General features: G+C 38.5%; 11 protein-coding genes and 3 long non-coding RNA genes across 33 annotated transcripts; 9 read left to right on the top strand and 5 right to left on the bottom strand.

Moving 5' to 3' along the window:
* Positions 1-14,704: 14,704 nt before the first annotated feature.
* On the top strand, positions 14,705-23,561 carry LOC124178473 (vesicular acetylcholine transporter). 2 transcript variants are annotated; one of them, XM_046561835.1, is made up of 3 exons: positions 14,705-14,832; positions 15,784-15,972; positions 18,675-23,561. In XM_046561835.1, exon 3 carries the CDS (start codon positions 18,819-18,821, stop codon positions 20,640-20,642), a length of 1,824 nt encoding a protein of 607 aa, XP_046417791.1. In that variant the 5' UTR covers positions 14,705-14,832; positions 15,784-15,972; positions 18,675-18,818; the 3' UTR covers positions 20,643-23,561. The 2 variants fall into 2 exon arrangements, with proteins under 2 accessions (XP_046417791.1, XP_046417792.1); XM_046561836.1 differs by lacking the exon at positions 15,784-15,972 and having other exon boundaries at positions 14,741-14,832.
* Positions 23,562-37,653: 14,092 nt separating this feature from the next.
* LOC124178472 (choline O-acetyltransferase) lies at positions 37,654-106,027 on the top strand. The gene is made up of 12 exons (XM_046561834.1): positions 37,654-37,871; positions 60,611-60,699; positions 69,403-69,591; positions 92,881-93,053; positions 94,604-94,784; positions 95,630-95,804; positions 97,302-97,540; positions 98,141-98,352; positions 98,440-98,562; positions 98,639-98,822; positions 99,998-100,198; positions 101,453-106,027. Exons 1-12 carry the CDS (start codon positions 37,763-37,765, stop codon positions 101,657-101,659), a joined length of 2,082 nt encoding a protein of 693 aa, XP_046417790.1. The 5' UTR covers positions 37,654-37,762; the 3' UTR covers positions 101,660-106,027.
* An 855-nt stretch (positions 106,028-106,882) lies between these two features.
* Positions 106,883-121,014, bottom strand: LOC124178471 (mitogen-activated protein kinase kinase kinase 4). 8 transcript variants are annotated; one of them, XR_006869812.1, is made up of 19 exons: positions 118,071-121,014; positions 116,144-116,278; positions 115,692-115,968; positions 115,346-115,534; positions 114,304-114,500; positions 113,803-114,216; positions 112,748-112,990; positions 112,453-112,677; positions 111,922-112,338; positions 111,451-111,558; positions 110,995-111,151; positions 110,378-110,831; positions 109,699-110,067; positions 109,401-109,588; positions 109,105-109,273; positions 108,862-108,984; positions 108,613-108,764; positions 107,123-108,377; positions 106,883-107,026 (listed from the first exon to the last, which is right to left on the bottom strand). XR_006869812.1 is itself a non-coding variant. In XM_046561828.1 (19 exons), exons 1-18 carry the CDS (start codon positions 118,151-118,153, stop codon positions 108,222-108,224), a joined length of 4,056 nt encoding a protein of 1,351 aa, XP_046417784.1. In that variant the 5' UTR covers positions 118,154-121,014; the 3' UTR covers positions 106,883-107,605; positions 108,185-108,221. The 8 variants fall into 8 exon arrangements, 7 of the variants coding, with proteins under 7 accessions (XP_046417784.1, XP_046417785.1, XP_046417782.1 ...); XM_046561828.1 differs by having other exon boundaries at positions 106,883-107,605; positions 108,185-108,377; XM_046561829.1 differs by having other exon boundaries at positions 106,883-107,605; positions 108,176-108,377.
* A 153-nt stretch (positions 121,015-121,167) lies between these two features.
* LOC124178474 (moesin/ezrin/radixin homolog 1) lies at positions 121,168-153,807 on the bottom strand. Of its 2 annotated transcripts, XM_046561839.1 has the most exons (10): positions 153,541-153,807; positions 150,610-150,666; positions 145,147-145,326; positions 129,135-129,257; positions 128,772-129,044; positions 128,351-128,680; positions 127,881-128,123; positions 126,536-126,711; positions 126,099-126,318; positions 121,168-125,671 (listed from the first exon to the last, which is right to left on the bottom strand). In XM_046561839.1, the coding sequence occupies exons 2-10, from the start codon at positions 150,619-150,621 to the stop codon at positions 125,507-125,509; spliced, it is 1,722 nt and encodes a 573-aa protein (XP_046417795.1). In that variant the 5' UTR covers positions 150,622-150,666; positions 153,541-153,807; the 3' UTR covers positions 121,168-125,506. The 2 variants fall into 2 exon arrangements, with proteins under 2 accessions (XP_046417795.1, XP_046417794.1); XM_046561838.1 differs by lacking the exons at positions 150,610-150,666; positions 153,541-153,807 and adding an exon at positions 147,001-147,403.
* Positions 153,808-154,450: 643 nt separating this feature from the next.
* LOC124178669 (cyclic AMP-dependent transcription factor ATF-6 alpha) lies at positions 154,451-170,366 on the top strand. Of its 2 annotated transcripts, none has more exons than XM_046562208.1 (8): positions 154,451-154,691; positions 165,031-165,255; positions 165,586-165,740; positions 165,932-166,142; positions 166,295-166,794; positions 166,898-167,052; positions 167,275-167,882; positions 168,044-170,366. In XM_046562208.1, exons 1-8 carry the CDS (start codon positions 154,613-154,615, stop codon positions 168,529-168,531), a joined length of 2,421 nt encoding a protein of 806 aa, XP_046418164.1. In that variant the 5' UTR covers positions 154,451-154,612; the 3' UTR covers positions 168,532-170,366. The 2 variants fall into 2 exon arrangements, with proteins under 2 accessions (XP_046418164.1, XP_046418165.1); XM_046562209.1 differs by lacking the exon at positions 154,451-154,691 and adding an exon at positions 157,397-158,283.
* On the bottom strand, positions 168,589-171,717 carry LOC124178675 (sulfiredoxin-1). 3 transcript variants are annotated; one of them, XM_046562220.1, is made up of 3 exons: positions 171,636-171,717; positions 170,957-171,160; positions 168,589-170,861 (listed from the first exon to the last, which is right to left on the bottom strand). In XM_046562220.1, exons 1-3 carry the CDS (start codon positions 171,694-171,696, stop codon positions 170,713-170,715), a joined length of 414 nt encoding a protein of 137 aa, XP_046418176.1. In that variant the 5' UTR covers positions 171,697-171,717; the 3' UTR covers positions 168,589-170,712. The 3 variants fall into 3 exon arrangements, with proteins under 3 accessions (XP_046418176.1, XP_046418178.1, XP_046418177.1); XM_046562222.1 differs by having other exon boundaries at positions 171,533-171,653; XM_046562221.1 differs by having other exon boundaries at positions 170,720-170,861; positions 170,931-171,160.
* A 538-nt stretch (positions 171,718-172,255) lies between these two features.
* On the bottom strand, positions 172,256-174,453 carry LOC124178674 (iron-sulfur protein NUBPL). The gene is made up of 4 exons (XM_046562218.1): positions 174,313-174,453; positions 173,867-174,222; positions 172,973-173,346; positions 172,256-172,547 (listed from the first exon to the last, which is right to left on the bottom strand). The coding sequence occupies exons 1-4, from the start codon at positions 174,385-174,387 to the stop codon at positions 172,378-172,380; spliced, it is 975 nt and encodes a 324-aa protein (XP_046418174.1). The 5' UTR covers positions 174,388-174,453; the 3' UTR covers positions 172,256-172,377.
* LOC124178676 lies at positions 172,542-173,318 on the top strand. The gene is made up of 2 exons (XR_006869866.1): positions 172,542-172,896; positions 173,117-173,318. It is a non-coding gene; the product is annotated as an uncharacterized LOC124178676 (long non-coding RNA).
* A 212-nt stretch (positions 174,454-174,665) lies between the features above and the next one.
* On the top strand, positions 174,666-183,233 carry LOC124178668 (protein SMG7-like). 3 transcript variants are annotated; one of them, XM_046562207.1, is made up of 9 exons: positions 174,666-174,806; positions 175,142-175,211; positions 175,889-176,227; positions 177,216-177,955; positions 178,096-178,239; positions 178,384-178,779; positions 178,882-179,864; positions 179,985-180,416; positions 180,594-183,233. In XM_046562207.1, exons 2-9 carry the CDS (start codon positions 175,180-175,182, stop codon positions 180,804-180,806), a joined length of 3,279 nt encoding a protein of 1,092 aa, XP_046418163.1. In that variant the 5' UTR covers positions 174,666-174,806; positions 175,142-175,179; the 3' UTR covers positions 180,807-183,233. The 3 variants fall into 3 exon arrangements, with proteins under 3 accessions (XP_046418163.1, XP_046418161.1, XP_046418162.1); XM_046562205.1 differs by having other exon boundaries at positions 178,882-180,416; XM_046562206.1 differs by having other exon boundaries at positions 178,882-180,389.
* A 618-nt stretch (positions 183,234-183,851) lies between these two features.
* Positions 183,852-191,340, bottom strand: LOC124178672 (deoxyribonuclease-2-alpha). 5 transcript variants are annotated; one of them, XM_046562215.1, is made up of 8 exons: positions 191,012-191,340; positions 189,635-189,892; positions 188,327-188,504; positions 187,596-188,100; positions 187,090-187,192; positions 186,858-186,996; positions 185,472-186,690; positions 183,852-184,356 (listed from the first exon to the last, which is right to left on the bottom strand). In XM_046562215.1, the coding sequence occupies exons 2-7, from the start codon at positions 189,742-189,744 to the stop codon at positions 186,547-186,549; spliced, it is 1,179 nt and encodes a 392-aa protein (XP_046418171.1). In that variant the 5' UTR covers positions 189,745-189,892; positions 191,012-191,340; the 3' UTR covers positions 183,852-184,356; positions 185,472-186,546. The 5 variants fall into 5 exon arrangements, with proteins under 5 accessions (XP_046418171.1, XP_046418172.1, XP_046418170.1 ...); XM_046562216.1 differs by lacking the exon at positions 191,012-191,340 and having other exon boundaries at positions 185,472-186,170; positions 186,584-186,690; positions 189,635-190,238; XM_046562214.1 differs by lacking the exon at positions 191,012-191,340 and having other exon boundaries at positions 185,472-185,672; positions 185,790-186,690; positions 189,635-190,238.
* On the top strand, positions 185,597-188,140 carry LOC124178677. The gene is made up of 2 exons (XR_006869867.1): positions 185,597-185,717; positions 185,801-188,140. It is a non-coding gene; the product is annotated as an uncharacterized LOC124178677 (long non-coding RNA).
* A 1,146-nt stretch (positions 191,341-192,486) lies between the features above and the next one.
* LOC124178670 (protein SDA1 homolog) lies at positions 192,487-198,747 on the top strand. 2 transcript variants are annotated; one of them, XM_046562210.1, is made up of 10 exons: positions 192,487-192,697; positions 192,832-192,946; positions 193,031-193,135; positions 195,381-195,479; positions 195,550-196,065; positions 196,228-196,462; positions 196,559-196,694; positions 196,799-197,114; positions 197,216-197,782; positions 197,862-198,747. In XM_046562210.1, exons 2-10 carry the CDS (start codon positions 192,860-192,862, stop codon positions 198,060-198,062), a joined length of 2,262 nt encoding a protein of 753 aa, XP_046418166.1. In that variant the 5' UTR covers positions 192,487-192,697; positions 192,832-192,859; the 3' UTR covers positions 198,063-198,747. The 2 variants fall into 2 exon arrangements, with proteins under 2 accessions (XP_046418166.1, XP_046418167.1); XM_046562211.1 differs by lacking the exon at positions 195,381-195,479.
* LOC124178671 (origin recognition complex subunit 5) lies at positions 193,029-195,133 on the top strand. Its single transcript, XM_046562212.1, has 2 exons — positions 193,029-193,135; positions 193,577-195,133. The coding sequence occupies exon 2, from the start codon at positions 193,739-193,741 to the stop codon at positions 195,050-195,052; it is 1,314 nt and encodes a 437-aa protein (XP_046418168.1). The 5' UTR covers positions 193,029-193,135; positions 193,577-193,738; the 3' UTR covers positions 195,053-195,133.
* Positions 198,748-201,491: 2,744 nt separating the features above from the next.
* LOC124178678 lies at positions 201,492-210,550 on the top strand. Its single transcript, XR_006869868.1, has 3 exons — positions 201,492-202,276; positions 202,518-202,552; positions 210,530-210,550. It is a non-coding gene; the product is annotated as an uncharacterized LOC124178678 (long non-coding RNA).
* Positions 210,551-216,591: the final 6,041 nt, after the last annotated feature.

Genomic DNA, 216,591 nt, shown 5'->3' on the forward strand with positions numbered 1-216,591 from the left:
TCAAGAAACCGGAATCCGGCCGTTATCTCCGGTTAAGAGAAACGGAAGGGTGCAAGACGAGCCCTTCGACTTATCAGAACCGCTTAGCCTTTTCCCGTGGCTCCTCGATCGGGACACCGCTCAAGCATCACGAATCCGTGTTACAAATTGGCGCTGGAGTAGAAAAGAAGGAAAGAATGAAAGAAGAGCGCGACGAAGAGGGGAAGAAACTCATTCGACCCTCGGCCGCCCCCGTCATCCCTTGAGGACAAAGAGGCAGGGGGCGTGGCGTGGCAGGGGTGGTGGGCGTGGCTTACCCGATCGATACACTCACCCCCTACGCTTCGTGTACGTGTGCCCTCCAGGCACCTCCGGCTGCCTTCAGGGCCCGTCATACCTGCCGGCCTCGACGGCGGCGGAATACCTATACGAAGGGGCGGCCGGGGGTGGAGGAACAGTCAATGTTCATGGCCTCTGCTGCGCCGCTGAATCGATTGCCGAGAGGGAGTCATGGCCTCCGTGACGCTGAGCGTTCACCGCCCGGTGGAGACTTCATTCCCTGCACGCGACCCCGCGATTATTATACCCACCTATACACCACCCTGCTCAATTTTCATTTTCGGATGTCGCGATATTTTTAGAACCTCGGCCCTTGCGGCGGTCGCCTTGTCTCCGCGATTAACAACCTTTCGACCTCTCCGAACGGGGAACGAGATTTATCGAACGGACGAATCCGCCGTAGAGGGTGAATCAAGGGTTGTAAGGGAAAAACCGTGTCAAACAATCCCCGTTGACGTGTCTCCGATGGTGGTGAACGTGAGAAAATTCGAATAACTCGGGCTTAACGACTCTCGAGGTATCGACAATTTGAGAAAAGGTTCCACAACTGGGACGTTAGAAATTATTACACTCCGGTAGTTTTGGTGCGAGTATAAGCTTCATGGGCTCGTTCCGTTCGACGTTAAAATCTCGAGATATTGGGAGGAAATTTTTTCACAAATAGTCACGTCGGGAATTATGTAAAAGTAGGGTGCGACAGATGTTCGCCGACGATTATAGTCCCACGTTATAACTGTAATCTAATGTGAGATTCTTGAATATTCATTAGACGATTCGACGTATTTTCTCTTTTCCTAACCTTGGATTCAGGCAGTCCATTGGATTCGTTCTAAACCAGACACAGGTTTCGGAGTGTTGGAAAGGCTACAAAGTCGGCTAATATTAAAATAAATGTATGCAATTTTCCGGCAATTAGCTCAGGTATACCATTTTCTGGATTCGTGGGAGTTTTCAAGGAGTTGGGTTTTATATTTTACCGAATAAAGTGGAAGGGTCTGCAGGTTTTTCATTCGAGTTATACAATATCAATTAGAACCAGCTCATTTATATTTGCATCGTAATAATCTGTCCACGAGAAAATGTGAAAATTTTACCTTGAGAAATATTTTTCCGAGGATCTACTTCGAGCTGAATTTCCTCGCCAGGCTAAAACTTTTCTCGCATAGTAAATGCGATGCTTTCTATTTCGGCTCACGCCGATAAGAATTTCGTCAGAATTTGAATTAATGTGAAATTTCTGCGGTATGAAGAGGCGAATTATAACACCTAGAATCCATCCACTTGTAATAAATACTGTAATATTGACAGTGTCAAGGATTAAGAGCATCTTTTTTGCCGTAAGGTAGGTGATCCTGGCCCTTTTATATTTCCATGCGGTACGGCAAGTGGCGAAGATTTGTCAAGCTTTGGAACAGCGTCGGAGCAGCAGGTGAACCTCGTCGATGTGTCTTGGCTTTCCGCAAGGGCCATACGATAACATCTCCGGAGCATGTTTGATCGAGATAAGAAAAATAGGAGAAATTTTTTATACGGCGTCAATAACGGCGCTGCCAGAGCCTGAATAAGAGCGATGAAATTTCTCCGGTTTCAGATATTCGACGCGAGATACGCGATCGGCTTTTCTAAATGTAAATTGCCGGATACATTTCACACCTTATATACATACGCAATATATAATTCGTTTTCCCGAGTGCCAAAACTTTGAATACATTAGCGCGTAATTGGCTCGATCCGCGTTTAAAAATTATTCCATCCCACGCTCAGTTCGGTAAACAGAAACACAAACACTCACAGCCTTCGGAATTTACACCTTGAGAAATCACAGGTTGAATTGTCAGCGGCTTACATCAGTCACGAGCTGAGTTTGCTCTAATGACTTTGGGCCCAACTTTAAGAATGAAAAATTCCGTCCAGAAGTTTCGTAACCGCGAGACTGCTTTGCCGAGCAGGTGATCATCGCTCATTTACGGTGGAAATGGTCGGGGATACTTTTGCACTCGAATAACATTTTGTTTCACTTATCAGTAAGCATCCAGTCGCTAACGAGCGAATTAGCGATTGATATGTTTGCCGTTGATATTTCGTTAGTTACCGCCGCGATGTCAGTGTCACTATTTGACAGAGCTGGGAATGAGAGAAAAACTCCGTTTGCTAGAGAAGTAAAAAATTTTCGCATTCTACAGCTTTCAGTGAAATCCATCCAGTCGACTCGATACATTTTGGTCGAGGATGAATTTCTGATTCGACACGCTGTAAATAATAACAGTTATCCGCAGAGGAGTTTATCCGAAGAAGTTAAATCGCTTACGGTTTCTCATCTCGATTAAAAACCCGCGATAATTTCATACCATTACCAACAACGATTTGCCGTCAATTCGATTATCATAAAAATTACTTACCGATTATATTTAGCGTTATGCAAAAGCAATTAGGAAGTATTGATGACGCAAAATCTTTCAGTAGCAATTTTTAAGTCGGTGAACAAAGCTTCATTCACAATTCGCAGTTAGATCGTGCGTTCGCCGAAATTATACGTCAATTATAGAGTTAAGAGGTTTCTGTAGTTCGTTCCTAACGAAAAAAAAATTACCTGGAAACCGGTTTTTGACGTCTGACGAGTGATTTTTAGCGTATATTAGGATCGCTCGGGTTAATCAGTAATCAATTTTGACGGACTCAATTCCCCAACTCGTTTTTATACAAAATTCACGCACGAGTCGCTTATATTCTTTGTGTGACGACCCATTTTCACAGAGATTCCGAGTCTGCGTGCGGAGAGCTCGTCTCCGCAATGAAAAATAAAATATTCAGGAATTCTCTACAGCGCTGAGTCCCGCAATTGTACAAAGTGAATACGTATATACGTTGAAGCACAAGCAAAGTCTGCGGGATTTCAAACACGTACTTCTCGCATCTCAGCGACCCATTGTCACACTGCGAAAAATTTATACACATCTATAACATGTGATAAAATATGTAATAACATCTGCATTGCAAAAGGGAAGGTCATGTAACACTTTTCAAAAAAATTTATCAACAATTCTGAGAATTATCAATATTTTCGAAGTCGAGCTGCTACCCATTTCATAATCGGAAGTCGATACAGATTCAAGAAAATTTTGTCAGACTTTCATCGAATAATTAATACTTTTCCTGTATTTCAATAGAATCGATTCGACCGTTTATTCGGAATATTGTCACATTATAAATCTGAATTACCAATGAATTTCGAAATATTGAAGAATTTTATTTGTTATAAAATTCAGGGACATTCATTAATCCTTTTTCGTCATCCAAAAACAAGTCAAATCAATGCCTAAACGAGTGGATAATAAGCAGTGAAAACTCTTGCAAGAGTTCGTTATAACGCAGAGTAAATCTTACGTCCAATTTTTAAGAAAAGTAGATAAAAATTGGACTATAAGATAACCGAATTTTATTAGAAAATTGCGTATTCTACGATTATCGTTTTTGCCGTAATTATTACAACTGGTACAAGTCTACTACTGTGTTCGAATGTAAACAGGAGAACGTGTTCGCCATTTTACCAGAGAGAGCCGGCAGACACTCCGTCCGAGTTGCCTGGCATGAAATCACACGAGCGGCTAGAAAATCAATTGTCCGTGAATCGCATACGTAATTCAAAAGCGCACAGCTATAATGCAACGTTTTGCGTACTCGGATCTACATATACGTAGATGTTACATGTATTGGCTACGAACGCTTTGTACGCGCCTCTGTACGATTCGAGTAATATATTATATATCTAGGCGATATGTTGCAAACACTATTGGCACGCGATTTGCCAACATTTCGCATCTCCACTTGCACGTGTATGTATAAAAATATATGTATATTATATCCTGTGCACCGTGTAGATGAAGCTTGTACGCGGCAAATTGTTCAAAGCTGCGATGTAATGGATTTGAATTACAGGTATAATTACACTCGTTTACAATAAGACTGATCGTCAATCATTTGGTGCAATGAATTACGTTAATAAAAAAAGAGAAAAGAGAATGTTGGACTTTTTCAGCAAATGTAAGTATACCTGATTGCCGAAAAAAATCTTATTAAATAGACGTTTCTTGATCATTTCGTAAGATCATGTCATATTCAGTGTTTCATTAGTAAATCAGCAAAAACTGGACTTTTTTTACCCAGTGGAAATCTGTTTGCACTTCAACCATGTCTAAATCCACAAATTTATGTCTAATTAACCATAAGAAAAATTTCAGGTAAGAATTCTTACGAATATACGAAGTACATGATGAATTTGAGTATTAAAATTACACCCAAGAACCGAAGCGTATGGTAAGTAATTTAATTGAACGTAGAAGATGCACCGCCGATCTCATGGGACGAGCAGTTTCTCCGATACATATATATGTGTGCCTCTGTAACGAAGTCATAATATGCTAGGCGATTAAATTAATTGCAGAGATGTTCGTGTGTGTGAAAATTCCGATGGGTGAAGAAGAAAGTCGAGATCGTACCTGGAAGTCGAATACAGGCGAACGTGTCACGCTATTCGGTAATTTTTAGCCGGACATTATTACAGTTCGTTAAAATTACATTCGTGATTTACCAGATCGACATTTTTGATTAATTTTTACGTAGATCTATCATTCATACCTTATAAGTGTAACTTTCAGCGAATCGTTTCACCTTTCTCCGAAGTCTGAGGATGCGCCGCGTCTCGCTGCAACGCAACCATGCACCAGAGATTGGGAAACTCTCCAGGTTTAGAGAGCAAACGGATCAGATCTCCCTTTCCATATATCGCTGGCGTTGCACGTATATCCCAGTTCCGTAAGAATCCCACCAGACGCTAAACAAATGCATGGACGATGTACAGGAAAAATAAATATCGAGTGCAAGGCTGCGAATACGCGATCAGTTTCATCCTTAAGCATGCTGCAGTTTCGCCAACCGCACGCATCTCCTCGACTATCCTTTCGCCGATGAGGTAATCCAACGAGCTGTTGCTCGTGTGAATATTGATACTCAAATGAGGAGTATAAATAGTATTTATTTGTTCTTTCATTCTACAAACTAATTGTGTGCATTTATTTTACAAAGAGTAATAAGTTTCATATATATTTAATTCTTATATTTCTAGTGTCTGATTGTTCCGGAATTTCCAAAAGGTCTAACGTTGATTTATCCTTCGCTGGACGATTATAAGCTCTCTTTCTTCATTTTCAGTACGAGCAATATAACGTATTGCCATTTGACCGAGTACTCGGTAAGTCTCCGAAATTCAAGGCAGAACTTAACATGGCAGCAGGGAAAGATCGAGGGGCCCGCTTTTACACCTTGAAGTAGAAAAATAGTTCCGACTTCGTTAAGTCTGATGATAAAATCTGATTTACCCGACTTCGTCTGTCTTGTCGCCCACAGATTGACGTCGCCGCTGGAATACGGAGAGAAAATGGTAAAACTTTACAGATTAATGGACCGACTGCGCATGCGTAAGGTTATTCGTCTTCTCACGCAGTCCGGCCACCTTAAGCTTCAGCTGTCAACCCAGAAACATTTATTGTTAACTGACCGATGACTGTTATGAATCATTGCAGCAACATAATTCTATTTTACCACTCGACGCGAGAGAGTTTGACTTCTCGTAACCCGTTTCGAATAAGTTGGCGCCCCTGCCTTGCGAACCAAAATGTTGCCACCGTACGATCTGGCTGACCAATAGAGTTAAATTATTTTGCGCATGCGCTATCAATTACTTAGCCTGTCGCGTCGTGCTTCGCGGTATGTATTTAACGAAAAATTGCGTGTACCTTGTACTCGTCGCGTATTGAGCAATGCCAAGCTGCGTCACGCACTGTCATATCCCACGCATCGTGCGGCCTATTCCGAATACTCGTAACTCGATGCTTCACGGAAGTTGGATGTATATTTTCTCTCAAATTCACTAGTGACATTCTGCGCCTAGCGTATCTCAGTTGTTCATCGTGGGACGGACAAGAAGAGGGACAATTCTCGACAACAAATAAAGGTCGAGTCCCTGGGCACTTGCAGAGTTTTAACGTGTTGGTGAAGAATAAGTTTTTTGTAACGTATTGGTCTTGGTGACTATTATTTATCAATAATTCAATACGCACTTTATGGGATCGAGGGTAAGTGAGTTTCGATCGGTGGAGAAATAAGAATTTGTTCGAATTATCGTATTAGACGATCTAATTCTCGCAAGTTCAGAGAAAACCACAATTGTCACAGTCACGCGATTTTTTGCCGGAAGAAGCAAATGATCTAATCAAATTATTTGAACACGGTTATTCTTGGAGCAGAGATAATGTTTTTCAACTGTTGTACATCTATCCAGTTATACATTTTTTCTTCCTAAATTGAAATACTTTGGTGAGAATTGAAAAATAGTAATCATATCGTGTCTTAGTTACGTGTTGAAATCTCTGTTGTCGAAGAATCGAGAGTCCTTAAAACCGATGGATTCTTCCTGAACCTAAATACGATAATCCTGTCATTTTACTGTTCGTAAGTTACGGTTTCTTAATGATTGTATTCCAGTGATGGGCTCAACGAAAACGATCTTTAAATACTTGTCACTCTGTTCCAGGTACTTAACTATCTTCTCTCTCGGAAAACAATTAACTTCTCTGAAAACAATCACAACTCGATAAAGTCTGCGCGTTTCCTGTTTGTCGATGCATTTTACAAGCATTTTACATCTAAGGTAAGCTAATGTGGCGTGAATTACGCACGTGGATATAAAGACAGAAAGACAGGCTCGACGATTATCCAATAAAATTAGAAGTCAAGACGATGCTTTCCATCATCGACTCTGGGACTGCCGAGTTGTCGTAAAAAGACCGTAAATCTAATTCTACGTCAGTTTTGGAATGGAAAGCGACGCTGACGATGGCCGAAGGCGAATACTTTTCAGCATTTTTTCCATCGTCAGAAAACGCCGCCCGATTCTTTTCATTTCATGCCCAGAAGCGGCGTGAAGAGCGGGGACAAGGGGTAGCCGAACAAGTTCCTCTGTTTGATCCGCAAACACTGTAATTGCCTGGAATATTATATTATAGGAGGGGACGGATTGGGCGCTTTGGGTGCTGCCGTGTTTCGTCGAACCCCGCAACGTACAGCGGGATAATAATTCATTTTTAACGTCGGAGGGAACTCCTTTTCAGACGCCCCCGCCGGACGTGAAATGAGTTTGCTTTCGGACCGTGCATGTGAGAATTCTTATCGTTAACAGGCTAGACTACAACGCGCCTCGTACAAGGTAGAAATATACGTGCAAGTAGCAAAGCTCTACTTGCAGTTACCGTAATACACAGTCCTTGCGTTTTAATATTTACCATAACTGATGAATATACGTATATCTCTCTATACAAGATGAATAAGAAGCTTTGTAGATGTTGCCAGAAAATCTAGTACCTGTTACCATTCGTTCTTTCAGATATTGCGATAAATTGTTGTCAAGAACATATTGAATGAAAAAATTCGGCAAATTGAATAGCCAGATTTAAAGTTGCAAGTGCCACATTCGGTAGTATTAATAACTATAATTATCATACTAAACTGTTGCCAGTACTATATTTTCTCGTAATTCCAACAATATTGAAACTGTTATTGTAACCCTACCAATTTTACAAGAACTTTATATCAACGTATGTTTGACATACGAAATTTTTCTCAGTCTGTCTAACATATCTATGCTTTTATAGGGGCTGTAGAGCTCTCAAATCCCTCGTTGCAGAAAAGAATGAGTCGAAAAATTGAATGGTAAGTTGTGGAAAGACTTTGCTGATATCAGTAAATCCTGTTATTGGTGTCCAATTGATAAGTTAAATCATGTGAATGTATCCCAATATATCAAAATTTTAAATTTTCCGAATCTTTTCCATTTGCCAAAGTTACCTCGCACAATTTTCCTGCTGTAGAAAGCAACGCGTTAACCAAAGTATAAGGCATCGCAAAGTCTGAATCTTATCTCGTTAATTCTCACAGCTGATCTATGTATAACATAAGGGAATTAGATCGCGTGTAGTCTGATTTTTCGCGACATGTCGGAGCGAAAACCGAGTCAGTGGTATAAACGTCACGGATATAGGTACGTATAATATAAATCTAATTGTAAGAAGTTGTCTTGTTTCGCGGTTTCTTCGGTTAAGTGCGCACCTAGACTGTCGCCTAGTTCCCATGCGATTACGTCACTTTTATACCCTGTGTCCGGGATGTTTCGCCGCGGTTCTGAGCACCGTATAACTTGGGACGCACCTCCATCGATCGAGCAACTTATAGGTAAGTCGAACTGAACGTTGGACGAACATGTAGACTAGTTTACGTCGCTGCGAGATACCGCAGGTACACACAAAGCAATTTATCGTAATAGGATCGAGTCCGCAGGTCTGCACGAGAAGGAATCGTAGCTGTACGTCAACGTCAGTTAAGTAAATCAAAATCTTTCGCAATTTTAAGTCGCGTAGTAAGATAGGCGAAAGATTCGCGTCGACAAAAAAAGCTACGTAACGTAACGAACGAGATGTTGAATTCGATCCAACGAAAGGTTAAAAATATGTTAATCAAAGGGACACGTCGGAAAAACATCAAGCTTTTTCGACTCATGTGAAAAGTCAACCATCGTTGAAGTTTCGTGAATCTAGTATTTTTCTTGCTGTTAGATTTGATTGTACGGAGTAAATTCCTAGAGACATTGGTTTAAATATCGAAGATTGGCAAAAATTGGCGTTCCTCAAAAAGCTCCTCGTGTTACACTTATTGTTGTACCAAATATTGAAATTTGATATCAAAATTGTTTTTCAAATTGAATTTTTCTACATCATTAAAGATTTTGCAATGCAAAATAAGTAATATTATAAATCGTATACCAACTTTCGGTTTCAATGCTTACAGATAGCTGTGAAACTGTGTCAAATTTTTATGAACAAAAGCGAGAAGAAAGGAGCTTTGACAAAAACGTGCCTAAATGTTTCTAATTATTTGTAACCGATGTCTAAAATTATAGTAAATATACAATCGATCCACGCTTACAGAAAATTAAAAAAATTCATTTAACGAAACTTCATCGACATAGTTGATTTCAATAAAAAAAAAAAAATAATTCGAATTTTCAGTGATCTTGCCCTTAAATGTATTTCTGAATTCATAATGAAATCTCCCCGTTAAAGCATGAAGTCGTGAATTTATTCGCAAGCTTGCACGAGTTGCAGCAGTTATCGGGTAACAGAATCGGAGGGTCGGCTCAAACCGGAAGTCTTGGCTACAAACAAGATTTTTTTTAACCACGTTTCGTGAGAGATTGAGCCTTGTGCGCGCGTGAGTGAACAAACGGTGAACGGGCAAGCAGGCGAACCCTTGTTTGCCTGGAATTCGATCGCGTACAACGAAATTAACCTACTTGGTATTCAACGTGTTATCGGCCTCCTCAAAGTTCCCGTTTTTTGGTGTGTTTCAATGAAAACCGCTCAAGATATTTCAGGAAATTCAATCTAACTTCGGGACTTCGATTCGGAACATATAATCAGTTTTATCCAAGTTTACTGCATTTGGCGAAACTGAATTCGGATAAATAAGTCCCATAAGGAAAATGGCGCGGAATGTTTTATGCATAATCCAATTACGATGGTAGATTGAGGGAATAAAAAAATATTTCTTCTGTTATTTTTGTCGCTGTTGTAATTGAGGTATTTAAAAATATATTTATCTACTTCGTTGAAGTAACGTATTCTTTCGGGTCTATAACTTTGAGTATCAAACTCATTGAAGTTGGATGTTCATGGATGAGAATATTTTTTTCACGAAACATTATACCGGTATTTTAACTTTAACCATGACAGTTTCAACGGTTAATGTTCGGAAAGTATTGTAGTCAACAGTAAATGTATTACTATTCCGTATTGAATATTATGATCAGATTGTACGACGCAAATATTTGAACGAAATGAAACGTTTGTAAAGTTATTTGAAAGTAAGTTTAATCCACTAAACGGAATTCAGAATAGTAATATCTGAATTGATAAAATGGAGAAACTTGAATTGAAAATTGACAACCAGGTTATAAAGGGATACGAAGAATATTCACGTAATCAATTTCTCAGTTTGAAAAATGTTCAAAGTCGTAATCGAATGCAAACTAAAGTCCTAGAAATATTAATTTCCAAGTCAAACTACCACGAGATATTTTACACGAAATATATTTCAGTCAGCTAGACAAAATTTTTCTCACACCAAGCACAAAATACTCAGACAAAAATAAATCCGTACGCCGGTATGCGAGACGTTATTTCTCATCCATGTTTCAAAGTTTAACGATGGTTTTCGGCCCTAACCCGTGCCATTTTTATTACCCACGTTGTGGGCGCAAGGCGGGATATACGAAGAAGTGAATACTGCATGGTACAAAACGGAATCGCGGTAGTTTACGAGATTTTTGCAAATCCCATACGGGCATATAAATAGAGACAAAGATGGCTCCGAGGGACCGAAATGCCTGGTAGAAACCTCGCGTTCCTCGGCTTTCCTGGATTCTCGTTCTCCGTCTGCCGTCGTCGCGTTCCTCGTTATTGATCCGCACCGCGAGCAGCAGCCAGGTGTTGTTTCTCCTTCTGGTGGTTCTCTAACCGCGTCGAACACGTCCGCTGAACGATCATCCCGAGGGTCCAGGCATTATCTAAAGGCGAACATCTGGAGATCCCCCCATCCTTCATATTTACCGGTAAATCGGATTTCGCCAAGGAGAACAAACCTGATGAGATCCGAGGGCCCGATCGCCTCGTTCAAGATGTAAAAGTGTTTCTCAGGTTCCTGATGGCTTGATTCCGCTCAAAGTGCCTTATGATAATGCCAATCTGCTACCAGATGAAAAAGAAAAAAATTAAACGCCTTTACGTGAGTTCTCTGCAATATGTATATATTGTATATATATAGTTATGTATGTATATTCATACACAGTCAGTCAACCGCAGCACTCGGTGGTGTGACGTCATCGGATGCTGATCGGAGTGCTCAGGTATAAAGCTAATCATCATGGACCTTCGTCCTCGGCTGCAGTAGTAAAGGAAAGACTCTAGTCGGCCACGTGTCCGGCCAAACTTCGAGCTGCAGAGGCAATATTGTCGAACAAATTGACACTCCTTTCAATCAATTACCGATCACCGCCTCAGTCCGTGTCTCGATCAATTATTATTCAGAATGACTTTGGTTTTGCGTGTGAAGAGAAAGTGTATGCGTGTTTCGAAGAAGAACTGTCGGAACGACTGCACTGAGAGAAAAATTTACTTGTTCTCCCTGATTTGCTTAATTCGATAAGTCATTTTTTTATTTTTTTTGGTTCTAATAAGACGTACTGGAGTCTAGTGAATTTACTAGGATCAACGGATTAGTCGATTAATTCGTTTTTCTTCCCTTTTTTTGATTCACAAGGCTGTTTGGTCAAATCGGGGAAATTAAAATTTTGGTAACTCGAAGAGCCTCAATTATTTAAACAGTGCTGATATGATGTTCACTTATTGGCAAAAAAAAGAAAAAATTTTACCGAACAACGAATGGCTTGATACTGGTAAATTTATTTTATGTAAATAGTGCGCCTTATTTGAATCGAACAAATTATTTATCGAATGAAGCAAATAAAAAAAAAACAAGTACCTGTACTTACTCTTGAACGAGTGAATTTTTTTTTCAGTCTGTAAATTATACGCAGACGTTTATAACACTGTCGACTTTTGATACGGGCACGTTTCGCATCTTTCAGATCCTTGAATGACAGCCAAGGTATTAACGTGGGTGAGCCAGACGCTTGGTTAATATTTAAGTAGCCTCAAGCTCTTGCGAAATTTGGTGTATTTAACTTCTACGCATCTTCAAGTCGGTATAATAACGCTTCACTTTGAGATGTAATATCGCGACTGTCTGCCGCGAAAGAAGGGCATCAAGAATGCATCGCACGCTGTTCACACATACGCTAGAAATTGCGAAACAATTACGGAATGTATGTTGCCGTATTATTACTGTTATATACTTATTCGCGAATGCGTAATGCGAGTTTAGCAATAAAATAATCGTAATCAGCGCTCTTTATGCGTTCACGAACTCGTACTTTTCTGACGATTAACACGTCCGTGAGCGTTTAAGACGAGGCTGCACTGTTATAAGTGAGAAATTACTCTTTCCCAGTTTGCGGCAAAAGTCAGTCAGAGGATTGCACATCGTGTAGTTTCAGTCCCGGTAAAAGTGATCGAATGCATTTCGATCAACAAGCCGCATCAAGAGCTGCTGCACGTGCATTTGAACAGTTCAATTGTCTCGTTAAGTGGAATAATACCGTAGTCAGGATTTTCTAGATGTTCGTTTCGTTACCGTGAGACAGTTAAGGTAAAAGTAGTTCTCCCGAGGAATCGAATGAACCGTTTTTCACAGAGTTTATGTCCTTGCAGCTATCTGCGGTTTGCGTTCACAAACGTCAATGCATAATACCCGATTGATTCGTCAGAAGACAATAGGGAAATCGCGGATTCACAACTTTCCAAGTTTTTATCATTCAATTTTACTTGCACTCTCAGATGTAAGGATTCGCACACTGTGAATGTGAATCGAGCTCAACCGAATCAGCAATAAATCGCGTAATCAAAAAACTCTTATTTAGAAATATCACGTCCGGCAAGATATCTTCTTGGAGATATCGATTACACCTTATAATGAACGTTCGGATTTAATTAGGTACCGTGGTAACGAGCTCGAACAATACGCACATAAGGGATGGTTGATAATTTATTAAGGACAGATCACGTAAGGTTCGCATCTAAATATAATTCGAATAGTTTGGAAGTAGAAATGGGGCATGAAGTAATTAAACAGTTGGGTACGATTACGAGAAATCGGATATCGTGTTCCGCAAACTCGATGTATATATTAGTGTAATGAATCACTGATCTTGAGGCATCAGCCCTAAATTTTGTTTAACGATTTGTCCTTAGGGTGGGTCAGAGGGTGTCCCAAGTTGACACGCCTATCGTTCAGCTGTCACTGGCGTGCGACAAATTATAGCAGTTAGCTCGTCAAGGAAACTTCACCGACAGACAGACACGGGGTTCCAACCATTCGTGGTTAGACCCGAACGATTCAGAGCCGCGCGAAATCTCCGAGCACGGAGAAACCAGCGGAAAATTCAATGCCTGGAAGTCAAGAACTCGACAACATTGCTGGGTAGAGCTTGCGGTGCCGACGGATTCAGACTGGAGTGAACGAGAGGATAAAAATTCGAGAGGTGGATTCCTCGACGGGTAGAACGGTGAGTGAAATTTTTAATCGTCATCAATAATGTAAAAAATGTCTGAGGTATTTTCGGTTTCAGTTCCTCTTCGGCGATCAATTAACTGCACACTTCTGCGATTCTTGAAAGCGTATTACGAGTGAGATTAACTACAATTATTGGCCCGCTTTTATTTGATAGCGGAAGAGATTGACGGGGTAGGGTAAAACGAGAAAAAAAAAAAAAAAAACCACTTACCAGTTTAAAGTCATTGGTAATTACGGAGTGAAATCGAAAAAATGTTGCACCTAATTTTCGACGTAGGATGGATCTGTGCTCATGACACCTTTGGAGGTCTCTCCTGTGATGCTGATCTTCCGAATAAAGTGGTAATATAAGCCACAGGCCGAAATTTATAACCAGATTTAATTATCGACGATGTAAAACGGAGTGGCCATGATCCAGGGAAACATTTCGTCGCGTGAGGTTCTCCGCAACGCTTTTATGTTCTACCACGCAACGGATCAGACGAGATATATGTTTTCTGAAAAGACGAAGGTAGCCTCGAATCGCTGAATGAACGGGACTCGCTCACGCTCCCAGCAATTTCAATGGTCGCCTTGAATGACCTCTTCCTCGTCTTCGCGCAAGCCCTTTAAGTCTGCAGGGGACATCTCGACACCCGAGACAAGCGAATGGATTGATGTTCAACGGACTTGGATGACTGGATTTCCGGTTGCCCTTCGGCCGAGCTTTTGTACAAGCATGGGCCGGTGCACGAGGAGCGATCATCTCTTTTCTGGCTTCGAAATAAGGCCGACCTTGGCTGAATCGCGATTCGAAATCGGTCGTCTCTGCGATCGCGTAAGCATCGCCGGGGTCAACTCGAAGCACTCAAACCCTCCAGGTTGAAAAACACTGCGCCCCCGAACCTCTTCCCGCCGCCCACGCGCACCACTTCACAGGTGAGAGGTATCGACCTAGGTACAGAAATACTGGGCATCATCGACCGGCAACCCTCGTACCTGGCCACCTTCCTCGCACCGAGGGGCTGACGTACGAACTCCGAGCCAATCCCGGGCGGCTCCTGGCGGCGGCTGCGCCCTCGACGGGGGTTGCGAGGGCAAAAGGGGGGCGCGAGGGGTGCGGGTGACCCGGTGGCGGGGACACCTTCGACGACAGACGTCCCGACGCTACCCCGAGGGAGAGACACGTCGCGATACGCGGTGCCCGCGTGTTTTCTTTGCCGGGAGCTTTTGGTCTACGTAAGTAAACACACCATCCTCGATATTCACACCCTGTGCTTTTCGCTCGAGCTAATTCATTCGCGGTTGTGCAATTTGTGATTAATTTTCTTTTCTTTATTCTTTCTCTCTGTATCCTATATCCCGTTCTCAAAATTGATGAACCGTTTGTTGATAGATCGATAGTGGTGAGTTCTCGCTATAACTTGAGGTAAAACCCCGTCTCTCTCAAATAATCCTGCCCTTAAAATTTTCAAAGATTAGAAGATAGCGGATCAAACTTTGAAATATTTTGTCATTTTTAAATTTTTAGAACTTGGCGCCTAACAATTTATTCAATTTACTCATCGCCGGTACCACGATGCTTGCATAATCAAAGATTTTAAAGTCTCACGAATTCATCCCCTCCGTGCAGATGTTCGATCGATTAATTAACGATAGCTAATTTGGTGATCCGTTGCCGCGTGCAATAAACTTTCCGAACAATGAGCGTCAATTTGTTTACCGAATGTGGAGTAATTGGTATTTACGTAAAGTCTGAGTCGAGCCTTTGTAACTTCTTAGGTAAAGGATTATTTGCGGTTTTCGAGACATAAAGGACGTCTCGATATTGAACTCAGCAAATTGCCAGAATCAATCGCTTACGCAAAGACCAAAATTCTCGTCGGGTGAATTTGCGGCTCCCGTCGAACTGTCAGACAATTTTGCGCGATGTCGATTCTCCGAATCCCCAACCCTCCGTCGAGGGGGCGACGATATCACGTGTCGATTTCCTCGGCTAAGCGTGTCCTCGACCCTGCGTATATGGCTTTTTAAAAGCTCCGGAGCTACGTAAAGCATGAAGCCAATTCATGGTTGCCCAACCTGCAGAAGCTGAACTTTCTCTTTTCACTCTCTCACCTACGAGTATTTTGGAAAGAAAAAAATTGGTCGGGACTTGTCGGAATTTAGCATTTTTTCGCCTGATTGCAGGCGCGGTAAAGGTCGCGGCTTGAAAGGTGGAGGGCCAGGGCACGACAAAAACGACGGAGACGAGAAGCGGCTCGGACGAAGGCCCGGAAGTAACGGGCCCCACTCTGAGCGGCCTGCTGGCGAATCTGCCGTTAGCGGGCCCCCAGCGTCTCGCCAACTCTCTGCGACAAAAATTTGCTAACAACTCTGGTGAGTCGCCTTTTACCCTTTACGTAAATGCCTCGTAGTAAGAACTTTATTTTCGACTATCAGATCCGTCGGCTATTTATACAGGGGTTGTAAAATGCTCCGATCTATAGCTTAAAAAATAGTAACTTGAAGGATAGGTCACGTGAGAGATGAGACCAATTTCAATAAAAAAATTTAATACAATTTTATGAAGCTGAAACAAAGATACTCATGTTTCGTTGTTTCAACGAATAGGCATTTCTTCGGAAGAGGAAGAAAATTAGATCAAAATTTGAAGAAAAAAAAAAACTGTTTTGGTCGAAAAATGATCAATGCAATTTAGAAATATTTTTAGAAAAATGGAAAGTCCCTCAGAAGATATCGAAAAAAAGCTTCGACTAGTTCTTCACATTTTGCAAAACGCCGATACGGGGGTCTCTTTTTTTTTGGCACACAAGTGTGTCAAAAAAATTTTGATGAAATCGGCTTTTACTACTGCACGAGTTTTCCCGGTTAGAGGGAGACAGAGCAACAAACAACAGCAAAGAACTTACTTTCAACAAACTTTTAAATTCATTTCGATACGTGGTATTTGGTACCGGATAAAATTTTTTTCAGCCGTGTGTTTAATTTGAAAATAGAATCTTCTTACGATACGCTTGATCAAAATCTTGTGAATCACGACATGTATACCTTACGTTACCAGGTCTACTATATGATCCGCTTATTTTTCTTGACCGTTAGTCAAGCTTGAAAAAATTTGACTCATCACCGAGGAATTCGGGACTTTATTTCAGTCCTGTCCAGATTACTCGTACCTGAATTACGGATGAGCGATTATATATTCGGCATTCGTTTGGCTTCGGTTTCGTTGGAAAATTGCAATGTTAGCGGTCACCGCGACAACGTTGAAATTTGTCGTACAACGGCGAGGGCCGATCTAACTAACCGATATTTGGACACCCTTCGCCCGGCATCCATCCCCTACAGAACCTGTCACAACCCTGGCGATGCAAAGCACCGGAACAAACAGGAACCCTCGTTCATTCGCTAAGTAAATACTTTAAAACATTAAAGCATCGACGGGCCGTCGAGGCACAATTAATTAAGCAGGGACCGGCTTGCAGTATTATTTCCCCAGAGGTCTAACCGGCAAGTAGGTCTACATACAAAATCGCGCTCATACGTATGACGCTCGGTCTGTCCAAGTCGGTATACGCGACTAATTTCAATGAAAGGGTGTGCAGTTATCTCCTCAGCCATCGCACAGTGACCACCCACTATCTAGCGGAAGGTAATCTATGACCTTGTGCTTGCATCATTCACGCGACGAAATGAAGGAAACGGTGAAAGGTCAAAGGGACTCTGTCACAGTGTCGGAGCTCTTCGAGAACTTTGCAGTTCGGTTATTCTTCGCTCTTATTTTTTCACTCACCCGAATCAATACCTACCTACGTTTTCACCTACGAGTGGTAAATTCCAAAGCGAGTCATTGAAACGATTTCTTGCTAGCATTGCAAGGAAATTTCGAATTAATTTGACAGGGGGAGGAGCTTCAGTGTTTACATTGATGCACAGCCATATCGTTGTATAAGCTCGTATACCTGTATTGTGCAACTGCGTTTACGAGCGAGCTTTTACTTTATACGCCCTATTTGTGGGTAAATTAGCAAATATATTCCAGGACCAGAATCACGTCTTAGACACACACGTTCGATCGACAACGACGAGGTCGAGCGTCGCGGTGAATCAGTGGTGCTTCGGATCCACCGACGAGGGAATAAAACTTTTAATGGCTGACGTTAATTAAGGATTTTCGTTCGTTCTTGTCAAGCGATAAGCCGGGCGCGCGTCATTTCCTCGACTTTTACGGTCGAGTCCAGTGACGGTGCGATTTGATATTTCACCAATTTAGCGAAGTAAATGAATGCATATTTTTGCATATTGCAAAATATTTTCGCACGGTTCACGTCTTATTCTTATACCGTACTTGGGGTTCGCTTATTCGCGTGTTTCGTTAACGGGCACCGCCTGCACCCTCATCAGCTGCTCATAAAAGTCACGCGATCGCAAAGTCGACGTTATTTTATCCCGCGTACTATACAAGTATGAGTTCGTAAATCGCATTCGGTATCTGATACAGTCTTAAATTATTACAACAGCGAAAACATTTCGAGGACACGGCCGTGTCTCGCTCCTTCTCCAAGTGGCTGACAATTTCCAAGAACGCAGAATCCGACGAATCAAGCATTCGAGGTTAAAGCATGAAATCTGTAGATGTATGTTAAACTAATAAAAAAACTGTAAAAGAAATTAGGAAGACAAAAAGTATAGAAAATTCAAACATCATTGAGTCTTCGAGGGGAGCCTTAGCCAGCACCGTCAACATGTGCAAGCGTCGAGTGCTTGATTAAACGCACGCGAGTCACGCTGCGGAAGTAAAGTGTGAAGTGAGACAGAGAGAGAGAGAGAGAGCTGAGTAACATGTGTGACTGTTTTATTTCAAGTTAAAGTAAAAGACAAAACGGCGATAAGTCGTTGCGACGAGGTCGGTTGCGCTGATGGCCGGGCCAGGGCTCCTCTCCTAAAAATCCATAAATTAAAAAAAAAAAAAAAACAAAAAGAAAAGAAAGAAAAAAGAAAGCCCCAAAAGCCTTGAAACCCCTAACGATGATTTCTTTAGCTGTGGGCTAACGGACTTGTTGTTGCGCTATTTGTTGTAGGTAACCCCCGACCTGGCCTGATGCGCGCCGCCACCTCCGTCGAAAAGCTCGAGGTCGTCGAGGTTACCGCCTATTGACCTGGCCCCTGGGGTTAGCGAGTCACCGTGGGCCCAGGCGCTTCGCGCCTCTTGGGCCTGTGCAGCTATGACTACGATACCGATAATCAACATGGAGTTCGGGGAGCTGAAGGAGGTCGTTTGGACGAAACTCCAGGAGCCGAAGTCGCAGCGTAAATTGATCCTCGTCATCGTCTCGATAGCCCTGCTCTTGGACAACATGTTGTACATGGTAATCGTGCCAATTATCCCCGATTATCTTAAGTACGTCGGAGCATTCGGCGACGAGCCAGAGACCAACAGCACGGTGACGGGCCCACCCTCCCATCACGGTCAGGACTCGGCGACGGGTATCCTCTTTGCCTCGAAAGCTATTGTCCAGCTGATGGTGAACCCCTTTTCCGGCGCGCTGATCGACAGGATCGGCTACGACATACCCATGATGATTGGACTGACCATAATGTTTCTGTCCACCGCCGTTTTTGCCTGTGGCCGAAGCTACGGAATCCTCTTCTTCGCCAGGAGCCTCCAAGGCGTGGGATCCGCATTCGCGGACACAGCTGGTCTCGCCATGATAGCCGATCGTTTCACCGAGGAAGCGGAGCGGTCGAAAGCGCTCGGAATCGCCTTGGCTTTCATCAGCTTCGGATGTTTGGTAGCGCCTCCTTTTGGCGGGGCGCTCTACCAGTTCGCCGGCAAGGAAATGCCCTTCCTCATCCTCGCCTTCGTCAGCCTACTAGACGGTTTCATGCTTCTTCTCGTTATGAAACCACTGAAGGAACAACTCAAGGACAGGAACAGAGACAGGGGTCCGACGATTCCGATCTGGCGTCTGTTCATCGATCCCTATATAGCGGTGTGCGCCGGTGCTCTGATGATGTCCAACGTCGCTCTGGCGTTTCTTGAACCAACCATATCCCTGTGGATGGAGGACAACATAACTCACGACAACTGGAAGATGGGGATGATCTGGCTACCCGCCTTCTTCCCGCACGTATTCGGGGTTGTGATAACCGTCAAGATGGCCAAGCAGTACCCTCAGTACCAGTGGCTGATGGCAGCCTGCGGACTGGCGCTGGAGGGACTGTGCTGCTTCATAATTCCATTTTCGACCTCCTACAAGGTCCTGATGATACCGATCTGCGGCATCTGCTTCGGAATCGCTCTGATTGACACGGCTCTGCTTCCAACCCTTGGATACCTTGTCGACGTGCGATACGTTTCGGTTTACGGTAGCATCTACGCCATCGCCGACATTTCTTACAGCGTCGCGTACGCGGTGGGTCCTATAATAGCCGGTGGTGTCGTCGAAGCGATCGGATTCACCGCGCTTAACATCGGCATTGCCTTTTCCAACCTGATGTACGCACCGGTTCTCTACTACCTGAGGCACATTTACGACTTCAAGCCCTTCCAGGACGAGGCGAACGTCCTGATGCAGGATCCTCCGGACAAAGAGTATCAGACGTACGTACTTCAGGAGCAAAGACCGGTTAATGGCGAGGTGGGAAACCACTTGACCCAGGGTAGAATCGAGACAAACATCGATCAGGCGTCGGACTATCCCACTGATCAGTATAATCCGTCCCAAAACGGGTACGAAGGAAGTGGATACAACCAGAGCAGAGGTTACGAGCAACAGCCGCAAGGCTACGGCCAGCAACCAACGAGCTTCGGAGGTCAGAGTGGATACTCGGCACCGCCGCAAGCTCCGCAACAAACAACGCAGCAGGCGTTCGGACAGCAACGAAGCTACGGCCAGACGGAACAGAGCTTTGGACACCAAACGAGCTACGGTCAGCCGAAGCAGCCTCAGCACGAGCCCCAAGGGGACGCGAATCCCTTCAGGCGGTCCGTTGAGCCCGAAAAACCTGCCGGGGACAGCAATCCGTTTAGGCAGGGGATGTTCTAGTCATTCGATGCATTTCGAACTCCCTAGTAAACGTTTCAAAAGTACTGAATTAGGAACCAGAGAGCAATAATCGGACCACGCCGGAACGATGTTGGACAGGTATGATATTATGCTGGTTCGAAAACCTCGGGAAGAGTTCTTGTTCTTCGGGTGTGCGGAAGCAAGATGTCTTCTCCGGGAGTACGGAGTGCCTGCCGAGAGTGAGTGTGACGAGAAAATATCTTCATGCTGTTTATGCTTCCCAAATGAATGTTACGATTTTTTGTCAGGATAGTTGCATTATTAGCACTCACTGTGTCTCATGTTGTTTGTTAGCTTATTTTCGTATGTTTTAGGGAATAACTTGTCGTTGGCAGGTTCTTTTGAGTTCCTTCGCTTTTTTCAGCAGAGTGCTTTTCAAATTATTTCAAGATGAATGGTGGAGAATCTTTGCGTAGGATAAACTAACGAATATTCTAAAAACTGAAAGTTAGCTAAATTATATGTAACGAATGTCAGTTTCTTTTTTTTGGCGTGAACGGTGCAGCGATGCGAGAAAGTAAAAGTTTTTTAATGAAATATTGTTCCGGTATTTGGGGGATGGATTGACGGCCTTGACAAATGAATCTATCGAGTTCCGAGAGATAATTCGGGGCGTAATTTTAGGGTGAAAGGTATTTGTGACGTACAAATGCGATGCACGTTAGTCCCGAGAGTGGTGAAGGACTGTTCTTCCGGAGCAATCCAATTCCCTCGAGGATCAAGCACTGTTTAGTTTAGAGGGATTTGAACGAACGAGCGAGTGAGTGTGCAAGAGTTGATAGATATGTATATAAATGTACGTTACTAAACGGAGCTCGCTCGCAAGGCCAAAGCTGGACGGTCGAGTTTCCCAGTCAGCAAGGGATCCTCTTCAAGACATCATTGGTCGAGCGAGTTCCGTATTATTTATTGATAGTTATATCTTATTTTCGTTGCGTTGAATATCTCAGTTGCTGAACCAAGATAACATATCAGGGTCCCAGATCAGGGGCCCGAAACCCTAGTCTGTAAAGTGTTATAGGTAAATAAATAGACCGAGGGTCACATCTTAGTTTCACAAACTTTTTCGGAACAACGTCACGAGCTTTTAGTTGAACTTTATCGCCTATGCCAAAGCTCTGAAATCGAGATGTCACACTCGGTTAAATTACTCATATATTTAGATTAATGAAATGTAGCGCGTACAAGCATTCGGTATGTAATGTCAGTTAACGATTAAAGTCCAGTGAAAAGACGTACAAATATGTCTTTATTTTTACAGGCGTACTTTTCGCTCTGGTATTGATTTGAATTCAATTGGGTTACGTGCAATTTTATGCGGAATTAACACACGTCATCTGCATGATTTATCTGGTGGAAAATGAATTTAGAACTTTAATCCATTCCGGAATCACAGATTATAAATATGACGCATACATCGTGTTGAAGATTCAAACTTATACTTGCAGTGCAATAAAATCCGTTGAACGCGATTCATTCGAGTTTTGTAAATATTTTATAAGCTACATATTTTTTTCGTTGCCATATATTTTGTTTATAGAAGATATATTCTCTTTACTATATATTTTATGAAGTCTACGATTATGATCTGACTTTCGTTTATAAGGTAACAGTGGTGTTTGTCCTTCGAGCATAGAACGACCATAAGATTCCCCTGATTCGGTAACCATTGATTTAGATTTCTGAGTATTATTTTCAAATGTGATATTTTTTTAACTGGACGCTAAATATGTATACGCTCATCTACCATATGCGTACTATAGGGACCATTCAAATATTGAATACCTCTATTTTGTCCTATTTCAGATCCCCAATCACCCTCTACGCATTTCAAAATTGGTCACGGAGACTTTCATTGATCCTTCCGTGATAAATTTTCCACCTTCCCAAGCAATTTTCATAATATTCCGAAATTCGCGAGCTACCGTACAAGTACAAAAGGGAATACAGGTTTTTCTAAAATTGAATTCGTCAACGGAAAATATAGTATAACCTTTAATTTTTAAAGAAACTAATTTTGATGTCATAAGCTTTTGTTTGACGGAATAAAGCTTTCAAATTTATTCAATAAACTTTCTATTTTTGGAATACAGTTAATTTCGCGGATAGTTATAATTTGCAAAATAAAGCATAACCTGGCCTTTTCGAAATTCTTTATTTCACTCTATGTTATAGGCGCGGAACACTCCATTTCCTAGTTTTTGATCTTCTATCCTCCAAAAATGTACAATAATATTTGAATGACCCCCTGAGTAATTATTATTATATTCGATATGCTAACCTATAACTATAGATATTAATAACAACACAACAATACTGAATATAACTTGATATACCAATTACAGTCTAACATATAAATAATTGTATATTACAAATACATGATACACATAGATATATGTATACATATATATTAATATTAGCTGTGTTAGCTTCTTTTATCTCTTGTAAATATTAGCGTTAAATTCCATCGTCCTGTAAGATCTCTAATATCTGCCTGCTGTATTATAAAAGTATATTATAACATATTGATTGCGAATCATGTCGTATACATTTATATCTATCTAATATAAATGTATCTGCATGTGTATTGTTATGAAATTATTTACGTAGAGTAATTATAATTTCGACATATCACGCAATGAAAGTCATCGATGAAAGTACTTAGAAATCCGAAGCGTATATCATTCCGTGCTAGATTTAAATATACATATATACACAAATATTTCAAACATAAATTATATTAACATTTATTTACTAGTATGACATACTAGTATTCACAAAACCGTGTCAGATTCAGGTTATATGAAATATTATAAACTGTGAGGATGTATGTAATTTAATTATACGCCACTGTAACGTTGTTGAACCAGTTATTAAAACGTCATTGTTACCGAAGAATATTATATTGAATTTCATCCAACGAATCGTAATTTGTGGATCACAGCTGATTCTACGTACAAAACTGCTGTCAAATTTCTGTTATGAATCGGTCTCTCCATTCAAAACGTCCGGGACTCTAAACTCTATCCGCTTTGCGAATCGTTCGGTACCGGTCGTAATCCGTCACCTGATAGTTTATGTAACAGCTCCGAGCCGAATTCCGCTTAGTAGCGTAAACCTTTTCGGAGCCACCACAGACTGTGAATATTCAATCTATTTTACTTGAGATTACTGAATTGATTATACATGTAATATCGAGACCGTGACGCCCCAGGAAGCAACTTAAACTCCATACTGTATGCTGAACCACAATGAAGTTGACGCGTTAAGTTTAGGCTTTACATTAATCACAGGTATCGGTGTGTGCGATGAAGCAATGTTCGTTTGCTCTTTCGGCAGTCGTTTTTTTTTTTTTTAAGATCGAACGGTGAACTTTTAGTAAAGGATTCCTGGTGACTTTGGCGTGTTGAATTTCATCCAAGTACGCAATATTAATTTCATGACAAAATCAAAGACACTGTATATAATCATTTTAATTGACACCAAATAGTTTGATAAGTTTTAGACTGATTTTTTGGTCTTAAATGCACGATTCATGCGTGCATGCATTGAAGTTTGCTTTGGGTTAAGCGCGGCAAATTTTTCAAATCATAGTACCGATAAGACCAGGAATTCAATATTCTTGAAGGATTTTAATTATCACAGGTTGAGGAAAAATGAATTTTGATGAAAATGGTTTTGATTTTCTTTGCTGTCTAAAATCCCAGATGAAAAAGTTTCTTCGTTTTTGATTCACATTGACGACCGAAGTGAAACAGAATGAATTGTGCTTGGTAGAAGGTAGTTGAAAAAAACTGTACCGGTAATTTGGTGGAATTCCCGAATTCCCTCGAATTGTATATAAATCGAACAACTCTTGGATGAAGCTTAGTAAATAATACAGTTTATCGTCAGGTCGAGGAATTCATTCGAATATTAGAAGACACGTGAACTCTTCAAAAAATAAAAGGGACTGAATTTTTCGCTCTGCTATTTTAATTGGAATGCACCGACTACACCGAGCGAGTTTCTATCTGTTTTTAAGGAGTCCGGATGACCAAAAACCGATACTTTTTACGAAGATCTCTTTAAAAATACAAAAATAAAAAAAACAACATACTGCAATTATAACAAAAAGCTTTGATATGTCGGTGCTTCATTTCAAACTGCATCAAATTCGTCAAAACTTCAGCAGTTTCATTCATTTTGATTCTACAATGCATTTTTATTTCTCACTGGTCAATTCATAAATATTGTCATTTATTGATCATAATAATCAGTGTCAGTAAAACGTTGTACAATTAAAAACTTAACAATGCCAACATGATAAAAAAAACTGTTCCAATAAATTTGTAAGAAATAGTCTTGCGAATAAAACAACCCGCCGTAACACGAAGTACAATGAATTAACAAGGTTTTAACAGTTTTCAAGCAATTTAAAATGTAGCATCGATACAATCTAAGCTTCTGCTTATAATTCCACTATTTTCCATCTTTGTAGATACTTTGAGGGAGAGAAAATAATAACTTGATGAATACTCAATATTCCTGTCATAAAATTAACGAAAAGTTTCAATCTTTGGTTAAGCAACCTCTTTAACAGTAATATGTAAAAAGAGATTTCGATTTACTGCAGAGATAAAATTGCCAACAGTTTTGAGTTTCATGTTCTCCGAACCGGTTCCATTATAAAAATTTCATTTCATCAACATTATATTCGAGATCTATTCAATACCATGGGTTCAAGTTTCAACAGGTTGAATATACCTTCGTTTTGTAAAACCGATTATTCCAGGTTGCATCCAACCTCTGTTACCGAGTCCCATGCAGGTTAAGTCCCAGGTATTATCTCGCCACGTGACCGAAGAGCTTCAGGCTGATGAAAAAGTTGAAAGGAACGGTAACCCCTTCCATCGGAAAGCCGGCCCAGGGACCAGTGTCAACGTAACCCCATCAAAATGTAATAATATTTATATTAGGGAGCGGTTGGAAGGGTGGAATGAACTAGTAGTCGAAGTGCCTTCGTCCCCTTCGTCGGCTATCAATGAGGGGGAAAAAATATTCGAGGAGTAAAGCCATGGCTCGTTTGGCGGGCCGTGATGATATTTGGAAAACCGTCGTTTGTGATCTATGAATAGATAAAAAAAAAAAAACATGCAATAAATTGAAAAAAAAAAGAAAAAAATAATGTCAAGACAGTAATCAGGATCGAGTTACGTATGGGAAAAGAGAATTGCCAAAATCCATGTATGGGCGCAACCACTACGGCAAACTCGGAAAAAAAAGTACAGGAGGAAAACCGTCGGTTTATTCGCCGGAAGACCCCAAAGCTTGGTGTTGTAGTTGGCCAATGAGGCGTCTAATCGGATTACCAGCTTTTCGCACGGACTTACCTCACACTCGACGCATCGGGCACTCGGTTCACGACACAGATTCGATACACCGGAAATTCTCCGTCGGATATATCATGACACAAGAAATTCAGAGCGCTTCTTTTCGTTGGGACTATAACCTGTGTGGAGTGACTGTGGCATTTGGAATTTCATTTGGTCATCTTTTCACGTTTTTGGGATTGTAAATCACGCATCGAGAGAAAATTTGAAGCGATGTTGAGGTTCGGAAAGCGCCTAATTCCAAATCATTTAGCGGTGAAACGTGAAGTAAAGAAATCAAATTTTTACACAACAACAAAGCTTCGAATGGTCGGAAGCCCGACAGCTAAAGACTTGCGAAATGAAAGATTCTGATAATTCAAGTTACGATAGAGCAAAGTTTCGATAGAGTAAAATTCCGGAAATCAAAATATACTCACACAGCGTAGTTTACTCAACAAGTGGGTGTAAAAAAACGGAGAAATCGAAAATCAGAATTACCAGGATTCCGAACATAAAAATATCGAAAATCAAAAACAAAGAAATATCGAAGTGGTGCAATTTCACCAAGCCAAAAATTCATGGAAATGAAAATCTTCGATAATACAAAATTTCGATGTTTCAGATTTTGAAATTTTCTCATTTTCGCACATTCGGAACTTTGACTCGTCGGAGTTTTGCACCCAGGTGACCCGAAAATCTAGTGTGCGTTACAATAATTTTTGCTTCTCTTAAGGCCTTATTCGACTGAAAAAAATATAGTCTACCAAAGAAACCGATTTAATCTTACAATGACCACAAAATGTAGTATCCGCAACGATAATCACACTAAACATTTATTAATACCACATTTTCTTGGAATGTCAATAATTTTTGCTTGACTGTGGTCAGAAAAAAAATCCAGTCTATAAAAGTTGATGATATTTTTTAGTTTAATTTTTACCCAATCTATCGAGCTTTGACGAATCGATTTTTTTTAACCAAAAAAGGTAAAACTTCTCGAATCTTTTCATTCTCTTTCATGGTCCTGATAAAATTTCGTAATTATTTCTCTGGAATTTCTTGGAATACATAGAAATCTGGATTACAAAAGTTCAACTTAGTAACTCAATATTTTCATCTAGATATGGTAAAAAGCTGAGGAGTAAGACCCTCGATGTGAGTGAGAAGGTGAAGTCTGGCTGATAACCTTCTCAACATTATAGGAGAAACCTTTTGATTCTTCCAAATAAGCCCCCAAATGGATTACCACAGTATAGATACGACGGCAAACGGGGCTTGAAATCAGATTGCGCAAACCTACCTCAACAAGCCACGGTTGTGGTTCACGAGAAACGGGATTAGCCTGCGTTGAACCCCCCTGGGTGAAGATTCGAAGGACGTAGTGCTGACCAAGCTCGATTAATGGACATGGATGGTGTCGGAGACGGGGAGTCCCTTCGAGGGCAGGCGATAGGAAAGGAACGTGTCGAGACATCGACGAGATCCAATTGCCGGGACGCAGCTGAGGCGAGGAAAAGGAAAAACTAATGGATCGTGAAATTTCGAGTGAATTCGAAGGCGATCATTTTTCCGGTCATTTAAGGGTTGTTTCACACCTGTATATTTTTGGGGCTTTGGTACACCCATTAAGCCGCACATTTCACGAAACTGAAACTTTCTGCGAAATTTAAGAGTTTTTTCCTCCTCTGACAAACATTGTTTATTATACCCGGGACTTGTTGCGAGTTAAACATTGAGACACCGCTCACTTTTGCTCTGACACAAGAGTGATTTTATGAACGAGAGATGTTTGGATTGGAAAACAATGTTGGCTGTCCAGTTTATCGATACGTAATGGTAATTTCTGTCACTTGTCAGTGCAGAAGATATTTGCCAAAATATACAAAAGCTGAAATGACGTCGTATTTTTAAATTTGTAAGCTGTTACGGTGAAAATTTTTCCGATGGTTTCAGTATAATGTTGATAAAAATTTCGCTGCTGTATTTCTCCAAAAAACGCTTTGAAATAGTACCGACATAATTTTAACAGTTAAAACTTATCCATGAGGTATCGAAATTTGGATTAGTCGGAATGCTGTAAGTAAAAAAATTCAACTTACGAATATAACAATTTCATCAATTCTCGATGTAAATCTTAATCATTCTGACGCCCTATGAGTAATGAATCCATGTGTCAATTAGAGTGACGAGGATGCATCAGCGGCGGCTGATTATCCTCCGAAAACTTAATTCGAGATGAATTTTTCCGAGAAAGAAAAATGGTCCACCTGTTCGATCCTCTACGAATATATTCGCGTTGGTATTTCGCATCTCGATCTCCCAGGTTTAGCAGTGTTGCAGAAAAAAGTTGCGGGTGACCGAGACACGCGACGTGACCGAGCCTGGATTTGGGGTCGTGGTTTCAGGCTTGTCAGTCAGGTTGTAGAGGCTGGGGATCGTTGGCATGGTGACGCGCCCCCCGAAGTACTTATTTATTCACACGTTTTGCCTCCGGGTACGGGGATCCTCCGAATCCAGTAATGTTGCTCTTTGTAATTACCAGATCCCCCGAGAAACAGCCAACAGGATTGGCACTGTCAGCCTGAAGCGATCACGTGGAAGGAAAAATCGAGAATTCTCAGAGAAAATCGGGGAATATAGGTGGATCCACGTTAGGTGATCAAAGCGATCGGAATGCCGTGATTTTGCACCAGTAAATTAGATTTTCTGAACATCTTTCACCCTAAAGAAATTCCATTTCTCTTAAATGACTAAAATAGAGCGTAGAACGTCTTGGGACATTACTTTTGGTTCGGATACTTATTCGAAAGACAGCGCAGTGAAAGTAAACCAGGGTGAGTGAACTCGGTCGTAACGTTACTCTTGGATCGAGCGGATCAAAAGAATTACAAATTGATCCGGCTGACCTTGACGTTCCGAGATCGGAAAACATTGTCGAATGCAATGTTTGGTTATTAAATTTTGTTCAAATAAATGAAACTCAAAATCTGATCTAAGTTGACAAGAGCTTCTTGGATCGAGATCATAACCACAAAAATCCATTCATTCAATCTCGAGATGTTTTCGGGATAAGATTAATCATATATGCACACACATTCAAAAGTCTAGCTTAAAATGATCTAAGGTGATTCTCTAGTCATGGTAATTTGGAAATTCAGTGAAAACTCAACCATCATTTTCCGTGGTGATGAAACATCAACTTTCGCTGCTTTCTGAAAGCAAAGGAGTAAAAATTTAAAAATGTCGGTCGACTTCGTCGTAACGTCCTGATAAAAGTAACATCAACGCACGCCCGCAACAATTCCCGTTACGACTTTATCATTTACTTCCTTATGTGCCTACACAGCTACTCCGGTCTATTATATCTCGATTTGTCAGCACAGCCCGGAGGGGTCGGTCTTGTTCCGAAACAGGGGTGCTGCGTGGTCGCAGGGTGCGGTAGAAACAGGGGTGCAGAGGCGAATGGCGCGGCGAGGGGGGCGAAAAGGCGTCGGGAGAGGGGGGGGGGGGGGGGGGGGTGAAATCCAAGAGGGGGCGTGAATAAGATATGAATGGTCGCTGATGGGTTTCCGGATAATTGTGGATTTTCCTCGAAATAAGCGAGCCTTGCGGGGCTTCATTCATAGAACATAACGCACAGGACTGCAGAAGGTTGGCTGTTTTAGTGGCCGGATCGTGTCGTGTGTTCCAATTCGAGTAATGAGTGTCGGATGAGTATGCAGGGTGTGTTTTCCGGAGTACTCGTTAAGCTCACTTTCCCGAAAGCAGCTGCAACCAGAAGCTCTGCTATTCACGACTACGATCACACTAAATACGTACTTGTGCCATATCTTTTTTTAATATCGACAGTATTTGATGCGTTATTGTAACGAAACTCGTTACATTAGAATTTTCTTTTAACTGTAATACCTGAAATTTTGTTTACTAGTACGGCTATGTCGCGAGAAATGAAACCGGAGGACCGAGATTCTTAAAGTGTTCGAAAACTGTTTCAACCTGCTAAGCTTTGATTCTCGATCGAGGCTACAAGTTTATACCAACATTTGGGTCAAGGTGATGAAATTTAATCAAGGGTGCAGATTTAATTCCCATTATCCCTTTTAATTCTTCCTAACGCCTGTCTGGTATCTGCTCGTTCGCCTGGAAAGGCATGCCGGTAACACGTGCAGCTTTTGCTACTACTGCTAACCTCGCTTCACCCTGCTTAACTGTGTGCATACCACGTACGTTAGCACTGTACACACCCCGTGGCATTTTTGTATTCGTCGAAAGGAGCCTCTACATCTTGTCGATGATTACGCCAACTCGTTACATGCTCGAAATTATTGTGCGAATTCAAAATTTAGTGAACAAGCGTTGCGGATATCTCAACACTAATATCGGATATGAAATAGAGATGATTTCAATACTGATTGAGATTTCTTGATTCAATGAGCTATTACAAACTGGTAAAATTCAACACTTCAATAATGGTATTCGCAAACGAGACACTGTTTGAGAAATCATGAGTACATGTTTGCATTTTTCTTTCCTGGATTTACATTATCCGTAAAATAATGCTACGCTTGGTATTGTTACGCTAACCCGTTACGTTTTCGACATTGTTATGTGAATTTAGAATATTTGAAGCCTAACGTCGCGCTGGAACTTAAGATGATTTCAATAGTAAATGAGAATTATTACGCCCTTGATATGATTCCTGGTTCGGTGAGCTATTACAAATTGGCGAAATTCAATACTTCAATAACGGTATTCGCAAACTAGACACTGTTCGAGACACCGTGAATACATGTTTGCATTTTTATTTTCCGAATCTCTACATTGCCCGTAAAATAATGACGCGCTTAGTATTGTTCGACAAATAACTGGTAGTGAGTGAATCGCGGTAATTTCAAATGAAATCGAGCACCCAGTCACGCGTCACGCGAATACAATCCATCCGCATTTGTGCACGCTACACAAGCCGAAGGAAAGAACAGATGTATCCGTCTCAACAGCCACTGATGTTCACCCTTGCTGCCAATTTGTCACGTTCTTGCTCGTCCGCCTCCGTGTCGCGATAAGCTTGAATTTGATAAATCGTGCGATAGAAGCAGGACATTGTAGACCTTCCCCATAACGCCCCAAAATCACAAAGAACCGAGGGCAGCACTCAGTTCTTTTTCCTCTCCTTGGAGGATTGCATTTTTTTACACAACGCCGATGTATTAATCACCCGAGAAATCCACTAACGATCTATACTTCAAGTTATAAGGTGAATTAAATAAGCTGACACGCGATTCTGAGTCGACAATCGAAGAAGAAAAAAAAGAAACTAGTAACCCAATTTCACGTTACGAATTTTTCTTTACCACTTCTACCGTTTTTCTCGCTTCCTTGATTTGATTTTTACGAATAGAATAACGACTCTTGGCGAGGCTCCGTTCGTAATGATTTTCAATTCTCCGCCGGGAAGAAAAAGTAGACCCTTGAGGGAAAAATCCCGAAAGACGAAGGGCTTACTTGACCGTGCAACGCCATGCAGACTCGGAACTGGAGATGGAGCGATCCCTTTTTCCCGGAGGCTCTGCCCTCGAGTCGGAGTATCCACCGTGCTTTATCTCGTACACACTGGCGTGGTGTTCGCATTAGCCGCCTCCATGTAACGGGGCTTCGAGACCACGAGGGCTGAGGGGGTTCAGGAAGAACACGGACGAACGAAGACGAGGAGAGGCTGAGAGGAGGAATAAAACGAGAGCGCGCAAGGGAGGAAAAAAAATTACTACATCAACGATGGCTCCTGGAACACGATCCGAAGATGAAAGCGATGAGTGGTAGATTCGCCTCGGCTGATTTATTCTCCACTCAAGATATCTCGCTAACCCACCTACGGTATTTTCTTACTCACAACTTTCACGAGCATCCAATTCAACGAAGATTGCTATCAGCTCTTCGAACGTTATTGAAATGAACTGATCAGAAATGATAAGCTTCCGTTCATAGTCGAGTCAAATTGGCAGATTCTTATCTACGAGTCGGTATAATCGCCAATCGACATTCTCCTCGTTAACGAGACACGTTTCGCACCTCTTTGACTTACGGACAATATCCCAATCCAGCGTCTTCAGACGTTCGCAAATCACGCGAAGAAGTAAGAAGGAATCGATGTGTTACGTCGGTCTCAGACCGCAACGACATTCCCCTATCCCATCACTCGGGTCTGATGTAACGAACGCGTATTTTCCTAGTAACCCCGGTACGGATGTACAAGTCGCAAAGTCGGCGAGCTCAACTGTAGAACCGTACAAAACGGAAGAGACCTGGCCTCTGGTGCAAAGGACAAGCCCCGTCTAAACCTTGATAAAAGAATGTAACGTGCCTCGGGGTTGAAGGGGGTTGAAGGAGGGTCGAGGCGGGGGATTCAGCGGGCTGCTCAGACAAAGGGCCGTTTGTAAAGTGGGCTGGCGAGCATTGTGACGCCCTTCCCAGGGGATGACCCAAGAGTCTGTGCGGAAACACTTGGGAACACGAAAAGGAAGCGAGCTTGTTACAAATTTCCTGTGCCGTTCGTCCGCACCTCCGTTCGTTCATTCGGGCGATCGTCTGGCCTGAAACGGCGCCGACCACTTAACGGAATTCGTCGGTGCACCGCAGCCATTAGCCGCTGGACCTTATCGGCGTCGAAGATCAAGGCGGACGATGAGCCGCAGGCCCGATGAATCTCGTGATGTATTTTTTCATCGCGCAAAGGGGACACGTGTGCGCTCGAGTTGGTTCGAAGTTACGTCAGGAAGCTTTTAGGCAATTCGTCGCATCGGCATGGAAGTAAATAAGGAATGGATGCTCCATTTCTTGTCGTTCTACCATTTTCTTTCGTTGATTGATTCGTGACGAAAATTCGATTTTTAGCAAGTTTTGGCCATCTCTATAATCGGAGTGTTACGTCGAATACAAACGCCTGTTAGATATAATCATATATATATATATATATTATATATAAATATAAGATTATATCTAACAGGCGTTTATATTCGACGTAACACTCCGATTATAGAGATGGCCAAAATGTTGTTTTGCCTGAAATAAGAAAACTTACGTAGGTATCGTTTTCCATATATATAACATGTAATATGTAATCGGAGTGTTACGTGGAACATAAACGCCTATTGGATATAATCTTATCATCTAAATAGTAAATCCAACGCTTTGGTCACCTTAGTAGCTGCAATTGTGGCCAGATTGTGCCAGATATATATATATATATAAAAATAAATTTTTTTCTCTTTGGGCGGTGACAAGTGGGGTGCAGACGGCGTTCAGCACACACCTTCATTTTTATTCCATACGCAAACCCCGATGCAATATTTTCCGTCGCTAATACGTGGCTGACAACGGTAATACAGATTGATGGTCCAAGCAAAACGACATCCTTTCACCGGCTTACATGCACAGATACACGCGCGCTGCACCCTTGCAGCTTGTCATCGTACACAATGTCATTGTCCGGACACGTGGTTAAAGCGATTCGCGAGTAACGGAGGAATTCGCGAGGATAACTAGAGGTCGGTTTTTTGACGTCCTGCTAGTCGGGAGAGTCTGTCGTGCGCGTGAAAAGTGCATACATACCTGTTTGAAACCCGGATGGAAAAACGACCGGCGAGCAGAAAATACGTAATATAAGCTGATACTCGTAAATGTTGCGACGACGGTGCAAACGGACGGGGTTCCGATGCTCCATCATCTTCATCTCCCATCATGGCGCGAGGAGCTATTCGGCTAAGGTCTTGCGATATAAAGTTATCCCATCTTATGAATAAAGTAGCGAGATGACACCGGGACCAGTTCTGCACCGAACCCTCGCACCGCGTTATTACCACTTCTCGGGGGTACCATGTTGCGTTATGGGTATCTGTGTGCACATAAAACCGCATTAGCACGTCCCCCATATGCTGAGTTGGGACAATATATTTCAACTCCGTTTAGGGTGTGACGTAGCCGCTGCATGGGGATAAACTTTGCCAACTTATTTCCGTAACGGTGATGCTCAAGAAAATTGTTGCCGTGGGAATTGGCCTCGCGTTTCTTCTCCCTAACGCTCGTCCAGGATTATTACTAGCCCTGCAGTTACTCGGCTACCAAATTTAGCAACGCACTTTCTTTGCGTACCGCAGCCTCGAAATCTAGACAAGATCGCCGCTTGCGCTTCGGGCGAAAAAGGGAAAGAGCTGGCGCAAGATAAACGCAGGATTTATGGCTTAATTCGAGCGCCACGAACTCTTAATAAAACCATTTACGAGCTCTTAGCCCTTCCGGTGTCGCCTGATCCTCAAAGACTTAACGACGGACATTTCGGGGCCGCGAAATCAGGACGAGCCCTGTGCCTTGATTATCGAGGAACCAGCGCAGCCTTCGTTGTATTTCGTTCCTCGAAACCATCTCGACCTGTCGAAGTCACCGAGAAATGTTTTCAGTCCTTCGAAAAGACTGACGAACAAACCCAACCGCCGCAGAGATGGGGACGAGAAAAGGAAGAAACTGAAGAACTTTCGACGCGGCAATTCGATCATGGTCCGAGGACGGAATGGCTTGATTAACTGACAACGCGTCGTTACACTGGCCACCCCAACCGTCTAAGCCACGGTCTGCAGGAGGGGTGAAGTAGAAGAATGGGATTGTGGCCGTGGCTGTGGCCTGCGGGGATACAACCGACCCTGTATCCCTGTGTGGGCACATACAGAGCGAGAACTAGGGGGTCGTTTTCCCGAGCAAGAAGAGAAACGGGGAAAGGCACCGTATTTTTTTTACCTAGTAGATGCAATCACGTCTGCCGTTCCATTCTTTTCTCTCTTTCTCTCTTTCTCTTTTTTCGGGGGTGGATTCCTTCCCATATTTAGATTTGTCCCAGGCGCGATAAGACATGTATTCGATGGTGTCAAAAAAGCTTTTCATTCCGTAGATAGTAACACTTACGTACGTTTTGTGTTTACCTTTGAACTATTTAAACGAACCGCACTTGGAATAATACGGTCATCGGGCAGTGTGCAACGCATGAATATTCATCATATTCCGTATTTGGAAAAATACTGTCGGCTCGGCAGGCTCGATTTTATTTGTTAACGTGTCGAAGCTTCCGTTAATGTGAATCATAATTATTTCCATTCGCTTTATTTTCGTCGGATACCTAAACACCAGAAAGTACAGTCCTCGGTGCAGAAATTTCCGCCTTTAGCCGAGGCTTGAAAGCGAAACAGCTATTTTGCGACACATCTCTGGCGTTTCTTTGTTCTGTAATTGAAATGTTAATCAGTGTAAATTATTAATTTTTTCTCTGCGAGGATTTTGCAAGTTTGTTGAAATTTTAAATTGAAATGCGACTTTAATACAACTTCCAAGCATCATTTAATTTCTTCGCTTTAATAAAACTCTTCGCATCGAGTCGCAATACCGAAGTAATTCTTTAACTTTTTCTTTCGTGTATTTCTTACAGGTTATTTTTCTCTGTTGAAATAATTTACTTAAAACTGTACAACAACTGATGCAATTTTCAAAAAACCGGCTTGCTTCACAGACTCATGTCGAAATTAAGAATACAATACTTTTCAAAACTCGTATCACGAATTATGTATTCACGATTAATTGCCTCTCTCAGTTAAATATCTATAATCGGAGTTATCTAAATCCTGATACGACGGTGAAAACTATTACAAATTATACCATTAGACGTTCACTGTTAGAGTAAATTTAGGTTCAATTGAAATGTCCACGGGCCTTGCTAGGCTAGCTTGTGGTCAAGGGTGTGATGCCATCTAAAATTTCTACATTGTAATATATTTAGTATTTACGGCGTAATGAAGTGACCTTTGGCCTTGCCTCATGGGTGTGGCTGCATTTTCTGTAAATTTTTAATAGTCTTTACCATGCCTTCAAAGTGTCAACAGCGCTCATTTAATTTTTCTGGTTGAATTTTTTAAATCATTCGAGGGGACATTTCAGTTAGACTCAAAATTTTGTCGATTGTTATGTGAAATTTTGAATAACATCAGAGTCTTATGAGACAAGTATTATTCTGCCTGTTTCGGTTGATTGAATTCAGTAAGTTCGTAGATATTGGCTCATACAACTTAAAAATTTGATGTTCTTCAAAAAGCTCCCAATTGCTTCCAATTATGATAGAGAACAAAAATTGGTATCTAATTTGCAGTAGGATGATGAAATTGTTATTATTGAGATAAATTTTCAATTGAAAAATGTTTATAGTCTAGAAAACTTTAACCTTGGGAATAATTTTACTGCTACATTTCGAGCTTTTTATCATATTCTTTTCAATCCATTTTCGTTTTTTTGATGAACATCAATTGCTTACGCTATTCGTACCAATATATAAGAAACTCATTGAATACAATTTACTCAAACAAGCGAGAATATTCTTGTTCGGATAAATTTTACTTTTTCATTAACAGTTAGAATTTCGTGAAAATGAAAAAAGTTTGGTATTGCAATGATCTGACTCTTTAATTTAAAAGTATTCACAATTAAATATATTTATAAATATAAATTGCACAATTCAAGTGTGCAGTTGTGAAAAGCTGTGAGAGGAATGCAAAGACCAAGAAAATATTAAGTACGATGAAAAAATATGGATTTATTTCCTCAAACTTATAGAAAACCAAGTCTGCAGATTTGGCATGCACAATAGGATGATCTTTATATGAGGGTCGGAAAATTTTTCATCAAAAAACCCCCCAGATCTGTTCCAAATTATTCAAAATAAATCTGTGTAAAGTTTAAAGTCTCTCCGTTAACTGGAACACGTGCCGATAAGTTTTCAAAGTTTTAAATCTAAAATACATGTAGTTTTTATAACCAGTTATTTTGTTTTCCATGACTTTGGTATATATATTAAGAGACCGATTTGAAACTTGACAGAGTTGTTGATTACAATAAAAGGATAAATGCTGGTCGAGTTTGAAAAAAAGATCAAGAAATGTCCAGCAGTATTGATAGTTCAGGCTGAATTGCAAATTCGCAGTTGGTGATACTAGTCCAAGAAAACGGACTTTTGACAATGGTTACGAGGCCGAGTGCTGCTGACTTAACAACTTTCGCAAGGAGTCTGCTTTTTCGCACGAGTATCACAAGTATGTAAAAAATGTATGCCTTTTGTAAAAAGTGCAGAAAAAATATATCTTATGGTGTCCGTGAAGCGTGCGAAAACGTAACTAGGTTGTCAAAATAGCGTGCAAAAAAGTAACTAGTGGATTTATAAGAGACTGTAGTTGTTCTACGTAACTCGTGACCTCGTAAAAAGCGCCACTTCTCACACGCATTAGAGGCATCTAAAGAGGGCCTTATTAAGCCCATGTTATAAAAACATCATTCTCATGTTTTTCTACCTCGCAGTAATTTTCGACCGATCACGGTATTGGTCAAGAAGTTTCACGTACCGACTCAAGAATTGAACAACATATTATAACCATCCGGATCACGTTTCCCTATTGACTTTGAGTATAGTCGAAGGTCGAAAAGCAAAGTTATTAACGTTCGTTAGATCGTCATCGTCATGTGTGCGCGTATGGTGTAATTCGCGAACTGGTCACTGACAACGTTATGAAAAACTCGATACCGAACATTTGGCGAAATATAACCGGCTACGATCGACGGTGTGCGCGGTGAAGGAGGACCACAATATCCATCGAATGGTTGCACCAATATTTCATCACGAATTGATTTTTAACAGTGGTAAAATAAAAATAGTATCTCGGTATCATGGCTGATTTTCGTTCACCAAAAAACAACAGCGAGTGTGAGAAGGCTTGGTTTTCGAAAAAAACTACCCCACGGATAACACCATACAGAGTGGATTTAACAAAATATGGTGAGTTCTTAATTGTTATTTGTAATACGCTGGCTGTTCCCATTCGCACGGTTAGTGTGGTGATTGCGAGAGATTGTCGCACGTCGTCCGTATTTTAAACCCTTGGGGCCAATAATTTTCTCAGAATACGAAGATACGGTTGTTCCGGTTAGCAAAAAAACAAAAACGATATTTTGTAAAACGTGTTGTGACGGGCTGGGGTACAAAAATGCGAAAGATCAAAAGGTCGACGGGACAAAATTCCGAAAGTGAAAATACCGACAGTCAAAAATGTGGAAAGAACATAAATACGATAAGTTGTCTTGTATAAAAATAAAAATTGGAACCGCAAAAATGAACAAATAAACGACACCGAATTTTGTTTTGTTTTGAGAATGGGTAAGATTAGCAAAGGCAAAATATTGAATTGTGAAAATACCGAACAGTCAAAATATCGACTTTTGAAATGTCGGACTCGTGCCGTTTTCGAAAATTTACGAATCCGAATTATTTTCCTTGTCCGCCCGTCTATCTACGGACCTTGCGACGGATCAAAGACTCGAAAGGTCAAAATCCCGAAACCGACTGAGACAGAATGGTCAAGATATCGAAAGGCTTCAAGCCGTCAAAAACACATTTATTCTTTCCAACGTCGCCAGTTTCAGTTAACAGGTGGCATTAGGCTTATGAAGTTACACAATGTTGCCTGTTCCTTTGCGCTCTAAATTTTTAATTTCAGAATTTTCCTTTCTCTATTTTTTCCCATTCTGTGCTTTGTTCATTCGGAATGCAGACTCATCTGAACATACTTTTGCGGATAAAAGAACGTTCGGTTGAATGAACTTTCGGGAAAACAGTTATTCTATTGGATGATTTATCGCAAATCCCAATTTCGGCTTTTCGACCACTCGACTTTTTGGTCTTTCAGGATTTTGACCCCCACCCTTGCGACGATACGATAGAGACCGAACTTGTTCCAACTTCTAACTAGCTCTAGCGTGATGCGCACAGCGTTGTTCACCATAAAAATTGCATGTCCAAAAAGAGTCACTCTGCCGTGTGAACGCAAACTGAACTTGTAATAACAGATATGGGTATAAAATGGTGTCTTATGTAGTGTTTCCCTATGCGAATTTATTTACATACAATAGATGCGTAATGCGTACACATGAATACATGTTTCATCGTCTCACCATCTTCCTAATTTTCGATGTTCAGATCATTGTTTTTCTACTTTTCGATATCCAGATCATTCGTTTCACATTTTGTGATGTCCGGTTCATCGTCGTCGTGATTCTTGATATCCATGTCATTGCAGACATTGGATGTATGCTGGCACACATTAATAATCATATGTACAAAGCATATTTGGTAAATTTGACACGATAACAGGTAAAATTATATATTTCGAATTGAGTTTATTTTACCACCTGTATATGTCAGATATCTGACGGAATAAGTTTCTTGAACAACTTTTATCCACATGAGTAACAGGAGTTCTAAATCCTCCTTTCCTTCGAAATGGGAACACATGAGACGGCAGTTCAGGTAACCAAGGTGGACATACGAGTCCTTTCCAGAGAAGCGGTAATTGTTTTCCTTCGTGTCTGTCGTATAATCAATCATGTACCGGGTGGTCACTTTTGATAATTCAAATGCTTCTAAAGTACGTCTTATTCATCGCCGAAGAATTTTCAGTCTATTCTGTCGCATAAATTTCATGGTTTTATTATGCGCCGTTCTAAAGACCGTGCATTAAATATTTTTGAGTGAGTTTTTATATTCATCGCCATTTCACAAGCCGATGAGCTTTGTCTCGTTTATATATTTAATAAATCGATGCAAATATAATTTAAATTTTCACGCAGACGAGTGCCCGTTCGTCTTGGTAACCGGTTTGCCTTAAGCTCCATTGAAAATAAAGCTAATCTTGTTTGCAGCCAGTTTCCACTAAGTGGATTAAGTCACCAGCTATACCCAAAGGCAAGGAGAAATCCGCCGTAGGCACCCTGCCCAAGACTCTGGGCAAATAAAAGGGCAATACCACCCCATGTAACAAAGCTTGTTCCTGCGGTCGTAAATTACACAGTCTCGCAAACTAGCTAGAAATTAAAAATCTCTCATTTTGCTACCTAGCTTTCACTAGCTAGGAATTAAAAAGCTTTCATCGCACGCATGCCTTGAAAAATACGGCCGCACATATGTGTGTGCTTTATAATGAGGATGAATGAGCCTTGCCGTCTGAACCGAAAGTTAAGAAAAGAAATAAAGGCGCTAAAATATGTGTCCTGATAATGGTGGTCGTAAATAGGATCACATTCCTTGTACCGTGTGATAAAAATTGTTCGGAGCTAATTCGAATAACATGAGCTGAATATCAAAATTTTGAAGAAAGGTTTTATAATCATAACTCTAGTGTTTACTATATGACGTTAACATTTTTGGGTCTATTTTGATCACTAAAGAGATCTTCAGAGGTCACCTGAAAAAAGTTTTACAAAATGGTTATCTTCAGAGTTACCATCTGATATTTTCTAAATTTAAAAAAAATAATTTCTGAGGATCCTTTTAGTGAACAAAATCAGCCCGAAAATATTAAAATTGAATCAAGAACACCTGAATTCTAATTATAAATCTATTTCCATGCGCCTCGGCTCGTGTTATTCTAACTTGCTCAGCTTCATTTCCGTTACAATTACTGTCTGGGATGTTGTTCCATTCGCATTCACCATGATTTGCACAATTAACACCATACCAAATTCTTCGAACCCAGTTTTCACTTCTTTTCTATCTTCTAATTTAGACGAAACTGCCTATCGATCCTTAAATGAGAATTTCAGAGGCTTTATCACGCGCATCCCAGTGTCCATTATACCTACAGTAAAAGTGATTTGAGTCGAAACAAGTGAAAGTAGTCATAGAATAGAGCGAGACCACAGAATACAGGCAGTTAGAGTTTTCGGGTACGTAGGTCAGAAGCCGTTCGGAATTTTCAATATAAATAGTATATATCGACACGCGCCCGAAATGAGAATGGGAATGTAGCTGTCGTACCCACGTGCGTTGCATGTGTTACTTATTTACGATAGGCGAAGCATCTCGCCCATACATATTTATCGTCATACTCCGACTGTTACCCGCTAGAATTTAGAACGTGACTTTTAACCCTTCTTATGCTCTCACTTCACCTCACCTGCAACATTTCACGGCTTTAACGTCGCTACTCGATGGACGCGACGCGACGCGACGTGACGCTGCTCGTGAAACTTACACCGTGATTCATTGCACGGGTCGACATACGAGGTTCACCAAGCACGAAATTACTTGGTGTATTTGTTTTTTCTAGATTTTCTGACGCAATAGCCAAATCTGCTCGACAAAATCACTTGCACTTCCAGTTTTACGGCAGCTTTAATTGAAAGTCATAAAACACGCGATTTCAACGTTCTTTGACTTTATCTACACCGGGGTCGAAGTATTCTGAGCATTCTGAAACAGTGCTCGAAATCATCATACATCATACATCATACATAGTACATAGTATTAAAGTTCGAAACCAAAGTTCTCATGTTCAGAAAGTGACGTCACCCAAAATTTTTTTTCTCTTGACGTCATCGATCTATAGTAATCAGCTAGCCAAATTCCTCAGTCTGGAAACAACCGCGCACTAGAGCGGACGGATGAAAATCGCGCTCCGCAGATTTCGTGTACCGAGATCTCTACCTCCTGGATTCTACGCTCCGGGTCCGTTTCCTGGTGCAACTCAGGTTCCAGGACAAGCGCTCCGTAGTTTTGGCTATCCAGGTCCTTGACCTGATGACTTTTGACCTTCCGGACTAATTTAAAAGTTTACAAGTTTGATCGTTGAAATCGTCATTTTTTTGTACTGTCAAACCAATATGCATGCTTCAGATAACATTTTGAATCGGAAAAAAAACCGAACGACTAGGATCAATTAATTTTAATTTGATCACAAGATATTCGTACATTGAGCATTTAGCAAAGTTATTACATTTGTAATATTTGTGAATTAAGAAGATCATCTTGAAAATTTTAAAATAGAAAATCTCAGAATTATAAACTAGAGCGCAGATATGGACGCTTCATTTCAAATCACTTCAAAATTGTTTAAAAAAAAAAAAAAAAAAACTAGAAGATCGTCCGATTGCACTTTACGGTGGCTCATTTTATTCAAAGGACTATTTTCTACAAATTTTCGTTTCTTATTCAGAAGTCAACTCAATATTGTTTTTTTTTTCGAATATAATAAACATCGATATACTGTTGAATTAATCATTTAACAATGCCAACATGATGAGGAAACAAGTGTTTTCGTAACTCTGTAGATAAAAGTCTCCTAAACAAGAAGCGATTTGAAATGAAGCATCGATATCTAAGCTTTATACTTTTGCTTATAATCGCAGTGTTTTCTTTTTCTAAATATTCTAAAAGATTTCCATAGTTTTGAAATATAATGAATTGACAAATACTCAATGTACGACTATCCCGGAAGATGCTTGTTAAACGACGTTATCTGACAAGAAGTTTTTCCCACCTAGATTCAATCTCTCGAAAAAAGTAATTTCATTTTGCAGAGATGTTTATTTCGCTCGTGTTCGAAGCTCAGAGACAAAAGCAACTTTTTAAGTACCAGCCGTCATGATAAGCCTTCGGAAATAAATCGTGTTCGCATTGTTAAATTGCATCAGCGTGACGAGGATAGAAAGAGATAGGCGAGAAGAAACCTTGTCTTAACAATTGTCCCTTTTACTGGTGCCCCGAAGGCCCGAGGCCCTCCGACGCTTTTGGTATTGTTATTCAAATGCACCGCCACGAGGGTCAGGGAAGGAAGAGGGCTTTATAATTTCCGCCCTCCCGGCGTCGTCCGGCCCCCTTCAACGCCCCCACAACCCCCGTAATCCAACGGCTGAAAGCCTCGTTTAATATTTATGATTTATTTCGGTTTAATTTGACGCGCCGACGAGACTCCCAACCGGATTTATCGACGCGGATTTTCGGAAATACAATTTCATGTCACTCGGCAAACGGAGGTGTTTCGATTTACCGCGAAGCTACAAAGCTCAGAATTTCAATATAAATATTTAACGGATCTCTCTTTCGTCGTGTCGATGTTATTCCAGATTGGTTCTGAGAAAAGAAAGCCGGTTTTCTTCGTTCTCCCAATCATGTGTCATGTCGTCTTTTCCATAATAAAGAATAAATGAAATTCGTAGTAACATATTTATGTGTTCATTGGGATCTTTCGTTAGGAAGCGACGTTTCTTCACACCCACCTAGAACGTTTGTTATACGTAGCAAAAAAGGGATCCTCATACAAGAATTAATTGTGATTAAACTTGGATTAGAAAGACATCCCTTTGCAAGGATTCTGTTTTGTCTATTCGCCTACAATCAGATGAAAGTAAAAAAGAAATGTTGCTGCTAATTGAAAGACTTTAGTGCTGACACACAAAATTCGTGCACAGCTGACATGACTTTGGATTCTAAGAGCGATTTCTTTCTTCGTACCCAGGTAAAGCCTCAATTCCACATTACTTAACACCGTCGTTGATCACTTCGTGTTTCAAATAGAGACGAAAAAGAAACTGTCATCCAATTTTCTTGACAAGTGATAAATTTCCCTGTCAATTTAAGTAATTCGGTCACTATGGCAAACAATGCCGGACGATATTGGTTACGCGCAGAGGGCAGGGATTCTCTCTTACGACTCTCTTACCACGGTTACCATGTAGGACATTATGGCCGGGAATTAACTTCCATCCATCAGTGTCTGTCCCTGGACCCCTACACCGCCCAAATCTACTTCTATTTCTTTTCTTCTCGTCTCTATTTGCCGTTTCCCTCATTCCCTGCGTCCGGCTCAATCTTCCTAGCGATCTTTCAGATTGTGTCGTAGATTGGCTGCGATCCGCCTAAGCTGCGTTCGCGCAAAACGATCGACCAACACCAACTCGTCTGTGATCGCATCGAGAATGACAAGTATGATCTTCCTTAGAAAAAAAAAATTGAACATACGTATCTCTCTGTTCTTCGTCCGGGAAATATAACGCTTTGAAGCATGAAAACTAGTGGATCATTCGTGCAGTTCAACAGCCTCTGCAGAGTAAGTCGTAATTCTTATTTTCGTTATTTCATCCTACCTGATTAGTTTCGTAATGCTTATAAATTTTCATATTTAAAAAACTTTGATTTTGCCATTTTTACTAATTGCGAAATAATTTATTATCCATAAGATACGATTTTGGAATTTTGATGAAAACAATTTTTCGCCTTTTAGAAATTTGGTCCCCACCCTGAGAAGCAGCAACAACGATTCTCCCAGCCAATTCGGCACCCGGTTTTTAGCAGTATGTACGGAAGAGGGGAGATTCCGAGAAAGGGTCCGAGTTCCACAGAGTAGGTATAACATTACGGGGTGCGTGTGTGAGTTACATACACGTGGTTCATCAAACCACGATGATATAATCACGTAATTAAGTCAGTTTACGGATTTAACCGAATCAAGGCATGATCTGCATCCTCGGTCGTTACGTTACATCCACGCGCCACCCGAAGAAAGTTCCCCCCATCCGATGACCAGTTTATGATTTTCACTCGCGTGCATAATGATCAATCTCAACATCTACACGCGTTACGTATATTATATACTTATGTGAATAATTTACTAAAGTTTCGGGAGATTTGATCAGCCAAGTGCGACGATTTGCATATTATTCGTCAATTTCGAATCCCGGTCAACGTGAGCCTGCCATCAAATGTTCGCTAGAAAATCTAATATAATGCCACCCACGTAACTTCTGCATTAACGCGTGCCACGTGTGTCTTTCATACGAAGCTAGCTCTCACATGATGTCATAATCCGCCTTTTGCATTGCTGATCAGTTCCTCCCAACCCCTTTCCAACTTCCCCAGATCTGATTAAATGCAGTTTTAGCTATAGAAAGATCCTTGGGTGAGCCAAAGAGCGTTCACGTCGCGTTTGCAACTCTCTTGGGCACGTGCAAAACCGGAAGCCCTTAACGGATAGAGATGAAACGATGTGGTCCAGCTCCGGTATATCCCCGTGCATAAGTCACGCTTCCACAATTACCACGAAAGTTAATTACCTTCGTTCATTACATTTTCATGAGTTAAAAGCGCTGCAAATGTTTCATCGCTTCCTGGGGTTAATTACCCGGGCTAGAACATTAACTCTCGTAATTGAGATTTATTAAAACGAAGGTTAGTATCCCACTGTACTCTCCGTGAAGCAATATCGTCACGGAGGGGTGCGGATCATGTGCTATTCGCAGTGGTAAAAATTCCAGGGATATCCTTTTCACTTGGAGAGAGATCATTTGATGGTTGAAAATGCTTATTTTTTTCCGTTAACAAGCCTGTTCTCCGAAACTTAATTTATCTTTAGCCACGGCGAGAAATCATTCGAAATCACAAAGGTCAGTTTTATCGAAAATTTTTTATTTCAATTATTACAGTTATACAATGTTTTGATTTTTATGGAAAAATACAGATCTGTGAGCATCAAATATTATTGGGAAGAATAATATTATGAGTCGGAGCCTTAGCTCCGACTGACGACGAGAGAGAGGGAATGTGACGAATGCGAGCGAAATGACGAGTGAGTTCGACGACAGGCCCCGTGCTGTAAACCTCGCCTAATAAAGTATCGATCATCTCTGACAAGAAATCTATTATTTCAAGCCCACCCTATCAACTCACATATGAAATAAACCCCATAGTTTTACCCTTATAGATCTTGGTACAAATGATGAAAATAGGTTTTGTAGCTGTACCCAGAAAACCCAGTATGTGTTAATGTTCTTCATGTTTACGGTTACTCGTGTAATAAATTAATGTTAAGGCTTTATATTTAACTGAAACAATAGTAAAAGACAAATGTACAAATGTAATGTTGCAATAACCAGAAAAATAAAGTATTGTACCAAATTTCATTGTCATTCCATCAATATTTGAAACATCATTGTAACGATATCCATTTTACTAAAATTTTATAGTACCTACTATAACAATTGACATTTTTCACAATGAGAAGACCGCTATCAATTTAGAATCTTGAAATTATGAGAACATTTAAAATCAACTCTAAAGTGATAGTCATTTGTTCAGTTAAAATTTTGACTAGAATCCAAAGTAAATACAGACGCAGTTCTGTTGACAAACCGAAATGACATAACGAACAACGAATCTGGAATAATCTGTATAAAAGGGAAATTGAAGTGAAATGTTTTTCTGGTCTTGCGTTGACTTTTCGGTATAAGCCGGCCAAGGCAACGAGACGATCTGTCAACGTGACGTTTAATAAGAAACCGCGTCGTAAGTCATGATTTGAGCTAGAAACGAAACAAAGTCTGGCTTAATCCACGGCCCATGGAGGCCGACGGTTGGAGGGGCTTGTCGGCAGCTTACCTCGTCACAACTTACCGCCCTAGTATAACATCGTTATACGAGAATGCCTTGTTCTCTGTAACCCTGTTATGACTGCCACAGCCAAGGTATGGAGCAATTCGATTCAATTTACGAGGTATTCCTACGCCTGTAGCCTCCGCACAGTTGTAATGATTATTAAAATAATCGATCCTTTTCATTGTTCAGCGGCTTTCCAATTCGATACATGATGTAACTCAAGTATACATCGTGTAAAAACAAAACTTTTAAAAGCAGAATTTTAAAATTTTTATTTCAATATTTATCTCCCTCCTGGCGTTGGATTTCAATCATCGAAAAGCTGAGTTTCGAACATGATTTCTTCTTTGTTCTGCCGGATAAGATGTGTGGGAACGGCTTCAGATGCGGACGACTGTGAACCGACCCCAAGCCCTGGGATACTTACACGTGTCCCGCAAACACTTATTTATCCAAGCATGGAACGTCCGCAATTATATCTGAAATATTCGCTGCGGATACATGGTGTGCCCTGAGAGATTGCAGTTAACATGCATGGAACTTTGGACAATAATTGAGACTCGGGAAGGTTTGATTCATATAGGAGTCGATCGTAGTGTAGATTCGCCTGTTCTTGCTTCTTAGCGGTTGAGCCACCCGATGCGTAATGACAGACAGGTTCTCGTTTTTTGGCTGTAACTTCAGATGCGTTGATCGCAGCGTATTGGAACTGCGCCCAATCGATTTCTCTCGCAAAATTACGTCGGAATAGTCGGAATAGGAATAAATCAACGCAGCAAAAAGAGCGTGAGATCAACAGGAGAGAAATTACGAAGGAAAAAGCATCAGCTGAAAAATGGGATAAACTCAGGTTCTGGTTTTTCGGCTCTAACTTTTGATGCGTTGATCGCAGCGTATTGGGACTGCGCCCAATCAATTTCTCTCGCAAAATTACGTCGGAACAGTGCATCAAAGAATTGAGTCCAGCATTTTTTTAAATCGTTGAAATTTCCGTCAGAAGTCTAACGTGGTTAAGTTGAATTTCTTCCGTGATTTTCAGAGCAAAGAACATTTCGACTCGTTAGCTGACTCGTTAACTGAAGAATGAATCTTTGGTCCACGCCTGGCGATCGAAGGGCCAAGCCGCTTCAGTCTGCCATTGGCAGGAAAGATAAAGTTCGTATTTCTTGTCTGGAATGTGAGAACTGAAATCATTATACGTCATGTCATATCATCATACATCATACATCGTACATCATACAACGTACATCATACATCATCATACATAGTATTAAAGGTCGAAACCAAAATTTGGATGTCGGATGTTCAGAAAGTGACGTCACCAATTCAAAATCAGCTAGCCGAATTCCTCAGTCGGGAAACAACCGCGCAGTAGAGCGGACGGATGAGAGTCGCGCTCCGCAAATTTCGAGTACCGGGTTCTCAACCTCCCGGATCCCGCGCTTCGGGTCCGCTACGTATTTCGAGTACCGGGTTCTCAACCTCCAGGATCCCGCGCTTCGGGTTCGCTACGCGGTGAAACTCGACTTCCAGGATAAGCGCTCCGTGGTTCCTGGTTCACGTTTACAATAAATTATTTCAATTCGTTTTTCGCGCAACCCCGAATTCGGTACCTGTCAGTCCGCTAATAAAATTTCTCGACTTCCAGGATAAACGCTCCGTGGTTCCTGGTTCACGTTTACAATGAATAATTTCAATTCGTTTTTCGCGCAACCCCAAAATCGGTAGCTGTCAGTCCGCTAATAAAATTTCTCGACTTCCAGGATAAGCGCTCCGTAGTTCCCGGTTCACGTTTACAATAAATAATTTCAATTCGTTTTTCGCGCAACCCCAAAATCGGTAGCTGTCAGTCCGCTAATAAAATTCCTCGACTTCCAGGATAAGCGCTCCGTAGTTCCCGGTTCACGTTTACAATAAATAATTTCAATTCGTTTTTCGCGCAACCCCAAATTCGGTAGCTGTCAGTCCGCTGATAAAATTCTCGACTTCCAGGATAAGCGCTCCGTAGTTCCCGGTTCATGTTTACAATGGATAATTTCAATTCGTTTTTCGCGCAACCCCAAATAAAATTTCTCGACTTCCAGGATAAGCGCTCCGTAGTTCCCGGTTCACGTTTACAATATATAATTTCAATTCGTTTTTCGCGCAACCCCAAAATCGGTAGCTGTCAGTCCGCTAATAAAATTTCTCGACTTCCAGGATAAGCGCTCCGTAGTTCCCGGTTCACGTTTACAATAAATAATTTCAATTCGTTTTTCGCGCAACCCCAAATTCGGTAGCTGTCAGTCCGCTAATAAAATTTCTCGACTTCCAGGATAAGCGCTCCGTAGTTCCCGGTTCACGTTTACAATATATAATTTCAATTCGTTTTTCGCGCAACCCCAAATTCGGTAGCTGTCAGTCCGCTAATAAAATTCTCGACTTCCAGGATAAGCGCTCCGTAGTTCCCGGTTCACGTTTACAATAAATAATTTCAATTCGTTTTTCGCGCAACCCCAAATTCGGTAGCTGTCAGTCCGCTGATAAAATTCTCGACTTCCAGGATAAGCGCTCCGTAGTTCCCGGTTCACGTTTACAATATATAATTTCAATTCGTTTTTCGCGCAACCCCAAATAAAATTTCTCGACTTCCAGGATAAGCGCTCCGTAGTTCCCGGTTCATGTTTACAATGAATAATTTCAATTCGTTTTTCGCGCAACCCCAAATAAAATTTCTCGACTTCCAGGATAAGCGCTCCGTAGTTCCCGGTTCACGTTTACAATATATAATTTCAATTCGTTTTTCGCGCAACCCCAAATTCGGTAGCTGTCAGTCCGCTAATAAAATTTCTCGACTTCCAGGATAAGCGCTCCGTAGTTCCCGGTTCACGTTTACAATATATAATTTCAATTCGTTTTTCGCGCAACCCCAAATTCGGTAGCTGTCAGTCCGCTAATAAAATTCTCGACTTCCAGGATAAGCGCTCCGTAGTTCCCGGTTCATGTTTACAATGAATAATTTCAATTCGTTTTTCGCGCAACCCCAAATAAAATTTCTCGACTTCCAGGATAAGCGCTCCGTAGTTCCCGGTTCACGTTTACAATATATAATTTCAATTCGTTTTTCGCGCAACCCCAAATTCAGTAGCTGTCAGTCCGCTAATAAAATTCTCGACTTCCAGGATAAGCGCTCCGTAGTTCCCGGTTCATGTTTACAATGAATAATTTCAATTCGTTTTTCGCGCAACCCCAAATAAAATTTTTCGACTTCCAGGATAAGCGCTCCGTAGTTCCCGGTTCACGTTTACAATATATAATTTCAATTCGTTTTTCGCGCAACCCCAAATTCGGTAGCTGTCAGTCCGCTAATAAAATTCTCGACTTCCAGGATAAGCGCTCCGTAGTTCCCGGTTCACGTTTACAATATATAATTTCAATTCGTTTTTCGCGCAACCCCAAATTCGGTAGCTGTCAGTCCGCTAATAAAATTTCTCGACTTCCAGGATAAGCGCTCCGTAGTTCCCGGTTTACGTTTACAATAAATAATTTCAATTCGTTTTTCGCGCAACCCCAAATTCGGTAGCTGTCAGTCCGCTAATAAAATTTCTCGACTTCCATCAACCATTATCGATGGTTGTTCGAGGTGGTTGAAGGTGGTCGGAGGTGGACGAGGAGGAGGACGAGGAGGACGAGGATTTGTGCTGGGTAAGTAAAACACTTTTATAATATTTGATGGCAATTGTACTTATATTTCATCTGAAATATTACAAACTTGTCACGTTTACAATAAATTATTCCCATTCATTTTTCGTGCAAGCACATATTCAGTAGCTATGAATAATCTTATACAATTTATTATATTATCAATTAATCAATCAATATTCTTATAATATTCAATGGCAATTGTAATTATATTTCATCTGAAATATTACAAACTTGTCACGTTCACAATAAATTATTTCAATTCATTTTTCGTGCAAGCACATATTCAGTAGCTATAAATAATCTTATACAATTTGTTATATTATTATATTATCAATTAATCAAATAATATCCTCATGATATTTAATGGCAATTGTAATTATATTTCATCGGAAATATTACAAACTTGTCACGTTTACAATAAATTATTTCAATTCATTTTTCGTGCAAGCACATATTCAGTAGCTATGAATAATCTTGTACAATTTATTACATTATTAATTGATTGAATAATTACATTAATCCTTACACAATATTTTTGATGTATTCCTATACTAAAAATATTTATTACTATTCCAGGTATTACCCGAGGTGGTCGGAGGTGGACGAGGAGGAGGACCAGCTGGACGAGGAGGAGGACGAGGTGGACGTGGAGGAGGCGGGGTGGGTCGTGGGAGAGGATCTCTCCTCTCCTCAGAGGAGGGGAGGGGGAGGGGCAGGGAAGGGGGAGAGGTAGGCGGGGAGGGGGAAGGGAAGGGAAGGGTAGGGATGGGGAGGGGAAGGGGGAGGGAGGTTGGGAGGGTGGGAGGGAAGGAGGGAGGGCGGGAGGGAAGGAGGGAGGGCGGGAGGGAGGGAGGGCGGGAGGGAGGGAGGGCGGGAGGGAGGGAGGGAGGGAGGGCAGGAGGGCGGGGGGGTGTACTGCTCTATTAACTCTAACGGGCTCGCATTGACATCCGTCCTCCACTCTCTCCCTCTCTCCCTCCCTCCCGCCCTCCCGCCCTCCCTCCCTCCCTCCCACCCTTCCTCCCTCCCGCCCTCCCTCCCTCCCGCCCTACCTCCCTCCCGCCCTCCCTCCCCCTTCCCCTCCCCCTCCCCATCCCTTCCCTTCCCTTCCCTTCCCTTCCCCCTCCCCGCCTACCGCTCCCCCTTCCCTGCCCCTCCCCCTCCCCTCCTCTGAGGAGAGGAGAGGTCCTCTCCCACGACCCACCCCGCCTCCTCCACGTCTACCTCGTCCTCCTCCTCGTCCAGCTGGTCCTCCTCCTCGTCCACCTCCGACCACCTCGGGTAATACCTGGAATAGTAATAAATATTTTTAGTATAGGAATACATCAAAAATATTGTGTAAGGATTAATGTAATTATTCAATCAATTAATAATGTAATAAATTGTACAAGATTATTCATAGCTACTGAATATGTGCTTGCACGAAAAATGAATTGAAATAATTTATTGTAAACGTGACAAGTTTGTAATATTTCCGATGAAATATAATTACAATTGCCATTAAATATCATAAGGATATTATTTGATTAATTGATAATATAATAATATAACAAATTGTATGAGATTATTCATAGCTACTGAATATGTGCTTGCACGAAAAATGAATTGAAATAATTTATTGTGAATGTGACAAGTTTGTAATATTTCAGATGAAATATAAGTACAATTGCCATCAAATATTATAAAAGTGTTTTACTTACCCAGCACAAATCCTCGTCCTCCTCGTCCTCCTCCTCGTCCACCTCCGACCACCTTCAACCACCTCGAACAACCATCGATAATGGTTGATGGAAGTCGAGAAATTTTATTAGCGGACTGACAGCTACCGATTTTGAGGTTGCGCGAAAATCGAATTGAAATTATTTATTGTAAACGTGAACCGGGAACTACGGAGCGCTTATCCTGGAAGTCGAGAAATTTTATTTGGGGTTGCGCGAAAAACGAATTGAAATTATATATTGTAAACGTGAACCGGGAACTACGGAGCGCTTATCCTGGAAGTCGAGAAATTTTATTTGGGGTTGCGCGAAAAACGAATTGAAATTATTTATTGTAAACATGAACCGGGAACTACGGAGCGCTTATCCTGGAAGTCGAGAATTTTATTAGCGGACTGACAGCTACCGAATTTGGGGTTGCGCGAAAAACGAATCGAAATTATTTATTGTAAACATGAACCGGGAACTACGGAGCGCTTATCCTGGAAGTCGAGAATTTTATTAGCGGACTGACAGCTACCGAATTTGGGGTTGCGCGAAAAACGAATTGAAATAATTTATTGTAAACGTGAACCAGGAACCACGGAGCGCTTATCCTGGAAGTCGAGAAATTTTATTAGCGGACTGACAGCTACCGATTTTGAGGTTGCGCGAAAATCGAATTGAAATTATTTATTGTAAACGTGAACCGGGAACTACGGAGCGCTTATCCTGGAAGTCGAGAAATTTTATTTGGGGTTGCGCGAAAAACGAATTGAAATTATATATTGTAAACGTGAACCGGGAACTACGGAGCGCTTATCCTGGAAGTCGAGAAATTTTATTTGGGGTTGCGCGAAAAACGAATTGAAATTATTTATTGTAAACATGAACCGGGAACTACGGAGCGCTTATCCTGGAAGTCGAGAATTTTATTAGCGGACTGACAGCTACCGAATTTGGGGTTGCGCGAAAAACGAATCGAAATTATTTATTGTAAACATGAACCGGGAACTACGGAGCGCTTATCCTGGAAGTCGAGAATTTTATTAGCGGACTGACAGCTACCGAATTTGGGGTTGCGCGAAAAACGAATCGAAATTATTTATTGTAAACGTGAACCGGGAACTACGGAGCGCTTATCCTGGAAGTCGAGAATTTTATTAGCGGACTGACAGCTACCGAATTTGGGGTTGCGCGAAAAACGAATTGAAATTTTATATTGTAAACGTGAACCGGGAACTACGGAGCGCTTATCCTGGAAGTCGAGAATTTTATTAGCGGACTGACAGCTACCGAATTTGGGGTTGCGCGAAAAACGAATTGAAATTATTTATTGTAAACGTGAACCGGGAACTACGGAGCGCTTATCCTGGAAGTCGAGAAATTTTATTAGCGGACTGACAGCTACCGAATTTGGGGTTGCGCGAAAAACGAATTGAAATTATTTATTGTAAACGTGAACCGGGAACTACGGAGCGCTTATCCTGGAAGTCGAGAAATTTTATTTGGGGTTGCGCGAAAAACGAATTGAAATTATTCATTGTAAACATGAACCGGGAACTACGGAGCGCTTATCCTGGAAGTCGAGAATTTCATTAGCGGACTGACAGCTACCGAATTTGGGGTTGCGCGAAAAACGAATTGAAATTATTTATTGTAAACGTGAACCGGGAACTACGGAGCGCTTATCCTGGAAGTCGAGAAATTTTATTAGCGGACTGACAGCTACCGAATTTGGGGTTGCGCGAAAAACGAATTGAAATTATATATTGTAAACGTGAACCGGGAACTACGGAGCGCTTATCCTGGAAGTCGAGAAATTTTATTAGCGGACTGACAGCTACCGATTTTGGGGTTGCGCGAAAAACGAATTGAAATTATATATTGTAAACGTGAACCGGGAACTACGGAGCGCTTATCCTGGAAGTCGAGAAATTTTATTTGGGGTTGCGCGAAAAACGAATTGAAATTATTCATTGTAAACATGAACCGGGAACTACGGAGCGCTTATCCTGGAAGTCGAGAATTTTATCAGCGGACTGACAGCTACCGAATTTGGGGTTGCGCGAAAAACGAATTGAAATTATTTATTGTAAACGTGAACCGGGAACTACGGAGCGCTTATCCTGGAAGTCGAGAAATTTTATTAGCGGACTGACAGCTACCGATTTTGGGGTTGCGCGAAAAACGAATTGAAATTATTTATTGTAAACGTGAACCGGGAACTACGGAGCGCTTATCCTGGAAGTCGAGAAATTTTATTTGGGGTTGCGCGAAAAACGAATTGAAATTATTCATTGTAAACATGAACCGGGAACTACGGAGCGCTTATCCTGGAAGTCGAGAAATTTTATTAGCGGACTGACAGCTACCGATTTTGGGGTTGCGCGAAAAACGAATTGAAATTATATATTGTAAACGTGAACCGGGAACTACGGAGCGCTTATCCTGGAAGTCGAGAAATTTTATTTGGGGTTGCGCGAAAAACGAATTGAAATTATTCATTGTAAACATGAACCGGGAACTACGGAGCGCTTATCCTGGAAGTCGAGAAATTTTATTAGCGGACTGACAGCTACCGAATTTGGGGTTGCGCGAAAAACGAATTGAAATTATTTATTGTAAACGTGAACCGGGAACTACGGAGCGCTTATCCTGGAAGTCGAGAAATTTTATTAGCGGACTGACAGCTACCGAATTTGGGGTTGCGCGAAAAACGAATTGAAATTATATATTGTAAACGTGAACCGGGAACTACGGAGCGCTTATCCTGGAAGTCGAGAATTTTATTAGCGGACTGACAGCTACCGAATTTGGGGTTGCGCGAAAAACGAATTGAAATTATTTATTGCAAACGTGAACCGGGAACTACGGAGCGCTTATCCTGGAAGTCGAGAAATTTTATTAGCGGACTGACAGCTACCGAATTTGGGGTTGCGCGAAAAACGAATTGAAATTATTTATTGTAAACGTGAACCGGGAACTACGGAGCGCTTATCCTGGAAGTCGAGAAATTTTATTAGCGGACTGACAGCTACCGATTTTGGGGTTGCGCGAAAAACGAATTGAAATTATATATTGTAAACGTGAACCGGGAACTACGGAGCGCTTATCCTGGAAGTCGAGAAATTTTATTTGGGGTTGCGCGAAAAACGAATTGAAATTATTCATTGTAAACATGAACCGGGAACTACGGAGCGCTTATCCTGGAAGTCGAGAATTTTATCAGCGGACTGACAGCTACCGAATTTGGGGTTGCGCGAAAAACGAATTGAAATTATTTATTGTAAACGTGAACCGGGAACTACGGAGCGCTTATCCTGGAAGTCGAGAAATTTTATTAGCGGACTGACAGCTACCGATTTTGGGGTTGCGCGAAAAACGAATTGAAATTATTTATTGTAAACGTGAACCGGGAACTACGGAGCGCTTATCCTGGAAGTCGAGAAATTTTATTTGGGGTTGCGCGAAAAACGAATTGAAATTATTCATTGTAAACATGAACCGGGAACTACGGAGCGCTTATCCTGGAAGTCGAGAAATTTTATTAGCGGACTGACAGCTACCGATTTTGGGGTTGCGCGAAAAACGAATTGAAATTATATATTGTAAACGTGAACCGGGAACTACGGAGCGCTTATCCTGGAAGTCGAGAAATTTTATTTGGGGTTGCGCGAAAAACGAATTGAAATTATTCATTGTAAACATGAACCGGGAACTACGGAGCGCTTATCCTGGAAGTCGAGAAATTTTATTAGCGGACTGACAGCTACCGAATTTGGGGTTGCGCGAAAAACGAATTGAAATTATTTATTGTAAACGTGAACCGGGAACTACGGAGCGCTTATCCTGGAAGTCGAGAAATTTTATTAGCGGACTGACAGCTACCGAATTTGGGGTTGCGCGAAAAACGAATTGAAATTATATATTGTAAACGTGAACCGGGAACTACGGAGCGCTTATCCTGGAAGTCGAGAATTTTATTAGCGGACTGACAGCTACCGAATTTGGGGTTGCGCGAAAAACGAATTGAAATTATTTATTGCAAACGTGAACCGGGAACTACGGAGCGCTTATCCTGGAAGTCGAGAAATTTTATTAGCGGACTGACAGCTACCGAATTTGGGGTTGCGCGAAAAACGAATTGAAATTATTTATTGTAAACGTGAACCGGGAACTACGGAGCGCTTATCCTGGAAGTCGAGAAATTTTATTAGCGGACTGACAGCTACCGATTTTGGGGTTGCGCGAAAAACGAATTGAAATTATATATTGTAAACGTGAACCGGGAACTACGGAGCGCTTATCCTGGAAGTCGAGAAATTTTATTTGGGGTTGCGCGAAAAACGAATTGAAATTATTCATTGTAAACATGAACCGGGAACTACGGAGCGCTTATCCTGGAAGTCGAGAATTTTATCAGCGGACTGACAGCTACCGAATTTGGGGTTGCGCGAAAAACGAATTGAAATTATTTATTGTAAACGTGAACCGGGAACTACGGAGCGCTTATCCTGGAAGTCGAGAAATTTTATTAGCGGACTGACAGCTACCGAATTTGGGGTTGCGCGAAAAACGAATTGAAATTATATATTGTAAACGTGAACCGGGAACTACGGAGCGCTTATCCTGGAAGTCGAGAATTTTATTAGCGGACTGACAGCTACCGAATTTGGGGTTGCGCGAAAAACGAATTGAAATTATTTATTGCAAACGTGAACCGGGAACTACGGAGCGCTTATCCTGGAAGTCGAGAAATTTTATTAGCGGACTGACAGCTACCGAATTTGGGGTTGCGCGAAAAACGAATTGAAATTATTTATTGTAAACGTGAACCGGGAACTACGGAGCGCTTATCCTGGAAGTCGAGAAATTTTATTAGCGGACTGACAGCTACCGAATTTGGGGTTGCGCGAAAAACGAATTGAAATTATTTATTGTAAACGTGAACCGGGAACTACGGAGCGCTTATCCTGGAAGTCGAGAAATTTTATTAGCGGACTGACAGCTACCGATTTTGGGGTTGCGCGAAAAACGAATTGAAATTATATATTGTAAACGTGAACCGGGAACTACGGAGCGCTTATCCTGGAAGTCGAGAAATTTTATTTGGGGTTGCGCGAAAAACGAATTGAAATTATTCATTGTAAACATGAACCGGGAACTACGGAGCGCTTATCCTGGAAGTCGAGAATTTTATCAGCGGACTGACAGCTACCGAATTTGGGGTTGCGCGAAAAACGAATTGAAATTATTTATTGTAAACGTGAACCGGGAACTACGGAGCGCTTATCCTGGAAGTCGAGAAATTTTATTAGCGGACTGACAGCTACCGATTTTGGGGTTGCGCGAAAAACGAATTGAAATTATTTATTGTAAACGTGAACCAGGAACCACGGAGCGCTTATCCTGGAAGTCGAGTTTCACCGCGTAGCGAACCCGAAGCGCGGGATCCTGGAGGTTGAGAACCCGGTACTCGAAATACGTAGCGGACCCGAAGCGCGGGATCCGGGAGGTTGAGAACCCGGTACTCGAAATTTGCGGAGCGCGACTCTCATCCGTCCGCTCTACTGCGCGGTTGTTTCCCGACTGAGGAATTCGGCTAGCTGATTTTGAATTGGTGACGTCACTTTCTGAACATCCGACATCCAAATTTTGGTTTCGACCTTTAATACTATGTATGATGATGTATGATGTACGTTGTATGATGTACGATGTATGATGTATGATGATATGACATGACGTATAATGATTTCAGTTCTCACATTTCAGACAAGAAATACGAACTTTATCTTTCCTGCCAATGGCAGACTGAAGCGGCTTGGCCCTTCGATCGCCAGGCGTGGACCAAAGATTCATTCTTCAGTTAACGAGTCAGCTAACGAGTCGAAATGTTCTTTGCTCTGAAAATCACGAAAGAAATTCAACTTAACCACGTTAGACTTCTGACGGAAATTTCAACGATTTAAAAAAATGCTGGACTCAATTCTTTGATGCACTGTTCCGACGTAATTTTGCGAGAGAAATTATTGGGCGCAGTCCCAATGCGCTGCGATCAACGCATCGAAAGCTACAGCCAAAAAACGAGAACCTGAGTTTTCGACATTTTTCAGCAGGTGTTTTTTTGCTTGCCATTTCTCTCCTCTTGGTCCCACGCTCTTTTTGCTGCGTTCAGATATATTCTTCAGTGAACGAATCGGCTAATAACGCTGCCGTTCTGCGACAGTTGGATGATGAAAAATTTCGCTCGTATCTTTCAAATGTGTCTCAAAATACACTCGAAGTGTTAAGAAGCGTCGTTCTTTCTCTCCCTATCACCTTTCTAGGTCTTTAAATCACTACGCAGCGTTAAATACTGTCTCATATACGAAGCATCCATTTCGTCTCGTTCAGAATTAGCGCATCCGTTATGCATTGCAGTTACTCTGAATTCTTTTCCATCCGAATACTTTTCGAAAAACAATTCCGCTCTTCCACCCAACGCAGATGCTTCACTTGCGACCAGCTAAAACAGCGTTTCGATTCTATGCCTATGAAAATTCAAGATCGAGAGAGCAAATGAAAAGTTGTTGGAATAATTATGAATACTGATGTTATGGAATACATCGAGCGCGCGTCGAATAGAATCCCATTTCGAAATGAATAATTCTTCTATTTTCATATCATAGCTAATCTAGTAATATAGGTCAATAGGATGGTTGGAGGTGTTCGGAAATGGTAGGAGGTGGTCGGCGCTGGCAGAAGGTGATAGGGGGTGTTCGAAAGTGGCCATTGATGGTCGGAGGTGGCAGGGGGAGGTAGGAGGTGTTCGAAAATGGTAGGACATTTCAAAAGTTAAAGTCGACGATGATTCGGTGCATCAATTTTATTGTTACAGATTTTCTTTTCCCATGAGGCATAGAGTATTCAACAACGATAATGCAGTCCTTAAAATTCATCATTTATCTCTGTCTGGAAAGCTAATTCGCAAGGCGTGGTATTCTATTCTATTTGCATTATTAGAAAAATACCCGTACTCTACATACACTGTTTCTAATCTTTTGCTACATTTGGTTTAATCCCCATGCTTCCACAGCACGAATAGTCGGAAATGTTTTTGATTATCCATAATAAAATAAAAGAAGTAACAAAGCTTAAATTTATTGTCAAAGCTCTAATGAATACATCAAACTGCGGTCGAATCAATTCATTTATTATTTGCACATGACCTCTGTATATTTGATAAATTATTCCTAAATACATTGAAACATACGTATTTATAATGAAATATCATGCAATGGGCTGTGTAAACTATTAACTATAATTTCTATCGAATAGCTGCTTTTATGTCAACAGGGCTTTGAGACTCAGTTCCGTTCGTCCTCCTCCTCGTCCACCTCCGACGTCCTCCAACAATCGCCAACCACCTTGAACAACCACCGCTAACCACCTCGGGTTATGTCTTGAATACAAATAAATATTTTTAGTATTAGAACACGTCAAAAATATTGTGTAAGGATTAATATCATTTTTTTATCGACAGATTTCACCAAGAAGATTATGAGAAAATTATAAAAAGTAATAGAACTTTTATTAGCGCATTAAAAGGTACCGAATTTGTGCTTGCGCAAAAAACGAAGTGAAATAATTTATTGTAAACATGACAAGTTTAAAAAATTTCAAATAAAACGTAATTACAATCGCCATTAAATATTATAAATGTGTTTTCCTCACCGTGCAGAAATCCTCGTTCTCCTCGTCTTCCTCGTCCTCGTCCTGGTCCACCTCGATCATCTCCAACCACCGCCAACCACCTCGGGTTATACTTTGAAGACTGATAAATATTTTCAGTATTAGCACACGTCAAAAATATTGTGTAAGGATTAATATAATTTATTTATCGACACATTTTACCAAGAAGTTTATGAAAAAATTATAAGAAATTATAGAAATTTCATTAGCGCATTGATAGCTACTGAATTTGTGCTTCTGCGAAAACTGAATTGAAATAATTCATTGTGAACGTGACAAGTTTAATCAGAACTACGAAAAATTAGTCCTGAAGGTCAAAAGTCAACAGGTCAAAACTATTGGTTTGGCTTCAAAGTTAGGGCTTTCACACCATCGTGTGAATTATTTATTCAGTGGAGGCTACAACGATTGACAACTTGCGTGATTATGTGTAAGTGCTTGAATAGATATGAATTGAAGTTGAAGATTATGTTTCTAATAAGTCTAAGGATGCCCGTTATCACAATGAATGAAGTCTGATACTATTCTTTTTTCTACAAATTTCTGCTATTCCACAAGGTAAGAGCCATTCGGCGAAAAGCTTGCACCATAGCCAAGCCATTGATTTTGAACCATAAGGATTTGAAAAAAACTGAGATCTCTCACAAGCCCTCATCGTGCACCTCATGTCAAAGCAATTCCTTGTCGTCGATAAAGAATTATTTCTATCTACAACCTAACTGTTCGCAAAATGAATCCTGTACACGTTGAATTGTGAACTTGTTCTTACGGGTCCTCGGATGTTCTACATGCCTTTTTTGAATTCCAGATGATCTGCAATTAGTAGGAAGAGGCTCCAGCGAGTAGATTCTGAAACAGAAAGTTTTTACTCTTCAAAAAAACGCTAGAAACGAAGGTTAACTCGTTTGAATATTTTATCGATTTCATATCTGATAATACCCATATTTCGCAAAATCTATATAACTTTATCTTACACCGTACAACGTAATTTACGATACTCAAGTGAACAAGATGTGTGTTATGCCAAGCTGTTGGTACAACTCGCGTTTGAAATGGAATAAGATTCACGATTACAGACAAGCCTCTTGCATGCGACAGTTGCACGAGTCAAAATGCACAATAATTTAAATTCCCACATCACCGACGTATAGTTAAAAATGAAAACCATTCGTAAATCATAAGGTATCTCATTTGTTGCAGAGGGATGGCGAGATTCAGTGCTGGGGGCTCCGCGTCGACTTCTTGTGTCTCTTGGCAGCTTTTCAAGAACCGCGTCACCAAGCCCAGCGGTAAGAAATTTGCCCGTATAATAATTATTCATGAAAAGAAGATTGAATAAACTTTAGCGTATGAAAACGATCCGCGACATGCTCTGAATGGGCTTTGGGATACAGGAGAATGGAAAAGGTGCAGGCTACTAGACGCTAAGTTGTCAGGGAAACAAGAAATTCAATACTGCACCGATGCCAGTTCAACTCCATAAAACCTTCCCATACCCCTCTAAATTTTGGCCACACTATGGCCAACATCTTCAGTTACTTCATACCCACACCGAGCGCATTTCTACATGCACATACGTCTTCGCAGATACTTTGAAGGAAATTTCATTATAACCGTCTGAAATTCGCACCCCGACGTTATTCGAGTCATGTGTGTGGGGGGAAGGCTCAGCGGGAGTTCAGGAAGGTCTGAGGGGTCAGAGGGTTCTATCGAAACTCGCGAGGCTCTGGGATCTTTGGGGGCTCCAAAGTTTCGCGTTGGCAAAGCTAAAGCCAGCGTTAAGGCGAACCAACTCTGGTTTCGAACGAAGGCGGTTTATATCGCTCGAGTTTGATACATCGACGGGGAATTTTGTTCCTTTTATTTTTTTCCTGCTTGCTCAACTGCTTCTAGAAAGATTGTTCACCTGCTTCTCGACTCATAATTTATATGAGAAGCAAAAGTTGTGGCGGACAAAAAATAACTTTCAAGAATATGAATAATTTAGACTGGGAAAAAATTTGATATGGGGGTTCTTGATGCCACCCCGAATGTACGTCGTTTCCATATTCAACCCTCGAGCGAAACTATCTTAGATCTGACATTTCTAAATATCTTCATGCCCAAGGGCAAGAGACCCTTTTTCGTGCATGTACATCAGGGCCAGTTCTGCCCCAGGGGACTCTGCGAAGGGGAGACCCATTTAGCTATCATAAATTCGGTCTGAAAATAAAAAAAAAAATAAAACAAAATAAAAAAAAAAAAAGAAACACGAATAGGTTAGCTTGGGTTATAGCCAGAGTTGTAAAACTTCATATCTTGCATCTAGGTAAAAGCATAGGTGATTGAGATGTGTCTATGTACAAGTGTTCGGGTACTTTATACACACCGAGAGTAGTATAAATAAAACGCGAATACGGATGAATAACGAATAAAAACAATGAGATTCCAAATAAAATGTTGCGAATTAACGTTAACTGAACAAATTTTGGTAATCATTTGCACCAATGTTGATGCTTCAAAAATTGACTGGCCGTGGTACCGTAAAACCCAGACTATACATATATGTACATAGGGTACAGTTTCTCTCAAATCGTACCTACTTACCGGTAAAGGCGCTTATTGTTAAAATGTGCCTAGTTGTACAAAAAAGTTACTGTACAACTCTAGTTTCAGCATAATCGACTACTTACCGCGTCTCTATTTTCCCCAACTAGAGGGACAACTTATGCAGTGCCCGATGTAACTGCCATAGCAATAAACTGAAACTGAAACTGCAACTCAAAGCCAACTTGAGCCAAAGCTTATCTGATTATAAGACTGACAGTTCTGCTAAAAGTTATTTGAAAAAGTATTCTTTCCAAGAGATGGTAGGCATTGTCTTGTATGGGCATTAGGCACGGTTTGACGAGCAACGCGTTCACTTGTTCTAACCGAACGCCTCGAGGGTGTTCCCCCCTTGTTCGGACACCCATCGGGATAACTTAATCTAATCCAGCCTAATCTCACTCGAGTTCGCGGTCCAGAAAAGGGCGTTCGGTCTGCGATGCGTCGTTTTATAAACCCGTTCGACGGATGGTCTAGCAGCGTCATGATTCGACCATAAATAAGGCAATATCTCGACTTCTGATAGCGGCTAATTTATTTATGAAACGAAGGGTCGGTCGCGGCGTGAGTCACGTGCCATCTGCCGCTCTGCGTTCATTATGATACATGATTTGCTATCACAACACAGCGGGTCGGTTGGTACCGTATAGTCTCTACAGCCATTCCGAGTAATGACTGATGCTTTTTCTAAGTTACAACCCTCAGCTCATTAATTGCCTTATTGCGTGTTCGTTTACTCGAAAACTGATTGCGACAGAATAATGTTAAGTGTGACAGAAAATTGTCGAATCTTTTCACTGGTTTAACCAGTACCGGGCAGTCGCTATCGCTTGTTAGGAATCCGTTGATAAATGTTGAAGGTCTGATGTCGAATGAACGCTTGGTAATGCTTTATACCGATGTGAAAATTTTCGGCAGTGTTTAGTCGTTCTAATCGTTGCAAATGGCATTTCTTCATACAAGAAAATTAAAACTCTATGAAAATTAGACACGGTGGGCTGGACATGTGGGTATTTTCCCTTAGACTGTAACCTAATCACTAAATGGACCAGGGTTCAAATGGTTGTGGCAACTGACATATCCATACATTTGCAAAAGCGCGCGGCGCGCTTTGAAGTTACCCGTTGGTTCATCTCTTAGTGATATTTACCGAAGGGCGATGGGCGCGTGCAGAGCCTTGGATTACGTATAACGTTCAGGCAGCGCGTGTGCAATTACAGAGAGACATGGGGGGAGTCGGTACGTTCACTGTATCGGTTGACTTATTGGTTGGGTTAGGGTGAACGCGAGTTCATCGATGAAAATACATTTTTCGCTTGTTCACACAGGCGTTGGCTTTGGGAAATCCTCAGCAAAAATTCAGACTCTGCGGCGTGCAGCATGGCGAGAGAATTTCTGTAAGATTGTTCAAGATCGTCTTCGTGAGTCAGAAACCTGGGATCCAGAATTCATGCACGAGAGGGTTCAGAGCCAGATCGAAACCGATTGTTAATGGTCGGTTAAATTCATCCCGCCCCTCGACCTCTTTTTCCTTAGCACGCACGTATTTCCCCCAGCATAATACGGAGGCCTCCGACACTTCCACATTCACACGTACAATGTACGTCAATGTACACATGTGAAGCGCGTGAGGAATCCCCGGAGAATAAAACGGAAGTGCAAGAAGTTGGGCAGTTGATTAGAGTTGCAGGTCACGCAACGGCCGATATTGATCACGAGAAATTTTGTCTAGATAGATCTCTAGCTCCAGATGAAACGAAGCAAGTGTATTTGGTGGTTCCGCAGCGATATATCTTCCGACCTTCCGCCGGTTTAACATTTTCCTCTTTCTGAAATGAATTTAATCTGCCATCTGACACGATACAAAATTAACGTACACGTCCGACTAACTTCATTACTCACTGCTCTCTGCAATGCTCTCAGTCTCAAATGTGAAATAAAAGTGTAAGAATATTGAATAGAATTTCTTTTTTGCGTTATACGGTTGAATATTCGTAATTTTCAACTGCGCAACATTTCCGCTATTATTTTGTTGGACGAACTCGTACTATCGTCGACAGTACCCAATTCCTCAAGCAACAAGTTAAGTGAAAACTACGTTGGTACGTGAACCTAAACAAACCAGGAACGTGTAATAATTCTTCTTGATGGTGCATGAAATTCCATCTCCTCGGCAAAAGTTGTAAAGAACAAAGAGAAAGTTTCTGGTATAAGGTACCATCTGTATTCGTACAATTTTCAAAGGGTAGGAAGAGATGATAAAAAGATATCAGGATAGCCTTGAAAATCCATTGTGTATTGATCAGCTAATTGTTACCAAAAGGGTATAATTTCCGATCGAATTGTGGATATCTAGCAATGACATTCATAAAAGGTTGACCCTTATTGCCAAGCAGGAAATCTCTATTGTTTCATATGTGCCCGGAAAACATTGAGTTGCCTTTACAGTGCTAAAATTAAAAGCAAGTTTACGCAAAGCATTGTTAGGTAAAATCGCCAGATAATAAACGCCAATCAGGAAATGATCGCAAGTTTGAAATATTAATATGTTGTAACGTTCAACTTACTGTACATTCATTCACAGTACTGTACGACGTCCGCTTTAATTGAACATTCATGAAGACTCAGACTTGCGTATGCCGGACCGGGGGGAAATCATTTCTAAAAACAAGAGACTTGTGAGAGATGAGCTTTACCAGACGAACGATTCAGTTGCCAGTCATAAAAGTGGAAGTGAAAGAATATACGAAATGAGAATATTTTTGGGCAGTATTATCTTTGCATAAGTATACAAATGTATCTGTTGAACCATCCGGTTCGGTTTACACCATTAGTAATCCGGCACCGAAACAGAAAGGAATCACTTTGTTTTCGTATCAGATTTCTATCCATTAACTTTTATTTCGTAACCTATACCATCTTTGTCGTGCACTAAATATTCAGCGAAACCTGCTGCTTCTGTAAAAATTAACTTTCATGTCAGTTTTCCACTTTGTAAATGTCATGTAATACGAATTAGATGCGATTTCAAGGGGTCACGAATTATCATCATTGCACACGTGATATGTATTTTCTCACCCCGAGATGTTCCCTGTGTTATGTGAAAAGCGGACACGACGAAATGACATTTTCAGAAGTCAAGTACTCGAACGTTGGTTGAACTTCAAGTATCACCGCAGAATCTCTCGAACCCATGGTTGAGGAGTTTAAAGGGGAAGATTCAGGATGCAAAGTGATTTCTCCCAGTCGACTTGAACTCAATTTGAGCACGAGCAGAGCAGCTCGACCGTCCAAAAAACGTTGGATTGAAAATGGAAAAATCTGTTATCCGAAATCATTTATTTAAGCCTAAGACTCAAGTTCCCTACGAACCGCAAGTTTACGCATCAAAATTTTAACCGTGAGTTCAGTTGACTCTCGAAATTAATTTCCTGTCATAAGTTGTTGATAAATTTTTTCTCCCGAAAGCTTCGACGCGACTAAGAGGGCAGCTTTTTTACACATCAAAAAAGAGCCTCGCCTCCAACATCAGCGGCCGGTAACAACGTCAAAGCTTTGCACCATCGATAGCGAATGATCCGGTGGTACAAAGAGGAGTTAGTTAACGTCAAAAAGTTGGAGTACGCGGACTTGAATAAATTGGCACACGGCCGGGTCAAGTTCTGGGTCGACTCATTAGGAACACGAGAAGGTGGTACGCCCGGGATGGATCGGCGCCCTCGCGAACCCGTGAACCCGGCCGCGAGTCCTGCTGCACCCCCTAGGCTCTCCAATTACGTTTGGCTGGTGCGGAGAAGCGGAGGCGCACCCTCCCTCAATCCTCCTCACCCTCCAGCGTCGATTCTCGCCCGCTCACCCGGGCCTTCCGATGTTTGCACAAAGAGTTAGCACGCTCCTGGGTTCCCAAACACAACCATAATTGCTTCGCTCCGCTGCACGTTACTAATGCACCCGACCGAGTTCGTTTGTCCGCCAGCGTCTCTTGCCGTTAGTTTATTTAGTTTACTCTCGTTTTCGCGTCCCGCTAGACGGCCTATCGTTCACCGCGTCTCGAAGAACTTTTCTTTGTTTCAAGCCGGACAAGAAACTCCGTTCGTGAAATTCAAATCTGAAAGGAAAATAATCCCGAAGAGCGAGGGTTGACGATTCACTGTCACTTGTCAAACGGCGCAGGTAGAAATGCCGGGGGTATAGAATACAGGGTGGAAATCTCTGTAGGTTTTGCAAGTGTAAACGTAGTTTGATCACTCCACCTGGCGGCCGCAATTGCTTCGGGCTTTACGGCGAACTTTGTACTCTGGAAAATTAAGTTCTCCGCGCTTTTTGCAATTACCAGAAAATACCTTTCCCAGACTACCGAGAAGATTGTCGTCTCCGTACTCGAGCGTTTCGAGAGAAACATCGTGCACCACGACACTCGCCCCGGGAGTTTGCTCTCTGACAATGAGTCCCATAAATCTCACGATGGTACCCGTGTCTTTGGCGTACAAGGAAACATCCTTCCGGTTTTCGTATCACTTTGTTGGAAATCGCGATTTGAAACTCCGATTTTGACTCGAGTATATCTGGTATAGTAACTCATAGGAAATTAGGTGCAATTTCATAGTGACTGGTATCCAAGTTTCATGGTGTAGAATTTTAGAATCGTTGTAAATAAAATTTGAGTCAATACGAATTACTGAAAAGATAAACCGGCATTAACCCTTAATGCGTATACTGTAAGAAAAATGTGGTGCGTACTTCCGCAGACCATGTTATGATGTCAATCTGACACCACCTGATGTCGAATTACAGATCTTACCGGAATAACTCACACCAGTCAATCTTGGACAATTTTACCACCACCATTTTTCCAAGTGTGCCGATCTAGGAAAGAAACAGGAATTTACGGACTATTGGAAAAGATAGATTTTCCATCTACGCCACAGTGACAGAGATGATGAATCTGCTTCCATCCCCATCCGTATATTTTTCGTTCACTTTATCCCATTGCCCGACACCTTGCTCGACAGAGACTCCCACCAGACCGCAGCGGTATGCAAACATTATAAGGGTGTGCAGACGGGGTTGGTGAAGACACGTTTGTGGATGGGGAATAGAGGGCTGAAGCTGGCAACGCTGGCGAGGCTAGCAGCGCCATCGAGAGGGTGGGCGGCTTGGAGTGTTACTAATTGGAGGGGTGCCGAGGGACAACCTTGTTATCTCTTAATTGCTACAAGCCCCGTATACTGTTTTGCATTGATAAGAACGATGCCGGTGTTCGTAAGCTTGCCTTATCTCTTATTGCGGTGGTCTGCAATCGCGTCGTCGGGGTGACATCTATTGCACAAAAATAAGTCCCGTTGTTTTCCCTGACCCATCCGTTCCGCCGGGCAAGTGCCTACCCGTGCAGGATAACATTCACGGCCCCTCCTTGAATGGCACCAGCGTAGACCAATAGCTCGTTTTTTCCCGACCAGGGGGTCGAAATGCCGCGTTCGGTGTTTATTTACCGTGTTTGTTTCACGTCCCCGGTGCCCGTACAGATGTTGTTTGAATTCATATTCCGAATGCATCGGTGGCTTTCGTCAAAGGCCCTCGTTTGCTTCATTCAATAATAATTAATTCGACGTCCGTCAACTCCATTCGGAATTACCGAATTCGAAGTAATTGCCCTCGACGACTGTGTGATTCCAAATGCGAAACGACTGCTCCATCGAAGCCCGACTAATTAGAAGAGGATGTCTTTTTTTCTCTCACTTTTGAATACAGCGAATTACACTTCATCTTTCTCCATTGTCCCATGCGCCATATCTATACACAGCTTCCGGCAGAAGATTTTGCAAAGTTTTTTCAGGAGTGTATTTGACACGCAAAGCACAACAGAAACGTGATAAAATTTGTTTTTTGAAAAAGGAAGTGCAAGTCGTTCCTTTCGTGATATACCGAAAGATATTTGCAATAGAAAACTCGAAATAACATTCTGCATTTCAAATGTATATGATTAAAATGAAACCACTTCCAATGTTCCTCGATTCTCGTACCTGGACGCGGTTCGATTCGTAAGTGGTACGAAAAGGAGATCTGGAAGTGCGTTAGTGAACTCGAAAACTACCTTTCGGAGCAACGATACAACCGTAAAAGACTAAATCTCCCGCAGTGCTCGTCCTTCAGCCATCGCAACCCCCGTGCACGTTGCGGATACAGGCTGACGTATACGCGTGCAAGTGTCGTGTCGATGTAAATCCACTGACGGAATGGATATAGGCTGGGCGTGCGAGAGGTCGTTAGCAAGTTTCGAGCGGTGCATAGCAATGAGCTCGAAACCTCTTGGGAACAGGGACACCCGGTAGGTTACTACGGATGTATGTATACCTATACCTGCACGTTACAGGGCGCAACAACGATAGGCCATGCCAAAAGAAATCGGAATGAAATCCACAATGCCGTCAGCTGACTCATGGCGGAAAAATCGAGATCACGGATTCGAATTGCGAGTTGAATTCGAATCGGGCGTAATCGGATTCTCAATTTCGGTTCAGCTTGGGAGTGAAAATGAATATAAACGAGAATTTATGAACATGCTTTCGTCGCAAAATGTCATAACGCTCTGCGGACAATGAGCTTAGCAAGTAAACTTGTAATTAAAATTTTATTTTTTTCACGTAATATGAATCAATGGAATATTAGAACGAAAGAATAACTGTTCCGTTACACGTTGACGAACACTCGGTGACTTCGCCCTTGTAGGACGTCCCTGTTGGTCTTGTTAGGTTGTCAGAGGGGGTTCTGATCAACCAAGCGCACCAACCCTCTCGGACACGCTTCGTTTCTCAATTGATTCTTTATTTTACAATTGACAGAGTCGGCTAAGGGCCAAGCTATAAAGAACGTTCACGAATATCGATTTCTTTCAAAACTGAATTTGAAATACGTAGAAAAAGCAGGAGCATTCTCCAAATCGTTTTTCACTTTTTTCGCCTAATTTTCTCTTCGAAACAGCGAAGTTCGTCAGGTTTTAAAAATTCTGTTCTATTTCTGCCTTCAGGTAAATCCAAGCAAACTCGAAACTTTCAAAAAATGCGTACAGTCTCGGTTGTGCAAATGTCAGTGCTCCCAATTACCGCACTTTCACTATCTACAGGATTCCCATTTCGCCAGTAGTTGGCGTGTAGAAGTTAACAGGTTTACCGTCACTAGCCTTTGAAGTCTCGTCTGAATATCCGGTTCATGCTCGAATAGGAAATTCCTGTGAGACCGAAGACGGAAATGGTTCTTTCTTCAGAGAATCGCTCTGATACCGCAGTAACTGGAAGACTTGAATAATTCAAGGACCCGGATAGACTCGTTACACGTTATACCTTCCCATACTCGAACGAAATGTGCATACACTCGTAATTCCATGCACATAATATAACTTGTTGCAGAAGGAAGATCTACCAAAGCTCCCGGTACCGGACCTCGAATCTACTATGCAAAAATACCTCGCCCAGGTCGAAGTGATCGCCCCGAAGTGTTGGGAGAAGACCCAATCTATAGTGAAAAGTTTTTTGGCAGGACCTGGTCCCAAGCTTCAGCAACGCCTGTTGGATCGTAGAGAGCAGACGATAAATTGGGTGAGTTTGAAACTACGTTACAGATACACTTTCATACCGCCGAATGGCTTGAATACGTACATAATTCGTTCGTCCATGAATCCCCGTAACGTTGAATTCAAGTTACCATTGAACGATATTGAATGGTTCGTAAAAAGATCACATGCTTAATTCCCGAATTGATTTTGACTCTTTCTGGTGGAGGTTCCGAGCTTTATAATAGATCCTCCGGGCTGTTCATCTCTGTGATGAGTCTTGTTGTTGGAATTTGAAAGATGCTACTACCGGTGATTTTGAATTTGAAGTATGTCGAAAGTGATAATTTTCTAAACGTGAGCGTCACTGCTTGTGACGTATCTCGCTGCTAAGAGAGAAAAGATTAAATATTCAGGAAGAATTGAGATGGAACGGAATGAAAGAAAAAAATACGAGCTATGACTAAGTGGCACAACAGCATTTTCGTTTCAGCCGTTCCCAAGAGATTCTCCCGCCAGCCTCATCCACCTTGTCCTCCTGCCTCTTGCCTCCTGCCCCATGGCTGACTCCGGGACCCCCTCGCTCCCTCGGGATCTATGCTATGCATAGGGCACTATACGCCGTACGTCTCATCCCGTAAACCTCCGTTGAAGACATAAATAAATAAATAAATGGATTTAGTACGTGCACCGAGCGTTTCCCATTCGACGAACAAAGCGAGCTTGGAAAATAGGCGCGGTCTGAACTTTGATCCTTGGTAGGAAGCAGTCGCCGCATCAGAGATTACACGAGTAACGCGATTTCCTCAAAATTAGCAGAGTTTAATTGGACAGTTCACTCGCTTTGGAGGTAAGGTTGACGAAGTCAACCGGAAACATCCCTCAAATTTTACATCAACCGCATAACGCCGGCCTAGAGAACCTCTAAATACGTTACGTCCTGAGCTTTATCTTTAAGTTGAGAAACTTTCCGTATTCACCGGGTATTTCTCTTTTCTGTTTTTTTGTTCTGGTTTTTTTTTTTTTTTTTCTTGTTCAGCACTCGTAAAAATAGCTGTCGGTACGGGGCTGAGGAATAGCAGAAAATAAAATTGCAAGCGATTCAAGAAGTGTCAAGAGGGAAGGAAATATATTTTACGAAGATTGGCCCTGCCTTTGTGCCTCCGCTCAGTGGATTGCGGGGGCCGAATAGTCTGTCTGCCCGTGAAGCGAAGAGGCGAAAAAGTATTTCGATTTCCCGAGATCGAGGCGACAACCCGGACAACATCAACTCCAAGTTTACACGTAGTTACACATGTATTGAACGAGTGTTGCAACGGAATGAAAATTTTTTATGTACTTTTCATCAAGTGGCTTTTCCTTCCAATATCGCTCGTTTGAAAATTTGGGGTGATCTCTTTTCGATCCGTTAAGTAGGTATAAAACGCTCGAAGCGATCAGGAAAACAGGGGTTTGAGGAGAGTATTTTTAGCTTATCTCGCGTTTTCGTATTTTAAATTTCGATCGCAAGTTTTAATTGCATTTCAAACGCAGAGGAAACCTCGAACAAAGTACGAATGAGATCAGAGCTGAATAATAGAGGCTTCAATGATATTTCCCACAGCGCCGCAGGGCACCGCAAAATTAACTTACCACCCAGCGGTGCGTATATCAGCCTTGTACAAAAAGAGCGCCTACCCAGCAGACTATATTAAACATCTCAACACAGTCGGGTATTTTACTTTAGCTTTCTACAGCGAACGAAGGCAAAGAGAACATTATTTTTCGATTTAGATGGTTATGCGAACTTGAAATAAAATATTTAAACACGCTATTTCTGAGTTAAAAAATAGCCCCACAAGTTTGCATTAACTTAGATTCGAAGTTTTGGAGTTTTTCTCTTCACACTGTTCGGTATTTACGTTTTCAATGAAGAAACTTGTACTGACACTTTGATTACCTGAATAAAATTCTACGTATGTTCAGAATCGTTAATTATAACCACGAGTTTTTCGTAAGGATTTAAAAAAAAAAAGTGTTGCTTTGGTATGTATGTTCTTTCATTACAGACATTAATACCGATTACTTTCCTTTGGGGAACACATGTCATTGAAAATATTTAATTATACGTCAACTGAAACCATTCTTCATTACTGATTAAATTACCCATAATGAATGCCGTGTCAAAATGAAAATTAAACAACAAACAATGCTAGTAGCTACTTTAATGAGGAGATGGCTCATCGCTCGCCAAAATCCGCGGATAACCGTGTAATAAATATTGAATAAAAAGCGAAGTTTCACCTGACACAACCCCCTTAATAAGCTCACGGCCTCCATCGAACTGGATTCCATTGTCTCTCGCTTCAAAGAGAGTTATCTACCTCCTCGTACATTCGCGCTCGCTTATGGTATGTAGTATACGTGCGGATACGTGACAGCGGACACCCCCGTGGTGAAACAGCAGAGGGAGTGAGCCAATAAACCTTTACAGAGCTTACCAGAGGCGGGAGGCTGCAGGCGTTGCGCAAGCATTGTTGTCATTCTTGAAAGCTTCCTTTACTTTTTTGCAAAATAACTCAGCAGCTCGTCCCGGTTGCCGGTCCCGAGGAAAGTGTAGATAAAAATAGCCCGATGCACTTTCCGTTAAATTATTTCAACGAAGTCAGAGCACTCATCTTTTCGGCTTATAAGGAAAGGTCGCGCGTTAGGACGGGTTGTTTTCAATAGAAAATGCTGACAAATTCTTCAGTAAGAATAAAGTGCGAACTTGTTTTCGACATTTTTTTCCTATTCTCTTTTCTTTTGAGCAAAGATTACGTCAAATGTTTTTTGTTGAAATCGGTGTATCCTATCGGATGACCTCTCCTTGTTAGTCAGTCGCACTGCACCACACATCACTACCACCATGAACCAAGGCCTAACGTGATTCCGGATCGCAAGGCGATCCAATAACGAATTGGAGTCATCCTCGTCGGAGCCGAGGATCGGTCCAAGGCTAGGATCGAAGCGGCAAATCCAATAGAGCCATTCCTCTGGGGATTTACTCCTTGGACTCAAGTTCGTTTGCCGGAGCGATAGGGCCATGGGTAACTCCATAACGCGTTGCCAAACTTTCCTGACGGTTCCCCCGAGGACCCTTTCCCTCCTGTCCCTTTTCTAGCTCCCTTCGCTCCTTCGAGGATGCTCCTGCAAGGAACGCGGGACGGAACCGGAGGTGTCACAAAAGCGCGACGTGGCCTTCTCCTTTTTTAATGAAAACGCAGCCCGTTGACTGTAAACCTGAACCAGGAAGAACGGAACTTTACGGATGCCTGGATTCCTGGTCAGGGAATACATCCGCTTATCTAGTTCGAATCTGATTATGAACGATTCCATCGTTATTCAGCTGTCAATTCAACCTGCTTAAACAGTTACGTATACCACCATTTACGTGCCTACACAGTATTAAGTAACCTCTATTTATTAAGCGGCGAAATTTCCGTTGCGGCAGAGTCTCTACTCAAATAATGTAGTGTTTATACGGTATAAGTAAGTATACGTACGTACGCATGTATGTAATTTCGCCAAGACGAGCTCCTTGTGTGTGCCTTCGGATGTGTCATAACTGAGGTTCACCTCGGACGCTAATTTTGATCTCAAAATACAATTACAAACGCCACCGTACGGTCGTTGAACGTACGATGAATATGAAAAGACGATTGAGTTAGTAGGAAAACGAGAAGAAAAATGGATTTTCGAAATAGGTTGTTCAGAATGTGTTATTCGGTATTAAGCTTTGCTTGGCGTTAAATTTATGTCATTCGCAACATTAAGATGGTGGAAATTGACACACTTGCGGTTTAATTCACACCGTATCATCAATTCCAGTGCTGAACAATTTTTAAACGGTACTCCAGACCAAAGAAAATGATGGCAAGAGTAGTTGATATCAACGATTTCATCTTCTATAAATGCTCGAAAACTAAGAATTCAGCCGTCTTTTAAACACGTGTTGCCTATGGTTAACTCATAAGACGTTAATCGATTACAAACCTTGACCGAGAACGCGTGTCTATTCTCTTTGTTTGCATTCCCCCCGCTTTCTTCCAGGTGGAAAGCCATAACTACACGCTTAGCGTCACCATGCAGTGAATCGATACCCTTGTCCGACGTGTGAAAAGAACTTTATTCTATCCTATTTTGCTCGGGCTTTTCTTCAAGAGCTTTCCGCTTTGTTGTCGGAGCAGCTCTTTTTAACGCTGCTATTTCGTTAGACTGGCTCGAATTGCGTACGTGGCGAATGCCCGACGCACAGACCCCTCTTGGCTTCGAAAGGCAGTCAAAGCAATTTTCAGAGAACCGAAGGGCGGCAAAGAAAACTCCGAAACTCAAGGGAAAAAAAAAGAGTGAAGAGTCTTCCGCTTTGTTTAGCCTGTGTAAACCAATACATACGTGGAGTATACCAATTATAATTAACAGTCGTATGTTTTTATACGTAGGTTGTGTTTTAATGTCGAACGTTATATTTTGCTATGTGAAATACGTGTAACAGAAATCTAATCAGCTTTATACTTACGATTTCGGCGATCAGCTATTCACACGGACGAAGTTGCATGCGACCGTATTTTACTGTTCCGTAATGAATTTCGATGTATACTCAAATTGTAAAAAAGCTTTGGACTTTAAATGGTACCACATATAAATTTATTAAAAAACGCATTATGCAACCCTTTACGATAGCAGTAAATATTTTGACCCAGTAATTTTGGGGTAAATGGGAACTAGCTAAGGCTGTTTTCGGTGTACGGATCGCTTTATCATTGACTACGATTCGAAAAGAGCCTGAACAATCGATGGAGTATTAGGCATTTGCATTTAGCGAGCAACGATCCAAGTACCAAATACTACAGGGCACATGTTAGAAAAACTCGGCGACAGAAGAAGCATACATTGTCAACGAAGTAAATGAAGTTTTACGACCCGGAGAAGAAATTAATCACGCACCGATGAAGAATTCATGCGGATCAAAAATAGAGGGTCATTTGGGGCTAACCTTGGAGCGTGCAAAATGTGGATCCCTCAGCCACGAGACAGTTTACTGATCACAAATTGAAAATAAAAAATAGATTTACATCGTCAAGTAAAGTTCGGATAATTGATACGAGATTTTCAAAACAATCTGCTGGCTGAAGCTGGTCTCGGGTAAAAAAGCAATTGAAGTCTATCGTTGGAATTCGTGACCGAATCGAAAGTTAGGAAAAGAAAAAATCTCCACCAATGAACATGAATAAAACCACATTCCTACTATGTAATAAATAATTTAAGCAAATTCAAATGATACAAGATAAAATTCAAACAATTTGAGAAAAGTTTCATAAATAAAACGTTCCAAATCCTTAAACTCTGAAGCTTTCGATCCAATTCTAACATTTTTAGATCCATTTTGCTCGCTGACCAAAGCTTTGCAAATGAATGTCGATAGGGAGGTTCTTTCATTCGCGTTCACTATTATTGAGTAAAATAATGTCGATGGAGATTGTTTTTGACTCTTGAAACTTTTGATTCGTACACTACCGACTGGCATTGACGGCTGTGTTTTTGTACACAGTGGTCACACTGGATAATTCACGTGAGACCCGCGTATTTTTTATGGATATATTTATTTTATTTTATGCGTATATTATACTTCCTACTTTCGTTACGGAGATATCTTGTGACAATATTATGAACACGAAGATAACCAAGAAGACATACCGTAGCGTCAAAGTGACAGTAGAATGTGACACGTGATGGAGAATGTCGGATGAAGAAAATCCGTCAAGTCACGCACCGATGACTTTAATCCCAGATCATATCTCACCTCTTCCATCCTGTCTCCTTCAGTTGATGCTAAATTTTTTTTCTTTTTTATGCGAGTGCTGCCAAAGGTTCATAATATGTTTTACAAGTAGAAGTAACAGTTATTTTTAACTAATCAAACATACCTTGGATTCTCATTTTTGGTTCAAGGATCAGGCGGTGCAAGTTTACCTTATACTTAGAGAATCTAGCGGGTGCTTGATCAACGCAAAGAAAATGGTAGTAACAATAGTTGAAAAGCGAAACGGACGTTGACCGAGTTACACTGTACTAAAAAAAAATTATTTTTACCTGTAAAGAAAATAAAAAAGTGAAATTCAAACGAAGAAAGTTCAAATATTTGGTTGTTCTATAGAAAGATTATACCGTTGTTGTAATTTCTTTGAACCAGCACCGTATTGTTTATTGAGTTTTTACGGTTCGGGGCTTTTTCTTCTCGTGAATAAATTTTCTCAGAACTAGCCAACATGAATTTCAGTCAAGAAGGCAGAGCTTTGTTTGTTACAATCTGTAACGATTTCGTGATTAGGTTAAAGTATTAAAAAAACAAAGGATTGTGTGTGTGTGTGTTTTTAAATGTAAAAATGTGTTCATTAAAAATAAATAAAAATGATAATATCTTCGAGATTGGTTGAGGAATTTTATATGACATGTAATTACCAATATTCGACAACTTCAGGTTTACAATATCGAGGAAAACATTGTGTCAGTAAAAAATCAACACAGCCACTGTTGGACACACTTGTAATAACGTGTTCTTCTCCTTGTTAAGTTTCGGCGCTTGTTAAAAAATCAAATGTAATTTAATGACAAACAAAGTGGAGCTAGAGTAGCTGAAACATAATTTCACTGCCGGCCGAACCTGTAATAACTGTAAAGAATTCAGTGTGCATACATTTGTGCAGGCAAAAGGAAACCGGTAGATAGAAATGGACTTTAGAAAAGCCGTTAAAAAAATAACGAAACGACGCACTGACATCTTTTTCTCGTATTATCTCCACCTCTGCGGTAGTTTCCACCAGGAACAATTTCACGACACGGTATAACCGGGTAGGTATATTGCATACAATAACCGGGGGCTTGCAGGCGAACGACTCGAATAGATAGGCTTACTTGCAACCCTTCGGTTGTTTTGCGTATCAGCGACCAATCCAGCAGACAATCCAGAAGGCTTAAGCCTGTTTCAACAGGGGATTATGCTACGCGATATGCCATTCTACCCCTCCGACCTCGCCCTCGGGGACAAACATTTAAATTACTAAGATTACGCCGGGCACGCACACGAGACGCTACATGCACGGTCGCTGATGCGTTTCATCCTTGACTCTTGGACCCCGTTACAAGCCAACTTGGTAGTATACGATGACAGAAGACAAGGATTTTCACTCTCATGGTGGTTTTCGTTCAAACAACCCAAAATCACGCCGAATGGCCTGCATAGCATCCGCTGCTCGCTTCGAGGCACCTAGCGAATTATACCCAGGGGGGTTAAATAAGCGCGAAAAGGGGGGGAGGGCGAGTGGTGAGTGCAAGGCGACTTCTCTCCTCGGGGTTCGAGGCAGGTTTCAGGTTTTCTCATAGAACATACAATAGCGTTTACGTTATCTCAAGTTTTCGGCTCATGCTCATCTACCAAATTTCAAAACATACCTGGTGCACTTACCCGAGTGTTTCATTTCGGCAAAGACACTGCAACAGCAGCAGCGGATCAATTCCGCCCTCGATGCAGAGGGACCGAAGTGTGATTAATCGGTTATCTTAATTGGAGGGAAGGAGTCTCTCTTTGATCAAAGTTTACCTTCCGATGCTTTAATTGCAATTGGCTACTCAATGGTTCAAAGTAAACCCGTTCAGCATGGAGGGAACTGAATTTCCCTGCAGACTGGAAAGACGTGCTTGTATTTACACATCTGAGATCTCTGCGTGAGTCGGCAAATGCGTGGACAATTGGACATGTGTGAAACGGTATTTCGGGATCGCGAATAGCCAGAGGCAATACGGCTTGGGACTATAATAATTCGCCCACTGTATAACAGTCCATGGCGATTTAGCGACACTGGAAAGAGCAAATATTTACGGTACTCGTTGCTCGGTTCAGGCTCTGCTTTCATGAAAATTGGAAAATTTACACCGAAACAATGCCCGGCTGTACTTTTGGACGAAAAAGCTTTCTTCTACGCGCTGCGAAGGATTAACCTTTAATTTTATCCGCACCCCCTTATATTCCTCCCGATCCCTCGAGCAAGAAACCCCTCGGCTTGAAAGTGGTGGAAAAGGGCAGCACAGAAAGATACCGAAGGAATTGTGGGCCTTTCCTCATTCCACTTTCTTGCTTATTTGTATCATATGCCTGCTTTTTTTCTTATGCTTACGTAATCCATTTAGTTCTGCCTCTGAGTAAATTCTGAAGGTATTGCACCGCGTTCTCTATGTTTCGACGAAGAGGAAAAAATTGCGTGATCTGATGTGAGAATGTGAGAAACATTTATTTTTAATTTTTTTATCATTATATCTACATACGTACCTTGAAGAGCGTTTGTGCTTAAGGTTAATGTTCTCACACTTCACAGTTTCAAGGTTACACTTAATTTACGAATGAAATACGAGAATATGAGTAAAAAAAAACACAATGTTACCTCGCGTCTATGCTATTTCTGTGACGATGATAATTATCAATGAGAACAAACGTGGGTGTAAAGCAATAATAATCTTGGTGAATAATGAAAATAAAACGGTACAAAAGAAATAACCAACAGTTTCGCATCATCTAAAATTGGACAATCAATTACCCGCAGGAGAGGATATTCCCAACAAAGTGTTTACCGTTTCTGTTTAAATACGTATATGTCAAAGGTACGTGGCCGAAATCGAATAAAATTACGTAACACCAATATACAATGCGTTAAAAATAGAGTGTACGGATGTCCATATGTCCCGTTAAATAATTATCAGCTTTCATTGAAATGCTATCTGTCCCAGGGATATGAACGGAAATACTACACATCTATAAATATTTTCCTACGTCAGATCCAACCGCTACAAAAGGCATAAAGCTAGAGAAACCGCGAAAGGGAGACCAGGTGTGCTCGAACCAGTAACACAACACCGTAGCAAATTGGTAACCTGATTTCTGCCCACTCTTACGCCCGAAGCTCTAGCCTCGGAGGGATGAAAATGGCAGAATTAGCCTTCGAATTAAATCGACATAGACGTCGAAACAACCGGATAAAAACTGTATCTACGTAAGCAAATTGAGACACAAAAGAGAAACGGATGAGTGCCGCACAGGGCGAGCAGAAGTGCGAACCTCGTGCCCAGGTCAAGTGGATCGATGCAGGGTGCAACCGCGGATACGCCACTCCGGTGGAAAAGGTGCTCTTGTGCCTACCTTGGATTACCAGGGTTTAACGGAGTTTCCCAGATAAGAGCAGTAGAAAATTATCATTCTATTGTTTCATTGCCGTTAGACTAATGGAAGGAATAGAATGAAACGAAATGCGTTCGAAATCTGAGAATTTCCGCTTTGAAATTAGCATTTTTTTATTTTTCTTAACTATGTTAAAAATTAAATCCTGTACGCTGCGTCAGTACAAGTAGAGCACTGCGGAAAACAATAGGCAAAAACCAAGGTCTTTAGAACCGTCGATATATCCTCTAAGTTTTTGTGAAACGGATTTGCGATTCGACCTTTCGTTTTTGAAAAATTGATAAAAACGTTCCCGAAGGTACAAAAAAAAAAATAACACCTAACCGGACGAAAAAAGTCGCAGCTAAGCTAAATTTTAATTAAAAAAAAAATCTGTTCCACATGAGGTTCAAGGATATATTAAAGATTCTAAAAAATCTTGGTTTTTGTATTTCGGATGGTCCGTTCATCTACAAACGTGGTTACCGATTTGCCATTCATTTTCTGCAGAGCTTTACTTGAACGAACGGACGGGAGTAATTTGTAAGATGATTCGAAAAAAATTTTTTATGTCATAGAGAGAAAATCCACAACTTTCAAATGCGTTTTGAATCACTCTGTCCCGTCCATTAGTCCATTCACCATAAGCAATTAAATAAAATGTTAATTTTCTACTGGCCTTAGCTTAAAGAAGAGTGAGAAGCTTTTTCGAACTAATCGGTGTACAAATTAATTTCACAGGTTTTATTTCGCCGATTGTTAAAGTCGTTTTAAATTGGAAAGTAGTGTAGCCACCCCTTTGTGGTTTTGAAGTGCTGACATCTGTGCTTTCAAAACTGTATAATGGACAATAGTGGAGCAGACAACATGTGAAAATCACGAAAAGATCGGTAGATAATTTGATTTAAAATTGTTTCTATGATTGGCGAATGGAAAATCTAATAAGCCAAATTGTTTTCATCGGGGGAAAAAAGGCTCCCGTCCTCTTGCGCAAGACGATTTTCTTAAACACAAGCGATACCATCTTGCAGCTTGTAATATCAGCTGCACCATGGCTATTATTAGACACGTCTAGAAATCGATCAGCCAGGGGCATATGCTATCTTGTCTATTACTAGGACTTGATGTGAACCGAAATTTGATGAGCCACGTTACGTCACTGAAACCGGACAAATGGCTGGCAACCTGTGGGAGAAAATTTAAGGTCAGATACATTCGGGGTGAACTCACTGAAACTGATACGAAATTTACGGATTTTGATGTTATAAATTGTCGAATTCTAAAAGCCTTTTCGTAACTTGTTGCGGTAAAAAAAAACAATATTCCTTTTGGCGGAGCCCGCCGATACATGAGACCACCAATCTAGACAGACGAAATAATTAATTTCATAATTAGATTTACGATCAACAGAGAGAAAAATATAGTTCATGCATGGTTGTGCACGGCTGAAACTTTTGATTGGTGTTCCGACTTACTAAAAGGGTGAGGGGTAAAATTACAGAAAGATAAAAAAAATCGAAGAGCCACAATATCGAATTTTAAAAAATGCGGGAACGTAATTTATAGAATTTTGAAGTGTTAAAGGTCGAAGTATGCAGAAGTTAAAGAATAGAAAGGTGAGAACACAGAATACCAAACTAGAATCGTCAGAATTCCTCTCGATACCATAGCATCGTATACAGATTCTTGATTTTGCCGTTCTATATTTTGACCTTTCTATATTCTGTCTTTCTGTATTTCAACTTTTGATATTTTCAATTTTCTATATTTGGACCTACCACATTTTTAAATTCTACGTCTATGAAAATTCAATATTCTGGTTTTCTTTTTAATCGGCAATTTGGCACAGTTGGCAAGAGTACGATTTCCGTAGTACCAAAATTTGATAGAGAATGTTGGGTTTTCGAGTCGAAACAAACAAAAGGTAAATAATGGTAACAGGTGATATTTCCATTATTTTAGGAGATAATTATTACTAAAAACACATTGTTATACGTAGTCGACCTACGTACTTGTGCTAACCTTTTTCGGACAGGGTAGTGTTTGGTGGTTTTGGTTACGCTCCTATCAAAGAGAGGTCAAACTCCCAATCAATGATAAACGCGCTTATATCTCTTTAAGAGGGCCGAAACAGCATATTTTTTATTCTTGAAATTCTCATTATTTCGTTCAAAATACCAAAAATCAATAGTCAAAAATTGGCGCCACGGTTATCCCACTATCTCCGGCAATTCTAATTTTTTACCCCTACTTGGCTGAGGACTGATAACCGGTATCTTACAATGAAAATCCTAAATTATACCGCAAAAGATGTCTCGATCAACGTTTCCTCCGCACAACAGAGACGTGGTTCTGACTATTACTTTTCCGACAAACCTGAAGCTTTCCCTCTTGCTACACCGTCGAACAGTCTTCGAGCGTATAATTCCTTCTACAGAGAGCAAAAACCCAGGTTCCAAACGACGAATAGTGGCTGTCGACAGAGGCGTCGCATGCCGTCCGCCGGTTAAACCGCAATCTTGAGGCTACGGAGAGTTCAACAAAATCCCCCGGCGCAGGACGGAGTGGTGGGTAAAAAGCGACCTACAAAGGCAGGGTGGAAAAGTTTTTAGAAATAAGCCAAAGTTCGGGAGGGCAGTGGGACGAAGCCAAGTCGAGACACCTGGTGCGCAGGCTCTGAGCTAACGATTCCAAGGCTGGCTCGTACGGCAGGTGAGGCGGCGAGGAGAAGATGGGCAAACGCAGCAGGTACACCCTGTCTCCGTCAAAATGCCTCGTCGATTTGGGTCACGCCGTTGTCCCGTCCAAGGGTCGAGGGATTGTTAATCACCATGAGACCGTATTACAGGGTCAGCCGATTGCAATGTTGCGGTTACACCCGACATCTCGATAATCATCCACTCGGGCAATTCTCTCGCCAGACGTACCTTGTACTCTTTGAAAACGCGTCTGAAAGTGGCGATCGAATTAGAACCCAACGCGGTTACTGATGGACTTCGGGGTGAGGGTACATTCGTACTTTATACTTACGTTATGAAACACGTCATTGATTGTATCTTTCAATTTTTATTGCAACGCTGTAATTTGATTTTTTTAAGAGATGCACGGTTCATACACGCCATTTTCGGTATCTCACCAGTTTTTTTTTTTAATTACTTTTTTGTCGACTCGTTCAACGCAACAATGTTGGAACGTAAACTCTGTACGCATTGACGACGATACAGGCATTGCGAACTGAGGAGATCGGATCTCCTACTGATTTCTATCCAAAAATCATTCAAGTTACCTTTGACCGTTTTGTCCCGGTTTCCCCAGTCATTTGACAGCTACACATGCTCACCAGGGTTCAGGTGGAAGGAACATGCCAAGTGATCCTGTCTGCTGCTCGTGACTGTTGTACAGTGTCACGCGTTGCGCTCATTAACTTAGAGCGATTAGAAATGGGGTCATGTTCCAGTAAATTGGTGCACTTGATACGCGATTTGTTGATGTGATTATCGTTGTTATTTTTACACGCTGAGTATGGAAATAAAAATAATTACAGACGTGTAGAATAATTCTCTTCAAACCGCTATCGCTAATACCTGTCACAGGGTTTTCTATATATCATGAGAAATTATCACATTTTTCATTAAAGAATGTAAATTCCAGGGGACATAAAATATCTTCAACGCGGTTATTTTTCTGCAATTTCAGTCCGAGGCGAGAGAAGACCGACTTCCAGCCTCTCCCTGTCTCGGGACTCTCTGGAGGGCAATTTAAATTTCAAGGACAATTTCACAATTTATCGTTACCAGCGAGATTCATCTTATTGTTGGTTAATTAAGGTGATTCTCATCGTACTTGCAAGTCTTTCTCGCATTTCACGATGCCTTGTAGAACGGGCTTAATAACGTCATATTCGCAACTTTAACGAAGGTAATTCTCGGTAAAATTCTGTCGAGCGATTCTGACAATCCAGAATACTCAATTTACGCATCGTGTGAAATATAAGGCCGCGTTCGAAACGATAAGTAAATTGCGATTCCTCAGCCTCTGCTCATCCCTTCAGCAATCGGCGGGGATGCAGGTCGGATTACAAAGTTTCCGGTATTCAGGATTCAAAACGGACTTGACGACACCCACTTCTTTAACAAGTGTCGAGTTCAAAGCTACGGAGCTCCCGTCGTTTCATTTCGTGACTGAATTTCGGTATGAAACACTCGTCAAGAATTTGTTAGATAAAACCAACTGGTTAAAGTTAAGATAACGAAGTGGGTTCAACATCGTCGATTCCTCCATGCATTACACATTGGCACTTAGAGTTTATGTAAACATAAGCCAGACGCAGCTGTTACGTATTGAAACCAAAGGATTTCATACGAGACAACTACGCGAATATAGTAAAAAGAAGAAACAGGAAGAACGATAATGGGAACGTCCATCCAAATAACTGCAGAACACACACGATACTGTCTTGTGCAATCGCTCAGAATTGTCTTATATATCCTGGTACGATCTGCTAGTCTGTTTAACTCTCTCTCTATAAAGAAGAACTGTCGTTCATAATACTCAAACATCTACAAATAATCAGATAGATTGACCAGAAAACTCGTGCTGCATCATAATTTTTAACATGTATTTTGTCACAGTTTCCGATATTGTTCAAAAGCAGTTACATCCTCTGATCTAACTTTAACCCTGGATGATTTTCTCATGTATATGTATATATATATATATATATAATTGAGAGACTTACCGACTTGAGAATGTTCGTCTCTCGAAGATTACAGTGCACCACTTGCAAACAATTAACAGGGATCGTTCATTCGGCTCAAGTTTCATTGTCAGTTACGACTTGTTACCCGTCGGTGAGCGACTGCGCCGAGGCAACGGAAACGGGGCTAGTCATTATTTTCCATCCCCCGATACGATACCAAGAGCGAGCTGAAATCTCAGAAGTCAGTGATGCGTAAAATCAGTGAGGAAATGCCTCATTTCGTGCGCAGGTCACATCATCGGGTCTAACTAACCGCACATCCAATTCTGCACCGCCAGAAGCGCTTCGTAGATACCAGCGTTGCATTAATGTGTGCTATATGCGCGATCACGTGTGTCTACGACGTAAATCTGATCGAAGTTTAACTTACGCTGTTAGCAACGGTGTGTAAACTCGACGTTTCGATTTTCGTTAATTTGCGAAATAAATTCACGGAACTCGTAAACTCAATTCCGCTGGCAAATACAACCCCAATTTCGTGTGATGAGCTACTCCTTTAATTTTCATCCCACGACGATGTGGTTGGAGGCCCGACAGTTTCCGTCCATTTATCCAGCGAATACGTTAATTAAGCCGTCCGCGTCCAGGACAACTTTGTTCAACCTAGAGCGCCTCCGAGTCACTTCTTTCTCAAATTATAAGCTTCGCACCAACCCAATACAGGCGAATTAGGTTATCTGGTGAAGAAAAATTCAGAAGTATAAGTAATTACCATTCGACTTCTAAAAAAACTCTGAGGAAAAATTGCACGGTTTTATTCAATCGATATTTAAGATTCGTATGTTGATTTTCATTTCAAAGTACCAAAGACGACAAGTAGAACTTAACAAGCCGTGAAACTCGCTGATGGATTTACCGCCGATTTCATCAGCATTGCAGTTAATAAGACACTAAAATCCGCCGTTAGCTAATTTGAGTAATGTGAGGTTGATGGTGCTATTTTATCATACATGGAAAGCAATTTTACCGCTTTGACGAAATTATACTCTTCTCGGAGTATACATGATACCACATTTTTGAAGTAACCTTCGAAACGAGCTTCTTAAATTATTAATACTTCTAGGCATCACTCGATGAAATTTTTATTTCCTATTTCGTTAACATTTCACAATGTTCAGTCAATTTATATTCACAGGTTAAGTTAGCGATTGGTTTCAAAGCTATTTGTTAACGTTTTCGAATTCTATGCAGGACTTACAAAATCAAACCATGAATCGTTTAGTTTAGTAATTCGTACGCGATCAATTCTTACGGAAAATTGAAAATCGTTAGAGACAATTTTTTTCAACAAGCAACGACAGTTCGTACCGAACGTACGTGAACTTTATTTACGAATTACTAATTTTTGTCAAAATATATAACTTGACATGAAATATATATTACGCAATTGAAATAACCAAGAGGCGTGTTCGAAGAGTCTCTGTTTTGAGAATTCGATTAAAGCTCTAATGACAGAGCCGAAGTGCTGAGTTGAAAAAATTTTCGTTCGCCTGATTATTACTGACAGTCAGCTTATTTGACTACATTGAGAGACGTGAAAAAAGAGTTCAAGCGGTTCAAGGGTTCATCGAAACACCGCGGCAACTGGTCTTGATACTTTGAAAACGATCTGGCCGAACAGGAGAAAATTATTGGTAGTGCAGCGAGAGCCCGGCTAATGAGTGAAAGTTTGAGTAATTCCAAACCGAAGAACCCCTGACGAAGGCCGCAGGGGGAAATGGAAATTCGGTTGTAACGGAGGTGCGTTCGCCGCAGGTAATCGGAGGTTCGATCTATCGGAGCAGCGTCGAATACTGCATTCGACACGCGAAACGGTTAAGCCCTTGGGGCGCGGGGATCCGCAGCGGAGGCCGCGTGGTCGATACGCCGGAGTTTGCGCCAAAACTGTAGAGCAAGCTGCAAGATCTCCGCTGGCGTGATCCGGCATTGTGTTGTAGCTTCTCTGTTGAAATCTCCGTAACTCGACACCGTTCTACAACCGTCTCGATGCCAACTCGCTTTAACTTGGCTGCGGTTGATGTCTCCGGGTGGGGGGGGGGGACGTAAAAGGTTTGGAAAATGGAAGTGTTGCGATAAAAAATTTTCAAAGTAAACAAGGTCGGAATGCAGAAAATTTGGAGTACGTGTACATATAGCCAGAATATAGAATCGTCGGAATTCTAGTTTCTAAGTTTTGAGATTCTATAAAATAGATTATTCCATTTTTAAAATTGGGTGTTGCAAACCTTTGATTTCTGTTGTTTCTACGTTTTCACCCACACTTTGATGTCTCCTCTGACACTTGCTGCCCCCTGGGCTTCACGAAAGATCCCGAGTCTTGTAGGATCGAAGAAATGCCCCAAAATTATGTCACCATTTTCTTTTTCCTTCAAGCTTTGTCACTTTGCGGTGACACTTTTCTTTATCTCTCTTGTTCTTATCTTCTTTTTTACGACCGCAAGTTGATTGCACGAGTAATTACACTGGAACGCTTATTGCTCCAAATAAAAACTGATGAATTAAATTTACTCTCCATGACCTTGCGGCGAAGTGGTTATCAGGTTTGCTTACGATTGAAACAAACCACACGTGCAAGGCTTTTAGGTGCCCGTTTTTATTTCACAAATTTTATTTTCCTATTTTACTTCCTATTCAAGTCGCATACGGCAAAAAACTTTTATACTTACGAATTAACTTGGAAAAATAGGGTAAATATTGAATAAGTTATTTTGTTTTCGGAAAAGGTTTGAATTGTGAAACTAATTCAAGAATATTGTAAAATGTGAATTCACGGTCAGACTCTCCGAAGTGCGTTTTAATATACTGATTATAATTATCAGCACTTGTTGAAAATTGAATAGAAATAAACGAATGATAGTTTCTGAGCAAATAGCTCAATTTCATAAGATTAAAAATTGATAACTAGTCGAAATTTTACCTGTTTGGATTTCCTTCACAACTACATAAGTATAAATTGTTTCTGAATCTTGGTAAAAGTATATAGAAGAACATTGTTTGTTGATTGTTGTTTCTTGTAAAATGATTACTAGCTACCTGAGTTTTAAGTCGTGACCCACTCAAAATGTAACCTCGGAACGATTTATAGTATAATTTAGGTTGACCCCGTTGGGTTGACTAGTTATAATTTTAGGAATTCGAGAGTCGAGATAAAATCGCGCCAATAGTGTTATGCCGAAGGCCTTAAACCGGCGTTCCACGCACCCCCAGCAGTCTAAATAAAGCCTCCGTAGGAACAATTTGACCTTTTCCTGAGCACGGGGAAGGGCATGAAACCAGACTGCTAAATATTTCACGACGCGTTACCGGCTGCACGGCAGAACTGCGACCAACGGGAAGAACCTTAAAGGTGACGTTCGAAAAGCCGGCCCTGAATCTTCGATCCTGCAGTAATTTCAGTCTAACAAGGAGACGAATCAATAAGAGTAATTGAAAACACATCAAGAAGTAGTAACTTAAAAGGAGAGGTCAAGCAATAAGACGGGCTGATTTCAACCAGAATTTCTTAACGCGCTCTTGGGTCAATATAAAGAGAGCCGTATTTCGGTGTTTCACCGAACGGGTGTTTCTTCGCGAGAAAGAAAACATAGAAAACGTGGTTCCGATGTCTACTGAATAATGTTCTCATGTATGAGTTACGTTTCTAAAAGACCAGCCGCACGTTTTGATAAGATTTTCAGGAAGATAGAACGTTCCTTAGATGAAATCGAAAACACGTTCCCAACTTTTTTTTCTTCATAATTAATGCCTGTTTCGTGAAACACCGAAACACGGGTCTCACATTATTATGGCGCAGGAGTGTGTAAAAATTTTTTGCCTCAGCTCAACCTATCAATTTCAATACGGCAGAGGATTTTGGCGCGCGAAAAGAGAAGCCGTGGCAGTGTTTAAATTTACCTTCGTTAGCGTCACCCTGTCGCAGAGAATGATAACAAATCGTCGAAACGTGCAGCCAGTCGCACTCGCGAGTCCCGACATTAACTGTCACGTTTGAAATCCGAATTCTGCAAACGATCCGATTACCTCAACCCGATCGACGAGGGTCGATACGGTACACGGGCTTCTGTGGTCTTTCGGAAACGCGATTCCAACGAAGCGACGCCTCGCGAATCCCGGGAGACGTTTAACCGTATAACCGATAAACTTTGCAGCCAATCGCACTTAGCTACAGGAAGCCAAAATATCACATGACGCCATCTGGCGTTAAAAAATATATGATTATTGAGGAGAGTTGTGTCTTTCCTTCTTCTCCATCTTTACATGCGTAATATATGTATGTAGCAAACTCAAAGTCGTTCTAACGTATATTCGGTACATAACTCCAAAGCTACAGAACCAATTTTGAGTCTTTTTTTCTGTCAATAGCTATAAAGTCTGATCAGGTTTTAGGATATATTTTGCTACAACCAGATTGATAATTTTGGAGCTTTAACGATATTTGTAAGCCAAGACAGAACGAGATCACAAACTTATGCGAACGCTACTAAATTCTTATAGATAGAAATTGGGTTGATTTCGGTACCAGGTTAGGTCGGATATTATCAGTCTTCATTCAAATATTCTTGACTTTAAGAAAAATTTTTTTCATCTCAATAGAATTTTTGGTTATAAAAATTCTGCCATTTTATGATTTACTCTATTATGCTCGCACAGAAAGGATTTCTTGAATTTATCAAATACGGTTATCAAACATGGCGAAGGAAATGTTTTTTTCTAATTCGAAGAAATGTCATTTGACTCGAGAAAAAAATGGTAGAACAATATTCAATGTCTGTTTAATCACGAGAAACCGCATTTGTTTGAATTGACAAACCGTTTCTTTCTCCATATATTTGCAGATGAATTCGACAATTTTTTAGTATATACGAACTCGCTACTTTTGTCGAACAACAACACTTTACAATCCAACCTTCCGTCTAATGACATTAATATTTGAACCAATTGAATGCGGCTTATAAATTCCATAGAAACGTGAATTGAAATCCATGTGCTTCTTGCAACCGTTCGCTAAAAATTTAAAGCAAGCGCCGAGCAACTGTGTGTGTACACTTTCCTTAGCACCTAGGCCATGTACTATTTTTATGCGAGTTTGCAGAGAAACCATTCATGACCAGAGTCGTTACGACGCGCTTGCGGCAGTTAAAACCAAAATTACTCCGTGCCAGGCTTCGAATGAAACTTCCCGACAGTTGGGTGATCAGCGATCGCTTTACATGATACAAACTTTTTCTTTTTTACTCGAGGTTGACTGGAAGCACTCGCATCGATAGGCAATAAGCTATAAAAAAAAACACAGACACACACTGAGAAAAATGCAATTTCTTAAAGTTTTCATAAAAATCTAGTAAAATTAGTATCATTACAATTTGATATTACAGGAAAATGTGACACTAGTAACTATTTAATCTAATAATAGTTTTCAATGTGTTCTACAATTTCTGGTTATTGCAACGTTGACTCTGTTTGTACAGTTCACCACATTTATCCGGTTAAATAATGCCTGACCGTCAATTTCTTACAAGTTACGTGAAAATATTCCACGAGTGACCGTAACTGAAAAGAATACTAACACATACCAGAATTTCTGGTTAGAACTACAAAATTAATTTTCATTTTGTACCGGGAAGTGTATTTTTTGGTTACGGTAAGAAAAATCGAATTAGTTAAGGACTGTAGAGTAACCAAAGTTGGAAATTTCGCTGTCTTATTTCACACGCAACAATCAACGTGTCTATCATAGATGTTATGTACACGAATGTTGAGACCCGATTTGCAACGCGTTCACGTCAAACCACCCACGACTTGCCTCCGGATTTAGTTTCATGTTCCTTTCCCAAGGATCGACTCTGCTCCTCGACAAGGATTCCCGTTTCTACCACTTTACCGTAACATTAATCTCATCTCTCGCATACCGCGAATTGCGTTCTGAATCATCCTGCCCGACGTAAAACTATTTCGATTTTCGTAACTACGTATTTAATTCGTTGTCCCGAAAAGTGTAATAGTCACCGATTTCATTTTATATTGATGCATGAACAAATCGTGATCAAGAATGTCTCGGAAAATATGCTGTCGAAGATTTTTTAACATTATAATTTAATCACGTTCTAATTTTCTAGATTGACGTGAACAAAAGGTTGTCATTTAGCAAATCGCGATGAGGAAGATTGCACGAGGAATATAGTACAAGCTGCGCTCTGATTAACTCGAAAATTCAATTGGGGTGTTTCATAAAAATATAATTTACGATTTTTCTTTCGATTGTGTGAAAAGATGTGCGTTCCACGTTATGTGAAAGATCCCGCTCGCTTAATTTTTCTCTTGTTCTCACATTTTTTGAGTTTGCGAAAAAACATGTTGCGGCAACTCCGTATTAAGTGAGAGAAATGAAAAAATCCAAAACTCATGAGACATCTGAGACACCGTAAAATTGAATTAGCCGATTACGGAACGATTTCGCAATTACTTAATACCCCAAGTGTTATGGATGTGAAAATTACCTGTAGTACGTGTCGTAATTAAACTTCTTTCGTTACACGTAACTAAACGTGTATCGGCATAAGCACGATCATTGCCTGATTGCATAAAAAATAATGTGATTACTCAGGGACAATATGATACGTGCGAATAAATGATTGCAGCTTTACGTAGGATATTTCACTAAGGTCCTCGAAAATCCCGTCAAAAATTCCATCCCGATTCCCGTTCATTGATGGAACCTTACACAAATGTCAAGGTACTTCTTAAAAAGACATCGTGAAGCGGTTCGAATCACGTCGCTCAGAAAATGCATAACTCTTCGACCTTTGAATACCTCGGTGTTAGCTGCAGCAGTAGACACAAAATTACAACCGCAATGCATGTATGAGACATTATAAAATTGTCAACACAGCGATACGGATGAATAAACGCACGCAAAATATAATTTATATAAATTCCAATAACGAGATGGAACGAATTTGATTCGCGATTTCCTAGATAACAGTAAGCAGCGTCAACGGATACATCCGTTTATCACGAGCGGTGTAAATGCTGCATAATACGTTAAATTTCAGCATGTACAATTCTTAAGTAAGAGGGACGAGAACGTGCGTCTGTGCAATGAAGTGAAGAAATGCCTGCAATTTTACATCCAGCGACCCCCTTATACCCTGCATGAGAGCCTTAATGACCCTATAATCAAAGTGTTATTAATGTAGCCAACGTGATGCCCGGATCCTTTACAGATTCCCGAGTAACCTACACACTCGCAAAGTGCACTGTGCATTGAATGCGGAATCCACTGAACAGGTGTAGAGAATTCTGCTGCGGCTCGGAGTCTGAAGATTTTTATCCTCAGATTCGTGCCGCATTCGCGGATGTTCGAGACCCCCTCACTCGAATCCTTAATCCCCGTTGCTTTAACTGAGAAATATTCTTAATTATTTTAATCTGAGAAAACGTCGCCGCTTCCCTTGAACCAGATGTCAAACAGAGACCCTGAAATAACTCAATTACGGTACGGCTGGTAAGTCTTAGGGGATCAAAGGCGGCCCCGGAATAACTTACGATTGCCTACCCTGTCTCAAGCCCCCCTTTAATTCAAGCTCGTTTTCAAATTTTACTCACCTTCTTTAGAGAGAGAGAAAGGTAGAGAAAGAGAGTGCGAGGATTTTAACGACTATGGACAAATTTCCTCAGACGCATTACCGCGCGTATCTCTATGTATTAAACATCGAGGTACGCGAAAATGTATTCACAGTTCGCAGATGTAAATCGCACGTCTCCGTTCCTACGGCGCAAAAATTAGGGACAAGAATTTATCGCTCTTGTAGAATTGATACTTCAACTATCAAAGGAAGATGCGTCGCTTCGTCAAAGATTTAGTCGAATAAGAATTGTCCGATTCTGCGGAGTCTGCGGATTGAACTTAGAGAAAGCGTAATCGGTTTATAACAACCCGTAACATAACTGCTTACCGAAACGCAATGGCGATAAATAATCGTGTTAAAGAGCTTGACACTCTAGTCGTGTGTTCTCAGGGGCAGAAGCGTATTTATTTTTTTTTTGAATTTCCTAACTCTGATGACAGAGAAATTCAAGAAATTAGAATTTGTCCCTTTGCAAACGTTATGAGGAAGTGTGAAAATCACCATGGCTGTTTCCTTACGATTCAGCTTTTCGTCGAACATTAATAATTGCGTAATCTTATAATTATCTGTATTAATTCTGTGCATATATTAATATTATATCGTCTTAACTCACGCAAATTCGCAGAGATATTTTAACTTCAGCGAGAGTTATAACGTCATTCGACATATGTATAGAACTTTACGGTGACCCAAATGCTGGGACGTAATAACTATCGATTGCCAAGAGTACCCTGCGGTATTCGGCGATGCTTGTACACTTCGTGCTGGAAATAGATACAATTCTGGAATATTTGATTTGGCCGATGTGCGAGAATTTTGGAAAAATTCGAGTCATCGTTATTTTCTGAAAACTTGATTTTTCTCCCTAACGAAGAAAATCGTCGCATAAATGTATAAAATTTCGCCTTTCGTATGTATATGTATATATATGTATAAATACAAGAGAGGTCAACAAAATTGAATTATGTGCAAGATTCTACGACTCGATTTTCATTTCATGTCAATTATTAGTGTTTATAACTCATCTGGAAGGAAGTAATTGTAATCTCATCGAGCGAGAATATTATTATCGATGAAATTATTTCTGTCACATTGTTTAGATAACGTTTGGTCATGTGTATATATACGATAGATCTCATGCTTTTGAAGACTAACAATTGGAACCAGAATACCGCACGCTGACGTCCAATGAACCCAAATAAACATGAATATTCCATTATTTGCCTGCTTATATTTATATGTCATTAAAACTTTCTACAATGTTATAAGCAGATTAGTGAATAATAGAGAAAATATAAATCGAGAGGCATTAAGAGAGAATAAGCAATATTCAGTGGAATTCCATTGTCGTGGAGTCAATTTTCACAAAGAATCGAAGCTGAAGCTCCTTCCCTAATCGTAAGCTTCGTACTTACTCTTCGCTGTACGGGGCACGATGCGAGAGACACGCTCGAGTGAAAGATACACGTGAAAGTGAGAATTACTCGCGTCACATTACGCGCACGCAATGCGTAAAATCACAAATCGGAGAAATCATACACCTTGGATATTTTCATGTGTACCGATAGACCGCAGCATCGTTTGACGAACGTGCCGACGACGAGTATTCGGTAAACGATTTCGTCACTTACCAGTCGTGTAACAACGCCTGTCACCTGGATGCGAATTCATCGATCAAAGAGTCGTAAAATTGCACCGTTTTCTTTTTTTTCTTTATTGCAGGCAACAGACCTCTGGCTCAAAGACATGTACCTCTCCGTTCCTCTGCCACTGCCCATCAACAGCAATCCTGGACTGGTTCTTCAACCGAAGAAATTCACAAATCAACGAGAAGCCGCCTGCTTTTTAGCCAAATTTTTAAACGGACTATTCGACTATCAGGAACTAGCGGACAGGTGAGTTTGCGAATTTTAAAGGAACGAAATTCTCTCGAAGAAAAAATGTATTCAGCGTTCTATTAGCCTAACGATGCAGAATTCACGCAAGTATTGTCGACATTTAGTTCTGAAATTTATATCTGCATACGTATACTCCGAGAGATGAAGTTTGATTACATTAAATTGTGATTCGTGTTTCTTCGTCACTTGAAAATGAGATTCGGATTATCGGTTATACGGTTTTATAATCGCGACATCGAGATATCTCACATATTACCGTAGAGACTGGAATGATTTGAACTTGGTTATGAATTTGATAAAGGGGAATCTTTTACGTTGACCCGATGTTATTTGGTTAAGGAATTTCCGACGTCAACTGCGCCGTAAGAGAAAGGAACATCTCTGATCGTGTGTCTCGAGTACAGAATTATGTAAAATTTTACCGTACACTCTGTAGCCTGCAGTAAATCGCTTTCAACCTATGCTCGCCGCATTTCCAGTCTGCGTGCATGATGCTGGTATATTTTATCCCATGGATAGGTACAAGTACCGTACCTATCAGCAGTCCTCTCATCCTTCGTTGGAGAAATTCCTCTTACGGGGAAGTTACGGGGCCAGAAGGATAGATTACACAATGTTCTCGCCGATGCGCAGAGAAGTACTGCAACAGCAAATCTCAACAGTCGCGACAAGTCTGCTTAATTGCTTTGTACGGAAACAGATAATGCTTTGATCGATCCAAAGCGGTGCAACGTGAGGCAAAGAATTGAAAAATTTTTAATTTCTGAACAAACGTGGGATAGAATCTAGGGTTGTTTGACAAGGTTTGAAGGTTTGAACTTCTGGTCCAAATCGCGAGTCGTTCATAAAAACTTGTCGAAGAGATAAAACCAGTTAGCATTCGCTGCAAGCTCACGATCAGACCCCCGAATCTTTTGGCGGTGGCTGGTATGTAGGGTAAGAAAAACGATGGGGTGGGATTCGGAAACTCGTCACCCTCGTCTCGCGAAGATTTCGATTACTGACGCGCACAGCGCGGAGAAACACGAGACGAGCTTTCGCCAGAGGGGCAACCGAAGAAAATGGAAAAAATCGAGCACCTACATCTAACGTAATCTGCAGTCTGAAACCGGTCGTTAACTTCGTCTGTCTGGTTTCAATATTATACAAGCGGATATTGTAATTCGAGATTATCGCGTTGACAAGATTTTTTACCTACGATGAGAATTATGTGTAGTTACGATAGCGAAATTCACGAACCTTTAAAACACGTCCAATGACGTCCTAATTTCTCGTGTCATTGAAATGCTAATAACACATGTTCAGCGAATATGGAATGTTTGCGAATCACTGCGTAGCCTGTGCAAATTCGAATTATTTAAACACCGCTGCGTACGTAACAAATGTCATAAAATCGATACTTACGAAATAAAAATCTACAATTTTTGCGATAACTTCATTGACTCGATTCTTTCTATTCAAAATGCGTTTGCTTGGTTTGAAGTTTATTGTCACTAAGTTTTTGGAATCGTTGATGAATCGTTGTGCATTTCTGAAACTACGAATAGGGACGAATTGCCAGTAGAGCGGCTGAGATCAACCGATGGAAAACCCGGACAACCGTTGTGCATGATGCAGCATTACAAGCTCTTTAGCAAATATCGTCGTCCAGGAAAAGAATTGGATGAGCAGCTGGTACTGGACAGAGCATCGTCCGGTAATCACGTCATCGTTGTAAATCACAATCAGGTAGGTTGCCCGATAACAAGTTTAATTGATACATACAGATAATTGGAAACCCCTTGCTGTCCGTGATTCGAGTGAATGCATATCGAGCACCTTGGTTATATATAGGAGGAAATAATGCCGACGGAATATGAAATACGAGATTATCAGAGCCAAGTTTGAAGCCTTAAGCGCGCCGGCCATTCTCGGTCTTATAGTTTCGTTGAAGTCAAGTCAAGTCGCGAGCTAATTAAATAGCTGTCTTTTTTTACTATCTCTCCACGATCCAGCGCATATTGGAGAAACTCGACATCACCTTGGCTTCTCTGTTCTAAAAAGTTTTGTATGTAATACATTGGGCAGTGGCTGCAGTGGAAAATAATTGCGTTTGAACAAAAATTAATAAAACATTTTTCTCATACATTCATTTGTGCTGTGAATAAACCGAAAACTCGATAAGTATCCGATGTATTTAAATAACGCTCATAATATCGTCGAATTTGAATCGTCTCGAAATGTTTCTGCCTTCGTTATTTCTGTAAGCCAAAAGTCAATTGCGGAGTATGTGCGAAAAAAATTGAAGCATATATTCAGGGGATGGAAAAGTAATACAAAATGACGTCATCCATGCTAAGGTGTATGATATACATCACAAAATCAACAAATTTCAATTGCTCGTAATTTATAAATAACCGCAATTATATTCTTTGCAGGGCAAGAAAAATAATGTAACCTGATTATTTTGTGTTTCTCTTCTTCATGCGGTACATAAGAATTGGATTTTTTTTTCATACAAATACCCAATGCTAAAACAGTGCATTCAAATTTAGCACATGATGTATTTCAATCATCGCGCTTCTTCCTCACAGTTTTACAGCGTTCCGGTAAGGGCTTCCGACAGAGGTCGTTTGACGGAGGCAGAATTGACCCAACAAATTTTAAAAATAATGGAAATACCAGCTGACCCGAGAACGCCGCCGGTTGGAGTATTGACAGCAGCAAGAAGGCCCTTTTGGGCAGCCGCAAGGGAGGAATTGGCCAAAAGTTAGTATCTCTTTTCACGCATCTGAGATGTAACACGCTGTCTTAAAATATGTTTGGAAGACATGCTGTCCTTTCATACAACGTCGAAACATTAAAAAAATCAAGAAAAATTTTTCAAAAAGTATTAAAATCTTTTCTTTACAACATTCTGGATAATAAATCTATATCTAGTTAATTTAATCAATATTAATCGTTTCACAATAATTTTTCAAACATGTTCGCATTCTTCTTTCTTCCGTGCCTACGTAAATGCATTTTTGCTTAAGCCGAAAAGATTCTTCAACCGACAAAGAGTTCCAATTACCGTGGGTTCGAATGGTCAAATTTTTACGACCGTAGATGGTAATTTTTGAATTAATATTGAGGACGTCGCAGTGTTGCCAACTTAATTTCAAATAAAAAAGAAATCGATACTTGAGGTAGCGTCTTTCCCCATCTCATGTTGAGACTGCAATTCTTGTAGTCTAGAGGAGATTCTTTCCTCCATCGGTCTCGAATGTTTTTATTTCTTCTTTTCTTGACATAGCGTAACTTGCGATTTCGGCAATTTTATCGTTCCGGTGCCGGGCCGTTCACCCGGTGTATGGAATTTGCAACCCCCGCGCGTCTTCGTATCTCATAATTATCCTTCCATCCTCTTTCCTACCGATATTCGTAATAACTTTCATTAACTCCCTCACCCGTAACCCGACCTAACCCAAGCTACCCTAACGCAATCCTAGACCATCGGTTAAATCGAATCACTAATGCAATAACAAGTTAGCGTTGACGACCCTTTTCGAACACATGCGCAGGAATTAATATACACGTGTGCACGTATATATAATAATTTCTAATTTGATGAAAAGTTTAAAAAATTAGGTATTACAATTTCTTAACGTAGCACATGATTATATAAGTGTAATTAATACTAATTTTTACATGAGATTAGCTATATTATACTTTCACCAAACTCGGTGGGTCGCAGTTTTAATATCGAAAGTATAAATGGCGGTTTGGCAATTTTTTTACCACGACTAATTTACCAGCTAATAATTTCTACGAATTTATTTCTCATCCGAAAGTCATTTGAATTTGATGATTTTCAAGTGGTTTCAACTTTTTGAAACCTACCTGTGAATGTAATACTGGAATAATGTAAAACAGTTATTTATCGGCTACCGTCAGAACGTTACCTACCAAATGTAACGGAAATTGATAAAATTACCTATTTCCCACATCTTCGGATATTCGTCGTTTTGTAGCCGAATTTCGCGATGTCTGCGCGAATAGTTGAATGCCTGAGCACTTTTTTCATCCGGTAGTTGATTTTTCAACGAAATATCAACCGAATCGATCAAGTCCAGAAATGACATAGAGGGCAAATCTGTTTCGGAATTAAGACCGGCTGTTTTGTTTGACTTAAAAAGATAAGACTGTGGTACGGAAAGAAGTGAGACGATAATTACTTCCGTATATATGATAATTAATTGAGCACGAGTTGAAATTTTTTCGCAGACGATTCAAACAGACGTAATCTGGAGCTGCTGGAGCGTTGCTTGTGCATCATTTGTCTCGACGATGACGTGCTTCCCACCACGTTCAATGACTCAATTGGTAAAAAAAGGGAGGTCGGGCACTGGATCGGTGACAGAGACGAAACGAACCTATTCCATCACGCGTTGCATGGCGGGGGCTCGAGACACCTGGGGGCCAATCGTTGGTACGACAAAACGCTACAATTCTTCTTGGGTAAGGTGAGTAGTAAGTTTTTTTAACGCTCAACCTATCAGGGAAGTACATCCTCGTTACCTTGACACGGATGACGCGTATATTGAAAAAACTTGCAGACATTAATGCAGAAAGAAAAGCCCCCGGGCTTAACTGTGCCGTGCATGCAGGCACGAATGCTGAGTTATCGCGGAACTTTTTGCTGTAATACTTGAACAGCGATCAGCAACCGCATTTTTCGATTATGGTGAAGCGAAACTAGTCAGGGACCGCGTATTGACCATGACTAAAAAATTTCGCACGGTGTAAATTGTATGTATATGTGTATAATACTCACGTGTATAGTCGACATCCGTAGGATTTTGGGGAAGTTCAATCGTCCGGTTCGTCTGCAGATCGAAGTAACGCAGGTGGACCTGAAACAGAAAACAGAAATGATGAAGTAACCGTTCTGCGCTATGAAGAAAAAAAAATTCGAGATAATTTATAAGATTAATTTCAAACGTGGCAGCTCAAAATCGTGTTGTTGGGTTATTTTTGATCTGCACGAATCGATGGACCAAAATTGTGCCTACACGTTACATTCTTCAACTGCGGTAGCAATATTTCCAATTTGTCACTGTCAGGATGGAGCTTGGGGAGTGAATTATGAACACTCAGCGGCCGAGGCACCGGCAGTATTTGGAATAATCGAAAGCATCGAGAGCCAGATAGCCGCGATGTCGCCACCGGATGAGAACACCATTCCCAGTCATCTTCCGGCTCCGGAAAAGCTGGAATGGCAGCTGTCCGAGCAAAGTTTGAATGACATCAGAGATGCGATGACTTCGTTCGACGCGTAAGTCGGAATTCCCGAGTATAGTTGTCCTGAATTTACCTGACCCATGCGTATAATTACATGATCTCTTTGATTCACCGCCAACAGAATGGTCGAAGACCTTGACCTCTGCGTCTTTCACTTTACGGAGTACAACAAGGACTTCATAAAGTCCTGCAAAGTCAGTCCGGACGTCTATATCCAGCTAGTTTTGCAGCTGACTTACTTCAGGTATGCAAACAGCGAGTGCTGTGAACGAACGGAGGAATATTCAAACGGTAATTGTGCAACTGGGACTGATTTTTAGACTGCATGGTACCTCGGTGGCAACTTACGAGAGCGCTGGGCTTCGGAGATTTGCCTTGGGGAGGGTTGATTGCATCCGATCAGCGAGTGTCGAAGCACTGGCTTGGGCCAAAGCGATGTGTCAAGGTGACCCTGGCGACCAACCTCCGCTATCCGCCGTGCAGCAAGAGGAAGGCGCCAAAAGAGTACAGTTCACCATTTACAGTGTAACTATTGGTTCATGCGAGGCAGTGACAAAAACGGCAACGATACCTCACTGGATGATGAAAATCTCTTTTTTTCCCACTTGCCCTCCGTTTTCTGGTCCACTTTTGGGAAAATAACAATCTTAAATCAATTGCATTTTCGCTCATCGTTACAGCGTAAATATTTTCACATCTTCAGTGCCTGTCACACGATCATTAACCGGGTATCTAATGGTTCAGTTACCGTCACCGTTGATGTTTCTGGCTCCCTAACCCCCATCCAACTATCCATATAAATATAATCATGACTGTAGAATAGAAAATTCCTTGCGTATTTATGCCGTTGTATCTATAAATCGTCTCGTGCACGCTTGTTTAGCGGATACTGATTGCATATTGAGTCAGGAAAGAAGATGAAGAATTTTCGGAAAAGTATGTACCGTTTGTTTGAACCGTCTAATTGATTGGTGAAGTATAAGGTTGCCTCCGACAGCTGTAAGGCTTACTCGGATTTTTAAAATTTAAAAACTGAAAAAGTTGGAAGAGGTGCACGGTTGCGAAATGGTCCACGTCTTCAGATTTGAAGAATCTTTAAGAGAAGAAGGCAGGATCCTACAGTCTGAAAAGACCAACCAATTACTCTGTGGTATTATGACAGAAATGTTTACAGAATGCTTGACGATGTATCTTTTCGTAGCCGTTGGCAAATACTGGGGTGAACAAGGAGGATGAGTATATACGACGAATGCGGGGAGAACGAGGGGAGACGACGGTTTCCCATTTATTTTCTTATTTTCTTATTTTCCGCCTTAACCGCCCTGCGCCCATCCCTTAAGACTCTGTTGTTTCTCGATTACCATGCTGTTGTTTCAGCACACTACTTTTCCGCCTATCCATGTCCTGCGAAAACAACGCACCACGGCTCGTTGATACTCCGCCTATATATTTTTCCGCCTACGTTCTACCCCGAGCTGAAACAATAACAATCAAGAATTCGATTGCACCGTTCCCCGATACGTTTCGTTTAATGATTCATAGCAATTAATGACGCAAAACACAGTAATTCGTTGAAATTTCGCTTAACGATAAAACTCGGAGAGCATAGCGTTATGCTTTTAGTCGAGCTATGTAGGTACAATCTATAGGGATAAATTACTGATTTTAATTAATTTCAGGACCAAAAGATACGTCAGCTCTTTGAACTCGCTGTCAAACGCCAGACCAAGGAAATGAACGATAACGTTTCCGGTCATGGAATTGACAACCACCTTCTGGGGCTACGCGAGTCAGCAAAACAAGCCGGCGATCCAGTTCCGGAGTTGTTCACGGACGAGGCTTACCGAAGAATCAACCGTTTTGCACTGTCCACGTCACAAGTGAGTGTTCAACGCGACAGATCATTTTAACGCTTTTAGTAAATTTTTGTACTTGTAGAGTTGACTGCACTTTCCAACACCATTATAATTAGGTTTTCACGTTCCTTGACTTCGGATTCACACTTAAACGCTTTAAAAGTATTCTTCGTACCTCTCCCATTGTGTATAATTGATGAAGATTACCTGAATAATGATATTGAATAGACCAATTTTTATCTCGGTATGTACGCAGCGTTACTCCATACATTACAAACAATTGTGATCAACATACACTGTAATGCTGCGATTGTTTGGTATAAAACAAGATTGATAACAATTAATCGGTTCGCCTCAATCAATTCTTCTTTGCAGTCAAATGTCACTAATAGCGTAATATGTGCGATTTTAATTTGATTCTATTCTATAACCGAATGTTGTTGATTACATTGGCAAAGTTTGAGAGGTCTCGTTCGGAGTTTATGACCGATGTGCAGGTCAATTTAGCAAAATCTCATTCTAAATACGTATTCTTCTACACATTGTTCAATAAAATATCGTACCCTTACTTTCTTGAAAGTCAAAAGAAGTTTGCCAACAAATTTGAAATGGTTAAGAAACGTTGACTCAAAATTTTTATGTTTCCTGTTTGCATCAGAAATTGACCTTCGATGATGATTGTTTTCGAAAAAATGAACAGTGGCTATGGCTCTGAGTTTTTTCTTTTTTGTTTCGTTACCAAAAACAATAATAATTAATATTTTGGCGAATATGCATAGGTAGTTGTTTTAGACGAGAGAGGATTAATGACCACGATATAAAGATCCCTCAATTATCAAAGTAAGGGGAAAGGTAATCAAGCCCGAAGACAATCGCCCCGTGTTAAATTTCAGTTTGCCGTCAAACTGCACCCTCAATCCATTTCAATTTGGCAACAAAGGCAATTGCTTCAGTTTCCCGGTGCGTTAGAGGACCGGATGCAATTGTTCCGGGGGTTCCACCGCTCGGGTTCCCCGGGAATTCCGGTGAGTTCCCGAGGGGAAGGGCGGAAGTCATTTCACCCTGCAGAGATGAAAGCCAGACGAAGCTCAAAAGTCGGCGAAAGATTACGCGCGTAAAATGAAACCTAATTCTGTAAAATATGAGCGAAATCTCTCTAGCGCGTATTTTTCAAAAAAATATAACTCGTATGCGGAGGAAACCTACACCTCGAACATCCGAAGAATCTTTTGCGAAGAGACTTTTTTTACGACACAACGCGCTCTCCTTTGCTTTCAGATAACCACGCTGAACGATATAATGGCCGGATATGGACCGGTAGTTCCAGAGGGATACGGCTGCGCCTACAACTTCCGGAAAAATGGTGTATTATTTTACATCTCCGCTTTTCACAGCGACGGCCGTACAAGCACGTCTCGATTCGCTAAGGCACTTGAATCTAGCCTGCGAGCAACAGCCGCCATGTTACAGGATTCCCCCAAGTAATTTAGCAGGAAGTTCAATAATTTCCATCTGCAAAAAAATGTATGCCGCGATTTCCAGGCTCATTCGACATACGGAGTATGTTGTTCAATTGCGGATCGATTGGAAATTGCCGAACTTGAAAAACCGTCTCTATGAAATGATACAAGGATAGTTATCTGAATTCAAGTTTTAGCTTTCTTTTTTAGTTAATGCAATTTTAAATGCAAGAAGAAGTACGAGAACAGATATATATATATATATATAATTCAGCTGTGAAATTGGACCTCGTATTCGTGACAATTGTAACAATGAAGTTGATAAATACCAATTTTCTTGGTTGGCTGATATTTTTCATTTTAGTTTAATATTAACGCATCGTCGTTATCCGAGGTAACCACGAGTATCTTCTCATCCTCGTATTGAAAGGCAACTGTGGAATAATATGTTTAACAGAACGTCAATTAATGTAATTTATAGCCAATCAACGATATCACTATTCATATTCACGCGTCGAGTTGTAGGGCACAGAAAATAAATGTTGTACGGTCTCCGTTCATAGCTGAGTGAACGCGTAATTATGCGAGAAACGCGGTTACATCTGATCAGCCGAGTGCGTATAAAGATGATCGTTAATTTACACAAGTTCCTTCCACGATCATTGGTGAAAACAGAGTATATTTCGTAACATTTCGTTGGTAGGTATATTACAAAAGGTATATCTATCGAATGAAATTGGTGTGTATATAAAAGCAAAGAAGAGAGAAACGAAAAACGGAACAAGAAGAACAAGCTTATTGTTAGACCAATATTATTGTAACCTGATACATATCAATGAAAGTATTTAATCTGAATAGAACTGAATAAGTATTAACGGATCTATAATATATTATTTATTTATTTCTTACGTAAGGATTGTTGGTGAAACAAACATTTATAATTATATAGAAATAATAGTAAATATACAGATATAATATATATATATATATATATATATATATATATATATATATATATACACGTTATATTATCGGCGATGCAAATTAATATAGTAGTCGCAGCGTGTAGCAGGCAATATAGGTTGATTGTTATTTTAGCTGTTATCTAGTCTTTCAAAAAAAACTTTCGAGCTCTCGAAATTCGCCGATCTATTGTAATTTCCGAGAAAAACGGTACGTAATTCCATCGAAACGAACGATGATACTCCGTGTAGATATAATGAAAAAAATTACCTACAATCGGGATGTCTCAAGAGGTTTGAAAAAGACAAAAAATGCAAATGACAAAAGGAGTTTCGTTTAGGCAGATATCACGTACTAATGGTTCGGTCGTAATTTCAAGAGCTCCAAGAGATCTTGTCTATTGCAGCAGCGTTAAGTGTAGCCAATTAACTTGATTGGCGCCCGCACAGTAAACTCTTGTCCAATTCTTAGGTAGGTTGGCAGATCGAATCTTATCCGTGATCGCGATCTCCGACGGTAGCACTATTCTCTGTCTATCACACTGTGTAAGCGTAAACGTATGTCACGTATCACTGTTCTTGTAAAATTATACGAATTTACTCACTACTCAAGCCTGTAGGTCAACTGCAGTTAAGACGAATCGGTTCGATTATAACAAGTTGTTATTTAACCAGAATATTTGTGTCTCGTAAATAGGTGCTGCGGAATTTTACAATTAGATTAGGTTGTATGATATTGCGAAATATATGACACAGGCGTGTTTCTAACGGTCGACGAATTACGTCATGTTTCGTAACTTTGTACGACGTTTACCTGTTAATTATGTTATCGATTGTATATTTAATTCTATACACATATATGTATATTTATATTTATATTTATATTGCTGATTTGTTATGTAGGTGAAAAAAAAAACACAACACATTATTCTATGACACGAAATTCTGTTCGTGCAGATTTAAATTTTACATACTGCATTGTTTACCCGTATCAAAACATTGTGGTAAATTTCGATTAGATACCTACACTGTACGTTCAGCTCGAGGGTCAAAATTACCGTTCTTATTTATTGGAGTATATTTAAAATCTGGATTTGTTTGAAAGAAACGTATACTGGGAATCTAGTGAGTGATTAAAGAATACGAATCTACCCTGAGCTATCAAAGACGTAGATAATATACCTCATCTATGTATCTGTTAATATTTGCGACGGACAGAAGCGAGATAATTTAAATGGTTTTTATCATATTGTGATTCTATCAAGATTGCTGTGACATTTTGTTGAATACCATTATCGCGCAGCAAAACTTTGCGTTATAACGTAAAATGATACTGTTGATGATCTGTTTGAATTTATTGAAAAATATTAATTTATTCGACTGTTATATTTATTAGATATATCTGTCTAGAAAAAAAAATTTATAAGACAAATGTTCCTCATATAATCGAACTATAAACGATTTGCTTGTATATCATGGCTGTATAATAGTTATGCATATAGATTATAATATGATACACACTAATACACGGTGTATGCGGTAATATATCAGTAGGATAATGATGAGAAAGCTCTTATACTCTCGGACGAAGAGTGCGACAACGTGTACTTAAATTACATTGTGTAGATCGCAATGAAGGCTAGAAATCATGTATTGTCGTAACGGTTAAAGTAATCGATGTTCAAATATTACCCAGCTTTTAACATACATATCTAATATCGTGCCGTCGAATACGCAGTAATAATTTGTGAACAGTCTGCATAAGCCTTGCATCTTCGTAAATTCTACATTTCGCCTGGCTGCAGTAATTTGTTGATCCTAGTCGCGGTGAAAAATTCTATAATACCAAATCACGATCGTGAAAATGAAAAACATTAATTCTATCATTAATAAATGATCCCGATTTTCTATACATCTATTTCTCACAGACTGCAGCTTGGCAGTTATGAATTAACATTGCGTTACGAATTCAATACACATTTCCGATTGTTGAACAAATATATTATAAACTTTCCACAGCACTGTGTTGAGATCCGATGTGAAACTCCTGAACGATAAGGTCTAATATGTGCGATGCACTAATTTCGGCCTGTATGACCGCACTGATTTGACATTTATTGCTAGTGCAAAAAATTTATACTGAAACGGTATTTCACCACCCGTCTAAAAAGTACCATACTTTTACAGATTCACGGTGGATTTTTCCAGAAATATTCCAGAAGTAAATTATGAAATTATACAAGGATGACTAATTTTATCGGTTTGATGAGCAAATTTATTTCAATGTCATTGTAATTTTTGGAAATTTTATTTATTAAGCTGTTTTTCGTTTTTTTTTTCTAATTTTCGAAAGAAATTCACAAAATTTGTAACGAAAGATTCGCTCAAATGTTCTCACGCTATAATAGAATTAATCATCTGCCGCTTCTTTACGTTCTTCTGCAACGTATTTGAAGTTTGAAAACATATTTCGGATTTCATACGGAAACGTGGAAAGAATTTTATTTTTATCTGGAATTTCGTTTGATCACGTGAATTGAAAAGCTACAGCGTTACATTGTAATTGTAACAGAAGCGCTGTAACGTATTACGAAAATGGTCAAGCCGTATATACGTAGATGTCTATAATAGCTAAGAGCATGAGCTCAGATAAAACGATAGTCCTTAAAAGAGATACCAAATACATATCGCTAATTATTATTGTAATCGCTTCGATGCGGCCAGGAATATCACGTACATATCAGGCGTAAAGCCGTTTCGTATCAGTGAATAATTCTATTACCTAGATTATACCAATTACCAATTAGAGTATAACTGTACGCTAATGTATTATTGTGATGAAAGGGAGTGTGAAATTCATATTCAAGTGAGGAAATCAACGCAACATAAGTAGTACGTCAATTAAAAAAAAAAGAAAGAAAACGAACATCGTTTCTTAAGTGAAATACACTTCAAGTGTGGCATTTGTTGCATGTGGAAAATCTGCAACTCACTGCAATACAGTACATTCAAAGTTCTTCGTTTAATTGTTTTGTATTTTCGCTTTTACAGGTTTCTAAGTCTTTTCATTTTCACACATGACCGTCAATATTTTCGTAATAAATGAAGCTATGCAAAATATTTTCAGACCACACTCAAACACACTATTAAATGATCATTGCACTATTGCACGAAAGATATTTCGTTGAACAGAAATAGTGATATTCGAAAAAGAGTTGCAAGATTTGTCGTTTCTTAAAGCGAACCCAACGCAGCTTCACCTTGTGATAAGTATCCGTACTGTATTCTCACTGAAATGTAACTCACACGTAACCACTTCCTGTTTGTACAGAAAGTATACAAATCATACCTCTAAGAAGTAAAATATATGATATATACATATACATGAATGTACGCCTATAAATGTGAATAAAGTTTGTTGCAATATTTAATTTGAGTAGAGATAAATAACATTTTATATCACGGATAAAAAGGGTGGCAGAGAGCGAAGGATTTTAAAAAGACGTTTGAAGAAAATTGCTTCCATATTCAACAAGAATATTATTTAAAATATAGATTTTTATACATTTACTGAAACATGTACATTGCCCGAAACGTGAATAACTATAAGGTAAGTACAATCATGCACAATTTTTAGCTGTCTATTGTGGCGTGTTATCCGAACTGAGAATAACAGGAACGTGAGTTGCCCTCCGTAAAAACAGTCTGAACGGATTAAGTCGTGCACCGCTGGGTGATATTATCTAACCCGTACTGCACTTTCTAATCACTCGAGATCACCAAATTTAGCAGCTACCCATTTCATATGCTGGTATATTAATTATCAATCAATTTTTTGAGCTGCTCCACTTCATTTTATGAAGTAATTAATCACAAATATCGAAATTAAAAAAAGTTGTTTTATAGCTGAAATGTGCGGAACATTTTTCAAAAATAATATTCAAAGAAGAAAATGTATGACGAGTGAATGATATTTTTTCCGCAAAGTAATTTCTGATAATTGAAACGCGAATCATAACGCACGATGATTTACAATAAAATAAAAATCCATACGCATTTAACTAATCTTGCTTACAGATTCGAATTCTAAAATAACTGACACAAATATACAACAATAAGTTAGAACAAAATGTTCTATTCAAATAATAAAACGCATTCAATTCTTGTTCGTTCATAATTTGTTCTGTTGTTATTTTGATCAGACGGAATTTCTTCTTATATTTGTTTTCGAAGATTGTAATTTTGATGACATTATATTACAGCAGGTAATAATATAACGTATCAACTTCCTGCAGTTATTGCTTTTTATTTAAATATCCTGTAATTAATACTCTACATACCAAGTCGTTAAACAGGGTGGCCACTAAATCTGCATCACGAAATTCCCTGCCTTTTCCAGGTTTTCCAGACAAGAAATCTTATAATTTTCCCTGAACAATTTGAATAAATTCGTTATAACAAATTGAAAAAAATATACGTATTTTCTATACAATTTTTTTTTTTTTTTTCTAGACGAAAGTACGAACCGTCACTTGGGTCACACTGTCCCATCTAGCCATCTAGCCGATGCACAGTCGTTTGTAAGGTAATATTTAGGAGCATTCAAAGTTTGAAGAGAACCTTCCGGTGATGGTAAGAAAATTCGTATTCGATCTAATTTATCTAAAGCTTAAAAAAAACTGTGGGACGTATTTGTATGAAAAAAGTATATAGTAAACGATTCCCTGATTATTCGAGAATTGTAGAATTCCATGACATTTCCAGGTTTTCCAGAATTCCCTGACCAGTGGTCATCCTGAAAAATAAGCGTCCAGTGATGGTAAAAAAAAATTCGTATTCTATCTAATTTATCTACAAGTTACAAAAAAAATTGCGGTGCGTGTTTATACGAAAAAAAATCAATTTCCCTGACTTTCCGCAAAACCCCCTGACTTTTCCTTGACTATTCCAGAATTTCGGAATTCCCTGACTTTTCCAGGTTTTCCAGTTTTCCCTGACCAGTGGCCACCCTGTCAAACAATAGCAAAATCATTTCAAATGAAACTATTACGTCAACATCTATTATCCATCAGGTGCTTGGATTCAACATCTCAACGTTGAATTTTATTCGTTAAATCATAAGTGCAACATATCGAACGTAAGCAAACAATTTGTTCATGTCATGGTGCTATGACAAGGCACTTGGTTTACTACTGTCATTCACTGAATAAAGAATAGGATTGCTTAAATTATGGACATGTTACACTTATGATTCAACGAATATAATTCAACATTATATACATATACCTATATATATCACATATGACAATAGCACATATATTATATACCGAAGAAAGAATTCTTTCCTTCTTTGTACTTTTACAATGAAATCATAACGATATTGGACACTTAAAAAATATGTAATCAGTAATGTGTATGTAACGCATGCGAACATGTAGATACGTCACAAATACAAGATTGTATGCTCAGCATAACCCTTTCTCGCTAATACATCACTTGATGAATCATCAATAAAATGACTGAGTTCGAATAAAATAATTCAAAATACTTAGTACTGGTAAAATAATAGAAATACTAACAAAGCCTACCGTAGCGAACACTTTAGTCAGTGGATTCTTTCGTTATTCACCTATCGTCGTCGCTTAACCGAGCAAACGTATCTGTGAGCAACACAGCCGCAGTTGGCCGTAGCTTTGAGTCATGCTGTAAGCATTTAGCAATAAACTCATGACCCTCCACTGACAGATGTCTAGGTGGTGTTGGACTTTCGCCCATACCAACCTAAAAGAATAATTAAATTTTTATGTCGGTTAAAAACTTTGCCAATATATATATATTTTATTTTTATATAAAATTACCACAAACTTTGGACTAATTTTAAATTTCTCCAACAGCAGAATTATGTTGTAAAAGTATTTGGCAAGATAATTTATATGGATGTTTGATTTTGATAGTAAGAATAAGGTGTGAAACCAACAAACTGAAAGTCTTTGAAAGGGCTGATGTGGTGACTTACTTTGAACATAATTTGGTAATTTGAGTCATATTCTGCCCAAGGCCTTTTTCCACTGGACATTTCTACTACACAGCAGCCAACCGACCAAATATCGGCAGCTCGTCCATGTCCTTCGGATTCCGTTTTCATGAACACTTCTGGAGCCATATAAGCTAAAAAATTTAAATAGTTCATTTCTGTATAATGAACCAGGTGAGAAAATGATTTATTCTAGGCTGAAATAGTAGAAGCTTGTTAATGAACAGGTACCTTGAGTTCCAACAAATCCCTGGAGTTCACCTGGCATTGTCGTGTGTGCCTTTATTTTAACTGCTGAACCAAAATCACCTAGTTTCAGGCAATTCTCTTCGTCGGTCAAAAATATATTCGCAGCTGTAATTAAAATGCAGCATTCAGGGGGGAGATGTAAAACTGTAAGCCATTTCTGAAGAGTGCAATGTTTTTTTTTATAACGGAATTTCATATCAAAATTATTAGCATGCATGGACTTACTTTTGATATCTCTGTGTACAACACCATGCGAATGTAGTACTGAAACAGCCAATAGGAGTTGATGGGTATATTTTCTGACCAGTGGTTCAGGTAGTCCATTTCCACTGCCAGCCACCAAGCTTTCAAGTGTGCCTTCGGCACAAAATTCCATAAAAATGAGCATTTCTTCCTATTGGGTTAAAAAAATGATTGAAATTGAAAGTTGTGAGAAATTTGTACTCTTGAAATATATGTTGAATATCCTTGATTAACAAACAAGAGTTACTCAGGTCACATAAGACAGGCTCACAACGTACCCTATGAATTTCAATACCGTGGTAGCGAACCAAATGTTTATGTTGGATTCCTTCAAATATCTGCAATTCTTCAGCTACCCTTCTAATTGCTCTGTGATCGCCTGGCTGGAGCTGAACTTCTTTCATGGCAAGAAGCTCACCAGTTATATTATTTACAACGGTGTAAACTTTGCCAAATCGACCCTGACCTGAAAGAAAGTTTTTACTGCAAGTACTTGGATAAAAATATTCTAAATTCCAGATTTATGTATCACAGTATCATTTAAAACGTTAATTTTAACAACTATTTGTTACTCACCAATTTTTATACCACGCTGCCACGTAAAGGTAACACATCTCGATTTAATATGAACCCTATCAGCTGGCCGCCTCTCCGTCACGTGACCGATAACTTGTCTGTTTATCAAGTCCTCATCCAGTTTTTGTTCCAATTTTTTGACAGCAAGAGATACCCGCTGGTGTCTGGCTAGTAATTTGTGTTCAGGTACTATTAATGTTACAGCTGATACTCCATCTGTCAAACTGGACGAATTATTCTTTTGTGACACTGTTGCCGGGTCCGGAAATTCTAGATTCTCTCGATATTTTTGTACGCTGCTGCTGTTTGGTGTCCTGCTTTTTGGACGAGCTGGAGAAGCTGTTCTCGAACGCGGCAGTTTCCTCAAATCTATATTCGATAACGTTTAAACCATATCTATAACAATTTACGAACACCTCCACGTCACCTCCTCGACTGAGATAATATTTTGCCACAAAGGTGTGTTCCAAGCAGAAATTGATTGAAATTAATGTAACAGAAATATGTAGACAACTCAACAAATTTAAACATAAAGTGCTTACGTTAGACTTTTCTGGAAAAATAAAGCTTCGAATCTCCTTTTGTTAACTTTGCTTGTAAGTCTTATGGCACTGTAATAATATCATGGTACAACTGTCCACACATAAATTTATGTAACAATAATCATGCATAAACTTACTTTCGACATCAGCAGGTGAAGTGGGAGTGGCTGTTCCAATGACATGTGAGATACAGCGGTCCATAGAAGTTTTCAGTTCCTCAAACTCTTGGTCCGTTAAATGTTTTGTGTTCAATGGTTCACAGACTGTCATAAGAAAGTCCAGTCCTTGATTTGCCCACCTCGGTCTTAGGCCACGGCCTCGGTCGCAGCAAGATCTAACAAAGTCCATCCATAAAAGAGCAAAGCTAACCAAGCCACGAACTAGCACCGATCTTTCCTCAGGTAAGAATAGCTTGCAAAGTTCCTTGTGGTATTCAAATCCCATCTTATAAGCTTGATGTAAGACTTCCCTTACTCTGGACCTCAAAGCCAGACGATCAGATTCTAATTTTGGTTCTTCTGCTTCATTTACTCCCATTTGCACATTTTCAATTGTCGATGTTATTTGGTGTCTCAGATCCATCACTGCGGTCTGTTTGAAAACAATTCTATAATTGAGGCTATAATATCGTATATGTTGGGCAATTTTTCTTATTCGATACGCTTGAGATTAGTCGTTACCATCCAGTCTGGAGAATTAGGTTCTTACTCAAAATACTAAGTACATCAAGAAAATATGTGTAGCCTGTACTTACTTTCAACTTATTGATCGACTCTGCAGTTTCAGGGCTATTTGAAAATTTTTGGATATCCCGTCTCAAGCATTTGATGAACGTAATATTTCTTATCACTTTGTCTTTAGCAATAACAAACATACCCTGCACTTCTCTGGCTGCAGTCATGATTTGGTTTCTGTACAAATGAATGAAAAATTATTATAATATTTATTAAGACATTGAGATGTTTCAAAGAATTGATTTAAAAAAAAATCTCTTTGCTTTCTCATTTTCTTCCATTAATACGAGATTTGTTTTTCGTGAAAATAGGCAAAGTAATCGATGGACATACATCGCTAAAATTTATTCTATTTGGATGTCTGATTTTTAAGTAAATATAATAAAGCAATCAAACGATAAAAATTCTAGAAAAAATATACCCGTATTTGCAATAGTGTTATATAGTTGCAATAGCCGAATGAGTTTTATTCTTACTTCAACAACTTAACTTCGTCTTCCTCTGCCGTAGCTTCTTCCCAAATTTCAGTTGGCCGACTGGTTAAGAATTCTTTGGCTTGTTCTATCATGGTACATGCCATTTCACTAAAATGTAAAAAACAATACAATGAATACAGTACAAAACTTTGAGTAGTCAGGTGCGGTTCATCCAGAATGTGGATTAACCGGGCATGATGTGATATATATGTATTGTTTTTTTCCCTGAAAATCTGTTTAACCATTAATAGATTGACTACATATAATATGAAGAAATGCAACAAATAGTTACGATTAACGTACAAAAAAGTCAAGGACAGATCAAATTCGAATACTTTTTCAAGAAAAATGTCTATAGATCAAATTCAGATTATCGGTGGATATATTGATATAATGTACCATTACAGTAAATTACAGAAACGAATATGTGGATCACATTGGTAAATCCTTTCAATTTAAAAGATAACATACCAAAATTTTACGCTGGCTATATCGAATCCATCAGAGATATTACCAGCGATAGAAATGATGAACGACCATTCTTCTTCAATAAAATTCTTTTGAAAGCTTTCGTGCTGCACCATATCAACCCATTGTTGCAAATAATTTAAGTACAGTTCAAATACCGCCTTTAAACTTTTGTCGAATTCTTGGATTTCTTCGTAAAAAAGTATTTCGCTAGTATTTTTATCAGCAGCAACAGCAGCCAGAGAGTGCTCTTCAAATCTCTGTCGATGTACACATGCAATTTTCAAACCTTCGCGTAGTTCTCGCATCAATTGCCGAACGGATAGGGCACTAGGCTGCTCAGGCTTCTGTTCTAGTCTCATTCTCAGAAATTCGTGTACTACATCCAGCGGCACACGAGAAAGAAATACAAATGCTGCCCTGAAATCCAAATCCCCATCATTACTTGAGAGCTCGTTACATCAAAATTTGTCAATTTTTGTTAAAAGACGTTTATGTAGCCACAGTTCATAATCAGTTTACGTGATCGGATACCTGTAAGATGGGAGATTCAGCTCTTTTGATTCAGGACTCCAAGCTCCATATCGTTTCAGTTCTGTGTCGCCTTCATACTCTTCAGTAGCACTGCTATCCATATCACTGGCGTCATATTTTTCCAAAGTCAATCTGACTTTGCGCAAAACTGATGTATGTAGTCGTTCTAAAAACTGGAGACTTTTTCGAAGGCCTCGAATTTTTAACACATCTTCAATGTACTTTCTGAAACAAACGTATTTTTTTGTGTCACATGCAAAGGTTTTCTCGACGTTTGATTGTTTCTTTCATCTACCTGTAAGCATGCCGGTCTAATTCCATTAGATAAGAGTCAAGATGGTTTTTGTCGTCATCCGTAGGTGTAAGAATTCCTGATTCAGGGGTGGAGGGCCAAAAACGATGAAGTGATGACGTTTCTATAGACGATGTACTGGTGTTACTGTCGCTGGGACTTGTATTCTCTTCCGTCTGCGATAAATTAAAGCGAACCAAAGTTTGACGTGCATCTACAGAGTCTATTGTATCTGATGACCTCGAACTGTAAACCACATATTAACATCGAAACACAATATTTCTTCCTATCCCGTTTTTCAAATCTATAACAATCTACAAAGTAAAGAATGGTGCCACTCATAAACTAGGCATTAAGGGGGGTTTCTACTTCGTTAGATCGAAATAGGTTCGATTCGTTATCAGTTTGTTATGCAAAAAATATTAAATATAAAATGTTGATATTTGGCATGTTTACTAAGCGGTCTCTATTGAACATAACAATATTTCTTAAAGTTTGACAAAATATAGTCTGGGAATGTGAGGACCCACGTATGTCCGTGTGTTATTTTTAATATTTCTTTTTCATTCTTATACGCAATATCGTAAGAAGTAAAAATATGTTTGACGTTTTCAGCTGAGATCACCTGTCCCGGACTTATACTTTCATAAGCGAAGAATGTCATTGCCGGTGCACCAACATACGTAGCTCCTCCCACTCCCAATACCATGTTTTGTCAAACTTTAAAAAATATTATCATGTTCAATAAAGACCGTTTACTAAACATACCAAATAACAAGATTTTATATTTCATATATTTTGCATAATAAATTGATAGAAAAAAGAATATTTTTCTGCCCAGCAAAGTAGAAACCTCCCTTAAGAACTTTTCACCCGAGCCGATACAGTTCTTTTACTATACATGAGGAAATGTTATAATTCTTTATCTTGTGAAAAATTTTCAATTACATACATTCGAGCGTCAAGTGAATTCCCTACATACGTATAAGAATTCTAAACGAAGCAAACCATAAGATCAAGCAAATTTTTCATCAACTTTCACAAACGAAATCAATTACCTTGTGCCTGAATCAGCCGATTCTTCTTGTCTCTTTTTTGTATTCAAAAGAGTGAGAAGTTTGCCGAGGATCAACAATTTCAGTTTTTGATGCTTTGTCATATTGTACCAGAGGCACAATGCCTTGACTCTACCCATAAATTCTTGGCTTTTGTACATAGGATACTGAACAGCCAATGCATGTGATGATGGGTAAAGAGCTTCAGCTGCTTCCAATCTTCCCAAAAGATTTTCTACTTGCTTTAAGGCCTCTGCTTGAGCACGTGTGCAGGCACGACAGTACATTGACAGGCAACCAGGACACAAACTCATGTCGGAATTTGCAGTCAAAACAGGATTTACAGCATCTTCAATTCCGCTGTCACCTGAAATTGTGGACAATGATCCAGTATCGGAGAGACTAGTTGGATCAAATCTGTCAAAAATAAACAATCGTCATTTAAAGAACTAGAAAGCCTTTGTGCTAATACGAATGATACATAGCAAGTACTACTCCAATGACCTGAATTCCATAATTTCAGTCAATAATGATCCGACGGCTTCCCGCTGCCTGCACAGATATTCATCTTGTGCTGTTGGACTACGGTCTGCGTGATGAGCTTGTAATTCAAGCCATATCAAGTCTTTCAATTCGTTTTGCCACAATGTCTCCTCGTGACTCATTTGACGTCTACAATTTCGCTCTTTGTCGTTACTGCCCTATTTGATAGAAATACTTGCATATTGAGTTAAGTTTATAATGTAAGACAGTAAAACTAGGAACTTCTCGATTTTAAGAGTATCATTTATTGATTTCATCGTAAAGTTACTAACATATGAATACCGTAAAATGTTATAGTCTGTAATCTTCACCATTTCTGAAAACCACGTTAATTAGTTTCATCACTTATGCCAAATCGACTTTTGTCTTCGAACATTTTTTTAATAATTTGAAAGCTCTCTAATGATTATACAAATTTATTCATGATCCTATTTTCAGTTCACTCTGTAAATTTCAGGATATACCTTAAATGATCTACTTTTTGAAACAATAAAACAAAAACCATTTATTTTTTGGACCTTTGCATATACATGACTCAAAGTCAAAAGAACGTGTATTTGGCACTTCATCAGAATCTATCTCAAAATGGATTTTGTATTCGGAAAGATCAGCTTTTTTCACAGGAAAAACGCATTAGGTCACATTTTTTTTACGAGGACAAGAAGTGTTAAGAATTCGAAAATAAAAGTCCAATTCAAAAAAGTGATAAAATTGATCATCAACGTTTTTATCGGATACTGTGAGGATTAGAGATGCGACAAATGGAGAAGTTTTAGATCTCAGTGTGTAGAATATCATATCCAAATTTCAGCCAACTCAACAATTTGACTTTGCAAAGCTGGTCGATCATTCGTGGATCAGTTCATACATCATAATTATTTTATATCGTTTTTACTTTGATTACTAACAAGTAGCAACTTCACTCTTATCCTTCGCATATACTTGGAATGAAACAAGATTTTACTCATGACTTATAACTCTAAACGAAGTTCAAGCTACTCACCAGTTTGATTAAAAACGAAAAGGTATCATGAAAAATTTCTCTTTCTTTTAAACTTAGAGATTTTGGAGTCTTAGCGGATAGAGCGTCTTTTTCTTTAAGAGTTGTTTCAAGTGTATCTGTTTCACTCTTTATTCCCTCAACATCCACTGGTTTTGAATGCAAACTACGAAATCGGTTTCTAGTCTCAACCTATAAAACAAAAATTTTCGTACAAACAATTACTAGCAGAAACAATAGCAAAAACCGATGAATCGAATGATATGAAGACAGTCTTGTTGTATGAATCTGTTCCAAATTCGACTCAGAATGAATGAAATACGGTCATTAAACATGTTCAATATCATACCCTAATAACAGGTGTTTTAACTAATGGTTTCTCTGCTTTTTTGCCATAACTAACAGCTGCAGAAACATCCAATTTTAGATCTCTTTCAGAACCTCGTAACAGCTTCAAATTCTTTTTATTTCTACGACTTCCTTCTTTCAGCACTTCGCCCTCAGTTTCTCTATCTCTATCTTTGTCAGCTTTATCACACATTTCATTAAACAACATAGTGTCGAATGTGTTACGTCTACTTATTTGTGGTTTGCTGTGCACTAACTTTGAAGTAGACTTGAGCTCTCTGCAACAGAAAAAAGGACATAATTGAGTATTGATGAACAATGCAGTGAGAAAGTTAGCAACCAGGAGGTCAACCAGGAAAAGATGTTGGAAAACATAAAGCCTGCCTCATTATTCTGCATGATGAAATAGTTCGTAATGTTTTACGCTTACTTTACTGCATATTTTATACCTACGATTGAATGTCTTTCTGCTTTTTTTCCTTCTGCCGTCTGTTGAAGCGTGTTCTAGGAGGTGTTTGTCCATAAAGATCGGTCATGTCGTTAAGTGAGTCTTCAAATGCAGCATCTGGGCTTATGTCCTTTTTTTTACTGCAGAAATAGAAGAATTTATTTTTCATCATGCAGATTAATTTTTCAAATAATTCTGGTTATAATTTATTGCCTCCTCGATAAAAACAACAGATGAATCGATGCTGTTTGACAAGCAACACAATTCCGTTCCAACGTTCATATTGATTATAATACTATTATTTCACAGCTGTACCGCGTGTGATTAATCAATTATTAGTATTATGTAATAACAAGAACAAAATTCTACACTTTTACATTTAAACACATGTATTTCATTTCTTTAAATTTTGAATGCTCATTTATTAGCTGTAACGATATTCAATCTCTCTGATACTAGTTCATTAGAAAAACTGAACACTCTGCCGATTGTAACAACAGAGACTTAATAATGCATTCAACTGATAGGTACATTCTCTTATCACTCATATATCAAAGCTCTGTTGCGATATAAGCGAGCCAAGATAACGCTAAAAAAAGTATCGTAAATGATTCACTTCTTTCCGCGTGAGTTGCGATGCTGTAAAATAAAAGGCTTGTTAGATTTAGGGACAGTCGTCAAGTTAGTTACGTAAATTGTGTCTGCGACAGTTCATTTAATTTAAAAAAAGATCAAGAGTATAAATGTAAGAAATCAATGATTATAGTCGCGCTGCAGAAGAAAAGATATAACGGCATTATGTACACACATTCCATAAATTGTAATTCGATTTAAAAAAAATTTGACACTTCATTTCATGTGCATTCTTTGAAAGTACTAACAAAATATTTGTTGAATCATATACGATTGATTCAACTTAACCAGCTTTTATTGTACACAGCTTCTTGACATACTTTCAATAGACTTGTAGATGGTTTTTTTAATCATGTGCATATGATATTTTTGATTCAAAATTACAAGGCATTAAGAGAGAAAAAAAACTAAATTGTTTCATCCAGCAGGTTATTTAAGTTAAATATAATAAATATTTGATTCACACATATCCTATTCAATATTATTCAAAGTAGCCAAAATTTTATCTCATACTATAGAACCAAAAGTTCTGAGATACGAACCGAATGTTAGGAAATGCTGATTTCATACACCTAATTATATAACGTAAATTTTCTGTAACAATTACCTCTTGAGCTACACGTAACACTTTACTGTTGGAACGTTAACTAATGTTTCAATTAATACATAACGAAACAGACTACAAGAATTTTTGCTACAAGTTCAGCAAAATAAAATTTCCAATTTTTTCAGTCATACGTACAAAACTTGTTTCAGTCTACAGGCTTAAAACTCGTAAATTAAAACATTTTATATCAAATCAAAACACTCAATTCCTGTGATTTTAATCTTGAAAAATCCGACGATACAACATAGATATTCACATATCAACACCGTGTAAAAATATAAAACAGCACTATCATTACCCGCCGACTTGCGACGCTGTTACACCATAGTTCAATTGTTTGTTTGAACTTGGCGTACTTTTCAAGTGACAATCGTACTTGAAACGTACCGTGTAAACATAAGCACACAAGTAAAGTGTAGTTTGAATATTTGGCGGAGTTTATCCGTCAAAAAATACTTCGAGAGTTGAATTTACTGCAGGTACTGTTAGGTTAGGCGACATCAGCTGAATACGAAGGTAGATGATAAGCTAAGCGCGACGTACTCAGCGCAAGAGGCTAGTTGACCATCAAGTATGCTGCTAAGTAAACACAGAAATTCTCGATGTGTGAATTGCTACATTTTTCCAGTTCTATTTATAATGAAGGTCTAATAGTCGCGTGAATTATTACTCGGCTGTTTGACGGAACCCACCTGTCGTCAGAATCATCCCCGTCTAAACTCTCGGCGCCTGTTGTACCGTCGAAACACATCATTAATCCCTCTTCAAACGACATCTTTTTCCCACTTGTTCCCACGTCAACGACAGACGAAATAAACTCGAACGCCGACTGTCTATCGTCTGAGCGCTTTTGTTCCCCTACTTACTCCCCAAGAGCGATGGAGTCGACCGCCCGACTATGCTGCATTCTCGCACGCAAAGTAAACACACTGCGACACCGACATATTCTTTTCGGCAGTGAAAATTCCGACTTCGATGATGAGTGGCGACAATTACCCGAGTCGCTACCGCGAAATCAAGACTCGGTTCTTGGATCAACGTATGGAACAAACACTGCGCAAAATGGGTTTCTATTATTCCGTTGAACAGAACTTGTCGGATATGAATTGTGCGGATTTTCCCCAGGGCATTGTAAATTAACGACGAATATCATGCTATTTGTTGAAACGAAGGATACGTGTTCGTCACGTATACATATGCATAATTGTTTCCACGTACGAACATAAAAGATGGTATAAGATGATCTCTGAATCCTATCTAGTGGCAAGTGGACGCAATGTAGCCAAAACATGCTGCGAAGTACGTTTTAATAATTAGTGGAAATATCGTATATACAGTAAATACATAAATAAAACAATAATTAAAATGGAGTTATTGAGTCATCGTATCCTTTAAACTCCACCGAAGGAAATTCTTGAAAAAACCTCAAACGGGTTGTAGATTTTGTAATGAACGACATGCGAAAGCTCTGACGAAAGTGTTGGGTAAATTAATAAAATTAATGACTCATGCGCCTCGATAACATTCGCGGATCATACAGTTCAAAAGTCAGCGGCTTCAATTCGCTCGAACGTCAAGGCGTAAAAGCGATGCCAAATGATTCCAGAAACTTTCAACCTGATTTACTGTTAGTCTGATTTTACGAGATTTATGACCCAACCACCCCACCAATTATTTACAATAAAGTTGTAAAATGCAGTTTTAAATATTTTCTACCGATCGTGCACGAAGTTCAATTTCACAGCGGAAATATAGCGAAACTTCCCTGGTGAAAATTATTACTACTACGATTTTTTTGGCAGGAATTGGGCCATTCCGTATTATTTCGTACAAAATTGTAAATATGCATAGTTTTTCATGAAAAATTGTCAATTTTCTTTAGAAATCGTGGTGGCGTATCGATTTTTTACTGAAAAAATTCAAAATTTCACAAAAATCTACAAATTTTTATGAGAAAGTATGCTTATACACAATTTTGTAGGCAATGTCCCAACTTTCCACAAAAATTTGTAGAAAATCGTAAAAATCATTATCACCAGGGATATGAAAAAAGAATCATTTATGCTTTTGCAACGACTCTATAGGGAAAGATGAGTATAGAAATTTCGTTTTTCCCGTAAGTTACGGTTTACCGCATGACTGACGGTTTCAAGTTACAAAATAGCAATAAAATTACGCAGTTCCGGGTTTAGAGGGGGGCAACCGGGGCCGACACAATTTTTGGTAAAATTTGCTAGCAAATGGTATGTAAAATTACTCTTCTAACAAAAAAAAAATTTAGAGCTACATTCCCAAACGTTGAAATTACATTGAGAATGTATCTAGTGTTGATGGTGTCGAACTGCACTGGAGAGCGCTCATTTTCCAAAATGAAAATTATAAAAAATAGGTTACGAACTACTATGAGACAAAGCCGTTAGTCAAAGTTATCCGTACTCAGCATTGAAAGTGATTTTCTCCGGGATTTTACCGATATCATTGATGACTTTGCGTCGAAAAAAGCTCGCAAAATTCCATTCGCCTAACGATGTATTTTAATGTGGCTCATTTCTTGTATTTTACAATATCGACATGTGTTAGTTGACATCATTGCATATGTCTTACAATAAATTATTGCGACACTATAAAAATGAAATTTTCCTATCTTGTTTGAAAAATAATTAGGGGCCTCCTACTTCTTTGTTGCCCTAGGGTTTCCACAACTATAAATCCGCAACTGACATTACCAATGAGATTATTAAATTCGACCTCATAATTTTACATAATTTCTAATCATTTAAAATGATTTCAGATCACGATTTCAAAGGCGTTTAATAACTGTTTTCCTGATTTCAAATTACTGCAAATCTGCCATAAACACATTTGCCGTACCTGAGATTGAATATTGTCACCAAGTTATCTATATTTCGTTCATAAATTGATGGGGTAATTAAATGGCTAATATCTCTGACTCAAAAGTCTTTTAGAAATATCCGTGTAACTTATTTCGTTAACGGATATTTACGTATTTAGGAATATCCATACACTTATAGAGGATTGACTGCGCGACCTGTTCACCACTGTTCACCGAGCTGAAGCCGTAATTAGACAGAGAGAGAGCTCAGCTGGAACCGGATCTCTCTGTTGCATGATAGAACGATCGGCGGGGGGGGAGGTACATGCGTACGAATTTATACCCTCCCTCCGCCAAGTTTCGCAATCAGATTAGAGTGAGATATCCGGCTCCAGCTATTGCTATCTCTTCCTAATTACGAATTCAGCTCACAATCAGTGAACAGACCGCGCGGACTATCGGTATAAGTCTATGGGAGTATCTAACCTGGTCAATGATAATCACTTAGGTGATGGTTATTCAGCAAGTCTGAAGTACACAATTTTAAAAGCTTGTAAAGAACAGAGATAACATATTACGCGTATAGGTGTAGGAAATATCGCGTAAGAGAAACAAAAATTTCTTTTTTTCTGTAAGATACGAATTTTATTTAAACAATCTCTATTTTTTTTTTTTTTTCTTTTAGCAAGTACAGTAGTTTCCATATATCCTTGCACCAACGAATTCTATCTATCGATATACAATACCCATGTATATGTATATCATATTCAATGATTTACACAAAATTTCACATTTTCATATTTTAATACTGCTGGAAACCATTGCCTGGTAGAAAAAAAAAGGAAAAAAAAAAAAATAATCAAACAAACTCAGTAAACAAAGATTGTACAGTTATTTTTCCATAGATAAAATATCTGTTATTTATAATAATTAGACTGAACGTCGCGTCGGTGCAATGCTCGCACGTGAAGTACTATCGTATTGTTAATTCTCGTTTTTTTCTTTTTTCTTTACATTTTCATGTTTTTTTTTTAGTGTAAAAATTGTATAACTCAGTGTTCTAGCACCTTGATTCATAATCAACGCAGTAAGAACAAAGACAAACTTTTTCTGTAAAGGGATAATAATTACTGAATATGTACCTAGATGTATTATTGTTTCTACAGAGCCCTTGATTAGATTAAGCAGATCATTGCTAAGGGGGATCGGGGGACCTATCGCTGAGTTTAAAAAATTAATAACAATATAAAAGGTATGGTTCTTCTCTTGCGTTTGCATAAGGGGTATGTAAATGGGGTATTAACACTTCTCATCAGCCTTTCGAATAATTTAGCTTACGAGCATAAGAAACTCTACCTTATTACACTAAAAATGTTTCTTTTTTTTTTGTATATCGAATTTGAAACTTTCATTCAGCTTCTATAGCTGTGTAAATGTTCGTTATGATTTCGTGAATAAAGCATACTTAGAAATACATTGTACTTCATCTAAATGAGAAATCGGGGGGCTCGACGGCCTCTTTTCACTGAAATATGTTAAAATTCAACGTTTTTTTTTCGCTCGTAAGGTTTTCATAGGACCTTGTGGATGAGAGCAGCGCAAAGACTTATATATGGTTATAGTCGACTAAAATACAATAACACGTAAAACTTTTGTGTTTTCTATATTTAGCTAAAACCATAAAGTTGAGAAAACATTTAAAACTCCGCACAGAACTAATTCGGGTCTTTCAGGATTGATACGCTTTTTCGAATCCAGGATTCCCCCAAGTACCCTGGTTTCTAGGTTTTCCCTATGCGTATCGGCCCTGGCCTGTGTGCATCGAAAATAATTTCCAATTCTTATATGTGTATAAAGTAGAGAAATCTACAATAATTAGTTCCAATTTTTCATTAGCGTTACCAAAAGACAATTGCGATCGTTACATGCACCTGAACTTTATTGAGTTCGTAATATGTAGAAATACCTTAGCATAGGTGTGGTCATATATTTTTTTTGGTTTTCAACATATGTGTTTGCTTCAATTTTTGTTCAATTGCAAGAAAAATAGAAACTTATTATTTTTATAATTATCTGCTTTATACACAATGACCAATACCTAAATTGCCTTACAATCCAATTGATTTACGCCTTATGATGTAAAATGTTTTTGTTTATATTCTATTTTTGTGTGATTTATTTGTTCTCGTATCTCTTCAAATGGTAAACTGAAAAATTGTCAAACGAACTTGGAATTACATGTGTTCTGTCAAGTTTTTAATATTCTGAAAATTTGAATAAAATAGTGCTGAGTAAGCAAGTCTACTGGTAAATATCGAATTTTTTTTACTGTAGAGCTTGGCATAATAATGAATAAAATTTCGATAATTCTTCAGATCGACGTACTCGCATTTCTACGCGATCTAAAAGACAATCAATTAAAGTAATTGTGGTTACATACTATGTGTGACTTTTAAGAAAAGCAAGAGTGACAAACTCGACTTAAGCTTTAGAAAAAAATGCTAATTTATATCCCCGGCATAATATTATATGTTAATTTCAATATTTAATCCGATATAATGATGGACGAACTTCATAAACGACTATTTTCGTCAAATTTTTGTGGAATGTCTTGCATTAATATTGCTATTAAATTTTGCGCCACGGATAAAAGCTGAAGCAATTGTTGAAAATAAAATAAAAAAAATATCAACTTGCTTCGTTCATTTTTATAGATAATTTTGCATAAATTATTTCTAATATACCATCTTGCTTCTCGTTCCGAATAGAAAAGGACAGCTATAAAATCCGTTGCTTTAGTATATTTCTAACATTAACTCGTAGTAATAATAGTAATAATAATAATATTAATAATATTAATAATAATAATATTAATAATAATAACGCTACTGAATTGTAAATATTAATATTAAATATATTCCAAAAATATCTATAATTATTCAATTATGCCTTATTATTTGTAGCAATAGTGGTGGTCTTGGTGATCTTTTTCTGTTTTCTTTTCTTTTTCTTTTTTTGTAGTGTGGCAATGGTAATACTAATAGGAATAGTGGTAGTAGAGACAATACTAATATTACACATTGAATGGTACATCAGATTTTCAGTCGTTTCTGTTAAGAATATCCAATTTCATTTAAGTTGAATAGAAATCGGCAGAGATTATTTTAAGATTTTCGACTTTTTGGTTCAATTTTTCTTTGTTTTTATTTTGTTTGAAAAGTTAGAAAACAAATATCTGACACGCAAAATCTCCGAATCTCTTACCATAAAAGTTGCAAGGTCAGACTTACGAAGACCGTGCAGTGTGTTTTAATGCAGTATAAAACAATACAAATGTTGCACACTTTTTTGTCTATAAGGTTTATATTGTCGTTAAAAATATTCACATGAGATTTTAAGGTAAGTGGATAGTATTATTTACTTCAATGTTTTTAGTTTTTCTTTATATATCGTTCAAGGCCACGAGTGTTCAATATAAAATTACTCAATAGTAATTGTACTCCGTTCGTATTAATCTGTAAATACCTTACAAGTAATCCGCAGGGCATTAATGTTAATAAAACGTTTTTCTTTTTTTTTCTTTTCTTTTTTTTTTTCTTTTTTTTTTTTGATATCTGATATCACTTACTTAATGTAACCAGCATGTACATTGTCATTGGTTGTGTTCAATTTCAGTTATTACTGATATTACAGGATCTATGCATTCATAGACTTCGATAGCAAACATTTCAACAAACATATAATATTTACATATCCCTATATATGCTTCAACAATCTATCACCCTTCCGTTCACAATTCCAGAAATGAATTTTTTTTTCTGTAGAGAAAATTTAAAATGTATACTTTGAACGATTTTTTTTAAATAATGAGACATCTTCAAAATTGGAGCGCATCATTAAATAATTTAGTTGTGTGCATAAGAAGAACAGTTTTCAATAATACAATGAAAATACGATCTTGTTCGGGGATTCGAAGATTATCGTACAGAGTTCAATTTTCGACGAAAGCTGTTGTAAAATTACGTATAAAAGATAGCATGATCGTCATGATAGTACATTTGTGAAAATTTATCAAAACTCCATTTACAACTCAATGACATGCATTAATTTACTCAATCTATACGTGTAAATATCTTCTATAAAAATGATTTATAATGCATGTCGTGGAGCAGGGTGAACAACGCGATGAAAAATTCTCTTATAACCTTTCAGACAGTCAATAAAAATTAATGTCGAAATTTGAGAAAAAATTACTGCAAATAACAAGTGAAATTCTCTGTTCAAGTTGAAAATGGTCCGAGTAGAGGAAAAAAAAAAAAAAAAAAAACAACTACAACCAATGTCAGTGTATTTGAATAAACACGCATTTTGTAACGTAATATTTAAATATCGGGGTAGAAGCCTATGATTATTAAGAACCGAAAGGGCGATATATGGACAGCGAATAAGGTGGCAGACAAGACAGGTATAAGAAAAAAAAGTATACACGTCGTTATTATTTAATGGCCGGCAAGGCGTATCAGCCATAATAGTTTTTATCAGAAAAAATAAATTTTACAAGAAATACAGCTGTTCCTTGCAGTATTCTAACAATTTTATAAAAATCTGTAGGTAACGGATTACATCGTATTAGATCTTGTTAGAGCTATTGCGATGTATAGATGACGGGGAAAAAAGCAAACAGATTGTGTTTCGATGTTTACGTGTAGTGAGTAAATTAGAAGCATTGGCCATCCATAGAGCCGGAGTAAGAAAAAAATTATGGATGTGTAATGTATGGCCATTTTGGAAGAGTGAGAGTTTAAAAAATAAATACGGCATCAAACGAAATAAGATGAGAGCACGGCTTATTGTATGGTACACAAACTTAAGATTCGAAAGAAACCGCTGAAAAAATAATTATCTGCCGAAAGTTGATGACATGAGAATACGTAAATCATTAGCTATTGAGAAATTTCTATAAGAAAGTGGAATTTAATAACAAGTGAAGTATAATCATAACGAACGAAAGTATCACCTACTGCGCTTAGAAAGCCGTTCAGGTTGTAATCTGCCACTGTACACTATACAAAATACACCACAAACTAATCACTTATACAAAATGGCCGACAAAACTGATTTCACAAGCACTGCTTTTTTACAAACTTTAGCGATGCAACGAAAAAAAACAACGCTGAATTGTAAAATCCTAAGTTTTGTTTTAGTGTACGTGAAATAAAAGTAAATCGTAAGGATGGAAGTTCATAATAACATAGATATTAGGGGGTGTAATTAAGAGAAAAGATTAGGTATAATCTACATGTTCTCAAACTGGTCAACACGACGTTTAGTATTGCCTTTGCGAATCTCACGTAGCGTTTTGTATTTATCACGTCCTTGGCGTACGTTTTCCCTGTGAATTTTGTCCATTGCAGTTTCCTTGGTTTCGTCACGAGACTGAGCCAAGTCCTGTTTCAGAGCCTATTGAAGAAAAGATTATAATCAAGATGTAAAATTCATTTCGGCTTGATTTACATTCTTGGAAGATACACAATATATTATACTTAAGGACTCATCCCTTCAAGTACAATGCATACATGGAATAACAACTGAATAGCATTTCAATAAAGCACAATTCACTACATTATAATGTTGATAGAGGTCATCAAAGTCCTGGCAGCCAATTTAAAAGTGAAAGTAAAAAAGTGAATTTGGGGAAAGCATATTTCACAAGCAGGTATCTGCTATTGTAAAAGGTGACAGGTACCCGTGGATGGTCAGAAATTAATACAGAGAAATCCAGCATTTCCTTAAACGAAAGTTAGTATATTATCATTATTCTTGGCCAAGTTTCTCCAAAATATTTTAATGGTGATTATCTAGAACAGCAGAGTAGAAAAATATTTACCTTCAATTGATCGTGCAGCCGTTCATTTCTTTCTGCCAAAGTACGTCGCTCTTCAACTGGATCGATAATCGATTCGTCAGTAGCAAGATCTTTAGTAACTTGACCCTGAGGCGATTCATCTTCTCCTTCTTCCTCTCCCTCTTCTTCGTTTTCTTCAACATGATGATGCTGGGGAGTCGAACTGGCTTGGAATGCCCTATCAGCCTCCTCTTGTCGTATTCTGTACAGTAACGTCAATTCACGTATTTGTTTTATGTAAATTATGTTATCATAATACAATCGATCAACTGCATTTGAGGTACGATTTTTTTACCATTCAAACTAAAGCCAAATATTCTAGCAACTTTCATACTAATTCGAATATCATATTTATATTTTAGTTTCAACTATATTTTACATTCTACAATAAAATAATAACTTTGGTATTGAAAAATCACCTGGCTGCCTCTACTTCTTCTTGAAGTCTTCGAGCCTCCGCATCTTTCATTTCAACTTCAGATTGAATGCGTTGAACCTCCTCCTGCTTCGCTCTAATTTCCTGTTCCAGCTTCATACGTTCAGCAAGTTCCATTTCTTGCGAGCGTTCTAGTTTCTCCATCATCACTGTCAGTTCCTAAGAGTATCATCAAATCAGTTTTAAATTACAAGACAATACAATTACTCTATGACGCAATTGACAATCTATTTGCATATTCAACTAGACAAAAAAAATCTGAAATTTGCAATCCTTCACGTAAAAAAACCCTTCTAGTCACATCTGCTTTACATGATTTTGTTGTGTTTGTATTCATTCTATTTAATCAAGTTCATCAAACAAAGTATGTCAAAAATTGTTCGGTAAGTAGAGTATGTGAAAGTCCATAACACACGGTAATAGCTGAATATACTCAATACAAAAACAGCAGTCGATATAAAAAAAGTTTTGTCACTCGGAAGAGACTTGCGACCCAATTTTCAAGTGACCATTAGCATATCACTTATAACAATAACGTGTAATCCAAATCTACGGTAAAAACAAAGCAAAACGAAAAAAAGTAGCTACACGAACAGTCATTCGTATAGGCAATTGAACTCTAGTAAATCAATAATTTGTCCAATTAATTGCTATGTAATTATAGTCTATTCTTATTGTGAATTGTATGGTTGTGCTAAAGAATTCTCGTTAAAATAACAAATCTTTTTCACAAATCAGATTCTACTTGAAAATCATCACTGGGTAATTTCGATACAAAGTGTATTTTTGTGGCGCAAAAAAAACGCAAGTAATTATATAAAAGTTATCGAATATAGCCAAGACAAGCTTGATGATTTTGGTCATGCATTATATACAAAAATATATGGATTAAAAATGATTCATTCAACTAAACTCATTCCCGAAGTAAACTTATAATACATATTTTTTTTCAAACTAAAACAATAACCACACTGGTAAAAATTTGTGAGTCAAACATTATAAGTGAAGTTACAAAAAATAATGTCAATAAACGAAATTGAACGAGAAACATCTAGAATGGAAACTGGTGTCTCACCAATAAATATTTGGAATAACGTGCTAGCACTGCATTGGTAAGACATGCATGCGCTATTGCCATGATTTGCAAAATCGCCTAGAATTTTAAACCCTATTTTAAAAGTGTGTCAGTACGCGAGGGCAATATTTTCGAACGAATTTCAATTATACCCTATAATTAGTTTGAAAGAGTTAAACATTGCATTGTTTTTATCGAAAAACATCATATGTGTAAGATCATCTTTGGCGAGGCAAATTGTAGCTAAATTTACCTTCTGACGATCTTCAAGCTCTTCTTTAGCGGCTTGAAGTTGTTTCAACTGTTCCTCTAAACGTCTAATCATTTCCTGAGCTTCTGATAATTCAGCTTGCCGTCTCTCCATCTCTTCAGCCATACTCCTCAGCCTTTCCTCGTACTCCTGCTGTTTCTTTTCAGCTCGTTCTCTCGCAGCTATCTCCAACTGAAGCTTTTCTCTCTGCTGTTGCTTAGCAATTTTCTCCTCACGGGCTTGTGCCTGTGATAAACGATCAGTTAGTCGATTCACGAAAAATTATAAGGTATCAAAGATACAAGGATTTAGAAAAAATAAAGAAAAACAAGAAGAAACAGTTTTTATTTACCGCCCTCAGGTAATAATTCACATCATGGCAATCAAGAGTAGCAAATACAAAAGTAAACATCATAGGGCGGTAGAAACTTTAATCATCCATAGTATTGATAAATGTATAAAATTCAACGCACCTTCATTTGTTGAACATCAATGGTATCGGGCTTGCGTCTTCGCATGTACAAATCGTGATTGCCCATACATAGTGCCAAAATTCTCTTGTTAATCCTAACTCTAGGTGCAAAGAATACGAAGTCTGGAGCTTTCTTATCGATTGGTTTGATGATAAACTTTCTATCATTGAAGGAAATATTGCGGATCTCTGACCACGGAAAGCCGATTTTCGGCGTCAGTTTGTCATCTTTTTCATAAATATTTAGACCAAGAGCGTCGACACCGAGCCAAAGTTCGGTACCCTTCTTGTTGCGAATTTCGAAGTAATTCACTCCGTACATTTCCAAATCCTGAATACAGAAGAATAATACAATTTTGAATCACTTGTAAAGTCGAAATTAATGCTAAATCGTTAATCAATAGCTCTGACGTTTCCAATACCTGAGCGATCTTGAGATACTCCATCATTGCATCTTCACGAAGCATTCCCCGGTGTTCCTGCCACCAAGTTGTGACGGATCCTTCCCATTCGTCCTGGCTCATTTTGTGCTGATCCATAACACGTTGCGGTAGCAAACGATCATTTGCCAAAAATCCAGAACTATGAGTACTCTTTACAAAGTCACCGTGACGAGCTTGAACCGCGTACGACGCCAAAAGTACCGACGTCTCCGGTGGGCAGTAAATTTCGTCCGTCAAGATCGTATTTTTCACCTAAAACACAGAAAGAAAGATTCAAACGAATACCTACGTGAAGTAACTTTGGCTTGATATTCAATTTTGAAACTTTGTTTCAGCCACTACCTGAAGGTAGAAGAGACGAAGCGTGATGTCCTGAATAATTTCCTCGGCAACATCTTCTGGGTAGAATTTGGCACGGAATTTGAATTGCAGCGGGTTCTCCTTCTTCACGTCTTGATTCATCACCTATAACCCAAGATTCAACGACATTATCGTCATGTGCTGTTCAGGCAGCCTGCATCAACGACAGAGCTGCAGTTCAAATGACAATTTTATACGAAAACAAGTTTCTATAAAATGAACTTTGACATTAATCCAAGACAATTGGAAACCATGCACAATGAGAAACCATTTGTAATTACTGTGAAAAAAATTCAACGATTAAACAATTAATATCTAACCATGTATGAAGATAATCAGAAAAAACTTACTTCATATTAATAAAGTGTGATGAAATCAAACATTTGTAATATTTGTTTTTGAACAAACAGAATAGCAAATCATTCGTGCCTTTGATGTTCTAAATTTATTAATAACATGCGTAGTGACAAACAAGTCGATTTTAATACTCTGCCAACAAAAAAAGTCAACCATTGGTCGTCATGCACAAGACAAATCTATTTTTCATGCCATTTAATCCCTACAATGCATTCGTGAAAATCAACCGATAACAATATGTGAGCTATTTTTTCCTGGTGGCAAATAATTGAAATTATAATATCCTGGATATAAAAATGATTAGAAAAAAGAAAAAGTAAAACATACTGATACCAAGTGCAGATTTTGCGATTTGACTATTGAGGCAGCGATAATTTGTTTAATTGACGTCACGCGAATGAAAGATAAAAATTTGAAGATTTAATTTGAAAAATATTAATAGCACGCGAGCAATTTCTAATCCGATTTTAGATAAAGGTGGATTTAGAAAATGATAGGACGTGAAAAAAATTTGTGCCACTAGAAAGCTTTTAATGCAGTAACACGTTTGACAAATACAACAAATCGAATTGGTTAATTTATCTTACGTGCCAAATTTTTCGATGATTGAACAAACCCACCTGTAATAATTATACGCCAATGATACACTGCATACTCAGCCTTTAGTAAATGGTAATTTGATTTTCATTCACATTATTCAATGTGTGTAATATATCGGTATAAGAAAATTTATTACGTCTATGCAAAAACAATACAGGTATTAGATCTTTTTTCGTTATTGCATAAGAAATATAACGTCAAAGAATATGATTATAACCATAATAATGATGATTGATGTGAGAAATCGGGAGAAGTAGTCGGATAATGTATTACATGAAAAAAAATAAAATAATTATATGCTCTTACTTCAATTCAATATCTATAATTATATATCTAGAATTGTACGTTTTCATTTAGAATCGGTGTAATCATATAACAAGTTACTATCATTGTTACACGTATAATTGCATTACACTTGTTCACAACAAAAGCTGCAGATGATCTTATAACATGGTAATTGCAAACTTTGAAAAATGTAGAATACGAAAGCATCGAGAATAAAACGTACATGCGAAATAACCGTACGCACATGTATTGTATGTACCATATTCATATTAATACGTCATTATTTGTTTTTATTTGGACGTTAATCTTACCGAATTTTTATTTGTCGACGATAAATAATTTTCGGTAGATAATTATGAAACTTTCAATATGTGACTTTCCCGTTACGTTTCAATTAAATATTACATAAGCTGTTAAATGCGAAAACACCCGGAGGAAAAATCCACGTATAAATAAAATTAAAACGCACTAAAGTTACGATCTATACACAACTTACCAAGATTCAATATCTTTCCAAAATGCTACTAGGCAATCATGCGTCAATTATTTAAAGATCCAAATATACTTCAGAACTATTGTATAAATGGTGCTTTTGGATTAACGTTATTCTGCTTACCCTAGACAAGAATGAAAGTCCGGTCTGGTAGTTCATCATTTTAGTTAGCATGCGTTTCGAAAATAGAAAGACATAGTAAAATTAAAGCATTAGGTACAGAGTACAGTACGAAATGATTATAATAACAAGTTTGAAGTTTCTAACGTTTGTGCAACAAACACGATAGACGAAAGAAATCCCGTTACTGCGACCATTGAAGCTTTACGAGATGGCGAAAGGTCACGAATATACAATTGTTATTTGAATATTCGTTCGTTTTTAAAGAATATTATTTGTCTCACGAACGTTTTTTTTTCAGTAGATTGCCTTTATTTTATGTTGTAATTTTATTGCGCAAACTATGCGAACTTCAACCTCATTTATAAAACGATGCTTATCATACGATAAAATTAATTCTCTTTTCATCGACTTTTTTTTCGAATCAAAAAGTTCCGAACCGATTAAAATTACCTAAACTATATATTATGTCAATATCGTTATACGGAATAATATCTTCTCTTACCACACGTGGTCTGAAAACGATATAAATCACGATACTGGCAAACATGCACGAGGTTGAAGTTAGTAACTTTACTGTAACAATGCATGTTTAGGAAAAATCGATACTTCGCACTTTTAGGATTGTCTAATGTTCGGTAAATCCTAATAAACAAAACACAAAAACTCGGCTCCTAGAAAGTCATTCTTAAATTGCGCAATAATAATTTATTCCTGACGTTTCGTTACGTTAGCGTTACGAACTTCAACCTGATAAAACTGCCTAGAAGGGTGAATCGCAATTTGCAATTAATAATATCAATCGCGTTATAGATACAATTTTCATTCCATTTCAATTGAATTAAAAAGTACAATTATAATTTTTGCATCACGTGCCTCCAACAGTAAATGATATGTGTATTTTGTAATTTATAAAATATGACGAACAACTATTTTGTCCCTCGCCGTTTCCGTGCATCAAGACGGGAGGAATGTACAACCCCTCAATAATATCGTAGTAAAATCTCTAATCGTAAGATTACGTGCGGTATCGGACCTAACGAAGCGATCTGTCCTAGGTATCTGCTCGGAGTGTTAAATTACGTCATACGCCGAAGCTTAAAATCGATAAGATTATTCGTAGGGCATTACACGCACAAACGCACACACACACACATTAAAAATAATCGCGTATTATCGATTCACGTGAACGGCAAGTTTTCTCCGTCGTCAAGCCATGGTCGTCAAATCGTCCGTTCACGTGTCTGGCGCCTTCGACAAGACAAGAATCAATTACGTCATTGAATGCCGCTATTCCGACATGGTATAGATATCGATGCAGGTATGCTTGGATTTTCGATGTTAGTTAGTTTTAACCGTAACTGTCTCGCCAAAAGTCGGCAACCTTCTCGATGACCCAGAAATTATCTACCTACGACTAAAAGTTGCATCGCGTCGCCTGCATAGCCATGCAGGTACAACACCGTTCGATGCATTACTGATTTCATCGAACTCGTTCCTATTACCCGGATCCCGTTTCAGATCCGCTCATTAGCCATTCTGTGTCGAGTGCATGATATTTGGTTCTATCAAGCTCGATTGAAAAATCATTTTTCACCTACGCCGAAATGTTACTAAATGTTCAGAGTCGTGCTCTTCAAGACCTTTTTGTCAGAGTTTGCATCAAGCTTGATCCATAGAAACGAAACTTCAAATACATAAAGTCTGTATTCTTTATTTTCTGTTTTTTTTTTCTTCATCAGGAAGGATTTTTTTAAACCACGGAGAAAATAGTAAAATAACAAACGTTCATCGACCAAGATCATAAGCTTATGTTGTCGCGACAAGTGTTGGAAAAGCGGAACTGTGAATCGTGACGTGGGATTTAAAATACTCATTTTACAATTCGTCGTTACAGATTATTACTACACACGGCTAGAATCACACGGCGAGATTATCGTAAGCCAATCCAATAACTTTCGAATGTCATCTAACGTTTGATCGATAACGACCGAAATACCAAATTCTATCAAGATAGATACCTATATCTTGCTCGACGTTTTAAACGATAAAAAGAATCCCATCGTCGTATAACTTTGTTGATGTGTGTCGGAGAAATAATTATATTACCGATGATTATGTACATATACTTATACTTTGCAGGGACACGTGTTCGATGCTGCTTCGATAAAGCCATTTGAAACAAAAATAATAATATGTAAAAACCTTGACACGAAATGTAATCAATATTCAAATTGTATCTGACTCTTCTGTAAATTTTCTAGAAACAGGATCATAAATGTACATAAATTGTAGAATATTACAGAGAATTTCAATGTTCCGGTACTTTGGACAATTTAACATAACCTGCTGTTTACTTGAGAATTTAAAACATTTAATCTGCGATTTTTTCGTCATACTTTTGATGCGTAATATAGATATGAAAGACCAAATAAGGTGTGGAAAAGTACGATGATGAAAAAAAAAAAAAGAAAAAGAAAAAAATTGACCGATTTAATTGGAATAAATCCTTTCTTATCTACAAGGAAGTGGAATAAAATAAAGAAATTGAGAGGAAAATTAATTAGCTCGCAATAGTGCGGAATATTCTTCAATTCTTTAGTAAAATGGCAGCGGCTGTTTTTTTTTCCATATCAAGTCCCGGAAGGGTGGTCGTCTCTCGATAAGATAAACGTTACCGTTGATTCCGTTATTTTACCACGACAAAGGAAACGAGAGGTAGAAATCGGAGGAAGCGGCTCCCCCTCCGGATTCAAATATCTTGGCCGGACCTGCAACTCGAGTTATCGTCTTGCTTCTTCTCGTCTCTTCACAATCAGCGTTTGGTTTTATCCAACGTGTGTGTCACGAAACCAGCTAGGCGTCTAATAAAGAAGCGTCGAGTGAAATAAAAAGGCAAGCCCCTACAGGCGGAGTACTCGACATCATCATCATCATCATCATCATCATCCACTCGTGGGATTTAACTTGTTATACCGCGTTTCATTTCGTGGTAAACTCGGTGAAGTAATCGCAGAGTCAGGCTGCTGTTTACCAGACGAGTTAAATATGATGAATCGGTCTCAATGAAAATTTAGGGAGCGAAGTAAAAACGGTTTAGAAAAAAAAAAAAAAGGAACAAAAACTACACCTACAATTTGTTAGAAATAAATTTGTGCAAGTTAGAATAACGCTAAGAACCAAAAGGGAGTAATCCACTGTCATTTTTTTTAATTTATCGGACCCGCTAAAAAATTTTCAAGCAGTTTGTCCGGTCAATTCAACCTCAAATCGTCGAGATTGGAAAAATTTCTCAACGATCAGGAAACTGGTTTTGCTAATTTTTTCTTTTCTCCTTCCTTTTTATCCACCAAGTAATTCTCTTTTCATTTTGTCGGCACAACGGAAGGCTCCAATCGCGTCGCCGTTCTTTTTATTCTCTACACCGAAGAATTTCATTCTACCGTTCGACCTAATCGGAGTTTGCAGCTGCAACAGGTTCGGAGTTGTTTTTTTCCCTTCTTTTTATCGCAGTTTCCGGTTCTCAGACGGAAAATATGTACACAATAGCAGTTCTACTTTCTAGAAAATTCCAATGAATGTTTCGAGATCTAATTCAATTGTTATACACCTCGATGCTTTATCTTATTTCTTAGTGAATTGGTTGGTGGTGTAAAAAACTTGTTAAATATAGAAGAAACGGTGAGTTTACAAATTTTCGCGAGTTTCCTTGTCAAGGTCAAGTCATGGTTGAAGCTTAAATCTCACGTATTTATAAGGTTAAAGTTAGTAACGTTATCGTGAGAATACAACTGTGGAAAAAAAAAATTGATCGGGCAATTTTAGAATTGCACGAAACTTATTATTAGTAAACCACAAAAAAGGAAAATATAGATACTCACGTTTCAACAATTTGACTTCTTTAAAGTATCATAATTTATACAAATGTACCGCATGTTAAAAACGATTAAAAACAACAATGAATCCGACGTCATTTCCGGATTTAATTTAACAGCGCTTCAAACGATGAATATTATCACACAGTGTACAATTGCAGGGCGATGAAATTGGAAAATAATAAAATAATGAGACTTTAATTACAGATCGAGTCAGCTATCTATTTTCCAAAAAATTCCCGTTCATCCGCTTTCATTTCTCGTGTAGGAAAGATAACGCAAAGAAAACTGAAAAGGAAGTTTGAAGAATATTCCCGGCGTTGATCATGACTTTAGAAAAGTATAATATATGCAGATTTCTCGAATGAATGATCTTGAACGACCTTCGAACGGAAATCATTCGACAATGTCACTGACTTACATGACTAACAACATGAAAGAAGTTTTCTTCTTCTTCGTAATGGCGGACGGCCCGTTAACATGACAAAAATACTGCATAAAATTAAAAAAAAAAAAGTTTTCTTTTACGCTCGCAAAAATGATCCACGACAATGTCGTCTAGATTTGCATTCTACCTGTTGCTTCAAATCTCGACATTATAGACGAATCTGCACGCGTGTAGATAATTGAAGTATCGGTATGTGTGATATAAGGGATAGAGAGGGGGAGAATTGTAAAGAGAGAAGAGGAAGACCGACTCGATTACGTCGCACGGTCGAAAAATGACGTCGGCATGTGATATATGAGTCACGAGACGGGCGTATCTACACGCACAAATGTGCGAATTAGCGAATCACACATGCGACGATCACATTCGGCTTTAAATCCATACAAAATATGGTATTTTCTTAGCGCGAGAAGCTCGAGAAGTGGATTTTTATTTTATGTTACATGGTTTATTACACATTGCCAGTACTAAACCCTTAAAAATTGCGCCGTATGTAATTATTTGACGGAATGATCTTTCGTCAAAGTGAGCAAACAACTTGAGTATATGATGTACAGATTTACTCAGGCTAATAAATTATTTCCTAAAGAAAAAGACTGCATTTTTATCACTTTTAGACGAATGTACAATATCAAATGAGATAAGAGCGAAGGTTTGGGTCTTCGAAAACCCTCTTCGGCTAATTAATATATATAATAATCTAATGAAAAAATTACAAGGTAACGAAAAACTGAAAATTGTATAAATTCTCTAGATTCCTAGTGAAAATTTCTAGTTGTGTGGTTACTACCCAAAACCTTAACATGTGTGCGTCAGCGTGTGTGTGTGTGTGTGAAGGAAAAAAAAATTTTCTAATTTTTTGTTTAAATTAAAAATTAAAAAAAAAAAATGGAATTTATTTTCAGTACAGCTTCTGTCTCTGGAAAACAGCGAGAATCCCTCCTTCCTAACTCCATCCAACAAAGGATAGACACATGGACAACAAACGGCAACGCCCTGCGTCGGTCGTCGCGTCGACTCGGCACACATTTATCATGTATATACATACATATTCATACATGTATATGTATATACATGGATATGTATATATATAGACTTTGCACAGGTAAACCACGAGAGTAACAACGCTTACGTAAAAGGCAACCGCGGTATTCCGGATAACCGAGCTTCGAGTCTGTCTCCGAGGAAAAGAAGGGCGCGGGGGGGGGGGGGGGGGGGGGGCAGAGAGGATAGAAGCTGCTGCGGTTACAGGTGGAAGACACCTGTGGCCTTGGAGCTAATTATACCGGGGCCTTCCATATCTATACGTTATGCATATATTACCGTAGCCTGATTACACACGGTGGTACATATGGTGTACGCCATTTACGGAAAATCGATGACTATTGGCGTGGAAATTTCTTAATCGCATGTTCATAGGGATGTGACAAACGGCGGTAGGTAAATAAATAAATAAATAAATAAATAAATAAATAAATAGATGTCACAGCATTTGTGAATTTGTGATGCAAAAGAGGTTTGTTTTTTTTTTTTTGTATTTCTTTTGTCAGCATTTTCAATTTTTACAATCCGATCTTGAGAAAATTTTAACCGATTAATCATCCCCCCCCATTTTATTTTACTCTTTTTCTTGTTCGTCGGACTGTATCTGAATGAAATTTTATAAGCGAAAATGATTACGCTTATACTTTCGTCAGATAATTGAAGGCTTGTGTATACTATTTGAATACAAGTAGACAAATAGTAAAATATGGGTATAATATAATCACGTGTTATCGTACGCTGGATATCTGCGAGACATTCTAATTATACTTTTACACGTGAAATTAATGGCAATGTCAATAACGCGGTGACAACGGTTTTCGTTCGTTAGGAATTATTGCCACTCTAATTACGCAATATTTGAAATTATTAGGAACGAATAGCTCTGGTAGAACATAGAGGATGTATTAAAGCTCCTTTTTATAAGTGTAAAATATTTCAGGATAAAATGTCTCGTATTTTAAGCGAGATCTTAATTTCTAAAATACACTCGAGTCGTTGTTAATGCGATTCCTTAGTTCGCTGCAGAACTGCTTTTACTTCGACGGTATATAAAAAAAAACTTTATATCCGTGAGAGGTGACATCTCATGGATTCCTGTTAAACTACTTTCACACGATTCTAGTTCAGAAGACCAACGAACTTTGCGTATAATAATAAAATTGCAATGCGCCTATTCCTGGCAAAAATAGCAATGAAGAAATTCACTTGCAGTGAATGGAAAGACAGCGGTTGTTGAATCGGCCCGATTTACTCGGTTGAAAAAATTCTCCCTTCATTCTTCTTCTTCGGAGAATGCTGAAGTAACGACGAAATGCTCGCAACTAATACCGACTTACCAAATCGTCCTCGAAATCGTCATCGTCGTCGTCCGAATCGGAACACCCACGAAGTCTGCGCACCTTTTTCTTAACCTCCTTCTTGACAACCCTAGTAATCATGCTTTCTGGCTGCGTGAAATTAACACAAGAAGAACACAATGGAACAAGTAGAGAATAATATCCTGTCACGAAAGTTGGTAGACGGATATCGATAAATTTCTACAAGTACCTACCACCTTACAGCAATTTTCAAAATACTAACGGATTGAATCTAGCCATCAGGTTACTATACTACACGATTCAACGATACTCTGGAATCGGAATGAAATCTAAGGGATGTATTTACAAGTGCTGCCGCTAGAAATACTGATCGTGATTACGAGGTTGAAGTTAGTAACTTTATCGTAACGAAACATTGGACAAAGAGAAGTTTTTTAATTTTAAAATGACCGAAGGCGCTCAATTTTTTAAATATTAGAATGTCTCGCTTTATTATACGGATTAATGAATTTCAGACGGTTAAAAATTCGCGAAATCGAAGTTTTTCTTCAATATGCATCGGTTTACAATAACGTTACTAACTTCAACGTGATTCGTGTTCCACGTTTTTCTATCATACAGATTCAAACACTGCATCAAATTTGGATACTATTTTTAAGTACTGCAGTTTACTTTCACATTAGATTTGTGTTTATTGCTTGGTAATTAAAAGGTCCAAATAATTCCGAGTGATTTCAAATGCGATTTATTACTAACAATGAACTAAGCATTATTTGTAGACAAGCGCCGGATTGTTATTTCAATCATTCGACATGATTTTGGATGACGGAAAGATTTAAAAAAAAAAATTTATATCAAGGCTTGATCAATTTCATATGATACTACGATGTCATAAAATTTCAAGAGATACATCAATGATATAATCGACGATTAAAAATCTTCAAGCCCATCGTGACTGTATGAATTTCAACGATCTTAGACGATTCTTAACGATTACGAGTGACGTAATTTTGATTACGTATAAGGAATGGCCAGACGCGCCCCTCGGATTATTTGATTCCAAAGAGGCACGAAGCCTCGTTATTGTCATAATTATTATCATTGTTAAAAATTGCAGTGAACAATAACGCGACGAGAGAAGAAGGAAATTATTATCGGTTTAAAATTCAACCAGCTTTCAATGTGTTCCAGAGAACGCATTGAATTGTCTGAAATTTTTCGGTTCGAGAAGCGTGAAAATGCGTCCAGCGGTTATACATTCTTCTACACTGTTGTATAACAATATCCAGCGAACATGATTATTAATATATACTCGAAAAGTCATTAGGAAGCTAAAAGTTCTGTCTAATCCAACTGACGCTTATAAACAGGTATATGTATAACTTGACCGCCATATATGATTAGGTTGAAAAAATTCTTTGCCGGATTATTTTAACGTTTGAACAACGTGTTCGCGTTCAACGAGACCGAGTCATTGGGCGCATTTGTCAGAATATAATTTTATCGCGTGTATACTAGAATCATGCGTATGCCTATCGTAACAATTCAATCTCCTCGTTGCGGGACTTGCCGCAAAATTAAGGAGGTCAACTAATTAACTCTAATAACTAAACACATCACGCGTAACAGTTATTACACGTAGTTAACTATACAATGGTTTGGGTTTGCACACGAGTAGCTCATTTTTACTTTCAAATATTAGTCTTAAGTTATAATTTTATACCGTTATAGACTATATGATCATTTCGTACATATTCAATGTCTCTTCTTTGTTATCTATATTTATACTGATATTATAAAGAGGTAAAATCGTTTGCGTGTAAGCGAATCGCTGAAGCTAAACCGATTTTAAAAATTCTTTTACTTCTTGAAAAGCTAAACTATCCCTGGGCAACGTAAGCTATAATTCATTCTGATAAAAATGAGTTTTTAGTTTGAATTCTCACTATTTGTAAATTAAGTCGGAAGAAAATTTTTATTAGCGTTTCGAAGAATCATCAGGCTTTTAAAATTATACATGCATAAACGAAGTTCATCCGATGTACCTTACGTTACAAACGAGTTTATCGTTATTCTTTTCAGGGGGGAAAAAAATTGCTGGAATAAATTTGCATACATGAATAAAAATTAAAAACCGAGAAACAAACAAAACTCAGAAAACAAGTCGATAAGTTTTCCAACTGCATTTTGTTGAATACATGGAATTGTTATTGATCCAAAGTCACGGCCAGTATAATATCCTCCGCATATAAACCACAAAAATTATTCTAAAGATCTAAAAGGATTGTAAATACAGGTGAGGCCAAGCCGTGAGTCATGAGCCACGAATTAACAAACTGTAAGTGAATGGAGTTTTATTTTAAAAGATGAGCCTCGAGGATCGCGGGATAAAGAGATATTACACATGTTCTCGTTATATGCGTATACATATGTTTTTTACACGAATAACGAGGTACTGCATCGGTTTCATCTTACGAAACTATTTCGAATTTATAGCCGATTATATACTAGTGAATTTCTTGTTTTTTCTCCACTTCCACCGCACGTATTTTTAAGGTAAAATCGAAGAGTGATAACAATCTAGAAGAATTTTTCTTAGATTTATTACACGACTTACGTCACTGTTGTACAGATTATACAGAAATGTACGAGTTACTTGTCAATTTCTAATATATCTTGATCGATCGTCGCCTTAAATCCAACGCTGATGAATTGAAAATATTTATTCTCGCAAAATATGATTGAAAATTTACTATACTCGGCAGGCTGAATAGTTCGTTCTGTTTCTGTTGTAGCATGTGGATATAGAAAAAACAAATAAAATAAATATCGCAGATGAATAACCGACGCACAAAATTGCAAAGATGGAGGTAATTTGAAAATAGTAAAAATACGCAATAAAAGTATAAAGAATTGTTATACTGCGGTAACAATAACTCTATAAATTCATGGAAATTAATATTATTGTTACGTGACGAGATAAATAATCGTCACCATGGAGCAGAAAATACTGAATTCCGTCGTTTAATCCAATTTGCATATCTTCCGCGTGTTATAGGTATGTGAACAAAACGGTCGTATACAATTATACATCCATATCGAGAAAAACAGAACAGATCAAATGAGTTACATACGTTATAAGTTATTTACGTAACTCCACCTGTTTGCATAATTACACCGACTACTAGTGCTACTGCTTATACTACTACTACTGAAAACGGGGCATTTGACTGTGTAGTTGATCGAACTTTGATCAAAGTATTAATTAGAGACAAATATGTTTTATTATTATAAGTGTGGAAGGCTAAATGAGGCAGATTGGTGTCGCAAATTGCTCGTTGCGTAATTTAGAAAAAAACGACATGACGCTGTTACGATGCCGACTTGAAAATGCAGGTAAAAATGCAAAATCTAGTTACCTGATTTAAATGGATTCCCTGTATTTGGATAGAATAATTCGTCGAATATGTACAATAAAGTCTTGGGAATTTTAGTTCGATCTCTTGTTCACTTATATTATTGTTCGTTCAAATTTTAAGATTAAAAAAAAAGTAAGAACAGTGAGGTCGAATTGACGCAGAATGTCCCGTACATAAAATCTGCCTCACTTTATTGTAAATTATAATTCTTATGTAGCAGCTGAGATAAATAAATTCAAAAAACTTGTAGTAAGAACCGAAAAATTTTTTTGTCGTCTATTTTACGTTTTCCTTTTACCCATTACCGCAAGATAATTGTGTGTACTTAATTGAAAAATGCGGTGAAGTAGGTAAAGGAAGGGAAAAAAACCGTTACGCTCGATGCGCGCGCAGATGAATATGGAAGTAGAAATGAACATAAAACCAGTGAAATCGAAGCAAGATTTAAAGAACTGATAAAGAATATCTTTAATCTGCATAGATGCAAATTTGGATATTATAAAAAGGTATATATATATATATAATAATAATAATATATATATATTTCATGCTTGTTGCAACCATCGTGACATATTGGATAAAATTTAATTTCTCGTCGACGATCAGGATCTTACGTAATTAATAGGTCAAATGTGTGTAGCGTACCTACAACGAGAGAAATTTTTACTTGTGGCAACCGCACAGTTTTGAACTATTTTCATTTCTAACCATAAAATTGAAAATAAAAAAAAATCCATTCTTTGGTACAAAATAAAAATAAGTTTTGGAACCGTAACCAGAAAATTTAATATGCATAAAGTATTCTTTTGGATCACGAATAATCGTACTCGTTTTTTTAAATTTTTTATTTTTATAACTATTGAAACGATTTGATGTTGGCGGAGGAATAAATCCGTATTTAGCTGAATGTGGTATAATTAACTAACAGATTTAACATCGGCATAACAGGAAAATTTAGTATCGACAATTTTAATCCCACTAAATACATACTCGTATCAAATTTTCCTGTAACGCCAACGATATTCAAACCGTTATTACAACGATATTCGTTCTACTAACATTTTTTTTTGGTAATTATAAAACGTCACCGTTTTCTGTTAGTGATACGAGGCATAACGTGCACATAAGCTTTTCGAAGAGTAGCGAATAAACCGACAATCATCGCTACAATCGCGACTGTGTCAAGGTGAAGGTGCGTTGCGAGTGAAAGCCGCCAACCATGACGACTACCGACCGACATTCGCGTGCAACTAGGGATTCGCGATTGTTTAATCTTGTTCCGAATCGAAACTCGAAACGGTCGTTGAGAAAAAAAACACAAAAAGTTGGGCAGCTAAATTGCGATCGAGAGATATCACGTAATATGAAAGAACCGTGAAAATTTTGCATAAAAATCTAGCACTTCGGCTTGAAGCGAATAAATCACGGAAACAACATTTATTATACAGCAAGATGTGTGGTTTTTTACTGTGTTTTTTCTTTTTTTTTCTTTTTTTTTTTTGCAGTAGATACGTACTCGTGTACAATTTTACATTTTAATCGTTTCAACAGAGTCTAGGGATAATCACGAGTTACGTGAAATCACCGACTAAAGTTCGATTGAATTGAGGTGAAAAATCTCACAGTCAACGGATCGTACGATTTGTTTATAACGAATAACATTATTGGCTATATGGGACATTTCGCGCGTCGACTGATCGAATAATTGTTTAACAGCGTGTATAACTTATACTCTATCCGAGTTATTTTCACGTTTTTTGTTACCACGCAATTATTAATTCAAGAATCCTTTGAACTTACAAAAACGTACGTCAGTTAAAAACACTTTTTTTTTTTTTTTGGCTGCTACATTTATTGCTGTACCGACTTTGATGAACGTTAATCAGTAAAATACATTTCAAAGAAAAGTTCAAACCGTTCAACAATTCATAAGTATCAGGAAAAAAAGACATGAGTGATAATTAGTCGAGTTCTGAAAAACTGCGAAAATAAAGTTTCAAGAAAAATTTATATGTTTGGTCTCATCTTAGAATTAGACAAGTATCAGAATTTTTTTTTCTCATTAATAGCAAAACTCATGGACAAAAATACCCGGCGTCAAACTGACATGTAAAATGGCCTACTTATCCGAGATTTTCTTTCGTCGCAGTTAGGCGACTACACTTTGCGGCGCGTATGGTTATAGAAGTTCAGGACATGAGGCAATCTGGGCTGAGGACTGCGGAGAGATAAGGTAAAGTGGATATGTATAATGTATATATACCTTATACATATATGTATAGTTACGCACGTATCCGGCGAGAATGGCGGTGACATCACAAAGTGTCCCACACGTGTTATTTGTCATTTCTTTTTTTCTGATTTTTCCCTCTCTCTCTCTCTCTCCTTCCTTGCATATGTACATTTTTTTTCCTTATCGCGGCGGAGAAGAGTGGTTCATCTCAAGAAACCCCAACGGCAGAGACGAGGACTCGTTCGACTTTTTCTCGCCTTCTTTATAAATATATCCACATACACGATGCGTGTTACGTCTACACGTATAGAGGTATACAATATATAAGGTTACAAATTTATGTGGCAAAGTGGCGTCCATGTAATCACATAATACGAGGTGTAAAGTAGACTATTTTTTGTTTTTTCATCCTGAATACAAGGATAAATTAATATCGTTAATTATCGTCTAACAATTTCCAACAGTTTGAAAAAGCGAGGATAATAGGCTTCGCATTTGGATCCTAAGGACGGTACGTGTACGTACAAGCGGTAAATCCCACGTGACATGGACCGGTTTTGTGGCCGATGCAGTCTCGCCGCGCTCACATATTTCATTAGGTACCTACTCGTCAAGAGAATATTTTTTCACCGAACGTACAGGCGAGCCGAAACTTTTACCACCAACTTTTGCAGCCGATGTAGAATAAGTTTCGTTTCGTGTTGAGGTGACCGTTACAAACTTAATAAAGTTTTCGTATAAACAATTAACAGCTCTTTGCAGCTGGTTATGGAAATAAAAAAAGTTATTGAAAATCTTCCAATTTTTGTTGTTTTAAGTTTTTTTTACATACCCATTATGTATTATTCCAACTAAAAGGAAAATTTCAAAGCTAAATTTATCTTTTCGTACTGTATACCTATTATATGTAATACGTAAACTATTATTGCAAAGAGCGACGCTGCGGGCAAACGTTGTTTGTCAATCGCGTTACGTAGAGATGTTAATCGAAACGACGTTCAGGTTATCGATAATTAATCGTCGATATTGAAACGGTCGGTCGTGCGGTTGAAAAAATCCCTCAACTTTTCCTGCACTCGCAGGCACCAGACCACAACAAAGTTCATGTACACAACATTATCCTATAATGTATGATACTACCGTACAATTACGCTACGCCGTAAAATTACATCATTTTCGAGCTCTACGCGTTGTAGCTTCTATATCACAAACGCACACATACAAAGAAACAATAATTGTCATCAAAATTGATGATGTATAAACGTGGGATTTGGAATTTGACGATTATACACATTAGTAGCAGGTTGGTATCGAAGCGGATTGATTAATTACCGATTAAGCCGAGTGACAAGCTCGTATTTTTTTCCTAGCATACATTGAATATCAAAAGAGAGTTGTCAGTAAAAACACTGCACAAGCTCGAGTACGTTCACTCACAAAAAATATTACTCAAACCCTGGAAGATGAAAACACTGTGTGTATCCGCGTGTAATATATTTTTCAATCATTCAAAACACAATCGAAGCAAACAGTGCGCTGACACAAGATCAAGATGGCGGCCTTTGCGATACACGCTTGCGATCGTATTTCGGCTCTAACATTATTTTCAACGCTCGTCGGTCGCGAAACGTTCATTCACGCCAAAGAATACGATGGCAAGCGTAGTTTTAGCCAGTGAATTTCATCTCCGAGAGACTTCCAAGTACATAATTGATGAACGAAAATTCACTCAGGATCGTTGTAATGGGTTCAATCTCAAATCAACAGCTTCGTTATTATACATCTTATTACTCGGTCTTACCTTTTTGTAGAGCTTGATCCATGTGAGATCGCCCTTGCTGTCTGTGTACTGCAGACCGAAAAACCAGACCTCCCTTAGACCGATGGTCTTGACAACCTGGTCGAAGAGTTGTTTCCCTGTCGTCGTCTGCTGGATCGCGAACTCGAGTTCCGCGTCCATCGTCGTCACCCTCACGTTCGTCTGTTCCCAACGAACAAAAAGAAAATCGATTATACTTTTTTCAATTTTCCCCCACGTTCGTCTTAAAACGTATTTAATACAGTTTTATTGGTAACGACATATACTACAGTAATAATGCATAACGTGAAGTATTACAGTTGTAAAAATAAATTGAAATCGATCAAATATTTTTTCAAAAAACTTCTTATAACTCACGAAAGAAATGTAAAGTTTTTAATATGTTACGATGTCGAGAATACATATCTCTATATCTATATATATATATATATATATATATATATATATATATATATATATATATATATTATTATTATAAACAGTAAGAACTAAAGAGCAAGAAGAAGAAGAAGAGAATTCTCGGAGTACAACAGGTGGCCTTCGGGGCGAGAAGCTAAAGCCACAGCGGTATAGCCACAAGGTAATACCTATACATATAATATAACCACACGATTGTTAATCGTAAGATTTCAATGCTGCTGGCGGGTATAATACGGGACTCGTATATAACAGCTATTACGAAATGCATCTTGGCGAATAATTGGAAATTATTATACGTTACGCAACGATCTGCTATACAGAAATACACGCATCTAATTATATCTACATCGGCGAATAAAAAAAATAATATAAGTATACCGCATATATAGGTAAGTTTTGACCATCGTCATGCAGCCATTTACACGCGATTGCATTTTTATACATCTTCGAACCTTGATTGCTGTTATTACCTGCGTTTCTTTTTCTTTTTTTTTTTTAATTCATTTCTTACGTCTAACGCGGAAGTAAATGGCATCCCAGATTTTATGTCCAAGTAGTTAATGTGCATGCCTCGGCTAATTGTCGCCAAGAAAATATATGTTAATAGGCGCAAAGCGATATTAAATTCTTGATAATACGATGGAAAGGCGTTACACATATGATATATATATATGTACGTTACATATGAAACTTGAGTGGACTTTACGCCGAACAAAATGAAAGAAGCAGTTCTACGTTGGTATGTTATAGCTTGAAGCTGCCGTGAGAACGAAATTGAGGCTTCTTTTGTTCCTCGAGACTATAAAGGTGTATATAACACGCACCTTTATGCACCATACTGATTTTCTCACGCAGGAATTCTTTCTTTTTTCCCCGATTCATGATGCGTGGTACCAACAATGAATTCCTAGGTCGTTAATAATTACAATAGTCTGATTTGTGGATATCGAATTTCATTTCGTCCCGCATTAATACGAATATTGTTGAAAATTTGGAAAAGAAAAGTGACTAAATTTCCGAGTAAATTTTAATTGCAGCATATTGTAATTCGATCAGAATTGCCGTTTCGTTTGTCAAAATCATGCAAATAATATTTTCTTCCGCACCATTATCGACGAAAAAAAGTTAAACACCTGTATAATTATTGATTCGATAATTCCCTGGTCATACAAAACTGACTAACTGTGTACAGCATTCCTTATACATCCGGTAGAAACGAGTGGCATTAATTGCGCTCCAAATAACGCCGCTCGTTTGTTTAACAATCAGGCATTAATTGCGTGTAACGGAAGAATGCAAGCTCGATGAGTAATCAGGTAAATCGAATTTTAAAGATTACCTTATTACAGAGTAATCGATTAAACTGATTTAATTTTTTTCTTTCATAAATATGTATATAGTTTCGTTGAATCGTACCATTTTAGCACCGGCCACCATTGTAGACGAGATCCCGAAGGAGAAGCAAACGGATCGACGACGCTACGCCACAGGTATCAAAACGAGGAGTAAAAATTTGAAGAGACCGATATCCGTCGATTGTCAGATGTTATAATTATCCAGGGATGCACGAGTTTGAAATTATCCACACAAAAAAAAAACCGAACAACCACTTTTATTGAACACTCTCGCTTTTAGTTCCTTCTCCGGCACCTTGTCCTCTTTCGAAAAAAGAAGCAAAATCCAGGAACGCGAAATTCACCCCCCCACACTTGATAAAACCCGCGACAATGATAAGATTTGAGAAAAAAAAAAAACTATTTGAAAACGAAACTGCAGTGAGAGCAAAAGGCTTGATCAATCGTTCGGATGAGGTGAACACAAACTGCGCCCAACTTCTCGCCGTTCGAACACGAAGAAAGAAGACTTTGATCACGTGACGACGCCGGTTAACCGCCGGCTTTTTTTCTCTCCGGTCGAGGTGGGGATAGGAGTGATGCAGGTTGGCCAATCCCCTCGGCCGTCGACGTTCGTTTGTTCGTTGAGAACGACGAGCGCCTCTTGAAATTTAAGAAGAAACGACGGAGTACGTACGACGTCAAAGATGCGTCTCCACCCCGGAAGATAAGAAAAAGAATCTAAAGTGCGGACGTGATTAGTTTCAAGTTCCGAATTTGATGCGACGATCAAATTTGAGTTATCGACAGAATTGCAATTGCAATTGCAAAAACACGCGCCACCTGTTTGATTTGCCTACACTGTTCGATTCTAGTCTTTTTTTTTCCCCCCCCCCATTATGTTGACGATACTGTCGCGGATTATTTTTTTTTAAATGTCAATTTTTAGAATCTGACTACCGTCGGAACGTTAAGGCACGGGTTAGTTTCAGTTCAGACCAATTGAAGTGGTGGATTTTTTTACAGTACATGCGGATTACAACTTAAATATCGTCCTTGGACGACTTTTCTGAATCATGAGGTTGAAATTTGCAACGATAACGAAACGATGCATTCGTGCGAAAAATCGTTTGAAATTCTGTGAACTATAACAATATTGTATTACTGACAATTCTCATATTGTAGAATAACATTTTCTCAAAAAATGCATCGTTATATTAACGTCACGAACTTCAATAATCATATAACGGCAGCTATCTCAAGTCTCTGCCGGCGTTTGAATTAGATTATCAGATGTATTTTAAAAAAATCATCTTTATTTATGGATCTCTACAAGTTTAGTTCACGGAGCTTGTACGTTTCCAATTGACTCGATCCATTATTCTAAGTCAAACATATCGATCTGAGTAAACATCCCTGCATCACGAGTAAAAATATTCTTCTCGATTGTATATTCAAGAAAAAAAAAATAAATAAATAAAAATCAATATGCGTAGATCCGATTTTTTAAAATAACCGTATTATTTTCCGTCACAAAACCCTGCACTGTCCCGTTGGAATAGGAGCATTGTACCGATGCTTATATACATATAATGATTCGAATTTAATGTCAAGATCTAGACCCCGGATTCTACAAACTGTTAAAAATCGCGTCATGGACATTACTAAACGTCATTACGTATACTACCTATATAGCTGTGTAGACGCGAAATGAGTTATCGTCACATGTATTTAATTCAGCTCATGACTCTCCAGCGAATTGAGTATAGATCTGATACGTGAATGATTCACACCATAGCAGCGGGATAAGGTGTCACCGTTAAATGCGGCATCTCGTCTTGAAAAGGAAACCGTAGCCTGTTTCCATTAACTTCTCGCGCGTGTTATTATTATACATTATACACATATCCGTATGCGAAATGAAAGTATAAATGTATTATACTTATGGATACAACGCATCTATAATGCGAGTTTAACCTGGCGTTATGCCATTACAGATCTGATATAGTATACGACAAAGTTAAATTTCAAAATTTCTGTCACCAACTTGAATTGTCTGATCTCAACCAATCCAGCTACCTAGCGATAAACTGTCGGCGGTCTCTGTCTCTTCGTAGTACATAAGTAAATGGTGCTGCAACGTACGTGCTTCGATTATGATGCATACGTCACAACATTTGCAAAACTCACGACGTTGCCCAGCTTTGAAACTTGCTACACAAACGCCTGCAACGAGCTGGCGAAAAGGTAAAAGAACCGATAAGGCTTGCGAGAAATTCGTAATATAACAAAAAAAAAATATTCAACATACGGATACATTTCATTCATCATTTGCAAAGAATTCCGACGAAATTCCTTCGCTTCGTGGCCGGTGGCAAGATGACGAATTCTGAGTCACTTCCAGATAATGTACATATCAGAAATGAGTCGATTTAAGCGGAAGGTAAATGGATTATTGGTCTAACGAACAATCGCGGGGAAAACTTTAAACAAATTCATTCTTTCCTGTCGTACTTTGATTAATCTGCTTATAATTAATTTCATCAAAGAAGAAGAACGGGTGCCGTCAACTCTACGATATCTTATCTCAGGTAGAAACCGCCCGCTTTTGCCTTCCAAGTGTCTCACACCTCAGAAAATATAATATACGTCTTGTAGTAATATGTATACATATTTTTTTTATTTATCAAACTAGGTTATTGCAACGAAATATGTGTAACGATGATATACAGCGAGACATTATTATCGTCATCGTCCAAGCGGATGATGATTTTTCCCATTGTTATATAAATACAAGACAATTTGAAACAGAATTTACAAATACGATATGTATTATAAATATCTGCAAGATTCAGTTACCGACGCGGTATAAAGATAAAATGCATTGATTAAACATTTGCAAACATCGATTGAGATTGAAAACCTGCAACGATGACGATCAGCTAAGTAGGTGAGAAGGGAAAAAAATCTTCATACGATAAAACGAGAATCGCTTCGATCAGATTGTCTTTGTCGTCTGTTTTATGTGTAGGTTATACATATTATTACAGAACCGATTGGACAGGAAATGAAAACCCAATTACAAACCTGTGTGCAATAAGGTTTCGCGGCCTAACATCTTGCTGGAGTAAAAGAAAAACAACGTATATTACAGAATCGGAAGTGTGGAAAATCTCGGTAATTTTGTACGGGTATAATACTTATTAATTAATTACTGCTGCCTAAGAAGAATAAAAAAAACGCCCTTGTTTCTAATACTGTAATTCTTCACGTGGGAAAAACAACGCTCGTCTAAATAGTACCTATTACAAAAAGAACTTGTATTACAATTAGTAAAGTTGATTGGTTCAGACATTTGTCCTCGTATTTTCTCGAGTATACCATTGCAAACAAACTTTCGTAGCACACAGCATTCGAATGGATTGACACGGTAAAAAATCAAAAAAAAAATCATTTTAAAACAGAAATGGAAATGAGAATACAGGTATAAGCGATTGACGTCCTTGTCCCGACAGAGATAACGAGATTATTTCGTAATTAGTGCGAGGAAGGAAATCGTCGTCGAGGAGGTGATTTTACAGCGCGATAAAATGGCCTAATTCTAGTACCCTGAACACCTAACATTGATAATAACAATGGCAAAGAGTAGTGGACGCGTTATCTGGTCTCCGTTATTCTACCACACACTTACCGACTTCGGCATCTTGGCAGCTGTGCTGGGCTCGTTCTAGGCAGTGAAACTGTCAGCCTGAAACAGATAAATTATTAGCACTGTTGCAGAGTTACATCACAGACTGGATAACAAACATAGTCGGACAACAATCACGCGGCAGGCAAATACAGGTTGCCGATGCTTGATGCAGGAGAAGAAATAATTACCGATGAACCGCAGGGATCGGAATCCGCTCGCACGCGATACAAATTTCAGTTATGTTCCGCTCGGTTCGTCCCTGTGCACGGGAATGACTCTTCACTATTGAACGTCAATCTCATTGTCGGACATCCCGAGCGATTCGCAACGTTTTTACTTCCCTTCTATTTTTATTTATTTATGCTAATTTTTTTTTTTACCACGAGTACGTATCGTACAGTTTCACCGTGTTTTCATCTCGGCAATTTCCATATTCTATTTCCAACTATAAAATTGGATCATGCCCGAGGTGATATTCGATATATGAAAATGTTCTTCTACCCCGTTGAACATTCATCGATTAATTGATTTTGAAAATGTGAGAGACTTATGGAAAAACATAATTTGCTGTTGAAAAGAAGGGACCATTTTACACGATGCCTCGGAAAATTTTCTGTCAAATTATTACGTTGAAAGCATTATCCGATCGACAAGTTTTGGGTCAGTAATTTATTGTATTGTTTTTTCCCCTCAAAGGATTAGGCACGTCGTATAAGATAACAGATGCAAGGCTACTGAATAATCACAATTATTTGTGATTGCAGTATTAAAAAGTTTTGCTGTGAATTGAGTATTTCAATGAAATTTTTTTATTTCATATTCTTGTAGATTGGAAAAAAATATTTTGGACGTATTTTATATTCTTTTGATTGAATCAAAATTGCCATTAATATAACAGATTGAAAACTATAACATTGTGACGTCACCTATGTTATGATATATCTATATATATATATATATTAAAATCAATGAAATTCAATCACCTACAACATGAAAAATTATCGTTCTTAACGAAAAAGAAAAAACACGTCCTCGTTATTTTGGCTTCAACTGCATTACGCACCCCTAAAAATAGAAAAAAAATTTTCATTCAAACACTCAATTATGCCGAACGAAATAATTCGGTCACTGTGCTGCGCCGCATCTTTTCGGAGTGGCTCGACCGAGTCGTCGTCGTAGTTTTGAATTTTATAAATGCAAATCCGTGTGACCGAGATCCAAGGTATATTATATATGTATACAGCGGGACGACGAAGGCCCCTTCCTACGTGTCTCGAAGGCTTATCTGTGCCCCACTGCGTTCAGTGAACCGGGTTTCAGCGTACACATAGGCAATTAGGTACGTTTCTTCGATTACAAATTTCGAAAACTCTTTTCGTACCGTTCGCTGCTCGCGCGCGTTAGAATCCTCGATTTCCTCTCTCTAATCGTTAAGGCTGCATACAGGCGATACATGCACGTTATACACTAATGTAAGCGCGGTTCTTACCAACCAACCGGTATTTGTCAGGTGTGCCCGTTTCATCTCTCTAATACACGATGAAAAACCCGTTGTATTTGCAAATTCAATTCCCGCAAAATAGCATGTTTTTCTATCTCGGTTTCGTTGCTCCAACGTTACCAACTTCAATAATCATTAGTCCGTAAAAGTATTTCGTTAAAAATATATAATTTTTTAAATAAATTTTAACGCGGCATGTGTTTCCGCAGGGTCTATTTTTCAACTCAACGTCACAGGTACAGACCCTTAGATTCATTCCAGCACATTCAAGGCCACCGGTATAATCCGCTACCACTCGTTTAACATGGGAAACTGATACTACCGGTGGTCTCGAATATGTCAGATTCGATGTAATTGTAAGGGTCCGTTCAGGCACAGCGGAAGCTCTTCTAGTCACACACATTATACCTATATTGTTTACCTACAATAATATATACATATAATCGTCTTCGGCTTTTTCGTATGAGGGGGATACGGATTATCCTACGCTTTCGGCACAAGTGCGTGTAACATGGGCTCTCGGATCACCTATCTACAGCAGCAGCTAAGCTCTCAGCGGCCAAAAGGTCACGGAATATGAATCACGACATTAGGAGAAAGAAACAGCAAAAGGCGGCTCGGCTCGGATCAATGAAGGCGAAATAGAGAAGAGGAAGAGAACTGCACGGGATTGGAGAAGCTACGCCGATGTTATACCTACGTGATCGAAGTACCAATTGGTTCCCGTAGGACCTGAGCGAGTGGAATACAGCGTTGTGCCTTTTTAGGTCATCGACTGCCGATGAAATCGGACCTGAATATCGCCGATGGGCAAAATTGAGCGCGGACGTTTCTAATCCTCGTCCGAGAGTCACGGAAACTAGTGAAACGACTCGACTGCGTGTCATTTGCAAATACTGCGAGATGAGGTGCGTAGGCGAGCGGTTAATAAAGGGGTTTTTTTTTATTTACACTAGCATGAGTAACGCTGGGTAACACCTATCTATACCTGCGAATGAATGTTCGTGCGAAAATTAACTTGCTTCTGGAATCGCGCGCGAAGCCGTCGACGACGCTGTTCGATGAAAAATCTCGAATCATTTTCAGCCAAGGTATATTGATGCCGAATCATATTTCACGTAACGCACCGCTCTGTCGACCAGGAATTTACATATTTCTGTAATAAGCGGGCGGGCAGGTTGGTAGGGAGGTGCAAATTCCAATCTTGCTCTGAGAAGGCGTCGAAATTCATTCGTTGATAATAATTACAAGGATATTTATTTTATCCGGCATTTGTATCGTGCGCGATTCGGACATTCGCGAGGGTCTGGTTATCATTCAAACCGCGGATAGAACAACCGGTATCGGGATAATCGGCGGTGAAATACGGCCAGGGAGAGGTCTATTAACGCCGCCTCGGTAATATTCGTATAAAATATGATTGTACTCACTTTGATTTTATCGATATGAAATATCTCTCCACTCCTTAACACCACATTTACTGGGGTTAGAGGCACACACTTTTCCCGGGACAAATCCGTGCAATCCACACCCAAAAAAAAAACCGTCACGTTGAGCAAATACTGACACCTCACTGATAATATGGCCGCCGCCCGCCTTTGAGGTGGGGTGTTAGCACCATGCACGTACTCTGGAGGACTTTCGACGTACTGAATTTTCGCTCGCGAACACAGATGAGCGTCTGAACTCTACGGCCGCAACCGAACTACTGACTAACTAGTAGCGACGGATCGAGCCGAGCGTTCTTGCGGGAATTTTCGGAATTACTCGCGAGTTTTTATTTTGATACCGTTCGGAAAGTGAGACCGGGACACCTGCTCCGTTGCGTTAACTGAAGAATATAGTAAACGTATCCTATTTGGCGGAAAGTCGTTAACTCGAACCGTGATTCAAACTCGCGCCTGGCACCGCGGACAACGGAAATTGTGTACCAGCAGCGGAACGCATTCTGCGCATTCACTGTGCGCAGCTGTGACGTGACTAGCGCATGTAATTCATTCAATACCACTAAATTTGTTAATAATAACGATCTATAGACCTGTATTTTTTCATGCAATTTTAATAATTTTCAGATCAAGTTCGTACGTGTGCGTGCACGCATATTAACGTAAACGTTCTAAACGAGTTGTTTCAAATAACTAGAACCTATTCAGGAATGTTTCAGTAAGCATGCTACGGTAAGCTCGGCATTACCTACTGTTTTCGTGATGGTAAGTTACTGACGTGCGCTTACCTGCCGAAAATTAGTTCCGCTAGACTATTTCGTCCCAGAGGGCGTTAGTAGTTTACGGCAGCCCACCGATAGCAGCCAGATCTACGTCGCTATTTATTTTCGGTCGTAACGTCAACCGCAGTCGGCGTAGCCGAAAGCGGAGTGTCTAAGTTTACTGACATATATCGCGTGCCGTGAGGTGGTTCCGAATTTTTAGACACAATTTCTCTAGTTAAACAGTACTCGGCGTGGTAATGTTAGTGAACATCTAACCAAAGTAAAAAATTGACATGTTAATAAAGGAAGACCCGCAGTGGAACAATCTCATGGATCTGGATTTTCAGATGTTTCCAGAGCTCGGCAGCCTCGGTATGTAATACGAAAATTTGTATTTTCCACGTCGCAGTTAAGCAGCGATTGAATCAAAATACGTTTATTCCAATTGTAGGTTTTTATTTGCGTAGAAAGTACACACCCCGTAGTTGTAGGGAAGTAAATAAGTGTTAGTCTTGATAAATAAAAACACGTCCATGGGGAGGCGTGACTCGGCGGTACAGTCCGCGATGAAATTCGGTTGATTGTCAACTCGTAGAGCACGTGTAGAGCCGTTTGATGTTTTTATTTGCTTTTTCGTTTGCACTCTTCATTTTTGCACCTTTTATTATTTTACCCTCTGTCACAAAACTCGTACTGCCACAATAAGCTGTTGAACAATTATTATTCATACACTTCACCGGTTTCTCTTGCTTTTATCACAATAAATAATCGCAACCATATGTCTCGCCGTGCGCGCCGGCCGTTATCACAATTCAGATATTCGTCAACGACATTGGATAAAAATAATGGTTTCGTTTTCTTTTGACAGATGTTTAAAAATTATTTTCCAAAAAACTCGAGTTATTTATCCGATGTACACCTTTGCTTTCTGTTTGTTATTTTCCTTTTGTCCATAACTCACCCGCCACGTGCTACCAACTATCATCATCTTTACCACCGGCATCTGTTCAAATGCCTCGTCACGCAATGTATTCATCAATACTCTAGACATATACACTATATACGAACGAAAAAAAAACAGTAGATCAGTTACGAAATGCGAAACCCTTTATCTCGTTATGTAATTGGAAAATCTGTTATCCTCCCATCGTTATGCATTCGTGGAAAACTGTTCAGCAAGTCGAAACGGCGCGCATCAATTACTTTTGTATTTATTAATATTTGTGTAAAAGAAGGCTTTTACGGTTATTTATAATTACAACGTTTTTATCCTGGACGCGTGTACGGCAAGGCCGCTGTTCCTCCTCGAAGTATGTCTATTTTCATGCTTGTACACAATTCTACTTGTGGAAAGAAAAACTGTATATATGTGAATTTCTTTGTCTCGTGCGCGCGAGCTGAATTTATTGGCTGCATAACCCCGTGAATGGTGAAACGTTAAATTTTTGTAGCGCTCATGGTTAGTTTGACTACTTTATTGCAGTACACACCACAGGAAACCAGCTGGACCTCGTTATCTCAATTATACGTTTAGTCGTGTGCGCAGCGCATCGTGCATGCACTTGTACTAGCCGTATTCTAGCAAGCAATTCGGACACTTTAAAAGTCCGTATACATATATGCTCGATGAACTAATGGGTGGCTCAAAACGAGTGCGTGATATTGCGTGCGTTGCAGCTGAGAAAACGCTGCTGTTTTTAAAATCAATAGGGCGGAATGCGCAAAGTCTAAATATTTATTGATGATCGAAAAGTCCTTGATACCATACATATTTTTCTGCTTTTCTTGCGAGTATTTCATTCTCAGTCGCAATCTTCTTTTCAAGTGCTCGCCAATTCTGAGCTAAAACGCTATCACGATTCTTGAATGTTTAAATCACCCCGGAGAACAACTTGTGTAGCAATACCGTGTTATCCTGCATTCTTATAGTATTTCGTAAAAGCATCATACACCATGATGATGATTCCACGTGCACCGAATTTGTGCCGACGGCTCGAAGCCAATGTGACCCCCCCCCCCCCCCCCTCTGTCACTCTCTCTCTCTCTTTTTATCAAAACCCTGAACAAGCCTTTATCGCGGAGGTTGGTTACCAATGGCACGTATTTTTAAGACCGGTTTATCGTCTCATATGTGTTCCTTCCTATTTTTACAGCTTATGCTTGGATTTTACGCTCTGTACTTTCTCGCAAATTTATGCACTAGCTGCGATCATTATACGTAATATTTTTAAACCATCTTTACGTAATAGATACTCGATACAACTTTGTGTGATGTTTATTAGCGCTTCACCTAAATTTTGACCTGACCTGTATATATTTTCCGTGTTTAAAGATTACAATCCCCTCCCATCGCGGTGTCAATAATTAAAAACATTATTATTATAACTCGGACGCTTAATTACTGTATGAAATCTGTAAAGTGGATACGTATACAAACGATACTCATAGGTGCATGTTTAGCCATACACCACCTATGTATAATCGCACAAAGTGCGTTTCAGGTCCAAGGCCTGACACCTCGTAATCCAAAATAACGATATAGTTTACTGCCAATGTACTGTACAGTCCACGATCACATGTGTTCGCATTAACGAAGTCACGGACATATGTAGTTCACAATATACAATTGTCTGTATAGCACAATCTCGCAAATCGAAGAATAATTCACTGTTGCAGGGAAAAAAAATTTACAAGCCAAAGTATTGTCGTACGTAATTTGCCCGACGATGGAAAGGAGGTGGGTAAAATGTGGTTTGGTAATTCAGCACAGCCGGAAGTCAAACCACCATACGTACAAAACTTCGCAGTTGGCACTTGAAGTATTTGGCATTGCTTTTGAATTTGAAACGGTGACTTTGTACGAAGTTTCGCTCGACTTTTATCTATAATTGCTGAACGAAACGGTAAAACGACGACTAGCGCGCTCATATTCTACCTTATCTAGGGATCGTGAGCATATTCGAAGCTTCGAGGTTGAAGAACTATTGGCCGCAATAAGTTAATCTGGAATTGCACGTATATCACATACATATGTATTGCGTTGACTACCCGATGTGCTGACTTAACGGAGTCGCGATTTCAGGCTGCAGTCCCTGAAGTTTACAACAGCTTGCGCGTAGGCATAGCTTCCATATCGCACCTCTTTTACGGTACATCCCCACTTCTTGTCTCCCGGCAATGTCGACGGCACTTGCCGGCTTCTAGCAGTAGAATCGAGTATATTGAAATTCATTCCCTTCCGAAGAGTGACACGTTACGTTCTAAAAATTACGTCCAAAAATTTTTATAACGATATAAACAATTTTTCCGCGTCACGCCAGGCGTGTTTCAAAAGTGTATAAATATTACATGTGAAATGAAACCGTTTGTAAACTAGGCGAATAATATTTTACCTACCGTTCACGTACAATATTGTAACAATGTGCATGCTTACTGAACAGTCTGTGAAGTGATATACGGTGCTTTGAATGACAAAAAGTTCATACTTGAAATAATTTTGTTGCAATTGAAATGTTTGCGGATGTGTAATAATAACCATGTGCAATAATTTTGTCGAAATAAACTTAATTTAAAAAAAAAAAAAAAATTATTAACGATACCTTGAAGTGTGCATCGATACAGTACTACCATGTCTTATCGTCGGTCCCACAATATTTGAATCATTGCTTCAATGAAAGAGCTGTTACTTTCTGCGCACAATCACTCTGATTTTACGTTCGATTAATCATTATCACGATACTCTAAATATAAATTGGCGAATAATGTTCGCGAGTTAATAGTGTGATAACGTATACAAAACGTACCTGCTTTGTACATACCAGTAATAATTTACGTATCGTATCATAACTTTCACGTGGTAGTGAAGTTTACCTTTTCGAACTTGGTGGGGTTCGTATTATGAGGGGAATGACGGATCACTGCATTTTGGATATAATGGACTTCGACGACAATAACTGGTCGTTGGGTAATTAAATTGACATTATATACTCTTCCGCATATATTATACATTTTTATGTTACTCCCGACTTTGCTGCAGCAAGCAATAAAATCCCACGAAGCGCACCAGCGCATTATTACATGCTATCTTTATGTAAAGATTATTTGCGGGAAACGTGCTCAATGCACGAGCATGTAACGTTCATCGCTGCACAATCCTTGGCTCACTTTCAGAGAGCCACCGCAGGTTAACAGTAAGCAAAAATGATTGATCAGCTAATATAAATTTAAAATTGATCCGAGGAATGATTATAGAATTCTGTAACAACACCGCGGCGTTTATAATAAGATTTTTCGTTGCTTTGTTTCACGTTGTAAATAACTAATGGCGATACATACACCTACATCGATTTCAGCTGTAATTAACATAATTTGTTTAACCATCAAAAAAATCAAGTATTTTTTTTTTTTTTGATCCGACACACGACAACTAGTTCCTAGGTACTCACGTATAAAGTACTCACCAAGTGTGAGCTCTAATATTAACGGGAAGATTATGCTCATCATAGTTTTCCATTTTCAAATTAGTATCATATAAAAATGGTCATATCTTATCAACAATAGATCTTTTAACCAATCGCAAAATCAATATTTATAGGAAATTGAACGCTCTACAAAAATGGTCTTTTATACTTTTTTCATTAATCCAACCATTTAAAAGATATTCAAGGTCAAAGATTCAAGTATTTTAAGGAAAATAAATTTTTTGTTTTGAATTTTGTAACTTCATAAAAAATAATTATTGTCAAATGAGTTTCAATTATTTCTATAGGAAATTGAACGCTATACAAAAAAGGTCTCTTGTGGTTAATCGATTACTCTAGCCATTCAAAAGATATTCGCAGTAGAATTCCAATCCCTACTGATTTTAATAGTTTTTCAATAAATATTTCCAATTTATCCATTTAATTTGTGAATTTTGTAATAATTTATGTTCTATTTCAGGAAAAGAAGGTTTTTATTTAAGAAATATCATTTAACATGTCAGCAGAAAAAAAATCTATGTAGAGCGTTCAATTTCCTATAAATATTGACTGTAAACAAGCTCAAAGTTCCATTCGAGTATAAAAATCCGCCTGTTAAAATTTGAGTTCTTAATGTTAACATCAAAGAGTTTGCGCATCGCACTTTTCTAATTCCCATAAGAACAACGCGGGAAAAAAGATTTTTGCTCCTTCTGATTTTTACAATTAGCTAACGATGCGTCGTGCAGAAAATTCACAGATATATTTTTGTCGAGAATGGAACCCTCTACAAAAAAGGTCTTTTATCATTTTATGATAAATCTAATCTTTAAGGCCCTTAAATAACTTTTGACCTTAAATAACTTTTTACGAGTGATTTTATCACAAAATAATAACGATCCTTTCTTGAAGAACGTTCAATTCTCGACAAAAATATGTCTGTAAATTTTCTCTACCACGCATCGTTAGCTAGATATAAAAATCAGAATGAGCACATATCATTTTTCCCATGTTTTTCGTCCGAAAAATAGAAAAGTGATTGCACCCGACGCAACCTCTTAATGTTGATATTAAGAACTCAAATTTTATCAGGTGTTTTTTTATACTTTCATCGAATTTTTGAAGCTGTTTTGATGAAAAAAAAAACCTTTTTTTTTTTAAACAACCCTACGTATACATACATATACCGGGCAACAATCTCACACATAAGACTCGTATCGCTGAAACACCCTTTTGAGTCTGGTTTACAGATAAAACGGTACCAATATTTATCTCTAATTTCCGGGCGGAGTTCGTCCCTGTAAGAATTCTTCGTTTATACCAATATGCACAAACATAACTAATGTATGGACGATTATTTTGAGATAATAAAACAATCGGAGAATAACACGATATAAAGAAACCAATGCAGGGATACGGCTTAAAAATTAACATTTAAAGACGTAACACGGCATTATAGTATCAATGCATATCAAATCAGGTTACACGTAAGAGAGCAGTCGTTAAAATTAGTCGGTTATAAATTAGAATTGAAATATTTTCGTTGATAGAATTTCACAGCTCGATCGTATAGCATCGGTTTTTTAAAATGGAGTTTTATTTAATGCGCATTCTCTTATTAATCCGTCCGACCAGCGAATTAGGGAAGAGTCACTGACGTTAAAAAGGTTGTCGATCGCTTCTCAGGAGCAGGCGGTGAGAGGAGCAAACCTATTGCTTATACACAGGCCCAACCGATGGTTCTCAAGTAATAAAATTTTTTAAAAACTTGCTAGCAAAGATTTTCGACAAACGACTAATGTAATATGCATAGCTCGTCTGCTAATCACTTTTTCCAAATAAACTGAAATGTATTTCGTATAATATACAATTCCGAAAAAGTATTTTCAGCGCATTCCTTGTGCAAAGCACTTCGTATTTTTTACTATTATTCGCAAACGACGCAGACAAAGGTCTTCATACTTTACGAACATCTTCTTAAGAGTACCATTTACATAGTTTTTCATTGAGAAGCCTACATTTTTTGTCTCTGATTTTGACGACGAGCGATATTTCGCCTGTGTATAAAAAGTACAACTTCAACCGTTAATTACTCGAAATCTATGTAGACCATCCGTATGAGATTTTGCGTAGTGAGCTAATTAATCAGTATTGTGTAAAAACTTGAGTCGCGTACCTAAATTCCAATTTTTCTCACCAACCTCTTGCAAGTTTCACTATGTAACAGTCCTCGATAGAATTGATACCGATCGCGTATCTATTTTCAACAGCGATGTTCACGATTGGGAAACTCTACGGTTAATACTGTTATCATAGAACACATGGCGTGGTACACGTGGATGATAATAGTGTTGTGAAATGAGAAAAATGTGCACGGTGTATTGCTCTGTAATACTTGAATGATTCTCCGTGAAATAAAAATACAACACGATGATCGTTTTTAGGAATAATTAGGCTTTACGACAAATATTCCTCTTTATTTATATTTCTGTGTGATGACTATTGGTAAAATTTTTCGTATTGATTGCGCTTTCCATTTTACGTTACGAAAAAGAATCGGCACGCTGACATACGATCCGTACTTTAAATTTTACGTCCTTTATAATACTTATCAACAATAGTATAGGATATGGTAGATGCCTATATGTATAGCATACACACAATTCCGGTTAACCTATTAGTGACTTTATCCGTGAGTTTCGTCGGGTCTGCGGATCAAGTATAACTAATTCGTTGATACATCACGACGTTTTCACAGTTATATATCTATATTCATGCTACTTTCTGAAAAGCAAACAATAGACGAACAATGTTTTATGCGCTTCCTGTGAAAGTCGCTTTTTCCGCTGTAAGTATGTACAAATATAATGTCACTGCCGCAATTTGTCTATACTCGCGATATTGCCGCACAGGCACAGTGATTCGTTATTCTGAAAGCAAACATCGTAGCCTATATTTAACTTATTGTTCACTGATTTTTTTCACTGCATCTACACCGCGCGAATATATGATAATTACAAAAATAGTCGGTGCGACTGATGTTCTTGCTTTTTTCTTTCAATCTTATTGTTAAATAAATGAAAAATACAATCCACCGCATCCCGATTTATTGTTCGTTGTAGTCTCTATGACTATTTATTGAAAAAAAAAAAAAAATTTATTTTTCTCGTAAATCGGTAGAAATTATGAAATTGTTTATTTAATTTGTGTAAGTTGCCCGAATTTTCCTTCAAACGATCGTTCGGAACTTTCAACACGTGATTCTACTAGAAAATAAAACTTTTTCGGTAATAATGACGATGTATCTGAATGTCTGTACCTGTAATAATTACAATATAGAAATGATTTACTGAAATTAAGTTGGCAATTGCACCGTTAGGATATCTCGTTCGAGGTAAAACAATAAAAAGCAACTTTCACCCGTCAACGACGTCATTCTTCTAATTTTAAGTCAAATTATATGTATATCTACTTATACCCACATGTGATTATGCCTACGATATTTTGCACCTGATGGAACTTCTATGGCTGCACGTTTATATTCATGATTGCGGTAGAAACATACTTCGCAGATTTATCAAAATCGGTCGATCCGAATCTCCTTGTCAAATTATTCCATCTACTGTTATGCAATAACATATTGCAAGGTTACAGATATTCGTGCTTTGCAGATATCAAAGGCGACAAGAATCTCTACACCGTCGTACAATTTCTTACAATGCCAATTGGGATATAGGCGATATACATAGGTATATATGTACACCTATATGTATATATATATATAGGCGATACGGTATTGACGCGGAATAAAAATAGCGAGCGGCAGAATTTGACGATGCGATGAATAATGAATGAGATGGAGTTTCAGATAATTGTGCATCGTCGAAGAAATTTCAACCGCGGTTTTACGGATGCTCGTGAACTTTCGCCGGTGTTATTATTCATATTGTCCTCTCAACATACAATTACATCATAACAATTTAAAAAATGAATGAATCCTCAAGATCGACTCTTGATAAAAAAGATTGATAGCAGTAATCGAGTTTGTAAATGGAGTATAAAAAATGTGATATATATTAAATGCATCAAAAGCAGCTAAAGACGAAGGAATCAACGTACATCGATAGTAACAATTTCCTTGCCAATCATCCGTAAGCAAAGTTTTCCTTTGCATCCTTCAATTCTGTTGTGTTTCTTTTTTTTCGTCTAATTTCGGAAAGAAAGTCGTTACCTGATCCAGGCCTAGATTCGCCACTGCTGATCGCAACTCCGAATTCTAGAGAGTGGAACCGTAGTCCGGATATACGTGTTATACCTATAGAGGTACAGCATGACGAGAAAAAGAGGATAAACTCGCTTGCCAGTCTACAGGATGGTATGCCTAGAGTCTAGAGTATAGAGTCTGGTCACGAGGAGATTGTTGTTGAACTTCCATTTGGATCTCGTCATGCGTACGGTCGGCTGACTCAAGGAAGCAACCGAACAACCGGCTGACCAGCCGGCGTAGAGTTCATTGACTGCCGAGTTCGCCGGTTCACCTTACCTTACCTTAGCGGACAATTATCAACTCTTCCGAATAACTCGGAACGTGCCGGGATGGGGGAAGAAAAAGAAGAAACAACGACGGGAACTTTGCACGCTAATTTATCGAAGGTGCCATCTGTAAATTTTAATTTAATTGTCGCTTGATAATTTTATTTTCACGTATTATATGTATGCACATGTACATGTATCTTGCGTATTAGGTGTACAATCGACTCTTTTCATCGATCACGATGACGAATATTTTTATTGTCAATTATATATATATATATGTATATAAATATGTGAATATTTTTTAACAGATGATGCTATATTTGGCACATGATGAAAGTACATGTCAAAATTACGTGCAAACAACAATTCTGTTGACTAATTTTTATCTTCTAACGGATGGGTGTGGGTTTTGGAAATTGGAAAGGTCAAATATTTCGAATGGCTGATACATCGAAATTTCAAACATGGGAAAATGAAATAACGAAATATTTCGAGCAATTCATTTTTTGTCATTTTATTTACGCATGTTATACAGATCGAAATATTGAAATTTCATGTTACATAAAATATTTTTTCACTCTTGTAACCTTCAAATTCAAGATCCACGAATGTTTAAAAGATATAATTTTTTTATATTAGTCAACGCGATGTTAAAAATTGAACAGAACATCGTGAGAAATACTGTTTTTAGTGTTCTTTATTAATTTTACGATTGAAAGCATTACATTGTACTGTCGTAGATTGATAGATAAATTCGAAATTATTCAACTGTTACTCACGTCGAGTATAAAATTTCCCGTTCGTTTCATTCGGTTTTCGAGTGAAAGACATTTCTAAGGAATACTACGTTCCTACAAGTTTGCAAGTTTCCCTGAAGTTGACTCAGCAATTGCGCATGGCGTTATTTATGCCGAAACAAATATTCATGCATGCATAATAATTAACACTTTTTCCGCAACCGACGAAGAATTCTTCGGTAAATTGCAAAAGTCCGATTTTAGCCACTCTGATGTTTCAACTCGTGACATTTGATGGGTTCAATTTGAATACCTCGCGATACCCACGTATTATATGACGCGCAACTGAATAGAGTTGAATTTCTCGTCTTTTTACCCTAAAAATACAAGCAAGCAGCCAACAAATCGTTCGCTTGTATCCCGCATTGTCTACCGTTAATTGGCTTAGTCGATTTTTTATTGCTTCATACACACTTCGAGCTGGCTAGTTTTCCAAATCGTTACTTCGAAGCGAATAAAAGCGGGCTTGTGTTAAAAGTCACATACCAATTATTATGAGGAGGAAGGATTATACTTTTCCTGCCGAGGATCATCCGATCCCGTATTCCGAAGTTTATAACTTGAATGAATCAAATTTAGCAGAGATTTTATCAGCTTCTCGTTTGACTGTATTATTCGGTATGTGATATATCGTATAGTCTCAGGCGAGCGGAGCATATCAATGCACGGCCTTGGCCTTGCATAATTTACATGATTATGTTATACTTGCCCGACTTGCAATGTCGTGTTGGGAATTATAAATTTTTGCATCACTCGAGCGATGCTATACTGGCTGTGTTGAAAATTCCTGTACAGCGTTTTGTAATTAAAAATTATGATAACTAAAAATTTTTTCGTTTACTTTCTTTTTCTCCCGATTTCATAATAAATTTGTGTGATAAATGTCACGTTTTTTTATTTTTTTCTTCATTTTTACAGATGGGGAATGTCTAATGGCGCCAGACGATGATTTCCTGCAAGCACTGAGCTCGGAATTGGAGATACCTTCACTTTTAGGCGGTGAAGGATCTCCGAGTCATGATGAAACTCCCGATGAAATAATGAAGGACGCAGTGTTGCAGGATAACTTGCCTATTCTTGACGAACTCGGAGTTGACCCCATGCAATGGGGTCCAGATGCCTTTCCTAATCTTTCTGCTGCTGGTATGATAAGACTTCTCTCGAAAGCACTAACTATAAGCGGTCTCGTCTCAAGAGATAAAATTCTTATTTAAATACTCACGAATTAGTAAATGTACATGTCTCCTGTTTACTTATATTGTTCGTTCTCTTTTCCTTGCAATCATCAATTGATTTTTTATTTATTTTTTTTTTTTTTGTTGTAATTCCATACACTAAGATTTGTTTTTACAAATTTTACATCCACGATCAGAGATGATTGTTATTATTATGTGACGCTATCATTGTTCACGTTCGATGATGTGTGGTATGCGATTGTGGTACAATAAATTTAATTTTTTATGATTCTCAAAGGTTTGGATATAAAGAATGAAGTCAAAGATGAAATTAAAACTGAGCCGGGAAGTCCACATTCTCAACTGCCGCCGTCGCCTAGTCCAAGCAATTCAGACTCGAGTGGGTCCGAATGGCAAAATGATAATTCTACTAATTCATCTACAGACTTTAAAGTACAAATATTTTTCAATTATAAATTAGTGACTATATTCTATATACTATCCAATCGTGATGGCAAATAATGTGCAAACATTAAACCGTGCAGTCTTCACTTGTGTTTTATACCAAAGCCTAGTTGAAACTCGTTAAAATATAAGTAGATCTAGAATGTGTGAGTTGTATACTGATTTCCCATGTGTTCCAGTGTACTTTAGAAACGCCGCCAATATCACCACCACAAAACGATTCACCTCCAACATCTCCGAAGCCAGGTTTGAACCCCTCTCTTTTACAGCCAATTAAATTGGTTTCCATAAACAGTCCCAATCCTGCAAATTTCGTATTATCCAAAGGAAATTCTGCAAAGAGAGTTTGCATTCAGCCAAAGCTGAATACGACATTGAATGTCGGAGAAGGTGAGCAAGTACAAGTAAAACTGTCAATATCTCGAATGTAATGTAAACCTTTGGTCAAGTTTATCTTCAGATGTTTGTTGGATATTTTGCTGAATGTTTATTTAAAATAAAAATATTGGTTGTACAAATGTATTTAATCTTATGGGTTTTAGATGCGCCTAGGAAAACAATAGTTCTTAGTGCTCAGGATTTCGCTGCTCTTACGCAGAAGGTAAAGCAAAACAATACTGGCCAGCCATTAAAAATCCAATCTGTAGCACCACTGAAGCTACCGCCAAATGCACAGATAAAAATTCAGAATCCTAGAAATGTTCAATCCACACCACAAATAAAAACGGAATCAAATACAATTAAAATCACATCATCGAGTCAAGTTAAAATCCTAAATTCAATTCCAAATGTCCAAATTCAAAATACCGAGCCGCTTGTTTCCATGCCTAATGGTTGCACACAGATAATGATAAAAAATGAACCAGAGCTGATGAATCTGAGTGGCAAACAAGAATGTGAAATAAAAGCATTAAAAAGGCAACAAAGAATGATAAAAAATCGAGAATCTGCTTGTTTGTCACGGAAAAAGAAGAAAGAATATGTGACTTCATTGGAAAAACAAATTGCAGATTTGCAAGATGAAAATGCACAGTTGAAAATGGTAAGGTATATACTGTAGTCATTTTAGCAGGGCAATTAAAACATGGTGAAAATTAAATCTAGAAAATAAATAACAATCACGCATTATATTTTTATTCAAAAAGGAAAATATTGCATTGAGAGAAAGATTGTGTGCCACTGAGGAAATGACTGGAAGAAGTAAAAAATTAGGAAGCCTAAATCTTGGAGCCAACAGAAAAAATACAGCAATCTTACTTGCCATGGTTTTCATGGTTTCTTTGAATGTTGGAAGCTTAGGGTAAGTTTTTTGATTACGATATATGAAGGACGTTAAAATTAATATTCTATCTAATTATTACTCTCAATATGATGAGTCACGTGTATTTTTATTGACGGCAAATTTGGCAAATCTTATTCATACAAATATTATTTATGTTAAGTACTATTTGGCATGCTAATAACCTACAATATCATATGAGAATTATATTTATCATTCAACTTGTTTAAATCTAATTTTTAGGGGATTATTTTCACAAAACAAACGACTAGATTCAATGTCGGATCACTTACCCGTCTCCGTGCCTAATGTTAGACATGGCAGATCACTGCTTTGGACAGACATAGATAAGCAGGACAGTGGAGAACATAAGGAACAGTTTAATCAAACAACATCTATCCATCACCCAATGTGTCCTATGTATATTAATCAAACAGAATCTATCAGACTGGATAGTGAACTGAGACGTTGGATTGGAGGAGACCCGGATAAGGATAACTGGACCAAATCATCCGAAACAGATTTAGGAACTAATTCTTTGGGAGAATTACTTTTGTCAAAACCGTCACTTGTAAGACAACGGTTGAACAGCAAACCGAAATTACCCCCTCAGAAAAAGATGGAGCCAAAACCAAAGACCGACAATATTGCCACATCGAATAGCAATGCTGTTGAAGTGTTTTCACCGACTCTTACAGAACATGCTTCGTTGTTTGATGCTTTGAGAAGACGCGACGACACTTTTTATGTCGTCTGGTTTAGCGGTGAACATTTACTCTTACCTGCGTCAAGACAAAACAAAACAGCAAGGCCTAGAATGTCCCTTGTTCTACCTGCTGTACCTGTCAACGGTAATAGATGGTTTTTCCTACTGCATCTACTAATAAAATTTCATCAGACTAAAGCCTGTATCAATTTTAGATTTTACAAAGAGCCATCTACTGATTGATAGAATTTATTCATTTCTAGCCTTTAATCAGTCAAAATTCAAACAATTTTTCCATATTCTTAGGTACATTTTCCACTCCTGCTAATCACGTGACCATGATGCAAATAGATTGCGAGGTAATGAATACACAGTTGCTACACTTGAAGGAGTCTGTTATTCCCGAGCATCTGCGTCGCAACCAGCAATCTACAGATCATACCTCTAAAAATGATAATGATCATGTGCCGACAGCTGCAAATGTTACGAAAACTTACAAACCCTATTTTGTTAAAGAAAATATTACGGCGACCGATTTTAATGATAAAAATTATAAAAATCCTTACATGATGAAAGCTGAGGATGCTTATCATCCTAAAGAACCATCATACTTACTTCGAAGCAAGTTTATACCAAATTTTGGCCTAGAAAACTCAAAAGATAATTCTTATGATGTGAAATCTCAAGATGACGTAAAATCAGAAATTTTCACTCCTGGTATTGATAGTTCGAAGACGCCGTATTCTCAAACAGGCAGAAAATTGAGACGGAGACGAAATCTACTAAATTCTTGAATTATTTTTAAATTATAATGCTTTGTAAATAGTTATTATTTTTTTTGTTAACTCTTGGTGCATTAATCACCAAAGCACAATTGAATCCTGCGTGTAATAAGTTTGACAAATTTGTGTAACAATTAATATATAGAAAAGTTTTATGTGAGATGAAAAAATTGTTTAACAATTTTCTTCACTCAAGGTACAATTGTATGTACCTTTGTGAATTACTATTGCACTAGTTATTATTACGGTAACACTTGTTGTACAATTACTGGAAAACTACATCTATGTTTACTTAGCATTAAGTAAGAAATTGATACTATAGTACATGATATTTGATATTCAGTATTTCCTAATCAATGTGTCAGCATGTATAACTGATTGATAGGGTCATCAGTTCCGATCTGATGATCGACGAGACAAACTTATTAACTAAGTATACCGAATTTAATTTAGTACTTCGATTCGTCTTAAAAATGCATTTTCTATCACGAATTCATAGCAGTTACTTCAATTGCAAGGTAATCAAGTTTTTTACCCTACGTACAATATCCAGTAGATAATATTGTTGTTTTGGATTTAACATATTTGAGACTTAGTAAAGGTTAAAAGTTATCGAATTACTTAAGCCACATGAAAAATACATTTGTAAATAATGGAAAGTAGTGAGAATAAACTACGCAAGAATGTATACATAGTCTAAGTGACACATCTACAATTATACATAATATGTATACTAATCAATTTTACAGAATGTAATATATTAAAGGGATTATTTCTCGTATCTATCGACATCTTTATAGTATCACTTTCACAGAAAATAAGATTTAAATTTTCATGGTAGTAGTCGATTTCAATGGTATATGTTACGTACATAGTTCAGTATCAACTGCAATATTTCTAATGATTAAATTTGTGCTAAAGAAAAATCGCTGAAGTGCGGAAAAAAATTTGGTAATATTATCACTTGCCTACTTACAGCAATTTGGATATATTATTTACTTCCAAAGTCTTTTGGGTTGTTTATACTCATGCACTTTTCGTACGTAATCAACTACGCGTTCCATGCAATACGGAAATATCGACGTAGCATGTGATTATTATAAATGTGAATATATGTTTCTCCAGTAGCCCAGCCGTAACAGATTGTTTTTCTCTTGGAATTTGAGAAACATTTCATGAATACATTATCTGCAAAGTGCCAACGTGCACTTTAAATGTACACTTCTTTAACACTTGGTAGTCTATAAGAATGCCTGGTCTAACAGCATTACGTTTGAATTGAATATCTTTTTCGCATGACACGTGATGTATGAAATTAAATCTTCCTCGTACAAAATGATACAAAGAAAATGTCTACAACAAGGACAGTGCGTGTTCAATCCACAGCGTAACTTCTGTGATATAGTAGTTTAATAGTAACAATATGAGCTAACTTTTGAATTTACATACTAATAATTAGTGTCACCAAAAATACCTCTATCGATAGCATCAGTTTGATTATTATACAAATACGTAGATTAGGTAAAATTTTATTTACAAATACAAACCAAATACTATTGTGCGAAATACCGCATAAATGCAAGTATATATACGCCAAGCCCAGCTTTCACTATTATACTGAATTAATGTGATCGGATCAACAATGTAAAATACAACTCGGTATCATACAAATTACAAAAACATCCTGTGACTTAGTTATCACAGAGAATGTCATGAAAATATATACATATAACTTATCACCTTTATAACAATAGAAGTTTTCATTATTTCATCAGCATTTTAATCAAGTCCTTTAAATATTTAATTCGATGCACAGTGTAAATATGTATGAACATGCAGATTCTTGTTGCATGGAACAAAAAAGAAAACAAAGCACTTATTTGCCTTTTTAAATATGCTCAGTAATTCTATAAATAAGTATACTGGAGAAACCAGTTTTATCCGAATAAACAACACAGTGTATTTTTGATTGGAACAAAAATTTTAAGCATATTCGATTTAAATCTCGTCGATATTAATTTCGTACATCGAATTGTGTAATGTGGATATCATTGATTGATTCACTGTATATATTATAAGGATGGAATTCTATCAATCACTTATATTTTTTATACTTTTTTTTTGTGATATTCAGTTGGGCAAACTGATAAAGCACTAATGATAAGATATTATTTCTCACATGTTAGTCCGTCATTATATGAGATCAGGAGTGGAGCTTCCAAGATAACTGCGCAAGTCATTTATCGTTGACTTGACTAATTTAGCTTTTATTGTTTCCTTCCCAAGTCTCTGATGTGCCGTATACCGGTGACATCCTCCAAAAGAATAATAGTAATCTCCTCCTGAAGGAAACAAGTTTGTACAATTAATCTGTATCAAACCTTATATAATTTAAGATATGATTTACAAACATTTCGACTGCGGCATGGTGAGTTACCTTCTCTTCCTTTGATCCATAAAATATCGACAGGTGGTACTAATGACTCTCTATCGGGATCAGTCAATGTATCCATCAAACTTTTCACCTTTTCTTCATTAACTTCCGGAGGGAACGGTCTTGTCACAACTCGCATAGGGACTTCGTGAATCTCTGTGATGTTTCCGGCATGTATGCTCGTTAATTCGTAACTCATTGTTGGGTCTAAATGCATATTTTATCCATTCAAATTTGAAAACTTTTATATTATCTATTCTTATGATGTTATAATATGTTAACAAGAGTGTAATTCTAATCCACCCTTCATCAGCGAACAGAAACAGGGAAAATGTTTTCTTTTCATCGTGAACTTGGGATCATCTTACATTGAAAAACAAAAATAAGTACAGATACCGTTGAAAATTTCTTATGTCAAACTAGTATCAGTATGATTTGAAATAGTTTGATAATTGTATCTAATCTCAGTTCTGAAAAACAATGAATGGCAACTTGGTGAGCATTGATATCGCAGAAAATAAAATCTAGTTAACAATTACATCATTCCAGTTGTAACTTTCTAAACATTAAACGTCTTACTTAAGTGCTATTTTCGGTCGTATGATATTCTATCCATGCTATGCAGTGTATCAGTTGTAACTTAGGTTTCAACAAAATTTAGAACACTACATGTTTTACTCACAGAGACTTTGAAATGCTGTTGACATCAACGCCTTGTACTGTCTCTTTGGTTGCAACGACATTACTGACAGAAATTGTTGCCTCACAGCCTATGTGAAACTGATGAGTCATTTCTTTCCCCACCCTTTCACCTGTCTTTCCATACGTTTAAGTTTGAAACTTAAGAAGACAATGCTGAACCTGATCATTTTATTTTCATTCTACTTATTACATCAATGATAGTTAAAATTCTATAATTAATGTGAAGCAAATTTTATGCACGATACCATTTTTGTTTCCAACCGTATTTTTTAAAAGTCGCAAATAAAACCAAGTTACATATAGAAAACGAAGTTCTCGACCTTCCTAGGGTAAGGATTGGATTTTGTTCGTATCGCGGGTTTTATTCTTACCTACGACACTAAAAAATTTTAATCAAAACCAAATTACCTTTGATTTGACTAGATTGATGATCTGTACAGCATCCCAAACACTAGAGCGGAGACAGGATAGTTTTATTTTTGGATAACACCTCATGTGCGAGGGCAAATTGATTATTGCCATTTCTATAATCATTTAAATAATTGTAGTTGCCCCTTGAGTATATGTATGACATAGGTAAACGTATATGGATTCAATGAATAATCGTAACATGTATTTATTACATAGTAATTTTATTACAAATTATATATATACAACCTATTTTACCAAATAATTCTAAATCACAGAGGGTAGAGTACAGATTTCGATAATTAATTATTACGCTATGTATTATTAATTGGTTGTTTCTTTAGGAATTCTATCACTGTATGTGCAAGCCTGTAATAAGCATTTGCAATCAAGCTTTGCGGCATTGATAAAACTATTGGTGTTCCATTATCACAATACTTCGATATTTGGCTGTCCATTGGAATTTTTTCCAAGAAATCTATATCTGTGAAAGAAAACATATTGCATCGTCAAGCATTTGAACATATTTTTGTCTAGATACGGATTTTCAGGCTTGGGAATACTTTGGTATAATAATGATAATGTAGTTAAAATTCTATTATCAATAATAATAATAATCATAATCATTGTCGTTTCCCGCCATACCCGGTAGAGTATGTCCCCAGAAGTCTACAGAAGACTTGTGCGGGGCAAGGGAAGGGATGGATTAGTGACCATCATCATGCGACTGCAACCGTCTGAAGATGTTCAATAGAGACACCCGCATTTGCACATGGGACAAGGAAAACTGTAGAAAACCTTTCCTAGGTGTAGCTGAACCGAGTTTGAACCAAGTATGTATTTCAACTTGAATTTAATCCCCCATGCAAATTTTTATCCTAGAGTATGATTACGATGTGTAATAATTACCGAGTTCTTTGGCTAAGCTCTCCGTTCCATCGCCAAAAAGTTGTACTTGGTGCGAACACACAGGGCAGGTTACACTGCTCATATTTTCAACAATTCCAGCGACGGGAACTTTCATTTTTTGAAACATAACTGCTCCTCTTCTAGCTACTTGAAGGGCTGCAGACTGTGGAGTGGTAACTATTATAACTCCAGACAATGGAAGATTCTGGATTAATGATAAATGAGTATCGCCTGTCCCAGGAGGAGTATCTACTATAAGGTAGTCCAGTGGCATCCAGGCTGTCTGACGGATTAATTTGTCAAGAGCACTCATCACCATCAGACCTCGCCATATAACGGGAGATTTTTCGTCAATCAAAAATCCCATTGACATACTGTGTACAAAAAATGTCATTATAGTCTTAAACTATTGGCATAATTGTATTCATTGAAGCCAGCTAGTACTTTCAAGCTCAAGATATCCGAGACCTGACTCGTGAAATTTATTACTGAACCATTTGTAATGAATCGGTATAAAACTATTGTGGCAGGTCAATTTACCTAATTAATTATACCTGTAGTCTGTAGGATTAGACGCATGTCTGACAATTGCGTTGTGTAGAGGAAAAGTTTCTTCGCATGACAAAGTATTCCGAATACTAAAAGCTAGCAGGCCAGAAAATGGATATGTTAAACTAATGCAGGATAAAAATATATTTGTTAGGTTGCTCTGAAATGTTGTAACTTTGGTCAAGTAAAATAGTATTAGCCGGAAAGAGGATGTAATCTTTTGTTTTTTCGAATATTTTCATGCATTATCTTGGAAGTATGGACCAGGACACTAATTATTCAATGACATGAGTCCAAATACTTCAACTCAAGCGGCAAGGTCTAAGACACAACATAGACAGTTACCATTTAACACCATAATTGAGGAGTGGTTCCATTAGATTTTCTTGATTCAGAATCGGAGTGTCGTGTAAGTTCATCATTAACGGTATGGATGGACCAAATACATCCGCATCTAATAATCCCACAGACTTATTTGGGTCAACGGCTTTAATAGCAGTAGATAAATTAACAGCGGTTGTCGACTTTCCGACTCCCCCTTTACCAGAAGCAACAAGTAAAATTTGCTTTACACCTGGGATTGCTTTTTGCTTCGGCAAACCACGGGCCATGATCTCCTTGCGTCTGGCATCTATTTCCTCCTTTTTTTTATTATCATATTCAGCAGATGACGCTGATGACGATGATGATGATGTATGAATCTATAAAGCGAAGAATCCGCATAACTTATACGTGTTTACTACTTTTTTGGGTGGCTTTTAATTTGGATTTAACATTCGTCCTTCACTTACTTTTTTCAAGCTTTGGCATACATATCTGCGAGTGACAAATCTTACCGAAACAAACGTCATTTTAAATTGTGACATATGTTTTTAAACCTGCGGAAAATAAATTGATTCTAACCTGAAACTGTACGTCACGACACCTCAGTAATGGAGCGCTGTGTCGCGTACTTACTTAGGACAATAATAATATCTCTAAATTCTCGATATATGGTAGAAATGTTCTATTTGATGTTTTTTTTTTTTTCTTTATAATTATTGGAATAATTAAACGATTCAGAAAACGCGTGACTTGTGTATTTATGTTGTACAGAGACCTATTCGTTGAGAAAAAGTTTTGGGATTATACAATTTGTATTATTTCTCTTGTGTTCTTCGACTGCCGCCTCCACCTACGCACTGGCCAGACGTTTTTCGATAGTTAAAGAGCCAGCCGTCCGTCCGTCGTTTAATGTGTTTTCACAAGTTCCCGTAACTTTGAGCCCCAAAATAAATATGTGACAGTACGTTTTTAAACTGATATTAACTACCTAGAAATCAGCTTCAACAATTTTGACATAGCGTTTACCTTATTTTAATAAAGTTTCCTACGTTCTTTCAACCATTTACATCATTGTATCCGACGAACGTACCGGACCTAACCTAAAGCATTCATTGGATTACGTGTGTCGAAAATTTTTTTTACCTTTTAATTTATATTGCGTCTATTTTTCGCGATCCGATCAATTTTCGTAGGTTCATAAAGAGAAATCGAATGTTCTTGAACATTTTTGTCCCTCAGAAAATTAATCTAATTGTCACAGTTAAGCATTTATTCTTAAACCTTTCCTTACCGCAGGTCGGCCACATCGCGCATAAACGCGGCTGACGCAGAATATGGGCCTGAAAGCAGCTGTCCAAGCACTAAAGTGAGTATAAACTTTCAATTTATTAATTTATAGAACGTTAACAATGGCAAAAACCTCTGGGGGCCCCGAAGTCGTGCATTGAAACTCTTCTTATTTAAAATTGGTCTGCTCATTTATCCTCCAAGATGAATACTTGGATAAACGTCTCGACAGTGCGTTATGATGTTTAACTGAGTGGAACTAAGAACTATTACTCCAAAAATGAGACCTGCCCGAAACAGCGCAGTCAGAGTTTTGTATCATTCTGGGTATTTCGAGATGAATGTTTTGTAGTCAGGGGCCAAAAACTATAATCTAAACAAAATATTGTATGCTGTCGGGATCAAGGAATTTCTAGTGCTTTTTGATAAATTTCACTGTAAAGATATTCTAAAAAAATTCTCTGTTTCAAATCCTGTCTCATAACAATTATTAACAGTAAATGCAACTAATCTTCATCCATAAATACGCAAAATTGTAACAGTAGCCCCATGTACACATCTCAAGCATTAAGTTTGTTGATAACGAGTGCTCTTTGTTTTCTGGTTTTTTTAAAACGTTTCTGTATTATTGGTTTATTTTTGCTCAAAGGGGACTTGATCTGTAATTAAAACATTGAGAATGGTAGTTGCTCGATTGTTATTCTTTGCGATCAGCATGTATGTGTTGATAATTCATAACTTTTCTTTTGACTTCAGGAAGGCAGAACCGTTAAAGGATAAAGTTCAACAGTGCAAGGATCTTCTAAATGACAACGATGCATGGGTCTGCCAGCAGCAACTTCAAAAGATTTATCAACAGGTCCTTATCTTGGATCTCGAATATGCACTCGACCGCAAAGTCGAACAAGAACTCTGGAACCTTGGATTTAAGAATTACATAGCCACTCTACAAACACAAGCAAAAGATCGAAAAAATCCAAAACGGGGTGAATCCCAGGCTATGTTGAGTTGGTGTCTCGAAGCAGCAAGTGGTTTCTATTTAACTCTTCTGCAAGAAATATGTACTGCCTTTGATTTGGATCTACCATTCAGACGGTGAGTTTTTACTCTTAATAATTCTATTCATATCGGATCTGGTGGTAACTTCATATTTTTGTTGAACATCTCTTCGGTGAATGGCAAAATATGGACTAGTGCTGACTCATTAAAACGATATCATTGAAATTATTATTGTTATCATAATAAATATACGTATTTGCAACTATGTTTTAAAAAAATTATTTAGTTTGCTGTCAAAATGTGCCTACTGTAAATGCTGGTAATTTAGCCTTCATTTTCTTCTCTGCAAATATGTGTGGAGCAACAAACTTTTCTACGTTATTAGGAAAGTTGCTTTTATGAAAAAATGAGAGCGGTTTTGGGTCTGCAAATTACAATGGAATGCACAGTTAAAGACTTGTACAAATTTCCTTGTAAACTTATTTGTGAAAAACATCGCCGTGGTAATTCCCATTCACAGGAAACCTAGTTTCATTTTTCAGTCCCAGCACTGTCCCGTAAGCTTTCTTGCAATAACTTCAATTACACGCTGAATCTGTAAATGTATGTAGTGTAAATAATATATTGTAGTACAGACTGTATTGTAGTCGACATCTCAGCGCAAGTATGCTGGACTAAAGATACAGCAAAAGGCTGGTATCTACAACTGTGTTCGATTTGGCTGATCAACCTCGATTTCCGAGCACCAGGTCATCCAAAAGATATACTTAATAAGTCATTCAGTAAACCAGATAAAGTGTACCATCCTGGTTACTATTCTTCACTACTCTGTACTATATATCACATACAACACTTTGGCATCAGTATCAACGGAAAGAAGTGCAGGCGAAATTTACAAGAAGTCATACTAGAAATACTCCATCTGAGAATTGAATTACTCCTGCCAGAAGATGCCTGAGAACATCTGTCGCATCACTAGAGCACTAGTGATTCACATTTCTTTAATTGCAATTTTTGTTATTTTCATAGTATTAGATAATTTCATGAACTATATTTTCTTATTGTTAATTCTTATGTATTACAGCAAGAGCTATGTATATGGATGTACCTCACCATGGAAGGCAGTAGAAAAGTTATCAGCACCACATAAATCTTCCTGTTTCTACGTGTGCCAATATTGTCTTGTTCACTTGGGAGATATAGCTCGTTATAGAAACGAAAATAGACAAGCAGAACTGTTCTATCGACATGCAGTATCCTTGTCACCATCTAGTGGCCAACCATACAATCAGTTAGCATTATTGGAAGCATCTCGCGGTGATAAATTGGGCACGGTTTTTCACTATGTGCGATCGGTAGCTGTTAAACATCCATTTCCTGTTGCGACAGCAAATCTAGCAAAGACCTTATCTTCTGCCCTGAATGACAAATCGTTCAATACTGAAGGGAAGACTAAACTAACGTCTCAAGAATACATAAGTGTTTTCTTGAAGCTGCATGGCGTACTGCACAATCTAGGAGAAGTGAGTGTGGCTGCAAAGTATGTGACCATTCTTACTGAAACTATGACTGCTCTTGTAGCAACGGAAAGCTTTAGCTCTTGGCGATTGGTACAAATGCTGTCAATCAATTTATACGCACTACAACACGCTGTTGGAAATATAACTGATAGTGCAGACATTTTGAATACAGAACAGTTGAGTTCGGATGAAAAAATTGCGAGAAACTGTGTGTTGGATTTAATAGCTGGAAGTCTATCAGCTTTACTTTTACCTGTTTACACAATTAAAGGAGCTGTGATGGACTACTTTGCATTACCGACAAGTGAGTTTTGACAGTATTATTGAATTCTGTAAATGGTGAAACAGATACACTACTGTGCGATATAAGTGTGACTCAGAAGTATTTTGTTTCAAATAATTTCAAGATGCTATATTACTTCAATTATTTGATAATATTTGCAGTAAAATTGTGCCTTGAGTGGATTCGTCTGAAACCAAGAATTCTGGAAGAAACAGCTTTTGCATCTAGATTGCAGATTTGGCCCAGTCTTTGTTTACTTTTAAATGGACTACAACAAAGCATTGGCGACTTCAAATCTGATCACTGTAAGTTCGTGGATTTTTTTAACAATGTGATTCAGTGATGGCCGATATTCATTTCAGTTCTCAGAGTTGTGTAATTCTTTGACCTTTTATCAATAAATTTACCTAATAACAACATTTATTTACGTGACAATTTTTTTGTCACAGATGGAAAAGTCCCTTTACCAGAGGATCGTGATTTACAAGGCTTCTTGCCTCTGGAGAAAGCCTTTGAGGCTCTTCGATTCACTAACACAGATTTCGATGGTGATATTGTATCTTTGAACAAATTACGTGCTATACGTATCTTAGATTTGGGTCATCAGTTGACAGAACAACAAGTGAATGGCACAGCGTTGATATCCATTGTAAAAGGTGACCTGGATGTACAAGAGAAATTTACAGCAGGAAATGAAACAGCCGGACTTAGTAAAGAATTGTGGAAAGAGTTGGAAGAGCTGAGCCTAAGCAAAGACAAACAACCACTAGTAAATACCAGTCCAGTTCCGTCAGAGTCAGCTAGCAGCAAGGGGTCATGGGAAGCAGATATTCCTGAATTGACAGGTGAGTCAAACTTGAAAATTTATTACCTTAAAATGTTAAAATAAAAGTTAAGCATTTTAAATTAATCTAGCTGATGTAACTAATATATTTTGTTATTTATAGTTGAGAAACGGATAGGTATACTAAAGCCGCAAGGTTCCCTAGAACGCAGTAGGGATTCTGCAGTGACTGGCACTGAAGGTAGCAATTCAGAAACCAACTCGATACCGTCAATCAGAAAGCCAAGACAAAATGTGGCTATGCAGGCAATAATGCGTCGTGCAGAAACTGAGCAGAAGCAAGTGACGTTCAAGAATGTATCACCAGTAATAATTGAGGAGGAGGATGTCAAGGCTAAGCCAACACCTACTTCACCGACTAAAAATGGGGTCAATAAAGTTGTCCAGATGAATTTACAATCATCTAATCAAAATGGTCTCTTGAATTCAAATCAGGTCACAAGTGGACAAATTCACTCGATACCCCTTATAAGTAGAGTGGCTAGTGCAAAGAATAGTACACCAGTACAAAACCAAGCTACATCAATTTCAAATCAATTAAAATTGAAATTAGATATACCACAACCATCACAAGTTAATCAGCATCCGCCAAATGAGCCTCCTCACAACATGACGCAATTTGGTTTTCAAAATCATGTTTCTGGGCAGACTGCGTACCAAAATCAGCCCTTTAATGTACAAAATCCTCAATTCGGTAAAAATTTCATGACTGGACATATGCAGAATTTTCCACAATACCAGGTCCCAGGGCAATTCAATATGCCTCAAAATATTACAATGTCTCATGGTGTAAATCAGAATCGACTAGCACATCAGAGAATGGGCCAAAATGCGCCTCAGAGTGGAACGTTACAGCAAAATGTTGGACCAAATTCAGTTCCTCAACAAAGTTTTGGAACCAACATTTCCCAAAGTGCTGCTCTGCAGCAAACTATGATTCAGAATGCCGGAATGCATCAAACGGTGGGAATCCAAGAGCAGGGTATAGTCCAAAATAATTTGAGGCCAAATGGTCCTAATTTGCAGGGTCAAATGAAGTTACCAATGGCTGGTATGACTAACGGAATGCAAGGATTACAAAATATGGCAAGTTATCAAAACACTTTTCAACAAAATGTAACATTGCCAAGTATTCCGAACGCTACAATAAATCCAACAAATTTATCAAACGTCCAGAGTATTAATTACAATCCTAATTTTGGACAGAATGCGTTCAATCAGATGTATCAGAAACAAATGTCTCCAGCAGCCTACACTAAGGCAACGGGTCAATTCACGTTTCCGACTCAGGCCACTACCAGCAAAGGTCAACAATCTTCAAATAATTATCAAAGATTCTCTAGTTACGAAAACAAAGACTTCAACTTGTGGAAGGATAACCAGCCGCCACAACCACCAGTTACTTGGTGGGGAAATACAAGAGCATCTCAAATCCCATGCAAGGATATGACAGGTGATGTGTTCCAAAATTGGCCAACAGCAAGTCCTCCTGGATCAGCAAACATATTTCCTACAGTACCACTCACACCAGGAAATAATTATCACCAAAATCCGATGCTAGGCAGACAGCCGTATAGCAGAAACAGTTTTGACGAAGCTAGGTCGTATGAGGTGCGAAGTTTCCCAACAAATATTCAAGTAAACTTAAATATTGAGATTAATGAGTTATCCAATTGTGAAGCATAATAACATTATTTACGTTAAAGTCAATTGCCGCTCTTATTTTTTTTGTTTTTCGTATTATCAACTTACAGAGACATGTACATAAATATAAATATTTAAGAACATAATGTATATCAATTTACTTATTTTCAGATAGAACAAAAACAGCCACAGTCACCAGGTGCTGGAAATACATATTCTCTATTTAGTGGTAACACATGGGGAGCAGCACCTCAACAAAACCCATCTAATCAGGATCAAGTGAAGAACAGACTTAGCCAGCAATCTCTTTGGTCAGGTCCTGGCCCTTCACCTTTGGAAAGACTTCTAGAACAGCAAAAATCGCTTCGTGAGGGTGGTACTTGAAGGAACGTGTTGAACGCTAACGCAACATGGAACAAACTTATCCTCTTACCCAACACGCGGGCTAAGTAACTAGACATAATCACAGCAAAAGCTATGATAACGTAAGTTACAGAATGAAAATAATTTCACACACTAATAAATCCCCTCCAAAGAGAAAGAAAAAACAAGTCAACAAACAAAAACCACCAATTGACAGGAATATCGGATGGAATAATAGATTACCCAAAACTTAGCATGAAGTATGGTGAGATCCACTGGGAACATTGATATTCGTTAATAAAGGTTAAAAAAACACGCATAATGGTCGAATCTGGGTATGAATATTATTACCAGAAACAGAACATGGACAGTACTTCTCTATCACTATTACCAAGTTGTTACAGAAATTCGAAAGTATACTATTTGAGTAGGGACTATACCCTGGATATGGCGATAGATTTTCGTACGTCAGGATCTTTAGAATTAGTAGCACGACTTGGGTCCTGATTACTATTCGATGCGACATGGTTCCATTAAAGCCAAAATTATTTGGAACTTAAGTAAACACAAGTTTAGGCTTGTCAGTAATTACCTAAATAACAATAAGCATGAATGGTTTTAGGGAGTCCATCATGCAGCCTTGATGTTATCATAGCGTTGAATTAAAATCTATATCCAAAGTATTATAAGCAAGGAAACTTCAATAAATAGAGTTTTGCTAATACATTTAGGGCGAGCATTATTTAAATTCTCTGTCGTGAAGATCTATTTTCAACTGATTATAGGTACGACAGCATAATGTATTTTAGTATGATAAAAGAAGAAACGGCTACCCTCATCAATAATATACTTGGATTCTAATATTTGTTTCAGGTGAATTACAAACTAAATAAATTTTATAACATAACAACAGCTAGAGTAGCTGGAGACTGATTCATTAATTATATCCCAAGCTTGAATAGCAACACAAAAAGTAAGAAAAGGTAAAAAAAAAGCACTGTCGTCATGAAGGCATATGTAGACTAATGAAATATTCATAAAAACTCAAAACTGATATCTTAAAGATTATGTTTTAATGGTTAAAATATAGAAATTTATAGAAATATTGAATTACCTGCAAATATATTATGTTAAATATGCAAAACTGATATTGTTTTAAACCTATCAATATAGTAATTACAAATTTTCCAATAATTTGTAACAATTTGATTTCATTAGTAATTGAAGTTATAGTAGTATTAAACATTAAAAACATGCATATAGTCCGTGAACGTCATTGAGTGGCATCGCGCAGGTACTCGCCCAACCGCAATTTCTTGAAGACATGCAAATCTTTCTATTCATTGATAGCGTAGTTCTATTGGAAAATCGAATTCCTTTGGAAGAAAGAGTAGGAATGATTGGAGTTTGGGTAATGCAATTGCATTCACTATGGGCAGTTTTATGTTCAGAAAAAATATATTTCGTTGTAAAATTATGTACCAAAACTACAAGGATGTAAAATTACGTAGGCAAGTTTGCCACGGATACAAAGGCACTTTAGGTAGTTGCATTATTCATTATAGTGGGCCATAAAAAGTAAACTTACCAATTATACGCAATAAAGGTTGCGAGGAACTGTCTTAACATATTTTGAAGTGCTGAACGTTATTTTAATTGAGTACAGGGTAATTAACCCAACCAGCCGTAATTCTTAACACTTCGATTTCTAAGTATACATATGTCATTTTGGCACTCTACACATAAGTAACAAAAATGTTTATTATTCGATGTAGTGCAAAGAGTATTAAAATATATTTGGTAGTTCGTCCTGGGGAGATTTATATGCTTATTACTATATGTATTACCAAACTTAAGGTTATAGGTACAAAGTCAGAGCAATATTTGCGTCATTCGATAGCTTGTCTCATACAGTGAATTTGATTCCAGAACACTTTTTCATAGATAAGTGAAATATCCCTTATAATTAAATCACCGCATTTCTTAAAATAATACGAAAACTTAAAGTAGTCATCAATGTTCATCTTAGTTTATTAATGAATAGAATATGAGCTTATTTTCTTATACATTTTCATCACAATCATTTAAATGTCATTAGAGTGACAGGTAAAAAAGTAACAATTTAAGCCTACGGTAACTATCTTTGAATCATTTTGAAATTCACATTTGATCATTTCAAGTCTTCCACTACGATGCTAGCTTCAATGTATGCTATTTTAAGATGGATCTTTGATTGATGATTATGAAAATTTACACATACTTCTAGTGTGATCAGCAATTTGTATTAAAATTTCCATTAGTATGCATCCACGACCATCATTGGAACGAGTGAAATTATTGAAGTTTTGGCAACGGTTTATGGCAGACGAGTCAAAATCATGATACATGTGAAGGTATCGCTGCCAGCTATCATGCGAGTCATGTCCTTATGGTTAATGGACAGGCAGTCTATGTTTTCAAAAAGGGACATCGGACTTGTAACACAGGAGCGTACCTAGAGAAAGTAAATACAAATGATACAATAGTACTGACGCAGAAAGAAATTATAATTGGGTCATATTATATATATATATAATTATTTATTAGTATTAATACAGCAGTCAAGAAATACTGCATAATTTTATACGAGTTGAAATCATTAGAAAAATTTTACTTCGAAATTCGTGTAGGTACCAATTTATCAATGTTTCTAAAATTGTTCCCTGTATTTTATAGCTGATAAATATTCGTTCCCCGAAACATTAATATCTGTTAATAATTTTTTTTTATGTACAGTACTGACTCACTTTGTCTTTGAAGATGCTTATTCTTTTGCTACTCATAATCTTGAGTTCATAATCAAACTCTTTGCCGATATAATTAGTGCCCACGATCTGTACAACTCCAAACAAATCACCATTGTCGTCTATCTTGATGTGCATGAAGAATAATCCCATCTCCGCAACTCGAATAGCCAAGTCATACTTTACATTTTTATAATACTCCATTTCCCATACTTGCTGATACATGTTTTCAGAAGTGCAGTTAGACTTCATAGAGAATATGAAAAAAGTTCAAATTGAATGATTACTAATTCTTAGGTCTAATTTAATATATTATTTCTCAACATTACATAAGTATTTTATAATTAAGAAAACTAGAAAAATATTTTCCAGATCTTGATTAAAAAGACCTATGACAATTGGTAATGCATATTCAAATCCGTAGCACATATTTTTTACTTAAAATTTCATTGATTTTCAACATTCAAATTGTAAAACTATTGTGGCATCTCATTGTCTAAATTAAGCAAAAATTGCAACTGGAACAAGTAAGACACACTGTTATCGGTTATCACCTCATGAAATTTATGTTTGTGATAAAAACGAATGTGTGGAATCATTCGACCATGTGGCAATGTTTGTACACAGGTTCCGATGCGACATGGAAACTTTCCCTTGGGAGCTTCGGGAGGAGCTCGCTTGGTTATCTTGGATCCATTTTTTGCAATTACCACATTGGTTTCAGTTTGTGATCCTACACTGTTTCGACCTCTGTTGTTGAGGCTATGCATTGGATGTAGCAATGAAAGCTGCAAAATTAAGGAAACAAGTTTGAAGTCATTAGTTCGTTAATCGATTATGATAAATTTCATTAGACTTCGAATAGTTCAGTTTTATATCAAGCGCAAGGTAGTACAGAAGTCAATTTTGATTTGGTTTGTGCATGACAGCAGCATTATAAATAGTATAATCAAATACCACTTATAGACCGTTACCTTTATGTCATCAAGTTTTATTGATAATTCTTCAGCAAGATAGCTTCTGGCATTTGAGAATCTAGATTTGCACAAAGGACATTCCTTTATTAAGTCTTTGCAGACGTTGCAAATATGATGTCCGCGTTCACATTGTTTAACTGGAGACTCGGGTCGTTCAAAACAAACAGGACATTGAAGTAGCTCCTCTAAATCTTCACACCACTGAAGAACAATAAACGTTACTGGTAATATGAGAATTTATAATGAAAACACGTATTTGTCTTACAATTTGTTCATACTTCTGTACATTTTTCACAACGTACAAGATATAGCTAGTATACGAGCGTTGCTACTATTATTTCATTGTGTCTAGTTGCACTACAGAGTGAACTTACATAGGGTATTCGACATGTGCCAAATGTTGGCATGTCACAAATTTTTCGACAAAAATTGGAGTGTCCAAAGGAGTTTTCAGGTGAAGAGAACTTTTCGGATCATTCCTGAGGGTGAGACATTTGCCACGTAGTTCGTATCTCTGTGCTGTATTATCGTTTGGGATAGTGAAAGATACGATCATTTATCAAAACTCAAGAATAACTATCGACACTCTAATTTTTTGCTAATAATTCGAAACATTCATTTGGTATATCTGAAGTGACCCGTCAAGGTACACTCTGTACTGCGAATAGACAATTCGTTATTATTTTCAACGATGAACCCAAAGAATTATCTACTTTGTTGCGATTTATATTACCGTCCAAACGACGTGAATATCGCACTGTATCAAGTAAGTCTACATAGGTATGTAGCTATTTAATACGGCGTCATAACGTCACATCGTGAAGAAGTTTCAAAAATAGGCAACGGATTTTGAATTGGCTGGTAATGCTAGTATGACGTTTAAAGCCTAACCGATCATAACAAATATATAATTGCAAACTTAGTACCTTTGCTCTCATTTCCTCAACCATGTTGACTCGGTACAAGGATAGTAAATTAGAGATGGATGCCTTGATCCCATAAGTGCAATGTTAACGGTCGAGCTCAGTGGTGGGGGTAGATTGAATACTACGTTAGACCGCCGTGGATCCTATAGATGTGGTTTTTGACGGTTTTTCATCATTTTTATCATGATGACTCCATTATAACTAAATTATTCAATGGATTACGTTAAAACAATGTTCTGTTATGATGTAAACTTTTGCTAGTGCCATATGTTTCGAGTAAATGTACTCGTGACAACAGTGATTCGAAGTTAACCGTACACATTTTCTAGTAGCAGCAGTGATGATCACCAGGGCTTTCGTAATTCGAATTACCTTGAAGAAGAAACAGCAGGCGACGCAATGGTCTTAACATTTTTTTTCCCGGATATCTGAAAAGGATTAAATCTAATCTTTTGATGTGACCACGACGTGAACACGATGTGAGGTAACTGTGGACATGGTGTAAACTGTCAATGGTATGAAAGAACGGTTTTTCAGTAATTTTTTTATTCTATAATATTTATTTCTCAAATGCAGGTATGCAGAAGTAATATTAAATCATTATATACTAATCTTGAATACCATTGTCTAGACATAAATGTGTTATTGACTTACTTTTTACCACAAAAGTTTCGTACTGATTTGAGATTCGCCTACAACCTGGAAAATAATATGGTCCGACTCCAATTTCATTCATTAATGACGCTGTGATACATGCATTTTTTACTGAATTTGACCAGAGGTAGATTTAGTAAGTTAAATACAGTATTTCCTCCGAATATGGCCCTTCTGAATAGAGCTACTTCTCGTAATCTTTGCTCGAGCGCTTTCGTCACTATATATTTCTGTTAATGAGTGTTTAGATATTTACATATGTAAAGAGACACGCAGTCCTATTCAGAGGTAAAGCCAGCTGAGTCAAGTCATGGTTCGACATATTGGTAGGGGAAGTAACTTCTAAGAATCATATTCCCCTCACCGCCTTCGAGCGGCCTTATTTGGAAGTAATACTGTAAGTCAAAATTATATCTATTTCTTAAATTAAGTTAGATATCGAGTTCTTGAAACGAGACCATTTTTTGGGGCATGCTTCCACGTCGTTTACAATATGACGATAACTTGTCCATAAATTCTGTGAATTTAAGCACACCGTTCCACCCCCTCGCTCCAATTGTGAACTCTGAAATGTAAATAATTTTATTAAAACGAAGTATCGTTTATCACATATTGTAACGGCAGAAAAATAAAAATCATCATGAGGTGGCACTTTCCTCGTACAAGATATAAAAGGAAAAGAAGTTCAGTGACAAGTGTGAGAACCTGAAAATATGAGTTTAGAATACTCACAGCTCTGTTAATGTCACCTATGCATACCCAATTGTGATTTTTGTTAGCACTATTAGATACAGCCCATTTTGAATGATCCTGTAATGATGTAAACATCACATTTGCCTCGGGAAAATTAATGGACTTGATGTTCATCACTCTGCAATAATCGACAACAATTTTGTACTGCAAGTTCGTAAGATAAATATGTTTATGAACTGTGCGTATCTAATAAGTATGTGCCAAAACTTACTTTGTACCACTACAATCTGATGGCAATATGCCAGGACCATGTACCCATGTCTCAGCCAAAAGATCTGCTCCAAGTTGCGGTGCAACAAATTCATCATACAGATCTGCAATTACATATAAAATTAAAATTGTGAAGATTAACTATACTGTACTGTTTTGTAGCAACATATATATATATAAGTATAAAAATCCAAAGACAGTAAGTAGTCAAGCTATTGAACGATTTAAGGAATGCCATTGAAAGCCTGGTTATTAAGTTTCATATTAATAATAAGAAGTTGTTCATATCATAATTATTAAATCGTTTTGTTTTGTTGTAAAACAGAAGCAGAACCGGAGTAATTTTAATTGTTCTTTGATCATTCACAGCCACTAATTGTATTTAGAATTAACATTTCCACCATACATTGCTAACAATTTTCGTCAAAAAAGCATTGTCGAAGTAAAGCCTAATCTGCAATTCCTACGGAAAAGAAACATTGAAGCTGAGAATAAAACATTCTTTACCCTTTTCCCACTTGTCACTTTTGGCAAATGATATAAATTCAGTTCCACTCAAAGACTGAATTGATGTTTTATGGTTGTACGGAGCATTTTTGATGCGAATCCTGTTAGCTGCTTTTGTCAGAACCGGGTACTGCTGAGTAAGGTCTTCTGGCAAATTATTCTTGTATGTAATAATTTCATTGTACATCAATTGCATGCCTATAAGATCAAACTGATCTTTATCTACAGAAATACACAAGAAGCTTTGTCCATACAGTTGTCCAGTTTTAGGATAGCTGTAACCTGCATCTGAAAGTGATTTTACATCCACAGATCTTTCTTTGCGAGCTCTTAGTGGAGGCTCAGTGCCATGATCGGGTGCTGGAGGATATCGAGGCACACTGTGAATCAACCAGAAACCTTGGTGGGTGTCTGCTATCACTACACCTTTGGAATGCCCATACTTTACCGTAGCAGTCTTATTGGGCGCGTGGTCGTTATATAAAGTCCAAAGAATTGAGTTGTTCTAATGATTATAAAATAAATGTTAATTTCAACTTTTTCAACCCATTTTAAGGTATTTCTGCAATTTGCAGAGATCAAATGGCTTACTAATTCTTTTTCGTATAATATGTTCTAAATTAATATTGCATATAATGTTGTGTATAATTTTGGCACCAATTTCAACATTCGTGAGGGAACAATATTTTATTAGTTATAATGATATTTTAAATGATAATGCAAATACTTACTTGGTGATACAAAGGTTCTAAAGTTCGGCCGGGAATCGAGGATTCTAATCCGATCGATTTTTTGGATAATTTCCACCCATCGATTATCGTATTACTTGTCATGTAAACATATGCCAGACCTTTCCTTATTAAATCGTTGCTACTTTGCGATATTTTGGGAAGTTTGTACATAACAAACCTGAAATATTGTACACCATATGTGAAGCATAAGATTTATAAAACAAATCAACGTCATATAAAAGTTATACCCTTAAAAGTAAAAGTGTTCATTCTCCGAATAGAGATGTATTTTAATTAATTTGTACTTGATCATTGATAGTTGAAATCTAGTTTTGGATAGGTCCTCAGCATCAGCTGAAAACCATGTTTTCCATTGAAATGCTGTTTTTTAAGCACCCGCAAATGAAAAAATTGTCTTAGTAATTTGATCGAAATACTAGAAATTTTTATCTATAAGAGTTTCATATTTTCAAAGTGGGATATCCATGAAATTGCCGGTACCGCTCAAACGCATGGATTGATAGCGAATTCCACTCACAGGAAACGTGCGTACTAATAATGAGTCCATCTCATATCTTTCTTGTTAGTTTTCTTCTGTGTACATTGATTAAAAACTAGGAAATATGCGCTAAGTGAGCACGTTTTTTGCAAGTTGAATTACGTCACTTATATCCGCGTCACTTTACTTCGCTTAGGAGTTACCCGAAAACCGATTAAATATGCGGAAAGATAGAACAATTTTACACAGAAAACGCGTTGTGTCATTTTTTTCACATGCAGTGCTGAAAAATAAGGCAAAATTTTCTAGAAATATTAATCAACGTGTTTCGCGTAAACGAAAAAGTAAAAGGTGAGGCTGAGAAATTTCAAATTTGAAAATATTTTCGATACTTGATCGTTTACTTATGACGAATTCGATTTACAGCCAAAGTGCGCGCTAATTATGAGTGCGGTTTTCATTAGTTTTCTAGCCTTTTCAGTGCTTGAAAACCAGGAAATCTGCACTCGGTGCGCACTTTTATGACAATTGACACAATTACTCAATAAAATTAGCCCACCTTAAATCAGATTTAACCAGTCATACCGCTTTGTCTCTAAGATCTACAGCTGAACATTACTAACGAAGTTTAAAGAAAAAATGTTCGTACGCAAGTATATGGCGATGGAATATGATGCATATGCGTTAAACGCCGAGAGAAATAGATTATAGATCTTATGATACAAGTATGTATCATACAATTGGCTTCTGACTCCGAGAGTGAACAACGAATCAAGCACAAAGCAAACGAGATATGGCAAGTCACTTACCAGTCCACTGGCAGATTTCTTTCATCCTTACATTGCAACTGCGTGTTTACTCCGATTAAAAGTTTACTGACAATAAAAACGAAGAACACGACACACGTTCGCATCAACATATCGATGTCTAATGTTTCCGAAGAAACGATTTTGGTGCTATAGTTACGGCAGTTATCCACTGGAACTGCCCGTTCGGTTACTGAAAGACACTGCCAACCACCGTTGTGTATTAACGCGTGGTCGTTAGAAGCTTATGTGCGACCCTGTCTGAAAAGTTACTGGAAATTGTGGTATATGTGAAAATGAGGAGGACGATAGCGCGATCTATGTATAATACACGGTCTGATATCATCCTAACTAATGAGGCATTATAAGCTAATTTTGAGAGTGAAAATATTTTGTTTCGCGATGCGGTAATAATTACTAGGCGAAGACAAATGGATAAAGATGTGAAGAACAATAAGTAATTACAAAACGATCATATATGATGAAGGCTTGAAGGAACGCATACCCAATTATTCAAAGGTGCAAGCTTTACAAAATATGGGGACAACTTCGACAGTTTACCGAAATATTTTCAATACAGAATGATTTTTGCATCGTGACATTTAAACCTCATGAGATATACATATTATAATATCTCAAAACACTAGTCGCGTCACTCTAGTCGATAGGCCATCGTTTTAATCGCTAATGGTTGTATCTTTGAATTTATCGCTGATATTATGTCGGTCTCGTAACGTAGTCTGGTCTACGGTTAAATCGAATCCACTACGTGTAATAAAATGTATAGATATTTTTGACTCAACTGTATAATAAAATTAATGCTGTCTCGATTAAATTACTGTACGAAATAAAATTCTTCGAAGGACAAAGAGACAAACTTAATCGACGAACCGGTAACGTGACAAGGAAACGAGACGACTGGCAAGTGTCAGTACCAGTGGTAAATGAAGAATTACGACTTCGGTCCATTCTCAAATGGCGTTGGCAACACAGGAATTTTCATTGCCTGGGTGCGGTAATTCCACTCTGAATAGCTCGAGATCGTTACTGCGTATATATTTTACAGTTTGAAAATTCATACAGCATCGAGTAAATCGAATAAACAGATATCAATTGTCAAACTAATCTATTATGTTATGGTTAGAGTAATTGCAATTCCCAAATCCATAGTTGGTTGAACCTAAGGCTATGGATGTATACACACAAGAACATTGCCATTGTTGCAAGTAACGACAAATTCTGCCTGAGGTACGCCATGGACGTTCAGATAGGCTTTTACGCGTTTGTCACGAAGTAATACTTTCGTGTTGTTTGTGCACCGAGCTGAAGCCGTCATTAGAAAAAGAGAGCAACGTGTACATGTAATTGCATGAGGATCACCTCAAAGAATAAATCGCAACTATTATCCGTAAATAAATTGGCCCACTTTCACAAGCCGAGTTTGATATCCCTGATTTTATTTTTAGGCCGGTATTCTTCAATAGAATGTGTTGATGAATAACTAAGAAATAAAAGTCTCTTAAATTCTTCTTTCGTTGCAGCTGAATCTCAGTAGAGCAGGCGTTGACTGAAGAATATAAAGACAGTTGCCCTAATGGGCTATGGTGTGACAAACGAAAATTGTCGTGCGCTTGCGCTTCCTGAGATGTTCCAACCACAGTGGTTCCAACATATATATCAGTGGTTCCAACGGTAGAGTTGAGAACTTATTGCAGAACATCAGAGTGGTACTTACCGACTTGTCGGCGATACGAGAAATTAATAATGAAAATAAATTTGTTCCAAAATACGTAATAAAACAGTGATTTAATTAAAGTATAGGTACCCGAGAGAAGAATGTATAAATAGATCATAAATAATAATAGATCAGATGTAATAATGATGCAGAGACCAAAAAGTATATATGTATAATGTATATGCGGTCCATGTAAGATATTAATAAGTATGTATATGATCCATTTACGATTAATATGTGATGCATACTATAAATTTTATAATTTTCCATGAGGTAAACTAGATTACCTACAATAATACCGCTATAATATGGAAATAGAAGAATTATTCATTTCGAAATGGGATTCTATTAGACAAGCGCTCGATGTATTCCATAACATTAATATTCATAATTATTCCAACAACTTTTCATTTGCTCTCTCGATCTTGAAGTTTCGTAGGCATAGAATCGAAACGCTGATTTAGCTAGTCGCAAGTAAAGTATTTCCGTTGGGTAGAGAAGACGAATTGTTTTTCGAAAAGTGTTCGTATGGAAAAAAATTCAAAGTAACTGTATTACATCACGGATGCGCTAATTTTGATCGAGATGAAATGGATGTTCCGTATATGAGACAGTCTTTAACACAATGTCCTGATTTAAAGACCTAAAAAGGTGATCATCGGCTATTAATTTTTTTTATGGGGAGAGAAAGAACGAAGATTCTTAAAACTTCGAGTATATGTTAACTCACATTTGAAAGATACGAGCGAAATTTTTCATCATCCAACTGTCGCAGAACGGCAGCTTTATTAGCCGACCCGTTCACTGAAGAATACATCTTCAGTCAACGGCTGACCATCGAAGGGCCTGGCCGCTTGAGTCTGGAATCGGCAGGAGAGATAAAGTGTGTATTTCTTGTATGAAATGTGAAACCTAAACTCATTATACATCATATCATATCATCATACATCATACATAGTATTAAAGTTCGAAACCAAAGTTCTGATGTTCAGAAAGTGACGTCACCCAAAATTTTTTTTCTCTTGACGTCATCGATCTATAGTAATCAGCTAGCCAAATTCCTCAGTCTGCCTCAGTCTGGAAACAACCGCGCACTAGAGCGGACGGATGAGAGTCACGAGAGTGTGTTTGATGATGGTTTGATGCGGGACCCCGTCATCTTTCATCTTTGGATGCCTATGGCGGGAACGTTGTTCGGTTTTGCAATCAGCGTCACAGACAATTTGTAGGTTATGTTCAGTGCTGGTTAGCACAACGACGCATCAAACGTGCACGTGCTATTTCAAAACGTCTAGATATCGTTTGGATGGATGCAAATAAATAATAAATTTGTAAGTACTCAGAAATGAACGACTTTCCATGAATATGTGGAAACAGTGTACACATTTGGGTGAATCATCGACTGAACTCTGAATATTCTGTTCGGTTAAAAATATGGTTATAACCTCCAAATAATAATTTTCAGTATTTCGTTAATTTTTCCGCAATAAAAAATGGTACGACACAACAATCAACTACCGGACAATCTTCCTCAACTGCAAAATTTAATCAAGCGTGATCCGGAGTCATACAAAGACGAGGTAAGCTGGTATATAATATTTTGCATTGAAATAAATATATTATGCATAATAGTCTGAGATAACAATGAATGCTTGATAATCTAGTTCTTGCAACAACACCGTCATTACAAATCAACTTTGGAAGTCTTCCGACTGACGCCTGATACATTCAACAAAAGTCTCGATGAATTGGTGATTTTTCTTGCACAGGTAAGGCTGATGTTTATAGCAATCTCTACTGTAAGTCCGTCCTGTTCGCATCTTTACTACTCAAACTAGAACTTAGCTTTACACTTTAATGCTTATAAATTTATAATAAATAGTAACTATTCTCATAAGCAAAGCTTTATTAACAGCAATTATGCAGAACAACTTCTTATTACACAAAAAGACATTATTGCCCTAGACTAGTGCAATTTTCATTTGCGATAGGTGGTGTTAGGTACAACAGAACGATGTTGTTTCGAATTGGCTACATTGTAAACAGCCAGAGTCTGCACTTTATTTCTCTTACGCAGCGGTCTGATTTTTCAATGTAGCTTGACAGAACACGTTTAATTTCAATCAGAAGGATATCATTTTTTCAATTGACATAATTATTCTCAACACCACGAAAGATAATAAACAGAATCTATTGTTATTTTCTTTCAGGTCTGAGCAGCGTTTTGTCAAGTTGCATTGGGATCAGCAGTGTTGTATTTTGAGTTGATAAAGCATAAAGACTGTTGCCGAAAGCTTTAATAGATAGTTGCAGAGTATAATTTGTACTCTTTCAATTGTTTAATAAGTGTGTTTGGACTATTAATATTAATAATGAAGAAAACTATGGAAAAATGCCTGAAATCTCTCGGACAGAAAATAATATGCAGAGACAATCTTATAAAATGCTTGTTTTCTCTAATTGGTTTTTCAGATGAGGAAATGGTGCAAAGCATTTTTGTATATGGCCATACAGCAAGTGGCAAGTCTCTGGTTATTGAATCTCTGTTGGCTTACCTTAAATATAATGTTTGCATCATCAACTGCGTTGAATGTTACAGCAGTAAACTCATCTATGAACACATTTTAAATGACTTGTCTCTGCATGAAATGAATTCGAAAAATAATTTCACAGTTTACCAGAAATGCGATAACATGATGGACTTTATTACTTACCTACAAATTGCAGTACAAAACGATAAGCGTCGTATAGTTATTGTGTTTGACAAATGTGATCGGCTGCGCGATATGGATGTGAATTTATTGCCTGCGCTTGTGAGGCTGCGAGAACTGACTGGTTTGGATCTTTGCACAATCTTTGTCAGTGACATTGTTTGGGAAAAGTATTACTCAAAAAATGGTTTATTGAATCCTATTAAAATTCACTTTCCACAGTACACACGGGAGGACATGTTGAAAGTATTATTTTTATACAAGCCTAAGGATTACGAGGATGGATTTTACGTGAATTACTTAAATTTATTTTTATCTGTGTTTCTTAGATGTTGTAGAGATTGTAATGAGCTACGGTACATGGCTAAAATAAATTTTGATAAATATGTTGAACCTGTTGAATCGGGTAAAATTGATAAGAATGATGTACGCTCTTTGTGGCGGAATATATCTGGAATTTTAAAATCAAATTTAGAAGTTGTTTATCTTAGAGTGTCTACTGATGATTCTGAGCAACGTACTAAATTGTGTCAAGAGATTGAATCTACAACAAAATTGGCTTTGAGCTTTGAACTGCCGTTCTATGCAAAGTACATGCTCATAGCTGCTTACTTGGCTTCTTATAATCCAGCCAAAGATGACAAACGCTTATTTGTCAAACGTAGTAGTAAAAAGAAAAGGCGAAACACTGTGACTAAAAAACCTGCCAAACTTAACACACAGTTAGGGCCAAAGGCATTTACTTTGGACAGAATGCTCGCGATATTCTACGCGATTCTTGACGAAAAAGTAGGATTGACTGCCAATCTATTGGCACAAATACCCACCATGTGTCAGTTAAGACTATTGAGCATAGTAGGTGATAATAATTTAGATGGTCCCAAATATAAGTGTTGCGTCAGCTATGATTTCATCGTTATCATTTCTAAGACAGTTGGGTTCAATGTTAGGAATTATTTGTATGATTTCATTTAATGTATGTATTTAATGTGGACTTGCCAGTTTTCATGTTTCTTTTAACTATTTTCTATGATTAGTGGGAACATAATATTGCTGTTAAGAATATTTATTTCCATTCAATTATTTCTTTAGTTGTATTACTGTAGTAGTATCTTTTGTATTTTTTTTTTTTTTTTGCTATAAATAAATGTGAAATAAGATAAAGACAAAATCCTTGGAACACTTAGTTAATGATCTGACCGTTCATGCAAGAGTATCCAAAGTATGTAACTTCAGTTCATTACTCAAAACTCATTCATTCAGAATTTGTCGTATTATGTTTGCCTTGTTTCTATCATTGTAGGTAGCTCATTGCTATTCGGAAGAGTTGACAACTTTTCCTCAAGAGCTTGTGGATATTCTGCAAACACAAAACACTGTTCTGGACACTGGAATGAGAATGGTGACGAAAGAGTATTGATGTTTGGTGTACAGGTGTGGAAGATCGCAAATTAACGCATTTCATTTTACAGACGTTCTGCAGGGCACTAATATTACTTCGAAATAAAGGACTTCTGGAGCCAACTGCACTCTTGAGCTTGTTTTTTCAGCTACTGAGATGTCAGGATAAAGCTTTAAGACAATTCCTCGAAAACCACATTATAACAGATATCAAGAATGTTAATTCCAAGCACAAGAATGCAAAAATTAATACTACGTTGCAAAATTTCATGTTCACCATGTTGAAAGACAGCAATGCACGAGCTGCAAAAATGTCTATAGATATAATGATTGAACTGTATAAAAAAAATGTCTGGAATGATGCTAAAACTGTAAATGTCATTTCAACTGGATGCTTTTCCAAAGTAACCAAAGTCATGGTCGCTAGCCTCAAGTTCTTCTTAGGATCTGATCCAAGTGAAGCTAATAGCGACGACAGCGACAGTGATGATGAACCAAACGTAAAAGAAGTAATAATGGCTAATAAAGTCAATAAGAAATCAAAGAAGAGAGAAAAGCAGCTGAAAAAAGTGAAACAGCTGTATGTGGTATGTTGCATTTGTATGTTTAAAAACGAAATACTGGATCAGCTTGGAAACTGGCTCGTATTTATTTTAACGTAATCAAAACAGATGACGAATACCAGATTTTCAATATTAATCTGTCACGGATAGATCACAGTATTTTGATATATTTATATGCTCTTATAGAAATCGAAAAAGAAGAAGTCACAAGCACCGCAGTTCAACTTTTCAGCGCTACATTTAATTCATGACCCACAAGGCTTTGCAGAAAAGTTATTCAAGCAGATGGAAAAAAATAATGATAGATTTGAAGTGAAGCTAATGACCTTAGATGTCATATCCAGACTCATAGGCTTGCACAGTTTATTCTTGTTCAACTATTATCCATATTTGCAGAGATTTTTACAGCCGCATCAAAGAGGTAATACAAATTTTACGCACTAATTCAATATAAGTTTAGAATATTTTATGTGATACGTGTTTATGTAATAATTTCTTGAAAACAATATTATTGCAGAGGTAACAAAACTACTGCAATTTGTTGCACAAGCATCTCATGACTTAGTGCCTCCAGATGTGCTAGAACCAGTTGTAAAGACACTTGTTAATAATTTTGTCACTGAGCGAAATTCTGCAGACGTAATGGCCATTGGGTAATTACTCAATCTCAACTATGAAACTATAATTTAAATGAATTGAAAACTAATAATTGTCTCTGATTTAAATTTTCCTCAAATAAACCATTAACATTTTGCAGATTAAATGCGTGTCGTGAAATATGTTCACGCTGCCCCTTAGTCATGAATGAAGATTTACTGCGAGATTTAACTCAATATAAAAATTATCGCGAGCGAAGTGTCATGATGGCGGCTCGATCTTTAATATCTCTGTTCAGAAATACAATGCCAGATCTACTGCACAAAAAAGATCGAGGCAGACCGACAGAAGCTACAGCTGAATTACATACCTTAAAGTATGGAGAAGTAAATGCCAAAGGATTTGTACCAGGTGCCGAGGTTTTACTTGATAAAAGTCATAGTAACACAATAGAAATAGATAGTGAAAACAGTGAGGTTAGTGCAAAAATGTTTTAACTGACAAAAAATTATACAATCATTGTGATTTCATTTTCGTATTACTTTTGTCTCTCACTTTATTTATTTTTTTTGTAAAGGATGAAAATGAATGGTGTGATGTAAAACATAGCAGTGATGAAGAAAACGGTGGGGAATGGGTAACCGATGATGAGGAGGAAGGTGAGGAAGATGGTGATTCAGAAGAAGATGGTGAAGGGAACAGCGAAACAGAGGATGACGAAAGTGGTAGTGAAGATGAGGAAGAGGATGAAGGTGAAACTGAAGATACTAAAATCACAAATGATAAGAAGGATAAGAAGGCTAAAACAGAAGGAGCTGATATCGCACCTATAAAATCAAAAATAGATAAGAAGAGAGAAAAATTGGCAAAAAAATCACAGATGAAAGCTGATAAGAGAAAGGAATTAACGGCAGAGAAGAAAGCAAAAGCATCCCAAATTTCGGTAGAACGGCTTCTTGGTGATGAAGATTTTCGAAAAATTGATGCAGAACTTGTTAAACAACAGGTGACTCACTTTAAACGGGGTATCAAACGACCACTTGAAGTGGATCCCAACAAAGGAGATTTGGTAAAACTGGCAGATATTGAAAACATTTATAAAAAACGTAAACATGATAAGCAATCCAGGATGGAAAGCATAAAGGTTTGTTTAATATTATTACTACATTCAATTGTTCTAACAATGAATAAATTTTATGTTGCTCCGTAACTGTTTATTGCAGAAAGGTCAAGATGGAAGAGAAAAATTCGGCTACAAAGACGGAAGGCAGAATCCACTATGCAGCAAAACAAATCGCGAGAAGAAAAAGACGAAAGCTTTCCAGATGGTCAAGCACAAAGTACTTGGTAAAGTCAAGAGATCGTTTAAAGCTAAACAGATCGCGTTGCGGAATCACTTGATAAAGCAAAAAAGGATGAAATAGTTACATACTTAATATACAGTGTATTACGACAACGAGGTATTTTAATGTCGATAAATAGATCTATTTTTATGCTGAATCAATTCTCTTAGAAACATTTACTACTAACAGTTGGTACGATTGACGTAAAAAGTAAACGGTGTATACCGATCAATTTTCTACATCAAAAACGGCGTATAAACTTCACAGATAATTCAATACTAATCAGTAATGTTTCTGGTGATGGTGCAGACGGAAATCCGGAGTGGCGTATCTGAACTGTTACAAAGTAAAAAGAGAACACATGAGAAATACCGTAATTTCACCGTACCATGTAGGATGGTAATTGTGTTTCAATAATGATTTCTGATTTATTCTGAATATATTGGCTAATTGTAGCAAATTGATATCAACTTAACTTTTAATTTCACTATTTCGGTAATGTCACTCAAGTTTGGAAAAAAACTATCGCGAAGATTGTTTGTAGTGTATTAGCGGTAGAATGATAAAGTGGAAAACAAAATTCAATGATAAAGAAGACGCTGCTTTCAGTACCAACCGAAATGATATTATTTGCAGTATTGAACTGTGAATAGGATTGCCTTGACTTTCTATTTCTTCTATTGAAGCTCTGCCGTTGAAGCAAATAGGAGGTGGCAATGTGATTTGGCTTTTATTGTAATATTGAATAAAAGTCTGTGCACGAGAATAACATCAAAATCCTTCATTGCACCCAAGTAAATATAGATTTTATTCGTTCTTACATTGCACCTGTCGTAGTACCGCCAAACACTGTGTATTTTAAAAACTAAATAAATTTTTGTGACCCGGTTTCGGCGGGCGAGTGGGCCCAGGTGGGTCTAGGTGCGTACGAGGGTTCTGCTTCATATCGACTCTAACTGACGGGCTCACACCGACATTCGTAGCAGCCAAAGTAGTGTCGGTATGAAAGCTTGAGATTGAGTCGGTAGAAAGTGAGTACCTGAGACTACTTAGAAATGTCGATCAGCTCCATCATCCCCGTGAGAAGGAGCGTAACCGCGTCCACTGCCAACCGCCTCCGTCAACCACCTCCTCCCACCTTTGTCCTCCTCGTCCACCTCGACGACCGCCGATCACCTCCAGCCACCACCAAACACTTTCTACCCTCTGCAACCAATACCAAACACCTCCGGCCACCTCCAAACACCTCGTACCATCTCCGACCACCTACCACCCCCTGCCACCTCTTGCCAGCGCCTACCACCTCCTACCATTACCAATCACCGCCAAAACCTCCTACGTTGACTGTTGAATACATATAATGACAGTTGCCCTAATGGGCTTTAGTGTGACAACCGAAAATCGTCGTGCGTTTGCACTCCGTGAGATGTTCCAACGGTAGAGTTGAGAATTTGCTGCAGAACATCAGAGAGTTACCGATTTCCACATGATGCTGGCTGCATTCACGTTCCCAGTAACACAATCTTCGCAATGGTAAGCCCAAGCCAGTATTTACAATTAGCCTGTCTACTTATCGACTTGTCGGCGATACAAGAAATTGATAATGAGAATAAATTTCTTCCAAAATTCGTAGCAAAACAGTGATTTAATTAAAGTATAGATACCTACCCGAGAGAAGAATGTATAGATCGATCATAAATGACAATAGATCAGATGTAATAATGATGCAGAGACCAAAAAGTATTTATGTATATGATCCATTTACGATTAATATTTGATGCATACTATAAATTTTATAATTTTCCAGGAGATAAACTAGATTACTTACAATAATACGACTATAATATGAAAATAGAAGAATTATTCATTTCGAAATGGGATTCTATTCGACACGCGCTCGATGTATAACATTAATGTTTCAACAACTTTTCATTGGCTCTCTCGATCTTGAATTTTCGTAGGCATAGAATCTAAACGCTGATTTAGCTAGTCGCAGGTGAAGTATTTACGTTGGGTAGAAAAGCAGAATTGTTTTTCGAAAAGCGTTCGTATGGAAAAAAATTCAGAGTAACTGTAATAAGTCGTGGATGCGCTAATTTTGATGAAGATGAAATGGATGCTCCGTATATGAGACCGTATTTAAAGCAGTGTCCTGATTTAAAGACCTGAAAAGGTGATTGTCGGCGATTTTTTTTTTTTATGGGGAGAGAAAGAACGAAGCTTCTTAAAACTTAGAGTATATTTTAACTCACATTTGAACGGTACAAGCAAAAATTTTTATCATCCAACTGTCGCAGAACGGCAGCGTTATTAGCTGACCCGTTAACTGGAGAATACATCTTTAGTCAAAAGCTGACCATCGAAGGGCCTAGCCGCTTGAGTCTGGAATCGGCAGGAAAGATACAGTGCGTATTTCTTGTATGAAATGTAAAAAATAAAATCATTATACATTATATCATATCATCATACATCATACATAGTATTAAAGTTCGAAACCAAAGTTCGGATGTTCAGAAAGTGACGCCGACTAAATTTTTTTTTCTCTTGACGTCATCGATCTATAGTAATCAGCTAGCCAAATTCCTCAGTCTGGAAACAATCGCGGAGTACAGCGGACGGATGTGAACTGCGCTCCGAAGATTTTGAGTAACGGGATCTGTACTTCCTGGATCGTACGCTTAAGGTCCGCTACCTGGTGAATCTGATCTACCAGGAAAAGCGCTTCGTGGTTCGTGCGCTGCACGTCCGCTACCTGGTGACACTCGACTTCAGGGACAAGCGCTCCGTAGTTTCTATGCTCCAGGTCCGCTATCTGGTGAAACTTGACTTTCAGGACTAGCACTCCGTGGTTCTTGCGCTGCACGTCCGCTACCTGGTGACACTCGACTTCAGGGACAAGCGCTCCGTGGTTCTGGCTGTCCAAGTCCTTGACCTAGTGACTTTTGACCTTCGGAACTAATTTTCCGTAGTTCTGGTTAAACTTGTCATGTTCATAATAAATTATTTCAATTCATTTTTCACTCGAGCACAAATTCAGTAGATATCAATGCGCTAATGAAATTTCTATAATTTCTTATAATTTTCTCGTAAACTTCTTGGTAAAATGTGTCGATAAAAAATTATATTAATATTTACACAATATTTTTGACGTGTTCTAATACTAAAAATATTTATTTGTATTCAAGACATAACCCGAGGTGGTTAGCGGTGGTCGTTGGAGGTGGTTGGCGGTGGTTGGAGGTGTTCGGAGGTGGACGAGGAGGATAACGAGGAAGACGAGGAGAACAAGGTGGACGAGGAGGACGAGGATTTGTGCACTGTGAGTATGTCATTCTAAAGTATTGAATAGAGTAGGAGTTGGAGTGTGAGTAGGATCAGGAGTAGTATGAGGAGTAGAATCAGGAGTGGGAGTAGGAGTAGAATCAGGAGTAGGAGTAGGAGTAAAATCAGGAGTAGGAGTAGAAATAGGAATAGGCCCTACGCTACCTTTTTTTTTTTTTTAGCGGCGAAGGGGAAATCTTCGAAAGACACCCGGATGTTCTTGAATTGGCTAAAACCCCTCCGCCGCTCCTCACCCAGGACGGAGCGGACCCGCTCTCGCATTACTGCACTTCGTCCCTGTGGCCGGCCGTTCTCTTGGCCTCTCTCTCCCGCTTACCTCGACGTGGCGTTGACCATCTCGGCCAGACTGTCGCGCCTCGGTCAGCTTTCCTTTTCCTCCACTCTACTTGCCTCAGTTAGTTAGTTCTTGCCGTGTCACTAGTACCCTACCCTACCCTACGCTACCCTACCGCCGATTATAGTAGATAATCTAGTATGTTTTCTAGAAAATTATAAAGTTTATAGTTTGCATCACGCATTAATCATAAATGAATCATATATATCGATGTCGTACATGGACCGCATATACGTTTATACTTTTTGGTCTCTGCATCATTATTACATCTCGTCTATTTTTATTCATGATCTATGTATACATTCTTCTCTCGGGTACCTATACTCTAATTAAATCATTGTTCTGCTACGAATTTGGAAAGATATTTATTCTCATTATTAACTTCTTGTATCGCCGACAAGTAGGTGAGTACACTCAGGCCAAGTACTGGCTTGGGCTTACCATTGCGAAGACTGTGTTACTCAGAAGGTGAATGCAGCCAGCATCATGTCGAAATCGGAAACTCTCTGATGTTCTGCAATAAGTTCTCAACTATACCGTTGGAATACCTCACAAAGCAGTTTTCGGTTGTCACGTTAAAGCCCATGAGAGCGGCTGTGTTTATATTCTTCATCCAATGGTGAGGCTAACCCCTTTGTATTTTTGGCGAAAATTTCCGCGATTTTGAAAAGTGCCGGAATAAATTCTTTCATGCACTATTCCGTCGTGATTTTGCGAGAGAAATCGATTGGGCGCAGTTCCAATTTGCTGCGATCAACGCATCGAAAGTTACAGCCAAAAAACAAAACCTGTGATTATATGAATCCTTACGCAATGTTTTTGATGTGTTCTTATACTGAAAATATTTATTGCTATTCCAGGTACAACCCGATGTGGTTATCGGTGGTTGTTCGAGGTGGTTGGCGATTGTTGGAGGTGGTCGGAGGTGGACGAGGAGGAGGACGAACGGAACTGAGTCTCAAAGCCCTGTTGACATAAAAGCAGCTATTCGACAGAAATTATAGTTTATAGTTTACACAGCCCATTGCATGATATTTCATTATAAATACATATGTTTCAATGTATTTAGGAATAATTTATCAAATATACAGAGGTCATGTGCAAATAATAAATAAATTGATTCGACCGCAGTTTGATGTATTCATTAGAGCTTTGACAATAAATTTAAGCTTTGTTACTTCTTTTATTTTATTATGGATAATCAAAAACATTTCCGACTATTCGTGCTGTGGAAGCATGGGGATTGAACCAAATGTAGCAAAAGATTAGAAACAGTGTATGTAGAGTACGGGTATTTTTCTAATAATGCGAATAGAAGAGAATACCACGCCTTGCGAATTAGCTTTCCAGACAGAGATGAATGATGAATTTTAAGGACTGCATTATCGTTGTTGAATACTCTATGCCTCATGGGAAAAGAAAATCTGTAACGATAAAATTGATGCACCGGATCATCGTCGACTTTAACTTTTGAAATGTCCTACCATTTTCGAACACCTCCAACCATCCTATTTACCTATATTACTGGATTAGCTATGATATGAAAAGAGAAGAATTATTCATTTCGAAATGGGATTCTATTCGACGCGCGCTCGATGTATTCCATAACATCAGTATTCATAATTATTCCAACAACTTTTCATTTGCTCTCTCGATCTTGAATTTTCATAGGCATAGAATCGAAACGCTGTTTTAGCTGGTCGCAAGTGAAGCATCTGCGTTGGGTGGAGGAGCGGAATTGTTTTTCGAAAAGTATTCGGATGGAAAAAAATTCAGAGTAACTGCAATACATAACGGATGCGCTAATTCTGAACGAGATGAAATGAATGCTTCGTATATGAGACAGTATTTAACACTGCGTAGTGATTTAAAGACCTAGAAAGGTGATAGGGAGAGAAAGAACGACGCTTCTTAACACTTCGAGTGTATTTTAAGACACATTTGAAAGATACGAGCGAAATTTTTCATCATCCAACTGTCGCAGAACGGCAGCGTTATTAGCCGACCCGTTCACTGAAGAATACATCTTCAGTCAACGGCTGACCATCGAAGGGCCTGGCCGCTTGAGTCTGGAATCGGCAGGAGAGATAAAGTGTGTATTTCTTGTATGAAACGTGAAACCTAAACTCATTATACATCATATCATATCATCATACATCATACACCATACATCGTACATCATACATCATCATACATAGTATTAAAGGTCGAAACCAAAGTTTGGATGTCGGATGTCCAGAAAGTTACGTCACCAATTCAAAATCAGCTAGCCGAATTCCTCAGTCTGGAAACAACCGCGCAGTAGAGCGGACGGATGAGAGTCGCGCTCCGCAAATTTCGAGTAAGGGTTCTCAACCTCCCGGATCCCGCGCTTCGGGTTCGCTACGCGGTGAAACTCGACTTCCAGGATAAGCGCTCCGTGGTTCCCGGTTCATGTTTACAATAAATAATTTCAATTCGTTTTTCGCGCAACCCCAAATTCCGTAGCTGTCAGTCCGCTAATAAAATTTCTCGACTTCCACGATAAGCGCTCCGTGGTTCCTGGTTCATGTTTACAATAAATTATTTCAATTCGTTTTTCGCGCAACCCCAAATTCAGTAGCTGTCAGTCCGCTAATAAAATTTCTCAACTTCCAGGACAAGCGCTCCGTGGTTCCCGGTTCATGTTTACAATAAATAATTTCAATTCGTTTTTCGCGCAACCCCAAATTCCGTAGCTGTCAGTCCGCTAATAGAATTTCTCAACTTCCAGGACAAGCGCTCCGTGGTTCCTGGTTCATGTTTACAATAAATTATTTCAATTCGTTTTTCGCGCAACCCCAAATTCCGTAGCTGTCAGTCCGCTAATAAAATTTCTCGACTTCCACGATAAGCGCTCCGTGGTTCCTGGTTCATGTTTACAATAAATTATTTCAATTCGTTTTTCGCGCAAGCTCATATTCAGTAGCTGTCAGTCCGCTAATAAAATTTCTCAACTTCCAGGACAAGCGCTCCGTGGTTCCCGGTTCATGTTTACAATAAATAATTTCAATTCGTTTTTCGCGCAACCCCAAATTCCGTAGCTGTCAGTCCGCTAATAGAATTTCTCAACTTCCAGGACAAGCGCTCCGTGGTTCCCGGTTCATGTTTACAATAAATAATTTCAATTCGTTTTTCGCGCAACCCCAAATTCCGTAGCTGTCAGTCCGCTAATAAAATTTCTCGACTTCCACGATAAGCGCTCCGTGGTTCCTGGTTCATGTTTACAATAAATTATTTCAATTCGTTTTTCGCGCAACCCCAAATTCCGTAGCTGTCAGTCCGCTAATAAAATTTCTCGACTTCCACGATAAGCGCTCCGTGGTTCCTGGTTCATGTTTACAATAAATAATTTCAATTCGTTTTTCGCGCAACCCCAAATTCCGTAGCTGTCAGTCCGCTAATAAAATTTCTCGACTTCCACGATAAGCGCTCCGTGGTTCCTGGTTCATGTTTACAATAAATTATTTCAATTCGTTTTTCGCGCAAGCTCATATTCAGTAGCTATCAGTCCGCTAATAAAATTTCTCAACTTCCAGGACAAGCGCTCCGTGGTTCCCGGTTCATGTTTACAATAAATAATTTCAATTCGTTTTTCGCGCAACCCCAAATTCCGTAGCTGTCAGTCCGCTAATAAAATTTCTCGACTTCCACGATAAGCGCTCCGTGGTTCCTGGTTCATGTTTACAATAAATTATTTCAATTCGTTTTTCGCGCAACCCCAAATTCCGTAGCTGTCAGTCCGCTAATAAAATTTCTCGACTTCCACGATAAGCGCTCCGTGGTTCCTGGTTCATGTTTACAATAAATAATTTCAATTCGTTTTTCGCGCAACCCCAAATTCCGTAGCTGTCAGTCCGCTAATAAAATTTCTCGACTTCCACGATAAGCGCTCCGTGGTTCCTGGTTCATGTTTACAATAAATTATTTCAATTCGTTTTTCGCGCAAGCTCATATTCAGTAGCTATCAGTCCGCTAATAAAATTTCTCAACTTCCAGGACAAGCGCTCCGTGGTTCCCGGTTCATGTTTACAATAAATAATTTCAATTCGTTTTTCGCGCAACCCCAAATTCCGTAGCTGTCAGTCCGCTAATAGAATTTCTCAACTTCCAGGACAAGCGCTCCGTGGTTCCCGGTTCATGTTTACAATAAATAATTTCAATTCGTTTTTCGCGCAACCCCAAATTCCGTAGCTGTCAGTCCGCTAATAAAATTTCTCGACTTCCACGATAAGCGCTCCGTGGTTCCTGGTTCATGTTTACAATAAATTATTTCAATTCGTTTTTCGCGCAACCCCAAATTCCGTAGCTGTCAGTCCGCTAATAAAATTTCTCGACTTCCACGATAAGCGCTCCGTGGTTCCTGGTTCATGTTTACAATAAATAATTTCAATTCGTTTTTCGCGCAACCCCAAATTCCGTAGCTGTCAGTCCGCTAATAAAATTTCTCGACTTCCACGATAAGCGCTCCGTGGTTCCTGGTTCATGTTTACAATAAATAATTTCAATTCGTTTTTCGCGCAACCCCAAATTCCGTAGCTGTCAGTCCGCTAATAAAATTTCTCGACTTCCACGATAAGCGCTCCGTGGTTCCTGGTTCATGTTTACAATAAATTATTTCAATTCGTTTTTCGCGCAACCCCAAATTCCGTAGCTGTCAGTCCGCTAATAAAATTTCTCGACTTCCACGATAAGCGCTCCGTGGTTCCTGGTTCATGTTTACAATAAATAATTTCAATTCGTTTTTCGCGCAACCCCAAATTCCGTAGCTGTCAGTCCGCTAATAAAATTTCTCGACTTCCACGATAAGCGCTCCGTGGTTCCTGGTTCATGTTTACAATAAATTATTTCAATTCGTTTTTCGCGCAAGCTCATATTCAGTAGCTATCAGTCCGCTAATAAAATTTCTCAACTTCCAGGACAAGCGCTCCGTGGTTCCCGGTTCATGTTTACAATAAATAATTTCAATTCGTTTTTCGCGCAACCCCAAATTCCGTAGCTGTCAGTCCGCTAATAAAATTTCTCGACTTCCACGATAAGCGCTCCGTGGTTCCTGGTTCATGTTTACAATAAATTATTTCAATTCGTTTTTCGCGCAACCCCAAATTCCGTAGCTGTCAGTCCGCTAATAAAATTTCTCGACTTCCACGATAAGCGCTCCGTGGTTCCTGGTTCATGTTTACAATAAATAATTTCAATTCGTTTTTCGCGCAACCCCAAATTCCGTAGCTGTCAGTCCGCTAATAAAATTTCTCGACTTCCACGATAAGCGCTCCGTGGTTCCTGGTTCATGTTTACAATAAATTATTTCAATTCGTTTTTCGCGCAAGCTCATATTCAGTAGCTATCAGTCCGCTAATAAAATTTCTCAACTTCCAGGACAAGCGCTCCGTGGTTCCCGGTTCATGTTTACAATAAATAATTTCAATTCGTTTTTCGCGCAACCCCAAATTCCGTAGCTGTCAGTCCGCTAATAGAATTTCTCAACTTCCAGGACAAGCGCTCCGTGGTTCCCGGTTCATGTTTACAATAAATAATTTCAATTCGTTTTTCGCGCAACCCCAAATTCCGTAGCTGTCAGTCCGCTAATAAAATTTCTCGACTTCCACGATAAGCGCTCCGTGGTTCCTGGTTCATGTTTACAATAAATTATTTCAATTCGTTTTTCGCGCAACCCCAAATTCCGTAGCTGTCAGTCCGCTAATAAAATTTCTCGACTTCCACGATAAGCGCTCCGTGGTTCCTGGTTCATGTTTACAATAAATAATTTCAATTCGTTTTTCGCGCAACCCCAAATTCCGTAGCTGTCAGTCCGCTAATAAAATTTCTCGACTTCCACGATAAGCGCTCCGTGGTTCCTGGTTCATGTTTACAATAAATAATTTCAATTCGTTTTTCGCGCAACCCCAAATTCCGTAGCTGTCAGTCCGCTAATAAAATTTCTCGACTTCCACGATAAGCGCTCCGTGGTTCCTGGTTCATGTTTACAATAAATTATTTCAATTCGTTTTTCGCGCAAGCTCATATTCAGTAGCTGTCAGTCCGCTAATAAAATTTCTCAACTTCCAGGACAAGCGCTCCGTGGTTCCCGGTTCATGTTTACAATAAATAATTTCAATTCGTTTTTCGCGCAACCCCAAATTCCGTAGCTGTCAGTCCGCTAATAAAATTTCTCGACTTCCACGATAAGCGCTCCGTGGTTCCTGGTTCATGTTTACAATAAATAATTTCAATTCGTTTTTCGCGCAACCCCAAATTCCGTAGCTGTCAGTCCGCTAATAAAATTTCTCGACTTCCACGATAAGCGCTCCGTGGTTCCTGGTTCATGTTTACAATAAATAATTTCAATTCGTTTTTCGCGCAACCCCAAATTCCGTAGCTGTCAGTCCGCTAATAAAATTTCTCGACTTCCACGATAAGCGCTCCGTGGTTCCTGGTTCATGTTTACAATAAATTATTTCAATTCGTTTTTCGCGCAACCCCAAATTCGGTAGCTGTCAGTCCGCTAATAAAATTTCTCGACTTCCACGATAAGCGCTCCGTGGTTCCTGGTTCATGTTTACAATAAATTATTTCAATTCGTTTTTCGCGCAAGCTCATATTCAGTAGCTGTCAGTCCGCTAATAAAATTTCTCAACTTCCAGGACAAGCGCTCCGTGGTTCCCGGTTCATGTTTACAATAAATAATTTCAATTCGTTTTTCGCGCAACCCCAAATTCCGTAGCTGTCAGTCCGCTAATAAAATTTCTCGACTTCCACGATAAGCGCTCCGTGGTTCCTGGTTCATGTTTACAATAAATAATTTCAATTCGTTTTTCGCGCAACCCCAAATTCCGTAGCTGTCAGTCCGCTAATAAAATTTCTCGACTTCCACGATAAGCGCTCCGTGGTTCCTGGTTCATGTTTACAATAAATAATTTCAATTCGTTTTTCGCGCAACCCCAAATTCCGTAGCTGTCAGTCCGCTAATAAAATTTCTCGACTTCCACGATAAGCGCTCCGTGGTTCCTGGTTCATGTTTACAATAAATAATTTCAATTCGTTTTTCGCGCAACCCCAAATTCCGTAGCTGTCAGTCCGCTAATAAAATTTCTCGACTTCCACGATAAGCGCTCCGTGGTTCCTGGTTCATGTTTACAATAAATTATTTCAATTCGTTTTTCGCGCAAGCTCATATTCAGTAGCTATCAGTCCGCTAATAAAATTTCTCAACTTCCAGGACAAGCGCTCCGTGGTTCCCGGTTCATGTTTACAATAAATAATTTCAATTCGTTTTTCGCGCAACCCCAAATTCCGTAGCTGTCAGTCCGCTAATAAAATTTCTCGACTTCCACGATAAGCGCTCCGTGGTTCCTGGTTCATGTTTACAATAAATTATTTCAATTCGTTTTTCGCGCAACCCCAAATTCCGTAGCTGTCAGTCCGCTAATAAAATTTCTCGACTTCCACGATAAGCGCTCCGTGGTTCCTGGTTCATGTTTACAATAAATAATTTCAATTCGTTTTTCGCGCAACCCCAAATTCCGTAGCTGTCAGTCCGCTAATAAAATTTCTCGACTTCCACGATAAGCGCTCCGTGGTTCCTGGTTCATGTTTACAATAAATTATTTCAATTCGTTTTTCGCGCAAGCTCATATTCAGTAGCTATCAGTCCGCTAATAAAATTTCTCAACTTCCAGGACAAGCGCTCCGTGGTTCCCGGTTCATGTTTACAATAAATAATTTCAATTCGTTTTTCGCGCAACCCCAAATTCCGTAGCTGTCAGTCCGCTAATAGAATTTCTCAACTTCCAGGACAAGCGCTCCGTGGTTCCCGGTTCATGTTTACAATAAATAATTTCAATTCGTTTTTCGCGCAACCCCAAATTCCGTAGCTGTCAGTCCGCTAATAAAATTTCTCGACTTCCACGATAAGCGCTCCGTGGTTCCTGGTTCATGTTTACAATAAATTATTTCAATTCGTTTTTCGCGCAACCCCAAATTCCGTAGCTGTCAGTCCGCTAATAAAATTTCTCGACTTCCACGATAAGCGCTCCGTGGTTCCTGGTTCATGTTTACAATAAATAATTTCAATTCGTTTTTCGCGCAACCCCAAATTCCGTAGCTGTCAGTCCGCTAATAAAATTTCTCGACTTCCACGATAAGCGCTCCGTGGTTCCTGGTTCATGTTTACAATAAATAATTTCAATTCGTTTTTCGCGCAACCCCAAATTCCGTAGCTGTCAGTCCGCTAATAAAATTTCTCGACTTCCACGATAAGCGCTCCGTGGTTCCTGGTTCATGTTTACAATAAATTATTTCAATTCGTTTTTCGCGCAAGCTCATATTCAGTAGCTGTCAGTCCGCTAATAAAATTTCTCAACTTCCAGGACAAGCGCTCCGTGGTTCCCGGTTCATGTTTACAATAAATAATTTCAATTCGTTTTTCGCGCAACCCCAAATTCCGTAGCTGTCAGTCCGCTAATAAAATTTCTCGACTTCCACGATAAGCGCTCCGTGGTTCCTGGTTCATGTTTACAATAAATAATTTCAATTCGTTTTTCGCGCAACCCCAAATTCCGTAGCTGTCAGTCCGCTAATAAAATTTCTCGACTTCCACGATAAGCGCTCCGTGGTTCCTGGTTCATGTTTACAATAAATAATTTCAATTCGTTTTTCGCGCAACCCCAAATTCCGTAGCTGTCAGTCCGCTAATAAAATTTCTCGACTTCCACGATAAGCGCTCCGTGGTTCCTGGTTCATGTTTACAATAAATTATTTCAATTCGTTTTTCGCGCAACCCCAAATTCGGTAGCTGTCAGTCCGCTAATAAAATTTCTCGACTTCCATCAACCATTATCCATGGTTGTTCGAGGTGGTTGAAGGTGGTCGGAGGTGGACGAGGAGGAGGACGAGGAGGACGAGGATTTGTGCTGGGTGAGTAAAACACTTTTATAATATTTGATGGCAATTGTACTTATATTTCATCTGAAATATTACAAACTTGTCACGTTTACAATAAATTATTTCAATTCATTTTTCGTGCAAGCACATATTCAGTAGCTATGAATAATCTTGTACAATTTATTACATTATTATTTAATTGAATAATTACATTAATCCTTACACAATATTTTTGATGTGTTCCTATACTAAAAATATTCATTAATATTCCAGGTATAACCCGAGGTGGTCGGAGGTGGACGAGGAGGAGGACCAGCTGGATGAGGCGGAGGACCAGGTGGACGAGGAGGAGGACCAGGTGGACGAGGAGGAGGACCAGGTGGACGAGGAGGAGGCGGGGTGGGTCGTGGAAGAGGACCTCTCCTCTCCTCAGAGGAGGAGAGGGGGAGGGGCCGGGAAGGGGAAGGGGTGGGCGGGGAGGGGGAAGGGCCGGGACGGGAAGGAGTGGGGGTGGGGGTGGGGAGGGGAGGGGAGGGGCGGGAGTGGGAGGGAGGGAGGGAGGGAGGGCGGGAGGGTGGGAGGGAGGGAGGGCGGGAGGGAGGGAGAGCGGGAGGGAGGGAGGGAGGGAGAGAGTGGAGGACGGATGTCGATGCGAGCCCGTTAGAGTTAATAGAGCAGTACACCCCCCCGCCCTCCCTCCCTCCCTCCCTCCCTCCCTCCCTCCCTCCCCCGCCCCTCCCCTCCCCCACCCCTTCCCTTCCCTTCCCGTCCCGTCCCTTCCCCCTCCCCACCCACCTCTCCCCCTTCCCGGCCCCTCCCCCTCCCCTCCTCTGAGGAGAGGAGAGGTCCTCTCCCACGACCCACCCCGCCTCCTCCTCGTCCACCTGGTCCTCCGCCTCGTCCAGCTGGTCCTCCTCCTCGTCCACCTCCGACCACCTCGGGTGATACCTGGAATATTAATGAATATTTTTAGTATAGGAACACATCAAAAATATTGTATAAGGATTATTGTAATTATTCAATTAATTAATAATGTAATGAATTGTACAAGATTATTCATAGCTACTGAATGTGTGCTTGCACGAAAAATGAATTGAAATAATTTATTGTAAACGTGACAAGTTTGTAATATTTCAGATGAAATATAATTACAATTGCCATTAAATATTATAAGAATATTAATTGAGTAATTAACAATATAATAAATTGTATGAGATTATTCATAGCTACTGAATATGTGCTTGCACGAAAAATGAATTGAAATAATTTATTGTAAACGTGACAAGTTTGTAATATTTCAGATGAAATATAATTACAATTGCCATTAAATATTATAAGAATATTAATTGAGTAATTAACAATATAATAAATTGTATGAGATTATTCATAGCTACTGAATATGTGCTTGCACGAAAAATGAATTGAAATAATTTATTGTAAACGTGACAAGTTTGTAATATTTCAGATGAAATATAAGTACAATTGCCATCAAATATTATAAAAGTGTTTTACTCACCCAGCACAAATCCTCGTCCTCCTCGTCCTCCTCCTCGTCCACCTCCGACCACCTTCAACCACCTCGAACAACCATGGATAATGGTTGATGGAAGTCGAGAAATTTTATTAGCGGACTGACAGCTACGGAATTTGGGGTTGCGCGAAAAACGAATTGAAATAATTTATTGTAAACATGAACCAGGAACCACGGAGCGCTTATCGTTGAAGTCGAGAAATTTTATTAGCGGACTGACAGCTACGGAATTTGGGGTTGCGCGAAAAACGAATTGAAATAATTTATTGTAAACATGAACCAGGAACCACGGAGCGCTTATCGTGGAAGTCGAGAAATTTTATTAGCGGACTGACAGCTACGGAATTTGGGGTTGCGCGAAAAACGAATTGAAATAATTTATTGTAAACATGAACCGGGAACCACGGAGCGCTTGTCCTGGAAGTCGAGAAATTTTATTAGCGGACTGACAGCTACGGAATTTGGGGTTGCGCGAAAAACGAATTGAAATAATTTATTGTAAACATGAACCGGGAACCACGGAGCGCTTATCGTGGAAGTCGAGAAATTTTATTAGCGGACTGACAGCTACGGAATTTGGGGTTGCGCGAAAAACGAATTGAAATAATTTATTGTAAACATGAACCAGGAACCACGGAGCGCTTATCGTGGAAGTCGAGAAATTTTATTAGCGGACTGACAGCTACGGAATTTGGGGTTGCGCGAAAAACGAATTGAAATAATTTATTGTAAACATGAACCAGGAACCACGGAGCGCTTATCGTGGAAGTCGAGAAATTTTATTAGCGGACTGACAGCTACGGAATTTGGGGTTGCGCGAAAAACGAATTGAAATAATTTATTGTAAACATGAACCAGGAACCACGGAGCGCTTATCGTGGAAGTCGAGAAATTTTATTAGCGGACTGACAGCTACGGAATTTGGGGTTGCGCGAAAAACGAATTGAAATAATTTATTGTAAACATGAACCAGGAACCACGGAGCGCTTATCGTGGAAGTCGAGAAATTTTATTAGCGGACTGACAGCTACGGAATTTGGGGTTGCGCGAAAAACGAATTGAAATAATTTATTGTAAACATGAACCGGGAACCACGGAGCGCTTGTCCTGGAAGTTGAGAAATTTTAATAGCGGACTGACAGCTACGGAATTTGGGGTTGCGCGAAAAACGAATTGAAATAATTTATTGTAAACATGAACCAGGAACCACGGAGCGCTTATCGTGGAAGTCGAGAAATTTTATTAGCGGACTGACAGCTACGGAATTTGGGGTTGCGCGAAAAACGAATTGAAATAATTTATTGTAAACATGAACCGGGAACCACGGAGCGCTTGTCCTGGAAGTTGAGAAATTTTAATAGCGGACTGACAGCTACGGAATTTGGGGTTGCGCGAAAAACGAATTGAAATAATTTATTGTAAACATGAACCGGGAACCACGGAGCGCTTGTCCTGGAAGTCGAGAAATTTTATTAGCGGACTGACAGCTACGGAATTTGGGGTTGCGCGAAAAACGAATTGAAATAATTTATTGTAAACATGAACCGGGAACCACGGAGCGCTTGTCCTGGAAGTCGAGAAATTTTATTAGCGGACTGACAGCTACGGAATTTGGGGTTGCGCGAAAAACGAATTGAAATAATTTATTGTAAACATGAACCGGGAACCACGGAGCGCTTGTCCTGGAAGTCGAGAAATTTTATTAGCGGACTGACAGCTACCGAATTTGGGGTTGCGCGAAAAACGAATTGAAATAATTTATTGTAAACATGAACCGGGAACCACGGAGCGCTTATCCTGGAAGTCGAGTTTCACCGCGTAGCGAACCCGAAGCGCGGTATCCTGGAGGTTGAGAACCCGGTACTCGAAATACGTAGCGGACCCGAAGCGCGGGATCCGGGAGGTTGAGAACCCGGTACTCGAAATTTGCGGAGCGCGACTCTCATCCGTCCGCTCTACTGCGCGGTTGTTTCCAGACTGAGGAATTCGGCTAGCTGATTTTGAATTGGTGACGTAACTTTCTCAACATCCGACATCCAAACTTTGGTTTCGACCTTTAATACTATGTATGATGATGTATGATGCACGATGTATGATGTATGATGTATGATGTACGATGTATGATGTATGATGTATGATGTATGATGATATGATATGACGTATAATGATTTCGGTTCTCACATTCCAGACAAGAAATACGCACTTCATCTTTCCTGCCAATTGCAGACTGAAGCGGCTTGGCCCTTCGATCGTCAGGCGTGGACCACCAAAGATTCATTCTTCAGTTAACGAGTCAGCTAACGAGTCGAAATGTTCTTTGCTCTGAAAATCACGAAAGAAATTCAACTTAACCACCTTAGACTTCTGACGGAAATTTCAACGATTTAAAAAAATGCTGGACTCAATTCTTTGATGCACTGTTCCGACCTAATTTTGCGAGAGAAATCGATTGGGCGTAGTCCCAATGCGCTGCGATCAACGCATCGAAAGTTACAGCCGAAAAACAAAACCTGTGTTTTCGACATTTTTCAGCAGGTGCTTTTTCGGTCGCCATTTCTCTCCTGTTGGTCCTACACTCTTTTTGCTGCGTTTTTCGAGTTCCTGAGGGTCCAATTAGTCAGGTAAGGGTCATTCAAATCGAATCTGAGACCAAAAATTTTCGGCTCCAAAAATGAAAAAAAAGTAAGGCTAACCCCTTTGCATTTTTGGCGAAAATTTTCGCGTTTTTGAAAAATGCTGGAATGAAGTCTTTCATGCACCATTCCGACGTAATTTTGCGAGAAAAATTGATTGGGCGCAGTCCCAATACGCTGCGATCAACTCATCTGAAATTACAGCGAAAAAACGAGACCCTGTGTTTTCGACATTTTTCAGCAGGTGCTTCTGGACTCTTGTTGACTATAAGATACCTGAAAACATCGCAACTCCACTATAAAGGGAGTAATTCGGTCCAAGGTTCTGGATTCCGGGCATAATGTAAAAAACAATAGGCATATCTTTACAATCCTTTTTTTCACAGAAATTTGGCCCTAGGGGTATAAGCATAGTGAATTTGCCCTTGAAAGATATGAGCACGATACTGAGAGGATTCTTAGGTACTAATAAGATAATCAGATCCTGAAAGTTTCAGATCTCTAACCCAATTGGTTTTTGAGAAAAAGCAAAATGTATGAAAATCGGAAAAAATGAACATTCTCAGGAACGCGTGAATCAATTGATTTGAATTTTTGATATGTTTTGGGGGCTGATGTTAGCTTTGAGGAAAAAAAATGTAAACTATATCGGTTAATAAGAACCTCAAAAATAATGGCACTTTTGTTTTAATTTTGATTTTTCATTATGATGCGATTCTGGTACAATTACGAAACCATTTTTTTCGAATTCCTCATCCATTTTTCTACGAGTGTACGAACTTTCAAGATGTTAAACAAAGGTACGCCATATTACAAAAAAATAAAAATCATTTTTCATGCAAATATTTACTTTATTTATGTATTTTAAGCTTGAATCTTTATTTTCCTCGATAACATATATTTTCGTAATTCATTTGAAATTGTCATTTCTAAATGAAGAATTAAATCATTAAATATGAATGAAAATAAACGAAAATATGATAAACATTTCACACTTATAACATAAGAAACAGATTTTAGTTCGTAAATTATAAATAAATAACAACAAATGTTTGAAAGATATATCTTTAATATATAAAAAACAATGCTATGTCTTATTTTATCAGTCTTCATCACTATCATCTTCAATCACAGGTGAAACATTGTCTGTATCAAATAATTTGCTTAGTGTTTCAGCAGGCCTCAGAATCTTTGTCAAATATCTTCCGTGTGACAAATAATAAACAATAGCAGCAACGTGAGAGCAACATCCAATTGTTCTAAGACCATTTGCACACTCACAACTATGCCTCAATATTCATCCGAAACAGAAAAACACCGAGTCTTCTTGATTAGTAATAATGTTGCTATAGCCCGTACCAAGAAGAGAAAGAAAAATTACGAAAAGCCCACTGTTCAACGGTTTTGAGATAAACGCGCTTAAAGTTTAACGTTTTGACCCCGATTTTGAGGCTTATTTCTGAGTCAGCTGCGCGATCTTCTGTCGCATTCATAGCTTTCGTATAGGCCGATTTTTCTAGCCTCGAGGCCGAGCGATCGTACATTATTTCACTCAAGTACTTTCTTCATTTTTGTAAATTTGTCGTCAGGTTGAAGCCAAAATATTCGTAAAAGATGTAGCTATAATAGTGCGCAAAAAAAAAACAAACAAATCAGTTTCTCCAAATTTCTAGACCAGAATACCCCCTTAAAGGCCTAGGAAAAATTATCCACTCTGCAGTATTTCAGTATATTCGCACAACAGTGCATCGCCTTCAAATAAGATATATGTAATTAAAATGAAGCTGTATGTGCAGTTTCAATTTATTCTGTACATTACATAACGTACATGTTAGCGCACACAGAACAAACGCAAGGAGTGAAATGATA

This window comes from Neodiprion fabricii, chromosome 3 (genome assembly GCF_021155785.1).
Source record: "Neodiprion fabricii isolate iyNeoFabr1 chromosome 3, iyNeoFabr1.1, whole genome shotgun sequence".
Taxonomy (NCBI): domain Eukaryota; kingdom Metazoa; phylum Arthropoda; class Insecta; order Hymenoptera; family Diprionidae; genus Neodiprion; species Neodiprion fabricii.

Excerpts from the sequence above, each read along its gene's own strand:
- LOC124178473 (XM_046561835.1), top strand. The coding sequence starts at position 18,819 with ATGACTACGATACCGATAATCAACATGGAGTTCGGGGAGCTGAAGGAG.
- LOC124178472 (XM_046561834.1), top strand. The coding sequence starts at position 37,763 with ATGGCTGATTTTCGTTCACCAAAAAACAACAGCGAGTGTGAGAAGGCT. Across the intron at positions 60,700-69,402 it reads CCGCGTCACCAAGCCCAGCG|AAGGAAGATCTACCAAAGCT; the intron begins GTAAGAAATTTG and ends AACTTGTTGCAG. Across the intron at positions 97,541-98,140 it reads TACAATTCTTCTTGGGTAAG|GATGGAGCTTGGGGAGTGAA; the intron begins GTGAGTAGTAAG and ends TGTCACTGTCAG.
- LOC124178471 (XM_046561828.1), bottom strand. The coding sequence starts at position 118,153 with ATGTCGTTTGAAGAGGGATTAATGATGTGTTTCGACGGTACAACAGGC. Across the intron at positions 111,152-111,450 it reads GACGAAGTTAAGTTGTTGAA|AAACCAAATCATGACTGCAG; the intron begins GTAAGAATAAAA and ends TCATTTGTACAG. Across the intron at positions 109,274-109,400 it reads ACGGTATTGAAATTCATAGG|GAAGAAATGCTCATTTTTAT; the intron begins GTACGTTGTGAG and ends TTAACCCAATAG.
- LOC124178474 (XM_046561838.1), bottom strand. The coding sequence starts at position 147,021 with ATGGTGGCCGGTGCTAAAATG. Across the intron at positions 145,327-147,000 it reads TGGTGGCCGGTGCTAAAATG|ACGAACGTGAGGGTGACGAC; the intron begins GTACGATTCAAC and ends CGTTGGGAACAG. Across the intron at positions 128,124-128,350 it reads TTGATGTTCAACAAATGAAG|GCACAAGCCCGTGAGGAGAA; the intron begins GTGCGTTGAATT and ends CGTTTATCACAG.
- LOC124178669 (XM_046562208.1), top strand. The coding sequence starts at position 154,613 with ATGTTAATAAAGGAAGACCCGCAGTGGAACAATCTCATGGATCTGGAT. Across the intron at positions 167,053-167,274 it reads TTGAATGTTGGAAGCTTAGG|GGGATTATTTTCACAAAACA; the intron begins GTAAGTTTTTTG and ends TCTAATTTTTAG. Across the intron at positions 167,883-168,043 it reads ACCTGCTGTACCTGTCAACG|GTACATTTTCCACTCCTGCT; the intron begins GTAATAGATGGT and ends CCATATTCTTAG.
- LOC124178675 (XM_046562220.1), bottom strand. The coding sequence starts at position 171,696 with ATGTCGTTGCAACCAAAGAGACAGTACAAGGCGTTGATGTCAACAGCA. Across the intron at positions 171,161-171,635 it reads AACAGCATTTCAAAGTCTCT|ACCCAACAATGAGTTACGAA; the intron begins GTGAGTAAAACA and ends ATATGCATTTAG. Across the intron at positions 170,862-170,956 it reads ATGGATCAAAGGAAGAGAAG|GAGGAGATTACTATTATTCT; the intron begins GTAACTCACCAT and ends TGTTTCCTTCAG.
- LOC124178674 (XM_046562218.1), bottom strand. The coding sequence starts at position 174,387 with ATGTCACAATTTAAAATGACGTTTGTTTCGGTAAGATTTGTCACTCGC. Across the intron at positions 173,347-173,866 it reads CTCAATTATGGTGTTAAATG|TATGTCAATGGGATTTTTGA; the intron begins GTAACTGTCTAT and ends TTTTGTACACAG. Across the intron at positions 172,548-172,972 it reads GAGCTTAGCCAAAGAACTCG|ATATAGATTTCTTGGAAAAA; the intron begins GTAATTATTACA and ends TTTCTTTCACAG.
- LOC124178668 (XM_046562205.1), top strand. The coding sequence starts at position 175,180 with ATGGGCCTGAAAGCAGCTGTCCAAGCACTAAA. Across the intron at positions 175,212-175,888 it reads GCAGCTGTCCAAGCACTAAA|GAAGGCAGAACCGTTAAAGG; the intron begins GTGAGTATAAAC and ends TTTTGACTTCAG. Across the intron at positions 177,956-178,095 it reads CTACTTTGCATTACCGACAA|TAAAATTGTGCCTTGAGTGG; the intron begins GTGAGTTTTGAC and ends TAATATTTGCAG.
- LOC124178672 (XM_046562215.1), bottom strand. The coding sequence starts at position 189,744 with ATGTTGATGCGAACGTGTGTCGTGTTCTTCGTTTTTATTGTCAGTAAA. Across the intron at positions 187,193-187,595 it reads AAGTGACAAGTGGGAAAAGG|ATCTGTATGATGAATTTGTT; the intron begins GTAAAGAATGTT and ends ATGTAATTGCAG. Across the intron at positions 186,997-187,089 it reads TCAGATTGTAGTGGTACAAA|AGTGATGAACATCAAGTCCA; the intron begins GTAAGTTTTGGC and ends CGATTATTGCAG.
- LOC124178670 (XM_046562210.1), top strand. The coding sequence starts at position 192,860 with ATGGTACGACACAACAATCAACTACCGGACAATCTTCCTCAACTGCAA. Across the intron at positions 193,136-195,380 it reads TGGTGATTTTTCTTGCACAG|GTAGCTCATTGCTATTCGGA; the intron begins GTAAGGCTGATG and ends CTATCATTGTAG. Across the intron at positions 197,115-197,215 it reads TAGATAGTGAAAACAGTGAG|GATGAAAATGAATGGTGTGA; the intron begins GTTAGTGCAAAA and ends TTTTTTGTAAAG.
- LOC124178671 (XM_046562212.1), top strand. The coding sequence starts at position 193,739 with ATGAAGAAAACTATGGAAAAATGCCTGAAATCTCTCGGACAGAAAATA.